Source organism: Cryptomeria japonica, chromosome 8 (genome assembly GCF_030272615.1).
Source record: "Cryptomeria japonica chromosome 8, Sugi_1.0, whole genome shotgun sequence".
Classification (NCBI taxonomy): Eukaryota; Viridiplantae; Streptophyta; class Pinopsida; order Cupressales; family Cupressaceae; genus Cryptomeria; species Cryptomeria japonica.
The window spans coordinates 701,457,584-701,745,941 of record NC_081412.1 but is presented as its reverse complement, the minus strand read 5'-3'; the positions used below and the strand labels follow the sequence as shown (position 1 = coordinate 701,745,941).

The following is a 288,358-nucleotide window of genomic DNA, read 5'->3' as shown; positions in this document are numbered from 1 at the left end:
GACAGACTTATGGATATATCCTTTTTCAAATAATGTTTACTTTTCTGTACTTTAGCTTGCATATGCACGTAGTGTTCATATGACCGCTAAAGTGGGGGCTAAATGTAGCGTCGTAAATTGTACACACTTGCTAGGGTGGTACAATTTCACACCTAGTTTAGCACCCGCCTTGGTGCATCTTGCATTTTGCATTACATTTCCCCTTTAGCACTTAATTAATTAAATTAATTAGGTCTAAGGTTCTATTTTATCATATCCCATATCATAAAGTTGGGCCCTTTCATTAAAGTGTGCCCCTTTCATTTTATTCCTCCAATACATCATTTAATAAAAAACCCTAATTAAGTCCTATTTTGAACTTGGGGGCTTGATTTCGGGGGTCAAAACATCTCGAAATAACCTGTAACTTCGGGATTCTCTCTAAAATCATCATATCTGATGGCCCTGAAAATTTGGTGAAAAGTTGTCGGGACCATGGCGCCCGGCGTGCACACGGTCCCAGACATTTTTCCCGAAATTTCAGGAGCGCAACCCAATCATAAAATAAAGCTTAACCCCAAGAAATTGGCGGGAGATTCAATCTCTAAGTCAGCCTAAAGTTGAAATTAAGACCTAGGGTTTCATATATAAGACCTCTCTTTCTTCATTTGAAAGGATCTGAATTTTTGGTTTCAAGGGCCTCCTACGCAGCGAAAGAGCAGATCTTTGAAGACTTCAACAACATTCAACATCCATACATCAAGCATCTATCAATTTCATTCATCCATTTAGGGCTTTGAAGGCATTGAAGAACAATAAGGGATCACCGACTGAAGATTGGCTTGTACCCCTCCCTTGGGGTTGGGTATGATTTCATGTTGTTTTCATGTCTTTGCATAAGCTTCATCATATCATTTGTATTCATGCTTTAGATCACTTTGCATCTTGATTTGAAGCACTTACATTATCATGTACAAGCAATTAGGGTTTACTTTCTAGGTTGCTCTAGTTTGCTTACTTGCATTTTAGGATCTTGCACACACACAAGGTCTGCACACACTACTTTCACAATACAACTTGGCTATTCGTGGAGGTGGAAACCACCAAAGCGGGGGTTTGACTAAGGCAAAACCCTATATAGCCGCCCACCATACCTTTTCAGATATAAGTGCAAGTTTCAGGATTCAGACGATGCCGCAAGTTTCAGATCTGACGGAAGCAGACCGAGACAGAACAACACACCAAATTTCAGAGCAAAAGACCAGGACAGGGGCGTGGGGTGCCCTGGTCCTGCCAGGACAGGGGCGCTGGGTGCCCTGGTCCTTCTATCAGACAGCATTTCCGACAGTTTTCCAGGTTGCAAAATAGCAGTTTCAGGAGCAGAATCAGGACAGTGGCGCTTGCGCCCTCGTCCCAAACATTGTCACTCAGATTTTAACTCCGGGTATGCATTTGCATTCTTGTCTTGTCATTGTGTTTACAGCTTTCCATTGTTTAACCTTAATTCTGCAATCTTGTTATTAGTTCATACTTGCACTTTGGGATTAGGAATTGAACTTGTATCATTTTATCTTTCAATTACAACAAAGGAATAGAAATCCTAATAGGTAGCCCGTGGCTCTCTCTTCCACAAAAAGAAGTAGCCAATTGTGTGATACCTCTAGGCTCTTTCGTATTCCACAATGTGTGTCAAAAGGTAGGATTAGGACATGTTAGCCTAGTCTCGCTTTTTCCCCTACACACAAATATGCAAACAAAAATATACCAATGAACAAATCTCCAAGATAAAGTGTCCAAACAATTTCTTCAACATACCCAAGTGTTTTCCATGTCATTCCAAGTGCCGGTGAACAATATACCCTGCCGGTGAACCAGATACCGGTGACTGTGCATAAAGTCACTTGCTTGCCGGTGAACATTGCCAATTCTCCAAAGTGCCAGAGTTGATAAGTGTTAATAGGTGTTGACATCAATGACAAAACCATATCAACATATCCAAAATACCGATAGTATTAACACACTAACACCACACTTAAGCCTAGCTTAGTCCAAAAGTGAGGAGAAAAGTGGGTCCTAACATCAAAGCCTTATAAAGTACCCAAGTACATGCAACTCATTAGAAGAGGAGAAAAACCTATGGGAGAAAACTCCTCCCCAAATGAGGGTAAAATATGTGCTCTCTACAAGATGAGAAGTAAAACACCCCATATGAGGGAAAAAATCCTTGCCATGGAAGAGGAGTGAGATCATGTAGCTCCCCCTCAATGAAGATCCACTTGTAGTGATGGTAGATGTTAGATATGATCCAAGCCCAACAAAAAACATTCCTCCGTTAGGAAGAAATACTACCATAAAATTATGCACGTTACTTACTATTCCTAAAATGAATGCGGGGGAAGAAAACTCGATATGGATGAAACCTCTGCCCATTTCTCAAGTGTCCCCATGTCAATGATGAAATGTATTGTTGATGTGGTTGTTAGTCAAATACAAACACAAGTAGATTTCTACAACAAAACTCAATCTTTTCTCTTGAAGATCTATTAAATTCTAATGAATTTGCAACTCAAGGCTTCGATTGTCAAGCCTTGATGTCCTAAGTTCACTTAGGGTTTGTTATATTTGTTGTTATCACAAAGGGAATAATAATGTTCTTTCTATTTTACAAATTTCTACAATGGACAAGTTATAGTATTCTTCCAACACCTTTTAGAGTTTAGAGACAAAGTTTACGATTTACAATTCCCAAGTTTAATCAATTCTTCAGATAATTTTCATTTCTTTCATGAAGTCATTAGAAATATGTAAAACATTCCAATTCACTTCACTTTATTTAAAAAGGCAACTTGTCAAATTCAATATAATTTTCAAATAAAAACAAAAGATTAAGGATAAAGAAGTAAAATGTACGATTCAAAGCTTCTAGATACTTTACACATATATTTTATAAGAATCAACAAATTCAAAGTATAAAATGTATGTACTTCATCAGAAACCATGCACAACTACATACAAATAGTGTGATCTTCAAAGGAAACTGGTCAATTTACAAAAATTGCTTCAAACATGTCAAACAACAACACAATGTTGATATCTCCACAAACATTAACCAATTGATATCATGTAAAATATATGATGAGGAGTGATCCTTGTGATTGGATTTCAAATTTATCAATCTTCACATAACATGTCTTTACCTAAAATGAAACAAAGACCATGAACATGCAACAAATTAGCTAATGTTCCAATTCGAGCATGTCAAGTATCAACAATTTTTGTGTTACAAGTGTGGTTAATGTTGCACCAAAAGATCAACCTGTTAATGTCAATACAACTACTAGGGTTATAGAATCCACAGGAGACAGTTAAGCCATGTCACAAACCCAAGCGTTGTGTTGCACAACACAAGGAGACCAAGGGCGCACACCTTGCAACAATCCCCCCCCCCTAGCGCAAGTGAGGGGTTTGAACCTATGACCAAGCTCTAATACCACTTGTTACAACCAAAAGATCAACTTGTTAATGCACGATACAACCACTAGACTTATAGAATCCATAGGAGGCGGTTAAGTCATGCCACAAACCCAATTGTTGCACTACACAGCACAAGGAGACCAAGGGCACACACCTTGCAACATTTTGAATGTCTTAAAATGGCTAATATATGCCTTTATAGTCTTTAGACATCAAACTATTTGATCAAAATCAATAGTAAATATTTCATCAAGGCTAAAGGATGGTATTTTGCAATAGATGTCATGTGGATGATATCACAGATATAATAACTGGCAATAGACTTCAATGTCACCATCTAAATTAACTTATCTTGCTCTCTAGTGAGATTGGCAGTAAAGTCATCTAAAGAGGGTATTTTCCAAGTGGATCCCATAGTACTCATGGTGGAGTAGAAAGTTGAAACAAACACTGAATAATTTGGACCAAACTTATGTAGAATTTCAAGAGAACTAGCTGATCAACCTTTTTGTCTATTCCACATTCCTTAAGCTATAGTCTTAGCAATTTGAATTTGGTGAAGAAATCTTCTAAAGTGTCAAATGAAGTGGGGCTCAAATTAATGAGCTAATTCTCTAACTCATGGCCTCTCATTTCATCATGCTTCCCAAAGAATTTTTCTAGGACATCCCAAACTTCCTTAGGAGTAATTTTGCACTTTAGTAAATATTAAAATATTTCTAAAATATAAAGTGCACATGTGACATCATACGTGAGAACACATTATCTCACCATAAAACATGTCTAATAATATGTGAAGCCATAAGTATCTTCCAAGATGACCTTCTCATCAACTCATTGGCCTACGAGGGTCAATTACTAGGCCAAACTCCACAAATGTCTACACACTAATGAGAAGGGGACATTACATGGATCTCTAACATGAAGAAGAATAAATTTTAAGGGGAAACCCTAAGTCATGTAAGAATGTGTTAGGTTCACCAATAAATGTAAGGAAGTAAAATCCCCTTTTATATATATCTAGGCTAATTAGATTAGTGCAATCAATAGGCAAAGAATTAACCTAGATTAATTAGAGTTGGGACAAGTCATTTTAATAAATGTGAGAATTAAAGGCAAGGGTTAGGTATTCTTATCTCTAAAATGATGATCAAAGAATGGGGTTGAAGTTGTACAAAATCAATTTATCATTGTTGAAAATTATTAATGGACATCATCTAACAACTATCCCAGGTTGTGTGTTATATGAGAAACACTTTACAATATGTTTGTTAGCACTAAGAGTTCAATTCCAAGTGTTAGAGATTTGACATGTGCTACAAAAGATCAATCCAATAGAGCAAGTGGCTAAAGACTTCTTCACCTTTGTCTTTGAAATAGTTGAACGTGTCAAGGTGGTGTTTAAGGACACCATTTAGGCATTTGCCAAATCAATAGGTGAATGGCGTTTTATAGGTGAAGCTTCTTTGGTGCCCACAAAATTAATGGTAATGAGCTTTATTGAAGGCAATATATATAGGCATGTAGATGGCCTATATAATGATGATGATGTGGATCTAATAATTTAATGCCTTTTAAAATGAAGTGTGTTCTAATTGTTATCCCATATAATTGCATGTGTAATATAGTGCACATTGAATGCCCTTAAAAACAACCACACAAGCGCATGTTGAGCTAGTTCATTATAACTAGTAGAAAGGGTACAAAACCTAAATTTTGAATTTGATAATTTGAATTTATGGTGTATTCTTGTGTCTTGGAATTGAATTGGGTAGATCTTTAGTCATCTAGAAATGAGCTTTAGGCCTAAAAGAATAATTATGAGGTTGTGAATGAATGCTTTAAAGGAAGTCCGAATAAAGGCACAAGTAAATTATGAGTGTATAGGAATAAGTGTAAGAAAGAATAGATAAACATAGATAGAGATCAAGCCATGAGCCAAGTCCATTGGAAGAACATGTTAGTTGTCAATATTTTAGTGTATTAAGACATTCTACTAAGATAATCACAAAACCATATAAAAAATTAAACAAATATCAATTTCACTATTACATTATTTATAAAAAAAATAAAAAAATTACTATTAACCCATCATATCACCTCCTTTATTGAGTGGATATTTAACAAGAGAAATATCAACTAATCTTTTATTGAGTGGACATTTAATGAAAGAATTATCTGTAATCTTCATTGAATGTATATTATATAAAGAATTATCAACTAATATTTTATTGAGTGGGTATTTAATGAAAGAATTATCAACTAATCTTGATTGATATTCCTTGTTCTGTCTGCTCAACACATTTACTGTTCCTTTGCTTGTAACTTTTATGATGCTATGAAATCAGACCATGATCAAACAATGTAACTTCTGTAACCTACTGTTAAACTATTTCTTGTCAAAACTTAACCCAATTTGATTAAAAACTAATCATGATTATAAGATTGAATAATGTGATTTGTATCTTCCATCTAGATAGGCTCTCACACTGATGATTATTTTAATGATCCATCATAATTATTTCTCACTCATTGTGATTCCATGTCTGCTTACAATATTTTATTCATTATTGAGATGTTTAAACACACCTTCCAAGAGAATATAAGAATAATCAGTAGCTTCAAAGTTGGATTGCCCACCAAATTATTAACAAACATATTATCATAATATAATTTCCCTGTTTAAGAATCAAATCATACATTCACATGTTATTGTGTTTTTCTTCAGTCTGTGGGCCTGTTTTCCTACTTCCCTGCTCGGTATCTATTCACACAGTTATATAGGTGTTTATCATGTATTCACAGAGATATAATTGATGGGTTTTGTAGGTGTTTATCATATCATGTATTCACAGAGTTATAATTGATGGGTTTTCTATTTTCATGATAGGAATCAATAATCATTTCAATAATGCACATTGTATCATTATGCATGCAAATTCCCTGATTTTTAAGCAGTTGTTATCATTATATTCAAGTTATATATTTGTTGAATACATCAGTTTTCTATAGTACATTAAATTATGTATAATTGTTTTCGGATTTGATTGTGTATTAATTGTTAGATCAATGTTTTGGATCACCCTCTATGATCCATCATCAGAATGTATGAGTGCAATCAGAATGATCCGAAACATTGACGCAAAAATTAATAAACAATCAAATCCAGAAATAATAATACATAATATATATCTGATGAATAGGCCTTCTCTATTAATTAAAAATATTAAAGTACATATTCACAAAAAAAGACCGGAGATCATCCGGCTAGAGTCACTCGGCCTTCTTTAATAATTTAGATTTAGTGATACTCATTAAGTTTTATATATGTACATAATCATGACCTTTTGTAAATGATTGTGGGAGATTAATTTTGATGTGTGTTTTAAATTACAACTGTTTTGATTATATATTAAAAAAATCAATAGAAAACCTAAAAAATGATTAATTTCATTTATTGTGAAATTTTTTAGAAAGTATAATTACCTTAGCTTTCTACTTCACATGGAATTTAAAATGTCTAATTGACTTCTAAAAAGTTAGGATCAAAATTTTGAGCAAAGTTTTTGAATTAATATTGTAGGTGTGTTTGGGGGGTTTAGTGACTTTGTGGGACCCTTATGTTGTTGATAAGAAAGTGTTAACTAGTAATAAGTGTTATTTAACTATCATAGTCATGATTAAATATGATAACTCTCAATAGATTCTTTTGAATATTTATGCATTGAATGGTAATCTTTGTAGAAAGACCATGCGGAGGGAGTTGATTGATTTTAGAGATTCTTGTAAGGATATTCTCTTAGAGACTTTAAAAACCCCTTTTTTCCCTATTGATAAGAAAGGTGGTATCTAGAACTTCATGGTATGAAAGGTTTGGAAAGCTTCATTTATAAGTATTGTCTTAAGAGGAGCCAAGTATACGTGGTCAAATGATGGATATGGCTAACAGTATTTAGGTGAGAGTTGTAAGATTACTAGTTTTAATGGATTTGTATTTATCATTTAATTGTTGTTTTTCTTCCCTTTTGAAGATTGGCTCTAACCACAACACTCTTTTAATAGATTTGGTAAAGATAAGAAGGTAAACCATCCTTTTAGATTTGAAAATATATGGCTGCATCATTGTGACTTAGAAGCAAAAGTTAAATAAAGGTGGAAGATTGATATTAAAGAATAAACTATGTATAAAATTCTTAAAAATTTAAGAATGCCAGGTTTAATATAAAAAATGGAATTGAAAATCTTTTGGAAATATTTTTATTGAAAAGAAGAAAATCAAAGAAGATCCTAAGCATCTAGAAAAAAATATCCATGGTTGTGGGACAAATCAAGAGTCTTTCATTAAAAAGAAAATATTATTCGTAGTAACTACCACTCTCTTGTTGCCGAGGAAATCTTTTGGAGACAAGAATTTAGAGCTTTTTCATTGACTACTAAAGATGGAAATATTAAGTATTTCTATATGACTACTCATAGGCATAAAGGCACTAACAAAATCAAGAATATTAATAACATAGATGCTTCTTCCTTTGATGATGAGATTATCAAAGAGGGTTCCATTAACTACTTGAAAAATATATTAACTACTAAAAAGGAGATTAGCCTAACTTACGAAAAATAAATTCTTAATGGCATCCCCACCATCCTTTAGTAAAGGAATGATGAGGACATAATGTTGGCTTGATGATGATTGTAATAGATGAATTATGTGTTGTCATTGTTGGCACATGTATACACACACATATGTTCACATTGTCTTAGTCATCTTAGTCAAGACAAACCAGTATTACTCCTAAGTCTTTGTATTACATAACCGGTATTATATGCATAAAGAAGTCCAATCGGTTTTGAGGGTGTCTAACCGGTATATGTAGACAACTTGATGCAGAGGTCTTCAACAATATTGTGGCAAACCAACCTACACACCTTGGTCTTCTTTACCTTGAGTCTTCCTCATGGCTATGTTTCACACCTCAACTATGAAATCAAACTCTTACCCCTAACCAGGGATGGTACAACACTTTTCCCCACTTCCTAAGACCTATCAAGATCTTCCATAATGCTATTTTGAAGCACAACACAAATATTGGCTTTTGAGGCCTAGACAAGCCTACTAGTATAGGTCTACTAGCACAGGTTTCACAGGTTTACCGGTACCGGTCTACCGGTTAGTAGCCCTATTTCACTATCTTTTGGACTTTTCTCTAGATAACACCAAACAACACCCTAAACAAATTCAGGTTTCAGACACCCTTTTGGGGTTACTATCAGATTCCAAAAGATTGGAATTCCACCCTATTCCTGCACTCTTCAACACCTACTTGGGTCACATGCCTAATTGATCAGGTTAGACCGATTTCACAAAGGGGGTATATGAGAATGGGATCACAGGAAGGTTCCAACTCTTCAGGAAGTTTCTTCTATGTTCAAATACTCCAATTCCATCAATTCAACTCATCATCTCATCATTGTTCATTGTATGCTCAATGAAACTCATCTAATCTAATCTAAACCCTCAACTGATTTAGACTAGGGCTTCGTGGTAATGTACCAACCAACTACTCTGACCTCGCCCCTCTGGAATCTCAAAATACATGTCCCTAACTTTCATTTTACCCATGGCCATCGGATCCCAATGAGTAGATTGCAAGTTAGGGTCTTATTTGCATGGTAACCCTTGAAAATGGAGGGTTTCAAACCTGTAGAAGATAAACGCTTATAACTTCCACTAAACTTTACTTCAAGAGGTCAGACCAAATGCATTGGAAGGGTGTTTCAGGGTTCTTTCTAACCAGATCAAAAATTCATTAGCAGATCTCATGCTCTATATGAATAGTATGGATCATACCACGGTTATGGCGAAATCAAACTTGTTCTATTCACTTTCTCCACCAAATTTTACAAAACTTTCGACTCCCTCCTCTTCCTAAGGTTGTCCAAACATATATAAACCTTTTCCAACGTCCATAACCAACTTTTGAATAGTTAGGACCATTGAAGAAGTATTTGGCGTCCTACCGGCAACTTTGAAAAGTTGCTTGACAACAGATGCAACATTTTGCAACTTAGGACAACGTCGGTTATTAACCACCTAGACCTTATGGAAACACAACAAAGGTCATTATTTAGACTCCAAACACCTAAGACAACATCCTAGACATACTAACATTGAAAATCCAAATTCCAAGCCTTCATGGCCTAATAGACCTCTAGGTTTATATGCTCACCTAAGAGATTATTGACCATACAAATAGGCATTCAATTACATCAAGGGTGATCATTGATCCAACCCATTATTAGATCATAAATGAACCTGTAGACACTGTTGTCTTCAAAATCTGATTCCCTTTAAATATCCTTAGAATAATATGATTCAAGCTTGGTGCAGAAGAGACATCGGAGATAAAGAAATTCTCAAGACAACATATGACAAGGTTTGGATAGACTTTCTACACTTCGGGCTTCCTCGGAGCCCAGGTGGGTATACCTTTGTGAATTAAATTCACACTTTCAAACAAAAACCCACAGCAAACCAGTCCAGAAAACTGGTGGATTTATTCACCTTGAAATCAACTGAAAACAAAGGATGGAAATTATACTTAAATTCAGCATTTCGATCAACAAAGCATGCAAAAAACAACTTCAATTAATACTAGTGCCTTATCCAAGGTCACAGAGTCATCTAAACTCAAATAAAACTCCTCAAACAATACATCTTTATGCTTCCCGTCGGCTTGGTTTCTATTAATTCTTATATATTCAAGCATTCCAAACTAAGCTATGGTCCTCAAAATTCAAGATTCCTCCAAAATAATTTACTGGTATGAGTGATCCCGCGTATTTTATTTCCCTCCTAAAGAGAAAAGCTAACAAACACTTATACTAAAATTGCTTTGCAATTCCATTCCAACAGAACAACCCTAGATTATTCAGAATGAAAACAGTAAATAAATTTGTGAACGAACTTGAAGACAACACAAAGCTTTACTCAAAACCGGTGGCCTATATATTGATATTCAGTTCAAGAAATATTACAATAAATTCTGATTCTCCATTAGACTTAGAAAAGCTCAGATAAATTTCTGCAACGTTTTCTTACAAAATTTTGTGATCCCTTTTCCTCTAGTCTTGGTATCCATTTATAACAACATGGATGCACAAAGCTTCGGACCTTTCAAGGACAGTTTGTTACAATCATTTCTTTCAAAATAAAGAGGTTACAAGCTCGTTTCAGCCTCTGCAGTTACTTCAACCTGTTGTTCTGTTGCAACCTCTTCTGTCTTTTCAGGGGCACTCTCCAACTGTTTCGGATCCTGGGTAGCATATTTAGTTGCCCACTCACTATATATCTCTTCTATCGGCCATGAAAAATTAATCACATCATCTTTAATTTTAGTCAACCTTTTCCAAGAATTTCTCAGTTTGTTGACTTCTGAATTAAGGAAACCATAATGTGACTTAATTTTTTCTATCTCTTGTATTGTCACAACAAAGAAAGAAGTATCATCAAGATCAATGATTCCTTTAACTCTTGCTGACAATTTAGCCTCTATCTCCTTAAGCCATATCTGCTTGTCTTTTAACTGATCCTGATTAGCAAAAATTCCTGGGAGCAACTCAAAAACTTGATTAGTGTATTCCTTCTTACATAAATTAACCTTCCTATCCACATTGTCCACTTCTGCCGCCAATTGCATTAAGACTTTTACAACATCAGAAGTGGATTTGATGATGGGATTGGCTCTTCCTTCATCACAGGATACACACATGAACTCTAGATCTTGCTCCCTAGGCCTCCATTTGTCAAAAATGGGTGTCAAAATGGCCTTATCTCTCCTCAGCTCATTCCATATCTCCATAATTTTTCCCTCATTGTTGTAAAGCAATGAGGCATTTATTGTATCTGCAAAACTGGAGATTGTGGCACTTACTTTCTCCTCATATTTCCCTGCATATAAGGCCTGAGCCTGTTTCAGGTTTTCTGGTTCCTAGGGAGTAATCTCAATCATTTGAGAGCTGGAGGGTGCTGGAGATGGTGGAGGTTCAATGATGGGACTAGTAGGTGGAGGTCTTGCAGGAGAAGAGGAAATCACCAGTGTTGAAGACTCACCTTGTTGGTATTGTCCCATCAACTGGCACTGCAATTTAGCAATGATGCTATCTTTACCTCTTACCTCCTCCTTGGCACTGTTATAGGCCTTTAAAACTATTTTAAACTTAATTTGGAGGGCCTCTTTTTCTTTGGCTTCCTTCTCTGCCACTGCAACACTAAATTTTGTAGTTTCTAGCACAGTGCTAGCAGCTTCTACTACCCCTATACTTTGCACTCTCTTTACCATCATTCCACCAAGGTAACTTGACCCTGGGGTATCTTTGCCTTTCTTGCTCTCATTTCTTTTGAGAGACCACATGACTAGTGCAACATTATCTTTATTGAAATTTACCCCTTCCATGGGTTTAGTCTCTCTTCTTACTGTATCCAACACTAGAGAATCTGCAATGTCCCACTCTAGTAAGATAAGCACTCCATCTTGTGCTACCATATCTCTTCCCTGCTCAGGGGTGATGGTTTTGAATTATTCCATCATCTCTTGTTTTATTTCTTCTTCCACTGAGGCTGGATCTTTATTGGGCTGCTCAGCCTTTCTTGTCTCACATCTAGCATTATATCTATCTATATGCTATTTCCAAATGAATTGCACAAATGCTTCCGATCTGACAAAATTGTCATCAGCTAGAAAGGCACTACTTGCCTTTTTTATCTCAGGATCCCACTCCTGGCCTTTAAGTTCAGTAGAGGTGATGTCCATTTCAGCATCAATGGGTTCTTTTGGCATCCCTTCCTCCACTTCATCATAGGTGTATGCAATTTCCCCTAAACTACCCAACTGCAAGAGGTATTTAGCTGCTACTTGTTCATCTCCTATATGGATAGGGGATTGGGATGGGGAATACAAAGGTGTATCTGATTGCACTTCCTTCCCCACCCTTTGCTTCTTTGGGCTGTCTTGGATGTCAATGACATCTTGTATCTCCCTCTTTCCTTTGGATGTAGAGGGCTCCCTTGTTGTAGGCACTAGCATACTGTAACCTGATTTCTTGTGCAGTGTGTAATCACCAGGAGGAATTGCTTTGCTGGAAGCTGACCTGCTTAGGATCATTCTGGCTTTTTCAGGGTTACTCTTAATCACAGCTTCCCTCTTCTCCTTCAGTGTTTGCATCACATCCTCAAAGCAAACAATCAAAAACTTTATTTTCTCTTCCAGTGGGAAGAAGCTAGACAATGGGTCATAGCTAGCATCAAACTGATGCAAAAAATCCAAGGCTTTCTTATAAGCCACCCACTTTTCTTTCCTTAGCTCCTGCTCATCTAGATCAAACTCATTTCTGATGAGGTCTTTAGGAAACTGGAATTGATGAGGCCTACCTCTGCATGCTACCTTCTTCCTAAACACATCGTTGAAGAAGTCCTCTGGATCGGCACACCTGGACACTGCAGTGGACAAATGATAAGGTTTGAAGAAATCCTCAAAGCAGTTCCAGCCTTCCTTCGTTATTACAAATTGGTGGGCTATGGTAGCTGCAAGGAAAATAGTCCCTTTACCTCTGTCTGTCAACTCTACTTCTTGTAGGACACCAATTTGCCTAAGGATCTCCGCTATCCCCACTTTGAGAGGGACCTGGTAAGGTAACAAAAATGGAGTACCCCTGAAACGAAAAACTCTGAAAACTGTGGAGACTAGATATAAATAAATGTCGCCCCAGTTATGAACAATTTTTATATTTTCTGTGAATTTTTTTGGCCTTATGAAATCCAGAAGAACCTTGGGGACTCTTGGATTATCAGAGCAGAGAAGAGTTCTTATTTTGGATGCGAAATATTTATCAAACTTCAAAAAACTAGCATCCTCTCTGTCCCATGACAACACAGTACTCCATAATTGTACCAACATTTTTTCTCTTTCCTTCTCCTTAACCAGGTCTAGTCCACTGGCAAAATAATCACCACCTTTGAAGAGAAAAAGGTGCATTAGGAGTGAATACCATCCAAAAGGTCTGTTCACCTTTCCATTCTTTATTCCTATCAACCCTCCATGGATAGCATCGGCAATGAAAGAGGCATAATCAAATGTGATAGCAAGAGAAGGATTCAAAATCTGGGCAATCATTAGCAAGTAATGATTCGGCATATTTGCTTCAGCATCTTCTCCTTGAACTTGACAAAGTGCCCAATACATTCCTTTAGCCCTCAGGGTAAACATACTTAATGAGAAGGGCTCCTGTGTGTTGGGTCCTACAACTGTTAACCCTCCTATTTTCACAAAAAGTTCCTTGAGAGGCCAATTCCTGAGATGACTCCTCTGTGCACCATAGATTTGGGCTAATGATGTGAAATTTATAGGTTCTAGGAAGTTTGTGAACTCATTAAGCCCAAATGCTTTCCTAAACTCTTCAGCATTAATTTCAACAAGGGTTTTCCCATTTACATCCTGGATGCATCTTGTGGCTGGATCATAGTTTAACGCCATTTGGGTTAGCAGGTCTGTATCCATGAATACCCCTGGGACTACTAATTTCCCAACATCTAACTCCCAGATACTGTTTTGAGGGGCAGGAGAATTTCTCATTCCAAATCCAACGTTAAACAACCCCAACCCGGACAGTCCAGCCTGTGGGTCTCTCAACCAATTGCCCTTGTCATATAATCCTTCTCCTATTTTTAGACGGGAAGCCCTAGGAAATAACTCTTTAGCCTTTGATGCCTGATTGGTTGACAACGTCAACTGTTCTAAAAAATCATCACATACACTTCTTTCTAAATAGTTAACCTTGTCGGAGAATTCCCTTTTAGGAGCCATTTTGTAAATGCAAGAGATAAATGCCACTCTTAAACAACTCTGCGAAGAATTAATTATCTATTTCAGAACACTACACAAGAATTGCTACAAAAATATGAGAGAACCTGTTCTTTGCTTGAAGGAAATTGTTCTGCAACTGAACCAACTTGCTCTGTATCTGATGAAAATAACTCTGCGTCTGCTCTTCCGCAAAATCCTTTACAAGATATCTTTACCCGGTTGTTAGGAAATCAAATATTTGTACTCAGGGCCTTAACTGTAACATTGATTCCGCATGCTTCGGCCGTCCCTTCAAAATTGAATTCATACAAGAATTCATATTTTTCGCTCCAACGGGTCACAATATTCCTGCAAGTGCTTCATTTTGTTCTTTCGCAACTTCGCGAGGCATAACTATTGGGCAACTTAGTCCTGTGAAATAACGTCAACCGTTCGATCAAAAGAAACTTGATCGAGCGTTAGATTAACTAACGGCTTTGGCTTTTCTCTGGGTCCCGCTTTTCTATTGGCTACATAATACCACATGGTAGCTAATCATTGGCCTTGAAATCCCCTTCGCATTCCACTTGATACTGGCCGCGTGTCTTTCTTTTATACCGAGGGTTCCACTTTGGCGGGCCCACACTTTCTTCTTAGACCACGTGTCATCATGACACGTGGACGGTTCTCGTTCACTCTTGCTATTTCGCGGGCATAAAGAGTGAGCACCTTACCCTTGCGAAATAGCGCGGGCCGTCGGATCATCTCTGAAGTTGATCGGCATTTAATCCTCTGAAAAAGCTCTTAGGAGGGGTGGGCCCGCTGACTCATCGTGAACACCTAGCACCCTGTCACTTTCGGTGCTGATTTGTCGCTCTATCATTTGCCAAAAGAAAACCATGGGGCCCCACTTTCATCTCAACAGCTCTATCCTCCAGGTCATTATCATGACACGTGGATGGTTCTCGTTCACTCTCGCTATTTCACGGGCATAAAGAGTGAGCACCTTACCCTTGCGAAATAGCGCGGGCCGTTGGATCATCTCTGAAGTTGATCGGCATTTAATCCTCTGAAAAGGCTCTCAGGAGGGGCGGGCCCGCTGACTCATCATGAACACCTGGCACCCTGTCACTTTCGACGCTAATTTGTCGCTCTGTCATTTGCCAAAAGAAAAACACGGGGCCCCACTTTCATCTCAACAGCTCTATCCTCCAGGTCATTATCATGACATGTGGACGGTTCTCGTTCACTCTCGCTATTTCGCGGGCATAAAGAGTGAGCACTTTACCCTTGCGAAATAGCGCGGGCCGTCGAATCATCTATGAAGTTGATCAACATTTAATCCTCTTAAAAGGCTCTCAGGAGGGGTGGGCCCACTGACTCATCGTGAACGCCTGGCACCCTGTCACTTCCGGCATTGATTTGTCATCTTGTCATTTATCAATAGGAAAACACAGGGCTTCAATAAATTGTTAACAGCTGTGCCTACCAGGTCATCTCCATTTGCGACCTGACTCACCTCCGGGGCTCGCCTTTCAGCCTTTAACCCTGACCTGCTGACTGTTGTGACTTGTGCCATGTACCGCCATTTTACTCGTTGTCAATGACCAGCTGGACCATCTATGTGGCCTACCATGTGGTTTTCGCTATTTCGCAGGGTATAAACTACGCGCAACTTCGCCTAGCAAAATAACGCGAGTCGTGGATCCATCTGCGAGATGCACACTAGTTACTAGGCCCGACAACTTTAGAAGAAAAACATACAAGGCATAAAATTTTCGATTAATCAACATAACCGCCTAGGCAAACAACAAGGGGGACACATCCTACGACCTCGTGACCCATTACCTAAGTGAATAAAGTAACGGAAGATTAGAAACCAGAGGGTTTTAAAACAAATACGATAGGATCTAAAATAAAAAACCCTTAAACCCTTAAAGGCTAGAACAAAGCTGAAGCATTTGGATTTACACCCTATTCAAATAAATCAACATATCATAGCCAATCATGGAAAAAGAAAAACACAATTTTAATCAGTGATAACAACGGCTCTAACTGGGGATGGTTGATTGCGAGATCAACACAAGAAAACTCAGAAACTCTGGAGAAACAAACCAAAACACAGACCAAAACCAGAAAAGCAGGAAAGAAAACAAAATATGTACAAACAAAGGACCTACCGTGCATGGACATTTAAGAGAAATAATGCTTCAGGAATTGTCCATGCACTGGAAATTCCTGCATTTCATCATCCATATTTTTCAAGAAATATGAATCCTTACCATTTAAGTCACAAACCACAAAAGGGCCAATCCATAGTGATTCAAATTTTTTATGCTTTCCTTTATCCTGTCCTTTTGCATTCCACTGAAGAACCATGTCATCAATTTGAAACTTCCTTAGTAATGTCCTTTTATCAAAAAGATACTTTGACTGCAACTGGATCTTCTGATTTTTCTTATGGGCAGAAGTCCTAAGCTCCTCCATTTCTACAATTTGGATCATTCGGTTTTCCATTGGTTCAGATACCTCCATGTCCTCATTTTGCAAAAACTTATACACTGGAAGTAGGTTATTTACTGGCAGTCTGGCTTGGGTGCCATAAACCAACTCAAAAGGTGACATTCCAATGGATTTTTTAACTATTATTTTATCCGCCCATAGAGCTAACTTCAACTTTTGATCCCAAGATCTTTTATTTTCCTCTAGGATTTTCTTGATGATATTCACCAGGCTTTTATTGCTAGATCCTGCTTGTCCATTCCCCTGAGGGTGATAAGGTGATGAGTATGACATGAGTATACCGTGACTATTGCAAAAGCCTACAAATTCTTCTGATCTGAAACACATAGCATTATCCATTACCAGTTTTGTAGGTGTTCCAAATCTAGTCACAATACTATCCATCAGGAAATCAATGACAATTTTACTAGTAGCTCTTCTTGTAGGAATGGCTTCTATCCATTTGGTGAAATAATCAGTGGCCACTATGATCCATCCATGACCTCTCCCTGACTTCTCAACAATTTCTCCAATAAAATCAATGCCCCACTGGACAAAAGGAGCTTCTACAGAGACTGGATTTAGGGGTAAGGCTCCTTCATACTTGAGCTTGGAGGAGAATCTTTGACATGGATCACATCTCCGAACATATGCATGGGTATCTTTAAATAAGGTGGGCCAATAGTACCCAGCCCGTATTATCTTGCCAGCAGTAGTCTTAGCAGAATAATGACCTCCACATACTCTATCATGCATTTCAGTCAACACCTGTTTAGCTTGAAATTCATCCAAACACATTAGTAACTCTCCATCTCTTTTTCTCCAGAAAAGATCACCCCGAATGAGCACATATTCTTGGGACTTGAGTTTCAGAGTTCTTCTCTAATTGTATGTCATTTCTTTTGGGAGTATATCACCTCTCAACACTTGGATTATCTCTGTGTACCAGGGTTGCCTCTCAATACTAGTGACCAAAGCATCTCTAACCTCAACATTGTGTACTTCTACATTCATGAGATTTGACTCAGTCATGAGCTTAGCCAAACCTAACCCTCTCACCAATTTGGTGATCTTTATCTCCAAGTTGAACTCTTGAATTCTATTGATCCATCTACATCTCTTCCCAGTAACCTCAGACTGAGACAAAATATCTTTAACTGCAGCATGTGGAACAAAGGCAATGATGTTTGCATTCACCAGATATGGCCTAAAAGCCTTAACAGCTTTAACTAGGGCATAAGCTTGTTTCTCCATGGTTTCATATTTTAGTTCTGCTGCTTGCAAAGATTTACTGTAGAAGGCTATGGGATGTTCATATCCTTCATTGTCCTTTTGTAATAGTACTGCAGCCACCGTGTGATATGAAGCAAAAGAAAACAGAGAAAAAGGCTTACTATAATCAGGGGATTTCAACACTGGTGCCTCCTGGATTGCCTTCTTAATCTCATCAAAAGCTTTTGAAGCTTCTTGATCCCAATGAAACTTTGTGTCCTTCTTAAGCAATTTGACAATAGGCTTCACTATCTTTGCGAAGTTTGCAATGAATCTCCTGACAAAATTTACTTTACCTAAAAAGGATTGGATACCTTTCACATTTTTAGGTTCAGACACCCTATTGATTGCTTCGATTCTCTCAAGGTCTATTCTTACCCCTTCCTTGGAAACTATGTGTCCCAATAACTTTCCTTCAGTGACCCCAAAATGACATTTCTTGGGATTCAGTGAAACACCAAATTCCAGGGCTTTATCGAACACCTTCTCTAGATGTCCACAATGATCATCAACTTTCTTTGAGAAACAAGTTAGATCATCTTGATAAACTACCATGATGATATTTATGAATTCTTTAAAAGCCACATCCATAGCTCTCTGAAATGTAGCTCCTGCATTTTTTAAACCGAATGGCATCCTCACATATACATAGGTTCCCCATGGAGTAGTGAAAGCTGTTTTGAACTGTTCAGACTCCTTCACCAACACTTGATTGTATCCAGAGAAACCATCCATCATGGATAAAAGATCACAACCTGTCACTCTTTGTAGCATTGCTTCCATATTTGGGGATGAGTAATTATCTTTTAGGGAAGCAACATTCAGATTCCTAAAATCTACACACAATCTAATGTCTCCATTCTTCTTCCTTACTGGGACCAGATTAGAGACCCATGAAGAATGCCTTATTGGTTTGATAATCTCCCCTTCTCTCAATTTGGTCAACTCTTGTTGCATTTTAGTTTCTAATAAGGGGTTGATAGGTCTATGTTTCTGTCTAAAAGGCTTAGCATCTGGAAGTAAAGGAACTTCATGCTAAAAAAGATCTTGTCTATACGCCTTTAGGTCTTCATAAGACCAAGCAAAGACATGCTTATACCTTTTCAATAAATTGATAAGGTTAGTCTTAACATGAGGGGGTAATTTCTTTCCAATATATACCAACTTAGGGGATGATTCTGTCCCCAGGTTTACCTCCTCTAACTCTTCTAACTTGGTGGTAGATTGCTGGTGTAAATGACTATCATTATAACTAAACATGCTCTCCAGCTCCACCAACCCTTTAGGTATCTCATTAGTTTCCAACTGGACAACATCATTTCCAAACACTGTCTCTCTATTATCTACCACTTCCACCAATGCATTACAATCAATCTTTTGTCCATCATAATCATCAACACATTGGATAAACCTAAGAATGTCTTCATCATCAGCAAAAAGTTGCCAATTGTACACATTATCAGGGATAGCAGGCCTAGATTTTATTTCCACAGTGGAAATACCGGTTAGCGTTGCATCATCATTTTTCAAAGCAACATTAGCTAGGAAATCTGCCATAATATTTTTTGCTCGCTCTATCCAATTAATAGAAAATGCATTAAAATGTTCAATAACATCCCAAACAGCATGCTTATACTGCTTCAATCTATCATTCTTGGATGCATATTTGGATCTCACCTGAGAGACAACCAATTCTGAATCCCCCATTACTTTTAACAGTTTAATTCCATGCCTTTTTGCAACCTCAAGTCCTAGTAACAGGGCTACATACTCTACAGTATTATTTGTGCACTGGAATGCCAATAAGAATGAGTATTTAAAAGTTATACCTGACGGGGACACAAAAAGAACCCCTGCTCCAGATCCTTCTTTGGAGCAAGCTCCATCAAAATACATCTACCATAACCCATACTGTTGTGCTTGTAGCTTGACTACAATTGGATCAATATTCTTCAATTGAAGTGAAATTGGTTGAAGTCTAAAGTTATCCAAATCTACATCAATCATACAATTAAGCATACTAGGGTCCACATTTTCAATTACCTTAGGAGCTCGTGGCTCTCTGTATAGTTTGACCTGATTACCACCAATAGGAATAGTAGCATAAGACAAGTCCAGTTGAACATTCCCCCCTACTGTTGCTGCCCACTGCCTGGAAAGTAACATACCATAGTGGGGTTTAGTATCGGTAACAATAACATCCATTTTGTAAGTGGCTTCAGGAAATGCTGCTATTTTTACTTCTACATCTCTCATTGTACCTATCACAGGCACTTCTCTGTTATCCATGGCATAGCATTTCCCATACACAGTGGTTACTGATAACCCTAATTCTTTCATAACACCATAGGGCATTACATTAGTAGCAGCTCCTGAGTCTATCATGTTGTTTTTAATCAATCGATTATTGACTAACAAAGTAACATAGAAGGGATCTACCTGAGAAGGCTCCTGAGTGATAGTGGTTCTGACATAGACCTCTGGGGTTTGGAACTCTTGATCCTTTCCAACTTTAGCTAAACCAGTGGGTAATACTGTGTCGCAATCAGATATACTAGAGAATAAAGACAAAGCTGCATCCTTATGTTCTTTAATCTTTAGCAATTCTATTAATGGAACAGTGACTTTTATTTGAGTTAAAGCTTGGGCCATATCAAATGTAGAATTATTACATTTTTCAGTATTAACCTTAACCTTTTCTATTTTGAATTGGCTTGCCTTTTTCACTGTCTCTGCTCTTTGTACATCACCAACATTTTTGTCATCTATGCCTTTAAGTAAATCTTTAACTGGTTCCTCTTTTCCTTGACTGACCTTGGGAATAGTAGTAGCACTGCTTGATGCCCCCTTTTTTGTGACTTCTTTTACAAACATAGACCCTGGCTCACCTTGATCAGTATCTCTCTTGGTGCTTCTCAGATTATAGTTGTGTTTTGCTTTGGTAATTGCAGCCTTAGTGAGATTTCTAACTTCTTCCTCACTAGGCCTCCTAAGATGAACTTCTTCATCTTCAATTGTTACCACATTCATTGTAGGATGCCAACCTAAGGCTAACTGTCCCTGCACTAGCCTTTCACTATCCAGCACATCACTGTATTCACTTTGCACAGATTCCTCATCACTTTCTATGATGGTTTCAAACATATTAATGTCAGGCTCTGCTTCTGGTCTCATAGATTCTTCCAGAGCTTGGGCCACTGCACACTGATGAGGAGAATGTGGTCCATCGCAAGCAATACACCAAGGAGTATTTTCTATATTGTGAACAGTTTTCTCTTTCAAAGGATCAGGTGTGTTTTGACTTTGGGTAGTTTTGGGCTTCTCAATTTGGGGTTTACCATCCTTCCAATTTGTATTATATGGCATATCATGTAATCTAGGAGGTCTATCTTGCTAATTATAATGGGGCTTATCATTTTTGTTAACCTTGGCAGTCAAATCTTTCATAGCAGTAACCAGTTTCTCCATTTTATCATCCTCTTTAGCAACTTTGTTAGGTTGTTGTTTGGTTTCATGCCATAATCTACCATCTGTCCTTCTTCCTAATTTTCCAAATGTTTTTCTATTACTTTCTACATTTATGGCAATTCTAAAAGCATCCCTCAGGTTATGAGGATTTTTATCTCTCAAGATATAGGCCATTTTGGAATCAAATGCATTGTAATATGTATTAAGACACATGTTATCATCTAGCCTCATCACTTGATACAATCTGTGCATAGCTTTCTAGAATCTGGCATTGAAATCAGTGACTATTTCATTTTCAAATTTTCTAATATTATCGAACTCATTCAGCATGAAACTCACATTAGTCTTGTCACCATACTGTTCTTGAAAGCAATTTTTAAAATCATCCCATGAACCTATGCTATTTACTGGAAGACCTCTGTACCAATCTCTTGCATCATCAACCAGGGATTAAACAAATAGCTTCATAATAACATCTTCATCTGCTATCTCATAATCATTTATTAAATCCCCAAAAGATTTTAGATGTTCCTCAGCACTAATTGCATTGTTCCCAGCAAACTTATGGAGTTTGTCTCTTAGCTCAGTAGGAACATGATTTGGATATCCTGGGATCCCATCAAAAAACAATTACCTATACTGTTCTAGATTGATTGGCCTTCTTTGAAAAGGGGTAATAGCACTATTATTTCCCATGGTCATTTTAGCTTTTGGGATTGGAGATTGAGGTGCTTGGATGTATTGCTTATTCATAGGTATTTGGATTACTGAGGCAGTTTTAGCATGAACTGCAGGTTGAGTATTGACCTGAGGAAAAGAAATATGTTGGGGATTAGGCTTGCTAAGATCTTCCAATGGGAACGTAATAGGAGGAGCCTTTAAGTAATTAATCTTTCTTTTTACTTCCTAATTCGCTGTTTCTAACTCAGCCTTTTCCAGTTCCATTTGGAGATCTTCCTTTTCCTTCCTCATCCTTTCCATCTCTCTCTCATGTGCTAGAATCCTATGAGAAATCCCTTCTGCAGTTTTAGATTCTACTTCATCATCTACCCATTTATGTTTTCCTTTGTTTAAATTAGCTTTAGGAAGCTGGGAGTCATTAAATACTTCCCTAATTGGTTGGGCTACTGACTTACAAGCTTGTTTAGTTTTAGGGATTAGGATTTCCCTAATCACAGGGCCTTCCTCATCGCTTTTTTCTTTTTCCTTAGCAAGCATTTCAAGATCAGCTATCTGTCTAAGAAGCCTATCTCTTTCCATTAATTTGGCTTTAACTTCCTTCTCCTTATTTGCCTCCCTTTGGGCTCTTAAGGAGATTAAATGATGGACCCTTTTATTTAAATCTTCAATCTCTTGAGACATCTTATCTCATCAGGGAAATTTTCCTCAGAGTCTGATGCATTAATTTGATCTATGTCAATTAGACTAATGTTCCCATCTATTGTCCTAGGAACAGAGTGCCTAATTGCATTTGAACTAGTTCTATGTTTTGCAGAAACACTAACATGAGATAGATCTTGATTTAAAATAGGTGCATCATCAATATTTTCAAATAATCCTGAATGGAAACCTAAAATATCATGCTCTGAATCTCTAGAAGATGAATTAGACTTTGCATATACAGGTCGATCAGGCATCTTACCAGTATTATTATTTTTCTGCACCCACGCAACATTTGATGGCTCATGCAACACAGATCTCTTCTGGCCTCTTCGTGACTGTTCTGGCAGACCTTCTTGCAAGGCTTCACGAGGATGTTTCTTCATGAATGATCTTGTGTTCTTGTTTCCTTGCATCTCGCTTGTCTTCCTTTTAGAAAATTCGTATCTCACAAGGATTGGTTCAATAGTAACAGAGTTGCCACCCACAAAACTATGGGAATAATGAAAACAAGCAATCTTACCCACAAACACACAATAATTTTCTTTACAAGCCTCAACACAGATCTGTGTTTATATCTTTGTTATAACTGTCCCCAACAAAGTCGCCACTTTTGTTGTCTTCAAAATCTGATTCCCTTTAAATATCCTTAGAATAATATGATTCAAGCTTGGTGCAGAAGAGACATCGGAGATAAAGAAATTCTCAAGACAACATATGACAAGGTTTGGATAGACTTTCTACACTTTGGGCTTCCTCGGAGCCCAGGTGGGTATACCTTTGTGAATTAAATTCACACTTTCAAACAAAAACCCACAGCAAACCAGTCCAGAAAATCGGTGGATTTATTCACCTTGAAATCAACTGAAAACAAAGGATGGAAATTATACTTAAATTCAGCATTTCGATCAACAAAGCATGCAAAAAACAACTTCAATTAATACTAGTGCCTTATCCAAGGTCACAGAGTCATCTAAACTCAAATAAAACTCCTCAAAGAATACATCTTTATGCTTCCCGTCGGCTTGGTTTCTATTAATTCTTATATATACCTGACACATACAAGAATTCAAGCATTCCAAACTAAGCTATGGTCCTCAAAATTCAAGATTCCTCCCAAATAATTACTGGTATGAGTGATCCCGCGTATTTTATTTCCCTCCTAAAGAGAAAAGCTAACAATCACTTATACTAAAATTGTTTTGCAATTCCATTCCAACAGAACAACCCTGGATTATTCAGAATGAAAACAGTAAATAAATTTGTGAACGAACTTGAAGACAACACAAAGCTTTACTCAAAACCGGTGGCCTGTATATTGATATTCAGTTCAAGAAATATTACAATAAATTCTGATTCTCCATTAGACTTAGAAAAGCTCAGATAAATTTCTGCAGCGTTTTCTTACAAAATTTTGTGATCCCTTTTCCTCTAGTCCTGGTATCCATTTATAACAACATGGATGCACAAAGCTTCGGACCTTTCGAGGAGAGTTTGTTATAATCATTTCTTTCAAAATAAAGAGGTTACAAGCTTTTCGCAAAAGCAGTTACAAGCTCTTTTCAGCCTCTGCAGTTACTTCAACCTGTTGTTCTGTTGCAACCTCTTCTGTCTTTTCAGGGGCACTCTCCAACTGTTCCGGATCCTGGGTAGCATATTTAGTTGCCCACTCACTATATATCTCTTCTGTCGGCCATGAAAAATTAATCACATCATCTTTAATTTTAGTCAACCTTTTCCAAGAATTTCTCAGTTTGTTGACTTCTGAATTAAGGAAACCATAATGTGACTTAATTTTTTCTATCTCTTGTATTGTCACAACAAAGAAAGAAGTATCATCAAGATCAATGATTCATTTAACTCTTGCTGACAATTTAGCCTCTATCTCCTTAAGCCATATCTGCTTGTCTTTTAACTAATCTTGATTAGCAAAAATTCTTGGGAGCAACTCAAAAACTTGATCAGTGTATTCCTTCTTACACAAATTAACCTTCCTATCCACATTGTCCACTTCTACCGCCAATTGCATTAAGACTTTTGCAACATCAGAAGTGGATTTGATGATGGGATTGGCTCTTGCTTCATCACAGGATACACACATGAACTCTACATCTTGCTCCCTAGGCCTCCATCTGTCAAAAATGGGTGTCAAAATGGCCTTATCTCTCCTTAGCTCAATCCATATCTCCATAATTTTTCCCACATTGTTGTAAAGCAATGACCCATTTATTGTATTTGCAAAACTGGAGATTGTGGCCCTTACTTTCTCCTCATATTTCCCTGCATATAAGGCCTGAGCCTGTTTCAGGTTTTCTAGTTCCTGGGGAGTAATCTAAATCATTTGAGAGCTGGAGGGTGCTAGAGATGGTGGAAGTTCAATGATGGGACTAGTAGGTGGAGGTCTTGCAGGAGAAGAGGAAATCATCAGTGTTGAAGACTCACCTTGTTGGTATTGTCCCATCAACTGGCACTGCAATTTAGCAATGATGCTATCTTTACCTCTTACCTCCTCCTTGGCACTGTTATAGGCCTTTAAAACTATTTCCAACTTAATTTGGAGGGCCTCTTTTTCTTTGGCTTCCTTCTTTGCCACTGCAACACTGAATTTTGCAGTTTCTAGCACAGTGCTAGCAGCTTCTACTACCCCTATACTTTGCACTCTCTTTACCATCATTCCACCAAGGTAACTTGACCTTGGGGTATCTTTGTCTTTCTTGCTCTCATTTATTTTGAGAGACCACATGACTAGTGTAGCATTATCTTTATTGAAATTTACCCCTTCCATGGGTTTAGTCTCTCTTCTTACTGCATCTATCACCAGAGCATCTGCAATGTCCCACTCTGGTAAGATAAGCACTCCAGCTTGTGCTACCATATCTCTTCCCTGCTCAGGGGTGATGGTTTTGAATTATTCCATCATCTCTTGTTTTATTTCTTCTTCCACTGAGGCTGGATCTTTATTGGGTTGCTCAGCCTTTCTTGTCTCACATCTAGCATTATATCTATCTATATGCTATTTCCAAATGAATTGCACAAATGCTTCCGATGTGACAAAATTGTCATCAGCTAGAAAGGCACTACTTGCCTTTTTTATCTCAGGATCCCACTCCTGGCCTTTAAGTTCAGTAGAGGTGATATCCATTTCAGCATCAATGGGTTCTTTTGGCATCCCTTCCTCCACTTCATCATAGGTGTATGCAATTTCCCCTAAACTACCCAACTGCTAGAGGTATTCAGCTGTTGCTTGTTCATCTCTTATATGGATAGGGGATTGAGATGGGGAATACAAAGGTGTACCTGATTGCACTTCCTTCCCCACCCTTTGCTTCTTTGGGTTGTCTTGGATGTCAATGACATCTTGTATCTTCCTCTTTCCTTTGGATGTAGAGGGCTCCCTTGTTATAGGCACTAGCATACTATAACCTGATTTCTTGTGAAGTGTGTAATCACAGGGAGGAATTGCTTTGCTGGAAGCTGACCTGCTTAGGATCATTCTGGATTTTTCAAAGTTACTCTTAATCACAGCTTCCCTCTTCTCCTTCAGTGTTTGCATCACATTCTCAAAGCAAACAATCAAAAACTTTATTTTCTCTTCCAGTAGGAAGAAGCTAGACAGTGGGTCATAGCTAGCATCAAACTGATGCACAAAATCCAAGGCTTTCTTATAAGCCACCCACTTTTCTTTCCTTAGCTCCTGCTCATCTAGATCAAACTCATTTCTGATGAGGTCTTTAGGAAACTGGAATTGATGAGCCCTACCTCTGCATGCTACCTTCTTCCTAAACACATCGTTGAAGAAGTCCTCTGGATCGGCACACCTGGACACTGCAGTGGACAAATGATAAGGTTTGAAGAAATCCTCAAAGCAGTTCCAGCCTCCCTTCGTTATTACAAATTGGTGGGCTATGGTAGCTGCAGGAAAAATAGTTCCTTTACCTCTGTCTGTCAACTCTGCTTCTTGTAGGACACCAATTTGCCTAAGGATCTCCGCTATCCCCACTTTGAGAGGGACCTGGTAAGGTAACAAAAATGGAGTACCCCTGAAACCAAAAACTCTGAAAACTGTGGAGACTAGATATAAATAAATGTCGCCCCAGTTATGAACAATTTTTATATTATCTGTGAACTCTTTTGGCCTTATGAATTCCAGAAGAACCTTGGAGACTCTTGGATTATCAGAGCAGATGAGAGTTCTTATTTTGGATGTGAAATATTTATCAAACTTAAAAAATCTAGCATCCTCTCTATTTCATGACAACACAGTACTCCATAATTGTACCGGCATTTTTTCTCCTTCCTTCTCCTTAACCAGGTCTAGTCCACTAGCAAAATAATCACCACCTTTGAAGATAAAAAGGTGCATTAGGAGTGAATACCATCCAAAAGGTTTGTTCACCTTTCCATTCTTTATTCATATCAACCCTCCATGGATAGCATCGGCAATGAAAGAGGCATAATCAAATGTGATAGCAAGAGAAGGATTCAAAATCTGGGCAATCATTAGCAAGTAACGATTCGGCATATTTGCTTCAGCATCTTCTCCTAGAACTTGACAAAGTGCCCAATACATTCCTTTAGCCCTCAGGGTAAACATACTAAATGAGAAGGGCTCCTGTGTGTTGGGTCCTACAACTGTTAACCCTCCTATTTTCACAAAAAGTTCTTTAAGAGGCTCATTCCTGAGATGACTCCTCTGTGCACCATAGATTTGGGCTAATGATGTGAAATTTATAGGTTCTAGGAAGTTTGTGAACTCATTAAGCCCAAATGCTGTCCTAAACTCTTCAGCATTAATTTCAACAAGGGTTTTCCCATTTACATCATGGATGCATCTTGTGGCTGGATCATAGTTTAGTGCCATTTGGGTTAGCGGGTCTGTATCCATGAATACCCCTGGGACTACTAATTTCCCAACATCTAACTCCCAGATACTGTTTTGAGGGGCAAGATAATTTCTCATTCCAAATCCAACTTTAAACAACCCCAACCCAGACAGTCCAACCTGTGGGTCTCTCAACTAATTGCCCTTGTCATATAATCCTTCTCCTATTTTTAGAAGGGGAGCCCTGGGCACTAACTCTTTAGCCTTTGATGCCTGATTGGTTGACAATGTCAACTGTTCTAAAAAGTCATCACATACACTTCTTTCTAAATAGTTAGCCTTGCCAAAGAATTCCCTTTTAGGAGCCATTTTGTAAATGCAAGAAATAAATGCCACTCTTAAACAACTCTGCGAAGAATTAATTATCTGTTTCAGAACACTACACAAGAATTGCTACAAAAATATGAGAGAACCTGTTCTTTGCTTGAAGGGAATTGTTCTGCAACTGAACTGACTTGCTCTGTATCTGATGAAAATAACTTTGCATCTGCTGCTCTGCAAAATCCTTTAAAAGATATCTTTACCCGGTTGTTAGGAAATCAAATATTTGTACTCAGGGCCTTAACTGTAACATTGATTCCGCATGCTTCGGTCGTCCCTTCAAAATTGAATTTATACAAGAATTCATATTTTTCGCTCCAACGGGTCACAATATTCCTGCAAGTGCTTCATTTTGTTCTTTCACAACTTCGCGAGGCATAACTATTGGGTAACTTAGTCCTGCGAAATAACGCCAACCGTTCGATCAAAAGAAACTTGATCGAGCGTTAGATTAACTGACGACTTTGGCTTTTCTCTGGGTCTCGCTTTTTTATTGGCTACATAATACCACATGGTAGCTAATCATTGGGCTTGAAATCCCCTTCGCATTCCACTTGATACTGGCCGCGTGTCTTTCTTTTATACCGAGGGTTCCACCTTGGCGGGCCCACACTTTCTTCTTAGACCACGTGTCATCATGACACGTGGACGGTTCTCGTTCACTCTCGCTATTTCGCGGGCATAAAGAGTGAGCACCTTACCCTTGCGAAATAGCGTGGGCCATCGGATCATCTTTGAAGTTGATCAGCATTTAATCCTCTGAAAAGGCTCTCAGGAGGGGTGGGCCCGCTGACTCATTGTGAACACCTAGCGCCCTGTCACTTTCGGTGCTGATTTGTCGCTCTGTCATTTGCCAGAAGAAAACCACGGGGCCCCACTTTTATCTCAATAGCTCTATCCTCCAGGTCATTATCATGACATGTGGATAGTTCTTGTTCACTCTCGCTATTTCACGGGCATAAAGATCGAGCACCTTACCCTTGCGAAATAGCGCGGGCCGTCGGATCATCTCTGAAGTTGATCGGCATTTAATCCTCTGAAAAGGCTCTTAGGAGGGGTGGGTCCGCTGACTCATCGTGAACACCTGGCACTCTATCACTTTCAACGTTGATTTGTCGCTCTGTCATTTGCCAAAAGAAAAACACGGGGCCCCACTTTCGTCTCAACAGCTCTATCCTCCAGGTCATTATCATGACACGTGGACGGTTCTCGTTCACTCTCGCTATTTCGCGGGCATAAAGAGTGAGCACTTTACCCTTGCAAAATAGCGCGGGCCGTCGGATCATCTCTGAAGTTGATCGGCATTTAATCCTCTTAAAAGGCTCTCAGGAGGGGTGGGCCCGCTGACTCATTGTGAACGCCTGGCGCCCTGTCACTTTCGGCGCTGATTTGTCATCTTGTCATTTGTCAATAGGAAAACACAGGGCTTCAATAAATTATTAACAGCTGTACCTGCCAGGTCATCTCCATCTGTGACCTGACTCACCTCTGGGGCCTGCCTCTCAGCCTTTAACGCTGACCCGCTGACTATTGTGACCTATGCCATGTGCCGCCATTTTACTCGCTTTCAACGACCAATTGGACCATCTATGTGGCCTGCCATGTGGTTTTCGCTATTTCGCGGGGTATAAACTACGTGCAACTTCGCCTAGCGAAATAACGCGAGCTGTGGATCCATCCCCGAGATGCGCACTAGTTACTAGGCCCGACAACTTTAGAAGAAAAACATACAAGGCATAAAATTTTCGATTAATCAACATAACCGCCTAGGCAAACAACAAGGGGGGACACATCCTATGACCCCGTGACCCATTACTTAAGTGAATAAAGTAACGGAAGATTAGAAACCAGAGGGTTTTAAAACAAATACGATAGGATCTAAAATCAAAAACCCTTAAACCCTTAAAGGCTAGAACAAAGCTGAAGCATTTGGAATTACACCCTATTCGAAAAAATCAACATACCATAGCCAATCATGGGAAAAGAAAAACCCAATTTTAATCAGTGATAACAGACACCACCATGTGCTTGAAAATAGATGTGTAATGGAATGTGCTCTGCACCATACTCTCAGGCCCAAAAGAAACTCAAGTCCCTTGAGTTGGGATGTCTACAAAGCATGTTTCAGTCTTCTCAATGGTCTCAGAAGTCATCCATGTAGCATCCTCTAAAGGTTGATTCTTCCATTTGACTAGGTACTCCAAGTAAGTCTTCCTCCTTGTTTTCTTGCTAACCCTTTGATCCAAAATGCACTCAATCTCAGGTTTAAGAGGGGAAGGAAGTCCTTCCAACATAGCTGGACTGGAAGAATCAAATGGACATGCAACACTGTAGCTTCCTAAAATTGCGACACTTGCAATTTCGACTGCATTTCGGTCTTCACGATGGCGACGCAACACGCAACCTGAGTGGAGACCCTGAAACTTGCTCACGACACTGAAAACTGCATTTTTCAAGCACCTTGGCCTGAACCTCCTTGCACCCTGCTGTCCCGGGAGGTGGGACCAGAGCGCCCAGCGCCCTGGTCCTTCAGGACCAGGGCGCCCAGCGCCCTGGTCCCTGGGTCCTATTTTGGGCCCGGTCTCCTAAGGGGTCTCGGGTCTTTTTGTTTGCAATTTGGAAATTAACTTTCCTGGTTGGCCTAAGGTCGGGAAAATCAGTCTATCAGCCCTAATTGACAAGTATATAAACTACATTTTTCTCTCTCATTTGGGATAAGGAGAGGATATGTGTACAAAGCGTGGAAATTATACTCAAGCATTCAAGCATTCAAGCATTCCTTCAAGCAATTGATCATTTCAAGTCTCCATTCAAGGCTAAGTGTTGCATTCAAGACAAGGATTCAACCATTGAAGAGGAGATCACATACTACATGCTACAACATACAACATACAACATCTAAACCTTCGCACATAAGGATACAAACATCCTTAGAACAAGGTATTAGTACTTGTTTTACATACATTTACAGCACTTGCTCATTTCTTGGTTAATTCCAAAACTGAGGTTTGACCTAAAGGCAAACCCCTAATCCCTAACCCCCCAATCATCTTCGCTTTTTCTGTGTGTAGGTTGCAGGTACGCGGCTGAAATTGAAGATCTGGAATCATTGTGCAGAGACGAACAGATCCCCCTTCGTTTCGCGGATTTTTTGGAGGACCATGGCGCCGGGCGCCATCGTCCCGACAACTTTTGCTCGAATTTGCAGGACAGCGCCGTATCGACATTTTACTACTAATTCCAGGTCCGCAGCTTCATACTGTATTCCTATCTCAGTTTATAAGCGAATCTTTATCACTTTCTATGCATGCTTAGCTTAATTCTCCTATCAACATTCTTTAACAAAAGAGGGTAGCCTTGCTGTCTTAACCCTTGAAACACATTTAGCATCCAATCTTGCATTGCGTGGGATTGGATCTTGTGGGTTTCAACCCCTCTTTTGAATGTAAAGTCTCTCCCCTAAGTGAAAACCATCGAATCCTAGCGAACCTCCCTTCTCTCTCCTCGGAGTTGGAAGAGGGGAGAACAACTAGGGTTCGATCGCGATTTTCCGCTTTACATTTTGGTGAACCCGACGTGAACATCCTTTCTGATTTTTCATGCTTAGATCTGAAAAAATTGATTACATTTCCATGTTTGATCTTTTGCAAAATTTTAGAGGTGATTGCATAAAACCCCTAAATTTTCTTTTTAGTAATTGAACCTGCGAAATGTCTAAATGTTAATGCCTGTTTCAGATCTGCCCTTCTATTACAAATTATCAATTCATATTTGTGCTTTAATTCTGAAAATTAAGTGGTTAAATGTCAAAACCCTAATTTTTGAAACCCTCTTGATTCAACCTTTGTCCGACAATTTCACTGATCAAAACATCTCCAAATCAGCTGTAACTTTGGATTCCGCAATAAAATCACAATATCTTTCATCCCTGAAAATTTGGAAAAAAGTTGCGAGGACCGTGGCACCGAGCGCCATCGTCCCCGACATTTTTTCCGAAATTTCGGGAGCGAGATCTTACTGTATTTTCCTGCTAAAATCCAGAATTTTGGCTGATTTTATCAATTTTAACACCTTCAAAATAACAGTCAAAGTTGGTCTTGTGATTGCTTGGATTAAGGCTTCTAAACATTTAAAAATCATTGAAATTGAAATTTTGTGTCAAAATTGTGTTCTTACTGTCCTAAATCTGAAAAGTGTGTTATCATTCATTAAAAATTTCAGTGCTTTATTCAAATTCTTGCATTTTGTGACTTTTGAAATTAAGTGCTTAATTACAACAACTTTGATTTCTGCTTTCAAAATTGAATTTTGCGTGAAATTGAGTCAATTTTTAAATTTCAAAATTTGCATTGCTCTTGACATTCCCTCTAAAATCATAACATTCAAAATTTCAGTTTCCCTCTCTTTTTCAAAATTCAAATTTTTGCATTTTTTGACAATCTTGATAGGGTTCAATTTTGAGATTACAACTTTAATTTGGCCTTTCTACAGAACGTAAAATCACTCAATTTTTTCAGATTAGCTCTAAAATCATCATACCTTTCATCCCTGCAAATTTCGAAAAAAGTTGCAAGGACCGTGTTGCACTCCGGGCGCCACGGTCCCGGACATTTTTTCCGAAATTTCGGGAGACTGTCGTGATTGCATTTAACAGCTTAAATCCAGAAGATTGGCTGATTTTACTGAAAATTGCTACCTCTAAATTCAAAATCTTCTCTCTCTTTCTAGTGCATGAGTTTTACAACAATAAGCCCTACTTACACTATTCCCGTTAGACGAAGCCGTAGAATTAAGTCTTTCCAAGGTTTAACTACTGAGGAGATGGAACCTAATTTGAATAGCCTTTTTAACGAAGACATGGGTAATTCCTCTAATCCTCCTAATGATGAAGAAGCTCTCCATGAGGTTTCTGAAGAACAACTTTCGAAATTGGATAACCAATTTGACAATTTTCGACAATGGATGTCTCAAGAATACCCTGATAGTCAAGCTCTTCCTTTAATTGAGGGTCTAAAACGTATGCTTCAAAGTGATAAGAATGGAATTGATATTTTGCGTGGTATTGCACACATTGTGGATTCGAATGTGATGCCTATGAAAAGTTGTGCCGGAACCTTAGGTTATACACAACCTCCTACTCAAGTCAATCATTCTATTCCTTTGACAACTCCTATTGCTAGTATACCTACCTTTACATCAAACATCATGGCTACTTCTATACAAGACATTCCTCCCGTGATTACTAGTCATGGGGGCAACCCTTCTTCAATTAACCCTCTTCCTTCATTCAATCCGACTTCTTCATTCATTCCTTCAATGAGTGTCCCTATTATATCACCACAAATGAACATGACGCAAGGGAGCAATTCATTTAACCATTCTATTCCTCCTTGTAGTGTTCCTCCTGTCCAATCATCTCCTATGACTAATTATCATAGAGTCCCACCACCTTACTCTTTACCTTCTTTCAATAACATAACACCTCCATCTCAATCTAACACATCCAATATGAACTCTTCGACTGAAGCGACCATTAACAATCTTGCACAAACTGTCTCTTCTTTACAGCAACAAATTGCCTCTATGAATCAATCTAAGTTTAGTGTGCCCACATTTGATGTTGCGAGCCCACTTTCTCTTGATATTGTTCGAGCTATTCCTCCTAAACATGTTGAAATCCCGCATTTGGAACTTTATAATGGTAAAGGAGATCCTCTAACACATGTTAAGACTTTTCAAACAATATGTACCGATTTTGCTTATGACCAAAGGATGCTTGCAAAACTGTTTACTAGAACATTAAGAGACAAAGCCCTACAATGGTATTGCTCGTTGCCTTCCTATTCTATTACTTCTTTTGAACAACTTGCAAATGCTTTCATTCAACAATTTCAAAACAATATAAGTCCTAAAGTTACTTTGATTGATTTAATGCATTGTAAACAAGGTGTTAAAGAAAAAGTGACTGATTTCATTGGTAGATATAAGCATTTGTATGCTCAAATTTCTTTTCCAGTGCCTGACAATGATATTCAAAGAATCTTTATTTCTAATTTACAAAAAGATATTCGAGACAAACTTCTGTTTTCTGAGTTTACTTCTTTCCAATAGTTGTGTGCAACTCTTCACAATTATCAACTGACTGTGAGTCAAATGGAACAATCACATCCTATGGCTCCGAGTGATAAGGGTGATAGCAGTCAACAACCATTTGGGAAGTTTAAACCGAACAGAGATTCCATCAAATTCAATGAAAACATCATCAACAACAATGTGAATGCAGCATCAGGTGTGCCTCCTATTTCTAAATTTTTCAAGAAAGAAAGAAAGTATACTCCTTTGAATGAATCATTGCATAGTATTATGAATAAGTTATTGGAACAAAATGTGCTTACTCTTCCTCCTATAAGACAAATTGATCCTGCAAAGATTACTTCACCTTATTTTGATAACAAATCTTTTTGTCAATTTCATCGTCAGCCTGGGCATGATACTGAAAAATGTTTTTCTTTAAAGGGTAAAATTCAAGATTTGATTGATAACAATACTATCTCTGTTTCTGGAGTGAATGATAAAGGCAACACATCTGTAGCTCCTCCTAACCAAAATCTTCAGATTTTCACTGATCCATTACCTTCTCATACCTCTAATGCAATTGAGGCTAATGATTCTTCTCTCTCATCTGATGGTCTTGTGTCTATGACTCCAAATGTGATTAACTTTGTAGAGTAGCAAGAAATCCCTAAAGAACCTTCCATCACATTTGATTCCAGTGAAACCATTAGGGCACCTGATGGTCCTTTATACATAGTTGCAAAAGTTAAGAATATACCTTGCCGTGGAGTGCCTATTGATCCTTCGTGCATGGTTAATGTTATTACTGAAGAATTTCTTTTTAGTCTGCAATTGAATCAAGTGATATATGACAAAACAGATGTGATTGTGAAACTATTTGATGCATTTTCTTCTCCTGCAATTGGTTCTATTACATTGCCTATTGAGGTCCATAACAAATCTCTTGATGTGAACTTTGCTATTATTCCATCTTCCGAACAATTTCGTGTGAAGCTTGGCTATCCTTGGCTATCTTCCATGAAAGCTATTGCTTCTCCTATTCACAAGTGTTTGAAATTTCCCCATAATGGTGAAGTTGTTACTGTCAATCATAGTCTCTTTAAACCAGCTGAAAGAACCTCTAGTGTTCCTATTGATTACTTTTGGCCTAAACAATTCCAATCTCTTCCTCCGCAAAGTGATCATCTTTTCAAATCTTATCAAAAGTGGAAAATAGATATGATCCTATCTCTAAGTGAACCTAGAGCACCTAAACTTGATATTCCTATCATTCTTCAGAAGGAAGTTCTTCCTTTGAAAGATAAAACTAATGTCTTTCCTCAAGAAGATTCTCAACCCATCCCTATGGATGTGACTATGTCTATGCCTAATAAACTTCCTAAGAGTAGACCTATACCTCCTCGTCATGATGGACTTGGTCTTCTCCCTAAACCAAAAATTCCTCCTTTATATGGTGCAGTTCCTCCTCCTTCTTTTTATAGAGAGAAGAGACCTTCTTCTTCTCCTATTATCCAGCCTAAGAGACCACAACCTAAACACCCAAGTGCTAAGGATGAGAACATTCCTCCTCCTCAGTCTTGTCCACTTCCTACTAAGACTAGACGAAATCGTTCTGCACGTGAACGCCGATGAAAGCGTCGTCTTAGAGCTCAGGTAGCTGCTTCTCAAACTTTGCAATCTCCAAAAACACCTTCAACAAGCATGATTCCATTTTCTCCTCAGCCGGAAATTGAGCCAAAATCTCCTAAACATAAGATGCATGATGGTCTTGATCCGGTGCGAGTTAAAGATCCTATTTTTATAAATCTTGATGATGATATGGATGAAAATGTTATTCATGATGAAAATATTACTCCTCTTGCTTCTGATAGTGAATATGAACTTGTTGATGTTGATAACCATTTATCTAATGAATTTTCTAAAGAACTTATCCTAGCTCCTAGACAAGAACAATGTGGCTCGGAACATGAACATAGCCCTTGTTTGGATCTTGTGATAGCTCCATCTGTTGTGTTGGATGTTCCTCCTCTAGCGTGTTCCCTGCCTTCCCGAAACATTGATCAGCAAGATCGGGGGGTAGATGACATGCTAGACTAGTTACATTAGCATAGCAGATTCTCTCCTCCTCTCTTTTGTTACTTCTTCTATATGTTATTCTCATTCTTCTATTTGTTGTCCTTGGTGTTGTCTACTTGAGGATGATGCAAAGTATTGAGATCTCTCGATCTCTCTCATGTTGACTCAAAAGACACATGTGTTCCCTTCTTCTAGGTGACCTTCCTTGATTGGGGAATGAAGAACAATTATGCATACATACATATGATATATATACATGAATTATCATACAGCATACTGACCCCGAGGAAAGCGAAGTCACCTCGTGCTTTATGTTTTGTGTCTATTATCCTTGGGCTTATCTCACACTTGGGGGCTAAATCCTTGCGATAACGTGCTCCTTTCCTTTCTCATTTCTTATGTGTATCACTACATTAAAACAATCACCCCCGGTGAGGCGTGTGCGATCGCTTTAACGTAGGGGGGCATACATCCTGTTCATATCTTTTCAAGATACTTGAAAATTTCTTGGCAAATTTAGCCTTGCCTTGAAAATTTTTGATATCTTTCTTGCATGACTCATAGTGAGGGAGCCTTACTACTGATAGTCATGGTTCTCCCTCGTGATCTTCCCTTTTACTTTGTCAATCGAAGTCGTAAGATCCTTAGTCCACTGGGGGCTTGGTGTATCTTGCCTCCTTGATGTGGTGAAAGTCTTTCAATATTGTTTCCTTGTACTTTACCGAAAGTATGAGCATACATACTCCCGCTAAAGTGGGGGCTAAATGTAGCGTCCTAAAATTGCGACACTTGCAATTTCGACTGCATTTCGGTCTTCACGATGGCGACGCAACATGCAACCTGAGTGGAGACCCTGAAACTTGCTCACGACACTGAAAACTGCATTTTTCAAGCACCTTGGCTTGAACCTCCTTGCACCCTGTTGTCCCGGGAGGTGGGACCAGAGCGCCCAGCGCCCTGGTCCTTCAGGACTAGGGCGCCCAGCGCCCTGGTCCCCAGGACCATGGTGCCCAGCGCCCTGGTCCCTGGGTCCTATTTTGGGCCCGGTCTCCTAAGGGGTCTCGGGTCTTTTTGTTTGCAATTTGGAAATTAACTTTCCTGGTCAGCCTAAGGTCGGGAAAATCAGTCTATCAACCCTAATTGACAAGTATATAAACTACATTTTTCTCTCTCATTTGGGATAAGGAGGATATGTGTACAAAGCGTGGAAATTATACTCAAGCATTCAAGCATTCAAGCATTCCTTCAAGCAATTGATCATTTCAAGTCTCCATTCAAGGCTAAGTGTTGCATTCAAGACAAGGATTCAACCATTGAAGAGGAGATCACATACTACATGCTACAACATACAACATACAACATCTAAACCTTCGCACATAAGGATACAAACATCCTTAGAACAAGGTATTAGTACTTGTTTTACATACATTTACATTTACAGCACTTGCTCATTTCTTGGTTAATTCCAAAACCGGGGTTTGACCTAAAGGCAAACCCCTAATCCCTAACCCCCCAATCGTCTTCGCTTTTCTATGTGTAGGTTGCAGGTACGCGGCTGAAATTGAAGATCTGGAATCCTTGTGCAGAGACAAACAGATCCCCCTTCGTTTCGTGGATTTTTCGGAGGACCGTGGCGCCGGGCGCCATCATCCCGACAACTTTTGCTCAAATTTGCAAGACAGTGCCGTATCGACATTTTATTGCTAATTCCAGGTCCGCAGCTTCATACTGTATTCCTATCTCAGTTTATAAGCGAATCTTTATCAATTTCTATGCATGCTTAGCTTAATTCTCCTATCAACATTCTTTACGAAAGAGGGTAGCCTTGCTGTCTTAACCCTTGAAACACATTTAGCATCCAATCTTGCATTGCGTGGGATTGGATCTTGTGGGTTTCAACCCCTCTTTTGAATGTAAAGTCTCTCCCCTAAGTGAAAACCATCGAATCCTAGCGAACCTCCCTCCTCTCTCCTCGGAGTTGGAAGAGGGGAGAACAACTAGGGTTCGATCGCGATTTTCCGCTTTACAAACACAAACATCATCCACAGAACCTTTATATGCATATATATTAGATACATTGAATATAGTAAATTAAACCAACATCAGGGGTAGATCTATCTTGTATGCATTTGGTCCACATCGTTTTAGGACCTTAAAAGGACCTATCATTTTCATGAGTAGCTTGGTGTACTTCTCCTTAGGGAGTCTTGCTTTGTTGAGATGAATCATCACCATACCTCCCACCTTAAATTGAACATCTCTCCTTTTTAGATCTGTTGCTTGCTTATATTTCAAAGAGGTATGAATCAATTTATCTTTGACTTGTTGGTGTATATCTTTCATGACTTCAACAAAGTCACCTGCCTGAGCACTTCTTCTATCAATATTCTTCACTTCTCTGAGTTCAAGAATACCTCTAGGATGGATGCCATATATAATTTGGAAAGGACTCAGTCTGGTACTTCTGTCCACAAAGTCATTATAGGAAAATTATGCCTGAGGGAAAATTGTATCCCAAGTAGTTCCATGCTCCTTGGTCAAGCACCTTAACAAGTTTCCAAGGGACCTATTTATTACCTCACTCTGCCCATCAGAATGAGGGTGATAAGCAGAAGAGAAACACAATTTAGTCCCCAACTTATGCCACAAAGCTCTCCAAAAGTTTCCTAGAAACTTAGGATCCCTGTCCGAGATAATGCTCAAGGGTAACCCATGAAGTCTGACAATTTCCTTGAAGAATAAACCTATAATATTAGAAGCATCATGTGTAACCTTGCATGGTAAAAAGTGTGCCATCATTGAAAACCGGTCTACCACAACATAGATAATGTCATAACCTGATTTAGTCCTAGGAAGGCCTAAGACAAAATCCATACTAATCAAATCCCAAGGTTTGGTAGGGATGGGTAAAGGAGTATAGAGGCCTGCATTTGAACTTGTACCTTTAGCTCTTTGACACACCACACATTCTAAAACAAATTTCCTCACATCTGATTGCATTCTTGGCCAAAAATAAAACCTTCTAACCAACTCAAGTGTCTTATCAAGTCCAAAATGTCCTGATAAACTCCCACAATGCTTTTCCTTGACAATATTCTTCCTCATTGAGCAATTAGGAATACAAAGTTGACTACCCTTGAAAATTGAACCTTCTTGAAGCATATAATTAGAAAAATCAGTATGATACCTTTCATTCATAGCTTGACAAACCCCATAAGCCTCCTTGAAATCTGCATCTTCTTGGTACATGTCCTTCATACCAGTGATTCCCATGCTTTCTAATTGAATCTCTTGGATTACCAAGTTCCTCCTACTAAGAGCATCTACAACTTTATTGGCCACTCCCTTCTTATGCTTGATAGTGAATGTGAAAGCTTGAAGGTACTCCATCCACTTCGTGTGCCTGTGATTGAGTTTCTCCTACCTGTTCAAAATGCTTAAAGCATGATTATCAGTATAAACAACAAATTCCATAGGTAATAGATAGTGCCTCCATTTCCTGAGGGATTTTACCAAAGCATACATCTCTAGATTGTAGGTTGAATATTTTTGTTTTGCTTCATTTAACTTCTCATTGAAAAAGGCCACAGGCCTACCCTCCTGACTCAAGACTCCTCCTATATCCTTCTTAGATGCATCACATTCAATAGTGAATACCTTATGAAAATCAAGAAGGATTATGATGGGCTGCTCTGCAATCTTTGTTTTCAAATTCTAAAAAGACTTGTTAGCTTCATCATTCCAAGCAAATTGACACTTTCTTCCACCCTTGATGGTATCTATCATAGGAGCACTAACCCCACTGAAATTTATTATAAACTTCCTATAGAAACTTGCTAAGCCATGGAAACTTTCTACCTAACTTGCAGATCTAGGTGTGGGCCAATTGAGGATTGCCTCCACCTTAGATGGATCCATTCTCAGATTAGTTTTGGAAAAAACAAATCCAATAAACACCAATTCCTCCTACAAGAAAACACACTTGTCCAAGTTGACCTTCAATTGCTCCTCATGCAGCCTTTTCAATACCAAATCCAAGTGCATCAAATGTTCAATTTTATCCTTAATGAAAATCAATATATCATCCAAGTATACTACCACAAAATGATTGATAAAGGGCTTAAGAACCTCATTCATTAACCTCATAAAGGTACTCGGGGCATTGGAAAGCCCAAATGTCATTACCATCCATTCAAACAATCCTTCATTGTTCTTAAATGTTGTCTTCCATTGGTCTCCATCTCTGATCCTAATTTGGTGATAACCACTTTTCAAGTCTATTTTGGAGTAGTACTTGGCCTCTCCTAGACAATCCATCAAATCCTCTATTCTCGACATTGGGAACCTATATCTTATTGTTATCTTGTTGATAGCCCTAGATTTTGTACACAACCTCCATGTTCCTTCTTTCTTAGGAGCTAGCACTGTCAGAAGTGCACATGGGCTTATACTCTTTCTAATGAACCCTTTCTCAAGTAACTCTTGGCTCTTTCTTGCAACTTTTGTATTTTGTTCAGGGGTCGATTTATAGGTTGCCTTATTAGGTAGGGTAGCACCTGGTATAAGGTCTATGCAATGACTGATTTCTCTTTGAGGAGGTGAGGTATCTATGGTACTGTTTGCAACTATTCCCTTGTACTTATCTAACAGATCTTGAACCTCCTTAGGCCCTACTTTCCCTTTTGCCTCATGGCTCTTAGGCTGCTTCTTAGGTTCATCCTTAGGTTTAATAACTATGGAAAAGAAAGGAGTATCCTTCTCCTTCAAATCCGTCATGAATTCTTTCTCATCCACTAGCATGACACTAGTCACAATGTGTTTATCCTTACTGTCATCTGGGAGAGGGGTCATGGTAAAGTTCTCTCCATTTTTGGTGATGGTATATACATTATTTCTACCCTCATGCCTATCATCTGACAAGCATCCATTTCTACCACATCACACAACACTCTGTCCTTATATTGACCAATTGAAAAGTCTACCCACACTTGTTCACTATTCAACACTTGTTGTCCCTTATTCAACCAAGATACCTTATAGGGATAGGGATGAGGCACTCTTTGCAATTTAAGCTTGGTGACCATCTCAATAGAAGCTATGTTATCTATGGACCCGGAATATAAAATGACCTTACAAACTTTACCTTGTACCTTGCAGGTGGTTTTGAAAAGAGACTTCCTCTGAGGTGGCTCTTTGCTGATTGGTTCCTTCAAGAGAGTCCTTTTTATCATCAAGAGCTCTCCTTGCTCCAGGTCTGCAGGTCTTGAAGTTGATGTGTGGTAGGAGGTCATACTCTGACTGTCTTCCTCTTGAATCAAATGTGCTCTTTTTTCACCCCAATGACCACCATTTCCTTGCTTCTTTGGACACCTAAAGGATTGATGTCCCACCTAGTTACAAGAGAAACACCTACCATTCCTCTTCCATTGACTAGGTTCTCTTCCCCCAAATATTCCTCTTCCATTTTATCTTCTCCCTCATGTTCTTGACCGCTTGTTTCTCCTTGGGGTTTAGGGTATGATCCTCTACCATTGAATCTTCCCTTACCTCTGAAATTTGTACCCCTTCCTCTATTATGGTGTTCTCCTTGCCTCTTTTGCTTCTCCTCAATCCTAAGTGTCATTTGATAACACTTATGCACTGATTCAGGAGCAAACAAACTTAGTTCATCTTGAATGTTGAACTTAAGGCCATCCATGTACCTTGCTAGCTTTTGTGTCTCACTCTCTAGTATCTTTTCCTTGAGTGTCATTCTATGGAACTCCTCGGTGTAAGCACTAACATCCAAATCCCTTTGCCTCAAATTTTGTAGTTTCTTATGTAGGATGATCTCATAATCCTCAGGGAAAAATTTCTTCTTAACTTCTAACACCATCCTCTTCCATGAAGTGATGGGGTTCTTACCTTCCACCATTCTTTCCCTTTGTAGGACATTCCACCAACTAAGGGCAGGACCCTTCAATTTTGACTTAGTCAGCTTTACTCTTTGGTTATCTACCACCTCCTCATACTCAAAATAGTTTTCCAAAGCCTCAATCCAATCCATGCACTCCTTTGGACTCATCTTCCCTTGAAACATAAGTAATTTTGCCTTAGTGTCTCTTCCACCTACTCTATTAAGGGCTTCAATGAATTGTCTTTGATCTGCAGGTACAGTTGGGTTCTCTCCTCGTTCTTCTTCTTCCTCAAAGTCTGATCCAACTTCCTTCCCAGCCTAATCCTTCTTCAACTTTCCTAGTTCTGCTTCCATCCTTCTGTTCTTGGCTATTTTCTCCCTCACTATCCTAGCCAATTCTACATTGGTGACTCTAGAGGGTATCTCCTCTTCACTTTGTCCCTCTGTTCGATGTCCCATGGTTCAAACTCTTCCCAAGGTTCTTCTAAAGCTCTGATACCACCTGATGCAGATGTCTTCAATAGTAGTGTGGCAAACCCACCTACACACCTTGGTCTTCTTTACCTTGAGTCTTCCTCACGGCTATGTTTCACACCTCAACTATGAAATCAAACTCTTACCCCTAACCAGGGATGGCAAAAAACTTCTTCCCACTTCCTAAGACCTATCAAGATCTTCCACAATGCTATTTTGAAGCACAACACAAATATTGGCTTTGAGGCCTAGACAAGCCTACCGGTACAGGTCTACCGGCACAAGTTTCATAGGTTTACTGGAACCGGTCTACTAGTTAGTAGCCCTATTTCACTGTCTTTTTAGAATTTTCTCCAGATAACACCAAACAACACCCTAAACAAATTTAGGTTTCAAACATCGTTGGAGAAGTAGATGGCATCCTACCGGCAACTTTGAAAAGTTGCTTGACAACAAATGCAACATTTTGCAACTTAGGACAACGTCGGTTATTAACCACCTAGACCTTGTGGAAACACATCCAAGGTCATTATTTAGACTCCAAACACCTAAGACAACATCCTAGACATACTAACATTGAAAATCAAAATTCCAAGCCTTCATGGCCTAATAGACCTCTAGGTTTATATGCTCACCTAAGAGATTATTGACCATACAAATAGCCATTCAATTACATCAAGGGTGATCATTGATCTAACCCATTAATACATCATAAATGAGCCTATAGACACCACCATGTGCTTGAAAATAGATGTGTAATGGAATGTGCTCTGCACCACAACCGATATATACTAGAATGGCATGATACCAGCTTGGAGATTCAGCAGAGATCAACAAGCAAGCAAATGGAGGACAATCGGTTTATGTGTTTGATGAGGTTAACTCTTAACTGGTATTGGTGTTCCAACCAGTATTCACTGATTGTGTGTTGAGTTATCACCGGTCGTGATCAATTATCCCTAACTGACAGGTTTATTGGAAATATGTGATGTGTTATGTGAGATTGTCCGGCTACACTGCACCTAGGAAATTGTGATGGAGTTCCTGAGCCGACATGAAATCTAATGTCTATATAATGACATTGTGATGAACTATTTTTGTATGATGTGAGATATAGTTGATGTTATAAGTTCGAGTTGTTGCGAATTGCAAAAATAAGTTGGTGATGTAGTATTGAGTGAGTTGAAGAGGATCTATACCAGCAAGATGTGCTATTATTAGATCATCCCTACCTATTATTTTCTAATCACTACAATAGTCAAATCCTCTAGTATGGTAAGCTCTAACAAGCTTTTTGTACAAATCTTCTAACCAGGTGATCCATTAGTTTGGGTTTTGAAATCCTCTATCGAGGTTACTCCTAACAAGGTACTACCTTTAGCAGGGTACAACTCCTAATAGTGAATTGGGATATTTAATAGGATTTGCTCCTAGCAGAGCACTATGTAGACCTTAACCGGTCAGTTACCTATTACTGCAGATAGTTAACTTGTGAGTCACATCTCACCGTGGTTTTTCCTAGTTGGGTTTTCCATGTATAAACACTTGTGTTATGGTGGATGTTTTACTTGTTGTGGATGCTTTAATATCACTTTGGATTGCATGCATAGTATTTAGTAAGTTGGTTAACTGTCTTTACCGGTCTGTGTTTAAAGTGGTATTATTTTTGTTGTCACTGATTCATTCCCCCCTCTCAGTACTTTATAAGTCTATCAATTGGTATCAGAGCCTAACTTTCTTAAGGCTTAATCGCTTGGAAGGAAGCCCTAAAACCACCATGGGGGATATGAGTTATAGAGATGGATAGAGTTCTTGATGCTACCAAGGAAGAGCTTGAAACCCTAAGGGTCAGATTTAAAGCTTCACAAGTCAAAAGGAGAGAGATGACTGAGCAACTATTGGAGATATCTGATAATAGTTCTTCAGATGAGGCTAACATTGATGCATTGACTGAAGAAGTTGAAAAACTAAATGGTGAAAAGCTAAATCTGAAGAGAGAGCTTGAAGCCCTAACCATCCACATGAGCCAAGAGATTGAAGCAAGAAGGGTAGTTGAACACCTAATCAAAGAGAGAGATCATGAGATTTTCAAAATCAAGCAAGAGAATGCAACTTTGCATGAGCATTGGCATGAAGAGAAGGAAGAAAAGGAGGCTTTGTAGCTAGATCTTGAAATAGAAACATCTCTAAGAGACTCTCACAAAACACAATGAAGATCTTACTAGAGAGATCACCGAGGCTAATGGAAAGCTTTAAAAGTTCAATAAGAGTTCTTCTATGTTGGATGAGTAGATCCAATCTCAGAGGAGGGAAGGTGACACATATGGACTTGGTTTCAATACATTTGAGAAACGAGAATCTTTCGGTACCAAGAGCAACATGCATGGAGGTAATACTGCTCCTAAGGCTAAAAAAGCCTAGTGGTAAGAAGGTTTTCAAACCCGTTTGCTTTAACTGTCTCAAACCTAGACATACTGCTAATGTGTGTAGAAGCAGACTTAATGAGAACATGAGCTATAATACTAATGCTAGATATGTGTCTAGAAGATTTGAAGGTCGTTGTTACACATGCAACATGTATGGACATAGATCAGTTGAATATAGATATGGAGCAAACAATCTGACACCTCACATGAATCCAAGACCTAATGGTGACTGGAGTAGAACCTATGACAACCGGGGAAACATGAACTTGCAGAAACCCTATGTCAACCTGTTTAGTCCATATGAAATGGAAAAGGTAACTAATGTGATTTGCACCATTTTCAATAATTATGGTCATGTGGCTATGAACTGTAGAAGGAGAACTGGAAGAGGCAATGCACCATGGAGAGCATCTAGGATGGCCTACTATCATTGTCACAAACCGGGACAAGTGGCGAATTTCTATAGAACAAGGAAGAACAAACCAGTTAACCATTCTATAGATCTGAAACGTAAGCAAAAGATAAATGTTGAGGAAACCAGAGAGGAGATGAACAAAATTTGGAAGAAGAGTGAGGATAAGCCTGCAGAAGAATCTAACCCTTCACTTAGTGTGGAGAATCTTGCACCGATGAATTAAGCATTTCAACAAGCCTAAGGGGAGCATAGCAGTAAATCTACTTCCAGACCCCTTGAAGAATGTGTGGTAAGAGATTTTTGCATTTTGAGTTGTTTTGTGAGAATTCTTGATATCATTGTCTATCGGTTTTCAAAAGATTGTCAACCGGTTATATACCTGTCAATATTAGGAAGTTTTGTTAAGAAATATATTAGGGTTTGTTACCCTATTGATTATGCATTTAATGCAGTGAGTAAGATTATAAAAGTGATTTTTACCAAGTTATCTTTACCCTAATTGCATTCGAAGAAGAATTTTTTAGCACCTGCAGAGCGAAGAAAAGAAGTGTTAGCTAATTGCAAACAAAATTGTGTTGTAGATCAAAAGCCAAATTGAATTCAAAGATTGGAGAAGGCGAAATGGGTGTGCTTTTGAGAGAGCAACCAAAAACCCTACCAGCTCAAAGGGAATAAGGTATTCCTTTGATTAATCACTCTCAAATCTAGTCTATCTAGAATGGCATCATCGTCTAAGAAAGTAGAGAGACTTATGATTACTGCTAAACCTATGGAGACTATGGAGTCTGATAAAATAGTATCATACAATGCTTTGTCTCAAGTTCCTGATGGTGTTATTATCAAAGGTGATTTATCTAGCTACATTGACTACAAAATTGAGTATTTAAGATCACTGTCAATTTATTCTCAACTCAAATCCTTGTGTAACAAGAATGGAAAAATAAAACCTACGTACATTAGGGTTTATGAAAAAGGTTTTCATAATGCAGCATACTTTCTTGAAGATTTGGAAGAATAACATGTTAGGATAATTCTTAGTCGTGTGCATGGAGAGAATATGTATCTTGACAGGTTGCACACAATCACGAAGGAAGCAATTCATGTAGTGACTAGTTTTTGGCAAATCGGTGAAGTTCCACAGCTAAGGAAAATTTTAAAAGAGACTATGACTACACTGACTCAGACCACCTCTGATGGATGTGCATTTTCAGTCAATAATGTTAAAGACCCAATAGTCATACTTGCAACTATGGTCATTGGTTACAAGATTCCAATAGGATGAATGGTGTCCCATCTATTGTTGTGCATACAACTTACAGGATGATTGCTAAGAATGAAGATTATGACTTATGCAAGGAAATAAGGAGCCAATTGATGTTGAACCTACAATCAATTTAGAAAGATAGTAGTCAAAATTTCAAATTTGGTCAACTATTGATTGGTCTATTCTTTGATTTTCACAATTTCCTACCAGGAATTGGTGACATTCAATGGTTGAAGGACATACCAGTAGCAACTCAAATCAAGAACAATATTAAGGCTGCAAAGAACACATTTCATGTTGCCGTGAACAAATATTTCAATGAATTCCAAAATAAGATGAGCATGCAAATGAGCCTACCTGGAGATGTGGTGAAACACTTTGCAAAAGACATCTATTTCACATTTCACAATCACCACAAACTTTTGTCTCATGGAAGTTGTTGAACCTAGGGAAGATGAAATGGAAGAAATGAGTTATGAAGTCAATTATGACTTGTTAATCGGTTATGCCAATAACCTTTTGGCATCTCCAGTGGACAAGAAGAATAAAAGACTAGGAACATACCATGAGCAAGCTGCACCTGCTCAAACCAGTAGTGCTAAAGGTGAGAAGAAGAAAGGTGAGCAAGCACCTTCAGTGTCAACCGGTACAAGAGTGACAAGAAGTGTTAAAGTAAAGAAGGAACCGAAACCCAAAGTATATGTAAAGAAATAGATTGAAATGAAGAAGCGAGGTAGACAACTTATTCTTCAATCAAAATCTGAAGATACTGATACTGAAGAGGAGCCTAAGAAGATGAAAGCAACTGGTAAGAAAGCCAAATGAATAGGATAAGTGTCAAAGGAAATTACTCCTATTAATGTTATATCATTCAAGCCTATGACTGATTTTGAGAGGACTTTAAAGACATTAGGGAGGAAAAGTTTTGATAATGTGAAAGAGTATTTTGATTCTTTTGATGATGGACATAAGCAACAAGTTGTTCAAGAGGTAATCAATCATTTGTGACAATTAAATCGGTTACTTCTAGATATTGAAAAGGATGTCTCTGATTCTTTGTATTCTATTCTTGTAAATTTATGGAAAGTGGTAGTTGATCAAGATCAAGAAATCATTGACAATATTTTCATTCAATATTTTTTTGATTTATCTAGAGATGAATTGTTAATATTACTTGATAAATTCAAAGGACAATTTCATTCTAAGGCAAGAAGATTGAAGGTAGTGGCTGGAAAGATTCAATCTGTTGAAGATGATACCCACAAAATCGCTAAAGACATTCATAGGATGAATGAGTAATTGAAATCACAAACAAAGACTCTATCAGAGCTAAATATTGAAGAGAATATTGCACCAGGTAAGGATGATACAACTTCTCCACTGGTTATTTTCCTTGTTGATGATATTGGTGAAATACAAGACACCATTGATACAACTGGCAATATCATTGTACGAGTTAAGAAATCTTTACTGCAACTAGTCATTTCTAAAACATAGAAAGCAGTTGATACACCGGTTAATGAACCTAGCGTGGCTGTTCCACCGCCAGCAGAGAAAGAACAACAAGTTGATATTCAACTCCCATAGGTTACTACAGTTTCACAGAAGAAACAAACACTGGTAGAGAAAGAGGTTGAATTAAAGGAACCTGAAAGGAAAAAGGATGAAAAGAAAAAGAAAACAAAGGAGAAAATAACAGAGAAAACAAATGAAAAGGAAAAAGCAAAGGCAATACAAAAAATTTGATGATGAGGATGACTCAATAGGCATCAAAGGGCCTATAGATGTAGATGATATGAGTGCATCTAAACTCATGTAGATTTCTTTTGTGATGCAATCGAGAGCTCAAAAGAAAAGATTGAAAGAGAAGAGAAGGAAGCAAAAAAAATTCAAACTATCATTGAGATTTTGTCAAGTCTCCTACCAGAGACTAACATTGGGAATTTGTCAACTCCTATCGGTAAGCTTGGACATTTGTTTGTTGATGCTTCTGACCAACTGAAGTCTCTTGAAGAAGTTGTTGAGACTTTAGCTGAGAAGAATTACAGAAAGGAGAGGGGAGAGCAACTTGTGTCAGATATTGACAAAGGGAAGATTGCTCTAGCTGTCAACAAAGATCTTTTAAGAAGTGTTGTTGAGACTAGAGGACAGATATTGGCCTATACCTCTAACATTTCATTTTTCTTTTTTGATTTGAAGAAGAAGCAAGAAGAGACAGAACAGGAATTGGAAAGGATATGTACTACTTACATACCTTTACAGGATTTAGCCTTAACATTTGGCAAGTCAGTTGATGTTATGCAACATCAATTCGATGTTTAAGATGGTGAACGGGTTAAGCACTTGAGATCTCTGAAAGAACTCAAGAACCAGTTGAGACCCAAAGTGGACATCTTACAACAGGCATACAAAGATGCAAAAACAGTTATGTCAAACCCCTGCAATGAGCACAATAGATGCTATGGAAGCATCCATTGCACAAGTTATGACAAACATTAAGATCATTGAGACATTATTGGAAATATGGGATAATGATTTTACTCAGATGAATATTTCCTTCAGTGATATTTTCTTGAAAATTGCAGTGAACACTCCTTGAAAAGACTCTTATATGTATTTTTTGATGCAAATTTTGATCTAATATATATGTATTTTACTTTTCAATTTGACATTGTTGTCAAAGGGGGAGTAGAAATATGTATGTGTTGTGAAAATTTTGTATTTATTTGGGGAGTAGAACTTTATTGTTAAAGGGGGGAGTAGATATAGAAATATGTTTGTACAATTTTTGTAAGCACACTTAGTTGTAAAGTTGTAAAATTTTCTAAGTGTTTCAATCAATGCCAAAGGTGGAGATTCTTGGCTTGATGATGATTGTAATGGATGACTTTATGTGTTGTCATTGATGGCACATGTATACACACACATATGTTCACATTGTCTTAGTCATCTTAGTCAAGACAAATCGGTATTACTCCTAAGCCTTTGTATTGCATAACTGGTATTATATGCATTAAGAAGTCCAATCGGTTTTGAGGGTGTCTAACCAGTATGTGTAGACAACCGGTATATACTAGAATGGAATGATACCATCTTGGAGATTCAGCGGAGATCAACAAGGAAACAAATGGAGGACAATCGGTTTATGTGTTTGATGAGGTTAACTCTTAACAGGTATTGGTGCTCCAACCGGTATTCATTGACTATGTGATGATTTATCACCGGTCGTGATGAGTTATCCCTAACCGACAGATTTGGTAGCAATCTATGATGTGTTATGCGATATTGTCCAGATACACTGCACCTAGGAAATTATGATGGAGTTCCTGAGCAGACATGAAATCTAATATCTATATAATGACATTATGATGAACTATTTTTGTATGATGCGCGACATAGTTGATGTTATAAATTTGAGTTGTTGTGAATTGAATAAGTAAGTCAGTGATGCAGTATTGAGTGAGATGAAGAGGATCTATACCTACAAGATGTACTATTAGTAGATCATCCCTACCTGTTGTTTTCTAATCACTACAACAGTCAAATCTCCTAGCAGGGTAAGCTCTAACAAGCTTTTTGTACAAATCCTCTAACCAAGTGATCCATTAATTTGGGTTTTGAAATCCTCTATTGAGGTTACTCCTAACAGGGTACTACCTTTAACAAGGTACAACTCCTAATAGGGCATTGGGATCTTTAACAGGATTCGCTCCTAGCAGAGCACTTTGTAGACCTTAACCGATCAGTTACCTATTACTGCAGATAGTTAACTTGTGAGTCCCATCTCAGCGTGGTTTTTCCCAGTTGGGTTTTCCACGTATAAACACTTGTGTTATGGTTGATTTTTTACTTGTTGTGGATGCTTTAATATGACTTTGGATTCCATGCATAGTATTTAGTAAGTTGGTTAACTGTCTTTACCGGTCTATGTTTAAAGTGGTATTCTTTTTGTTGTCATTGATTCACCCCCCTCCCCACCCCCCTCTTAGTTCTTTATAAGTCTATCACATAATTGATCCTATGTGTATGGAAGTCAATTTTTTTGTCTTCTCTTTTGAGGGTTGAAAAGCTCCAAGGCTTGGTGATTTTTTTCACATTCTTGTAGAAATTTTGGAATATTATCAAATACAAGGTGGTTGCTACAACTTAATATTTCATATCTTTAGGTAAAGTATCAAGAGATATCAATAATAATAATTTGATTATTATCCTAAAGAAACTAGGGGCTAGAGACTAGAGGTTCTAAGGACTTTAGACCACTAAGCCTTTATAATACTCTATATAAGATATTCTCTAAGATCATTTCTTTGAAATACAAGGAATCTTGTTGTCCATTATAGTTGATCAATAGAGTGGTTTTGTCCAAGGCATACAAACTTTGGATCCTATAATGATTGTTCATGAAGTGATTAATTTATTTAGATATATAAAAGTAAGAAAGTTGGACCCATTCTTAAGTTGGATATGTGCAAGGTATATGATAGGGTTACATAGTCTTTTCTAAATAAAGTGTCAATTTTTTTTTATTATTTTTTTACACCAGTGGTATCCCCATGACCTAGCCCAATGCCCAACCCACCTTAACTTGAGTTGAGACAAGAAAATTATATATTCTCCTTCTTCTTGATTATCATGATTGAAGTTTCAAGGAGTTCTATGGTACACAAAAGAGTGGTATGTTTAAACTCTTTAAACCTTGTAGTTTGAGGAATAGGTTTCACTAGTCTAAACATGCAAATTAGGAATCAAAACCCATTCACATCAACATACATTGGGGAAACAACCAATAGGACTAATTACAAACTGATGCAGGAGCATCCCCGATCAATGAGCAATCTTGAATCAACCAAAAATATTTCCTTTCAGTTTTGTTCTTGTTTAGTTCTTTGTGCAATTTCAATATTCTTACTGGTGTGTACCAGTAGTTCCTTGTTCTTCATGGTAAATCTTGTTTTTAGTTTCCTGGTGGTTTCATGTGGTTGATTTCATATTTCTAGTTCATTTGGGTTCTTCTTCGGTCAGTTATCACTTTCGGTTGGCTATTTTTGGGTTCCTGAGACAGTTCTTGTGCTTACTAGTTGGTTTTCCTTCGTTACCGATGCGATTCTAGGCTTGTGGATTCATCTTGGGTCTTGTCCAATGTTCTTTGGCATTTGGTCGACCTTCCCGCTGAACCGTATCACTTGGTTGTTATTTTCTAGAAATATTTCTTCTTAGGGCCAACCTAATTACATGTTTCATTTTCCTGCATTGGTGAATGCAATCCTTTGAGGCTGACCTAGATATGTTCCGGTGGGTATAAATATGATGTTATGTAATAATTTGTAGGGACAGAGGAAATAGAATGAAGAATAAGGTTTGAGATTCACATGTTGTGATCCGGTTGATTCTTAGAGTCCTGGTTGGATTGTATCTGGCTCGAAGCCTGCATGTAACTGGTTAACTACCAAATGTTCTTTGATGATAATATGAAGATTGTCGGATGATTGCTGGAAGTTATAAGGCTGTAATTTGATCTTTTTATGTGAATTTGTTATGTTTTATTACTGCTTTTGTTGTGTCTATCTACATAAGTCGGTTGACTCTTTTGAGGGTTTTTACCGGTTATGGTTGCATCACGAACCCTTGGAAGAGTTGGGAAGGTAAATTGGTTGCTTCCTTATTGACATGCAAATAAAATTGGATAAGATAGAATGATGAGATGTAAGAAATAGGGCTAATGATACAAAATTGTAAGTCATCATCAATAATAAGCTACAAAACATATATGTAGACCTTGAGTAGAAATTTGGAAACATGGATCAAATTTGTGTCTATAATTTGAGCTTGAAAGTGTTTGAATATGTAAATAGACATCATTGTCCTTAGGGTGTCTGATGTAGATACTAGAAACATATTCAGGATCAGCATTTCGCTCTAAGTAATAATTCTCTAAAATTTCTTCGAAAAAGTGTCGAACACTAAAAGCAATGGTCAATGTCCAAGGTTATTTACTTCTTCAAAATTTGGCTCTCTTTGTCTCAATCTACACTTTTTGAACCTATACTTTACTAAACCAAAAACCTACACACACAAAAGAGTAAGAATGGTGTTGGGTTGATAAGGGTTTGCCTAGGTTATACCCCAGGTTTGGAATTAACCCTATAATGAAGAATGGATATAAAAGAGAGCTTACCCTTGTAGGGAAGATGCTATATCTAGAATAGAATGTTGAAATGAAATTTTATACCTTCATTCATGAATCTCCCTTACCTTGAAGTCTTCATGAAAGGTTGATGTTGCTAGGTAGGTACTCGTGAATGTCTTCACATAAACTTGAAAATGAATGCCAGCTTGGATGTTTGAAAATTTGACTACTTGACTTCTCCTTCACTGAAATGCTTGATATCTTGATCAATTGAAATGTTTGATGTGGATTGATTTCCTTGATGAGACATGATTGAGAGATCTTTCAAATGAGGGGACAAGACTTTGTTTATACAAAACCTCATGAAATGTGTTGAAAATTATGAAGAATGCCAACATCAAATATATTTTGTTAATCAACTTTTCCCAACTGTTAGAGGGTTCAAATTTGGTCCCTTTCACTTGTATTGGGATGCCTAACTACCTAGTCTAGGAGGAAAAGGGTGCTAGATTCCCTAGTCTAGTCCTTTTGGACTAAGCCAAAGTTAGGAAGAAAGCACAGAAAGTAGAGACCACAAATCTAGTATAATAAAGGAAACGAAGGAAAATGCCAAGTTGAAACCCGAATGAGCATGAAATAGTGTGAGGATACAATTTATGATACATTTAGCCCCCACTTTAGCGGGATTATAACCTTATGCTCATAATCCTAGTAAAGAACAAGATAGCATCAAAATATTTTCACCAATACGTTAAAAAGACAAGAAACACCAAACCCCCAAGGACATAAGATCTCACCAGTCTAAAACATAAAGATAAAAGGAGCAACAATGATCAAATACATGGAGCGTGCAAGAATGAAGAAGAGATATGGATCCTAGGTTAAGTAAGGAACTAAGCCATATGAGAAGAGAGAGAGAAAAGCAGATGCATGACTCCTTAGTCTAGTAAAGAATTTCTTACTATGAATAATGTTAGCACAAATAGAGATATTATAGAGAAGGGAATTTGCTACCTCAAGGATGATGGATCCTTGAGAACAAACTATCCCTCTGATACCTCCTTGACCTGGTGCTAAGATAAGCCAAAGGATAACATAATTATGTTAGGATGTCAGATACCTAGGAGGTGTCTCTAGACGGATCCGTTGAGCATTTGTCCTTGGGATGAGCGCACAGAGTTGGGACACCAGCGTGGTGCATTGTCGTCCTATACGGATGAAGCATAGAGTTCGCACAAAAAGCTCTAGATGCACTGGCATAATGTATTAACTGATAAAAAGGTATTAAAACAAAGCGATAACACAAAACATGAGACTAAACCAAGAGATAAAAAGAAATGAGATAATGTTACACGTGGTCCATGCTAGCCTCTCACAAGTTAATCTCCTCTTCACGGTGGTGTTCCTACACACATGCAAGAAAGGAAAATGTTGGGGGTTGTGTTTTGGAGCCTGCCTAAGTCAGACCCCCATTTTGGTGTTTCCACCTCCACGGACAACCCAAGAAGCCACGGGAATAATAAAGCAATAAATATAATTGAAAATATGCAACAAGAGAATGGTAAAAGATATTGGAAATGCTAGCGTAGTCCTTGAAATGTTGCAACAATGGTAATGCTTGTAAAATGTTGTCCAAAGATAACTTCCAAGAGCTTCAACCTACAAAAGATCATCAACTTGCTAAGGGAATCCCTCCAAATTCCTTTGAAAATGATAGATAAAGGTCTTGGAAGGAAATTGGATGTTGGTGGGCGCATACAGAGGTGTTATGATTCCTTCTAGGCATAGGCATAACGCTCAAACAATCACCTGCAGACTATCAGATTCATGAGATGCTAGCGCATCACATGAACGTCTCCACGCCACGCCACATCGATCCTGTGTCCTCGAAGATGACAAGTTGGCAGCATTGGTGGTACTTTATCCAGAGCTAACAAAGATAGTTTAAGTGGACAAAAGGATAGGATGGCAAAGCCCTACCTCCAATGACATGGAGGAAGGCGCCATTTGTTACATTAATCACAAGGGATAAGATTTTTGACATTACATTTTATCCCCACTTTAGCAAGCATGCCCTTGCCGAGGGATGCGAAGCTAAAGTAGAGGAAGATATAGAGAAAGAAAAGTCACAACAAGGAGGCAATTTTTTGTTGATCAGATGAGGTTTCCCCCAGTGATATGATGCTAAAATTTGGAATAGATATTGGTACTTGGTACATCACAAACATGCTAGTTGTAGACTATCCTAATGGATGGTAAGGTAAAGGAAAGCATAAGATAATGTAACAGAAACAAACCTCACCTTGGAGGAAAACCCCTGGTTATGGAAAGATATGAGATAAGCGATCATCATTGGTATAAGATACGTCGGTATGGGTAGCAAGATGTGTTATGATAGATGACCATACGATAGGGCGTGATATGTCAATATGGATAACCATACAATAGGGCGAGATGATTGCCAACATTGATAGAGAAATGTGATAGGGAAGATAAATTTGGTAAGTACTAGATTGACCCCTACAAAGGCAAACAAGAGAGAAAAATCAAGAATGGTTTGGCCCTCATGTAGGCGATCTTTGCAACAAATCCAGTGGTTTTTCCCCCACCTCGGCGATCTTCGAAAAGAAAAAGATCAAGTGGTTTTGCCCCCACCTAGGCAAGCATGAAAAAGCAACTAACAAATAGAGCTATGGTGGCCCCCCCTTAGAATGATATGCATGGAAGGCATGTCATTCTAAGGAGAAAACCAGTTGTGGAACGTCAACATAGAGAGATGTTCCCATGGAATGCTACCTAGAGAAAGTGGCACATAGATATCCACAAAATCAAAAGATGCAATGCAAGAGCACAGGGGGATCCAATAGTCTGGCATCAGAACCCATAACAGTGTCAAAAGGATATATAGTATCACTGGGAGATGTGTGTATCGTCATACCACCAAATTTCTTGGGTGTGAAGAAGAGCACATGAAGACAAAGATAAAATAAAAATTTGGGTCAATATGGAAGAAGGCAAAGAATGCCCCCAACACTTTTTATCGTTCCTGAATGGAGAAAAGAAAGAAACGACAAATAGAAGAAGAAGAAGGTAGACAAATAGAGGAATGTGTATGACAGAAAATCCCCTGTATCTAAGCACATATGGAATAACTTGGGTCCTTCAGGGGAGCACAATGGATAAATACAGACAACCTCTCATATCCAAGTACCTATAGAGTAACTTGGGTCCCATGGAAGGAAACAAATAGATAAATCAAGCATAGGGGAACACAATCAAGCATACATGCAAACAGATGTAGAGAAAAGATAAAATCCTAACGATACGCTCTTAGGAGGGGATCATACTGTAGGAGATCATCATCCTCGAGGAGATCCTCATCCTCCCAATCACGATTATAGGGAGAAGAGGGTCAAGCCCGAAGAGGGACTATCGAAAGGGTCGCACCAGGTGCCTCACCAGGGACCAGAGAAAGAGACAAAGCATCATCGATGTCTTTGTCTACAGGCTCAGAGGAGGCAAGGGTCAATGATCTCATGAAGATCATAGACAAGGTTGGGATGTCCTCCAAGGAGTCGAACATGCAAGCTTTAGTGAGGGAAGAAGGTGACTCACTTGGAGAGGATGAAACAAGAACAGGACTATCGACCTCTGGAAGAGGGGTAGTAACAAATTTAGGAGAAGGCAGGACCTTCTCGATCACGAACATAGAGATAGGGAAAACAGTTGGCACTAGGATAGGCAGAGGAAGGAGTGAGGAACATACCTGCAAAGACTTGCATCATCAAAACTCTAGCACAGGGCCTTATTCAAACTTGTGCTTACATGGGATAGGAGTGTCAGGCCTCCTATCAACCATAGCAGGCTGAAGGATACAAGGAAAAATCTGATGTTGGAATGTTGGCAAAAAAGGTGGGGTAGACAAAGTTGCATTGGGCACCACCTGCATGTGCAACATATTAAGTGGTCGGGATAAGGGAGGCATGTCAAGTAAATAAATGATAAGAGGAGGCTCCATGGAAGGAGCGATGAAGACATGCACCCGCTTAGGGGGAGGCTGGTTAGAAACACCTAAAGTGGCAAGGAATGAGACTGAAACAAACGCAAAAAATGGGAGTAACCAAAGGGATAAGCTTCAAAGCAACAGTGCTGGGTGTCGAGGCCACACCAATAGATTGCAAGGCAGCATCACATTGTCGAGCTCAGGCTCGTCAAAAATGTTTACACTCACGCACATCCTAGTTCCGATGGAGGTGAGGACTACCAATCCAAGTCAAAGAGGATTCAAGAGAATCATGCTCCATAGGAGATGCCTCCAAAATTGTGTCAAGGATGGGGGAAGTTCTAGTCAATGAAACGGAAGGTCTATCCTGGAGAGGCACCACATGCACAGAAATAGATGCCTGACCTCATTTCGCTCAAGGAGCAGTTGGAGGAACAGAGGGTGCCAATGTGGGTTGTGAGGAAGGTGCAAGCAGAGATGAAGAAACATGAGAAGAGTGCTTCATGTTCTCATAAGGAGAGGGCCGAGGAATATCAGCCATGGTCAGGAGCTCAAAGGGATGGAGGGTCATGGATTTTGACAACATGGGTTCGTGCGGAGCACATTCCATAACACATCTATTTTCAAGAGCATGGTGGTGTCTACAGGTTCATTTATGATGTAATAATGGGTTGGATCTATGATTTCCCTTGATGTAATTGAATGCCTATTTGTATGGTCAATAATCTCTTAGGTGAGCATATAAACCTAGAAGTCTATTAGGCCATGAAGGCTTGGAATTTGGATTTTCAATGTTAGTATGTCTAGGATGTTTGCTTAGGTGTTTGGAGTCTAAATAATTACCTTGGATGTGTTTCCATAAGGTCTAGGTGGTTAATAACCGATGTTATCCTAAGTTGCAAAATGTTGCATTTGTTGTCAAGCAACTTTTCAAAGTTGTCGGTAGGATGCCAACTACTTCTCCAATGGTCCTAAATATTCAAAAGTTGGTTATGGATGTTGGAAAAGGTTTATATATGTTAGGACAACTGTAGGAAGAGGGGGGGAGTCAAAAGTTTTGTAAAGTTTGGTGGAGAAAGTGAATAGAACAAGTTTGATTCCGGAAATTGACTTTGGGATTTTTTTTAACATATCTTCTCATAAGCTTTTAAATTCATTCTAATATGTCTTTTGTGTGCAACCTGTTATTATTTAATTTTCCTCCATGAGATGACATGTTTTGGAGGCATTTGTCAAATGGATCTTTTTCTATGCAAATTCTTTCACGGCTTGTCCGGTGTACTTCAGTGGGTGTCCATACCATGAGCATGAAATAATGTTTCTCTCAAGCATCCTTTTGAATAATTCATGATGCCATGTGTATGTTTGTCATGCTACACACATGTCAACCAATGCCTCTCCTTTACTTTGTATTCTTGGGTGACAATGTTGATTGCTAGGACATAGTTAAAACTAACATCTTTCATAGGCAATTTAAGGAGTATTGGCAATGTTTCACTCTTTGTTCTCCCTCTTCATCGACGTTATGGTATGTGTGAGAATCTTTACTTTGGCAACCTAGGAAGAGTTACCAACTTGTTGACAAAACCAATATGCCACCTTGAAACCTTTTCTTCACCTTGTCTATACTTACATTCTTTCCTTGTGCTATTACAAAACTCCAGTTTTAACAAAGGCAAAGGGATGCTAGCAGAGGTTACAGAATTTGTCTTTACACCCGCCAATTGCATCGACTTGAAAATTTCTAAAGACTTTCTTTTAACAGACCGATTTGTGCATATCCTACAATCTTTGGTTGTCATGAGACCACATTTCTTTGATGTTTTTCCTTTGAAGATGCTTTAGTGCATGACCATACATTGCTATGAAGACGTGAAGAGCACTACGAAATGATTGGGAAATGCGACATTACCTCTGCAAATTGCATTTGTTTGAAAGTTTTGAAATCTTTTTCAACATCTCCATTTTGCGCAGTCTAGAACTCAAACAGCTCATTCATTTTTTTATGTTCTTCCACACTTTGCATTCATATCGGCCAAGGTAATAGCAACTAAGTCATTCAATGATGGATGTTCACAGCCTACTCCAAACCTTAGCACTGGCATAGAGGAATGCTGGCAGAAGTTGTTGAATTTGGGCTTTACACCTGAAAATTGCATATGCTTGAATATCTCCAAAGCTTTATCAACAAACCCATTTTGTGCATATCCAACGACAATTGCAGTCCATGAAACCACATCTTGTTGAGGTATACCGTCAAACAATTCATGTGCCTTCTGTAGATTTCCACATTTTGCATACATGTCTATCAAGGCTGTCACAACTATAACATCTGAAGAAAATCCGTCTTCAAACACTTTTCGATGGATTTTCATACCCTCATCCAAGGCTCCCATTTTGGCACACGCAGGGAGGATGCTGGAAAAGGTTGCTGAGCTGAGCTCTACATCTACCAACTGCATTTTCTTAAAAATCTCTAAAGAGTTTTCCACAAGGCTATTTTGTTCATATGCAACAATCATAGCAGTCCATGAGACAACACTTCGTTGAGTCATTTTGTCAAACAACTCGTATGCCTTGTGTATGCTTCCACATTTTACATTCATGTTCAACACGACATTTGCAGTTGCTTGAAAGTTTCTAAAGAATTTTCGCCAAGTTTATTTTGTGCATGTCTTGCAGTCATCACATTTCATGAGATCCCATCGATTTGAGGCATTTTGATGGGTGAACGTAACCTGTTCAAAAGCTTCCATTTTACGCAGGCAGAGAGGATGGAGACAAAGATTGTAGAGCTCGGCTTTGCAATTGTCACTTTAAATTTTCTTGATGGTTACCAAGTTGGTTTTACTGAGTGCATGTAGTTTCAAAGCAATATAAGAATCAGTTATGATAACTAACTCTTCCTTGAAAAATGCATATGTGCTTTCAGAAGCTTGCACAACTTTTCGCTTAAGAATGCATCAGCTCTTTGGCAACTTGATAAAATTGTCAATAAATGAGTTAGAATAACTAACTTTGAGAGTGCATCGGTGTTTTTCTATACTTTGCAAAGTTGGAAATCTTACAAATATTACTTCATTTATCGTCCACATCTTTAGTCAATTAGTGACTTTTGAAAGTGCTACAACTTGCCAATGATATTAATGAGTTGATATGTTGGTAACTTCAGAATATTGAGAATTTTTTTTAAGTGAAACTTTGAAAATATGTCTCATATAAGTATATTGGCTTCTTTAGAAAATAAACCAACTTGCCGATGAAGACTTTATCATTGAAAGTGTTTGAACAAACTTGACCAACTTGTTAAATCTTCGATGAATGAGCTTTAACAACTAAGTTTTCACGGATGGAATGCATGGGTATTTTAACTTGTATTGACAACACTCCTAAAGAAGGATAATAAATCATAATTTTTTTATTTTAAAACCCCTCATTTATAACTTCTTCGGCCATGAGATTATTAGTTCAAGGATTTTAGCACTTTAAAGTTTGACCTAAAAATTTTAAATTTTACTGTTAAAAATGGAGCTAACAAGACCCTAACTCACAATCTACTCATTGGGATCCAATGGCCATGGGTAGAATGCAAGTTAGGGACATGTATTTTGAGATTCTAGAGGGGCGAGGTCAGAGGATTTGGTTGGTACATTACAACCAAGCCCTAGTCTAAACCGATTGAGGGTTTAGGTTAGATTGGATGAGTTTCATTGAGATTACAATGAACAATGATGAGATGATGAGTTGAACTGATGGAATTGGAGTATTTGAACATAGAAGAAACTTCCTAAAGAGTTGGAACCTTCCTTTGATCCCATTCTCATATACCCCCTTTGTGAAAACGGTCTAACTTGATCAATTACACCTGTGACCCAAGTAGGTGTTGAAGAGTGCGGGAATAGGGTGGAATTCCAATCTTTTGGAAATCTGATAGTAATCCCAAAAGGGTGTTTGAAACCTAAATTTGTTTAGGGTTTTTTTTAGTGTTATCTGGAGAAAAATCCAAAAAGACAGTGAAATAGGGCTACTAACTGGTAGACCGGTGCCGGTAAACTTGTGAAACCTATGCCGGTAGAGATGTACCAGTAGGCTTGTCTAGGCCTCAAAAGCCAATATTTGTCTTGTGCTTCAAAATAGCATTGTGGAAGATTTTGATAGGTCTTAGGAAGTGGGCAAAAGTGTTGTGCCATCCCTGGTTAGGGGTAAGAGTTTGATTTCACTATTGAGGTGTGAAACATAGCCGTGAGGAAGACTCAAGGTAAAGAAGACCAAGGTGTGTAGGTGGGTTTATCACACTACTGCTTAAGATCTCTGCATTAGGTGGTATCAGAGCTCTAGAAGAAGCTTGGGAAGAGTTTGAACCATGGGAGATCGGACAGAGGGACAATGTGAAGAGGAGATATCCTCTAGAGTCACCAATGTAGAATTGGCTAAGATAGTGAGGGAGCAAATAGCCAAGAACAAAAAGATGGAACCAAAACTACCAAAGTTGAAGAAGGATCTGGCTGGGAAGGAAGTTGTCTTAGAATCTCAGGAAGAAGAAGGGGAAGAACAAGGAGAGAACCCAGTTGTACCTACAGATAAAAAGGCAATTCATTGAAGCCCTTAAGAGAGTAGGTGGAAGACTATTTTGAGTATGAGGAGGTGGTAGATAATCAAAGAGTAAAGGTGGCTAAGTCAAAATTGAAGGGTCCTGCCCTTAGTTGGTGGAATGTCCTCCAAAGGGAAATAATGGTGGAAGGTAAGAACCCCATATCTTCATGCAAGAGGATGGTGTCAGAAGTTAAGAAGCAATTTGTCTGTGAGGATTATGATATCATCCTACATAAGAAACTAAAAAATTTAAGGCAAAGGGATTTGGATGTTAGTGTTTACACTGAGGAGTTCCACAGAATGACACTCAAAGCAAAGACACCGGAGAGTGAGACACAAAAGCTAGCAAGGTACATGAATGGCCTTAAGTTCAACATTAAAGATGAACTAAGTTTGTTTACTCCTGAATCAGTGCATAAGTGTTATCAAATGGAACTTGGGATTGAGGAGAAGCAAAAGAGGAGAGGAGAACACCATAATAGAGGAAGGGGTACAAAGTTCAGAGGTTAGGGCAGATTCAATGGCAGAGTATCATACTAGAGTATCATACCCTAAACCCTAAGGAGAAACAAGTAGTTAGGAACATGAGGGAGAATCAGGGAACAAATTTAGTTTTAGAGGGAGAAGAGCAAATGGAAGAGGAAGATTTGGGGGAAGAGGACCTAGTGTTTTCACCGGTAGGTGTTTCTCTTGTAACCAGGTGGGACATCAATCCTTTAGGTGTCTAGAGAAGCAAGGGAATGGTGGTTAAGGGGGTGAAAGAAGAGCACATTTGGTTAAGAGGAAGATAGTCAGAGAATGACCTCCTACCACACATCAAATTCAAGACATGCAGACCCAGAGCAAGGAGAGCCCTTGATGATTAAAAAGACTCTCTTGAAGGAACCAATCAGTAAAGAGCCACCTCAGAGGAAGTCTCTTTTCAAAACCACCTGCAAGGTACAAGGTAAAGTTTGTAGGGTCATTGTAGATTCCGGGTCCACAGATAAAATAGCTTCTATTGAGATGGCCACCAAGCTTAACTTGCAAAGAGTGCCTCATCCCTATCCCTATAAGGTATCTTGGTTGAATAAGTGACAAAAAGTGTTGATTAGTGAACAAGTGTGGGTAGAATTCTCAATTGGTGACTATAAGGATAGAATGTTGTGTGATGTGGTAGAAATGGATGCTTGTCATTTAATACTTGGTAGGTCTTGGAAATATGATGTGGATGCTAAGCATGAGGGTAGGAAGAATGTATATACTATAACTAAAAATGGAGAGAACTTTACCATGACCCCTCTCCCGAATGACAATAAGGGTAAACACATTGTGACTAGTGTTATGCTAGTGGATGAGAAAGAATTCATGAGGGATTTGAATGAAAAGGATACTCCTTGCTTTTCCATAGTTATTAAACCTAAGGATGAACCTAAGAAGCAGTCTAAGAGATATGAGGCAAAAAGGAAAGTAAGGTCTAAGAAGGTTCAATATTTGTTAGATAAGTACAAGGGAATAGTTGCAGACAGTACCATAGATACCTTACCTCCTCAAAGAGAAATCAGTCATTGCAAAGACCTTATACCAGGTGCTACGGTACCTAATAAGACAGCCTATAAAATAAATCATGAACAAAATGCAGAAGTTGCAAGATAGATCCAAGGGTTACTTGAGAAAGGTTTCATTAGAAAGAGTATAAGCCCATGTGTAGTCCCGACAGTGCTAGCTCCTAAGAAAGAAGGGACATGGAGGTTGTGTATAGACTTTAGGGCTATCAACAATATAACAATAAGACATAGGTTCCCAATGCCGAGAATAGAGGATTTGATGGATCATCTAGGAGAGGCCAAGTACTACTCCAAAATAGACTTGAAAAGTGGTTATCACCAAATTAGGATCAGAGATGGAGACCAATGGAAGACAACATTTAAGACCAATGAAGGCTTGTTTGAATGGATGGTAATGCCATTTGGGCTTTCCAATGCCCCTAGTACCTCTATGAGGTTAATGAATGAGGTTCTTAAGCCCTTTATCAATCATTTTGTGGTAGTATATTTGGATGATATACTAATTTTCAGTAAGGATAAAAATGAACATCTGATGCACTTGGATTTGGTATTGAAAAGGTTGCATGAGGAGTAGTTGAAGGTCAACTTGGAAAAGTGTGTTTTCTTGCAAGAGGAATTGGTGTTTCTTGGATTTGTTGTTTCCAAAGTTAATCTAAGAATGGATCCATCTAAGGTGGAGGCAATTCTCAATTGGCCCACACCTAGATCTGCAAGTGAGGTAAAAAGTTTCCATGGCTTAGAAATTTTTCATAGGAAGTTTATAAGAAATTTCAGTGGGGTTAGTGCTCCTATGATAGATACCAACAAGGCTAGAAAAAAGTGTCAATTTGCTTGGAATAATGAAGTTAACAAGTCTTTTGAGTATTTGAAAACAAAGATTGTAGAGCAACCCATCTTAGTTCTTCCTGATTTTCACAAGGTGTTCACTATTGAATGTGATGCATCTAAGAAAGCTATAGGAGGAGTATTGAGTCAAGAGGGTAGGCCTGTGGCCTTTTTTAGTGAGAAGTTAAATGAAGCAAAACAAAAATATTCAACCTACGATCTAGAGATATATGCTTTGGTACAATCTCTCCGAAAATGGAGGCACTATCTATTACCTATGGAATTTGTTGTTTATACTGATAACCATGCTTTAAGCTTTTTGAATAGGCAGGAGAAACTCAATCGGAGGCACATGGAATGGATGGAGTACCTTCAAGCTTTCACATTCACTATCAAGCATAAGAAGGGAGTGGCCAACAAAGTTGCAGATGCCCTTAGTAGGAGGAACTTGGTAACCCAAGAGATTCAATTAGAAAGCATGGGAATCATTGCTATGAAGGACATGTACCAAGAAGATGCAGATTTCAAGGAGGCTTATGGGGTTTGTCGAGCTATGAATGAAAGGTGTCATACTTATTTTTTTTAGTATATGCTTCAAGAAGGTTTACTTTTCAAAGGTAGTCATATTTGTATTCCTAATTTCTCAATGAGGGAGAATATTGTCAAGGAAAAGCATTGTGGGAGTTTATCAGGACATTTTGGACTTGATAAGACACTTGAGTTGGTTATAAGGTTTTATTTTTGGCCAAGAATGCAATCAGATGTGAGGAAATTTGTTTCAAAATGTGTGGTGTGTCAAAGAGCTAAAGGTACAAGTTCAAATGTAGGCCTCTATACTCCTTTACCCATCCCTACCAAAACTTGGGATTCCGTTAGTATGGATTTTGTCTTAGGCCTTCCTAGGACTAAATCAGGTTATGACAGTATCTATGTTGTGGTAGACCGGTTTTCAAAGATGACACACATTTTACCATGTAAGGTTACACTAGATGCTTCTAATATTGCAAGTTTACTCTTCAAGGAAATTGTTAGACTTCATGGGTTACCCTTGAGCATTATCTTAGACCAGAATCCTAAGTTTTTAGGACACTTTTGGAGAACTTTGTGGCATAAGTTGGGGACTAACTTGTGTGTCTCATCTTCTTATCACCCTCAATCTACTGGACAGACTGAGGTAATAAATAGGTCCCTTGGAAACTTGTTAAGGTGCTTGACCAAGGAGAATGGAACTACTTGGGTTACCATTCTCCCACAGATAAAATTTTCTTATAATGACTCTGTGAACAGAAGTACAGGGTTAAGTCCTTTCTAAATTATGTATGGTACACATCCCAGGGGTATTCTTGAACTTAGAGATGTGAAAAATATTGATAAAAGACGTGCTCAGGCAAATGACTTTACTAAAGTCATGAAAGATATACACCAACAAATCAACGATAAATTGATTCTTACCTCTGAGAAATACAAGCAAGCAACAGATCTAAAAAGGATGGATGTTCAATTTAAGGTGGGAGATATGGCGATGATTCATCTCAACAAAGTAAGACTCCCTGAGGAGAAATACACCAAGCTAATCATGAAGAAGATAGGTCCTAACAAGGTCCTCAAAAGATGTGGGAACAATGCATACAAAATAGATCTACCCTCGGATGTGGGACTGTCACCTATATTCAATGTATTTGATATATATGCATATAAGGGTGTTGTTGATGATGTTTGTGATGCAGGTCAGTCTGATTCCTCTACTGCATATATGAAGGACTTCCTTCCCCTCTCAAACATGAGATTGAGTGCATTTTGGATCAAAGGGTTAGCAATCAAACAAGGAGGAAGACTTACTTAGAGTACCTAGTCAAATGGAAGAATCGACTTTTAGATGATGCTACATGGATGCATTCTGAGGCCATTGAGAAGACCAGAACTCGCTTTGCAGACATCCCAACTCAAGGGACTTGAGTTTCTTTTGGGCCCAGGAGTATGGTGCAGAGCACATTCCATTACACATCTATTTTCAAGCACATGGTGGTGTCTACAGGTTCATTTATGATGTAATAATGGGTTGGATCAATGATCACCCTTGATGTAATTGAATGCTTGTTTGTATGGTCAATAATCTCTTAGGTGAGCATATAAACCTGGAGGTCTATTAGGCCATGAAGGCTTGGAATTTGGATTTTCAATGTTAGTATGTCTAGGATGTTGTCTTAGGTGTTTGGAGTCTAAATAATGACCTTGGATGTGTTTCCGTAAGGTCTAGGTGGTTAATAACCGATGTTGTCCTAAGTTGCAAAATGTTGCATTTGTTGTCAAGCAACTTTTCAAAGTTGCCGGTAGGATGCCAACTACTTCTCCAACAGTCCTAACTATTCAAAAGTTGGTTATGGATGTTGGAAAAGGTTTATATATGTTTGGAAAACTGTAGGAAGAGGGGGGAGTCAAAAGTTTTATAAAGTTTGGTGGAGAAAGTGAATAGAACAAGTTTGATTTCGCCATAACCGTGATATTCTCCGTACTATTCATATAGAGCGTGAGATCTACTGATGAATTTTTTATCTAGTTAGAAAGAACCCTGAAACACCCTCCCAATGCATTTGGTCTAACCTCTTGAAGTAAATTTTAGTTGAAATTATAAGCGTTTATCTTCTGCAGGTTTGAAACCCTCCATTTTCAAGGGTTACCATGCAAATAAGACCCTAACTCGCAATCTACTCATTGGGATACAATGGCCATGGGTAGAATGCAAGTTAGGGACATGTATTTTGATATTCCAGAGGGATGAGGTCGGAGGAGTTGGTTGGTACATTACCACCAAGCCCTAGTCTAAACTGGTTGAGGGTTTAGATTAGATTAGATGAGTTTCATTGAGCATACAATGAACAATGATGAGATGATGAGTTGAATTGATGGAATTGGGGTATTTGAACACAGAAGAAACTTCCTGAAGAGTTGGAACCTTCTTGTGATCCAATTCTCATATACCTCCTTTATGAAATCAGTCCAACCTAGTCAATTAGGCCTGTGACCCAAGTAGGTGTTAAAAAGTGTAGGAATAGGGTGGAATTCCAATCTTTTGGAATCTAATAGTAATCTCAAAAGGGTGTATGAAACCTAATTTTTTTTAGGGTGTTGTTTGGTGTTATCTGGAGAAAATTCCAAAAAGATAGTGAAACGAGGCTACTAACCGGTAGACCGGTGCGGTAAACCTGTGAAACCTGTGTCGGTAGACCTATACTAATAGGCTTGTCTAGGCTTCAAAAGCCAATATTTGTCTTGTGCTTCAGAATAGCATTGTGGAAGATCTTGATAGGTCTTAGGAAGTGGGCAAAAGTGTTGTGCCATCCCTGGTTAGGGGTAAGAGTTTGATTTCACAGTTGAGGTGTGAAACATAGCCGTGAGGAAGACTCAAGGTAAAGAAGACCAAGTTGTGTAGGTGGGTTTATCACACTACTGTTGAAGACCTCTACATCATGGGTTCCTTTCCCTTGGTTGCACTAGGTGCAGTCATAGGATCAACAAATACCATTTGAGGTTGTACGGTACTAGGAAGACATGGAGGTTTGTTCGAGGGAGCAGGTTGAGCCTTTGCCCCCGATGATGAGGATACATGAGGCACTACCTTCTCCAAGACTGGAATCGATGGAGGAGGGGTTGATGTAGGAGGCGACAACTAAACACTAGGATGCACATATGTAGGGGCCAACTCCCCCGTCTTATATTGATAGTAAGTGTGATTCATTAGATCACCATGGGGAAGCATAGGCCCGACTAGAGCAGGCCAAAATTGGTCCAACAAAAAATCCCCACTAACGATCAGGGGTCGATATCTAGTGTCCTGGATGACATGCACTATGCCCTCATGGGAGAAATTAAGACATTTGTGGACAACTGAAGGGACTTCCTCCATGGCAATCAACCAAGTAATGTCTAGCTTAACTTGGAAGAGGTCCAACATGGGGATGATCATGAACACAGAGGACACTTCCTTAGCCTATATGAGGACCGTCAAGGTGATACTACCCAAGGGGCAGATAGAAAACCCATCATGCATCCTCAAGATTATGCGGAAATCATCATATGTCAGCCTATGCCAACCATTCACAAAGAGAGTCTCCTTTGTCATGAGGTCGACTCTGCTCGATGGGTCAACCATCACTCATGTGACAATTTGACCATTCAACTTGGCAGGGACATAAAGAGGAGCAAGTTCTCTACAATACGAGGCATCCAGAGGGGTGAATGACAGGGATAGATCAAATGCCTTCCCAATATGGGCTGAAGGTGTGTTAATGGGGGTGATGGTGACCATATTCACATGTGGACCATCATTTGAGGAAGGATTTGATGCAGAGATAAAGTTTGTTGAATGCAGAGGGAATGGATCAGTATAAATCTGTAAGTCATTGTTGGTTATCAACAAACTTGTTTGATTTGTGTTTCTATGCATCCACCTTGATTGCACCACTATCGATGTGGTCTTGCACAACATATCAAAGATGATAACACCACTCAGTTTCATGGCCAGGCACACGGTGATAATGGCATAACTTTGATCCATGATACCAAAAAGGGTGGGGTCGATTATTAGACAACGATTTAATTTTTGGAAGGGTGATGAGGTTGTCTTTCAATAACCGTTGCATTATGCTCAAGTAAGAGTCATTTAAATTGGTAAAGACTCTATTGTGTTGTGAGATTTGCCTGATAGCTATCAGAGGAACAGCTACAACATTAGCCACTACTTTATTCTTTCTAGACTCTGAGATTTTGCCAAGATCAAGAGCTCAATGAAATGTACAAAATAGAGACATAATATGGGACAAGAATAAACTGTATTCTCATCAATAGAAAATGATCAATAATCAAATTACATAGTTACATACAATGTAGATGAGCTTGCTTATATAGGCAAGGCTAGGGATATGTGAGCACACAAACATGACATGTGGCTCAATAAGAAACAAGGGTAGGTAGGAAATAGGTGTGGGTAGGTAGGAGAAATAATATAATAGTCCACATGAGGTGGATCACCCACTGAATGTGGAGTGTAACAACAAAATCAACACCATAAAAGGTGGAATTTCTCCTACACACACTATCCCAATGTGGCACAAACACCCAAGTGTCTCATTCTCAAACTACTATGAAATGCATTATCCTAAGTAAACTTAAGTGTAATAATATCCATGATGAATAATTATTTACACCAACACCCCCCCTTAAGTGCAACTTAGGGGAATGCACTTAAGTCTACAATGCAGCTAAGCAATGCAAGATGGGTCCCGGCTACAAGGCCATGTTAGGTACCCATGTACAAATGCAAATGCATGCAAACCAATGCAATAAAATCTCTCACAAAGTGGGGAAAGAGAGAAAAACCCAATGGGAAAAAACCCTCCCCCAAAAGAGAGATGAAAAACATACAAGAGAACTCTCATAGAAGAATGTGAGGAACAAAACCCCATGTGAGGAAAAAGTCCCCCCCATATGAGAGAAGAAGAGAAGCTAGGAAGCCCCCCCTCAATGTGGAATCTGCACCAATGATAGAAGCTCGATGTATGAAGAAACTGCTCCACGAACGTCAAACAACATTCCTCCCCTTAGGAAGAAACAAAACCAAAGGTGTATCCATGAAGTCTCCCCAATCATGAAGGGAAGATGTATGAAGAAAACTCATGATGAAAGGAATCTCTGAAAACTGCTCAAGTGTCCCCATGTCAATGCTGAAAGATACCCCTTCCAAAGGTGGTAAATTGTGCCACACTGCTGAAAAAGGCACTCCAAGATCTAGTGGAGATGGATGTAGAACATGTCCCAAAGACTCACATGTCTCCTCAAAACATAAAGAGACCTCCTCCAACTGTTGTACATAAGTATCCACAATCATGTCAACCTCGAAAGAATGATCATGTAGAGAATGAACAAGAGGGTCAGAGTGTGCCCTCGCAACAATTGAAGAAGGATCACCTTCATCAAAGAGAAGATGAATGTCATCAATGATGTCTCCCAAATTTGCAATGTCTGTCAAGTAATCATCCCATGAATCTGAAGCTGGAAGACAATGAATATCCTGCTGCACTGAATCACATGAAGGCAAAACTGTCGCACTATCTGCATCATCAGGTGCAATAGGTGATGTGATATCAATATGAGGAGATGACATACAAGACTCAAGAACGGGGTCACATGTGAGAATCCCCATGTTCAAGTGTCCAAAGTTCTCCTCAAAATTTGAACCATCACAAGAAATGTGATCATCATGTGTAGAATCATCAAATGTGAAATCATCATCATCAACAAAAGCTGAAAAGGAGTATAACCGAGATGCATGATCAACCACCCCAGTCGCAATGATAGCTCTAGTCTCCATGTCTCTAATGAAAACTGAGTCAGGTGTGAACTCCACAACTCTCTTAGTTGCACCATGTGTGATTTGATAGATAGAAAGGAGATTGTTTGTCAAGTGGGGTACACACAACACATCATTGAAGGAGTTATCCCCAATGTCAATAGATCCTTTCCCAATCACATCCATGTATGTATGATTGCCCATCAAAATCTATGGCATGGTGCAAGGCTCAAATGTAGAGAACATAGACTGTGAAGATGCCATATGATGAGAAGCCCCTAAATCTAGAAGCCATCTCTCTGAATCATGACTGATAGTAGCACATAGAGCTTTTTCTTTTCTTGTTCCAAAAGAGTGAGTCTTCCCACTTGTAGAAGCCATGAATGCTTGCCCTTTTCCTTTTGAATGTGAGGAAGTGGAAGTTGATGAATCATCCTTCTTGTAGACTTTAGGCAAATCAATCTTATGCTTTTTGATGATATGTGTGAGCTCATCAATCTTCTTAGAATGGCAACGATGCTCCTCATGGCCAATCTTTTTACAATAAGCACAAGTAGGTCTCTCCCTCTTTGGTGAATTACCTCTCTTGGAAGAGGATGAATCTCCTTGTTGTGGAGAAGATGGTTCTTTTTCCTTAGGCTTTGATTGCCATTTCTTCTTGTTTGAGTTGTCCTTTCCTTGATTTCCTTTGTTCCCTTGATTTGCCACTAATGCTTGAGACTTAGAAGCCTTAAGAATGCCCATGCTTATCAACTTAGTTTGTTCCATCATCAACATTTCATTGAAAGCATCAAATGTAGGCATTGTGTAGCTTGAACCCATTGTCATCCTATGGGTTTGGAAACTAGAAACAAATGCTGCATATTCTTGTGGAAGCTTGCCTATCAAGTTGAAGATCAATTGAGTATCCTTCTTATCAATGCCACAATCTTTAAGTTGTGCCCTCAACTCATTTGCCTTAGTGACATAATCTTGTATAGTATCAAAGTTCTTGGGATCCAACATGGTGAGATCACTATCAATTTGATATCCCTTAATCTCATCAACTTGACCATACAAGTCTTGAAACTTTTGCCAAGCATCCTTGATTAGAGTACATTTCTCAATATGAAAAATGAGATCCTTTGATACATACTTTCTTAAGGTACCAATTGGCATGATATTTTTAGTGAGCCAATCCAAGTGACCAACTAGATCAACCTTAGGATCAGCGGGAGCAACAATAGTTCCATCAATGTAATGAGTGAGTCCTTTTTCCATAAGTGTACTCCATGCATCAATTTTCCAAGTAGCATAATTATGAGGAGTTAAGAGAGGAAACTTAGAAGAGCCCATAGCAGCAAAAAGGAAGGAACACAAGAGCACAAAAGCACAAGAGACACCCCCCCAAATTCACTCAATCAAGTAGCCCCCCCAAAGTGATGATTTTGGCACTTTATACTTAGTGAGATTACAATGAGCCACTTGCAAAACAGGGCAAAGTGGACTTATGATGCAAATTTTACAACTTCTCAAATGAGATACAAGAGACTTCAATCAATAGTGCAATGAATCTAACTGAGATTCAAGCAAATATACAAGTACCAAAAGAGCCAAGAATGGCCAAAATCTGAAAGTACAATTTCTACTTACAATGGCATCAATTTGATAGCATCATGTGAAAGTAGACAAAAAAATATGCACTTTCAAAAAAAATGGCACTTGAAAAGGAGGTCGTATGACCCCAAACGAAGCCTCTGAAGTTGAAAAAACTGGGATTACTTAGGTACAGTCACCAAAAACTGCATTTTCTGAAAAAAAAACCGTGCATCAAAATAAAAAAATTTCTTCACCACTGCGGAGAGCATGAAATTCTAGCCCATTTCAAAAAAAATTGCTCGAAAAAAGGAGCAAAAATGAGCAAGTTATGGCTATTTGAAGTTGAACTGCAAAATCAAAAATGCAAATGAGAGGAGCCTGTGAAATTTTTGAAAAATGCTGACGTGGTGCTGATGTCAGCAAGTCACTGTGTTAAATTTGATGGTCGTATGACCATCACAAAAACTTCACCTCTCTGCTGACTGGGCGTCCGTACTGTACGGACAATTGACGTGGCAGATGACTGTGCAGTACGTATCGTACGGATTTGCTGACTGGGTACTGTATAGATGACTGTGTGGCTCTGTGACATGGCGCGATGACGTGGCGTCCGTATGGATGATGTGGCGGATGACTCGATTGTCGTACGGACGGGTTTTACCCATAGGCCAGTGGGCGCCTGCCACGTGGCGGGCACGAGTCCTCTAGTCTGGTTGACCGCCAGCGGGAGGAAGCGGTCGGAGCCGAGGGAAGCCGGCAGTGGCGGGGGAGCTGAGGCGCTCGGGCGGCGACGGCGTGTTGTAGCAGGCGCCGGAGGGGAGGAGCGAGCACCGGTGTCGGGAGGAGCCGACGCGAAACCTGGGCACCAGCAACGTCGATCTACGGGACGGCGGCATGCAGAACGAGGTGTAGGCTGATAGGTACACGTCGTCCGGAGTTGCAGACCTGCAACACGCGGACCTATGGGTACAGCAAGTCATGGGAGGGGTCTGCGGACCCCCCAAAAACAACAATTTTTTTGTTTGTTTTTTTATTTGATTTTTTTTTTATTTTTCGAATTTTTTTTTTATTTTTGAAAAATATTTTCAGAAAAAAAAGTTTTTTTTTTTTTCGAAAAAATAATAAAATTTTTGGAAATTCGTACGATTATAGCAAAATTGGCGAAAAAAATTTTCTCACCAAAATAGGCCGACTTTATAACCAAAATTCATGGAAACGGCAAGATTGTATTCAGGACAGGATTAGAAGGCAGATGAGGTGGAGGTGGGTCGAATCCACCGCCACCTCCATTAGACCCTACAAAAAGACCAGTGCCACTAGTAGATGTAGTTCTAGTGCTAACCGGAGATATCTGAGCCATAGCAGAAGCAAAGGTTGAGCCACTAGACATACCCGTATAACCCAACGGAGTAGTACATGCATTGATATGATGAATAGTGGGCCTAGGGTCAACCATATGCACTAACAAAGTAGGTATGTCAACACTCAGCTGGGAACCACTGATGGACTTGAAAATAACTAAGAGGGGGGGGTGAATCAGTGACACCAAAACCAAAACTACTTCAAACACTAACTGGTAGATGAACTTAACAAAGCTTTTAAACACAATGCATGCAATCCAAAATGATATAACAACATCCACAATAAGTAAAACATCCACCATAACACAAGTGTTTGTATGTGGAAAACCCAAATAGGTAAAAACCACGATGAGATGGAACTCACAAGTTAACTATCTACAATAATAGATAACTGACCAGTTAAGGTCCACAAAGTGCTCTGCTAGGAGCGAATCTTGTTAGATATCCCAAAGCTTGATTAGAAGCTTATACCCTGTTAAAAGTAGTACCCTGTTAGGAGTAACCTCGGTGGAGGATTTCTGAATCCAAACTAATGGATCACCCTGTTAGAGGATTTATACATTGAATCTTGTTAGAGCTTACCCGGTTAGGGGATTTGATTTCTACTGTGATTGTTAGAAAACAACAGAAATGGTTTGATCTGTTCTGAGTAGCACAATACTTGCTTGATCAGATCCTTCTAAACATTCTCAACACTTCTATACAACACACTCTTCATCTTAAAACTTATCACTCTTCAACATAAAACTCTTTTTCTCTTCATGCATACCATCATATCCAAAAATGATTTACTAAGATGACGATATATAGACATTCAGATTTCATGTTGGCCTAAGGAAATCACAACACAATTTCCTAGGTGCAGTGTATCTAGACAAGTGATCATAACTCATCACAAAAATTACCGCCAAAATTTTATCAGTGGAATAACTCATCACGATCTATGGTAACTCATCACAAAATTACCAAATACCAATTGGAACAATCAAATATCAGTTTGAGTAAAACATATGAACCGTTATCTTTGAATCTCCTATCATGATCTCCACTTGATCTCCATCGTGATCTTCATCTTGATGCTGACTTAGTATAGCCACAGGTTGTTTCTTATGCACATACCGGTTATCACAAAGTACCAGTTAGAGATTAACCACTAAGTATACTAGTTGACAGTGTAAACAATTGAAGTTACACCGGTAGTCAATATAATCATATGTGTGTGTGTGAGTATTTCATCAATGACAACATATGATGAATACATTACAATCATCATCATGCCAACAACCACAAACATCTAACTAACCATCCTCAGGAGAGGTGTCTGCTAGTAGTACATGACTCTTCACAATCAAGGACAACACTCTCAACATCTCTAGACCTCTCTTATCCGAGATGAGCATATCCCTCTAGGTATTAACTACATTCCACACCTAGGAGAGAACATTCTCTCGATTAAGAAACCCTTCGAAGTCTCTCAGGTTCTCTTCTAAAGACTAGATCCAATCAAAGTCGATAGTGACAGCAAAATCATGGTCAATAGCGAGAGGAGAAGGCGGCAGAGAGTTCGTTGGGGAAATTTTTTGGGAACTAGCAGTCGAAGAACCACCCATGAAAGGGATCCTAAGAGCACAAGAAGTGAGAAACTCATTCAGATCAGGGAGAGGATCCTTGTCCATCGTTCTAGGTAGAGGAGGACTGTAAAGATCAGGGGGAAAACTCCACCTAGAAGACCTCCTAACCATAGCTCCTATTGTAGTCTGAGTCATAAAGCTCATAGACGAGCTACACAACATTCAGGACCACACCATAAGGACACAAAAAAGTTGGTTTAAGTTAGATGCAAATACCAAAAGAAAATGCATCAATTTTATCAGATGCAAATGCTTGTTTTTGTTTGTTTTATTTTTTAGATTTTAAATTGTTTCCAGATTTTTTTTATTTTTATTTTTTAAAACTTTGTGAAAATTTTCAAAGACTAATGCAACTAAATGAAGCATAAAGTAAATAATACAAAGAAAATCTTGTATCACGTCAGGTTCACCAAAATGTAGCGGGGGAAATTTGCTACCTCAAGGATGATGGATACTTGAGAGCAAACTATCCCTCTGATACCTCTTCGAACTGGTGCTAAGATGGGCCAAGGGATAATAGAATTATGCTAGGATGTCAAACACTTGAGAGGTGTCTCTGGGTGGCTCCCCTAATCCTTTGTCCATGGGACAAGCATGCAGAGATAGGATACCAGTGTGGCACATTTTCGTCTTATATAGATGAAGCGTAGAGTCCGAGCAGAAATCTCTAGACACACTGATAGGATGTATTAACTGATAAAAAGGTATCAAAACAAAGCGATAACACATAATACAAGACTAAACCAAGAGATAAAAAGAAATGAGAGAATGTTACACGTGGTCCATGCTATGAAGCCTCCCGCAAGTTAATCTCCTCTTCACGGTGGTGTACCTACACACATGCAAGAAAGGAAAATGTTGGGAAGTGTGTTTTGGAGCCTACCTCAGTCAGACCCCCATTTTGGTGTTTCCACCTCCATGGAAAACCCAAGAAGCCATGGGAATAATAAAGTGATAAAGATAATTGAAAAGATGCAACAAGAGATTGGTAAAAGATATTGGAAAATGAAAGAGAGAGAGATCAAGGAAACTCCCCTTCCATAAATGATTGTTGGAAATGCTGGCATAGAGTGCTTGAAATGTTGCAAAAATGGTAATTCTTGTAGAATGTTGTCCAAAGATAACCTCCAAGAGCTTCAACCTGCAAAAGATCATCAACTTGCCAAGAGAATCCATCCAAATGCCTTTGAAATTGATAGATAAAGGTCCTGGAAGGAAACTAGACGTTGATGGGTGCATACAGAGACGTTACAATTCCTTCTAAGTGCAAGCATAATTCTCAAATGGCCACCCACACACTATCAGATTCGTGGGATGCTAGCACACCGCATGGATGTCTCTGCATCGCGCCTGTGATCCCGAAGATGATAGGTTTGCGACATTGGTGATACTTTGACCAAAGCTAACAAAGATGGTTTAAGTGGACAAAAGGACAATATGGCGAAGCCTGACCTCCGATGACATGGAGGAAGGCACCATTTGTCGCATTAATCACAAGGGATAAGATTTTTGACATTATAGATACAAAGCAAAACCTCATTTTGCTAAATAATCCAATAAAAAATCAACTGCAAAATGGTTGTTGTAGCATGCACCAAGCACAAAGATTACAAAACAAATCCTTGGCTTGCAAAGTTATCTGAACAAAAATCAACATCAAAATGGATGTTGCGGCGTGCACCAAACATATCATGGTGTGTGATCAATGTAAGGGCCTACATTTATTTCTAATTTCCACAACAATTTTAATGCTCATAATTACATATTAATGAAATGAAATAATTTACAATACAATTGATGATAGGATTTCTCATTTTTCCATGTAATCGTATCAATCCAAGTACTAGCACCTTACATAGAAAGTACTATGTTTCATCTTATATTCATATTATGGAATGAATCTTTCCATTTCCATGTACAAGTACATAAAGTAATAATTACATGATACATATAAAATCATATACAAATGAAGAGCGTTTGATCACCATTAACCTCTTGGTCTTTTGTTGATTGAGGATGAGAACATGATTAAGGCACTTTCCTACCTAGCCACATATTAAACACACCATGGGACTAAGAGGGGTGTTGAATTAGTCTGCACCTTAAAACAACTTATAATTATTTAAACTTCAAATCACAATTAACTTATCTCTACAATTATTAAACATAAAACCACAAAGCACAACACGCACAAGAACACCAAATTTATTTGGAAAACTCAAGAAGGGAAAAACCACGGTGAGAATCACACTCACAATATGAATAACTTATTACAATGTTTTAGGCTCAAGGCCAAGGAAGCTCACTGCACCTAACTGGACTTGCAAGACTAAAGCACACAACCTTAGGGCAAGCTACAAAGGACTTGCATTACTGAGACACACAATCTCAGGACAAGATACAAAAACTGCACAAACTTCCAAAACTAACTATCTTCCGACAAGTACAAGAAAATGAAGAATTAAAATGATCAAGATCTCTGTTAGCAGCGGGAAGGAAGGAAGAATTAGAGGGGGGTGAATCAGTCTTCACCGGATTAAGAAACTCAATCACAAAAATAGATCCATAGTACGATGAGACTCTGCAGTAGTATGTGAAAATGTTACACTGGGGAATGTACATGCATTCGGGCACACTGCCTAGATCTCACTGCTGAAATATAATGGCCCACAAGACTACAACCCTCAGGGAAGTATCACTGACTTGCAGTAAGTTTTGGACTACAATCCGGAAGGGATGAACTAAAAGAATAGCATCTCCAAATGCTTGATTGTAGTTCTGGTTAAGTACAGATGTCTGCCCTGCAACACCAATCTCTCTTCAACACAACACCGAAGGATAAAACTCTTGTTCACACATACACCACTCTCTGATAATGCAGACACAACATCAAAACCTAAATTACATGAGTATATCACCTATATATACAATTCATCAACCTTGACAACAAGGTCGGCTAAACCCTCAACCCTCAATTACAAAATTACATCACATGATACAAAGATCAACCACCAGACCAATATAATGATATACATGACATAACATGGACCTAATTCAAATTTCAAAACATGCAACACCACCGAAAATCATGCCAAGATCAACCGCAACACATTACACCACCAGGAAATCTACATAACACGAAGAACATCACCGATTGATAGAAACCACCAAAAACTCGCACAACGATCAATGCAGATCACCAAAACAAATAGTAAATGAGTAGGAAACACCCACAAGCATGTTATAATCATCAATAATAGCTACGCCAACACCACTAATCAAATATTCATCAATCAACACCAAAAACTCAGGAACACAACCAATCAACAACTGTTACAAAGAAAGATAACTTGTGGAGCACTGAATCATGATCCATTTGAAATGAAGATACACAAGACCATCCCAAGCAATATCCCAAAATATCAGCACAAGATCTGAGCACACCGGAATATATTAGAGGGTATAATGGACTCTACAAAACACTGATCAACAAACCAAAACTACAAAATGAATAATAAGATATTCCCAATCTACAATCATCGAAGCAATACATAGGAATATATTGACATCAATGACAACAACATATCCTAGCAGCAATAATGACTAACAATAGCCAACAATCTTTTGATCATAAAATTGTCCTTGAATGGAATATACCCATTACTTTTTTTGGAATTTTTTACAATTATAAACAATGCAAACACCTGTTAGGGTTAGAAAATGATAATCAAACACTGTTGAAAGTAACCCTTCCACTTTCTGATCACCAAGAGTCCAATGTGGGAAGGTGAGAGCATACAGTGATAAGGGGATCATTAGCTCAATGATCTACTATAAATTACAATGCAAGTACAATATTGGGCAACAAGCCAACCCCTTCTGCTTATCCAGCGGGTGAAAGAACTTCTACAGCAGTTTGGCGGTGCAACTAGCCAATTACAAGATTTAAAAGAACTATAAATAACAACAATCACTCTACCACTTATCCAGTGGGAGGACTGAAAATGGAATTGCAATCTACTCAATCGCTTATTCAATGGGAGGACAGTGTTACAATAACAAAAGAAAGGTAGCAAGCCAGCCTCTTCCACTTCTTAGTGGGTCCTGAGAAACCATCCAAAATAGATAGTTGTTATTACTACTAATCAACTCTACAATGCACAATATGGTTTTTCAAATTAAGAGATATCATTGTCCAAAGATAGGTGGCCAAGCCAGCCTCTTCCACTTATGTAGTGGGACTAAGAGTAAATAATAAACTTGATGTTAGTACTACTATCCAGCATTACAAAATGGATAAGAATGGTAAATCAAGTGTTGATAACAATTCCAACAGCTACAAACTAGTAAGATATTCACTCCCAAAACCAACATAGACAAACCTCACCAAAAAAACACTCCACACCAACAACTTCAGAATCCGATATGCAAACAACTCACTGGGAAAACGCAAACCAACAACTACAAAACTCACAAATGTACTCACAACTCTACCCACACTCAACAAAATAACCCCAAAATGGATGCAAATGAAAGATACAAGGTAGGCAGTAAGGATAGAACAAACAAACTGCACCCAAAACCCCTAAATTCCTTTATGCACACATTCCCAGGTAGTCCAGCATAATACATCCAAGGCAGAAGTACGATTTGGATTTTAAAAATAAATACTCGACATTAAGCACTACAAACTTACAAACATAATCACCTAGGGCATAGAAAAAGGATGAGCCATTACCCAGAATGAACTCACACATGAACAAATAGTTGTGAGTGAAAAAATTCTACAGCCACACCAAAACTAGCAACTTGAAAATCCACACATAGCACTCCAGAATAAAAAACCACAAAATCTTCATCTTTGTTGAGCTCAATCTTCTCCTTTGGATGAGAAACAGTCACAAGTTCAGCTAGGCGCTATCTCTCAAGCACAAAACTAAAAGTACTAGGAGGTATGCATCTCTTGAAGAAAAAGTTTGATAGTATTTCAACAACACTTTGTTATCATAGCAAATGGATACCCAAAATGAGAGCCCAAGGCCTTTATTTATAATCTTCTCTCCAAATCGAATTTCCTTTCCCTCCAATATGGGATTAAACATTGACATTGAAATTTCTTTTAATTTGCCTTTCATTTATTTTCATTCCATCTCCTTCCCAAATTGTCCAAGTGCATAGATGAGTCACTTTATTAAATTGTCAATAATATAATAAGTGAGCGCTCAACATAAACTTAGGCAAATGACTTTTAAATATTTATTTAACAACAATGTATTTCTCCCTTAAGCAAATATCAAATATATTGTAAAGTCATAATCCCTTTTAATAAAAAATACCCTCATGGGCGTACAGACTTAGGCTATAAGTTGATAAATTAAATATCAAATCAACCCCCTTTATGTCATACACCATTTACACCTAGGCCAAGGGGAAAATAATAATTAAAAAATACTCTAATTCTCATATACCAAATACTGCTCAAAATAATTTAAAGGCTGGAATCCTGAAAACTGCACTCCCTGCCATAGCTTCTGAACTGGACCACAACAACCTACCAAAAATAGTACTTACTATAAATAGCACACTGCTAAAATAGTAAGTGTTTCCAAAATGATTTTTAGCACATCTTGAGCAGTCATCGCAAGTAAGTCCGAAAAAAGTCTTCAGATTTATTTGCATGTTATACCATCACGAAGCTCTTTGAAAGCCCAGAAAATCCCAGAGAAATAAGTTGCTCTCGCCTCCACTTACTAAAAATAGTAAGTTTTCCAAACTCTGCTCCTTGCTATGCATGTACTATCATTGCGAAGCTTTGTGAAAACCCAAAAGGAATCCATAACCCAAACTAACAAACTCCAACATGTAGGCCACCAAAAAGGCCAAAACATCCTCCTAGAAAATAGGAAACCCTAATTTTGCCTATGACTGACCAACGAGTCTCAGAATTGGCCAACATACCCCAATACAAACTAGAGTGTAAAAGGGGACATTATAGTTCCCAAAATTGCTTGTCCTTAATCAATGCCACCACAACTCCAGAAAACTTTAAACTAATCCATACCCAAGCAAGTACGATCTCAGGGTCCCATGATCGTCTCAGGAACAACCAACCTTTCTGACGTTGCGCCACTCTGATCGAATTAGTGAAAACGTCATTGCCAAAATTGCACTATTCTCCCTTGTGACTCCAAAATGTTACCATCCATGATACTCAAACTAAAAAATCTTTAAGGACTGAAATCAATACCATGCAGCATCCCATGCCCATAAAGCTCTGAGTAATCAATATCAACAATGCCACTGTTTATCACAAGCCTGGGCAAAAGGAAATAAAGTCTACTCAACTATCAATCAAACTCCACAGTATGTCTCCCCAAGGTGTAAAGTAGAGCCATGACTCTAAATGTGACTTCTCCAAATCTTCCTGCAAGGAGGAAAACAATCCTTTGCAAGAGCTCAACAAACTCATTCTCATAACTCCACATGAATCTACTAGGCCCCAATTGAATTATTTTGATGCAACCATGGAGTCTTCTGAAATCTCTTATAGTTCCCACTCCAAGCACCTCAGAATGATGAACCATAGAAAGAAAAGGTTCATTGTCCCAATCATAAGTAGAAGAGAGGGCATAAGAATAACCACTAGTTAGAGCTTGAACACTTCCCATACACAGATACTGATTGCCCCAACTCGCCATACCTCTCATCTAAGACCATAAACCCATCCTACCAGGAGACTGTGAAGTCTGAAAAAGAGTACAACAACAGCCCATTGAGTCTGAAATGATTGACTTGAGATCTGATTTTAGGAAAATCAGCATCCAAGAAGATGAATAGATAATGCAACACAGGAAATTGTCATCCAAAAAAACACATCCACTCACGTCCAAGGCTGGAGATTTCCTCTCTAGTGACTCCAACTCCACATAGAACCATCCTTTGGTCTGAATATCTTCCCAATCCACTAGTTGATGAGCGAAAGGAACCATCAAAAGGCTCGTAAAGAAGGGAACAACACCATCAAGACTAAAAATTTGTTCCTTATCCCTCCAAAGTTCCTTCTTTCCACATGTAATAAGGTCCATCAGACCATGTTGACGATCTCGGGCCTGGATACCCAGCCAAAAGTGATCTTCAACACACTAAAAAGAAAATTCAACACATCCCTAAGTGCTAGTAAGGACCAAGTGCATACTTAATAAATTGATGTCTCCTCTAGCAAACCCTTGAAGCTAACCATGAAAGCTTCAACAACATTGGAGTATGGAACAAATGTTCTCCTCAAATCCAACTCCCAAAATGGACTAGTATGAGCCTTATTATTATTCAACCCAAGGAATAGGTTATCAAGCATGTAATCACCATGTTTTGGTCCTTCTTTCTCCCCTACTACATGAGTAACAAGTCTGAAATCATCACTCCTTGTTGATGCAATGAAACCATGGACATCTACTAAACTGTGTTTAGACAACACCTTGATGCCAAAGATGTTGAAATCATCCCGATATAACACTTCCCAAGTGGAGTCTTCATCCTCAACCCCACTTATGCATTCACTGTTTGTTGGCTTGATGATGATTTTAGTGTTTTCATCATTTGTTGTCATTGATGAAACACTCACACACACACACATGATTATATTGACTATCGGTGTAACCTCAATTGTTTACTCTATCAACCAGTATGTTAGAGGTTTATCTCTAACCGGTACTTTGTTTCAACCAGTATGTGCATAAGAGATAGTCTGTGATTATACTAAGTCGGCATCAAGAAGAAGATCAATATGGAGATCAAGCGGAGATTCAAGGACAACGGTTCATATGTTTTATTCAAACCGGTATTTGATTGTTCCAACCCGTATTTGGTAATTTGTGATGAGTTACCACATTTCATGATGAGTTACTTGCACCGACTGCTTGGTGGCAATTTTTGTGATGAGTTATGATCACTTGTCCAGAAACACTGCACCTAGGAAATTGTGTTGTGATTTCTTAAGGACGAAATGAAATCATAAGGTCTATATATTGACATCGCAATGAATTATTTGATATAGTGAAAAGTGTTATGTTATGTGCGAAAGGAAAAAGAGTTAAGTTGCAGAGTATGCAGAAGAGCAGTGTTAAATATGTTTAGAAGGATTTGATTAAGCAAGTATTGTGCTACTTAGAACATATCAAACCATTCTTGTTGTTTTCTAACCATTATAGCACAATCAAATCCCCTAACTGGGTAAGCTCTAACAAGCTTCAATGTATAAATCCTTTAACAGGGTGATCCATTAGTTTAGATTCAGAAATCCAACATCGAGGTTACTCCTAATAGGGTACTACCTTTAACAAGGTATAAGCTTCTAATCAACCTTTGGGATCTCTAACAAGATTCGCTCCTAGCATAGCACTTTGTAGACCTTAACCGGACAGTTATCTATTACTGAGATAGTTAACTTGTGAGTTCCATCTCACTGTGGTTTTTACCTATTTGGGTTTTCCACGTATAAACACTTGTGTTATGGTGGATGCTTTACTTTTTGTGGATGTTATATCTTTTTGGATTGCATGCATTGTGTTTAAAAGTTGTGTTAAGTTCTACCATGTTGGAAGAACAAATTCAATCACAAAGAATGAAGGGTGATATCTCTAGACTTGGTTTTCACACAACTAAGAAAGGTGAATCCTCCGGTACAAAAAGCAACAATCCTAAGAACAAATATGCTCCTAAGATCAATAAGCCTACCAGTAAGAAGGTCTCTAAACCTGTTTGTTTTGTTTGCCATAAACCTGGTCACACTGCAAATGTTTGTAGAGACAAACCTAACAGAAATGCAAGTTACAATACTAATGCTAGGTATGTGTCCAAGAAATTTGAAGGTCATTGCTTCACATGTGGAATGTATGGACATAGATCTGTTGAGTGCAGATATGGAGCAAACAATCCTGTACCACACATTCATCCAAGAACAAATGGTGATTGGATAAGGAACTTTGACAACTGGGTAAGAACTAGCAAGGACCCTACGGCAACCGATTTAGTCCATTTGAGATGGAAAAGGTAACAAATGTTATTTGCACCATCTATAATAACTTTGGTCATGTGGCTATGAACTGCAGAAGAAGAACAGGAAGAGGAAATGCAAGACCTTGGAGATCATCTGGTATGGCCTGTTATCACTGTAACAAACTGGGGCACTTAGCAAAATTCTGTAGATCCAGAAATAGCAAACCGGTCAATTCTTCTAAGGATCAGAAAGGAAAGCAAAAAATTAATGTTGAAGAAACCAAAGAGGAAATGAATCAGAATTGGAAGAAGAAAAGTGATGACTCGCCTGGAAAAGAAATTGTTCCTTCACCCAGTGAAGAGAGCCCTACACCAGCGACTTAAGCCTTTTTAATATGGCTAAGAGGATCTCAATGGTTAAAATACCTTCGGACCCCTTGAGAAAAATGAGCGGGAAAAGAATTTTGAAACATGAAATTTTGGTAACTTTTTGTCAATATGTTATCAACCGGTTTTCCCCTTGAGCAGTGAAATTAGGGTTTGTAACCCTAATGGACGAGCATTTAATGCAGTAGGTAAAAAGGATAAAAGCGAGTTTTACTTTGTCATTTTTACCCTAATGCATTCAAGAAATAAATTTGGAGCGCTTGCTGAGCTAAGAAAGATTGTTTTGATGTTAATTGCCGAATTGTTTCATGATTTGTGAAATTAAGTTGAATTGAAGGTTGCATAAGGTCGAACTGGTGTGCACTTGGGCATTTCAAACTGATAAATGGGGAAACATGCGCAAAACAAGGTATTTCTTTGAACATACTAATTCGATTCTTTTTCATCTGAAATGGCATCAACTTCAAAGACTGTAGAGAGGTTAATGATTACTTCTAAGTCTATGGAAGTTGTAAAGGCATAACAGATTGTGTCATATAATGCATTGTCATAAGTTCCGAGTGGAGTTTTGGTCAAAGGTGATTTGTCTAGTTACATTGACTGCAAGATAGAAGATTTAGGATCTCTATACATTTACACACAGTTGAAATCACTTTGTGATGAGAACGGTAAGATTAAGACAAAGTATGCTAGGGTTTTTGAAAAGGGTTTTCATAATGCCGCTTATTTTCTTGAAGATTTCAAAGAAGCACATATCAGAATTATTTTGAGTCGAGTTCATGGAGAAAACATGTATTTAGAAAGAACTCACACAATTACAAAGAAAGCCATTCAGGCTGTGACTGGCTATTTCTCAACCGGTGAAGTACCCGAGTTAAGGAGAATTTCTAAGGATATTGTCTTCAACTTAACCGGTTCTACATCTGATGGACATGCTTTTTCTATTAACAAGATTAAAGACCCTGTAGTAAAACTAGCAGCAATGGTAATAGGCTACCAAGTATTTTACTCTAGTAGACTTAATAGTGTCCCTTTAGTAGCAGTTCATACAACTCACAGAATGATTGTTGATAATGCAAATTATGATATCCGTGAAGCTATCAGGAGTCAATTGTTTTTCAATTTGCAATCTATCAAGAAGGATAGCACTTTGAAATTCAAGTTTGGTCAGCTATTAGTTGGACTATTCTTTTATTTTTAGAACTTTCTACCAGGAATTAGAGACATTGAGTGGTCAAAGGACTCACCAGTCTCAACACAAATTAAGAACAGCATCAAGGTTGTAAGAATACTTTCCCTTCTGCCACGAATAAGTATTTTAATGAGTTCCAAAAGAAAATGAGCATGAGAATGAGACTACCAGAAGAAGTGGTAAAGCACTTTGAAAAGGATATGATCTTCATTGTTACCACTGATTTTTGCTTGATGCAAGCAATTGATCCAAGAGAGGAAGAAATGGAAGACATGAGTTATGAGGTGAACTATGATCTATTGGTTGGTTATGCTAATACCCTATTAGCATCACCTAAAGACAAAAAGAAGGCAAAATTGGACATTGTGGTATTCCAAGATGCACCTGCACAAACCAGTATTGAACCTGTTAAAAGTGCAAGAGGAAAGAATAAAATATCTGATGAAGCATCTCCAGCAATAAAGAGTACTAGGGTTACCTGGAGTGTCCTAACCAAAAATGAACTGGAACCCAAAGTATATATTAAGGAGACAAAGAAGAGAGGCGGAAAATTAATTTTGCAACTAGAGTCTAAGGGAACGAATTTTGATGAAGAACCAAAGAAGGCAAAAACAACTGGCAGAATATCCAAGAAGGTTAAGGAAGTGCCAAAGGCAACTGTGCCTATTGATATAGCATCTTTCAAGCCAGAAACCCATTTTGAAAGAACAATGAAGACACTAAGGAGGAATAGGTTTGGCAATGTAAAAGAGAATTTTGATTCCTTCATTGAAAATGAGAAAGAGCAAGTGATTCAACAGGTAATCACTAATCTATGTCATTATAGTAGATATCCACATGAACTAGAAAAGGATATCTCAAATTATTTGTACAATATTTCTCTGAATTTTCTAAAGATGATATTAGTGCCTTAGTTGCTTGATACATATCTCAGTTTACATTCAAAGAAAGAAGACTAAAGTTACTCAGTGGAAAGAAGGCAATTGTTGAAACTGAGACCCATCAAATACCCTGTGAAATCATAAAAATGGAAGAACTCATCCAATCCAATATGAATGAGGATAATGTTGTTGATGATGTTAATTGACCGAAAATGGATGAAGAAGAGATTATTCAAACTAATGAGGTCTATCCTCTCAAGAAAAAGTATGAATCCATTATTCATGTTGTTGATGATGTTCAGGACACAGTTGACCTATCTGGAGATAACACTGCACCAGATATGGAGCCTCCTGCAAATACTGATGTACAGGTTACCTTAGTTGAGCAACCGGCAACTCAATTAAAAGTGGACAATCCACAAACAACAGAACAACTAGAGAAACCCCAATCTCCACTAGTCATTCAAGTTATTCAGAAGGAGCCTACTGAAATTGTTGTCACACAGCCCTCTAAAAAGGAAACAGAGAAGAATACAGAGAAAGCAATCATTAAGGTTGTAACCTCTGAATCAGCAAAGCAGAAACAACTTGATGAAGATGATGATGATTCTCTAAGTATTTTAGGACCTATTGATATGAACAACATGAGTGCATCAGAAATGATGAAGATTGCAAATGTCATGCAATCTAGAGCGCATAAGAAGAGATTGAAAGAAAGGGTTGAAGCTGAAACAATTCAAACTGCAATAGGTATTTTATCTGGTTTGCTACCAGAAACATCTACAGCACATCTATCTACACCTATTAGTGAACTTGGTCAGTTAGTTGCAGATGCATCTGATCAAATCAAGTCACTAGAAGATGTTGCTCAGCTGTATGCTGAAAAGAGTCACAACAAGAAATGTGGAGAAAAATTGGCAAAGGATATTGATAGTGGTAAAATGGCTCTATCACACAATAAAAGTCTATTGAGTAAAACTATTGAAACAGGAGGAAAGTATCTTGCTTCTACCTCCAATATTACTTTCTTTTATTCTAACATTTCAAAAAGTCAAATTGAAACAGAGAAAGAACTAGAAAGGATATGTAAGGCATATGTCCCACTCCAAGACTCTATACTTGCCTTTAGAAAATTTGTAGATGATTTGCATAATAGACTGGACATCTATGATAATGAGAAGGCAAAGAGACTCTGATCTCTTAAAGAACTCAAAAGCGAGCTCACATCACAGGTAGACATACTTTAGAGAGCTCACTCCAATGCAGAAGCCATTCTTGCAACCCCTAAAACCTGCACACTCGACTCAATGGAAGAATTTCATTCATAGCTGATGTCTACATTTGAGTATACTGAGAACATATTGGAATCATGGGAAAATGCTTTGTCGTAGATGAAGAAGAGCTACAATGATATTTTTATAAGATTAGCTAAAGCATGAACTTTTAAGTTATTGTTGTATATGTTGAACACTTTGATACAAATTTTCTATATATATATATATATATATATATATTGCTTTTTCAATTTGGCACTGTTGTCAAAGGGTGAGTACAAATATGTATGTGTATTTTTGAAAATTTTGTATAATATATGCATTAAGGGGGAGCATGAGTAAATGTGTAAATTTGTTGTGTATACACACTTAGTGGTATTACTGTAAAATTTTCTAAGTGTTGCCATCAATGCCAAAGGGGGAGATTGTTGGCTTGATGATGATTGTAATGTTTTCATCATTTGTTGTCATTGATGAAACACTCACTCACACACACACACACACATGATTATATTGACTACTGGTGAAACTTCAATTGTTTACTTTGTCAACCGGTATGTTAGAGGTTTATCTCTAACCGATACTTTGTGTCAACTGATATGTGCATAAGAGATAGTCTGTGATTATACTAAGTCGGCATCAAGATGAAGATCAAGATGGAGATCAAGCAGAGATTCAAGGACAACAGTTCATATGTTTTATTCAAACCAGTATTTGATTGTTCCAACCAGTATTTGGTAATTTTGTGATGAGTTACTTGCACCGACTACTTGGCGGCAATTTTTGTGATGAATTATGATCACTTGTCCAGATACACTTCACCTAGGAAATTGTGTTATGATTTCTTTAGGCCGACATGAAATCATAAGGTCTATATATTGACATCACAATGAATTATTTGATATAGTGAGAAGTGTTATGTTATGTGCGAAAGGAAAAAGAGTTAAGTTGCAGAGTATGCAGAAAAGTGGTGTTAAATATGTTTAGAAGGACCTGATTAAGCAAGTATTGTGCTACTCAGAACAGATCAAACCATTCTTGTTGTTTTCTAACCATTACAGCAAAATCAAATCCCCTAACCAGGTAAGCTCTAACAAGCTTTAATGTATAAATCCTTTAACAGGGTGATCCATTAGTTTGGATTCGGAAATCCTCCACTGAGGTTACTCCTAACAAGGTGCTACCTTTAACAAGGTATAAGCTTCTAATCAAGATTTGGGATCTCTAACAAGATTCACTCCTAGCAGAGCACTTTGTAGACCTTATCGGGTCAGTTATCTATTACTACAGATAGTTAACTTGTGAGTTCCATCTCACCGTGGTTTTTACCTATTTGGGTTTTCCACATACAAACACTTGTGTTATGGTGGATGCTTTACTTTTTGTGGATGTTATATCATTTTAGATTGCATGAATTGTGTTTAAAAGCTTTGTTAAGTTCATCTATCGATTAATGTTTGAAGTAGTTTTATTTTTGGTGTCACTGATTCACCCCCGCCCCTCTCAGTGCTTTTCAAGTCCATCAATATCAAGCAGCCTCAAAAGATTACTATTCACAAAATGTAACACATCCTTATGGTTTGACATCACATCATCCATACACTAGAAACCATACTCAAGTCTTTGAGCTTTTGCAAGTTAACTCTGGAATTTGAATTGGAAAGAGAACAAGTAGAGTCTTTGTGTTGTACGGATAATCTAGTTAGAGTAAAAGATCTTTTAATATATTTGTAACTCTTTGAGCTCACGATATATTTGGGTTGCAGTGGTTGATAGGGATTAAGTATTCAAAAGAATCTTTGACTTCTTAGTGTGCATAATTCCCATCCCTGGGTCATTTTTCCACAAAAAGGGAAGTAACGAAAGACTTTGTTCTTTCTCGGACACTTTACTTCCTAGTTAGATTAGTTTAATATTACAACAAAATTAGAGTTGTTTTACTTAAGGAATTTGTTCTAAAAAGAGAATTAGATATAACCAGTTCTGAAAAAAGAGAACTAAGTTGTTGTTTCATCCTGGAATAGTGTAAAGTTACCAGGTAGATAGAATAAAAAGTAATTGCAATAGAAAGGGGGAGCCTTGCCTTACAATTAGGAGAGATCATATCTTGCCTTCTGAGAGATATTATCTCATGTGTTGTCGTGAAACTCGCATTTTGTAAACCTTCATCAGTTTAGAAAATTTTTACCCAATAGGAAGCTTTTAATGTGATTTTTCTAGATTTTTTTTTGGAAACAACACTCTGAATCACATTTTCTCAAAGAGGGGTAAAATGTAGACACTAAAATAAGGTCAATGCTTGTGTCTTCCCTTTGTACAATGTCTTCTTAATTGTTTGTTTGGTCTTCACCTTTCCTTGATTCTAAATCATTCTTATGTCCTCTAATTTGATCATTTCCTTTCAATTTTCTATCATTTTGACCTAAATCACCCTTCTTGACCACCTGATTAAAAAATTATGTCAGATACTCAATTTAATATCCTTAAATGCCAATTTGATTCAATTTCATGTCCTTTCATATCAATTTGTCCCAATAAATGTCCTATGACATAAATTTGTCCCAATTTCTTGTCCTATGACATCAATTTGTCCCAATTTCCTGTCCTATCACATCAATTTACCCCAATTTCTTGTCTTATCACGTCAATTTGGCCCAATTTCCTATCCTATCACATTAATTTGTTCCAATTTATGTCATATGGTATCAATTCGACCCAATTTCTATCCTATGATATTAATTTGCCCTAATCTCTATCCCTTGGCATTGATTTGACCTAATTCCCTCCTAGGGTTAAATAATCATTTAATTATTTAACCCCGTTTATGCTAACATATCCCTCTTGGATAAATATTTATTTTTTATTTATTTATCCCCATTCCCCCTTTTCACAATTAAATGAATATTTAATTTGACAATTTGCTAACTTGGAGTGAATTAATAAATGAAAATTTATTAATTATTCTTTCATTTCTATCATCACTTCTAACTCTGCTTATCTCTTCCACTTTTTTTATTTGCTCCACTTAACTCTACTTACCTTCTATTTCACTCTTTGCTTCCAAATGATGAATTTCCTATAACATTTCACTTCACTCAATCTCTCATTCAATATTGTCCATTGATTGAAATTTATTTTTTTTGTCCATTCAATATTTGAATTCTATAAACTGAGTTCATATTTCTTGTCTTTAGAACCACGCTTTTTGAATATCGTCACGATCATGACACATAAATAACCATGATTTTTGTCATATGTGCACTCAACCTATTAAGAGATACATGTCATTAGAAGAGATATAAAAAATGACAAAGCAATGTCAAAGGAATGTGTTTTGGTGATATCATTTTGAGTTCATGTTGTTTTGTTTGCATTTTGTTTTGATGTCTCGATCGGTTTGATCGAGATTAGTTTTCATGGCATTCTAGCTTTGTGGTTTGCTTTTGAATATCATGCTTTATTCTAAATATTTTCCTAGTTGACATATATATATATATAAAGATTAAAACCTATCATAAAGATTCAATCCAAAATTCCAAACAAGGATATTCAAACCAAAACATTACAAGACATCACTAATTTGACAAAAGACAACTTACCACTATTCTAACTAATATAACTCAACTTGACCAACTAGGTTGTGAATGTGTGATAGTTCAATAAGGTTCATATATAGAGGCTTGTTCATTTCCTGCATCCAACTTAGCACATGACAACAGTAGTCAACTGTTATTAAATCATTTATATACATCATATATTTTATCTTTAAATATTCAAAATATAAGAATGATTGCACATTCATTCATCTTATTTCCAATCAAGATAAATATATTCAAAGCATATTCATGTGCTTAAAGTATTTTAACTAAAACAAGTAATAGTAAATAGTAACATCGCAATGGGGTGTAACAGATAGATTCTAAATTTAAATGTCAACCCCAAGCCTAGTCCACCATGCAATATCAACAACCACAACAACAAGGTGAATAACAAGACACCACCACAATGAAATATGGAGATCCCTACCAAAACATGTCAGTAGCTAATACATCTCGATCAACTATTCTTGAATATCAAGAACAATAACCACTTGGACGAATGGTATACAGACAATAAGGTCATACAGGAATGAAAGACGAACCTCCTAAACAAGGAAATTTTGACATGATGACGCAACGGATTGAAAAACTATCCAAGAAAGTTGAAGGATTAAAAACAAAAGGTCCTAATCTCTTTGATAAAAATTTGTACATGCCTCCTTTCCCCAAAAACTTCAATGTACCTAAATTTGAAGAGTATAGAGGAAAAGGAGACTCAAAAGATCATTTCAGATAATTCTACACATCTTATATGGAATTTCACTATGATGACACATATATCATGTGTCTATTCCCTCAAAGTCTATCACAACAGGTGATGGATTAGTATGCACAATTACCTGGTAACATCAAATCATGGAATGGACTAGGCAAGAAATTCATTTGTCACTTTGCCTTCAATATCGATAATGAAGTCACCATGACTGACATTTGCACTACTAAACAAAAGAAATGAGAATCCTTTGTGACATTATTAGAAAGATGGAAAAACTTAGTCAGCCGGTGTCCATTCGACATCCTTGAGGAACAACAAGTCAACCTATTTATCAAAAATCTAGTACCAAAATTAATGTATGAATTAAAAATCAAGAGTCCTAGCACTATTGATAAACTTGTCAAGAAAGGGACAAACATTGAGAAAGCTCTTATACAAAAGGGGATTATTAAGATCAAAAACCCTAGCACTTCCAATGATAAGAACAGATTTTGGTCTAGAAATAAAAATGTTACCAATGATGGTGTTGTGCATGCAAGGATAGTAAACAATGCATAAAAAATCTCACTCTTCAAGGGGTTGCACCACCAAATAAATAGATCGACAATCAATCTCAATAGAAAGCTCAAAACAATGTGCCTTTTCAGTAGCCACCGCAAAAAAATTAGGCAGCCAACATCGTGCAACAAAACCAACAACGAAAACCTCCCAAAAACAAAGAGACATCCCCTCGATAGTTTACACAGTTAAGGGAACCTATTGAATATGTATTAAAATAGTTTCTTCAACTGAACCTTGTACAACTACCTAAAATTAAAAATGAATCAGCAATAAAACCTAGGTGGTGGAATGACACCCAATATTGTTAATATCATCGAACCAAGGGACATTAAAACCCTTCTTGTTTCCAATTGAAACACCTTATACAAGACTTTATTGATCAAGGCTTGGTTGAAATAGAGTCCCCTATAGCATCCTTGAACATAGATCACACCATATTTAAAACTCTCCTACTTGATCATGACAAGGGAAAGGCCTCTACATCTACTTCTGATCTAAAAGGCAATGTCAATTACACTAATATTTCCTACTAGTATACTATTAATTGTCTCCAAGTGTCAAATAGTCATGTCTCTATTGTAACTATCAAGGATCAAAGTTCCCAATGTGTGATAACTACTCATCAATCTAAGGTAATTTTACAAGGAGCTCCTTCTATTTCATAAGTTACAAGTCAGTATAATATCCTTGATCATTTGGGAAAAAACACCAACACAAATCTTTATCCTTGATTTGTTGCATATATCTCGTACTGATAGAGCAGTCCTAGACAAGGCATTACAAGAGTTCACAGTCCTTATCGACATAAATGTCGACTAGTTTCATGCTATAATAGGACATATCGCTCCCTCATCCCCAGATACTTTTACTAACAATGATTTCACTCAAGACTAGCCCAATCACAATAACAGATTGCATTCAAAAGTCTTCATCCATAACCATAAAATAAGATGAGTCTTGATAGATGGTAGAGCAAGATTGAAGTTTTGTACATTGAGAGTTATCATAGCTCTCAGTTGTTCTGAAAGTAACATTGATCCTTCAAAGAAAATAACTATCAAAGCTTCCAATGATACAGAGCGTCTTTCAAAAGGAGTCATTGTGTTACCCATTCAAGTTGGACCCACCATTGAAAGTATAGTAGTATAGCTTTGGGACATAAATCTCCCATATAATATGATTCTAGGTCGTCCATGGATACATGCCATAAAATCAGTTCCATCTACTTATCATTAGTGTCTGAAATTCCCTCATAATGGAACATAGATTACTATCCCTAGAGATCTAGATCCCTTCCAATTTTGGGCCAATTTAAAAGGGATGTATGAGAAAAATGTTCTAGTAAATAGAGGAGCTCCTTCATCCACTGACACTTCTCCAAACATGGATCCTCAAACATTGGCTAAATTATCCAAAGGAAAACTCAAAGTTGAAGATTAAGGATGTGGGGGATACACCATGGTGCAGTCATTCCACATTGGAAAACTACCTACTCCTAAGTCCTATGGAAATCCACGTCATGTGAAAAAGGAACCCAAGGTTATAATTCAATATCAACCTCTTACTATTTTCACAAAATGGGGAGACCATAACGAAGAAAAATTGAGGAAGATGTATCAAAATGGCTTTACAAAGATGAAGAAGATGTACCACCTGTATAGTTTCTTGTTGAAAATTATGGAAAGGGATTCACCATTATGCAAAAGAAAGGGTATGATGGACATAGTCATCTTGGCACAAACAAGCAAGGAATTATAGAACCTGCTCAGCTAGAAGAGCGGCATCACATTAGAGGACTACGATTTCAACATTACGAATTGGTCCCTCTAATGCCATGTTAACCTTATGTGAGGAAGGACACAATCCTTATGATGAAAAGACACCCAAGGAGAACTTTTGTCACAACATTTTGCACCCTGCGATGATCAAACTTGATCATCAACCTTGTGAAACATTGAATCAGCCTCTCAAGTGTGGGACCTTGTGAAATGTGAGGTTGACTATTTGGAGAAGACTGGCTTCCTTTCCAATCCGAGTGCAGAGTGTTGGACCAACCCAACACTGGTAAAACTAATCTATGATCTGATAGGGAAAAGGGAGAGAGAGAAGGGTTGTTGAAAAGAAAGGAAAGAGGTTTGCACCTAGACTGAAAGTCATCTTCCCTGCCTATGACTACACAAAACATCCATAAAACGGCCTCGAGTATGTACAGATTTCTATCCAAATTATCCACCTAAGATGCGAGTGAAGGTTGGAATTCTATGAAATGAGAAGAGAAATTGATCTTAATTCACGGTCAACATCCACAGAGGGATCAACACAAACACCTACAGCTAAGGAAAACAAACAAGGATGCATTCAAACAAAGAGGTAAAACATTACACAAGTTGTAAGAACTGAAAAAAGGCACGTAAGACTAATTTTATTAATGAAAGGGAAAGGGAAAATTTTAAAAGTGCAAAGAAACATAAGTTTTCTGCAGAAGAAAAGAAAGAAGATCCTGATGAAATATATAAAAATTGCCTTTATAGTTGAGGTATAACTCAAAATTGAATCATAGTTGGAAACCCTAACCCTCCTAGGGTTAGGTTACAAAAAATTTGCAAGAGGAAAAGATCATATCAACAAGTTGATCTAATTGCGTGCAAGGACAGCTCTGATAATATCTTCCCCACCTAGGAAGAAACAAAATCGTTTTGCAGAGAGAGAGATCTCAGAGTGGAATAGGTCTAAGTACGTCTGCAGAGCCCCCAAAAGTCTTCATATCGCATTGAAAGAGTATGAGTTGCATCCAAAATGGACCTGAAGAAGTCGCATTTGGAGTTATGGCAAAATATTCAGCAGCTGGATGAAAATTTGATCATGTATCGAGCGTCGTCTAAGTGAAATGAAAATCTCGACCATCGAGTCGACAACCACCCCTGACAGAGAGCATTCAAATTCCAGTGGCCTCCACAAGTTCAAAAGTCAATTGTCGATCTGAGATCCCGCACGAAGATGGACGAGTGAGATCTCGCCATATGTGCGCTCAAAATCCCAATGCAGGATTAAGTCGCAACTGTCTGATGGATATTTCAAGTGAGGATCAATGATGGAGATTGTGTCTAGAAGAAAGGGTTAGGCCCACCACATCATATCGTTGTGATAAGGCTTATTGTCAAGACGAAAAAACACACCTCAATCCCATTGATGGTCTAGTCAAAAAGACCTTCACCACATCACGTCGCCTGCGAGCTCACAAAACAAAACTACTCACCAGAAGGAACATGTGGGAGAGAAGGCAAAGAGAACGAATACCCCGCTCACCTGCAAGAAGCAAACTGCATCGTCGAAGGGAGTCGTGGGGAAGCGGGGAGGGAAACAAGTCTCCCACTCGCCTACAACACTAAACTAAAGTTGTTGGAAGAACACCTGGGGGTGTGGGAGAAGCAAAACAGATAACCCGTGGGCCCGCCAAACAATGCTAAGGGAGCCAAAATAAATCGCGGGGCCACGGGAGCCCAAAAATAGTTGCCCTTCGGCCCGCAACGTACGAAGCCGAAAAGTCGAGAAGCCAGCGGGGAAACGAGTGAAGTCAAACATTTCCCACCAGTTCGCAAAGTAACATGGAGGGAGAAAAATGGAAACTGTGGGGAAGCGGGCGAAGCAAAACTTGCTTCCCGCTTGCCCGCGGCACAAAACAAGAGGAACAAAAGGACTCTAGGGGGGCGCGGGAGCCAAAAGGAACCCTTGCGCCAACCAGTGGAAAGAACGCAAAAGGGACCCAACCCATTACAAAATAGACATCATACAACAGTCCCAAGAAGAAATAACAAGATTACAAATAGGTAACCTAGACAAAAAAACAACATAGCTAAATTACATCAAAACATTAGAAATTAGAAATGGGACCAAAACATGGGCCCAAAGGAATGTTTTGAGATTTTTGCAAAGAAAGAGGTTGACCATTTTTCCTTCTATGAACAATAGTTCATGAGGAATCTTTGATAGGAGAAACATAAGGTAGATTACTGTCCCAACCAAGAAAAGCTACAATAAAGTTAGGATTTGGTGAGCCAAGGATGGGGACTCAAAAGTCATGGGAGAGAGAGTTTGGGACCATAGATGGTATGAAACCCATACTCAAAAGAACCCCAAAAGGATCTTTCAATGTCATAGTAACAAACCTAGTCGATAAAGAAGTATCAGCCATAAGACACATCCCAACAAGAAGAGCAATAGGGAACTTAGTAGGAGCCATAGTATCTCAAACAACATGAGCCACATAAGTAGGTGTTGTTTGCAAGGAGTGTTCTAAACTAGCAGAAGAGTCCAAGTTCAAAAACACATGGAAGTCAGTAGTGCATAGAACAACAGAGTACAAAAGGAATCATGGGCTTTTTCAACCTACGAGTTGTTCATGCAGGTGCTCACTTATCAATTTTGCTTAATCCACATACTTTTTTTCATCACAAATATCCAATACAAACTGGCACAAAACTAGGCCTCCAAATTGCATGGTGCAAAAGTATGATCGTGTCTACAATATCCTTCTTGAACAAATCTCTTTTCATCTAAGCGGGAAGTTTCAAATTTCCTTTCCTTTCTACCTTCAACCAGGTCCAAGAAATGCAATTAAAACACTAGTCTATCTAATTTTGAAAGAACTCCCAACTAGATTGCATAGAAATGTCTACATATTGTTCCCTTCCAGGAATTTGCAATGCTAAGGACACAACTTCAGTATCAACCCTCACTACTACATATTCATTCGAGGTCCTAATTTTGTAGGAGTCTGGGTGGTAATTCTGAACACATGCAACAACTAGCAGGTAACCTCTGACTTTTAGGAAGCCACTATCTAAGATTTTATACATTATGTGAGACCTATTGTGGCATTGTAATCTTCCCAAGACTTCACAGAGGTTAACATCCGCTACGTCAATGTCTCTCACATCATCCAAGGTGTTTCCTATAGCATGAGACATTTTGGGTTTCATCAAATGTAGAAGAAAATAAACTAGAGCTTCAATAATTATAGTGGAAACCAAATTAATTAGCAGGATATGTAGGACATGATAGAGATATGAATTTATGAGCATTTCCACAAAGACCCTTCTCTAATTTCACCCACAAAGCCCTAATTTTTGATAAAATTGTAGAGGAGGATAAATCTTGCTCAAACTTGGTTCTTACGTACCCGCATACTCACCATTAACACAATCTTCCAAATGGTTTCTTGTTCGCCACTCAGAGTATAAAATGAGATATCAACAAAAGGTGGTAGCTCTCTACATGCCTGAAGTGTCAACACTTTTCCCACGTTTTGATTTTATTTTTGCATTTAATTCTCATTAATGTATAATGTATGTCAATGTCATGACTAGAGGCATGGCTTGGAAGCAAGAACCACTTGTTATTGGATTATCGACAAAGATGTGAATCATGGAACCATTGAAAGTGGTTGCAAGAGTTCCTAAACAGTGTGATCGATCGATCATAAAGACAAGTGAAAGCCCATGAATAGCCATTATGACTCACCCATGTTGAGTTATTGAGTGATCAAGGAAAGACAAACCTTAAGAACCAGGGAGACTATGGGTACCGATGTTCCAAAAGATTGCATTTTGCTAGTGGAAAAAGAGGCTAGGGCCTTAAAACAAGTTAAAAACCGTTTACACCTAAAGCTTCAAAGAGGATCAGTCAATTGGGTGTTTTGAGAACTAAGGAGGAATGAATTTGGTTCCAAGGTGATGCTGACCAAACGACTAGGAGTTGTAGATTAAACATTGAATTAACATCCATTAAACTCGAGACTAGAAAGATGGGTAACAAGTATCACAATAAAAATTTCATTGTTTTCATTGCAAATATACAATGGTAAAAGGCTACGATCTTGCTTAAAATTTTGTTTTTTCAAGTGACTACCTGGAGATGACTAGTTGTCCTCGAGATATTTTAGTTTTTGAAGTCTTGTTTCCAAGATGTTATCAACACATCCCTTGTTTCTTGGCCATGCTAGCATACCCAAAACAGTATAAGGATGGGGATGATCAACAAAGCCCCAGAGATATGTCCACACGTATCCCTACTATTTACAATTCAACTTTGAGATAGTCTTTGCAGATTATGATTCTACATCACCATAACATAACAATCCCATAGCACATGCATCGTTTAACACCAAGTTGTAATATTATGCATAGCTACAAAATGGTGGAACTTTTCTTAGGATCGGTTGGCACACCAAATGATAAATAATTTTTTAATTAATCAGGAAAAACTTGGGAAATTAGAAAACCTTGACTGATTTTAAAAATAGAAAAAAATTCTAAGCAAGTTTTTCATGTATAATTTGTGATTATTATGTACTCGTACAATGTCTTTGTTAATGCATACAATCTACATTTAGACTTTCTATTTGTAAATTGTTCAGTTATGCAATTGGTATTTTTATGTTGTTATTATTATTATATGCTCATACATCATTGTAACATATTAATTTTAACATAGTTTGGTTTAGTTTTAAGTTGACAATATTTTCTACCATATATCTAAAAAAATTATGAAAAAGAACTGACCAGAAATGTAGAAGCATATCACATTCAGTTCTGAAAAGTTTATGTTATCAATTTGTTTCACAAATTCCACCTGAATAAGTGTAGTGTATGACAAATAGGTATGAACAAGATGTACAAAATATCTTTGTGCTTTCAAAAACTCAAAACACTCCCCTAGATTTGTGAAAAGACAATGTGTTTTTTAGACAATAATTTGAAGTACAACATTAACAAATGTATAGATTCTTTATTTAATTTGATTACTATAGCCAAAGCTACTAAGAGAATATGAGGTTGTAATCATTGATATCTATCCCTCTACCCAGTTTCAAACATCTAAAAAGGAAAAAAAGTTGTTTAATACGCAAATCAAAATTGGATAGCCTAAACACCAACACAGAAACATTATTACCTTAAAAATAAAAAGGAAACAATAAAACAAACACATATTTGTTAATAAATATTTTATATCATTTGTGAGTTCTTTTTGGAGCACAAGTCAATACTGAAATATTTTCAGTTGACAATTGAGAAGTACCGATTCCATTTGGGACAATGATACAGGTGCATTAAGGAATCCCTTAAATTTCAATAAAAACAAGCATCTCTCCCAACTTGAAGATGACAACTTTATATAATTTCTCATGTTGAGGAATAATGGCTACTAAGATCAGATATGACCTTCCTCATTGGAGTCAATTCACATACTTTATAAACAATGGCGAACAAACGCTCATCCACAATTTTTAATCTCATCTATTGTCTCTAGAAACACAATTGTCTATAGAGAGACAAAAAATGAAATTGTTTCTAGGAAGACAAATGAAATTGTCTTTTGAGAAGCAATAATTCTTTTGTTTTATATTGTCTTTATACAAACAATAATAATATGTGTGTTTTGTATTGTATTTATAGAAATGATAGTTTAAATAATAATTGTTGACACTCGATTAAAGACAATACACAAGTTTATTTTTGTCTCTAGTTAAGACGATTTACTCAAAAAGTGTCTTAAATATTGTCTTAAAACCCGCCTCTATGTAGTATTGATATAGAATAAAAATTAATTTCATTTGTTTGGTGACAATTTACCTTATTCAAATTGTAAATAGTGGCCTCCTGCACCAAATGTCTTGAGTTGAACAAATACAAACTTTCTATTTAATATCAAAAGCACATTCTACAACAAGTTAACTAAAGTAAAAAGCTAAAAAACTATTTGTTTTTAGCAGATGATACAACAATAAAAATAGACAAGTATTGATATGCACAACAACACAAATCTTCAATACATATCTATGATAGGATTAAGCATCAACTTCAAGAACATCAGTCTAGAAGATAACAAATAAAATTGTACATGTGAGCAAAGAATATGTATCTATATGCCATATTGAAGCATGATATTGCAATCACAGTAGCAAATCCCACTCCATAACTTAACCCCACTCCCACTGTCCACCATCAATCCATTGCATTTGCATACCCATTGTTAGCAGCAGCAAAGAAGGAAGACTGAGAGGGGAGGGGGGAGGGGGTGAATCAATCTTCACCGGATATTAAACTAAATCACCAAAAAAAGATCTGATAAACTGTAGTAACAACAAAGGTAAGCAAATTGAGAGCACAATACACAACACCAATATTTTGACATGGAAAACCTGGTTAAGGGAAAAACCATGGTGGGAACCTACCCATGGTAAGATGATTCCCAGTGAATTGTTTGCATATCAGATTCTGAAGTTGTTGGTGTGGAGTGATTTTTTGGTGAGGTTGGTCTATGTTGGTTTTGGGAGTGAATATCTTACTATTTGCAGTTTTTGGACTTGTTATCATCACTTGATTTATCATTCTTATCCATTTTGTAATGCTGGTTAGTAGTACTAACAGCAAGTTTCTTGTTTACTCTTAGTCCCACTACATAAGTGGAAGAGGCTGGCTTGACCGTCTATCTTTGGACAGTAATATCTCTTAATCTAAAAATCCATATTGTGCAGCGTAAAGATGATTAGTAGTGTGTCGACTTGAATTTCATTTTCAAAATACTGCCTGCAGCATATTAGTTTCACAAAATACAAAGGAAATACTACAAGAAATCCAAACTCAACCAATGAAACTATATGAAATTAATATAAAATGAAAACATTATTACCTTCATGATTTAAGTCTCATTGTGTCCTAACTCCACTGTTCCTAGTTGCAGATGATTTTCTCTCAGACAAGCACTGGTAGCTTCCAAGATGGCATATGAAGAATGGACCGATAGTTAACTAATACTATAATAATGCAAATGATATTAAGCTAAAATGCTATGAAAATTATTTATGCTCAAAAACTCTAAAATGCTATTTGCTTCAAACTCAAACTCGCGGATGCAAAATGAAAACTCCTAGATGACTATTTGATTAGCTATTAGTTTATTAGTTTCAAAATGGCTTAGGAGACCTCTTTTTATAGATTTTTGAGTGTGTGAGCTTAGGTGGCAGAGATCAATGGTCATGATCAAATCTTGCAGATTGGATGGCTATGAGCAAGAAACTGAAGGCTGGAAGAAAGGGGGAAGGAGAAGACAAGTGTCACTCATCTCATCTTGACTAAGTTGGAGACTTGAGAGGATATAGGATAGTTGGAGAAGATGTAGGAATGAGAGGACAAGTGAACTCAAGTCCTCCTAAGATATAGGGATGTTAGAGAGTATAGAAAAAGGCTAAGAAATATGTGCACATACACAATATTTCATTTATTTTGGAAGTTGGAGATAAGTAGCTAATAAATGTTTAATCTAATTAATTTGATTGAATTAATTTAGCCACATGATGAATGAGTTGGCAAAGAAGTGATGAAGTGGAGATGTAAGGATGAGTTGGAAATGAGATTAAATAATTAAGAAATTATTTAATATTTGAGACTAGGATAGAAGAATAATTAAATATTAGATATTTAATTGATCGATTAGAGGAATAATTAAATATTAGATATTTAATTAATTGATTAGAGGAATAATTAAATATTAGATATTTAATTAATTGATTAGAAGAAAAGGATATAACGAATTAATTAATAAAATGTTTCAATTAAATTAATTAATAGGAGGACATGAAATGAATTAAATAAATTAATCTTTTCAAATTAACTATTTATTAGAAGAATTATTATTAAATAAATATAAAATGTTTATGTAATTGCTCATAGCCATTTTTATGTGTATACAAGTAGTACTAACAACTATCTATTTTGGACTATTGCTCAGGACCCATTGAATAAGTGGAAGAGGTTGGCTTGCCACCTTTCTTTTATTATTGTAACACTATCCTCCCGTTGAACAAGCGGTTGAGTAGATTGCAATTCCATTTTCAGTCCTCCCACTGAATAAGTGGTAGAGTGATTGTTGTTATTTATAGTTCTTTGAAATCGTGTAATTGGCTAGTTGCACCACCAAATTGTTGTAGATGTTCTTTCATCCGTTGGATAAGCAGAAGGGGCTAGCTTGCTGCCTAGTATTGTACTTGCATTGTAATTTTCATTAGATCATTGAGCTAACAATCCCCTTATCACCGTATGCTCTCACCTTCCCACATTGGGCTCTTGGTAATCAAAAAGTGGAAGAATTACTTTCAGCAATGTTTGATTATCATTATCTGACCCTAACGAGTGTTTGTGTTGTTTTTAATTGGGAAAAAAATCCAAAAAAATTAAGGGGTATATTTAAATGGTATCAGAGTTGGTTTTCCTTCCAGCCTGTGATTTATGTTGGTAAATTTCTTCATAAGTGATAGAGAAATCAAGTATTCCTGCCATCATGTGCTTTCAGCAGAAATTCAAAATAAGATGACTACGGAGAAATCTATATCTGAGTTGATACAAGAGTTGTCCATGCTAATGAGGGATCTTGACCTAAAAAGGGCATATTCAAGGATTATTGCAAAATCCAAAGGTTTTAATGGAGAAGTGCACATGACACATTAAGATGGCCATGAGTTTGAAGGAGAAACCTTGACACATGAGGAGTGTGTGTTAGAGCCCCAAAATACTCCTTTAGACTTGCATGTGGTTGGTAGTGATAAAGATAAGTTTGGCAATAAGAACAAAACAACAGTCTAGAAACCTCATTTGGAATTATCCAATGAAGGTCTTAAGACTAATGACTTCACAAAAGATGTAAGTAGAACTATTGTGTGGGTTGAGTTTGCTAATGAAGAGCATGTTAAGGATGATTTGGGTGGCATCATTGAACCAGCTTATGACCAATACCAAAGTGATGATGTTGGTGATGATTCCAATGCGCTTGTACATAATCATGTTGAAGATTTGGTGATAAATGGTTATCCTCTCGTTGTTGCCCCAACTTCCCGAGAGTTTTCACAAGACCTCTTGGGTATGCATGTGGCTAATAAATATGAGATCAAAGATACACCTATAAACGGTGGGCTCATTGAAGGCAAAAGGGATAAAATATTCAAAACAACTAGCATTGATGACTCTTTGCTTCATTATAGTGTTGGTGACATGGGTGGTCTTGGGTTATTAATTGGGAGGTGACTTATTCAATGAATCAAGACTCCATGAGTATGATGAGAACTTTCCCTTTGATTAGAACAATAAGCCCCTTAGCACTTGGGATCCGGGTGTGATGGCACCTAGCGATGACAAGGAACCTGTGTGGGATGAATTTCCCTTTGATCTGGATGATGAAATGGAACTTGATGAGGATTCTATATCAGCAAACAATGGTGACGTTACACTTGATCTTGGGATTGCCTTCTCGTTTGATCAAAGTGACAAAAAGGTGGGAGCAGATTTAAAAGTCTATAAGGCTCCCGATATTGAAGGGTTTGATGGTGTTCTTGAACATAAATCAGATTTATTAGTGCACAGAGTTTATCATCATCTTGGTGTTGATCAATGTCACCACGTGGATGATGTGGGGTGTGAGACTAGGGACAACCAAGGAGTCGTTGAAAACAAGAATGGAAATTTTGATTGTAATCAAAGGTTCGAAGAACTAGTGGAGTCTAATCCTATTTATGATATTGAGCATTTTCAGCTAGTTGGTGGAGTTAGACAAGAGTCTTGGAGTAGCTATGGGGGCAGTGATTGCAAGAAACAAAGTTCTGATTTTTTCTTGTTGCCTATCAGTAGTACATCATCTCTACATTCTTATAAGTGGGATGGTCAATTCAAGGTGTCTATTGAAAAAGAAATGCAAGCTCTATCTCAATTTGATCACACACATAGTTTGACTAAAGAACTCTATTGGAAGGGTCAAATGGATGAGAGACAGAAAGGGATTAAGGATGAAGTTACTCTCCCTAATCTGCGACTTATCAAAGACTTTTTGGATATATTGAAATCAGATTACATACACTTGATTGAAGATCGAGATCATGCCTTCGAACTTGCAACGAAGACCACTAGTGCATTCCAAGGAAAAGAGAGAAAGGTTAATGAGCTTACTCTTCAGCTTGAATCAACAAAGGACATGTTAGAAAACATTCAGTTGGCTCTAAGGGAGGTAGAAAGTCAATTTGTTGATTTCAAACTTTTTAGGGAGCAAGAGAATGCACTAAGAGTTGAAGAAATCGAGCAAGTAATTGGTGAGCTTGATAGTCTTCAAGAAGAGTTTGATCTCGAGAACTTCACAAAAAAAAACAAAAGTTGCATGTGCAGATTCGGATTAGCAAGATGGAAGTGAGCAAGGGGAAAGGGATGGCTTCCAAGTTCTTGTCACAAATTTACTCACAACTCTACCGACACTCAACATAATAACCCCAAAACGGATGCAAATGATATATACAAGGTAGGCGATAAGGATAGAACCAACAAACTGCACCCAAAACCCCTAAATTAATTTAGACACGCATTCCTAGGCAACCCAACATAGTACGTCTAAGGCAAAAGTACGTTTTGCATTTTAAAAATAAATACTCAACATTAAGCACTACAAACTTACAAACACAATCGCTCGGGGCATAGAAAAAGAACAAGCCATTACCCAAAATGAACTGACACACGAACAGAGAGTTGTGAGTGAAAGCATGCTACATCCAAACCAAAACCAGCAACTTGAAAATCCACACATATCACTCTAGAATCTCTCAAGCACGCAATTGAAAGAACTGGGAGGTATGCATCCCTCGAAGCAAGAGTCTGGCATTATTTCGACAACACTTCATTATCATAGCAAATGGATACCCAAAATGAGAGTCCAAGACCTTTATTTATAATCTTTTCTCCAAATCGAACTTCCTTTCCCTCCAATATGGGATTAAACACTGACATTCAAATTTCTTTTAATTTGTCTTTCATTTCATTTCATTCCATCTCCTTCCCAAATCGCCCAAGTGCATAGATGAGTCACATTATTAAAATTGTCAATAATATAATAAGTGAGCGCTCAACATAAACTTAGGGAAATGACTTTTAAATATTTTTTTTAGCAACAATGTATTTCTCCCTTAGGCAAATATTAAATATATTGTAAAGTCATAATCCCTTTTAATGAAAAACACCTCCATGGGTGTCCAGACTTGGGCTATAAGTTGATAAATTAAATATCAAATCGACCCCCTTTATGTTATACACCATTTACGCCTAGACCAAGGGGAAAATAATAAAAGTATTAAAAAATACTTTAATTGTCATATACCAAATACTGCTCAAAATAATTTGAAGGCTAGAATCCTGAAAAGTGCACACTACCTGCCATAGCTTTTGAACTGGACCACAACAACCTGCCAAAAATAGTACTTACTATAAATAGCACACTACTAAAATACTAAGTGTTTCCAAAGTGATTTTTACCACATTCTGAGCAATCGTTGCATCTTACTAAAAATAGTAAGTACAGAAAAAGTCTTCAGATTCATTTGCATGTTAAACCATCATGAAGCTCTTTGAAAACCCAAAAAACCCCAGAGAAATAAGTTGCTCTCACCTCCACTTACTAAAAATAGTAAGTTTGCCAAACTCTGCTGCTTTCTATGCATGTACCATCATTGCGAAGCTTTCTGAAAACCCAGAAGGAATCCATAACCCAAACTAACAAACTCCAACATGCAGGCCACCAAAAATGTCGAAACATCCTCCTAGAAAATAGGAAACCATAATTATGTCTCTGACTGACCAACAGGTCTCAGAATTGACCAACAAACCCCAAAACAAATTAGAGCGGAAAAGGGGACATTACATTGAACCACTGCCTCAAGAGAACAATGTCATGGCAAACACATCTCACTTCATTTATTGTCTCAAAACACTGCCACTCTAAAGATATGATCATCAAAGCCCTCACAAACTGAAACTTGCATTTCTACTTCTTCACGTGTGCTTGCATATCTTTCACATAGATTTCAAAACAATCCACACACTAATTCACACATCTACACTTCCATTTATGCAAGGTTAGACATTGAAACCCTCAACTAGGTAGGCCACAAATTGAATATACATCAATAACATAAAGTCGGCCATCTGAGCCAAAATCATACAATGCAATCAACACCAGGAGATAAAGGGGACCCAAATACATCACAAGACATCTTCCTAAGTTGACTCCAATGAATCGCACATGCTAACACTTCCTCCAAAGTTGACATCAAATGTAATGTGTAGAAAAACAATGAAGCATGTTAACCAATCAACCAAAAAAACATCAACCAATGCACATTACTCAATGCAAATAAGGTGCAATTGATAGCCCATAAACCTGATAATTGTTTTATATTATCACATTATTCACCAGTAATTGTGCACATGTATATGTAAATAAATACATTTTAAATGTTTCGCCACTTGCATACAGTGGCAATTGTAAACATAATTTTATTTTTTTTATAAATAAAAAAGTGAGTTAATTTGTGCACCTTCACTTCTATTAGAATTACAAATGTACCAGTAATTGTTAATTATTTTGTTCAACTACACATTCAAGTAGTGAACATGTATTGATGTAGAATGCAAATATTTATTGGCCCAATTAAAATTATGTAATGGCTAAAATACAAAAGTTTTTTGGGGGGTCAAGTGCACTTGTAGTGAATGGTTATTGGAACTAGCACGGCTACTGTTGTTGTTCCCCTAACATGCTCAATAACAAGCTTTCATCTTGCATTCTCCTACTAGATTATTTAACCATTTTATACTTTTGAAATTTGGTGACTGATTCAATATATTGAATTTGTGATTTTATTGACATAAATAACAATATTAGCTTTTTCTTGCAAAAGTTTACAAAGATACAAAGTATGAAAGACGTCCAATGTAAAATCCTCCTTAGAAATTTGTAGGTGTGGCTAACCATGTTATAAGCAAGCAAAGAATGTTATGGTATAGATTTTACAAGTAGTTGTAAGATAATTAAGATTAATATGAAAAAGCCAAAATTCCAAGTACTTGGAAGAATAAAAAGTTGGAAACAGTATGCACAAGAATCACAAGTAAAATTAATAAGGAACAACAAAATATTTGTAGTACTCCCAGGTCGGGCAAAGTTTACATAAAATAACTATTCACAAAATATCCAAGCCATGAGGTGGCACAAGTATGTATCTATATTGAATGCAGATTAGAGCGCCCAACTTAATGAGAGTCAAAAGTGTGGTGTAGGTGAGAGGGAACCTACACTTACAAAGATTGCTAATGATAGGCTATTGTCTTTTGACTGTAAATGTTTTGAGGTTATTTTCTTTTTGTCAATACTTCAGTAGGTGGTGAGGAATGGATGACATTTAGATAATTAAACCTTTTGGTGCATTGATTAAAAGCTTTTGTGGAAATATTATCTAGTAAATCAACTATAATGAGTACTCTGACACTTCTAATAAAATTCAAGATCCAATAATCCCATAAAAAAAAATAGTTGGATATATTATTGGATTATTGGATCATTAATTTTCAAGGTGGATACATTATCTAGTAAATCAAGTCTTTTATGTGAGAAATTAAAGTAGCCAACCTTGTCCATACAATGGTCAAAAACTCCACCTTGTGTCTTTTCTTGCAAATAGTTGTGCATGATATTTGTCCTATCCCTTGCACATACGGCACCAAAAAGCCTACGATAAAATACAACTGCAAAATTTACATTACTGCTATGCATTAATTGCTATATATAATGATGGTGACGAGAGGCACTCAATGTACAAAACACACATTGATTGACAGAGTACTTTCAAACCATAGAAATTGGATAGCAAATTTGTTTTCAATAGTCTTGCAACGATCTAATGAACTTTGGACCATTGATTTCAATCAATAGGTCATCCATCTCAAAGAAGTAACATCTTAGGCATAAAGATAGTCATTTGAGCCAACAATAAAATACGGGTTGTTGATGTTAGCTCTACATATCTTCGAACTATTCATCAAGAGCAAGTAATGACTAAAGATTTCCCACACTCCATATTTTGATTATGCTTTGGGCTTCCTAAAGCTAATACTTATATTTGGGTGGATGGAAGAAGGCGTGCTAAAGTTTGACGAATTAATGATAATGTGTTTGAATGGGCCTCAAAATGTTTCCTTTATAGTGTCATAAAGGAGTCCAATGACCATTTATTCCTTCATTTTCTACCCAATTTGCCTACGAACAATTAAGAGGTAGAATTTGGACTAGGTCATACCTAAGAACCTTTTCAAAGTATTTTAAGGTTGGTTTTTAAAAATTTGCAGTCTTAGACTTCACAAATTATGGGATTTGTTGCCTTCAATTGTCCTGGAATTTATGGCTAAAAAATATCTTCCAAGATAGAGCTATCTTGATTGCAATTGTTTGGGATAAGATAGAAACTTCCCTAAATGAGTCAGGGAAATAGTCTAATCCAAATTGGAAGATTCGCAAAATAAGGGATATCATTTTAGAGTTGACCTAAATTGCATTGTCTTTGTAAGATGAGAGAGGAGATCTCAATTTCTTATGATGAAGGAGCTAAGGGGAATCCTAAAGAAGTAGGAAGAGATTTGTCTTTCACAAAAAAATGGGCAGCCTCTACTTATTTTGTCAATTGATTTTGGTGAAGATATTAATAATCAAGCTGAAATCTTGTTTTTTAGATGTCTATGGCTTTGAATAGAGATTAGTGTAAGCTTGAACTGGAAGAAGATTCAAAGCTTATAATTGATTGTATGGTCTCTAAGAAGTGCAATTCTTGGGCTTTGAAGAATGTTCTTTGGAAAGTAAAAGGGCTTCAAAGTGACTTTCAAAGTTTTTTAAAGTATATTAAAAGGAGGAATTATGTAGTTATTGCTCAACAAATGACAGGAATCATGTAGTTGATTTACCAGTCACGAGGTTGAAAACGACAATCTGCATCTATAAGCTGTAATATAACTTCTTGAATATTAGGAGAAATATACGAACTGCCCACTTTCACACTGGGAGTAAATACTATTCAATCACGTTATAGAAAGAAACAGGTACGAATTATGTATAACAATTTAATAAGAAATGGTTATGTTGTCACTTATGCAAAAAAAATCTGACTACAAATTACTCAAACCTTGGAGTCAAGTTGCCTCCTTGGGAATTAATGAAAAGCATTTTGAATATTCATCAAAATGAAAAAGATTAAATTTGTTGCTTGATTTTAATACAAACCTGAAGGCTTATGACACTTAACAGAGTAGTCCAAAACATATTGCAAAACAAACATTCATCGCAATTGTGTACTTAATGATCAAAATAGCACACAAAAATATTAACCTTAATAAAAGCATTCCAATAAATTAAAAAATTATGACTAAGCAAACAGTTATTTACATGCTTGAAGTTGAAACCATTCTTTCAAAACTACCATGCAAATAAACAACCCTGTTACTAAGCACCAAATTTTTACTTCCTTGCCTGCAATTTTTTCCTTTTCTATTCTGTCAAAAAGATGATGTGTCTTGGTTTGTCAAGATCACTCAACATCTTGATTGAGATTCCTGGTGGATACTTTGTCGCCATGGAGAATAACTCGCCAGAATTCCACTTGAAACATAAATACAGAGCCCTTCTTTGGTACCACTGCAAACAAGCCACATGTTGAATAAGTAACAACCATTTTAGTCACCAGATCTACTAAACTATGAATTTATCATACCAAATCAATAATGTACCTACAACCCAATTAAAGGAATATACAAAAATTGAATTTATGGAATTAAATTCTACTCTAAAATAAGGCGATAGCATCTGATTTGTAGACTTTACAGCCTAGAGACAGTATTCTTCCTTTATTCCTTCAGATGATGCTCTCATATACTTTTGGGGCAATCGCACTATTATCCAATTTGATAATAGCATAGGCATAAGTCCTTAGAGTGGATGCAGGAATCTCTTTTGTTGCCTAAATTACTAGAGTAGACAAATGGATTTGTTGGGTTCTCAGATGAAAGAGACGGAGCCTTACTAGGTTTCAAATGACTGAATTGGAATAGATCTATTTCACGCTTATCAATATTTTGACGAAGAGTCAATGAAAGGGCAGGATCACAATAAAGCAGAGGGTCAGTGCATTAACTAGGCTAACTGATAGGGAGGATCTTAGTTGCTTGAGTCAGCTTGACTCACTCCAAGGCTTTCTTCCTAGCCTAACCCGGGAATAATTCTCTCTATTCCCCTACTCCACTCTAGGTCCTCACTACCGAGGGTTGTTACTCTGCTCTTTGTGAATTCACTTTCGTAAATCCACCAACTCACTAATCCACCGGATCTCACCAGACACCTTGCAGGGTTTGCTCTACCATGGATTATACCTACACCTTCTCCTAAGTTGTTTTCGTCCTCATGCTTGGATCTTTCTTCCTATTGATCCCATCTTTCCCCTGGGCTGAGGCTAACAACCTAGACTCCAATCTACCCTGCAAGTGATTCCTCTTGGTCACTGATACCTAGCTGGGCTATCATCAAGCTCGCCTAGGGCCAGTTTGCTGAAACGGCCAACGCCATTCCCTAGTCTACTACAAATAGAACTCTATCGTACATGTTTGGCTCTTCTTGACAACCTCCAATGGTCGTGTGGATCCCACGACGAAGAATCAAGACAGAGCCATGTTTATGACTGCTTGTCAACAACAGAAAAACAAGAAACAGAAAGACAGCTTTATTTATAGAGCCGAGTTTGGCACGACTTCAAGATTGAAACTCACAAAACAAAGAAAAGTAACATCATCTCTATCACACTGGCATTTAGAGATTTAAGCCATTAATTACAGTTTTCAAACGAAAATTGAACTCACTAATCCACCGGATCTCACCAGACACCTTGCAGGGTTTGCTCTACCATGGATTATACCTACACCTTCTCCTAAGTTGTTTTCGTCCTCATGCTTGGATCTTTCTTCCTATTGATCCCATCTTTCCCCTGGGCTGAGGCTAACAACCTAGACTCCAATCTACCCTGCAAGTGATTCCTCTTGGTCACTGATACCTAGCTGGGCTATCATCAAGCTCGCCTAGGGCCAGTTTGCTGAAACGGCCAACGCCATTCCCTAGTCTACTACAAATAGAACTCTATCGTACATGTTTGGCTCTTCTTGACAACCTCCAATGGTCGTGTGGATCCCACGACGAAGAATCAAGACAGAGCCATGTTTATGACTGCTTGTCAACAACAGAAAAACAAGAAACAGAAAGACAGCTTTATTTATAGAGCCGAGTTTGGCACGACTTCAAGATTGAAACTCACAAAACAAAGAAAAGTAACATCATCTCTATCACACTGGCATTTAGAGATTTAAGCCATTAATTACAGTTTTCAAACGAAAATTGAACTCTAAGAAAAAAACCAAAAACAGTCTTCAAATTGTTGTTCAACACAATCCCAATCCAGCCTCCTAAACTTTTTACAAAATGCTCATTGGGTCTTTTATATCCTCTGCGACATGTCATGAAAAATCCCTAACGGACGAGATCGAACTCGACACAATCGGTTTCCTGCTGTAACTGTCTTTACATTTTCATCGGGTCATCGCGTTAGCATCACTTTCCTCATCGGGTCATCGGGTTAGCACCGAAACATTCTTGTCGATGGCCGATGGTGCGCTCTCAATAAAAAGCTTCCTTATCGGGTTGCCGGTATAGCCTAAAACACCTCCTGTCGATGGCCGATGGTGCGCTCCAAACCGTATGCTTTCCCATCGGGTTATCAGGCGGCACAAAAACTAGTTACACTGATACTTGATGGCTCTACTTCATCTTGCTCCGCTCGCTGCCTTCTCGCTAGGTCCCACCATGGTCGCCAAGTCGCGGGAGATAAACCCCGCGCAACTTCCCATAGCGGTATAGCGACCAACGTTGATCAACCCGAGACTTGCTCACTTGTTAGTCGCTCCGCTCGTTGACTTCTTGCTGGGTCCCACCATGGTCGCCAAGTCGCAGGTGATAAACCTCGTGCAGCTTGCCATAGCGGTATAGCGACCGACATAGATCAACCTGGGACTTGCTAACCTGTTAGCTAGCGGTTTCATCGGGCTATCGGGGTAGGTGGAAAACACTCCCACCGATAGCCGATGGTTCCACTTTGACTTGCTCCAACCACTAGCGACTTCATTGGGGCAAGTTACGCCGAAAACATGAATTTTCAAAAAATGAAGACAAAAATGCGCTCCAAGCTCCAAACATACAACCTAATGGACTAGAACCAGTCCTTATGCCAAAATTGCAAAGGGTATTTCCACACCCTTAGGTGCTCCTGCACCATACTCCCCACACAAAAAAATCAAGTCCCCCCTGGGGGCGGCAAGGTGACATCAATGCCCAGTCTTTTGAAATCGGATTCTGCAACCCAAGTCGCTTCGGCTTCAGGTAAGTTGTGCCACTTGATTAAGTTTCCATTTACAAGCCATGCCTCGTTTGCTTCTTCACCCTGGAATCTAAAATCTATTCCGCCTGTGGTTTAGAAACGGGTGGTACTGGAATATCACTGAGAGTAGTCTCCCCTTCTGGATTCGATTCATCTGGCATTGCTACAGGACCTTTAAATTGAACCAAGTCTTGGACATTAAACACAGGGGACAATGCCAAATCTGTGGGTAATTCTACCTTATAAGCATTGGAGCCATACTTAGCCAAAATTTTGCAAGGACCTATTCTCCTCATCTAAAGCTTACTAGGGACTCCCTTCTGCAATCTTGCCTTGTTCAGATGTACCATAAACATGTCTCCAACTGCAAATTGAACGTCTTTTCTCCTCTCATCTGCTTTAGCCTTAATCCTCTGCGTAGCGTCGATCAATGTTCTCTGCACTTGTTCGTGCACCTCTTTCATAGACTGAGTGAAATCCTCCGCATGTCCACTTCTTCCTTCCAGGCTTCCCAAATCTCGAAGTTCACAAACACCGCATGGGTGAAGTCCATAAACAATCTCAAAAAGACTCTTACCTGTAGTTCTGTTGACACTATCATTATAGGCAAATTCTACTTATGGTAGCACTTGATCCCACATCTATCCATACTCTTTTGTCAGACACCTCAAAAGATTACCCAATACTCAGTTAATGACCTCAGTTTGACCATCTGTCTGTGGATGGTACGCAAAACCAAAAGAAAGGTTAGTTCCCAGTCTTGTCCACGGAGTTTTCCAAAAGTGTCCCATAAACTTCACATCCCGGTTTGAAACTATACTGAGAGGCAGCCCATGAATTCTTACCACCTCTTTGAAAAATAAATGTGCAATGTAACTAGCATCATGCGTAGTCTTGCATGGAACAAAATGACTCATTTTACTAAACCGGTCAACAATGACAAAAATACTATCCAGGCCAGTCTTGGTTTTTGGCAAACCTACAATAAAATCCATGTTGATGCACTCCCACGGTCATTTGGGAATTGGTTAAGGTTGGTATAGTCCAGCATTTGAACTAGTACCCTTGGCTCTCTGACACACAATACACTATTCAACATACTTCCTCATATCTTTATGCATTTTCGGCCAATAATAAAATCTTTGCACCAACTCAAGTGTTTTATTCAGACCAAAATGTCCACTAAGACTTCCATTATGTTTTTCCTGTATGAGATTTTCCCTCATAGATCCTCTTGGCACACATAATTGACATCCCTTAAACAAAAGACCACTCTGCAATGTGTAATCTGCATACTGGCTATTGAAATGATTATTAAACTCGTTGCATACCTTGTATACCACAGAAAAGTCTTCATCTTCTTTGTAAAGCTCCTTGAAACTCTCCACACCTATGCTCTGCAAAGTCACTTCTTGGACAGTGAGAAGTTTTCTACTTAAGGCATTTGCTACCTTGTTCAGCTGTCCCTTTTTGTGCTTGATAGTGAAAGTATATGCCTGCAGGTATTCTATCCATTTGATGTGTCTATTGCTCAACTTTTCTTGAGAATTAATAAAACTCAAGGCTTGGTTATCTGTAAACACTACAAATTCTTTGGGCAAAAGATAATGCCTCCACTTCCTTAGAGCTTGCACTAAGGCATAAAATTCTAAGTCATAGGATGAGTATCTCTTCTTAGTTTCATTCAATTTCTCACTATAAAATGCTATTGGTCTTCCCTCTTGGTTCAAAACAGCTCCTACTACTATATGACTAGCATCACATTCTAAAGTAAACAACTTATCAAAACTTGGTAAAACTAGGATGGGTTGGGTAGCTATCCTCTTTTTGAGCAACTCAAACCCCTGGTCGGCTTCTTTAGTCCACCTAAACTCGGTTTTCAACCCACCCTTAATTGAATCAAGAACAAGAGCACAAATTTCACTAAAACCTCGAATGAACTTCCTATAAAATTGGGCAAGTCCATGAAAACTTCTTACCTCAGTAGCAGTTTTCGGTGTAGGCCAAGTCTGTATTGCTTCCACCTTGCTAGGATCCATTTCCAAAGTGCCTTGGGATACAACAAAACCCATATAAATGAGTTCTTGTTTCATGAATTCACATTTTTCAAGATTGATTGCCAACTGTTCCTCATGCAATTTCCTTAATACAATCTGCAAGTGTTCAAGATGCTCTTCCTCTATTTTGCTGAATATGAGGATATCATCAAGGTATACCACTACAAATCTACCTATGTAGTCCTTCAACACCTCATTCATCAACCTCGTGGAGGTGCTAGGGGCGTTAGTATGCCCAAATGGCATAACTAACCCCACTCATATAACCCCTATGTAGTCTTAGAAGTTGTTTTCCATTCATCCCCTTCTTTAATTTGGATCTGGTGATAACCACTCTTTAAATCCAGCTTAGTAAAATACTTTGCTTCTCCAAGACAATCCATTAAATCTTCAATTCTAGGGATAGGAAATCTGTATCTTATAGTGATTTTGTTTATTGCTCGAGAGTCAGTACATAATCTCCATTTACCTCCTTTCTTGGTTGCTAAGACCACTAGCACAGCACATGGACTTATACTTTTTCTGATTAGACCTTGATCAAGCAGCTCTTGTACTTGTCTTGCCACTTCTTTGTTTTGTTCATGAGTCATCTTATATGCAGCCTTATTAGGCAGTGATGCTCCGGGTATAAAGTCTATTTGGTGACATACTATTCTAGGAGGAGGTAGCATTGCGGGTGTTCCATCACTCACAATGTCCTTAAACTGTTCTAACAACTGCTGAACCTCTTTAGGTAAACTTTCTTGTTCAGTCTTCTTTTCTTGACTAGGTTTCACTAAAGAGAGCATAATGTTCTCCATCTCCTTTCTTGAGATTTCTCAAAAATTCCTTTCTGCCGGCCAACAACACATTAGGACCACTAGTCTTGGTTCCTTCATCCTCTACCAAAGATTGAATCTTGTATGTCACCCCTTACTTTGTGAATGCATAGGAGTTCTTTTCCCCGTCATGGATAGCCTTTCTGTCAAATTGCCACGGTCTGCCTAGCAACAAATGACAGGCGTCCATGGGTAAAATATCACATAAAATTCTGTCAGAATACTTCCCAATTGCAAATTCAACCCATACTTGTTCATTTACTAACACATGTTGTCCTTTATTCAACCATGTGACCTTGTAAGGATGACTATGTGGCATGCTACTCAACCCAAGTTTACTTACTGCTTCTTCAGAGATGATATTGTCCGTTGATCCTGAGTCAATGATCACTTTACACACCTTACCAAGTATCTTGCCCTCTGTTTAGGCTCTTCCTTAACCGGCTCCCTGATTAGCAACCTTCTAACCATCAGATTCTCACCATTCTCTGAGTCAAGGTTTACTTCAAGAGACTTCACACTACTAGAATCCTCTTGCACATAATTAATTCTATTCTCTTTATGTGATGAGGTTGCCTTCTCCAGACACCTATAGGCAGGATGACCAAAATTACTGCAATGGTAACACTTCATGTTTGCAAAGTATGAACCTCCGCCAAAACTTCCAAATCTACCTCTGTTGATGCTGTTATGACCTCTTCCTCTACCATAATTTCCTCTTCCACTGGATTCATTAGTTTGCTCAGTCAATTTTGACTCTCCTTGTGATCTTACTTCACTTCCTCTGCCATTGTAGCTTCCTCTATAACCTTTTGAATCTCGGCCTCTACCTCTGCCTCTACTGGTACCTTCATGTTTCTTCTTATTCTTTTCTTCTACTTTTAGGGCCAACTGATAACATTTGTGAACGGTATTTGGACTCAACAAACTTAATTCCTCTTGTATGTTCCACCTCGGACCGTTAAGATATCTTGCTACTCTAATGCTTAAATCCTCCATCACTTTTGACCTTAGACACAACTTCTGGAACTCTTCAGTGTAGGTACTTACATTTTACTCCTTTTGCCTTAGGTTTTGTCTTTTCCTATGCAACTGCACTTCATAATCCTCAGGAAGACAAGTCTCTCTGATTTTGCTTACCATCCCTTTCCAAGTAGAGATGGGGATCTTACCTTCTCTCTCTCTCTCATTTTGTATAAATTTCCACCAAGTAACGGCAGCACCTCTCATTCTTGACTTAGCCACCTTAACCTTTTGGGCCTCAATCACACCTTCACACTCAAAATGGTTTTCCATACCCTCTATCCATTCCATTACCGACTCTGCTTCCATCTTGCCACTAAACAGTGGTACTCCTTCCAAAGACTTTCCACTCATTGCCTTCAAAGCCTTCAAGAATGGTTCTTGATCAATAACAGGGTCTGGGGGAGGGACTTCATCGTCTATTGCCAACATTTGACCCTTCTCATCTATCTTCCCACTCACTTTCGCTGCCTTTACTTCCACCACACCTAGTTTCTGCTCCAATTGTTCCAACATTTCCTTGAGCAATCAGTTTTCATCTTCTTGGTCAGCGACCTGTTTAGCCAATTCTGCATTGGTCACCATCTTTACTCCTCCTTCTGATACTAGATCAGTCTTACACTCTTCACCCCAAATCTTTAACTCGCTCTGATACCAATCTGATAGCGAGGATCTTAGTTGCTTGAGTCATCTTGACTCACTCCAAGGCTTTCTTCCTAGCCTAACCCGGGAATAATTCTCTCTATTCCCCTAATCCACTCTAGGTCCTCACTACCAAGGGTTGTTACTCTGCTCTTTGTGAATTCACTTTCGTAAATCCACCAACTCACTAATCCACCGGATCTCACCAAACACCTTGCAGGGTTTTCTCTACCATGGATTATACCTACACCTTCTCCTAAGTTGTTTTCCTCCTCATGCTTGGATCTTACTTCCTATTGATCCCATCTTTCCCCTAGGCTGAGGCTAACAGCCTAGATTCCAATCTACCCTGCCAGTGATTCCTCTTGGTCACTGATACCTAGCCGGGCTATCATCAAGCTCGCCTAGGGCCAGTTTGCTGAAACGGCCAACACCATTCCCTGGTCTGCTACAAATAGAACTCTATCGTACATGACTGGCTCTTCTTGACAACCTCTAATGATCATGTGGATCCCACAATGAAGAATCAAGACAGAGCCATGTTTATGACTGCTTGTCACCAACAAAAAAATAAGAAACAGAAAGACAACTTCATTTATAGAGCCGTGTTTGCAACGACTTCAAGATTGAAACTCACAAAACACAAAAAAGTAACATCTACTCTATCACACTAGCATTTAGAGATTTAAGCCATTAATTACAGTTTTCAAACGAAAATTGAACTCTAAGAAAAAAACCAGAAAACGGTCTTCAAATTGTTGTTCAACACAATCCCAATCCAGCCTCCTTCTAAACTTTATACAAAATGTCCATTGGGTCTTTTATATCCTCTACGACATGTCATGAAAAATCCTTAACGGACGAGATCGAACTCGACATAATCGGTTTTCTGCTGTAACTGTCTTTACATTTTCATTGGGTCATCGGGTTAGCATCGCTTTCCTCATCGGGTCATCAGGTTAGCACCGAAACATTCTTGCCAATGGCCGATGGTGCGCTCTCAACAAAAAGCTTCCTTATCAGGTTGTCGGTATAGCCTAAAACACCTCCTGCCAATGGCTGATGGTGCCCTCCAAACCGTATGCTTTCCCATCGGGTTATCGGGCGGAACAAAAACTAGTTACACCGATACCCGATGGCTCCACTTCGTCTCACTCCACTCGCTGCCTTCTCGCTGGGTCCCACCATGGTTGGCAAGTCGCGGGAGATAAACCCCGTGCAACTTCCCCTAGCAGTATAGCGACCGACGTTGATCAACCCGGGACTTGCTCACCAGTTAGTCGCTCCGCTCGTTGACTTCTTGCTGGGTCCCACCATGGTCGCCAAGTCGCGGGCGATAAACCTTGTGCAGCTTGCCATAGCGGTACAGCGACCGACGTAGATCAACCCGGGACTTGCCCACCCGTTAGCTGGCGGTTTCATCAAGCTATCAGGGTAGGTGGAAAACACTCCCACTGATAGCCGACGGTTCCAATTTGACTCGCTCCAACCGCTAGCGACTTCATCGGGGCAAGTTACGCCGAAAACATGAATTTTCAAAAAATGAAGACAAAGATGCGCTCCAAGCTCCAAACATACAACCTAATGGACTAGAACCAATCCTTATGCCAAAATTGCAAAGGGTGTTTCCACACCATTAGGTGCTCCTGCACCACTAACCAAACTGAGGAACAAGTTATTCATTTTTGTGTTGACACATGATTTATGGAATAAATATTACCAGCAAAAAACACTCAAGTGGGAGTGGTCTAGGACCAAGATTAGGCACATGTATCCTTAAAATACTAAGTTGTCAGTTCAGGTTCGTGCAGCAGTTTGGATTCGAAGAACCAATACGCCGGTACAGTAAAATTTTGAAAAGGGGTAAGGACCCGTTTGGGTTCGTTAGTACAAAAACTATATATATATATATATGCAGTCTAGAAGCAGGAATTAAGATTAGAATGTCACATAACATCATATAAACAACAAAACCAACATAAACTTGTAATCAAGGCATCATAGCATCACATACATCAAGTTCAATATCACAACAGGTCTTCACATAGTTCAGAATTCTTTGCATTTAGGTTTATTTATAACTAAATAAATATTTATAACCAAAAAATTTACTTTTCCCCCACAAATTTGGGATCTCACTAAAAATTTCTGGAGATTCATGGCAGTTTTTTTAGAAACTGAATCTTAACGAATCCAGCACTGCTAAAAAAGCATGGATTTTTAAAAACGTGAGGTTATTGTTGGCATTGTGTTTTCATTGATGTCAACCGGTATAGGATGTTACTAGTATAATTGTCAATGCCAAAGGGGGAGATTGTTGGCATTCTGTTGTCATTGATGTCAACCGGTATAGGATGTTACCAGTATAACTGTCATTGATGTCAACCGGTGAGCAAGAGGCTGTTGGCATTAGAGTTTGATGTCAATCGGAATAGCAGGACAACCGGTATGGGAGAATAGTTGTTGTGTTGACATTGATGTCAACCAGGTGACCATCAGTATGCAAAAAGATGAACCGGTACGTACCGGTATGCTAGTGGTGTAGTTAAGAGACCGTTGAGTAAAAGGTTGTTAAAATAGTGATGCATACAACTGGCATGAAAGATAAGGCATACTGGGAGACTAATTGTGATGAAGAGGCAGAACGTTATTTGAATCACATCAACAACAGAGGTGATTTGTGCAAGCCACTGGATTGCTAGTATGATGTTAACTAGCACAACTCCAACCAGATGAAGATGCTATCACAGGTTAAGTGATAGGTTGACAGAGTATGATGCTTCTGTGAGCAAGCTAACATATGAAAAGATACCGGGACATATAACAAGTTGAAGATGTATCCTCCCCTCGGTGAAATCACACTTGTACCGGCGGAATGATTCCCTGAGATAGGCAGGTCATTGAATGCAAAGACCGGATGAACAAGTGGAAGATGAGGAAGCCTCCAGAGCATGAGATCAGAAATGCACAATGGATAAGCAAGTGAAAACAAGGTGTGCTATCAGGATGCAGATGAAGGTTGGTGCAGAACAGTTGGAGTTTGACGACTTGGTGTCATCAATGAGTCTCACCGGCAAGAAGGAAAGTATGTTGTCCACCGGCAGACACATCTACCGGAATTTGCATTGGTGATAGTTGACATGTTATGTCAACCGGTGAAACATCAGAGAAGAGACAAGGAAGATAAGGTTCTCACCTGATAAAGAGGAGTGCAGCAAACTGAAGGTTAAGGAGAGTTGTCAGAGTAGCTATGTTGCCGGCAAGTGAACATATTCACAAAGGTGTTTCACCGGCAGAGCAGTGAAGTGAAGACATAAGGGTTTCACCGGCATGAAGGAAAGGATATGATGTCGATCAGGAGAAGATGTGCATGATGCTGCTGCAAAATGAACAAAGGTATACATCGGCATGATAGAAAAGGTGATGGCATGAAGGTCAGCCGGTAAAGTATGGTATACCGGCAGGGTTATTATACTGGTGGGTTTGGTAATCCGGTAGATATGCACCGGTAGTGCATGATGGTCTGTGATCTTGTTTGAACCGACGCAGATGAATGAGCCGAGGTGGATACCGACAGTGATGCCACGTGGAGGTGAAGTGGCGAACTTGCACAGGTTGGTGTAGAGTGATGATGAGGTAATTGGCAGTTGGTCCGGCATTAATGGTGACTGTGAAGCTCGAGGGATGATTGCAGAGGGGTTGCGGCTCGAGGCAAGATGAATCTAACCATATACATGGCGTACACTGATCGATGCAAATTGTCTGGATGTAGATTGAAGTTGGTGAAGCAATCCATCGATCCATTAATGGTGATTGACCAAGAGGTGAGCCGACAGATTTATTGCAGGTCGTTGAAAAAGGAAGGCGTGTTCTGAAAGGCATGAAGATGGTGGAAATGTGCAGGCTGACCATCACTGAGTCGAGATCCAATTAGATCTGATTGGATTCAGTGTGCCTCGTGATCTGTGGAGAAAACACTAAGGCGTGGAGTTTGAATTTTGGTTTTGGCAGGAAAACTCATTTATAAATATGGAAGCCAAAATCAATGTGGTTTTTGCTGATGTCGTTGATGAAGCTATTGCGAAGTGATTGAGTGTTGCATGAGAAAAGTTAGATGATTCAGAGTAAAAATAGCAGAAGAATATAGCGACTGAGTGAGTGAAGGTTAAACCGGTGAAAGGGTTTAACAGAGGGTTTAACCGGTGAGGTTAAAGCAACCGGTTAGCAGCAAGAGTGCATCAGAGAAGATAACCGATAGGTGCTAGTATCGGCAGGAAGACAGCAGAGAGTGATGAAGTGTAGAGCAGTGAAGGAGAGATCCGGCAAGGCAGAAGCAAAGCAAGGTAACTGGTAGAGTTTACCAGCAAGGCAGCAGCAGATAAAAGTGAACCAATGTAGCAGAGAGGGTATTTCACCGACAGAGTGAAGTATATGAAATGGTTACAAGATTCACTTGTAACAGAATAATTACTTTTGCGATTGATGTTATCATTAAGATCACTGAGTTGTAGCTCAGTGCAGGGGTTGTAGCTCCTTTGGGTTGGTACCCATAAACTAGCAAGGGTTGTAGCTCCTTTGGGTTGTAGCCCATAAATCAATTAGGGGTTGGTGCTCCTTGGGTTGGTGCCCTAAACTATCAGGGGTTGATGCTCCTTGGGTTCATGCCCTAAACATTGTAAATTAGATTCATTGTGAGGTTGGATTGGAGCAGTAGACTCCAGCAGCATTTCTCACCAAGGTTTTTCCCATCTTGAGTTTTCCTCGTATATGTTGGTGTTATGTGATGTCCCTCGTGTGAATACATTTGTGATTAGTCTCACTAACTAGTGAGCCTGCATTGAGTTAGATTTGATAACCGGTATACTCTCATAGGGTTGTTAAAGGAAAAAGTTTGAGAACCACTGATTCACCCTCCTCTCAATGGTGCATTGTGTTTAACAATTGGTATCAAAGCGTAGGTTCCCTGTTTGTCAAGCTTTCTCTCACTTGGGTAGATCCTATCTAGGACACAATGGTTATGTGTGAGTCAATTCCAGATCCTGTATTTGATGGGTCAAAATATACCGTGTGGTGTTACAAAATGGAAGTTTATTTGTTTGCCCTAGGTTATGACGTATGGATGGCGGTTGTTAATGGTCTCCCTAGAAATATCAGTCCTCCCACCGGTCCTGAAGAAAAAAGATCCTTGTGCAATGATGAAGCCATGAAGGCTATTTTCAGTGGACTAACAGGTGATGTTCCCTCACAAGTGGATAAGTGCAGATCGGCAAAGAGTCTATGGGATAGACTAAAGAAGCTTTATGGAAATGAACCCTGCACCACTGGATCAGTTTGTGAGAGTGAGAAGAACAATGCAGCAGACACGTGTACAAATGACAAAGGCAGATCAGATTGTTGCAATAGCAATGGTGATGAGGAGACTCATCTCTTCATGGCCTATGAGACGGATATTGAGAATCACACATCAAAAGGGGATAATGCAGATAAATCCCACCGGTATGATGTGTTTGGCAGTGATAATGAAGAAGATGAAGAAGGAGACAAGGTAGATAGATCTAGCCGGCAAGATCTATTTGGAAGTGATGATGAAGAAGAAGATAATGCTGAAGTTGAACTTGAAGGTGAACTAGTAAGTGCACTAGAAGAGCTGCAAAATGTTAGAAATGAATTTAAAAAATACAAAAGATCAGTTTATGAGGATTGCAGTCAATTGAGAACCTGCCTTGAAGAATCAAACCAAAAGGTTAGTTTATTGACCACTCAACTAGAAGAGGCAAAGAGATTAACTGATGATTTGAAATCAGTCTTGGACTCCAAGGATGCCGGTGGATTAGGATGTAGTACCAATGAATGCTCCACAAGCAAGGAGACATCCCAAAAGGATATCCATTTTGTCTCCTCAAATGAAAATGGCAAAAGCCAGACCTTCACAGTCAAACATACTCCAAGAAAGAAGGTTGACCTGACTTCAACCGGTGAAGACATGAAGAGGAAAACTGGTGCTGCATGGAGAAACAATGTAGATCTGAAAGGAAAAGGAAAGATGAGGGAAGACAGTGTTACCGGTAGCATGAATAGGAGACCTCCTACCAATAGAAGACAAAGAAATGTTGCTGCCACCAAGTCAAGACAAGCATGGTAGAATAAGAGATTAGATGGAAGATTTGCAGAGCATGGACAACCCAGGATCCATCCCCGGAGAAGGAGAAATAGAGAGGCCAAACAGGTAAAATCACCTCATGTTTGGCGAAATAAATTTGTAAGTAATAAGCCACCTTTCTCCGGTTATTGCTTTGTATGTAAAGGATATGGCCATCGGGCAGATGAATGTAGAATGAGGCCTAGGAATAGACAGGGTATTCCTCTTAGGAATAGCATGTTAGTTTGCAAGAGATGCAATGCATATGGGCATAAGATATCAAAATGTAGAAACATGCATATGCCCACTCTCGGTTATGCTAACAAGAATCCATTTGTTGCTCCTAGAAATGCAAATGTTGTATGCTATGACTGCAATGGATTTGGCCATAGAAATTATGAATGTAGGAAGAACTCACCTTCCTATGGCAACCGATGGAGCCATCCTAATCAACTTAGAGGCAGTTATAGGACATATGAGCAACAAAGACCTACATGGAACAAGATGAAAAGTGTTCCTGCACATGCAAGGAATTCATGGAAATCGATAGTTGACTACAATGGCATGAGCAGAAAAGAAAGAGTAAACCAGTATGTTAGAAGATTCCCTAACCATGAGATTGGTATGGATGCAGTGTGCTACTACAGCATTGCTTCTCGTCATGCTACAGAATCCAGTAAAGTAAGATCCAATGAGCAAAAGAAGATGAAACCTACTCCAAAGGCTGAAAATGAGAAAAGAGAAGAGACCAAGAAGGTATGGAGGAAGAGGCAGGAAGACAAGAGCATGGACAAACACTGTGCATTCAATGCACAAGTGATATCTCCTAATGCCTGAAGGAGATGTTGGTCTAAGGGGGAGCTACATATTGATCAAATCACTCACCCCATGTATGGAAAGAACAGAGGAGAAGACTGGATTGGTTGTCGGTTAAAGGAAGAAAATGAGATAGCAGTATGTGTAATTGTTGCTTTAACTACACTTTCATATCCGTAAGATGAATCACTGCTGTGTGGGTAAATGAATGGTTTCAAGTGCAGTTGGCATCAGAAGCAAATGACACAAGAAGACAGAAAATGGTGGATGATGTGTCTCAGTAGAGATGTGAGCCGGTAGGACAAACCGGTGTGTTCAGTATGGTACCGGTATGGTTGATCACTGACACTGTAGAATGGTGAGTCATGGGTTCTAATGGATTTGTTGTGGCTCTAGTGGATAGATGAAGAATGTCTCGGGTGGTATTGGAAATGTCCTGATTGACATTGTAGTGGTCTGGTAGTTGACCATATATGTTGTAATCTTTGTGGGTCAACCGGTTGGATATGTGACACAAAGTTGTAGTGACCTGTAGTTGGCATTGTGGTCATGATAGAGGATGTCACAGATATGATGGATGTCATGGAAGTGAAAGACTACCAGCATTTATAGATGCTCACTTCCACCGGTACAAAGTGTTGTTTTTGGGGTACCGGTTTAGGACCTGACAGAAAAGATGAAGGCCAAAGATTTGTGGTTCAGGGGGAGTTCACAGCAAACATTTTCTGATTGATATCAGACATGATTGACTCAGAGGCGGTAATGGTATGATTGTGACTATGGAGTGGTCTGTGTTCAATTTGTCTATCAAACTCACAATTTGTCTGCCCGAGAGAAGAATAAAACAGGAAAAAGATGTGCTTGTCACCGGGTGAAAGGAAAAGGAATTTGGTTAACTGGTAGAACTACCTGCACAAAGGAAATTCTGTGATTTAATAGTATAATCACATTTAATTCCTACCAACAAGTGGCATCAAAAATTGGTAGTGTTTGAGCCCATGACTATCAAATGGGAGAAAATGGTTGAAGTCTTGCTGCATAATTGGTGTTAGACCAATCCCCACAGAAGAAGAACTTACCCCTGATTGTTGCATTAATAGTACAATCACATTTAATTCTTATCAACAAACGGTATCACATAGTTGGTGTCCAAGTCTTCCATCTCCTATGCTGTTGACTGAGATGATGTACAAAACAGGGGGAGAAAGGGCATGTTGTGGTAGTGATGCAGGGTGTCAATTGGTATCAATTGGTAACTGACCTACGTTCCCTATGTATTGCTCAAAAGAGGAGAAATGTAGCAGAATCAGACAATGGAGAGACAGAGAGCCTGCAGTGTCCCCTATGTCATGACCCTTTGCCATTGTTCTCAAAGGGGGAGACAGAACCTGTAGTATACCAGATACTACATGTGTTGACATCAATGCCAAAGGGGAACATTGTTGGCATTGTGTTGTCATTGATGTCAACAGGTATAGGATGTTACCAGTATAATTGTCAATGCCAAAGGGGGAGATTGTTGGCAATGTGTTGTCATTGATGTCAACTGGTGAACAAGAGGTTGTTGGCATTGGAGTTTGATGTCAACTGGAATAGCAAGACAACCGGTATGGGAGAATAGTTGTTGTGTTGACATTGATGTCAAGCAGGTGACCATCAGTATGCAGAAGGATGAACCGGTATGTATCGGTATGCTAGTGGTGCAGTTAAGAGACCGGTGAGTAAATGGTTGTTGACATGGTGATGCATACAACTGGCATGAAAGATAAGGCATACTGGGAGGATAATTGTGATGAAGAGACGGAAACTTATATGAATCACATCAACACCGGAGGTGATTTGTGTAGGCCACTGGATTGCTAGTATGATGTTAACTAGCAAAACTCCCACCCGATGAAGATGCTATCACAGGTTAAGTGATAGGTTGACAGAGTATGATGCTTCTGTGAGCAAGCTGACATATGGAATCATACTGGGACATATGTCAAGTTGAAGATGTATCCTCCCCTCGGTGAAGTCACACTTGTACCGGCAGAATGATTCCCTGAGATAGGCAGGTGATTGAAGGCAGAGACCGGATGAACAAGTGGAAGATGAGGAAGCCTCCAGAGCATGAGATCAGAAATGCAAACCGGATAAGCAAGTGAAAACAAGGTGTGCTACCGGGATGCAAATGAAGGTTGGTGCACAACAGTTGGAGTTTGACGACTTGGTGTCATCAATGAGTCTCACCGGCAAGAAGGAAAGTATGTTGTCCACTGGCAAACACATCTACCGGAATCTGCATTGGTGATAGTTGACATGTTATGTCAACCAGTGAAACATCAAACAAGAGACTAGGAAGATAAGGTTCTCACCTGATAAAGAGGAGTGCAGCAAATTGAAGGTTAAGGAGAGTTGTTGAAGTAGCTATGTTGCCGACAACTGAACATATTCATAGAGGTGTTTCACTGGCAGAGCAGTCAAGTGCAAACATAAGGGTTTCACCGGCATGAAGGAAAGGATATGTTGTCGATCAGGAGAAGATGTGCATGATGCTGCTGCAAAATGAACAAAGGTATACACCAGCAGGATAGAAAAGGTGATGGCATGAAGGTCAGCCGATAAAGTATGATATACTGGCAGGTTTATTATATCGGCGAGTTTGGTGATCCAGTAGATGTGCACCGGTAGTGCATGATGGTCTGTGATCTTGTCTGAACCGACGTAGATGACTCAGCCGGGGTGGATACTTACAGTGATGCCACGTGGAGGTGAAGTGGCGAACTTGCACAGGTCGGTGTAGAGTGACGATGAGGGAGTTGGCAATTGGTCCAGCATTAATGGTGACTGTGAAGCTCGAGGGATGATTGCAGCGGGGTTGCGGCTCGAGGCAGGACGAATCTACCCATATCCATGGCGTGCACTGATCGATGCAGATTGTTTGGATGTAGATCGAAGTTGGTGAAGCAATCCATCGAGCCATTAATGGTGATTGACCAAGAGGTGAGCTGACAGATTGATTGCAAGTTGTTGAAAAAGGAAGGCGTGTTTTAAAAGGTGTGAAGATGGCGGAAATGTGCAGGCTAGCCATCACTGAGTCGAGATCCAATTAGATCTTATTGGATTCGGTGTGCCTCGTGATCTGTGGAGAAAACCCTAAGGCGTGGAGTTTGAATTTTGGTTTTGGCGGGAAAACTCATTTATAAATATGGAAGCCAAAATCGATGTGGTTTTTGTTGATGTCGTTGATGAAGCTGCTGCGAACTGATTGAGTGCTGCAAGAGAAAAGTTAGATCAGTCAGAGTAAAAATAGCAAAAGAATATAGCAACTGAGTGAGTGAAGGTTAAACCGGTGAAAGGGTTTAACAAAGAGTTTAACCGGTAAGGTTAAAGTAACCAGTTAGCAGCAAGAGCGCATCAGAGAAGATAACTAGTAGGTGCGAGTATCGGCAAGAAAACAACAAAGAGTGATGAAGTGTAGAGCAGTGAAGGAGAGATCCGACATGGCGGAAGCAGAGCAAGGTAACCGGTAGAGTTTACCGACAAGGCGGAAGCAGAGCAAGATAACCGGTAGAGTTTACCAGCAAGGCAGCAGGAGATAAAAGTGAACCAGTGTAGCAGAGAGGGTATTTCACCGGCAGAGTGAAGTGTATGAAGTGGTTACAAGATTCACTTGTAACAGAATAATTACTTTTGCAATTGATGTTATCATTAAGATCACTGAGTTGTAGCTCGGTGCAGGGGTTGTAGCTCCTTTGGGTTGGTGCCCATAAACTAGCAGGGGTTGTAGCTCCTTTGGGTTGTAGCCCATAAATCAGTTAGGGGTTGGTGCTCCTTGGGTTGTGTTGGTGTCTGTTTTATCATCTACCAAACATTAGAATAGGATACCCGAAGATATTCTATCCTCTCCTGAAAAATCACTACTGATTCCAAGGTCTATATGTGCGAACAAGCGACTTTAGTGAAATACCTTCTTGGGTAGTGTATGCTGAAAATCTCAAGGGGGACTTATGTTTAACAACTGTCTTGAATTGCTGGACTTAGATGGATTTAGCAATTTTAGGCTCTTCTTTTTTTTTGGATTTTCTGGGATTTAGACTTTCAAAAGAAAGGAGAAAAGAGATAGGGTTCAAGAAGGCTAATATAATCCTACGAACTCCAGAGACGGTATCAATTGGGTGCTCTCGAGAAACCAAACCTTGCTTCGCCACACTAGGGACAACTACACAAAGTCGATGCAATCTTCAATGGATTGTGCTTATGATTAAGATGTTGGGATGCACAAAGAATGAGCTCAGACTAACTTTGCACGATGGAATAGAAATCATCCATTCACCAAAAGTATAAGCGGAGATACACCATCAATTGACAATCATCAAATCCTTCATTCAAATTAACAACAATGAAAGAAAATCTAAATTAATTTTAACTAGGTGTTGAGGAAATTGAAACCATGCAAATCATTCAAACAATAGAGATTACAAAGCAAGCACACATGCAATATATTATCTAGAAATGACCTTACGCAACAATACATCAAAAACCTCACACTCTCCAAATGAGAGGAGGTGGCCTTATATAGTTTCTCAAAAATGAATGAACGGCCGAGATCAAACAGTGATCAAGGGCCAAGATTGAAAGCCATAAACCCTAATTAGGGTTTCCTGAAACACTCAGTTTGAATGAAAAAGAAAGTGACACGTGGCACAACTGCTAATCTCACTGGGGTGAGCGCCAACTTTCCTCTTTCGCAGATTCGATGTACCTGGACACAATAAGCCTGACCTCCTCCATAATGACACTTAGCAAACTGCTAATTTGGAAGTCGATGATGTCCACATCATCGGTACATGTGGTGAGGATACCTTCCCACTCAACCGCCTGGGCAAGAAAGTTTTCATCGATGAAGAGAAAGTTTGCAATCTTTGAAAAATCGCCCTTGTCAATCATCCCTGAATCCTTGAAGAAGCTTGACTGAATCCTGGCTCTCAGGTTCTCTGCCTGCAAGTGCTTCTCCCTTATACTCTCTTTCTTCCAGATCTCAGATGCTACATGAAACACCTTGCTCAAAATCTCCCTGACGCTCTCCTCTGTCTCAAAGCACTTGGTCTCGGATTTCTTCAAAACTTCAATCCGGATAACCAAGGCATAATACCAAGTGTTGAAGTCATACCTATCTCCAGCCTATACGAAACCTGCATCTACCAGACTTCTCTTTGACAAACCTCAGATAACCTTCAGATGAGGAAGTATTTCATCAAGAATTTCCTCCATGTCCTCCCAATTGGTAGCTAGATCCTGGATACGGCTGACCAGTGAAGAGGCCGACTCATGTGCTGACACTAAATTTTCTCCAGTATATCTGCACATGCTAAAGCATCTGAAATCCACTCCTTGGCCTGTGTGAACGTGCCCTTCATATCCTCATAATCCTTCATCGATTCCTGCTGAAGAGGTTGTGGATGGGTAACCGAGATCTCATGGTTAAGTGGCCTGGTAAGATGGAGAACATACTTTCTCCATTGCTGGTTCTCTTCTTCAACCTTCTTTCTCTTCTCTTTCTCCTGAGCTAAACTTGCCTTCAGAGCGTTACAAGAGTCGTCGAAATACTGGACCTCTTGGTCTTGGGTGGGCTTACCCAGCTCTATGGTGGTGATCTTCTAATCATATGCGGCGACGTTGTCCCTAGTTTTTCCTTCTTTAGGCGCTGCTATCTGGACTGTCCTGAATCTTGTACTGTCTCTCTGGATTAAAGAAAACTTTATAGCAAGCTTAGGTGGTTTAGCTATAGCTGGCTCATTTACCTTATCTAGAAAAGTTGCTGTGATTTATTCAAAACATGCCTCCTTGGGGACCTTAGCCTTTATTCTTTCCCTTAGCCAATCTGGGATAGTTGATTGCTCTATGGTGTTCTGGTCAAATCCATCATCTGTCCCTCCCGGGTTTGCAGCTATGTCATCTAAGAAGACTGTAGGTGCTTCAGTTTGCTCTCTGTCCGGACTTTGGACAACTTCCTTCATTACTTCCTTAGCCGAAGGAGAAGGCACTCTCACTTCATCATTAATAATGCATATGTTCATCTCCTATTCCCCAAATGCGTTCTGATCGGGTACGATAGAAGCGGCACTTAGGATGGACTGGCCTTCGCTGGACTCCCTTCTTTCTCCTACAATCATCTTTCCTGTGACCTTTACAGAGCTTCCAACTAACTCCTTCCTCTTCCGAGACCCAACACTTTCTGGATTCTGGGCATTACCTGCAGAGGTACAAGGGTTGGAGGACCAAGAGTCATCCACTCCCATCAATTCATAGGTCAAGGTCACACCTTTGGATTTTAATTGCCTTGTCCTTTCAGATGTCCACCACCTAGAATACTCAACCACCATCCTCATGAGGTCTGCTAGATCTGATTTCTCTCCTTCTGCCCAATCTATCAAAACTAGTGGTTCATTCTTCATCTTTTCAAAGCCCGGTTGTTGAAGCTCAAGGCTATCCTCTACTTGGTCAGCAACTTTGAATACCTTTGTTGCTCTTACCATGCTCAAAGGAATTCTCGACCAAAACCTCTTCCTGATCTCGAAACTATCGGCTGCGTTAGCCCAATAATCTTCTAGATCGGCCCTGTGTTCAAATGTCATTCCTTCGACCTTCTTTATTATGTGGGATGGATCGAAATTCCTTCTTGCCTTTGTACTGATAAAAGGGATACCAAGCTAGCTCCTTCTCAGCAGTCGCAGCAGCTTGTGACGATGGACATGTTTCCAGCCCATTACCAATTGTAAGAGAGGAAGTTCCTGCATTCTTCTGTTTATCCCTTTGAATCGCCATATACCCTTCCAATTGCCTCACAATCTCAAGCAACACAACTCAGTTAGTAGGGTAAGATGGGAGTTTGTAGGTAGACCCAGAGAATCCCTGAATTCGGAGGTAAGTGAACTTTGGATATTGGATATACCAATACCCGAATCGACTAATGAAGTCTATAGACTCTTGAGAGAGTCTCTAGTGCAGTCCACCTTGCAATGTCCGCGTGATGTGCATGAGGAAGGTATCATTCACTCTTTTAAAATGGAACTTTTCTTCCATATGGAGCTGGGCATAACAATCATAGACTGGAAACCGGTTCTCTTTGTTCCCTACTTCTCCTCTGCAAGTGAGGCCTCTGTATATCTGTAGGTTCTGGCCAAGGAATAAAACAGGTATGAACTAATGAAGAAGGTCCTATTCGCTTCTAGGTTCCTCAGCTGGCTGTCTAGGTTGTCGCTAATCATCCGGGCCCAGTCTATCATCTTTACTCCATTCATTATTTCATTAATGAAATAATACATCCAGGGCTCGAATGGGGCTCCTTGAGGATTTCCCATTATTCTATTGAGCAGAACGATCATGTCTCCAATGTCTTCCTTGAAGTATGCTCTCACCAAGCTCTTCCTTTGAAGTTTGGAGGCGCCCTTCCTTGTCTTGTCCAGCCAAGAATGGTTGACTATGGCATCATATTCCTCTAAGTGGTCTTGATACATGCTGTCAGCTTCGTCCTTTGTTACATACACCGTGTTATGGTACTCTGGGATCCTGAAGGCCTCTCTGATGGCCTCATCACTGATGTTTGCCAGCACTCTTCCATCAGGTGCAACAATGTCCTTACTGGTGGGCTTGTAATTTTAGCACATTCAACTACTAATTCAGTGCATTGCATGGTGGGGAGAAAACCAGCAGCATGCACGATGCCACTCTTCATCATCTTTCGTGCGGTTGTGGTAGGCACAAGGTTGTCCAGACCAAACATCCACTTCTTAAATTCCCTCAGATTGATGTGTCTGAGGTTGGTGTCGCTAACATTTTTCCATTTCGAAGTCATCCTAGACTCCGGAGGAGCATCTTTATCCACTTGAAATTTCATAGTGCCTAGGATCTGCAAACAGACAATGAAATTTTAAGTTAGGAATTAATTCGTAATTTGAAGAAAATAACGGGGCTGCGAAATGGCTGAGTGTTTGAAAATTTCATTTTATTCTCATACTTAGCCATAAAAACTGAAATTTCATTTGAAAACCCTTCAATCTCAAGGATGGTTGTGATCGTAAATCAACACCAAGTGTTATAACTTCGAAAACTTTCTTATACTTAGCCAAAAAAAGATTTTCCTCCCTTAGAAATTCGAATAAATTCATTAAACATCATTTCTCAAACTCTGAAAAATACTCAGAAAATACATAAATCTGCATCATGAATTCGAATGAATGGAAGTAAGGCTGGAAATTTCTCAAAAATACTCAGAAAATTCAGGAAGGATTCAACAATTCTTCCTTATACTGGTTGTCTTTTCTTAAAAATCTGTGAAACTTCTGCCAAAAAAGCTTGCCCAACAGTAAGCAATGTCGAAATTTCTTCAGATGAACTCCAATCTGAAAATACTTTACTATGCTCTCCTTAATAACTTCGAACTTCTTAGTATAGAAATGAAGTTACAACAAAGTATTTGTACAAAAAATTGAATCTTCAATTAGAAATACTTTAAATCGTCCAACTCATGTTTCCAATTTTAACTCCACTTTTTAGGAAAGTGTTGTCACCTTTCTAAGTTCGAAAAAAAAAATATCTTCCAAAAGTTTCTAATTTGGCTACAAGTTCGAAATCTTTGGCAATCTTCCAATATTCCCTATTAAAAAAACTTTCTATTTTGTTTTTTTGAGTTCGAAATCTTTGGCAATCTTCCAATATTCCCTTTCAAAAATAACTTTCTATTTTGGATTTTAAGTTCGAATTTCTTCTCAAGTCTGCAAGATTCCTTTATTCAAAAAAACTTTCTAATTCAGTTTGCAATTCGAACTCTTTCAAGGATTTGGTGACATCACTTGCATTTTTACTTTTTTGACTTTGCTTGACCTTCATGTTTGGGCGGACTTTTGGAGACTTCCCAAGGCATGGCGGAGTTTGAAGGACACCAAGGCCAGACTTTTTGAACATCTCTCACAACCTTTTAAGGCCTAGGGCAGAGTTTTAAGAGGGTCTTCAACATCATACTTAGCACCTTGGGTGGAGTTTTGTCTTCCTGTTCATCACGGCGAATTTTTTGGAGGCTTCCTTAAGCATGGCGGAGTTTTGAGATCACCCTCAAAGCATAGGGCGGACTTTGATGGTACCTCCATCTTCTCACTTTGGCTAGGCGGAGTTGGATGTCTCTCCTAGGTATGGTGGAGTTTGATGGTATCTCTACCATCTTCTTTACCAATTTGGGCAGACTTCTATGGCCTCTCTTCATGGCCTCTCCAACATGCATGGCGGACTTTTGGTGGGCCTACCCTAACCAAGGCGGACTTTCAAGCTTCCTATATCTTCTTGTTTGCTAAGGCGGACTTACCTCCAACACCAAGGGCTACTAAGGCATGGCGGACTTTGGAGCTTGCTCTTCAAGGCGGAGTTTGGCTACCTTCTCAAGGCATGGCGGAGTTTAATGTTACCTCAAGCAAGGCCTAGGGCGGACTTTGATGCATATCCTAGTCAAGGCGGACTTTTGGACTTACTACCTGTTGTGACCATTTCACACATCGCCCCATTAAAATGGGGACCCCCTCTTTTTTTGCTCGTTTTGCCTGTTCTTTTCTCTGCTTTTTAGGGTTTTGGTTTAGTATGCCAGTTGTCTGGACTAGGGTCAAGCCTTAGGGTTTCTGTTACTGTGTTTCCAGGCCAGAGTCCAGTCCAATTTTGAATTCGAGAGCTTCCTCCCGAGGGATGCAATTTTGGAAATAAAGTGAATTCGCCAGAGGCTAAGTGAGTTGGTCTAGTTTCAGTCGGATTTTTGAGTGCAAAGTCCAAATTTGTCTAAGTGTGAATGATGAGATTTTTTATTTTTTGAATGATTTTGACCGAATTTTGGAATTTTGATGATTGATTCCGGGCATTGGAAATGACTTGTTTTTGCTTTGTGAAGTGTCTGAACTCATAAAATCATGATATATTGGCCTGTAGAAGCAAAATCGCTCCTGTCCCTCAATGAAGGACCGGAGCTTGTTTTTCAAAATTTTACTGTCCTCGCAGGATCAAGATGATTTTTGGATTGGAAGTGATAAAAGGAGGTGCATTTTATCCGTTGAATATAATTTGAAGAATTTCACAAACACGGAAATGTGCCAGGAGCAAAAATCGCTCCTGTCCCTCAGTGAAGGACCGGAGCTTAAAATCCAACATTACCTCGTCCTTGCAAGATTTGAGCGATTTGACGATTTGAGGAGAACCAAGGAGGTGCATTTTATCAGTTGAATATAATTTGAAAGCACAAACATGAGGAAAATTAGACCTAGAAGCTAATTCGCTCCTGTCCCTCAGCCAGGGACCAGGGCGAACTTGATGTTAGCTCCTATCCCTCTCCCAGGGACCAGAGCGATTTTCCTCATAAGGCAAAATTCGAGCGAAGATTGAGTAAGTTTTGAGTTTGAAGCAAGCAAGGAAGGTGTAACGAACCTGTTGAAGACAAATTGAAGATTGCAAGACACCAAAAGGAGGCTCATATTTGCCTAGGCGCTCCTGTCCCTCTCCCAGGGACCAGAGCGATTTCTTCCTTAGATCAATTTCTTGCCAAGTTAGAACGAAATCCAGGCCAAAGATGAATGAAAGGGGGCACAACGAGTCCATTGAAGGTAATTTTGGAAGTTGGCAAAGTATGATTGAACTTGAAAATGAAAATTCGCTCCTGTCCCTCAGCCAGGGACCAGGGCGAAATGTTAATTATCTTGCCTTCCACCCAAATTCAAGTCACTCCAAGTCAAGGTGTAAGGTGGCAATGACGTTTCGAGGTGTCTCGTCGAAGAATGAAGTATCAAAGACCGCCAAAGATGAAGGATTTGCTCTAAAATGCCCAAATTCGCTCCTGTCCCTCTCCAAGGGACCAGAGCAAAATGTTCAGATGTGTCCAAATTTAGGTTGCCACTCACATTTCAAGTGTTCGAAAGGGAGTAGAGAACATCATTTTGCGCCTTGGAGACAATTGCAAGTCAATATGATGAAAGATTTACACTATATGCTCAAAATCGCTCCTGTCCCTCAATCAGGGACCAGAGCGAAATCTCTATAAAGGCTTAAGTTTTGGATGTTGATCACGTTTCAAGTGTTCAAGAAGGACCAAAGGACATCGTTTTATATTGTGAAGGCAATTGCAAGTTGATAAGAACAAGGATGCACCCAAGACACCAAAGTTCGCTCCTGTCCCTCAGTGAAGGACCAGGGCGATATTCACTATATTGGCCATTTCTTTCGAAAACTATGTCAAACCAAGGTCGTACAAGGTTGCAAAAGGTTAAAGTGTCCTTAAGATGATGATATGCAAAGAAACCAAACATCAAAAGGTGGTCAACTAGAGCAAGGAGACAATATCGCTCCTGTCCTTCAGGCAAGGACCAGGGCGATATTCACAAAATCACTCATTTTCTTCCAAAGATCACATCAAAACAAAGTGGCATAAGGTTAAAAACGTCATTTGGGAGGCGACAAACAAGAAGCTAAGGTTAGGAGATGATGAATTTTGGCTTGAACACAAGGATCGCTCCTGTCCCTCACCAAGGGACCAGGGCGAAAATCATTCAAACATCAAAGTGCCTTGTTAAGGACGAATAAAGTAAGCGTGGAATGGAAGGATGACGTTATTGCTTGCCTCATGATGAAGATTGGTGATTGAAGAGACAAAGGTCAAGGAGAAAATGAAAGTTCGCTCCTGTCCCTCATCAAGGGACCTGGGCGATAATGGTCACGAGGGGCCTTCGTCTACGAGATCAAGTCAATCAAGCTCGAGATTCCTAGCAAACATGCCAGTTTCAACGTGGAGGTGATGGTTTTGAACATAAAAGGTGAGAAAATCAAGGCCAAAATGAAGTTCGCTCCTGTCCCTCAGTCAAGGACCAGAGCGATATGGTTTGTACCCTTACCTCTCCAAATTTTGGCGCTAACACATTTTTTTTTGAATTTTATTAAATGCTAAAAATCGATAAAATTTGAATATTTAATTAATAGCATTTAAAAATTGCGCATGGACATTTATTAATTAATTTTTGCCTTTTAAAAAAAAAAAATTGAATTTATTAATTAAAAACGAAGGCATTTAATTAATTAATTATTATTTTAAATAATGAATTGGGGCGCTTGAATTTTAATTTGCTTCATTTTACAAACTCGGTCCTTGGTTTTTATTTAAAAATTGCTTTTAATTACTTTATTCTTACCAAGTCGGCCTAGAGTTAATGAAGGGGGTGAGCGCCTATAAAAGAAGGGTAAATCATTTCATTTTAAAACATCATTCAAACAATCTTTGCATGCGAAATTATCATTAAAGGAGAAGTGCGAATTGTGTTCAAGAGGCGAATTTCCATTCAAAGGAAGGCGCGAGCATCATCAAAGGGAAGTGCGTGTTTGTTTCAAGTGAGGCGAACTTACTATCATCAAGACATTGAAGACCCCCCCCCCCCAAAGGTGCCGAAGTGCTAAGGAGAACATTCGCTTGAGGAAGATCATGTGGGAAAGCTTCAAATTTTGATTTTGCCTAGGCGAATTTCCTTGTTTTGCTTTTTAGAGTTAGCTCTCAAGAGAGGTATGGCGATGTGATCCCTTGTCTCATTTTGAATTTCGATCGTCATAGCCTTAAGTTTTGAATTTTGAAATTTTGAATTTCAATGGCTCAATCGTTTTTTAGGAAATGATAACTCAAGGACTTATCATGAAGTTTCCTAAAATTCATCTCTAATCTATGTTATACATTGCAAAATCTATTACTTATTATGAAATGTTGTGTAGGTGATACAATGGCGACCCCGAAGGCGGGAGCATCCACCAGTCGTCCAGCTCTCATGAAGGAAGATCAAAAGAACGAAGAACTGGAGACCAAGATCATGTCTAAGTGGAGCAACATTGGAGATACCAACTTGGGCAACTTCAGTACGAAGAAGTTTCGAGAGGTCCCTTACATTGGCAAGCCATCACCTGTCGCCAGGAAGATAATTGAGAGTGGCATCATTAAGGCGGTCGGCTTCCCTCCAGCAGTTCAATGCCATGAGTTGATGATCGAATGTGCTCGTCATTATGATCCACAGTCCAGAACGATCGTGTCCAAGGAGGGAAACACTTTAGCTTATCTTTCAGAAGAGGCTATAAGTGAGGCTTTCCATCTTCCAGAGCACAGAGATATGGTCTACAAGAGCATAGAAGGAGCCAAGTCCATGTACGAAGATGATCCAGATGCTTGCCTAAGCATCATCAACAAGAACTGGTTACTTAAGAGTCGTCCTCGCCTGAGCAAGATCCCGAACACACCACATAGGATCGATTTCCAAGAGGAGTACAGAGATTTGATTACAATGCTCAACCGAGTCATAGGAGCTCCTCAAGCCTTCTACTTTGAGAAGTGGATGTTCTACTTTATCCAGGTGATAGTTCAGGGAAAAGGAACAATTCATTGGGCTAGGATGATTAGCCATTACTTGGACGTACAGTTAAGGAGACTCAAGGCTACCAAATCCTTCCACATGAGTTCATACGTCATATATGCCTTGATTAGAAGCTTTGAGTACGCAGGACTACCTCATAGAGGAGTGATTGGAAGAGGACCCGGCGAGGTCAGAGTTTGTGATTCCTATGTTCACTTGCATCATCCACCAGGAAGTAACTACAAGTTAGTTAATGATACCTTCACGATGAACATCACAAGGACGTTGCAAGGTGGGATCCACAATCGACTATCACAGGATGCACAGGAGCTAGTAAAAAGGTACGGTGCTTGGTTTATCCAATTTCCGAAGTTTACTTATATCCGAGTTCATGGATGTCCTTCACCTCCATACATGTTGCCGAGATATCCGACAGACAGAATAGTGTTACTCGAGGTAACAAGACAGTTGGCAGCTTATGCGAAGGCATTCAGACACAGACATGGGAATGGAGTTCCTGTACCTATCATCTTAGTGTTGACATGTATTTTGTACACAATCATACACAGAATAAAATACCCAAAGGCATCTTATCCTCTCTTGAATAAAGTCGCTAACTGCTGAAGATTTCGCAAGAAGGATCAGTTAGGATGACTCCAATGTTCTTTTTAGTAGGGTCTCTACGTGTGGATAAGCACCAGTGGTCGTTGTGATTGCTGTGTCATCAAGGGGCCTTACGTTGCCGAAGATTTTGCTAAACTAAACAAGCTTTTCAAAAAATATCAAAAGGATAGGGTTTGCAAGAGGTCTAATCTAGTCTAACCCTAAGAATGACTCAATGTGGACAAGACTTAGTGAGATTCTACCAATTTCAATATTGCCATAAATTAACAACTCAATTGAAATTGATGCGATCTTCTAAGGTAACAAATGATTTTGCAATACATCAAAGACCAAGGACACTACCACGAAGGTACATATCCAAGATACAACAATGATTGAAGGTTTAAACGATTCAAATATCTCCAATCGACCACGCAAGGCGTTCCTACAATCAGCAAGAAGCTAGTGGTTTGGAAAACGAATCCTACCAAAGATCAAGTCCAACACTTTGTCCTTCGAATTAACACACTACTTCGATTGAGAATGATTCAAGGAAAATGAACAACCATGAAGATAACCAAAAGAATTGCAACAAAACACCATAACTTCAATATTTCATTGATCTCAAAGCCATCATGTACAACAATTGCTTGAATTCCTTTCTCAAAGCTCAATCTTGCTACAAAAGTAAATTGCTTCTAAACTCTAATCTCTCTAATACATCAATAATTTCTAACTCTCTCTAATTTCTAGTTTTTCCTTCTTACAAAATGAAAAGAAATGAGGGTATAAATAGCATCCTCAATTACAATGAACGGTCCAGATCAAAAAGCAGATCAATGGCCAAGATTATGACACCTAAACCCTAATTAGGGTTTTATTACAAAAATTCCCCTTTTATTGCACAACATTAAATGCATAGCCAATTATTAAAATTTGGCACGAAAATCTAGGAGACATAAACCAATGACAATTAAGGTGCCATGTCATCTATAATAACCTCTCATCTAGAATCTTATTCCCTTTCCAATGCTCCTTTTTAGCATATGCAATGAATCTAGACATGATTCCTTCGATTTCAGCAATTGGAATCTCGGGAAGATTCTTCATTCTTTCTTCCAAGTGGATGACCTGATCAAATGCCTCGAGAAGAGTAGCGTCCCATTCAGGTTCAAGTTCCTTAGTTTTCTCAATCAGGAGCATGGTAGCAAACATCTGGTCCTGTTGCTCATCTGTGATAACATTTGCATCTTTGCAAAAGATGACCTTAATTTTATCCTCCAATTCCTGCAAATCCACATCTGTCTCAATCTCAATCCTCCTGCCAAGAATGGTACGTAGGACCTCAAATACTCTGTCCTGGATCGGGTTGATAACCTCCTCAACATGGCTACATCTAGTACTGATGTCCTCGAAGAGAACTTCCCTCATCTGGAGTAAGGTTGACCACTGAAGTAAACTGTGAGGTCCTCCATCCATGATCTTTTCCTATGCTAAGACCTTCTTCGATGTTTGTCTGATTACTCGCAAGACAGGAATGATAACCTCTTTGGTATGAGCAAAAGCAGCTACTGTTATCATCAAGTTGTGGATAATCTCAAGAACCTGGATAGCCCTATGAATAGTCTTCATCATCCTTGTTGTAAATTCTACGGCAACTGTATGAGATTTGTCCATCCAAGTACTCATACGCTGGACCATACTACTGAATCTCTCTGCCTCACCAATTGATTGAAGGGGAAGTGCCTGTATGGGTGATCTTGCTGGATCCTGACGACCTAAAGGTTGATTGAGATGGCTGAAATATGTTCTCCATGCACCAACCTCTCTCTCAAGCTTCCTATTCTTCTCCATTTCTTCCCTAAGCTTGTCTTTCAAGGCCTCAAATGAATCGGTGGCATCATCTAGTGTCTGCTCGGCTGTGGATGGACCTAGCTCAAATGTCTCTATATCATATTCCTCTGCTAGGATCTCACCTTCATACTTGTCCACTGCCGGCGTAGCTATCTGCAACTTTCTGGATCCAGTCTCATCTCTAATCATCTTGGACATCTTGGTAGCCTTCCTCTTTTCTGTCACTTCCTGGGAATGTCCGACAAGGCTCTCCAAATCAATTACATTGTCTTCGTCCTCAATCACGATCACCCTAGTTAATCTTTCCTTCAACCAATCTGGGATGGCAGATCTTGTCTCTTTAACCTGTATTTCCTTATGCAATGCTTCTTCTCTGGGAGGAGATGTAACTTCATTATCTTCCCCATCTTCATGCAACTCATTGTCTTGAAGAGATCTACCTGGTGCCTGTCCTTCTTTATCATTCTGTACCATTGACTCCATAGAATCTTCCACTTCAAGTGTCCTCTTCTCTTGTCGAGAAGATGTGCCGGATGAACGATCTCGGTTGGCCCCTTGCTTCGTCTTGGAAGATTCTTTCTTCTCAGGTCTCTCTTTTCTCTTCGAGCCTCTTGGATGGAGATCGCCTTCACTTGCACTTCGAAGGTTGCCTTCACTTGCATTTCTGGGATTAGGATTACCTTCGCTTACACTAGCTCCACCTTCGGCTGGTTTCTCTTCCAAAGTGAAAGTCATAGCTATGCCTTGCTCTCTCAACTTCTGATGTTGCACATCAACCCATCTGCGAGTACAAGACAAGACTGGAGCCATCAAAGCATCTAGATCCACGACCTCGGGCTCATTCCAATCTAACCTTACTGATTTGCTTTCTCGGTCATAGGATGACTGGAGATGTCTGCCACTGTCCTGAGCTTGGTCGGCCACTCTGTAAATCTTGCATTTCCTGATGAAATCCAAAGGCAATCTAGAATGCATCTTTCTTTTCACTTCAAGATCGTCTAGGAGATTCATCATAAAATCTTCTATCTGAAACTCATGCTTAAACTTCCTACCGACTGTCTCCTCTATATATCCATGTGGATCAAAGTTTTCTCTCAAAGCAAAGAATGAAAAAGAATACAAAGCTAACTCCTTCTCTGCGTCATCCATGGCTAAAGCATTAGGACATACCTCAACTGAATTGCCTAAGATGATAGGTACAGGAACTCCATTTCCATGTCTGTGTCTGAATGCCTTCGCATAAGCTGCCAACTGTCTTGTTACCTCGAGTAACACTATTCTGTCTGTCGGATATCTCGGCAACATGTATGGAGGTGAAGGACATCCATGAACTCTGATATAAGTAAACTTCGGAAATTGGATAAACCAAGCACCGTACCTCTTTACTAGTTCCTGTGCATCCTGAGATAATCTGTTGTGAATCCCGCCTTGCAACGTCCTCATGATGTTCATCGTGAAGGTATCATTAACTAACTTGTAGTTACTTCCTGGTGGATGATGCAAGTGAACATAGGAATCACAAACTCTGACCTCGCCGGGTCCTCTTCCAATCACTCCTCTATGAGGTAGTCCTGCGTACTCAAAGCTTCTAATCAAGGCATATATGATGTATGAACTCATGTGGAAGGATTTGGTAGCCTTGAGTCTCCTTAACTGTACGTCCAAGTAATGGCTAATCATCCTAGCCCAATGAATTGTTCCTTTTCCCTGAACTATCACCTGGATAACGTAGAACATCCACTTCTCAAAGTAGAAGGCTTGAGGAGCTCCTGTGACTCGGTTGAGCATTGTAATCAAATCTCTGTACTCCTCCTGGAAATCGATCCTATGTGGTGTGTTCGGGATCTTGCTCAGGCGAGGACGACTCTTGAGTAACCAGTTCTTGGTGATGATGTTTAAGCAAGCATCTGGATCATCTTCGTACATGGACCTGGCTCCTTCTATGCTCTTGTAGACCATATCTCTGTGCTCTAGAAGATGGAAAGCCTCACTTATAGCTTCCTCTGAAAGATACGCCAAAGTGTTTCCTTCCTTGGACACGATCGTTCTGGACTGAGGATCATAATGACGAGCACACTCGATCATCAACTCATGGCACTGTACTGCTGGAGGGAAGCCGGCCGCCTTAATGATGCCACTTTCAATTTTCCTCCTGGCGACAGGTGATGGCTTGCCAATGTAAGGGACCTCTCGAAACTTCTTCGTACTGAAGTTACCCAAGTTGGTATCTCCAATGTTGCTCCACTTAGACACGATCTTGGTCTCCACTTCTTCGGTCTTTTGATCTTCCTTCATGAGAGCTAGACGACTGGTGGATGCTCCCGCCTTCGGGGTCGCCATACCTACACAACATTTCATAATAAGAAACTAGATTTTGCAATGTATAACATAGATTAGATATTAATTTTAGGAAACTTCATGATAAGTCCTTGAGTTATCATTTCCTAAAAAACGATTGAGCCACTGAGATTCAAAATTTCAAAATTCAAAATTTTCAAGCTATGACGATCAAAAATTCAAAACAAGAGAAGACTTCGCCATACCTCACTTGAGAGCTAACTCTAAAAAGCAAAACAAGGAAATTTGCCTAGGCAAAATCAAAATTTGAAGCTTTTCCACGTGATCTTCCTCAAGCGAATGTTCAAATGAACGTCCTCCTTAACAACTTCGCCACCTTTGGCGGGGGGAGGTCTTTGACGTGATGATAGCAAGTTCGCCTTACTCCTAACCAAGGTTCGCACTCCCCTTTTAATGATGCTCGCACCACCTCCTTTGCTAAATTCGCTCCTTGCTTGGAATGGAAATCCGCTCCACTTTGAACACAATTCGCACCTCTCCAAATCGCATGTGAAGGATGTTTGAATAATGATTTGAAAACGAAATAAACACCTCCCTTTATAGGCGCTCACCTCATGCATTACCTTAGGCCGACTTGGTAATTAAAAAACAAATTTAAAATAAATTTAAAGGCCGACTTTTGTAAAAACAAGAGATTCAAGCGCTCCAAAATTAATTATTATTTAAATTAATAATTAATTAATTAAATGCCTTCGTTTTTAATTAATAAATTCGAATTTTTTTTAAAAGGCAAAAATTAATTAATAAATGCTTTGCGCTATTTTTAAATGCTATCTTTAATTAAATTTATCGATTTTTAGCATTTAATAAAATTCAAAAATGTTTTAGCACCAAAACTTGGAGAGGTGGAAAGATACAAACCATATCGCTCTGGTCCCTGACTGAGGGACAGGAGCGAACTTGCATTTTAGCCTTGATTCTTTTACCTTTGACGTTCAAAATTACAATCTTCACGTTGAAACTAGCATTTTTGCAAGGAATCTCGAGCTTGATCGACTTGATTTTGTGGATGAGTGCCTCTTGAGGTTGATATCGCCCTGGTCCCTTGGTGAGGGACAGGAGCGAACCTTATGTTTTCTCCTTGACCTTGGCTTCTTCGATCACCAATCTTCATCATGAGGAAGTAACAACGTTAGTCTTTCACTCCACGCTTGCTTTACTTGGCTTTTACGAGGCATATTTGAAGTTTGAAGGATTTTCGCCCTGGTCCCTTGATGAGGGACAGGAGCGAATTTTATGCTCTAGCCAAAATTCATTATCTTTTAATCTTTGCTTCTTGTTCATTGCCTTCCAAATGATATCTTCGACCTTATATAATCTTGCTTTGACATGATCTTCGAAGGAAAATGAGTGTTTTAATGAAAATCGCCCTGGTCCTTGCCTGAAGGACAGGAGCGATTTAGCTTCTTGGCTCAATTTGATCACCCTTTGACGTTTAACTTCCTCGCATATCATCTTCTTAAGAACACTTTGACCCTGTGCAACCTTGTACGTCCTTGACTTAGCGTGATTTTTGAAAGAACTGGCCAATATGGTGAATATCGCCCTGGTCCTTCACTGAAGGACAGGAGCGAACTTTGGTGTCTTGGGCGCATACTGAATTTCGCCCTGGTCCCTGATTGAGGGACAGGAGCGATTTAGCTTCTAGATCAAGTTTTCCTCATGTTTGTGCTTTCAAATTATATTAAAATGATGAAATATATCTCCTTTGATCTCCTCAAATCGTCAAATTGTTCGAATCCTGCAAGGACAAGGCAATGTTTGATTTTGAGCTCCGGTCCTCCACTGAGGGACAGGAGCGATTTTTGCTCCTGGCACATTTCCATGCTTGTGAAATTCTTCAAATTATATTCAATGGAAAGATCATGCCTCCCTTTATCATTTCCAGTCAAAAATTTGTCTTGATCCTGCAGAGACAGTAAAATCTTGAGAAACAAGCTCCAGTCCTTCACTGAGGGACAGGAGCGATTTTGCTCCTGTAGGCCAAAATATCAAGATTTTGGGAGTTTAATCACTTCACAAGGCAAAAACAAGTCATTTCCAATGCCCGGGATCAATTATCAAAATTTTCAAAATTTGGTCAAAATTACTCAATCGGACGAAAATCAAACACTCATCATCAACACTTAGACAAATTTTCAGAGTTGCACTCAAAATCCCAATTGAAACTAGACCAACTTACTTAGCCTCTGGCGAATTCACTTTATTTCCAAAATTGCATCCCTCGGGAGGAAGCTCTCAAATTCAAAATTGGACTGGACTCTGGCTTGAAAACACAGTAACAGAAACCCTAAGGCTTGACCCTTTGTCCAGACAACTAACAAACTAAACCAAAACCCTAAAAAGCAAAGCGAAAGGCGAGCAAAAACGAGCAAAAAGAGGGGGTCCCCATTTAAATGGGGCAATGTGTGAAATGGTCACAACACTTAGGCAATTCAGTTGAGGTATGTCCTAATGCTTTAGCCATCGATGACGCAGAGAAGGAGTTAGCTTTGTATTCTTTTTCATTCTTTGCTTTGAGACAAAGCTTTGATCCACATGGATATATAGAGGAGACAGTCGGTAGGAAATTTAAGCATGAATTTCAGATAGAAGATTTTATGATGAATCTATTGGATGATCTTGAAGTGAAAAGAAAGATGCATTCTAGATTGCCTTTGGATTTCATTAGGAAATGCAAGATTTACAGAGTGGCCGACCAAGCTCAGGACGGTGGCAGACATCTCCAATCATCCTATGATCGAGATAGCAAAACAGTGAGGTTAGATTGGAATGAGCCCGAGGTTGTGGATCTAGATGCTTTGATGGCCCCAGTCTTGTCTTGTACTCGCAGATGGGTTGATGTGCAGCATCAGAAGTTGAGAGAGCAAGGCATAGCTATGACTTTCACCTTGGAGGAGAAACCAGCCGAAAGTGGAGCCAGTGTAAGCGAGGGCAATCCTAATCCCAGAAATACTAGTGAGGGCAACCTTCGAAGTGCAAGTGAAGGCAATCTCCATCCAAGAGGCTCAAAGAGGAAAGAAAGACCTGAGAAGAGAGAATCTTCCAAGAAGAAGCAAGAGGCCAACCGAGATCGTTCATCCGGCACATCTTCTCGACAAGAGAAGAGGACACTTGAAGTGGAGGAGTCTATGGAGTCAATGGTACAGAATGATAAAGAAGGACAGGCACCAAGTGGATCTCTTCAAGACAATGAGTTGCATGAAGATGGGGAAGATAATGAAGTAACATCTCCTCCCAGAGAAGAAGAATTGCTCAAGGAAATACAGGTTAAAGAGACAAGATCTGCCATCCCAGATTGGTTGAAGGAAAGATTAACTAAGGTGATCGTGATTGAGGACGAAGACAATGTAATTGATTTGGAGAGCCTTGTCGGACATTCCCAGGAAGTGACAGAAAAGAGGAAGGCTACCAAGATGTCCAAGATGATTAGAGATGAGATTGGATCCAGAAAATTGCAGATAGCTACACCGGCCGTGGACAAGTATGAAGGTGAGATCCTAGCAGAGGAATATGATATAGAGACATTTGAGCTAGGTCCATCCACAGCCGAGCAGACACTAGATGATGCCACCGATTCATTTGAGGCCTTGAAAGACAAGCTTAGGGAAGAAATGGAGAAGAATAGGAAGCTTGAGAGAGAGAGAGGTGCATGGAGAACATATTTCAGTCATCTCAATCAGCCTTTAGGACGTCAGGATCCAGCAAGATCACCCATACAGGCACTTCCCCTTCAATCAATTGGTGAGGCAGAGAGATTCAGGAGTATGGTCCAGCGTATGAGTACTTGGATGGACAAATCTCATACAGTTGCCGTAGAATTTACAACAAGGATGATGAAGACTATTCATAGGGCTATCCAGGTTCTTGAGATTATCCACAACTTGATGATAACAGTAGCTGCTTTTGCTCATACCAAAGAGGTTATCATTCCTGTCTTGCGAGTAATCAGACAAACATCGAGGAAGGTTTTAGCGCAGGAAAAGATTATGGATGGAGGACCTCACAATTTACTTCAGTGGTCAACCTTACTCCAAATGAAGGAAGTTCTCTTCGAGGACATCAGTACTAGATGTAGCCATGTTGAGGAGGTTATCAACCCGATCCAGGACAGAGTATTTGAGGTCCTACGTACCATTCTTGGCAGGAGGATTGAGATTGAGACAGATGTGGATTTGCAGGAATTGGAGGATAAAATTAAGGTCATCTTTTGCAAAGATGCAAATGTTATCACAGATGAGCAACAGGACCAGATGTTTGCTACCATGCTCCTGATTGAGAAAACTAAGGAACTTGAACCTGAATGGGACGCTACTCTTCTCGAGGCATTTGATCAGGTCATCCACTTGGAAGAAAGAATGAAGAATCTTCCCGAGATTCCAATTGCTGAAATCGAAGGAATCATGTCTAGATTCATTGCATATGCTAAAAAGGAGCATTGGAAAGGGAATAAGATTCTAGATGAGAGGTTATTATAGATGACATGGCACCTTAATTGTCATTGGTTTATGTCTCCTAGATTTTCGTGCCAAATTTTAATAATTGGCTATGCATTTAATGTTGTGCAATAAAAGGGGAACTTTTGTAATAAAACCCTAATTAGGGTTTAGGTGTCATAATCTTGACCATTGATCTTCTTTTTGATCTGGACCATTCATTGTAATTGAGGATGCTATATATACCCTCATTTCTTTTCATTTTGCATAATGAGAAAACTAGAAAATCAGAGAGTTAGAAATTATTGATTAGAGAGATTAGAGTTTAGAAGCAATTTACTTTTGTAGCAAGATTGAGTTTTGAAGAAAGAATTCAAACAATTGTTGTACATGATGGCTTTGAGATCAATAAAATATTGAAGTTATGGTGTTTTGTTGCAATTCTCTTGGTTATCTTCATGGTTGTTCATTTTTCTTGAATCATTCTCAATCAAAGTAGTGTGTTAATTCGAAGGACAAAGTGTTGAACTTGATCTTTGGTAGGATTCGCTTTCCAAACCACTAGCTTCTTGCTGATTGTAGGAACGCCTTGCGTGGTCGACTGGAGATATTTGAATCGTTTAAACCTTCGATCGTTGCTGTATCTTGGATATGTACCTTCGTGGTAGTGTCCTTGATCTTTGATGTATTGAAAAATCATTTGTTACCTTAGAAGATCGCATCAATTTCAATTGAGTTGTTAATTTATGGCAATATTGAAGTTGGTAGAATCTCACCAAGTCTTGTCCACATTGAGTCATTCTTAGGGTTAGACTAGATTAGACTTCTTGCAAACCCTATCCTTTTGATATTTTTTTGAAAAGCTTGTTTAGTTTAGCAAAATCTTCGGCGACGTAAGGCCCCTTGATGACACAGCAATCACAACGACCATTGGTGCTTATCCACACGTAGAGACCCTACTAAAAAGAACATTGGAGTCATCCTAACTGATCCTTCTTGCGATATCTTCAGCAGTTAGCGACTTTATTCAAGAGAGGATAAGATGCCTTTGGGTATTTTATTCTGTGTATGATTGTGTACAAAATACACGTCAACACTACCCAAGGCGGAGTTTAGGAACATCTCTACATGGCGGACTTTTCAACTACCTTTATCATCCATGGTGGACTTTGAAGGTGACCCCTTTGAGGGTGGAGTTTTCATAAGGCTCCCACATGGCGGACTTAAGGAACTCTCCCTTGGGCGGACTTTGGTGTCCCTTCCACCTTGGGCGGACTTTAGTGTCCCTCCCACCTTGGGCTGACTTTTGGTGTCCCTTCCACCTTAAGCATGGCGGTCTTTTGAAGCTCCTCTAAGATAGCGAATCTTGATCATTTCTTCAACATGGCAGACCTTTGCTTGGGTGGACTTTCTGCACACCTGTCATGACACTCAACCTTATCCATTAGCCATACTTAGAAAAATTTAGGAAAATTTCAAAATTTCACATTTTAAACAAAATTAACCAGATTAACTTGAAATTTGAAGTCCATACTTAGGCAAACCATCTGAAGCAATACGACCCCTAAAATGTAGGGAACTGGCTTTTTAGGTCAAAACTTGGAGATTTTTAGTCTCGGTCGAAGCAAGTGAGTGGGATCAATGCAAACCCTAGATACCCATCCCGAAAAAGCAAAAAGCAGGCATCCCTAAAAAATAGGGAAAACTTTCTAAAAATAGCCATACCGGGGATTGGGCTAAAAATGCCAAAAATGAAACTTCCTAAAAAATAGGAAAAAGCAAATAAGCAAACTTTCTAAAAATAGAAAGTTGTCTAAATTCGTCCAAATCAATTGCGATCTTCGTCCTTTGGCCTTTCTAAGCACTTTGGTGGTGTTTGTATTCTGGAATCACATGATTTGCAAAAACTAACTTTCAATCATTAAGACCTAAACTGCTCAAAATTGGGCAAGGCTTGGCAAAACTGAAGCGGAAGACCATAGGACACTAACAAAAACCCTAAAAAGAAGGAAAAGAGAGGGTCCCCATTTGCAATGGGGCTTTGTGTGAAAAAGGTCACAACAGGTTGGTGCCCTAAACTATCAGGGGTTGGTGCTCCTTGGGTTGGTGCCCTAAACATTGTAAATCAGATTCATTGTGAGGCTAGATTGGAGCAGTAGACTCCAGAAGCATTTCTCACCGAGGTTTTTCCCATCTTGAGTTTTCCTCGTATATGCTAGTGTTATGTGATGTCCCTCTTGTGTGAATGCATTTCTGATTAGTCTCCTCACTAACCAGTAAGCCTGCATTGAGTTAGATTTGATAACCGGTATACCCTCATAGGGTTGTGTTGTGACGTATTTACACATCGCCCCATTGCAAATGGGGACCCCTGCTTTTTGCTTTGTAGGGTTTGTTTTCTAGGTCTTTTAGGGTTTTGTTTGTTAGCCTTTAGCTTTCGAGTGTCACCAGGGGGATCACCTGGATAGCAGGTTCTGCTTGAGTTAGGTCAAGTTGGTGAGTGATGAAGTCTGGAATGTCCTGATCCTGAAATTTGGCTAAGTCTGGAAAGTCCTGATCCTGAAATATGGCTAAGTCTGGAATGTCCTGATCTTGAAATTTGACTAAGTCTGGAAAACTGAAGAATCCTCCAAAAACTAGATTTTGCAATATAACTCCTGGAGGTCTGAAACCACTCTCAAACATCCTGAAAGTATATATGGAATATAACTTAAAGTATAAGTCTATCTTATACTTAAATGTTATATTCCATAAAATTATCCTGACAGAGAGTCTAAAAATGTCAAATTTCGCTCCTGACCCTTCCAAAGGGTCCAGAGCGAAAATCAACCTAGGACTCATTTCTTGCCTTATTTGGTCAAATTGAAAAGTCTAAGGTATGTTGAAAGAGAAAATGGGCATATTGAAATCTTTAAGGATGTTTGAAGGAGTTAAGGAATGAGTGTTTTAGCCAAGGAAGGAAATTTCGCTCCTGACCCTTCCAAAGGGTCCAGAGCGAAATTCCTTGCAAGCCTATATTTTAAACCTTGCTTGAGCTTAAAACCTTGTTCCTAGGGCGAAGAAAGATGAGAATTTACCTTGCAATAAAGATTGGGTTTGAAAGAATGATGATTTTGGTCTAAAAAGGGAAAATCGCTCCTGACCCTTCCAGAGGGTCCAGGGCGAAATTGAGCAAAATCTATCTTTTCCCTTAGTTTCATGCCAAATCTAGTGTGGATCATGATTAAAGAAGGCCTTAGGAATGACTCCAAATTGCCAATGATTATCAAGATTGAAGGAATTGAGCCCAAATGAGAAAAATCGCTCCTGACCCTTCCAGAGGGTCCAGGGCGAAAATTCTTCAAACACCTATTTTCCTTTGCGAAATCAAGTAAAACTTGGGTTGAACGTGAAAGGGGAAGTGTTTTTTAGCCTTGAAGGTGAATTGAAGTTGAAAGGATGGAGGAACATGCTCAAAACTTGAAAATCGCTCTTGACCCTTTCAAAGGGTCCAGGGCGAAAATCCTAAAACCTATCTTTTCCTCCAAAGTTTGAGCAAGGCCAAGCTTAGACATGGGTGTAAAATGACATTTGAATTGCCTTGAAGTTGGGTTGGATTGCTAAGGATGCAAGTTTTGATGCCAAGAGGAAAATTCGCTCCTGACCCTTCCAGAGGGTCCAGGGCGAAATTTCCAAATCCTCCTATTTTCCTTGCATTTCAAGATGAGATTTTGGTTTTCACGACTTGAAGGGGAGTAAGGCAAGATTTTTTATGCCATGGAAGTGATTTGAAGATGAAAGGATTGGAAAATAGGCCTAAAACCTAAAAATCGCTCCTAACCCTTCCAGAGGGTCCAGGGCGAAAATCTCAAAATCCCCTATTTTGCCTTGCAAGAACGAACCAAGCTTGGATGGAGTGAAAGAAGAAGACCTTTGCCTAGCCTTGAGGGGTGGATTCAAGACAAAATGATGAAGAAGTAAGCTCAAGCAAGAAAAATCACTCCTGACCCTTCCAAAGGGCCCAGGGCGAAATTCACATTTTCACCTAATTTCCTCATAAAAAAATGCAAGACTTGATTAGGTCAAAACAAGCATAATCTCGCCTTCCAGGAGATTTTGGAGTGATAGAAATGAGATATTCAAGACCTAATTGGAAAAATCGCTCCTGACCCTTCCAAAGGGTCCAGGGCGAAAATATCAAAAAAAAAATCTATCATTCAACCTTGTTTGATTGAGTCTAAGGCAAATTGCAAGATTGAGAATACAAAGACATGGAAATTTGCAAATATTGGTTGAGAAAATTTCAATTTTATCAAGTGAGCAAGTCAAGGGGTTCAAACCATCACTTTGGATATTTTGATGCTTAAGGAGGAAACAAGTTTCATTAAGTCTTGATCAAACCTTAATATTCCTAAGCTAGCCCACAATTTTCACTAAATTTGCCAAATTCAAGACATTTGGGAAGCTAAATCAAGTTCACATGAATTAAGGCCTTTATAATTTAATTAACTAATTTCCAAGCCTTAAAACAAATGAAAAAACCCACCTTTGAAGCCTTGGAATTAATTTTAAAACTTAAAAAATCAAGGTGAGTGCTCAAAATTCATTTCTTTGCTTTTACAAGCAAGTCGGTCTCCTTCTAAAAGGGATTTTATTTTATTTTTGTTTATTTGCTAGGTGGGCCTCATGGTTGATTAGGATGAGCGCCCTATATAAGAGAGGAGTGTTGTAGCATTTTCAAATCATTCATTCATTACTCCTCTCATGTGAATTTCAAGAGCAGATTGGAGCGAATTTCTTGCTAAGATTGGAGGCTAATTTCCAGAAATTGTTGAGTGGTTGGAGGCTAGTGGAAGGTGAAAAGGTTAATTGAGGCATATTTCATCCAAAAGAAGGCCAGAAATTCAATCTTTTTCCAGCAAATTTTGAGCTTCTTTCTTCCATTCTTTCAAGGTTCATAGTTAAGCTTTCAAAGAAGGAGGTATGAAGAATCAAATTTTTGAAGTTTCTATTCAAGACTTATTGTGATTTCATAGCAATTTTGTAAAGTCTATGTCTTGAAAATCCAATTTCCATTCATAATTAATTTGAAAATGTATAATTCCTGATTTATCATGTCTTTTTCAAATTAATATCTTAAGTTATACCCTTGAAAGGTCTTAAATTTCATGCTTTAAGGTATGATGCTCAAAGACTAACTTTAATCTTTTGTGTAGGCATCAAATGGCAGCCCCGGAGTTGGAGGATCAATTACTTGGCGGACCCTCATCAAAGAAGATCAAGCCAGGACAAGGACGACCTCCTCCAGTCCAGCATCAACAAGGACAACCTCCTCCAATCCAGCATCAACAAGGACGACCTTCTCCATCTATCTTCCAGTCCAGCATTTGAAGGAAAGCATCACCAAATTGAGCATCAACCAAGTGTTAGACAAGGTGGCATCCTAGTCATCACTCCTCCAGTCGGGTTGGTCCACCTCAGCATGTCCAAATTCAATGTACCTGACTCATTAAAGGTGGCACAAACTTCGATGTACCTACCCCAGCTATCCATTGGTCGAATATTCCAAAGAAGACATGTGTCCAATTAATACAATTATTTCATTGGTCAGAATTGAGTTTGTTGTAACAAACCCTAATTAGGGTTTTCATTGTAGAATCTTGGCCATTGATCTCAAATTGATCTTAGCCATTGAATTGTATTAAGGGCTCTATATAAGCCCCGGCTCTTCATTTGTAAAGGCTAATAGAAAGCTAATAGTTAGTGAATAGGGAGTCAATAGTTAGTCAATAATAGCTAATAGTAGATAGTCAGTTGATAGAATAGCAATTAGAGTAGAATAGCAAGAGAAGGCAAAGATTGTTGCCAAGATGTTGTAAAAGACTTGTAAAACTTCATTGAAGAAATGGTGAAATCTCTGGGTCGATTCAACAATTTGCATGGTCTCTATACTTCTCAAATTTGATTTCATGTTATTAGATGAGTGCAAGAAATGTGTTTGATTGATGGTGAAATTCGTATATCCATACTACTAGCAGTTTGTTGATTGCAGACTTGCCTTGTGTAGTCAACTGGAATCATTCAGCTTAAGCTCAACTTCAATTGTCGCTTCTTCACAGATATGCATCAGCTTGATGGTGTCTATGCCTATAGCGATGATCTGAACATCATAAAGCTTTCCTCCGAAGATCGCACTAACCTTGTGGAGATGGTCCTGGGATGTCAAAACAAGACTTAGTTAGAATTTCATCAAAAATCAATCATTGCTCCTACATTTCTTAGTATCAGAATTAGATCCTTTCCTCGCCCTCATCCTTTTTTCTTTTTTTTTTCAAATCTAAACCAGTGAAGTCTTGTGACTCCAGCAAATCAGACGTTTAGGTCGTCAAATGTAAGTCCCCTTGTGATTCCAGCAAATCACATCATACCACAAAGAGCTTATCCACACGTAGAGATCCTACATAGCAGAACCTTGAAGTCCTTCCGATTGATCCTTTTTGCGATATCTTCAGCATTCGGAGACTTTGTTCAAGAGAGGATAAGGTACCTTTAGGTATTTTATTCTGTGTTTGGTCGTGTACAAAAAACACATCAACAGGTTGTTAAAGGAAAAAGTTTGAGAACCACTGATTCACCCCCCTCTCAGTGGTGCATTGTGTCTAAGAGGTATGATAGCCATGCCGTATTGGTGTCGTACCATATCCGGATCTATACCACATACGGCGCTACGCATATCAAAGAAGGGGTGTTGGCGTATCCTGTAATTCTCTGTCCGTTATGAACTTAGCCATGTATTTTAGCTAAGTTGCAGGGCTCGTTGGTTTGAGGACCTCGTATTGGTCCTAGTCCGGTTCGCCTGTGGGTTCGGCCTGGGTTCGTGCCGAGGCAAGCTGGTTTGTCCAAGGCGAACCCAGACGCTTGGTCGCCCAAAAACATTTATTTTTTTTTGCAATCAGCCACTAGAAATCTATCGGTACATCAAAATCTTACAAATATGTCTCTAACTTGACTAATAGCATTAAATTTGTGGTGAGGATTGGATTGTGAAGGATGCACACATAACCATGTTCAAGTGCAAAGGACCCATTTTCAAGTTACAAAACACACCTAGTTTGATCCAAGTGTTGAATACTGCCAACATGCACCCTTATATAAAAACAACCTTATTGCTCCTTACCATAGGGTTTACAGTTAATTTTGTATACCCTTATGTTGGCAATTTGGCATTAAGTTGTCATTGATGTCAACCGGTTTGCCAAGGTCACCGGTAAATAAGAAGGGGTGACCAATATGATAGCAATACACATAAGAGTGAGTAGAATGAATGTACCCTCATGCAAAGATCACCCATGATGCCATAAATGCTCCATCATTTCCACATGCAGCGGCTACATGCAAAAGGAATCTACCATAAATTCAACATCCAATGACTGGGTCGCCATTTGGTCAAATATTCCGGTAATGAATGTGCCACTCTACTGCCATGTGTTCAATAGATCCTCGCCATGCAATTGGACCCCGCAATCATATATCCGCTCCTACACATCTGGAATTGTTGGAGAGGGAAAATTCGATTTAGGAAGAATTTTCTTGAAGTCTCCTCAACTTCCCTTGCTTGAAGAAGGTTTTCCATCAATTTTCACTCTCCTATTTTTTAGGAATTTTCCACAAATTAGGGTTTCAAGTCCAGGAGGGAGAGAATTCTCTTACGAATCCAAATCTATGAAAATTTTGAAATTTGGATGTGATTTGATGCCCGAGAATGGATTTTTCAAAAAAATTCTCGAGGGGAAATTTCTTATTCAAGTCATCCCTAATTCATTCCTTGCCTTAGAAATTGTTTTTCCACCTTCAATTCATCCCGGCGTGGAATTCATGTTGTGAAGGAATTCTCCTTGGGAAAGAAATTTGTTCCTTACCCCTAAGGAAGGAAATTTTTCATGCCTCAAGCAAATTTCCACCTTTTCCAAGAATTTTGTCGTGAAGGAAGGAATTTCCAACACTTGGCCAAATTCTCACCTTTTCCAAGAATTTTGTTGTGAAGGAAGGAATTTCCATCACTTAGTCAATTTTTTCACTTTCTTGTAATTTCTTCTTCTTGGGCGCAATTCTTCCCTGAGGAAGGGATTTTTGTACTCTTTGAATACATCATGTTTGCAAGGAGCTTTTCGACCAATTTTCACATCTCCTATTTTTTAGGAAATTTCTTAAAATTTAGGACCCGGGTCCAAGAGAGAGAGAATTCTCCCACGAGTCTAAATCTGCAAACAATTTCGGATTCTGATAAGATTTGGTGTCTAAAAATGGAAATTTCAAAAAAATTCTCGAGGGGATTTCTGCTTTTCCTTCTTCTTGACCCTTGGATTTTCACGCCTTAGACAATTTCTCTTCATTCTTTGACTTGAACGTGGAATCCAGCTTGGTGAAGGAATTTCATTATTTCCATGCCTCAGAAAATTTCTCTTCAACTTCCTGACTGGGCATGGAATTTTGACCTTGATGGAGGAAATCTCATCTTGAAGCATTCATCCTTGATCCCTGGACTTAGGCACCTGCCTTTGGACTTGGGCAATGATTCCGCACTGGTAAGGAATTTTGTGATTTTGAAGCTTTCCATGACCATCAAGTTTTGGTGCCCTGGTACCATCCTTAGGGCACAATTCTCCCTAAGGCAAGGAAATCTTAACTTCAACATTTTTCCATGCATCATCCACTTTGGCGCCCTTCCATGTGCAGAGGAATTCACACTTTGTTTGGAATCTTCCATCACTTCCTTGTTTTGGTCCCTTCACCATGCCTTGGGCAGAATTTCATTGTGGAGGAGGAATTTAATCAAATGTTGAATCCTCCATGACCCCTCCATTTTGGCGCCCTGCTGAGTGCTTGGGTGGAATTTCACTGTGGAGGAGGAATTTCATGAAATTTGTGAATCCTCCATGCCTCCTTGATTTTGGCACCTGTCCTTCATCTTGGGCAGAATTTTGCATTGGTGGAGGATTCAATGAAATTTGTGAATCCTCCATCCCTCCTCGATTTTGGCACCTGTCCTTCATCTTGGGCAGAATTTTGCATTGGTGGAGGATTCAATGAAATTTGTGAATCCTCCATCCCTCCTTGATTTTGGCACATGTCCTTCATCTTGGGCGGAATTTCGCATTGGTGGAGGATTCAATGAAATTTGTGCATCCTCCATGCCTCCTTGATTTTGGTGCCTGTCCTTCATCTTGGGCGGAATTTTGCATTGGTGGAGGATTCGATGAAATTTGTGAATCCTCCATGCCTCCTTGATTTTGGCGCATGTCCTTCATCTTGGGAGGAATTTTGCATTGGTGAGGGATTCGATGAAATTTGTGAATCCTCCATACCTCCTTGATTTTGGCCCCTGTAAGAATTTGGGATGATTTTTCCAGACTAAGAGAATTTTCCCGAGCTTTCCATTTCAGGAGTGGGCTTCCAGCACTCAACCATCTTCTGGCTTTCTTTGTCTGCTTTCTGACTTTCCGGAATTATAAATAGTTGCAAATACCTGATCTTTGTCACCTTGCCCAAATGGTCTTGTCAAAACAAACTTTCCAAAAAAAGAAACCCTTAAAGTCTCAACGTTAGAGTCCTAGACATGATACAGGAATGACTTACTATAAATAGAAACTTACTAAAAATAGAAATTACTAAAAAATAGTAAGTTTGATTTTTGGCAAAATGAGGCCATCCCGAGACTCGATACAATCCCTAAAAAATAGGAACTTTCTAAAAATAGAAAGTTGCTCCGTTTTGGCTCAAATTTTACTGAGAGGTTCCTTTAAGGGTCTTGATTCCAGTCGTATCTTCAGTTTTTCCAAAACCCTAACAGAAACCCCTAAAATCTACGACAAAAGGAAGAAACCCTAAAAAAGGACAAAACAGGCCCTAGACTTCACCAAACTTGCTCAAACGATTAGCAGATTAACTCCAAATGACCCTCGAACACTCGCAAACTTAGAGAGAGACTGACGAGACTGTTGCGAAAAAACCCAACAACAAAAAACCAAAAGACTAGAAAGGCCTAAAAAGTAGGGGGTCTCCATTTGCAATGGGGCGATGTGTGAAAACGTCACAACAATTACAATCTCATACCCTAGAAGGAGGCACTCTTGAGTGACTGTGGACACAATCAAGTAAGTTGTTAACAACCTTGAAATGGTGTGTAACTCAACAATACTTACAAGGAAACAGTTCTTTCAAGCTCTTTTAGACATAATAACTCCATTATGGAAAGATTAACAGTGAAATTGGATTTCAGTGTTATTCAACCAGTGAGGTGATTAATTCATTTAACAACATTGCTACAAGGGTTACACTTGGCAAACAAATTGTGTGAACAAATTTAGTGCCTATATCTTAATTCTCCTTGTTAAAATCCTTCTCAATAGCATTCTTTAACCTGCATCTCATCTTATGAATTGACAGCTTGCTCACAATGTTCTGAAGTTCATTGGTGAAAACAAACGATTGGGCATAGAAGCTTGCTAGCAAGTGCCTCTGCAGAATTTTAAAATTTGAGCAATATCATTTAAATTCACACACTATGCTCAGATTTATCATAAAAGGGGTATTGATAAGGCTTACAAACACTAATTGGTAGAAGTTTCAACAAATGGAATGAAATCAAACAGTACTGTTTTCTTATCTAGTTATTTGAGTTATTTGACCATATATGTATTTCTATGTCCTCATTGAAATACAAAAGAGCTGTTCATTTTCCAAATGTATAACCTGCTTAAATTCATTCAAGATAGATTACAAACCACATACCTCGAAATCTATTTTCTGATGTCATGATTCCAAATGTATTTAATGTTTCTCGAATCATGATGCCTTGCACACCTATAAAGCTTTTGATTTTACTTTCAACAACTGCCATCCCATACAAAAAATGAAAGAAGTATAATGAGAAGTTAATCATATGACATGAATGAGCTGGAATACACAATTTCTTTGTATTGTCTTTGGTTTGGTAATATGTTTTGAGCAAAAATGACAAGGTAAGATGTTAGCTGCCAAAATAAATAGAGACAAATGCTTTGTGCAAATACCAGCCAAAATTGCTCCATGCAAGTCTGCTGTCAGAAGAAAATACTCAATATTCTTTTGCCTGAAATAATTAGGTTAAATTAGCTGCGGTCAAGCATGTATTGCAGATTCATTATAACTATTTAAACTTTGTACAAAAGATGACTTTGTGCTTCTCCCCACTATATCTAGATTGTCATCTAAAAAATAGAACCTCACCTTCCATTTTTTAGGAGATCAACTATGTATTCTTTCCACATTTCATGCATTGGTAAGTACAGATCATACCTGAAAGCATTTAGCTAATACTTAGCAAATGTGATCAGAAACAATAAGACAAGCTTCAAATAAAATGTTAATCTCTTCTAAACTAACCGAGGAATATATTTCAACATATTATGAGACTCATACAAGTTACAAGTACAGATATCACACAACCACGGCTGTCAATGCCACAAGGATTTATCCTCATAGTTCAAACATATAAAAAAGATATTATTAATTGAAACGAACCAAATTGAAATAAGAGAGCAAGCATATCCATCGAGTGAATGTCAAGTAAAGCAAGCCATCAAGCACTTCCATTAACACTTCAACTGACTACCAAAAGTGAATGGTTGAAGAGGCTCATGGGACTTGATTGTATGATGGAAAATAAATAAATATCAATTAACACTGAGTGTGAATATGTTGAAAAAGAAATGAAAGTGATTTCTGAGAAAAGAAAAGATAATGGCAATCACTTTTGATTCTTCTTAGGAAGGTCAAGAGATCCAAAATGTCGATGCTGTCGCATGGACATATGTTTCTGGGAACGCTTTCCAAGCTTATGAAGAGTTTGATGTTGTGCCCTTTTGTATCCACTACGTTGCGAAGTAGGATTTTCAAGAGCAAGGTATTTATCCTGTAATTTTTGTAGTTCATCCTTTGTATCCCTATCAGCCAGACCACCACTTCTAAGAATATCATATAGAATGTCACTGATTGTATCACCTCCCCCTTTTTCCTCGGAAGTCTGAACCAAATTTTTAATCAGTCCATTTCTGAGATAGGTACCATACTTAGCAAACAAATTACAATCTGTATATTACAATAAAAGCAGACGCGTCAAAATAAAGTAAGACAATCATACCTGTAAATGTATGTCAAGTAAATTTTCATTAACAGGCTGACACAACTTCAGGTATGCATGATCATTTGCATTAAAAGCTGAACACATTAGAATTAAAATTTGTATTAGCGCACAGGATTGATTTCTTTAAACTTCAAATATGCATGATCATTTGCATCAAAAGCTGAACACATTAGAAGTAAGATTTGCATTAGAGCACAAGATTGATTTCTTTAAACTTCAAAGCATAAAGATAATTGAGATAAAATTTTGAAGGTCATTACAGGCCACTTTCTAATATCACATTGGTAAACAAATTCTTTACCTGCCAAATCCACTTATGCCTATTGCATAAGAAATCTATATCTATAATCTTTGTTACTAGACATCATATAAGAATATAGGTAAATTCCAAGGACTCTGTAGAAGTTGACATTAGAGACAAAACGAAGTACAGTGAAAACAAGTTTCTCTTGGTTGCTTCTATGTCATGCCCCCGACTAAACATTCCCATTAAATGTTATTCCCATAGATTCCAGTGCAGGTCATAGTCTGAAGATGTTAGAGAGGCGATAGAAAATCCGAACATTTTAATATTTAAAAAATGAAGGATGACAACCAGGTTGTGGGAATTATTCCCAGCCCAGCAATTCTTTTAAACACAAAAACAAAGATTAAATTATAATTAATAAGGGTAGTGTATGAAAGGCCATGACTGTTGGATGTAAAGATATATATAGGAAGAGAAATCAAGGAGAAGTAAAGGCAAATTAGCAGAAATAATTATTTATCTTTTCTACATGGAATATGAATTAAATTTCAGCAATCTTGAGGACGAAAACCTTTAATTTCTTATCAAGTTAGTGGATGAAAACCCCTAGCTTATGCAGAAAATATTTCAAGATAATTGTATAAAAAAATAGCTGCAAATAATAGGGAAGGATTACAGCAGATATTCAAAAATATAGAAAAAAATATGTATATCAGAATTATAGTGTAAGAATAAAATAATACTTATAACTAATTATGATTGTGGGATATTTCTAGAAACAGGACATTACAATTGGATCAGAGCAGCAATCCTACCAACCTGTGGGTCAAAAAAATCAGTTTATGCAATTGAGCCAAAGAGATCAATGGACCTTGTATAGAAAAAGGAAAAAGCTAGAGGCATCATTACAAGAAACTAGCAACCAAATTAAATGTAGAGGAAAGAATAAAATGGGCGATTGTTATTAAAATAATAGTAATATTAGTTATTCATAAAGTAGCAAATAACATGGCTCTGCGATTTCCTTCGTGAAAACATCCAGACATCAAACGGCAGAAATGGTTTTTCGAGCAAACGAAATATGCGGTTTCGGCCTGCAATTCGGGGAACTGGGCTCCCCTGCCTCAAGTAAAATCGGAATGGCAGATGGTGAAACCAAGGAGATATCAGAGGGCTGCTTTGAAAGGTTTACCATTTTTTTAGAAATGGAGATCATGGCAAATAGAATACCCTTCGCCGGGAAGGCTCTATCATGCCGACTATCTCCAACAGGTTCACCCATTTGCAGAATCTTGAGGAAGGTTTTGTAAAACCCGTTCCCCGGATCAAGCCAAATAAAAATAAATCTAAGTTACCAGTTCTTCCCCTTTTGGCCTGGGTTTGGGTTCTGGTTCTTGCCCGGTCCTGGTTCTCCCCGGGTTCTCCTTGGGTTCCTCCCGGGTCCTTCCCAGGTGGTCGAGTTCCCTGTGGGTCCTGCCTTCCCAGGTGGTCGGGTTCCCTGTGGGTCCTGCGACGCAGGACCCACAGGGAACCCAACCACCTGGGAAGGACCCGGGAGGAACCCAGGTCGAACCCAAGAGGACCCGCGTGAACCCAGGCCCGTGGTTTCCAAAAAACAAGGCCACGGGTCAAAAAAACAATAAAAAGCAATAAAAAAAGACTTTTTAAAATAGTTTTTTAATAATAAAACTCTAATTCGCCCCTTTATGACTTTTTAAAAAAGACTTGAAACTTGAATATTATCTTTTTTGCAAATTATGAATATGATATTAGACTTTAGTTATTAGTTTACTGATTACATTTGCGATATATGAATATTTATTGGCATTGGGAATTAATAATTATGGATTTATGATTTATCATTTATCATTTATGTATGGAAAGTCACATTGTATATTTTATTTTTGTATGGATTGTATATATTGAACATATATATATATGTGTGTGTGTGTGTGTGTGTGTGTGTGTGTGTGTGTGTGTGTGTACGGACGAACCCGTACCCGTACCCAAGATTTTTATTTTTTTTGGCCGAATCCGCGAATCCATACCCGAATCTGAACCCGAACCGGTAACTTAGAAATAAATATAAAAGGAATTTGGATGATTGGGAGGTCGGGTGGTAATTATGCCAGACCTAAGATTTATGTGGAGGGAGGCAAGAATCCCTAAACTTTGCCTCCTCCCAAATCCACAAAGGTTAAGCCGAATATGATGTCGAATCCTAACTCAGAAGAGAAAAATGTGTTGGAAATCAATGAGAGTTTGGTTGAAAGCATTCAACAATCTTGCAAAACATTTGGGGTTTTTGCTAGATGGTGCGGCCTTGGAGTCCCGACAGAGATAATTGCAGATTGGTTCAACTCTTCCTTCAATTGGATAGTAAGTATTGCTATCTTGTCCGAGGGTTTTCTTTATATTGACTGCGGAAATGCCAGGCATAAGAATGAATTCTTAACAAGTAACTCTCCGATTTTTAAAGGCTTTGATGTTAAATTTTTAGAATGGAAACCTGCTTTCAATCCAAAAAAATTAGAGTCGTTTAAAGTAGATAGACCGGTTTTGATCCCCAAATTACCAGTAGAATTAATGGATATAGAAATTACTAGGAAAATAGGTAATCATTTAGGAAAATTCATAGAGATTAGTGACAAAGATAGGAAGTATTCGAACTATGTATTGATAATTAATATGTATATTAGTGTGAATTCACTCAGCCCTATTGAAATCAGAACTAGGGAGTCATCTTTCTTGATTTACCCTGAATTTTATAAAGGGATTCTAGATCTAGACTTAGCATCTGAACCGGTCTTAGAAGTTTTTCCCTCTCAAAAAAACCCTAAAGCAATCCCTAAGCTGTATATTTGTTTCAATTTGGAAAAGGGAGGGTTTGTGTAAGGATAACCCTCCGTCGACAGGGCAGTATGATGGGATAGAAGAAGGGGAAATTATAGGTGACCAGAGTATGGATAAGGGGATGAATCCCTCTCCCTTGCTATCCCATGAGGATTTTTGAAGGATAAGCAGGGGAGGGTTACTGACTCTAAGGAAGTGAAGAACTATTGTGCCCTTGAAGTGGTCGTAAGGGAAGAATTTAAAAACTTATCTCAGGATAGAAAGGGTGAAATCAATCTTGATACTGATTATCGGGGAGCTGGGGAGGAGGAAGATATGACTCTTATCCCTGAACAGGATGCTGGTTCGAAAGTCAGGAGCAATTTGGGAGAAAATGTTTCCTCCCAATCATTAAGAGCTCCCAATAGTTTGGATAAGGCTGAACAAGAGGTAGATTTGGTTCGAAAAGAGTAAGAGGTAAACTGCATTATCAATTATTTATGTGATTCAGTCACCGAGGATATCCTGGAGAGTTTACTGCATGAAATAGTAGACAAAGATGAGCTAGAACTACAGAAAAGGTTGTTGAGGAAAGGATTATGAATTTTACCCATCCCCCTAAGGTCACGGATATGGAAGCCCTCATTAATAGAGTTAAATGACAAAGAAAATGGTGCAACTTTTGAAGCCTTAGGAATTGAACAATGGGTTGGGAAAAAGGCCACTCCGGATTGTGCCAAACTCTGTAAAAAGAGAGGCAGGAAATCCCTATTGGAGCTGAGAGCTAATGATGGTATAGTTGAAGGCCAGGTTAAACTCACGGATATGTTTCATGCAGGGAAGGGGAAGGTCCTTCCCACAGCACCATGAAAGTATTATCATGTAATGTTAGGGATTTAAATGCCCCTAACAAGCAGCGGATATTTAAACGTTGTCTCTCTAACTATAGTCCTGATTTAGTTATGTTACAGGAAACCAAATTAGAGAAAATTGACTTAGCCTCCTTTGGTAAACGACTAGGCTTTAGACATATTATAGGTGTTCCAGCCACTGGAGCCTCTGGAGGTCTAGCCATTATTTGGGACCCACGCAATATTGGGTTCTCATTATTAGAGTCTCACGGCTTTTGGATCAGTTGCAGGGTTACCAGCTTGAAACACAAACTAGATTTTCTCATTATTAATGTGTATGGGCCAACCCTAAATGAGGACAAAAGAAGAGTTTGGAAGGAAATTGAGGAATTCGCAAACTCCCAGGATCAGTTTTGCATTTTAGGAGGTGACTTCAATGCTATCATGAATCAATGTGAGAAACGAGGAGGCATAGACAAAATCTCTAGAGCTACTTTAAACTTTGTAGATTGGGTCCATCGTAGTGGCTTGATAGAGATTAACATGGTTAAGGATGCCTTTACCTGGAACAATAGAAGGTAAGGTTTTAGTAATATAGCAGAAAAACTAGATAGGTTCTTTGTATCGAGTAGTCTCACCAATTTTCTGTATACCTTAGAAGCCTCAATTTTACCTTTCTCAGGCTCGGATCATTTTCCGATCCAACTTAGCATTCTTAGTGACTCAAGACCAAGAAGATGTCCTTTTAAATTCGAACAAATGTGGCTGAAAGACGATAATATTCTTAGGCTTTTAGAGTAATGGTGGAAAGAGACAGAGGTCTCTGGGTCTGGGATGTATAAGGTAGTCAATAAGCTTAAGATAATAAAGCAGAAGCACATTCTGTGGAATAAGGAGCATTTTGGTAATATTTTTGACAAGAAGGCTCAGGTGGAAGCAGTGTTAGTGGACGTAAACGAAGTGGTGTTGAGGAAAGGGATGGATGAAGCTCTGTTTCTCAGAGAAAAAAAACTCCTTCTTGAACAAGAAAATATTCTTGCAAAAAAGGCCTTTTGGAAACAAAAATCCAGGGAGACGTGGTTGGATGAGGGAGATAAGAGCACTAAATTCTTTCACAATATTGTGAAACTTAGAAGAGTCATTAACCGAATTTTTATAAGATAAAGATAGGTAATGGCTCTGAGGTGGAAGATCCTAAGATCATCTCGAGGGAGGTAGTAGACTTTTTTTCCAATATTCTCAACTCTGATTGGAGTTCTCTTTGCTCAAACCAAGACAAGTTTCTAAAATGTATTCCCAAACTACTCAGTAAGGATCAAACTCATAATCTGACTACAAAATTCTCTTTAGTGGAAGTAGAAGCAGCTCTAATGCAGATGAATCCGAACAAATCCCCCGGTCCGGATGGCTTACCCACTAGTTTTTTTCAGAAATGTTGGTCCTTCATAGGGGAGGAGGTGACGGGTGCTCTTGAGGGCATGAGGAACTCAGGCAATATCCTCAAAGAAATTAATAATACTTTTTTGGCCCTTATCCCGAAGAAGGAAAAGCCTGAGTATTTTGATGAGTTTAGACCCATTGCTTTGTGTAACACCATCTATAAGCTTTTTACTAAAACTTTAGCTAATAGGCTTCAGAAACTCCTTCCTCTTTTGATTAGCAAAGAACAAACGAGTTTTGTTGCGGGGAGGTCTATTTATGATGGGGTTATTATAGCTCAGGAGGCCATTCACTCCGTTCAGAAGAATGGAACCCCTAGTATACTCTTAAAACTAGACATTAGGAAAGCCTACGACAAGGTAGATTGGAGATTCTTGTACAAATGCCTAGAAGCCTTTGGATTCCCCTCTTCATGGATTAACTTGATATTTGAATGCATCTCAACACCTAAATTCTCAGTGTTAGTTAATGGAACTCCTGAAGGATTTTTTAGCTCTTCTAGGGGTCTAAGACAAGGAGATCCCTTATCCCCTTTTCTCTTCATCATTATGGCGGAATCATTGGGTAGAGCAATCTCTAGAGCAAGGGAAAGTAGTCAAATTTCAGGAATCAGAATTACTAGCAACCTAGATCCTACCACGCATCAACAATTTGTGGGTGATACTATGTCATATGGGCTCAGCAATTTAGGAGAAGTGAAGGCGTTTAAGCAGATCCTAGCTTCTGGATAGGAAATTAATCCATCTAAATCTAAAGTCTTATTTTTTAATAATAAGGTTTGCTTACAAAATGACATTTGCAGAGTTTTGAATTTTAATATGGGTAGGCTTCCCTGCAAGTATCTAGGTTTGCCCCTAGATAAGGGCAATGGTTCATCAAATTTGTGGGATTCAGTGATAGATAGGATTAGGAATAAGGTAGCAACCTAGAAAGGCAAGTGGCTATCCACTATGCCTTTCTAGGTTGGGAGAGCTACCATGGTCAAATCAGTTTTAGCAGCGATGCCAATCTATCAGCTATCATGTATTAACCTCCCTCATTCCAAAAAGGAAATATTGAATAGACATCTTAGGTCTTTTTTCTGGCAAGGTGCTGAGGAGAAGAAGATCTCCCTTATGGCTTGGGATAAGATTTGTAGGCCAAAGTTAGAAGGGGGTATTGGGATTAAGAATATTAAGGACTAGAGTAGAGCGCTAGGGGCTAAATTAGTTTGGAGAATTTTCAAATCCCCCCACCTCAAGTGGGCTCAAATCTTGTACCACAAATATTTTAGAGGTAGGGACCATACTAGCCTCTTTAGGGAATCTTCTCCCCCGAAAGGTTCTCGCATTTGGAATTTTATGTTGGAATGCAGGAAAATAATTTTAGACAAATTATCTTGGAATTTGGGCAATGGCGAAGAAGCCCTTTTTTGGACAGATTCTTGGAGAGGTTTCAAGGCCCTTCATAAGAGTGCAAATCGGGAGTCGTCCAGAGCAATGCTGGAATCCGTATGGGGCAGGTATGTTAAGGATTCCATATCGCCAATTGACAAAGACCTAGTTAAGGGTTGGAAATGGAAATCTTTAAATCATGTGGATATCCCAGTAATGGAAAAACAGATGCTCCAAGACATCCTTAAAAAGAGAATGGTCACTTTCAACATGGGGTCAGATACTCTTATCTGGGATGGATCGAAATCTGGAGAGTACACCTCAAAAGATGGTTATAATCTTCTCCTTAGTCAGCAGCTTTCCTCAAGCACTTTTGTCCCCTCAGTCCTATGTTGGGATAAGATGTGTTTGCCAAAGGCAGGACTGTTTTCATGGTTTGCTCTCCAAAATAAGATTCTAACGGCGGACAAATTTAGGAAAATGGGCTTTGAGGGACCCAATAGATGCCCTTTATTTGAAAAGGCAGAAGAGGATAAGGTCATATCCTCCTCAATTGCAATTATGCCTCCAATTGTTGGCTCTGGTTATGTAACAAATTAGGATGGAGCTCAGCTCTCCCTAACTCCATTCTTGGAATGTTTCAGGCATGGCCCATTCTACATCAACGCTCCCTCTTTGGAGGACTATGGAAACTGGCCCCATCTTTGGTTATTTGGGAACTTTGAAAGGAACGCAATAGGAGACTCTTTAAGGATAAGAAAATGGATTGGCTCCAACTTGTTAATAAAATTGAAGACTCAATAGTAGAAACCCTTAATAGCAGGACTTGTAAATTTCCTAGCAAACTTTCTGAGATGACATACTGGGATGAGAAAATGAGAGGCAGATGGTTAAGTCTGAAGATCCCTCCCTTTGTAGGAGTAAGCAATTCTAATAAAAAGGAGTTAAGAGAAGCCTGTAAATGGAAGGTCCCAAAAAAAGGGTGGGCTAAGCTTAACTTCGATGGTGCTTTTCATGGGAGTCCAAGTCCTGCAGGGATCGGATGTTGTCTGCATGATGATGCTGGCAGGGAATTAGCTAACATGGTCAAACCTATAGGGATTGAATCCAATAATAAAGCAGAGATTTTAACCTTAGTTGAAGGCCTCCTCTTATGTTAGAATAGGGGCATTAGTAAGCTCGCCATTGAAGGAGATTCGGCTTTTATTATCAATGGCCTTAGAAAAGGTTTTCTTCCTAACTTGAAGCTGAATGCGATCTTGTCAAGAGCTCTAAGCCACCTCAAGGATTTCAAGAAAACAACCTTCAATCATATTTATAGAGAAGGTAACTCCAGGGCGGATGAATTAGCCAATTCAGGGGCTGATGGACGATTCATAAGTTAAGATAGAGCCCTTCCTCTTGTCCTAAGAATCTGCTGCAAGGATTAGACTCTTAGACTTTTGTTCTCTATTAGTTAGGTTATGGTATTGTTGATGTGTATTTTGTACACGACCAAACACAGAATAAAATACCTAAAGGGTACCTTATCCTCTCTTGAATAAAGCCTCCGAATGCTGAAGATGTCGCGAAAAGGATCAATCGGGATGACCCATCAAGCACATCTTCTCGACATGAAAAGAAGGCAAGCCAAGGGGAAGGTCAAGAGAAGATGGTACCTGAAGTTGATGAATCTATGGAATCTATGGTACAAAATGACAAGCCAGAGAAGGAACAGACGCCTCAACACTCATCAAGTCAATCTCCCCAAGTTGATGCTAATGAGCTACATGAAGAGAATAATGATGATGAAGCGACATCTCCTCTCCGAGAAGATGAACCACTGCCTAAAGAAATACAAGTAAGAGAGACAAGATCTGCCATTCCGGATTGGTTGAAAGAAAGACTGACAAGGGTGATTGTGGTTGAAGAAGAAGAAGATGTATTTGATTTAGAAAGCCTTATAGGAAATTCTCAAGAGGTAATGGAAAAGAAGAAGGCCACAAAGATGTCCAAGGTGATAAGGGATGAGACAGGATCCAGGAAATTGCAAATTGCTACACCAGTGGTGGACAAGTATGAAAGTGAGATTCTTGCAGATGAGTATGACTTAGAAACATTTGAGCTTGGTCCGCTCACTACTGAACAAGCAATGGAAGAGGCAACCGATTCATTTGAGGCACTTAAGGACAGACTTAAGGAAGAAATGGAAAAGAATAGGAAGCTTGAGAGAGAGGTTGGTGCTTGGAGAGGCTATTTTAGTCATCTCAATCAACCCTTGAGACGTCAGGATCCAGCAGTATCTCCTTTACAAGCACTTCCTCTTGAATCAGTTGGCGAAGCAAAAAGGGTCAAAAGCTTAGTTCAGCTTATGAGCTCTTGGATTGATAAATCCCACACGGTAGCCATTGAATTTGCAACAAGAATGATGAAGACAGTTCATCGAGCTATCCAGGTCCTTGAGATTATCCATAATCTAATGATAACTGTAGCCGCTTTCACTCACACTAGAGATGTTATCATTCCTGTCCTGCAAGTAATAAGACAAACACCAAGACGGATCCTGGCACAAGAAAAGATAATGGATGGAGGAACTCATAACCTCCTACAGTGGTCAACTCTGCTCCAGATGAAAGAGGTCCTTTTTGAAGACATCAGCACCAAATGCAGTCAAGTTGAAGGTATCATCCATCCAATTCAGGATAAGGTGTTTGAAGTATTATGTACCATTCTTGGCAGGCGGATCGAGATTGAGACAGATGTGGACATCCAAGAGTTGGAGGAGAGAGTCAAGGTCATCTTTTGCAAAGAGGAGAATGTCATCACAGATGAGCAACGGGATTTGATGTTCACTACCATGCTCCTGATTGAGAAGGTCAAAGAACTCAAACCGGGATGGGAAACAGCTCTTCTCACTGCTTTTGATCAGGTCATTCACTTGGAAGAACGAATGAAGAATCTTCCTGAGATTCCCATTGCTGAGATTGAAGGGATTGTGTCCAAATTCGTTGGATATGCTAAAAGAGAGCATAGGAAAGGGAACAAGGTTCTAGATGAAAAGTTGTTATAGGATGATGTGGCATCTTAATTCCTATTGGTCTATGTTTTCTCGATTTTTGTGCCAATTAAATATTTGGCTATGCATTTAATAATGTTCATCTAAATGGGGACCTTTTTGTAACAAACCCTAATTAGGGTTTAGGTGTCAGGATCTCAGCCATTGATCTTCTTTCGATCTGGGCCATTCATTGTAATTGAGGATGCTATATATACCCTCACTCATTTTCATTTTGTCATTAGAGGAGAGAGATATTAGATGATAGATAATAGTTAGAGCTTAGAGAGAAGAAAGTTATTGTGTAGCAAGATTGAGTAGTGAAGAAAGAATTTGAACAAATGTTGTCTATTTGGCTTTGAGATCAATAAAATATTGAAGTTATGGTGTTTTATTGCAATACTTGTGCCTATCTTCATGATTGTTTATCTTCTTGAATCATTCTCAGTCGAAGTAGTTTTTTTAAATTTGAAGGACTGAGTGTTGTACTTGATCTTTGGTGAGATTCATATCCAAACCACTAGCTTCTTACTGATTGTAAGGACGCCTTGTGTGGTCAACTGGAGATATTGAGATTGCTTAAAACATTCAATCATTATTGAAATATTGATATGTATCTTTATGATAGTATCTATAATCCTTGATGATTTGAAAATCACTAATCACCTTAGAAGATCGCATCAATTCCAGTAGAGTTGTAATTCCTTGGCAATACTGAAATTGGTAGAATCTTACCAAGTCCAGCCTACATTGAGTCATTCTTAGGATTAGAATAGCATTCATCTCTTGAAACCCTTATCTTTTGATCTTTTTTGAGAATCTGTTAGTATTAGGAAAATCCTGTTCCTGCAATCAAACGAGAGTGACACGGACCAGCTTTCTCAGAAAGTGCGTAAGACCCCTTGAAGAAACAGCATTTATAACGACCACTGGTGCTTATCCACACGTAGAGATCCTACAACGAAGAACCTTGAAGTCACCCTGATTGATCCTTTTCGCGATATCTTCAACATTTAGAGGCTTTAATCAAGAGAGGATAAGGTACCATTTGGGTATTTTATTCTATGTTTGGTTGTGTACAAAATACACGTCAACAGGTATCTCCCCAAGGATTCGTCCCTTGACCTAGCCTCCCCTTTAAGAGGAAGAAGGATTTGTCAGTGACAGATGATTAAGGCTAAGTCGAAGGATGTAGAGTAATTTTATCTTGCATTTCTTAAATCCTAAATATACTAAGACATGCTGGATATTAGAGCACGGTCCTCTTCTTTATCTCTTTGATTATAAATATCAAAGGTATTCGGGATAAATACGCAGTGAAACATTTGTATATGTGCTTATATACAATTATATACATATATATAGAAATATATATATACTCATATATTTATATATACTCATATATTTATATATACTCATATATTTACATATACAATTTTTAATATACTCGGAGCCATCTATTGCAAGAATTTATGTATAAAGGTATATATATGTATATATGGATATGCATATATATAGAAATACATATATATATGTATGGATGTATATATATTAATACACATATATAAATATTATATACAGATATGCATAAAATAATATTGATGTTGTTAGATCCATATATATATTAATTGGTGTATATGTAAATATATGGATGTATTTATATAGAATTCTATATATATGGTAACGCTCATCTATAGACATATTTACAGGTTTAAAGGGGCAATTAGATGCCTATAGACATATTTATTATGTCATCATCTTGTCAGCACATTATCTCGAGTATTGCCTTCTTTGGCGGCATACTTAGAATTGATGATGTGACTTCCCTTGCCGTATGAGCCAGCTAAAACTAAGGAGCTCGCTCAAATAACGATGGCGGTATTTATTACCTTGATCTTGGAGATTGTCTAACCTGCATCGTGACCCTTCATCCTCGCTCCTCTGACACTCTTAGCGATCAAATCGGTCCTTTACCAAGAAAGATGAGTTGTATTTTTCAACGCCTTTTAAAACTCAATTAATATAAGTAAGGGCTTTGTTTTGACTAGATGGTTATCTGAGAAACTCGAAGCTCATTATGGATACTCCGCTAAGGCTTATAGGGCTCAAACATCAAATGGCTTTTACAGGGGAAATTAAGGAAGAAAGACTGAAAGACATTCTGGTCTTCCCAAATGTACTGGTTATCAGGGCGGTCATGAAAATTCTTGGGGAAGAATATATCACAAATGAAGACCGCACTAGGGCTAATTCTGATATTGCTGCTATGTTCTTAGCGGTGGCTATGCATTATGAGAAGGACAGGGACGTCGTGATAAAATTATGTAGAAGTGTTTTCAAGAAAGAATTGTTGGGTGAACTTGAGAGGGTGGTTGTCAATATTGACGAGGAGTTAACTGCACCAAAGCCTCGCAATTATGATATACTCATACGGATGAATAACACAGTGCCTAGATTTCCAATCCTGGAAATTGAAGATATGGCTGCCTTTGCGGCCTATAATCCGACTAGGCAAAGGAATTTTTTCTTTCTTATGTGGCTTTTGCATGTTAGAAAACCATCATGTAACAGGTGGCTGGCCAACTATCTTGAAGCTGAAAACATTGAAGTTGTCACGGATGACATGGACATCCCTCCTGTCCCTGCCTCTAGCCCAAATAATTCTTTGGCTAGCTCAGAAAAGAAGGAAACAGAGGTGCGGGCGAGAAGGTGTCAGGCAGGATAGTCGGTCTGTTGTCCCGGGTTTATCTTATCGTTACTTTTTTATTCTTAAGGGTTCACCGTAATACTTTTACTTTATTTCAGACTAAAATTTCAAAGACTTATGGATGTTAAGGTTAATATTTGCTCTAGCTTTAGATATGCTTTTTTCTATCTTTAGTTTGATGGCTTTCCTTTCACAATCTGCCCTAAAATGAATCTTTTAAATTTTTGTGTGATTTTTATGGGTCTTGCTTGTGGGTTAAGCAGATTATGTCTGAAAACTAAGCTTCCTATAGTATTTTTCAGTTCTTGGCTCTATATGGTGAACCAATGCTCTCATCTTTTTATATACATAAATATATATGTGTGTGTGTGTGTGTGTGTGTGTGTGTGTGTGTGCGTATATTTATTAATAGACAGGCATTTATATACAAAGGCATAGATGATATATTCATATGTAGCTTTAGGTTTTGACAGAGGTGGGGAGGTTGACCGCTTCTATTTTTTTGAACTGAGAAGCATGGAAAGGATACTCTTTGTTAATAATAGAAGACAATTCTCTCTTGGAATGTCTAGTTAATTTTGGATATCTCCCCTCATACTTTTCCTTCCTACTTTCGGTTATGCTTGGTTCTGATATAAAGGTGGATAAGGGTTTACCGTAATACTTTTACTTTATTTCAGACTTAACTTTCAAAGACTTATGGATGTTAAGGTTAATATTTGCTCTAGCTTTAGATATGTTTTTTTCTATCTTTAGTTTGATGGCTTTCCTTTCACAATCTGCCCTAAAATGAATCTTCTGAATTTTTGTGTGATTTTTATGGGTCTTGCTTGTGGGTTAAGCAGATTATGTCTGAAAACTAAGCTTCCTATAGTATTTTTCAGTCCTTGGCTCTATATGGTGAGCCAATGCTCTCATCTTTTTATATACATACATATATACATACATATATATATATATACATGAATATATATACATGTGTATATATATATATATATATATGTATGCGTATATTTATTAATAGACAAGCATTTATATCCAAAGGCATAGATGATATATTCATATGTAGCTTTAGGTTTTGGCAGAGGTGGGGAGGTTGACCGCTTCTATTTTTTTGAACTGAGAAGCATGGAAAGGATACTCTTTGTTAATAATAGAAGTCAATTCTCTCTTGGAATGTCTAGTTAATTTTGGATATCTCCCCTCATACTTTTCCTTCCTGCTTTCGGTTATGCTTGGTTCTGATATAAAGGTGGATAATTGTTTTTAAAATTCTCTTTGGTGACTCAAATAAGTTAACTTTCTGAAAGGAATTGGTTTCTGAAAATCAAATATGATTAAGACTTTCTGAAAGGAGTAGGTTTCTGAATATCAAATATGATTAGGACTTTCTGAAAGGAGTTATGTGACTTTAAGATCTTTTTGGGCGATAGATTCCCTATCTCCCAGATCCATGCTATGTTATTTCTATGTCTGACTTAATTATGATCAAGATGAAGACCTGAAACCTATAGGCAGTGTTAAGGATTTGGGTTTTCTCAATACTTTTGTGCTTTTCAATACTAAAGATCTACGGTTGTAGCAACAGCTATGGAATATGCTTGGCAACCTGGATATGGAATTGTATATTGGCCTGCTGCAAGGCATGTTTGAAGGTTTTTTGCAGGTATCTGGGATTTCATTTAGTCTGAGTGTCTTGACAGCAGTGGAAAGGCATTTACAGTCTATTGATAAGAAGCAGTCCCTGTAGGCAGACCTTTGCTTCAATTTGAGAGAAGGGATAGTAAATCTTTTGGGCCTGTAGGTGAATGTTCAGTATAGGATGACAGATTGTATTGATTACGTTGTAATCTCAAAATACTGCTAAGTTGTAATGCTGTAATCATAACCGGTCTTTTTGTATCTGGACTTAATGTCCCGGGAAAGGCCGGAGGTTTTCTCCTCTTCGCTCTTTCCTACCGGCGCCCGCACTGAGTGGAGATTGTAATGCAATGTAATGAATTTTTAATCTAATAAAATTCTATGGCTTCGGCCTTTTACCGATCAAAAAAATATATATATTGTAATATTAGTTTATAATGATCAATTAAGGTCTTTAGATTCCTTTATTCTTTTAGTTGTCGTTCTTATCCTCTACTTTCTTAATTGACGATCTTATCCTTTACAGATAGATCTCTTGTATCTCTTATTTAAGGAGACTTTCACTCCTTTGTTAATATCAAATATCTTGTTAATCATTCTATGTTTTGTACATAGTTACCAGGAGACAGGGTACTTGGAGATGCAAAAGACTAGCACCGGTACCGGTATGGCTAATTTTTTAAAATAGAACTCAGGGGCACTTGAAGATGCCATTTTTTAATATAATTTAATAATTTCCAAAACATATCATGACATTGAATTTTGAAAACAAGAATAGTAAATCAGTCATACAAGAACAGTAAATAGTAAAGGCTATTTTTTTAGACCATTACAATGACAATAAATCAGCCATACAACTATTTATGTCCCTCTCAAAAAGTCTATACTATCAGTAGATCCGAACACTATAACTTTGCATGGATTTTTGTGTCAACCAAAATATCAGCATCAAACCTTATGCAGGCTTACTTTATTTATTTGCCTTCCTTTTCTGCCTTTTAACATGTTTTGCCCTAAGTTTTCTAGTGGTAGACATCAATTTCTGGTCAGAAGAATTCAGAAACGGCGGGATACGACAGCTAAAAGAACCCTGTGTGTCGAGAAGTTTCTGGAGACGTCTTCACTCTTCAGTATTGGAGACGCATCTCCATCTCCGAGATGCATCTCAGGGGGTGGAAGATGGGTCTCTGAGTAATCATGGTTTTATATTTTCATAATAATGGTATCGGAGCCTAGTTGACATCTTGAGATCGGTGAACACCTGAATCTACAAATTGTGGCAGTGATGTATAACTTGCACATGACAAAAGAACGTACCAAAGGAAGATGTACGAATTCATACAAAGGTATTTGACCAAGATGATTTCAACAAAGTTCGTGGGTTTTTTCGCAAAGATTCATGGGTTTTTCTTTGCCAAAAACCACACCCTGTACGCTTTCTGGAAACCGTGATGCCAGAATTAAGGAAAATCGCGACTTTGTTATTTTCCAGTTGTGTGGTTTTTCTGCTGAAAATCACATCAATTTCAAGAAAATGTCATGCCATTTTCTATAAAATTTGTGGTCATGTGACTAGGTCTTTGGCCACGGGCAATGGTTTTTATGAATCTTTTTTGGCAATTTGTTCAATGTCAGACCAGCGCAATAGGATTTTTGCTTTATTTTGCGATTATTAAACAAAAGCTGTGAGTTTTTTGGGCACAACGACCTATTTCTTGGTTGATTTTTGATAAATTGCAGGCATGTTTTGACATTTTTGCAGGCACCTAGGGTTTTAGCAGTGTTTTTGACGATATTATTCAAAATCATTGTATTTTTGATAAATCACAGGCATTTTTTGACATTTTTGCAGGCACCTAGGGTTTTAGCAGTGTTTTTGACAATATTATTCAAAATCATTGTATTTTTTTTAATGGCTGCAGTTTTAGCCAAATTTCCAGAATTTTTATTCCAAGTTTTTGGCAATTTTCTGCTAAAATTGTGGGTGTTGATTGCTGCTAGGGTTTTGCAATACTTTTCCTAAAAAATATCAGCTGTGTTCTTTCAAAAGCAGTGAGTTTCTTCATTTTCCATGATTTCATGTTGGAAGGTAGTCAGCAGTTCACTAAAGAAAAATTAAAACACTTGCAAACAATGAATGCTCACCAGAGATTTATGAGAACATATAAATAGTGTTTCAGAATTAATGCTTCCATATATTATATCGTTTTGTGGCTTAATGTTGGGTTGGAGTATTTAATAACCATAACCATGCATTCTTCTTGTAATGTATCATGCCAAATCACTTTACATTGATTATTGAATAGTCAAAGGAGCTGGATGCTCAACTCCTACAAGAGCAGGCACATTTGTTCTAGATGACTAGTACCAAGAGTTTGGTAAAAGGTTGTGTTCCAATTAAAGAAGTGTCCCTTTTCCCTTGACAATAATTGAAAAGATGTGGTTTAGTCTTGTTCTTGGAGCATGTGATGTAATCAGTTCTTCCACTTGTGTCAAGAGGTTGATGTCCATTCCAGTCATCTGTCCACAGAAGAATTTTCACCCATTACCTACTCGTTACATGAATCTACATCTGAGAAGATCTAGTTCCTGGTAGATGAGTTTCTCAGTATTTGGCATTAGAGTCCTGCAACAAGTTACAAATATGTCTACATAAGACTGGATCATGTAGTCATACTAGACAAAGCTGCTCCATTCAGTTTGAGATTTTCAAATCAAAACGATTTGGTAGACGGTTAAGAGTTACCCCCATTCATATTGATTACTGACTGTCCAGTATGACCAATTTTTCGTTTCTTCAATTCTTAGTTCAGCCTCAGTGATTAACTTAATTGGCATTATTTTACGGACTTGATCCCTTGAATATAACTAATTGGAGGAATGAAAGAAAAACGAAGGTCAAAGGAGTTCAATGTACCTGCAAGAAAACCAATCAACAATAGCACAAGTGCAATAAAGCATTTATATTACACAAGCAATATGAGAGAGCACCACTCATTCTTCTCCCAAAAATTAAGGACTGCATTAAACTTTGTTCCAAACAGAACATAAGACCCTCTTTTCTCGGTTTGTTGTATGCTGATCTTAAACATTTCAGGTAATTAAATAATATTGTCAATTGTATGGTAAACCTGATAGGTCCTTTCAAGACTATTGAACTAGTGCTGAAGAAAATATTGAAAAATGAAAGACAAAAAGAAATTACGACTTGAAGTGTAAAAATAGTAATAATATAATGCTTGCCTTTAAATTTTGAAGGCCCGGAAGAAGTTAGAGAAGCTTGTGCAAAAGTTCCTATTGCACCAGCAGGATCTGAGTGCTTCCTCTTTCCTGTGTCTCTTTTTTTCTTGTGTTTTTCTTCTTCTTGAACATGAGAAACTAAGTGGGCTGACAATGCAGCTGGTGATTTACGCAAAGCTGCAGTGGAAAGTCTCTGTTCAAGAGCTTTAATACGACTCCTTTTTTTCTCTGATATCTTTTCATCTCCACTGTCTACTTTTGCTGCCATGAGCATTGTTCTCTTAAAAGAACTTTTGTTATGAAATAATGCTCATAAGCATACCTGAAACAATAGATAAAGGTAAATTAATCTTCTTTTGATCTCTGGCAAGCGTCAGCCATTTGTAATGCTTATTAATCACATGAATAGGCTTAGTTATGAAGCTTGCTGATTGGATGGACTAGCATCTAATGGTAAAATACACCAAACACAATGAGTGTAAAGTTATTTCAATTTTAATTAAAGAACAAGTTATGAACTATGAATGCTATATATGGATATGAGGAATTATGTCAATGTCTAATAATTCTGATTTTTATCTGCAGGTCTGAAGGAGAGAGATCATTTAATATTTTCTATGTCTTCTCCAAATGAATTCAATTGGCATATATATCATTTAGGCAACCGGTCAATTGGTGTATTGACCGGTCATGCCTTTTAGGCATGACCGATCAATGCACCCATTGATCGGTGCCTTTACAATTATACCATTAACACAATGCTGATTATCGGTTCAAAAACCCCCGATAGCATATTGTAATATCATAATATAATGACTGATCAATTTAATGAATCGGTTCATATAAACACCGATGATTCAAAGTGCACGATGTATATAATCCAACCGGTGCATTTGTTAACCAATGTTAATGCCAAATGAAGCGGTGTATTCATTAAACCCGATAACAAATATGCCCGATATAATTAAGCCCGATAACAGATGTGAATCGGTGCCAATGTTTATGCACCCGATAGCAAGTATGTATCGGCGAATTTAACCCGATAACTTATAGCATTTAATATGCTATCAGGTTAATACCCCGATAGCATATTAATGCCAATTAACAATTGACATTAATATGCTATCGGGTTGTTAGCCCGATAGCATAATGATAAGCAATGTTTGTACAATCCAATAATCATATGCAATATAAATCAGACATGAAGCATGTAGATAAATAACAGAACAAGGAAGGTTAGGAAGATCTTATCTTGCATAAGCTACCATGCATTAACAATGAGTATTAACTTATTGAAGAGAATTGGATTCCAGTACTTGCTTAGATTCAAAGAGAACAGATATTATGGATTTAAGGAATTGAAGGCATGCAATCTGAACAATGGTTTAGTCGTGCCATTAGGAAATATATTTTGACAGAAAATATCAATATAAAAATTCTGCTCAAAAACGTCATCCTCAAAAACAATGGGTTGCAATTTTCATAGGGAAAAGCTTTAGAGCCAATCTAAACTCTGAAAATATCCACAATAATCTTACGCAAGAAAAATTAAAAAACTGTTGAGATCACACAAAATTGGCACCTCCCAGAAAACATCAACAACACCCCTCAGCAACAAATGAAAACCAAAGAAAGCCTCGAGGATTTAAATATTTTAAGTAAGTCTAACTTCTTAGGCAACTCTCTCAAGTTCACAAGTGAGAAGCACAAATACAAAAACAAAATCACACAGTTGGCTTGCTTGATTTCAGGAATACATAGCTTAATTCCATGTCCTTCTGCTTGCTTTCATTTGTCCTCAACGATGATAAGTGTTGACATTTTAAATTTTTTAATCTTTTTGATGAAAATAGCCACATAAGTTTTCTATAGAATGTGTGATCTTTTAAGTCTAAGTGTTTTACAAGATGCTGATTTTCTTGTTTTATTACAAACTTGACCAAGTCAAAAGAAGTCTAAGGCACCAAAAGTCAGAAAGAGAAAAGAGGAAAAAAAAAGTTAATAATGGGTTTTGTTCTCGCTTCAAAGCTTTCCAGCCATGTTGCATACAAAAATTAGGGGTTGTGCATTTGTTGCCTTGATTAAAGCCTTCATTTTTGGCATAGAGACAACACTTCAAAGAGCTAAAGTTTTGCTGGCATCGAAGGAGTTTCAGAAAGCATAACTCGTGGAGGTTTTTGAAGGAATAAGACCACGTAGCAGCCATTAAGAAAGGATTTTTGGAACGTTGGAAGGGATTTGGAAGAGTCATCTGCCATTTTTGGCATGGGTACTGTTGTGACGTTTTCACACATCGCCCCATTGCAAACGGGGACCCCCCACTTTTTGCTTAGGCTTAGGTGTTTAGTTAGGTCGTCTTAGCCTGGTAAGCTTCATGTTGCTGAAGGTTGTCAATTTGCAAGTTAGAGGGCATTAGGGGTTCGAGATGGCATGAACTAGGGTTTTGATCTTGATCTTGATAAATGTTAAGCTTAACAATTTCAAGTTTGTAATGTAAAGCTATCTGATTTGGCTGATCAAGTCTCAAACTGCAAAGCAATTTCACTGCAAAGGTGTCTCCAAAATCCGCCTTGATGACAAGTTGCAAAGATCACCTGATTGGTCGACTAAAGAAGTGAAAAGCTAGCTAAGATTAGTTGATCAAGTGATTGACTTGCAAAGGTGCCCCTGAAATCTGACTTTGAGATTGAGATACAAAGCTACTCCAAATTACCTCTTCAAGCAAATGATACAAAGGTCCCCTAAATCCCCGCCCATTGAATGATTTGCAATGGTGTCAAGGAAATCCGCCAAGAGTTAAAGATCCGAAGGTTAAAAACTTGACTAAGTATTGGAGTTGCAAAGGTGGCAATGAACATCAACAAGATCAATACTTGCAAAGGGGAGTCAAAAGTCTGATTTGATAACAACTTGCAAAGACCCCCTTGATTTCCGAAAATTGCAAAGACCCCCTTGACCAAAATTTGCAAAGATCCCTCTGATTTCCGAAATTTGCAAAGACCCCCCTGATTTCCAAAAATTCCAAAGACCCTCTTGATTTCCGAAAACTTGCAAAGACCCCCTTGATTTCCGAAATTTGCAAAGACCCCCTTGATTTCCGAAACTTGCAAAGACCCCCTTGATTTCTCAAATTTGCAAAGACCCCTTGATTTCCAAAACTTGCAATGACCCCCCTGATTTCCGAAAACTTGCAAAGACCCCCTTGATTTTCGAAATTTGCAATGACCCCCCTGATTTCCGAAAACTTGCAAAGACCCCCCTGATTTTCGAAATTTCCAAAGACCCCCCTGATTTCCGAAAATTTGCAACAACCCCCCTGATTTCCGAAAATTTGCAATGGCCCCCTCAATTTCCAATTTGCTTGCAATGATCACCCTAAAATCCGATTTGATGAAGAGTTGCAATGACCTCTCTAAAATCCGCCAAAGTTAAAGGATCAAAGAAAAATTAAATTTTTTTCTACAAAGTCGGCCTCCAAAAGTGCAATTAAAAGTTTCTTTTTGACAATGAAAGTCGGCCTAGGAAACTTTGAAATGAAGAGACACACACTTTCAACCCCAGCACCTATATAAGAAAAGTGGTGACCTTCATTCTAAGCATCAATCAAAGCAAACAATTACAATCTGCTCTGCAATTTAAAGACAGCGAACTACATGAGACAACATTCAGATTGGTAAGGCGAACTCCTTCTATATCAGCAATTGTAAAGAAGACATCAACTTCAAGGCAACATTCAGATTTACAATCAAGAAGGGTGAATTTGTTTTCATTAGCAAAACGAATCTGATCATTATACATTTGCAAGGAGGGAGAAATCAATTTGATATTTAAATCTGCACCTCCGAAAATCACAATTTTGAAGGCAAAGCTCTCTACAAGTAGCAATTTTAAGGGTTGATCATTTCATTGATCAAACACTTATCCGCAAGAGGGCGAATTCACCTATACCAGCCATTTTGGAAAGAAGATTTGATCATTTCATTGATCAAACACACATTGACAAGGAGAATGGAATCAATTTGAAGATCATTATTCTGATTTAAAGGCATTTTCAAATCAGAATCTGTGTGTAATCAACCCTACATTTGCATATAAAAGGTGGAATGAGATCTCCAAACATGTGACTCAGACCTTGGAGCACTTCAAAATCAAATATGGAAATGAAAGATAAAATCACCATTTCATCATCGTCTTGAGGATTTACCAAATTGTAGGTTCGTGAAACCTATTATGTTTGTTTAATGCTATCTTTGTTTGTTTTGCAGGTGACAACAAGAGGAGTATAATACATTCAAAAGACTTTCATTGCATCGTGGCGACATGAAGAAGTTGGTTGATCAAGATCAAGCTTGAGTCATGCAAAGTAAAGATCAACACGAGGAAGTCAAGGCATTGGAACGTGAAGGAAAGATAACTTCATGATGAAATAAAGTTTTACAAATCTTGAATTCCCTTCAGGAATCCAAGAATCAAAGCTAGTACATTGAGGAGTCTAATCCCACCAAGTGCACCATTCATCAAGTGTATCATGAACAAGGGCAAATCAATCAAGGTCATCACACATTTTACATCAAACATGATCAAGGAAGCAGACGGTTTCAAAAGAGTTAATCAAAGTTTGAGCAAACCGGAAAATGTTGAGTATCAAGAGATATCGCTCAACATTCTTTCATGCTGATCTACCAAGTCTACAAGTGCAAGATGAGATGGCATCCTAGTCATCATCTCAATCATCATCCCACCAATCAGAAGAGTTCCACATCAGCATGCCCAGATGCTATGCACCAAACTTGTCATATGGGGGCACAAACTCCGATGTACCTACCCCCACTATCTATTGGTCGGATATTCTAAACAGGACATGTGTCCAAGGGTTGTAATTATTTCATTGCTCAAAATAAGGTTTGTTGTAACAAACCCTAATTAGGGTTTCATTGTAAAATCTCGGCCATTGATCTCAAATCAATCTTAGCCTTTGAATTGTAATGAGTTCTCTATATAAGGCTCAAGCTTCTCATTTGTAAAGAGGGAATAGAGAAGAGTTAGTAGCATAGAAATAGCAAATAGTTGATAGATATTAGATGGTAAGTAATTAGAATAGAGTAGGAGAAGAAGAAATTGTTGTTATGACTTGTAAATGAGATACTCTTTTCATTGAAGTTATGGTGAAATGCGTTATTTCAACAAGTCCCATGGAGTCTACTTATTCATTTTCATGTTATTAAATTGAATGGAGGAATTTGTTGAATGCGTTTGTGTGGAATCCGTTTAATCCATACCACTAGCCTCTTGCTAATTGTAAGTGTGCCTTGTGTGGTCAACTGGAATTATATGAGCTTAACTTCAATTGTTATACGTCCATTGTTTATGCATTAACTTGAATGGTAATCAATGTTTGATGGTAATGATTTGAACATCTCTGAATTGCACCTTAGAAGATTGCATTGAGCTTGTGTCAAATCGTTCAAATTGATGGTGAGACCTTGCCCAGTAGGATTTCATCTACTCATTCACCCATTTTCTTGCATTCTTGGGATTAGGATAGGCTTCCTAAACCCTTTCCTTTTGTCCTTTTTTCAACTCAAGCTAGTTTAGGATAAAAAGCATCACAAGATTGCAACATCAGATGATCAAGTTCCAGTGATTCAAGCATTCAACAATTCAACGTAAATCCCCTTTGTGATTCCAGCATAATCACATCAAACCAATGAGCTTATCCACACATCGTGACCCGACATACAAGAACCTTGAAGTTATCTCAAATGATCCTTAGGCAAATCTTCAGCATTTGAGAGATTTTGATCAAGAGAGGGTAAGATACTTTTGGGTATTTTATTCTGTGTTTGTATGTGCTTAAAAAACACATCAACAGGTACCTCATATGCTTATTTGGGCTTTCGACCATTTTGCAGAAAATGAAGGAAAAGTGCCCACGTTGCAGGCCTGTGTGTTCATTTTCTAATTTTTCTTAGATGCCAAGTATGCATTTTGTTCATGGAAGGTTAAGAATTGATGAGCTTTTAAAAGAGATTTGTTCGTGCCATATATGATGGTTGCTATCTATTAGTTGGATGCTACAAAATGCAATTATGAAAGATGCACAATACAGTGTTATTTCACTATGATAGTGTAGAGGATAATAGTGGCAGTAAACAAAAACTCGTTCAGTGTAAAGTCCATCATCAATATCAGTAACCCCTTTCACTTCAGAAAGCTCTTCTAATGGTGAGCAAAGCAGCACAACAAACATTTCCTCAAATGAGGTCGTCTTTTCTCAGGTTTCATCAATGCAAGATGCACTTGATCAACTTATTGTTCTCTAGAAGATTTGTAAAACAAGATGGGTATCATGGTGCCTATACATGTAAGAAAGATAAGGATAAGAGTACAGGCTTAAAACACAATGGAAGATTATCTTAAGGTTTTGCTTCAATTACTTTCACTTGAAAAAATTAGGCTTAAGATGCAATCAATTTTATTAATGAAGCGGTGAAGCCAAAGTTGGAAGGAGATCAATTGTTGTTGACTGAGCTATTTTAAAAAGAGGAGTATGAACCTGTTCTTATTTAAGGAGGTGCAAATTCAGAAGATGATAGCGATGGCTTTCTTCTCTTTGATGTTCCTTTCCATACCGTTTCATGGCAAGTAAACCCATACAGACTTAGGGCAAGACAAGATAGTCTCCATAAAAGACAATAAACACATGACTGTCATGAACATTATGCAACAGTGAAGCTTAATAACAGTCCCAACGACTGTCATAAAACAAGGAAAAGTTGACAATCTTAAAGCATATTTCTATGCATGAAGACAGCTATGTTGTAGAAGATAATCTAAAAGACAGAGCTACAAGGACAGCCATGGCAAAGTATAGGAGGGAAAAGGAGTCCGTGAGAAGTATTGATCCACCCAAGACATCTGCAATGTGGATGAAAGAAAGAGCAAAGGAGCAGATGCTGGGACAGTCAACTCAGAAATCAGTCAAATGTTAAAAAAGATACCAGTCATACATCAGAATTAAAGGATCCAAGATATGTCGGCCTCCAATACCAATAACCTTTACTAAACCATGTCGGCCTGCATTGCCAATAACCAAAGAAATCCTTCAGTCCTGCCGGTGCCGGTGAAGTATTTGTGAAGTGCCTGTCGGTATACAACTGAACCAAAACATGAAGCCAGAACACAATACCATGTTGCCATCAATGACAACGTAGTGAAACCAACCAATTGAGTGTCAATTGCCAACATATGTTTGTTCAGCAAACCAACCCAAATGATCTAAAGACAGCCTATTATGAAGCTTTTAAGATTAGCCTACGATCACCCACGACTACTGCAGGAACAATGCCTTATAATCCAAAAGTTGGCATAACAAATTATCTCCCTACTGTCAATCGAGTTCCTGCTCTTGCGAATCAATTAGTGCCTCATCCAAGGGCCCCGATGTCACAAGCTCCACCATGGAAGCCAGTCTACCTATAGAACACAGCCACTCCATCCAAAACTCAAGAAGAAAGGGACGAGATGAAGGAACTAATAGAACAAGTGAAAAGGCTGTCTACTGAGGTGACTTACGTTAGAAATCAGAATAACCAGATGCAAAGCATGCAGAGAAATTATCAAGCATACCAAGGAGGCAATAGAGGGTATCAGAATAACCCTCCAAGTCATTACGAAAACCATCAAGGACATGGTACCGGACACCAAAATAACAGTCATGGTTTTCAAAATAACATTAATAACCAAGGGTTCCATAAGAAGGGATGGAACACAGCACCAAACAATGGAGGTGTGCCTTCATCGTTGGATAATCTGCCACCCTCCGACAATAGGCTGGCAGATAAAGTATTCCTTGCAGAGGTCGCCCTGTCAACTTGGTGTAGGCTTCACAATACAAGTCAGCATTTTGAGCTACAATGTCATGAATTCCAAGTAGCTACTGATAATTTTCAAGCAAGAAATGAAGAATTCTTAAGGTCCTAAAAATCCTCCTCCGTCGGGATACGAGATAGTCCCGACACAAAGATATGACCAGGCCTTGATTCTGGAGGATTTTAAATTCCCACCTGAATTTGAGGATTATACGCTACCACAGGGATCTTACAAATTCCCACCAGCATCAACAAATGGCCCTGTGGAGGCGCCAGTATATCAAGAATCATCAAAAGTTTTGCCCGACAAACCTCTCGTCAAAGATGGATACATTTTCCCTCCGCTGAATAATAGTGTTCTAGTGGAAGCGATTGGCGAGGTTCAAGCATTTCAACAATCGAATGGAAATGTCGCTCCAAGGGCGTATCAGAGAAATTATCGGAACCACGAACCTCTAATGTCATCTATCCCTCCAAATAATTTCTCAACTCCTCCAAATCCCAATGCCAGCAATGTTCCTAGTCCCCTGAGGGATTCACCAGAGTACAGGCAAGCAACTGCTCCTCAGAGTGAATGAGTCCAACCATCCACACAACCTACAAAAAGGAGACAGCAAGATAATCCTCCCAAGGAAGAGTTGAAAAGGTTGAGCTTTTATGTTCTGGAAGAATTCAAGAAAATCAAGATAAGCTTGCCTCTGTTTGAACTAATGAAAATTTTTTAAGTTAGAGACTCTTTGTTGGGAAGCCTAAGCGATGCTCCTGTATCGAGAAGTGCCCTGCAAGCTGTGGCAAATGTTCAAAGGAACACTCCCAACAATCTAAACCTGGCATCAAACACAAACGTTGTTCAGGATGTGCCACAAGTCTTTTCCAATGCATTTGATGCTCCACAGCAGCCCCCGAGCTTTATCGAAATGGTGCAGAATTCTCCCTATGCTCCACAAGAACAGAATCCTGCAACGATTGAACCGGCTCTACAAAGTACCCTTGCAATAAAGAAAGAAGAAACAATTCAGAAGGTTAGTGAACCTGTGAAGCCAGCTTTACTAAAATCATTCAAGCGCTGGCTACAAGTCAAGATTCACAGCAGGAAGCGAGAAGTCGGGAATTTAACAATAATGGTGAACAGAGAAAGAATCCCAAAATTTGTTATCAAGGAAAGGATGAACCTGCTCCTTTCTTGGTCTCTGTCAGGATTTTTGGCAAGCTCTTACACAATTGCCTCATAGACTTTGGTGCTTCAAGCAACGTAATGCCATTGGCGGTGTGTCAAAAACTGGGATTAATGCCTCTACATACAAACAAGAAGGTCACCCAGCTTGACAAGACTGAAGTACCCGTTGTTAGGGAACTCAATAACATTCACATGCAATTGGCCACCGACCCAAGGGTGCAGAGTTGTATTGATATTTCGGTCGTGGATATTCCAGACAGGTATGGCATGTTGTTAAGTAGAGATTGGTCAAGGAAGTTGAAAGGATATATCTCTACTGACTTTTCTCACATGTGACTTCCATGGAAGGGAGTTCCCAATCAGATCAGAATTGATAGCACACCTAAATTGCGCCTAACAATCACTGAATATGGAGAAGATAATGAGATCCTATTTATGGAGACTGATCTGGGTACCTATAGGCCCAAGGTTGAGGAAGTTTTGATGCTGCATGGCTCAACAGAGATTGAGCAGAGGGAAGAGATGCCTAAATCCACAGAGATTCTTATTGAAGATGATCCTGAGGAACAACCGGGTGGAGGCGAGGATATGTTTGACACTTTTAGAGATTTCGCCCTGAGGAGTGTAGAGAAGGAAACTCGGTTGGGTAGAGGCATTGGCACTCGTGATCTATTACTACCCAATTGGTGCAGAATTCACAATGCTTTTCACTCGGAGTTTACCTGTGAAATGTGCAAACTTGCTATTGAGCAAGTAATGAAGATGGTCTCGTCGAACCTAGCAATGACAAGTATTGCAGAAACCAGTGATACTGAAGCCTGTTCCAAGGTAGTTTTGGAACTCGAGGATGGAAAAGCGAAAATTTCTCAAGAAGAAGAAAAGAAGAAAGAGGTCGTTCAGTCGCCCCAAGTTCAAAATGCTGATCAAATATGGACCTTAAGGTTCGATGGGTCCAAATCCAAGAATGGGAGTGGCGTTGGAATTGAATTGATTAGCCCAACTAGAGAGGCTTATCTAGCTGCATACAGACTACAATTTCCCTACACTAACAATGTTGCCGAATACGAATCATTGGTCCATGGATTGCTCCTTGCAATCCAGAAAGGTGCAAAGACCCTGCATGTGCTAGAAGATTCACAAATTGTGGTGCAGCAAATAAGGAAATTATACGCTTGTCATGACAAAAGGTTGTGCCGCTACCGTAACAGAGTATGGGACTTGATTGAGTGTTTTGATGCATTCAACATCAAGACGATACACAGAGGTGATAATGAGGTCGCGAATGCATTAGCTCAAGCAGCCAATTCCTTGGAGCCCCTTGCCATGGAAGGCTTGAATAAATTTACAGTTGAATTAACTTCAATTCCCTCCGTGCCAGACAATGTTACGACTTTTCAAGTGTTCGAAGATGACAAACACATTTTAGATTTTCTCACAAACTCAGATGTGTTTACGGCACAAATAATTGATGAAGAGGAACTTGAAGAAGCAGAGTTTGATGCTAACGGGATAATGAACTTGAAAACAAAAACTATCCCTCGTGGAATGATTTAGTTGGAAAGACTCTTTGACCTTGATAGGTTGAGCAGGAATCAAACTACGGAAGGTAGTAAGTGTGAACCTGTAAACTTGGGAAAAGATGGACAAATAAAGAACGTGTTCATTGGGAAAGTTTGTACCCCAGAAGAAAAGGAAGAAATTTGAAAAACCTAAAACAATTCTCTGATGTTATTGCATGGGGATACGAGGATTTGAAAACCTATGATACCTCTCTCTTCACATACACAATTCCACTGAAGCTAGGAAGCAAGCCTTTCTAGTAGAGACAGAGGCCTGTGAATCCATTGCTAGAGCCACTGATTTATCAAGAAGTAAAGAAACTACTCTTAGCAAGGATAATATTTCCAATCAGGCACTCGACGTGGGTCGCCAACCTGGTTCCGGTGAGAAAGAAAAATGGAGAAATAAGGTTATGTATAGACTTCTAGAATATGAATAGGGCTTCTGAGAAGGATAACTACCTTCTACCATCTTTGGACGAGGTGTTGCAAATTGTTAATGGTTCTCAAATGATGTCGTCCCTGGATGGATACTCTGGATATAACCAAGTTCTGGTGGAGGAGGAAGACAGATTGAAGACAACTTTTACCACCAAGTGGGGCACCTTCGCCTGCAGGAGAATGCCATTTGGCTTGATCAATGCAAGAGCCACCTTCCAGAGGGCAATGGACATTGCATTTCGTGATTTAGAGGGAAAATGCATGATAATTTATATGGATGATCTCACAGTGTTTTCCAAAAGAAGGGAAGATCATATTAATGATCTGAGGAAAATCTTCCAACGCTGCAGAAGGTACGGGATATCTTTGAATCCCAAGAAATGCATGTTTAGCGTGACTGAGGGGAAGCTTCTTGGACACGTTATTTCTGAGAAAGGAATTTCTATTGATCCAGAGCGCATCGAGGCTATTTCAAGGATTGGCCTGCCTACCAGTCAAAGAGAATAGAAATCATTTTTTGGTAAGATTAACTTTGTCAGGAAGTTTATTACTGGATTCGCTGAGATCGTGAAGCCACTGAATGGCATGCTAAAGAAAGGAGCAAAGATAGAATGGACAGCTCCAACGAAGCAAGCATTTGAAGAAATAAAGCAAGTAATTGTTAATGCTCAAATCCTTGTCAGCCCTGATTATACCAAGTCTTTTATTTCTACTCCTTTGCTTTAGAGCATACTTGCGCAGCGGTCCTCACTCAGAGAATTGAGGAGAAGATAAACATCCAATTGCTTTCATGAGTGCTCCATTAAAGGATGCGGAGCTGAGGTACCCGAACGTGGAGAAACAGGCCTATGCATTGGTCAAGGGTATTAAGAAATTCAAGCATTATTTATTAAGAAGCAAGGTGTTCGCCATTGTTCTTGATGCGGCTATGAAGACTTTATTGATGCAAAATGAATTAGGTGAAAGAAGAGGCAAGTGGGTTGCCACGATCCAAGAATACGACATTGAAATACAACTGATGAAGATAGTCTGAGGTCAAGCATTAGCACAAACAATTGCCACAACAAGACCCGGACTAGTGCAACAGACTTATGTTCTCGAGGAAGTATCTCTTGGAGAATGGTACGATGATGTTGTTTACTATTTACTGAACCACAAATGCCCTTCGCATTTGAATCCTGTCCAGAAGAGGGCGTTAATGATGAAGGGCCAGAGATACATGTTGCAAGGAGTTGTGCTATACAAGAAAAATCATGAGGGGATATACTTAAGATGTGTAGGAAAAGAAGAAACCAAACAAATTATGGAGCATTTTCATGGTAGGTTTGGCTACAGCACATCAGATTGCCAGAGCGGGATATTATTGGCCCACGTTGTTTAAAGATGCATACGAACATGTGAAAGAATGTCACACGTGCCAGGTGGCCGTTGTTCGAGAAAAGAATCCTGCTATGCCGCTTCAGCCGGTTGTTGAAGTGAGGCCGTTTGCTCAAGGTGGTCCAAAGCCCAAGCCCTAAAACTATGCACCATTGATGTCGTGATCAAATTTCTCAAGGAGAACATTATTACCAGATTTGGATGTCCACACGCCTTGGTGTGCGACAATGGCCCTGCATTCTCATCATTGAAGTTTTCTAATTCGGCCTTCAAGTATGGGATCACATTGAAATTCTCTTCTAATTATTATCCCCAGGGTAATGGGTTGGCTGAGTCAACAAATAAGAATTTGTTGAGTGCTATCAAGAAGCTGCTGGATAAGAATCCCAAGGATTGGCATACATAGCTAAGGTTTTCTCTTTGGGTAGACAGGACACGGGTGAAGAACTCCTTGGGAACATCTCCCTATCATCTAGTTTACGGGATGGATCCAGTGTTCTCCATCCAGTTGAGAATCCCAACTCTACAATTCCTGCAAGAATATTTGGATGGTGAAGATGCGGTTCAAACACGTCTTTCACAGTTGCTACACCTTGAGGAGAAAAGGGATCAAGCATTGGATAACTTTGCGAAGCATCAAGGAGTGGTCAAACGGTGGTTTGACAAACAAGCCAAAGTCAAGTGTTTCGGGATTTCTGACTTGGTTTTGTATTGGGATAAGGCGCACGAAAGAAGGGGTGACCATGACAAGTTCGCCAAGCTATGGATGGGCCCTTATCAAATTCCCGAAATCCTCGGGAGATAATGCGTTCAAATTAAAAGCTTTAACAGGGGAGGATGTTCCATTGCCCGTCAATGGGCAATTCCTTAAGCATTATTTCCAATCATAGGTCTCCCTATGAAGCCTGCTTTGTACTATATTCGATTAGGTTTTGTTTTCCCCTATGGGTTTTGGGTTTCCTCTTTTGGCTTGTTGTGCTTCGTTTGCTTTGGGTTTTGCTTTGGTTTTGGTTTGCGGCCTTTGGTACCAATTTTCCTCGAGCTTGTCCGCTCATGTGGTTTTGCTTAGGTCTAGGGTTTTTGGGTAGCCTTAAAGTGTTTGGAGTCTCTGTCTGTAGGTGGGGTGGTGATGTTGTTTTGCCTATGTTTTCCACGGTATCTGGACCTTTGCTCTGAGCCATTCAAATCTCTTAGGAGAAGTTATGGTTCGTGAAAACTTTACATCTTGCTTCAGCACCACTAGAATCTCCAAACCCATAGTAGGCTTCTTTGCTTACAAGCCAAAAGGAATTGACGGAAACAAAATGAAATACCAAAGAAAAAGAAAAGAAAGATGAAAAATGAAAGAATTATCATAATATTGGCTTTGGGAATGTGCGGATAACTCCACCAAGGCTATGGACGCCCGGCCGGCAGTGGAGCAATATTCGTGGAATTCCAGAGACAACTTTGTCGGGGCTATGAACGCTTGACTGGCAACGAGGCAATGTCTCGGATGCTTTTGAAGTATAGATACCATTAGCCTGCCATAACTGATTTTAAGAGTTTTGGATGATCTCCTGGAACAAAGTTGATATCCATGCACTTGAACTTTACTCTGGATTCAAACCCTGAAGTGTTTCTCAAAACTTGAAGTGTTTTTCAACACTTCACCCGTGGAGTCGCCAGATGTTGTGACCTAATCACACATCACCCCATCCCAAATAGGGACCCCCTAACTTTTAGGCCCTTTTGGTTGTTTGGCCTTGGTTTTTGCAGGGTTTTGGTGGCAGTCTCGTCAATCTCTTTACTTTGCAGGTGCTCAAGGGTCATTTTGATTTAGTCTACTTTGCGTTTGAGCGAGTTTGGTGAAGTCTAGGGCCTGTTTTGTCTTTATTAGGGTTTCTACCTTTTGTCCTAGATTTTAGGGGTTTCTGTTAGAATTTTGAAGAAACTAAACATACGACTGGAATCAGAACCCTTCAAGGAACCTCCCAGTAAAATTTGAACCAAAACGGAGCAACTTTCTATTTTTAGAAAGTTACCATTTTTTTAGGGATTTTACTGAGTCCTAAAATGTCGTCATTTTGCCAAAAATAAAACTTACTATTTTTAGTAATTTCTATTTTTAGTAAGTTTCTATTTATAGTAAGTCATTCATGTGTCCTGTCTAGGGATCTAACATTGACATTTTAAAGGTTTCTATTTTTGGAAAGTTTGTTCTGACAGGACCATTCGGGCAAGGTGACAAAGATCAGGCATTTGCAACTACTTCTAATTCCGGAAAGTCAAAAAGCAAACAGGGAGAGTCAGAAAATGGTTAGGTGTTGGAAGCCCATTCCTAAAATGGAAAACTTCTTCAAGCATTCAAGGCAAGACATATGTCACACTCTTTCAATAGCACATGTTGCAATATGCTCAAGCATTGTAATTTATAAATACTCAGCTGCTAGGCTTTGAGTTTTTGAGTTCTAGCTTTCTTGTGCTTACTCTTGTAGCTTTTACGGATCTTTTTCAAGTACAAGTACACAGATTGTAACTCAAAAAAATCAGTCATCTTGACTAAAATTTCAATGAAAAAGTTTTGGAAGCAAATTTAAAGCTTTTTTCAGATTTGTATTACTGTAAAGACTCATTTTCTCAATAAAAGATATAAGCATTGCCATCAATATGCGCTGTTCTATTGTGTGTTGATATTATGATGTGTATGTTTATTGTGTTCTGTTGCAAACCTTCAAAACATCTCTCCAACAAACACTTTGATCAGGAAAACACTTCTATATGCAAGTTGCAGTTTGTGTAATGCTTGTGTTAGGCTGCTAGGTTGTGAAAATACTTTACATTTCCTTCAGAACAGCAGGATATAAGTTTCCTTTCTGCAAAACATTGATGCATAGAGTGTAAAAGCAGTAGTGCAAAAATGAATAATCTTTTTGAGTCATTGCGAGTCATAAAAAGCAGTTATAAATCAAATTACATTAGGTGCATCACCGGCAACATAGAATAGGTTTTGTTTCCAAGCTTTTCTATCCCTTTTCTCTAGAAAAGTTAATAGTTTAAGTGTAGGTTTTTGAGTAAGTCTTAAAGGGAGCCAGCCCTTCAACCTGGAGATTTGATCTCACATAAGGAACCCACACCTTGAGATCAATCCCATGTTTCAAAAGATTGTTGAACTCTGAGTTCAACAGAGTGCAAATCTCATTGATAACAATAAGTACATAGATAAAGTTGATATGTACAAGCAAAAAAGTCATGATAAATTTGATGATTTAAGCAATAATCCAATGTAATTATTTTTTGTAATGTTCCCTTCTCCTTAGTTCGCAGACATTCTCAGAATTGGCCTATCATTTGACCCTCGTAGGCCAAGGAGATTGATTAAGGGGTCGATTCGGCAATGACTTGTGGCTTCACATTTTGTGTCTACTTGATTCTATGGTGAAATAAGGAGATTACACATATGTTGAGACGTGTGCACTTTAATTATAACGTATTAATATTCTAAAGTGCAATTAAATTAATTAATGTGTAATAAAATAATAAAGTGTAATAAAAGGATATGAGAAGAATCTTCTAGAAGGAACCAATCGATTGGAGGAGAAAAGAATAAATAGAGGGGGTTGGTGTTGTGACGTATTCACACATCGCCCCATTGCAAATGGGGACCCTACTTTTTGGCTTTCTGGGGTTAGCCCTTTTGGTTTTGTTGTTAGTCGTTTTAGTGTCGTAGCCTTTGCATTGAAGGGATTGAGTCAGGTGGATCTCCTCAGGAGGTCAGGTCAATTGAGTGATTAGGGTTATTTAGATCATTCCTAGGGTGTTTTTTGTGTACTATATGGTCGCACTTCAAGTTGCTAAATCAAACCTTGGTTGAATGCATAATGTCCTCCTAGGTCTCATCCCTTACATCAAGGACAGAGCGAATTCGCCTTAAGGAGTCTGGAATGTCATCTTGATCCTCAAATATCCTAAAATTTGGCTAAGTCTAGAATGTCATCCTGATCCTGAAATTTGACTAAGTCTGGAAAATTGAAGAATCCTCCGAAAACTAGATTTTGCATTATAACTCCTAGAGGTCCAAAACCACTCTCAAACATCCTGACAATATATATGGAATATAACTTAAAGTATAAGAAAGAAGAATGATATAAGGAAATGTCACTTATACTTTCCTAACCATTCTTGAAGGCAAATCACTTTTTTTTGATGAGGAAAAGTTGAAAATGAAGTCCATGATGGAAAATTGAGCCTAAAACATCAATTTCGCTCCTGACCCTTCCAAAGGGTCCAGAGCGAAATTTCTTAGGAAACCTTTTGTTGGTGTTGGAAATAAGCCACACCCGGACCGACAATGGACTGGTCCAAGAGGGGCCAGTAGCTCAGTGGTATAGCACTCCAGCAGCGTATGGAAGGTCCTAGGTTCAAGTCCTAGCTGGTCCATGTCTCAACATGGTATTAGAGCCATTAGAGTGTCATTGGTTTGCCAATTGAATGAAATTTGATGCTATTTGGAGTTGTGTATTTTGGAGTTTTCTATTAAAGGTTATTATTGAAGCTTGATGGGTCAAATCTAAGATCACCATTGGATTGAGGAGGTCCAAGAAAGTCAGTTTTGCCTTTTGTTTCATCCAAATCAGACTTCGGAGGCCAAATCTAGAGGCATTTGAAGTTTGAAGTTGCGACGAAAATTTTCCAGAAATTATAATTTTGCAAGCAATTTTCAAATAGTGATATCTCACTCATTCGGACTCCTTTTTTCGAGCAATTCGTGATCTGTATAGTGGTGTAGGAGTTTTCTGTTTTTCGGATACAGGTTTTTCGGAAATCATGAAATCCTGATTTTTACAACTTTGGAGGCTTCGTTTGGGCTCATATGGACTCGTTTTCAAGTGTCGTTTTTTTTGAAAGTGCATAATTTTTTGTCTACTTTCATAATCTGCCATTAGTTTGCAATGATTTTGAGTGGATATTGTACTTTCAATATTTGGTCATTTTTGGCCTATTTGTTACTTGTATTTTGCTTGGATCTCAGTTTAGATCACTAGCAGTATTTGTTGAAGTCTCCTATATCTCATTTTGAGAAGTTGTAAAGTTGAAATCAGAAGTCCACTTTGCCATTATTTGCAAGTGCCAACATGATCTTTTTATGGGGGTTCAGTTGTTCATTTATATCTCTTGGTGAAATTCCATTCAGAGGCATCTTCATCTGCAGTATTCTACAGGGCTTCTTTGTTGGTGGCATCATTTTCATGTTTCCACATTTGAATATTTTATCATGATGTATGCTCTTGCTTGAGCAATGTTGTACTCGCACTATCATAAAGTGCCACACCTCTTTGTATCTTGTCATTGTTGACATATTTGATGTAATACTCTTGTACACGTAGATTAGGAATATCTTGTGAGACTTGGTGCATGCCTCCAGTTGAGACTTAGATTGTACACATTTATGCATGGCTCCAGTGAGACTTAGATTGCACCAGTATTTTTGCCATTTACGAGTATCCAGATGATGCTCAAAGCAGGTTGTCTCCACGCTTGATCTTTATTTTGTTGCAACGAGTGATTCATCGTCATCGACTTGGTACCTGGTTTTGTCACACTTTGACATTATTGGTGCAGCATAGGCTCTCTTTCTTCCTTATGGGGAGGTATTTTGGTCATCATCATTGGACCATCCTTGCAGGAGATTCGACATTGAGGGAGGGCTTCAAGGTCTCTTCTTCTCTCTTATTGGGGGGGGGCATTTTTTTGTTCTTCTCATTCATCATTGAGAGCGTTGTGTGCTTTCGTCATCTCTCTTTTGGGGGAGGGTTTTTTCCCATTGGATTTTTCTCTCTTTCTCCGTTATGAGAGATTGCATTTGCATTTGTACATGGGAAACTAACATGGCCTCATAGCCGAGACCCATCTTGCATTGCTTAGTTGCTTTGTAGACTTAAGTGCATTCCCCTAAGTTGCACTTAAGGGGGGGTGTTGGTGTAAATAATTATTCATCTTGGATATTATTACACTTTACTTAAGTTTACTTAGGCACATGCATTTAATAGTAGTTTGGGTATGACACACTTAGGTGTTTGTGCCACATTGGGATAGTGTCTATAGGAGAATTTCCACCTTTTATGGTGTTGATCTTGTTACTACTCTATCATATCCACTTATTGTGGAGTGATAATTTCACTTTCAGTGGGTGATCCACCTCATGTGGAATATTTTATTGTTTCTCCTACCTACCCACACCTATTTCCTACCTACCCTTGTTTCTTATTGAGCCACATGTCATGTTTGTGTGCTCACATATCCATAAGCCTTCCCTATATAAGCAGGCTCATCTACATTGTTTGTACAGGCAATCATTGAACATCTTGTAATGATCCAGTTGATCATATTTTGCATCTTGATAGAATATAGTTTATTCCTATCATCTATTTTGTTCTCTCTTATTTGTGCTTTTCATTGCCTCTAGATCTTGGCAAAATCTAACATGGTATCAGAGCCAGGTCCAGGCTAGGAGCCCCAAGCACACGAGAGGTGTGGCTTAAGGGGGGTGTTGGTGTTGGAAATAAGCCACACCCGGACCGACGATGGACTGGTCCAAGAGGGGCCAGTAGCTCAGTGGTAGAGCACTCCAGCAGCGTATGGAAGGTCCTAGGTTCGAGTCCTAGCTGGTCCATGTCTCAACACCTTTTTTCCTCACCAAAACCTTGAAATGGACACCACTTTGACAACATGTTGACTTGATGGTGATAGAGGGAGGTTTGACAAGTTAAATTCAAGGCAAAGAAAGGAGAACACAAGTGTGAAATGAGCCTAAGGAAGCATTTCACTCCTGACCCTTCCAAAGGGTCCAGAGCAAAATTTCTTAAAACACTATTTTCCTCCTTGTTCAAGCCAACATCTTTGTTCCTAGGACATGGTGGAGAGAGGATGGATATATACTTGCCTTAGGAACTGAATGGAAGTAAAAGCAATGATGGATTTGAGGGTAAAAGACAAATTTCGCTCCTGCCCCTTCCAAAGGGTCTAGAGCGAAATTTTATAGAATCCTCCCTTTGCTTCAAATTTGAACTAAATTTTGTGCCTTGAAGCCTTAGTTAGGATGTCATCATGCCTTGGAAGCAATTGAGGGGTAAAAAGGTGGAAGAATTAGGCCTAAAATGCAAATTTCGCTCCTAACCCTTCCAAAGGGTCTAGAGCGAAATTCCTAAAACCTCCTTTTGCTCCCAATTTTGTATCAAGCCTAGTGTTGATTGAGGTGGATTGAACTTAGAGGCATCCTTAGGCATGCATTTGAGTAAGTTGTGGTCACAAAATGTGAAGAATTTGTCCTAAAATGCAAATTTCGCTCCTGACCCTTCCAAAGGGTCCAAAGCAAAATTTCCTAAAACCTCTATTTGCTCCTTGTTGAGACCAAGATCTTGATTTCTAAGGCATGGTTGGGAAAGAATTGATATGTACTTGCCTTTGAAAGGTGATTTAAGGCAATGAAGTGATGGAATTGAAGCTAAATCACAAATTTTGCTCTTAACCCTTCCAAAGGGTCCAGAGTGAAATCCCTTATAGGTCCTGTCCTTCGCCAAGGTCCAAAGCAAAATTTCTTAAAACACTATTTTGCTCCTTGTTTGAAGCCTAGATTTTGTCCCTATGGCGTAAGATTGATGTATTATTGCCTTGAGAAGAGATTTGAGGCAAAGAAATGATGAAAATTGAGCTAAAATGCAAATTTCGCTCCTGACCCTTCCAAAGGGTCCAGAGCAAAATTCCTAGGAGATCTAAAGTTTTGACTAAGTCCTTGAGCAAAACCCATTCCTAAACAATTTTGGAGGCAAATGATTTGATCTTGGTAAGGTAAGGTTGAAAATGAGGTCTAATTGAGCAACTTTGTCCAGTTTCGCTCTTGACCCTTCCAAAGGGTCCAGAGCGAATTTCACTATAAGCCCTGTCCCTGGAGAGGATCCTGAGCGAATTTCATTCTAATGCCTTCTTGTTGATGATTTAAGGTGAGAAATATCATGTTAGAACAAAAATATCATGTATACTTAATCATCCTTTGTTTGTTTTGCAAATTAATAAAATCAAGATGGAGGAGGATCAGGCCAGGACAAGGAAGACCTACTCAAGTTCCATCATTATCAAGGACACTTCAAATGCATGAGAGAGGACTCAAGGTGCTTCAAAGTTGGAGGACTTCAAGTGTTCAAGGAGTTGCACATAATAGACTAGGTTATCCTCAAGGACCTCATTTTGCCATATGGAGAAACTGCATGATATCAGAAGAAAGATCCTGTAAGCATTTCAAGGCGAAGTGGGCTACTAAGGAGTGATCTGACCATAAGGAGGCTTCATCAAACATATGAGTCAAGGGGTTACATCATTCACTAAGTACATCAAGGATAAAGGAAGATGAATCAAGGTCAATGCAAGGGCAAACGCAAGACAAGGTGGCATCCCAATCATTGTTCCTCCAGTTAGATAGCTCCACCTCAGCATGTCCAGATTCAATGTACCTTATGGCACAAACTTCGAGGCACCTACCCCTGACATCTATTGGTCCACATTCATGGAATGAAATTTTCTCATTGGCTAAGGAGAGTTTCTTGTAACAAACACTAATTAGGGTTTTCATTGTAAAATCTTGGCCATTGATCTTAAATTGATCTGAGCCATTGAATTGTACTGAGAGCATTATAAAAGGCTCAAGCTCTTCATTTGTAAAGGTTAATAGTTGGTTAATAGAGGTTAATAGCTAGGAGTTAGTAGCTAGAATAGTGAATAGAATAGCAATTAGAGTAGATTAGTAAGAGAAGGCAAGAAATTGTTGCCTTGATTGTAAATGAACTCTCTTTTCATTGAAGTTATGGTGAAATGTGTCGTTTCTTTGCAATATGCATGGTCTCTTGTTGAATCTTCATTTTAGATGATGGTTAATTAGATTGAATGAAGGAAGTTACTGAATGCACTCATGCGGAAGCCGCCTAGTCCAAACCACTAGCCTCTTGCTGATTGTAAGGGCGCCCTGCGTGGTCAACTGGCATAAAATAAGCTTAATATCGAGTCGTTACGCGTCTATTGTTCATGCATTAACTTGAATGGTGATCAGTGTCTGATAGTGTAACGATTTGAACATCTTCAAAATTCCCTTAGAAGATCACACTGAGTTGGAGTTGGATTGTTCAACCTGATGGTGAGACCCAGCCCAACAGGACTCCACCTCGTCGTTCATCAATCTTCTTGCATTCTAGGTCTCAGATTAGATTCTTCAAACCCTATATCTTTTGATATTTCTTTATCTTCAGCCAGTAGATAAGATTCAAGTTCTAGCAAATTAAACACTCAAGTAGTCAAATGTAAGTCCCCTTGTGATTCCAGCAAAATCACATCATACCACAAGAGTTTATCCACACGTAGAGACCCTACATACCAGAACCTTGGAGTTGCCTCAATTGATCCATAGGCGAAATCTTCAGCATTCGGGGAAACTTTGTTCAAGAGAGGATAAGATACATTGGTATTTTATTCTGTGTTAGCATGTGCATGAAAAACACATCAACAGTTGGTTCATTGTTCATCATCGGTTGTTTGGATATCTTCCCTTGTGTAGACTTGTGGAGCCAAGAGTTTCTACAGACTAATCATTTGGGAACGAAAACTCCCTATGATTTGCAAAACTGAGGTGGTGAAAGATCCTCTAAGGGGTTGCAGATGAGAGTGGGAGATAACTTCAGTCTTCCATATTGTGCTTATTGAGATTTTTTGCATCTTCATGATAGTTGGCTTTATGATGTGTTTAGCATATTATCTTGGGCCTGCTAAGTGCATCGATTTTTATTAGAAAAGAAAGGCGATTTATTTGGAGATCATTTAGAGGTGGAAATTGGTAGATAATTCGTCATGTTACAGGTCTGAGACAAATCGGGTTCCATCCTTTATACCCTCGATTTTGCTATTATTTCCTAGTTGAAGCATCAAAGCATACTTTGGAGGACAGCGCTAACCTTGGAAGCATAAGGCAATTCTATTATAAGTATTTGGGAGGGTTAATAAGAAGAATTTAGTGTCCAAATCAGATCTGAAGACAAGTTGTATCAGACTGCTAATTCTCACGATTTTGCTCCTAGACGCCCACACTTGCATCGAACTTGGCATTTGGCATTGGCGATTTGATTGGAGGGAGACAGCGATCATTTACGAGTTGAGAAGAAGTGTAGCGCTGTAAATCAATGATGATCAGACCTTTATGACGGCAGCAGGGGCGATTTGGAGAGAGGGTCGATTTAGCTTATTGAAGGCTCCAAAATTGATGATATTGCTTGCTTCTTCAATTGCCAGGCTAGGCGATTCATAACAGGTTCTTTTGGCACCATTCTATGTACTTTTCAAATAGTTTGTTAATGTTCATGGCTGTCATATGTCCTCAGAATTTCTCAGCAATAAATGTTAAGAGTTTGGTCATTAGTGAGGATATTGTAAGAGCTTATTTGATCATCATCTTTTGAGTAAAAGGAGTAATAAGGTCGCATCTTATTTGTATGCTGTCCAAAGGTTGCATGCCAATTGTTTGATGAAATTACAACTAGCTGTTAGTATATGATTATGTGTCCAAATTGGTGTGAAGACATTGTAGACTAAATGCACATTCATTCTAGGGAATTATGCCATCATAAGAAGTAGTTGTTAGTCATTCATTGATGAATATTTGTGGTTAACATCATCTCAACAAGTCTGAAAACTCAAACAGCATAACACACAGATTTCATAAACCGCATAACACGCAGTTTGACAGCCAACTGTTTGCAAATATTCCTTGCATATTCAGTCAATCTACTGCAGGGGATATTTCATTTTCCAAAAGAATGTTTAAGCATGTTGACATTATTCATGCTCATGTGCTTGCTTTGTTTTTGCCCTCTATGATAATTGGCCAACAGGCTTCTTGTGTAATCTTTCAAGCTTCAGAATGCAGTCCCTGGAAATTATAGGATGCAGAAAACGTGGGATGCTATTATTAGAATATTTTAGCATATCTATTTATTTAATGGTCAATAATGTATTTTAGCTGTAATATTAGTTTAATTAAATTGTTTCTAATTTTGCACTCAATAAATGATTGTTTCATTAGGATACATCGTCTTTGTAATTGCCTATATATGTACATTCAATTCCTTTAATAAAATATGCAATTACTTCGAAATTTTTATGTTTCATGGTATCAGAGCACAAATTTAAAGACAGAAAACCCTTAACGGATTTCGAGACATGGAATTGAAAACTACAAGTTTCGCTGAAAACCCAGAAAACTTCCTGAAAAACCCAAAAAGATTTGCTGCACAAAATTGAAAACGGCTAAAATATAACAAAGGCTTTTTACAAACCCTAGCCGCAGACAATATGAAAACCACAAAGAAGTCTGCAGAAAACTCAGTCAAAGTATGTCAGGAGTCTACTTGATAAGTTTCGGATGCAGGATTGCAAACCTACCTCTACACCTATGGAGAAAGGGCTGAAGTTGTCAGCCAAATCAAATTCACCTATGGTGGATGAATCCTTGTTCAGGCAACTAGTGGGCAGTCTCATCTATCTCACAGCCACTAGACCTGACCTGAGTTATGTTGTGAGTCACCTCTCTCGCTTCATGGCAGCCCCTACCTCAGAACACTGGGTTACAGTGAAGTGTGTGTTGAGATATGTGAAGGGCACTTCTGACTTTGGCATTTTGTATGGCAGAAGCAAAGATCCTAGACTCATTGGTTTCACAAACTTAGATTGGGCAGGTTCTATTGATGACAGGGAGTCTACATCTAGGTATGTCTTCAGTCTGGATACAGGTGCAGTCCCATGGACCAGCAAGAAGCAGCAAGTGGTAGCCCTCTCCTAGACCAAAGCAGAGTATCGGGGAATTGTTAAAGCATCTTGTGAAGGCAGTTTGGCTTTGAAGGATTCTTTCGGACATGCAAATGTCTCAAGCAGGGCCTTCACCCCTCTACTGTGACAATCAAGGGGTGCTCAAACTTGTCAAAAATCCAATCTTCCATGAAAGAACAAAGCATGTTGAGCTTCATTGTCATTTCATCCAAAAGCTTGTTGAAGACGGATCAATTCAATTGCAGTATGTTCCAAGTGAGGATCAAACTACAAACATCCTCACCAAGTCTCTGAGCCCAGACAAGTTTGTAAAATTTAGGGGGCAACTTGGTATAGTTGACAAATTGACCATTAAGGGAGGGTATTAGAATATTTTAGCATATCTATTTATTTAATGGTCAATAATGTATTTTAGGTGTAATATTAGTTTAATTAGATTGTTTCTAATTTTGCACTCAGCGAACGATTGTTTCATTAGGAAACATCGTCTTTGTAATTGACTATACATGTACATTCAATTCCTTTGAATAAATATGCAATTACTTCGAAACTTTTCTGTTTCAGATATAAAGTTGTCTTACACCAGACATGTTTTAAAGAAACTCTAATTAATCTGACTAAAGTTGTCTTGATAGGTTTTTGAAAAGAATAAATAATCTGGCAATTGGTTTAAAATTTATAAATGATTAGTTTTGAGATATTCAAATCCCTAAAATGTTTGGTGATTGGTGATACAATTTAGCAGCTTAAGGCAGCATACAAATTGATTGTTTATTTGATGACATGGCATATTGTCCATGTAAGGTGCAGATTCATCCATTTAGTCATCAGCGCTGCCCTTGGAAGTATTTGACTTGGAAACATCGCTCATTTCAACAAAATTCACTCAATGATGATATCACTAAACAGCATAAATGCCATTCTAATCTCATTCCCATCAGTCACCAACAATGTCAAATCTTCCAGAGAAATACAGATAAGCATTGTTTTCCTTCACTCAAAGCATATTAAAAGCAGCTCATTTATTTCTTGGCAGATGAAAGATTGTAAAAATCTACCCACAACATTCTTGCTTTAAATTCTACTACCAGTTCCCTGTAATGTCCCTACTAGTTAGAGATCATTGTCTTGCAAAACAAATTGTTAGAATACAACATATATATATATAAGCCATTTTTTAATTTGCAATCTATCTTTAATACTAAATTAACATAATCATAATTTTCATCTAATAAAAAGGATACGAATGCCATTAGGCGGCCGTGAAGCTCGCCCTCTTGGAACCCCTTGGTTCCAAGATGTCCTTAGGCGGCCGTGAAGCTCGCCCTCTTGGAACCCCTTGGTTCCAAAATGTCCTTAGGCAGCCGTGAAGCTCGCCCTCTTGGAACCCCTTGGTTCCAAGCCCTCCAGGAAATCGAAGATGAGTTCGAATCCTTTCTTGGGTGTAACTACACCCAGGCCATCCAAGGAAGACCCTTGTCTATTCCTTGCCTTGGGTGATGCCTTCATCATCCAAGTCCTCAGAGGGGACCGGCCAGATCCGTCTCTTCTTGGTTGAGTTTAATCAACCAAGCCATACATATGCATATTAGTTTTCAACATATATACTGCCCTAGGGATTATCATAATCCCTCCCTTAGACTAAGTGAGTTTCCTCCCTATAGCCTCCATCATATAATCACATTTATAATACATTTTTGCATTTGATTACTATTTTCCATTCTATAATTCACATTTACATTTTCCTGATTTAACATGTATTCCCTAACATATTTTCATAAAAATGTTCATTAACCAATATTCACATTTATTTATTACGTATATTCCTAATTGTTCATTAATATGTATTCATTAACATATATTTTCACATATCCATTTAACATATGTTTACACATATTCCTAAAAACCATTCCTTAATATAAAAATATCCATTAACATATATTAAATATACATTAATTATATTTATTAACATATCTATTAAATTATCCATTCATTAATATATATATATATATAAATATTAATTACTTGTATTTGTTAACATATACATTAAATAAGTATTAATTATATTTATTAATGTATATAATTAAATGTTCATTATTTATATTTGCTAATATATAACATGAAGTGTTCATTCATTACTTACCTGACCTCTTCCTCTTTCCATGCAGCAGACCCCTTATCCTCCCCTAATTTTCCCTTATTTCCTTTCCTTTATATCTCTCAATTTGAGGGAGAGGTCACACGTCTTCATCATGTATGCCCTTTGGCAAGAGACACACCCTTTCACCATTATCACCCTTTGAAAGAGTGCAACTCTTCATTATTTCTATCATTTGAAAGGGCACAACCTTTCATAATCAAATCTGCACTTATTATTTAAATCAGATCTGCACTTCTCCTTACCAAATTATCCCCCCCTCAAATGAGGTTTTCTTCTCCCTTTTATATATCATTGTTGAGGGAGTCACAACTTTTCCTTTCATGTCTTTTGACTTTTCATTAACTTAATTAATTTTTAATTAATCATATTCAATTATATCATTTTATATTTTAATTTTATTATTGTCATTTATTATTAAATTCTATTTCAAAGTGGGGATATTATTATAATTTATTATTAAATTCTATTTCAAAGTGGGAATATTATTATCATTTATTATTAAATTCTATTTCAAAGTGGGGATATTACATTCCCAGAAATCCACAATAAAATAAAATCCTCTATTAAAGGACTGTTGCTATTCTATTCACGACACTTTCAGACCACTAACTCTACTTTTACTCAGCCACAACAAGCTCTGTTGCATCCCACTGAGATCAGGTATATTTTGATTTATCTGCCAGTTAAATTCACGGCAGCTGCATGCTTGTAATGATCAACAACGTGATAAAATGCTATTGTAATCTATGAGAAGCTGACCATTGATGTCCTTGGTGAGTTGTAGACCCTTGATTCAAGCTTTGCCATGCTGAACAATGAAATCTATTATGCTCATCTTTTTTTCAAAATAAGTTACTATCTCTTTTCAAAATAAGTTACCATCTCTTTTCAAAATTAACATATATGCATGTATGGAATTTTGCAAAAATCAAGTATGTTGTTTGGGGAATTCTTTCAAGTGTCTATTGATTAAAGGTGGACCAATTTTATTTTATTTTTTCTAATTTTATCATAGATGTATCCATGTGGTTCCTCTTTTGTTTGAGGAATTGAAGTTGAAAAATTATTTAAAAAATTTTAAGCTTTAGGTTATTGTGTGCTGGGAGCTAACCAACCAAATGTTTTTAGAACTCTGCCAAAGTCAATCAGGAACTTTAGTTAATTATGTGTCCCTTGAGTTTCTTCAAACTTTGTTTTAACCATAGCAATTATTAGTCTACTTGCACAACCATGTATTTTTTTCTCATGTCTTTAGTCGCAATCTTTGCATTGTTGCATGTATTAATTGGTTTCTTAGACACCTTTAAGCTAAGTTACCGGTACTTCCTAGTTTGCTCCCAAATCCGGATACGATACGTACCGGATTCGGATTCGCCATGGAATCCCTGTGGATTCGAACAGGGTACTGTTTTTTTTAACCTGAAACGTATCCGCATTTTTAGACACGAACCCCGACGCATCCAATGTAGACGTGGCGATTCCGTAGGGTTTTTTTGCCAAATCTGCACGTGCAAAAATGTCGAAGGTTTTTTCACATCGTTTTAAACCCTAAAGTTAAAAAAATAAGAAGAAACATTCCACGAAAGCGCAGGAGGAGGGCACGGGAGCCACGAAAGCATAGAAGGAGGGCACGGGAGCCACGAAAGCATAGAAGGAGGCCGCCACGGGTTGCACAGAAGGAGGAGGCCGCCGCCACGGGTTGCGGGTTGCACAGGAGGAGGAGGCCGCCACGGGTTGCTGCACGAAAGCATAACAGGCGCGAAGGAGCCACGGCAGAGGACGCGCGAAGGAGCCAAGACGGGAGGCAGAGTTCCGCCATTTCGAGCTTGCAGGTAGGTTGTTAAATTTCGAAATTTTTATAATAGTTTGTTAAATTTTTTATTTTTATTATAGTTTGAATTTATTAATTTTAAATCAATTAATAGTTTGTTAAATTAAAAGTTTAAAAAAAAAACCTAATATAAATTAAAAATTACAATTTTCGATTTTTAATTTTAAATAATAAAAGTTATAAAACTATTTTAATAGGTTAATAATTTATTAATTATTATTATTTTAAATATGAATAATTTAACAAACTATTAAGTGATTTAAAATAAACAAAGTTCAAACTATAATAATAAATTATAAAACTATTTTGCTAAATGTTAAATATATAAAATTAAATTTAATAATTTATTTAAAATGAAAGTGAAATTATTATAATATTAATTATGAAAGTAATAACAACATTTAAATTTTTACAAACTTCTAAATTACACAATAAGTAAAGTTAAAATATTCATATTTAAAATAATAATAACTAATAAATTATTAACTAGCAAAATAGTTTTATTATTTAATTTATTTTAAAATTTTAAATAGGTATATTTAATTACTTATTGTGTAATTTAGAAGTTTGTAAAAATTTAAATGTTGTTATTACTTTCATAATTAATATTATAATAATTTCACTTTCATTTTAAATAAATTATTAAATTTAATTTTATATATTTAACATTTATAATCTATTGTTTAATATTAAATATTAATATTTTTTTTTTTAATTTGTTGTAGAAATCATAATGGCAACGACTACTAGCTCTATTCCTCAAAGCTCTACTCCTCAACGGACTTTCAAAACTGACCCAAATTCACCTTTATGGAAATATGTCAAAATAATAGACCAAGTAAAAGGTGGTGGAACATTTTTATGGATATGCAAATTCTGTAGTGTGAAAAAAACTAGCTCCTACAGTCGTGTCAAAGCCCATTTTTGTGCCATTCCCCAACAAGGAATCAAACCATGTCTAGGAAAGGATGGAAATGGGATGTCACCTCAAGAAATAGCAGGATATATTAGAGAGCAAGAGGAAGCAAATGCAAGAGTTGGTCGTGCCTCAAACCATCCTTTGTTGACAGGAAGAGGAAGTAGATCAAAGAGGCCCCCTACTTCTCCATCTTATAGCGATTTTCCTGATATCGTGGTAGAGAACCACCCATTCTTGGACCCAATTAGTGAAGAACCTGTTATTGTGAAGAGAAGCAGGGGACCATTAGAGAGAGCATTTAAGAATGATGCTAGAGAGATTGCAGATCAATCCGTTGGAAGATGTCTATATGCAAACGGTTTGTCATTTAATGTGGTACGATCACCATATTGGCAGGATATGTTGAAAAAGGTAAATGAGGCTCCACAAGGGTACACAGGGCCAGGGTATGAGAAGGTGCGTAGCACCTTACTAGCAAAGGAGGTAAAAAACATAGACAATGCATTGGCTCCCATTAGAAATTCATGGAAACAAACAAGGGTGTCCATCATTTCAGATGGATAGAAGGATACCAAAAATCGGCCATTAATTAATGTAATTGCAGTGTGCCCTAAAGGGGCAATGTTTCTGAAAGCTGTGGATTGTGAGGGACAGGTGAAAGATGCACAATTTATTGCTAACATCCTTATACAATGCATTCAGGATGTGGGACCTCAAAATGTTGTCCAAGTAATAACGGACAATGCAAAGAATTGTAGAGCTGCAGGTATGTTGATTGAGACACGGTTTGAACACATATTTTGGACACCTTGTGCTGTCCACTCTCTCAACCTCATGCTACAAAAGATAGGCAGGAAAATAGATTGGATCAAACAAATTTATGTTGAGGCTGAAGAGATCCAAATGTTCATCACAAACCATAACGTGTCACAGGCCATTTTCAGATCATTTTCACAGTTGGAGTTGCTAAAGGTAATTGAAACACTTCAATTTTTAAAATCTACATTTCACTTTGATGGTTACTTAATTTTTATTTTTTTATCATGTCTTCTTTGTATTCTAATTTTTATTTTTAATTTTTGAATAGGTTGCCGAGACCCGATTTGCATCCAACACAATCGTCTTGAGGCGACTTGTGAAGGTGCGACAGCCACTTGCTAGCATGGTAATTAGTCAAAGTTGGTCCCTATGGAGGCAATCCAATACTGAAAGGGCAGCAAATGTAAAGCGCATGATCCTAGATGACACTTGGTGGGATCGAGTGGAATATCTTTTGAGTTTCACTAAGCCCATCATGAGTATGATCCGTTATACTGACATGGATCACCCATGTTTGGGAGAGGTATATGATGGCATTGACTCGATGATTGAGAAAATGAAAGCCATCATCAATGCAAAAGAGCAAGATCCCGAAGAAACTTTCTTCAAAGAGGTTCAATCAATTTGTGTTGAGCGGTGGAACAAAATGACCACCCCACTACATCTTCTTGCATTTGCATTGACTCCCAAATTTTATAGTGATGAAATGCTTGCTAAGCCATCAAGGGTACCACCATATAGAGATTCAGAAGTCAGTGAAGGGTGTAGGACAGCACTTACTAAACTCTTCCCAGATTCTGAAATGGAGGATTTAATGACACGTGAGTTTGCTGATTTTGTAGCCTCCAATGGTCAAAGTGTTTCCGCTCTCCGTGACAAGTATAAAAAGGATTCTCATGCTTGGTGGTACCTCAATGGCCATGCATCACCAAACCTTCAAACTCTTGCAATCAAAGTTTTATCGCAAGTAAGTTTCTTAATTTTTATTGCTCTCTAAATTTAGATTTTTTACTATTTTATAATTGTCACCCTCTCACTTTGTGTCAATTATTCAATAGGTTGCTAGTTCCTCTTCATCTGAGCAAAATTGGAGCACATACTCCTTTATCCACTCAGTGAAACGCAACCGACTGGCAGCAAGTAAGGCAGAAGAGCTCGTTTATGTGCATTCAAACTTGCGCCTTCTTACTCATAAACAAAATGAGTATAAGGATAGGAGCACAAAGTTTTGGGATGTAGATCCAGAGCGAACTGATTTGGATTTTTCAGCTGCCACACAATCTTTACTTTCTGGGGAGTCTGATAGCCAATGTGCTGCTAGTGCAAGTGGCAGTGAGGCTGCATGTGGTTCCAGTACTCTACCTACATCATCTAATGTCAATGATGATGTTGATCTTGATCTTCCTAGTGACCCATATGATGCTATTGCTGATTATTAGTTGTGTTATTTTATTGTTGAACGGTTGAGCCAGTGAACAATGAATTCGATATCTATCATAACATTCAAAGTTTGTAATTTTGTTATAGACTTATAGTTATATCAATATGAATCATATATGATAGTTCCAAGTTTTGTTTAGCATATGGATGATATGTGGGATTCTAAATTTAATTTTTGTTTCTACTTATTAGAGTGTATATATGTATATATTTATGATTTTTACTTTTTTTTGTACGGACGTACCCATACGTACCCAGGCCCCCCCTAAAAAAAATGTCGTACCAGCGTACCGTACCCACGTACCCGTACCCGTACCGGCAACTTAGCCTTTAAGTATTGTGGTAATCTTGGGTGGCCTTCTTCCATATCCTACAATTTTAAATATTCTCACTTTTCCCATTTTTAGGTTCAAAAGATTTTACTATAACAAGATGCTTCTCCTCTAAAATACAGAGGGAAAGCTCGTTTAGGTTGCCCCACATTTTTATTTCAAGCTTTGGTTTTCTTCCATTAGCAAAGTCGAGAATCATTTAAGTGATAAAAATTTAGGTGACTATTGTGACGTTTTCACACATCGCCCCGTTACAAATGGAGACCCCCACTTTTCTTCGCTTTCTAGGTTATTTGTCTTAGTTTAGTCGTCTAGTAGTGTCTTTTGCTATTAACCTTTTGCTTAAGGAAGTGCAATGTCTCAGATTGTCAAGAGGTGATCAAGTCATGTCTATCTCTTTGGGTGGAATTGAGGTTAGGTAGCTCTCAAGGCTTTGCAACGAACGATATGATAATCATTTAATTTAATCATCATCATCAAAAATGGAAACAATGAGTGCAAGTGTTGAGTCATAGGAATTGGGAGTTTAGATGCAAGTCAATCAGGATGAAGGCCTAACAACTGTGGAGGCTTGGTTGATGATGAAGGACCCTTAGAGTCAGAGAGGTGAGTGCTCGATGTTTGAAGAGATTGAGGTGATTGAGCAAGTAATATTGGTATCTTTGAGTCACTGTCAATTGGGGGGAAACCCCGACCATTGTCAATGCCCTATGAAAAGCCTGACCCCTTCAGTCAGTGCTCATCCAAATCTCCAACCTGCCTTATACCCAGCCAGTGGGGTCTCAAAAGTTCGACCACCTTGAAAGCATTTCCTGTGACCCTTCAAAAGCACAATCAAGGTGTAAAAGTCTTATACTTAGCAAGATGAACATTGATTGAGGTAAATGCTTGATGTCTTGAGAGATAAAGATGTTGTCAGTGAGTGGAATGCTTTAAACCAGCTAATGGAACAAGTGAAGTTGACACCTTTGGGTCACTATCAGTGACCCCCTAAAAGTCCGACCTTCTTGATGAGACTGCCAATGAAGGGCAAAAAGTCTGACCTACCTTTGTCATTTCCACTTGGTGCTCAAAACCGACCTAAAACATGAAGATATGATTGTGCCATAAGAAGTGAGAGTGATTTCAATGTTTGACTAACCATGTGATTGAGAAAGACGAAGAGATGCCAATGATTTAAGAAGGAAGAGGCCATTGTCAATGCTCCTCCTAATCCCCAACCAGACTGATGTCACTTCAGTTAATGACCAAAGTTTGGCCTAGGGAGTGAAGATCAATGGTGAATGATTGTGCTACTGTCTCAATGCCTCAAGTGAGATAAGATTGACTTGACAAAAGGGGTATGAATGATTCAAGAATCTGATCAAGCAAAGGACTGATTTGATGAATAGCTCAAGATCATGAAGGATCGGCACTTCCAATGCCTACCAAAAACTCTGACCACTTCCTGTCAAAGCCCCATGAAAAACCCAATCTTTTTGAGTCACTACCAGTGACCATTGAAAACTCCGATCACTTCCAGTCAGTGCTCATCCAAATCACCGACCACTTCCAGTCAATGCTCATCCAAATCCCCAACTGCTTCCAATCAGTGCTCATCAAAATCCCCAACCTCCTTATATTCATTGTCAATGACCTCCCAAAACCTCGACCTACCTCTACTAGCACTGCCAGTTGGTGGTAAGATATTCAATCTGCCTTAAGATCATCTCTAGTTGCTTACCTAAAGCATAATTAGGTTGGGGAACTCATGAATTTACTGAGATCAGTGTTCCTTGAAGTCAATGCCTTAGAATTTTAAAGCTAATGATGTTTGAAATGAAGGAGGTTGCATAGCGGTTGCAATCACCCTTTGATGTCACTGCCAGTGATGCGTCAAAAGCATGACCTTCCTAATGCCATAGTCAGTGACCTATGAAAAGTCCCATCATTTTTTATGACTATCAATGCCACTCAAAAAGTTTGAACTTCCTGTGCTCACCTAAAAGTCTTGTTGATGTGTTTTTTAGCACAATCGAACACAAAATAAAATACCAAGGTTTCTTATCCTCTCTTGAACGAAGTCTCTCAGATGTTATGCTTCGCGATCAAATGAGACAACTCCAAGGTTTCTATTGTTAGGTCTTGACTCGTGGATAAGCTCAATTGGTTGATGTGATTGTTGGTAATCCAAGGGACTTAGGTTGAATACTTGAATGTTGAATGTTTGGATGTTGCTAGAACTTAGATTCTAACTATTTGTTTGGAAAATAAAATGGCAAAAGACATAAAGTTTAGAGATTCTAATCTAATCCTAAGAATGTAGGAACAATCTTTGGTGAAACTCAACTAAGCCTTGCTTTGACATGCAAAGCAACAACTCAACAAAGCTCAGTGTGATCTTCTAAGGAAAGCGAAAAAAGATGTTCAAATCACTATCAACAACAAGGCTACCATCAAGGTGATGCATATCAAAGTAAGAATAGCAATTGAAGTTAATCTCATTTAAGGATTCCAGTTGACCACACAAGGCAAACTTACAATCAACAAATTGCTAGTGGTATATATGACTTTCACCATTGATTATGCACAAAGTTCTTTCATTCATCTAAATAACATGAAAATGAATTGAGAAGTAGAGACCATGCAATTTGTTGAAATAACTAATTAAATTTACCATAGCTTCAATGAAATTATATGCTCTTTACAACAAAGTCTTAGCAACAATCTTTGCCTTCTCCTAATCTAACTTCTATCCTAATGATCTAACTATTGATTGCTATCTATTACTCTAATCTTGTTCTACTCTTGTTAGCCTACTATTTACCCTTTACAAATGAGAAAACTAAGCCTTATATGGATAGCTCTTTACAATGAATGGCTCAAATCAATGCCCAAGATTACAAGATGGAAACCCTAATTAGGGTTTGTTACAACAAACTTCCTTCTGGCCAATAAGATCATTACAATGAATTGGACACGTGTCCATCTTGATTTCTAACCAATGAGAGAATTGGTTAGGTACATAAAATAGTATTTGATGAGGCGCCATGTGTCACTTGCTCCACCATGAGATGAATCGGGTTCATTGAACTTGGACTTGCTGATGTGGAAGTAGCTTGATTGGCTTGAATGCGAATAGGATGCCACATCAGCCTCTTCTAAAATTATCTCCATTTCTTGATCACATTCACCCTTCTCTACTCTAACTTGGAAACTTTCCTCCTTGTGATGCATTCACTATCTCAACCTTTGAATCATGAAGTATTTCCTTCCTTAACCTTCTTTGATCTTGGAATTCTTTGCCTTGGATTTGGAACATGTTGTTGTCTTGAAAAGTAGACTTTGATCCTTTGGAATCCATGTGATGTGTACCCTCTTCATGCATCTTTGAGGTATCTTCTATCATGTTGATGACCTTGATGTTGAAATGTGAAGTATGTCCTTCCCTTGGAACATTGAGCTAGAGCTCAATGTGTGGATCTCCTTGTTGACTTGGCTCAAATGCATTGATGTTGTGATACTCTCTATCTCTACACTTTCAAGCTTTCAGCCTTCCTCTATGATGCCAATTTGCCTTCTCCAAGTTGCCTTGATTCGTGACAAGAAACTTTACGAAGCTAGAAGTTCGAACATTTGAAGGATGATTTAAAACATAATTTCAAAAAAAATTCCTCATTTCTGATTTCTTCTTGTGAATACAAATGCTTTCAGATTTACAAAATCAAAACATAGAATTCCCAACTATACTTGCTGTGTGAACTAGGTTGCTGAGCGAATTTGGTTGTTGTGCGATCTTGGAATGGCAGATATTATTTGATTTGAATTTGTTTCACCTAAGAGGCTTCTCTTCCTCTACTTATATGGCTAGGAGTTGGGATTCGGGAGTCGCACCTCTTCACCTTCCCATGCAAGCCGATTTTGCAACTTTAAAACTTTTTTTTTTTTTGCTTTTAATTCCCAAAGGGAATCGCACCTTTTCACCTTTATCCGACTTGTTATAAATGAAAGTTCACCTTGCTTTGAAGCGCTCAACAAACCTCCACCCTTCGAACTTCCATCTTCTAGAGATTTGCCTTGTAACAATTTCTTATGTTGGTTTAAATTTGCATCTTCCTTCACTTGATGATTCCGCCAACTTGAATCCCTAGAGGTTCAAATTTTAAATTTGATACTTAATGATTTTCAGTTTTCACTCCTCATCTTTGCAACTTGAAAGTTTCATCTTTTCTTCTTCTTGAAAAGACCGATTTGTTTTTGCCTTTTGAAATTCGCCAAGGTTTAAGTTCAATGCATGTATTCTCGCAAATCAACTTCATCTCTCCAAACATCTAGTTTTTATCTTTTGAAGCATGGGGTAGATTTTACCCTCTATGATTGGAAGTTAACTTTTATCTCCTTTGATTGCTATTCTCACGAACTTAGGTTGATTTGCACTTTTCATCTTCTTAGAAAGATCAACTTCCTATCAACTTAATTTGATGTGCACCTCTTTTCATTTTCTTACAAAGATCAACTTCCTATCCATCTAAGTTGATCCGTGGCTTCTTTCTCATCATCGAGGGTTGAACTAGGTTAATCAAAATTTCATTTCCTACCAGCCTAAGTTAATCCGCAATCCTTCATACTTAGAAAATTTTACTTCCTATCAACCTAAGTTGATCCGCAGGCTTTCATACTTCGATAATTTTACTTCCTATCAACCTAAGTTGATCCACAGGCTCTTTCCTATGTTTGAGGGTTGATATTTTACTTAAGCCATTTTTACCTTCTCACCAACCTAAGTTGATCCATAGGCCTTCACTTAAAAAATTTACATTCTATCAACCTAAGTCAATCCACAGGCCTTGCATAATGTTGGAAGTTGAAATTTTCTTTTTCATAAATGGTTGATTGATCCTTCAAACTTAATATTATCATCTTCTAAAGTTGATCAACTTCCTTGTTTGGAGAGGTTAGTGCGCACCTCTTTCCTTGTTTGTGGAGCTTGATTCGCACCACCTTCCATGTTTGTGGAGGTAAATTGTCCAAGTTCATTGCCTTAGAATTTTGCTCTCTCCTAAAGATGAAAATTGAAACACACAAGAGAGGGACTTCATTATACAAGGAAGATTTTATTTCCTTCAAAATTATTTTCCCAAAATCAAAGCCTAGAAGAGAATTTCCTATTTCGTTCACCTTGACTCCTTCCTGCCAACCTTGGCAACTCTTGCAACATATTGACATTATTGACAACCTACATACTCAGGTAATTTTGTAATGTGACCACAACCTGACCTCTCTTACTCATTAGCAAAGGTTAACGACTAAAGAAAACTACGACACCTAATCTAAACAAAAAGTGGGGGTCCCCATTTGCAATAGGGCGATGTGTGAAAACGTCACAACAAGTCCGAACTGCTAGTGCTCCTTCAAAAGTCCTACCTGTTGTAAAATACTTCCAATTGCTCCTGGAATCGATGAAGATCAGACCTTAATCAGACATGATTTCAAGAAAATTTTATCAGCAGTTTACCATTTCAAGGTCTGAATTAATGATTAGTAATGTATTAGGAGTATAAAAGGTTGCTTTATTATCATGATTTTGATTCATTGTATCTCCTTTCAGGTTTGATGCAAGGGGAAGAGGCTGAGAAAGATGAACATTCAGAATGACATCCCAGCAGTTTGAAAAGGTCAAGAAACAAGTAATCAGGTCAAGCTATAAGGCGAATGACATGGAGCTCAATCACTTCAAGGATGTGTTCCACACATCAAGATCAAAGACTATTGAGAGGGAGGAGTCAAGATGTTCAAGTATCCTAAGGACTTCCAAACATTGTCAAGAATGCCTAAAGAGGGAAGCTAGCATGAAAATGATCACCATGGAGAAGGATATCATGACTTCTTTCATTGCATCAAAACAAGGAAGATTGAACAATGCAAGAGAAAGGCGACACTCATACAAGGGATGATGAGATCAAAGATCCCGCTACATGAAGAGAAAGAGTTCAATAAGGTCTGTACATTCAAGGTGATTGCAACAGATGAGAGGTTATGGACAAGATCAACAAATCAACAAGGACTTGAGCATCATAACAAGGAGATTGAATCATGCAAGAAGAAGAAATGTTATGGACAAGATCTGTATATTCAAGGTGATTGCAACAGATGAGAGGTTAAGATGAAGAAAGTATAGAATGGAGATGAATACAAGAGCAAGCATGGGAATGCACGTGCTAAAGGAAGAAAATTTTCACAATCTTGAATTTCCTTCGGAAATCCAAGAATCATTGTCAGTATAGCAAGAGTAATCAGAGATGGAAGTTTCAGGGTGAAGGTGATCAAGTCTAGAAGATGATGCAATTTGGGAGTATCTCCCACCATCATCCCATTCTTCACTGCAAGTGCTTGATAATGTTGAGTATCAAAAGATATGCATCAATCACCTACAACTTGTGATGAGTTACAAGGTGTACAGCTAGCTAAGGTGGCGCCTAATCATCACCTATCCAATCACATCATTTCAAGATAAAGAGTTCAAATTCAGTGCACCTGACTCATCTAGCGAGGCAGATAACTACCACATGTGGGCACAAACTTTGACATACTGTTGTGATGTTTTCACACATCGCCCCATTGCAAATGGGGACCCATGTTTTTTTTGTTTTTTTTTTGCTTTTTAGGGTTTGTTCTTTAGTTTTTTAGGGTTTTGTTAGTTTGCCTTTGCATTTTGAGTGTCGCCCAGGGGATCAATAGGGTAGCAAGTCCGGCTTGAGTGAGGTCCTGATCCTGAAATTTGGCTAAGTCTGGAATGTCCTGATCCTGAAATTTGACTAAGTCTGGAAACTGAAAAACCTCAAAAAACTAGATTTTGCAATATAACTCCTGGAGGTCTGAAACCACTCTCAAACATCCTGAAAGTATATATGGAATATAACTTAAAGTATAAGTCACTTATACTTAAATGTTATATTCCATAAAAATTATCCTGATAGAGAGTTCGAAAAGTCAAATTTCGCTCCTGTCCTTCACTGAGGATCCAGAGCGAATTTCGCTCCTGTCCCTCCCAGGAGGACCAAGGCGAAGCGCTCCTGTCCCTCGCCAAGGGTCCAGAGCGATAATACTTATTTGAGCCATTCCTGACCGTGTTTGGACGAATTGAGACATCAAAGGCATGGTGAAGGACGAAATGAGCATGATAGAGCATCCAGACTTGATCAAAAACAATGGAATGATGAAGTTTTTGCCTAGAAGGTCAAATTCGCTCCTGTCCCTTAGTGAAGGACCGAAGCTTAAAATCAAATATTGCTTTGTCCTTGCAGGATTTTGACGACTTGACGATTTGAAGAGGTCCAAGGAGATCCATTTTATCAAATGAATATAACTTGAAGTACCGTCGTGAAGGAGAATGACCCAAGATGTAAAAATCGCTCCTGTCCCTCAGCCAGGGACCAGGGCGAAGTTCTTTGTAGCTCCCGTCCCTCTCCCAGGGACCAGAGCAAAATCCTTCATAGGGCATGTTCTGGACGAAGATCAAGCAAGTTTTGGTTTGAAGGCAAGAAAAGATGTGACTTGAGCCCGTTGAAGATAAATTGAAGATTATGAAACGTCAACAAGGGACCTAAATGCCCAAGTTCGCTCCTGTCCCTCAGGCAGGAACCAGAGCGATTTTTGTCTTAGACAAATTCTTTGCCAAGTTTGAAAGATTTCCAAGGCATGGATGAGTGAAAAGGTACATTACGAATCCGTTGAAGATAAGTTTTGAAGGTGATAAATTGAAATGATGCCTACAGGACTAAGGATCGCTCCTGTCCCTCTCCAAGGGACCAGGGCGATATAATGATAATATTGCCTCTTCTTCAAATTCAAGATACTCTAAGGCGGAGAACAAGGTGGCAAGGACGTTTCGAAGTGTTCCAATCAAGCACAAAGCATCAAAGGTCGCCAACATTGAAAGATTTGCACTAAAATATCCCAGTTCGCTCCTGTCCCTCAGGAAGGGACTAGAGCGAAATTTGCATAAAGGCATAAATTTTGAAAGTTTATCACGCATCAAGCGACTAAGAAGGATCAAGGGACTTTATTTTGCACGATGAAAGTAATTGCAAGTTGGCCGAAACAAGGACAAGCTCAAAATGTTGAAGTTCGCTCCTGTCCCTCAGGAAGGGACCAGAGCGATATCCACTATATTTGCCAAATCTCTCAAAAATCACGTTGAGACAAGGTTATGCGAGATGGTACAAGGTCTAAGGTGTCTTTAGAAGATGATATACGAAGGTTCCAAACGTCAAAATGCTATCAATTAAGCCAAGGAACTTATATCGCTCCTGTCCTTCAGGCAAGGACCAGGGCGATTTTCACAAAATCATTCATTTTCCTTCAAAATCATGACAAGGCAAAGATACACAAGATCAAGGATGCTATTTGGAAGGTAATGAACGAAGAACAAAGATTGAAAGATGGCGAATTTAGACCAAGACACAAGGATCGCTCCTGTCCCTCTCCAAGGGACCAGGGCGATATCATATCAAGAAGCACTTGTTCACACAAGCAAGTCAATCTAGCTCGAAATCCCTTGCAAGAATGCCAAATTCAACGTGGAGATGGAGATTTTAAACGTCAAAAGCGCAAGGATCAAGACCAAAATGGTAGATCGCTCCTGTCCTTCTCCCAGGGACCAGAGCGATAGGTTTGTATCTTTCCACCTTTTCAAAATTTTTGGCGTTAAAACATTTTTTGAATTTATTTTAAATGCTAAAATCGATAAATTTAAAAAAATTCAATCAAAAAGCATTTAAAACTAACGCATAACATTTATTAATTAATTTTGCCTATTAAAAATCGAAAAAATTAATTATAAAGGCATAAAGTTAATTAATTATAAAATCAAATTGAGCGCTTGGGTTTATTTTACAAAAGTCGGCCTTGGTTTTTATTAAAAATGGCTTTTAATTATCTTTGTTTTCACCAAGTCGGCCTAAGGTAATGCATGAGGAAAGTGCTTATAAAAGGAGGTGTTTATTTCATTTTTAAATCATTATTCAAGCATCCTCTTTCATATGCGATTTGGAATATACAAAGGAAGTGCGAAATTATCATTCAAGAGGAGGAGCGAATTTCAAAGGGAAGGTGCAAGCATTATCAAAGGAGTTCGAGTTTCAAGTTAGGCGAACTTGCCAAGGACATTTAAGACCACGTCAAAGACATCCCCAAGGGTGGCGAATTGATAAAGAGGACGTTCCTTATCCTTGAAGATCACGTTGAAGGCTTCTAACGTTAATTTTGCCTAGGCAATCCTTGTTTTGCATTCTAGAGTTAGCTCTCAAGAGAGGTATGGCGATAAGAATCTATTGTTTTGATTTTGAACGTTGATCGTCATAGCTTAAATTTTGAATTTTGAAATTTTGAATTTCAATTAGCTCAATCGTTTTTTAGGAAATAATAACTCAAGGATTTATTATGAAGTTTCCTAAATTTAGTCTCTAATCTGGTTATTCATTGCAAAATCATGTTGCTAATTTTGAAATGTTGTGTAGGCATCAAATGGAGATCTCATCAAGGAAAATCAAGCCGGATCAAGGACGGTCTTCGCTAGGACGATCAAGCAAAGACAAGGGCGACCTCTTCAAATCCAGCATTCCCAAGGCGAGGTACATCAATCATCCTGCACATCAAGGACAAAAGGAGTTAGAACAAGAGTTAATTAAAGATAGCCTCTCAACGACATCAAATTGAATATCTAGCAAGCTACAAGTGTCAGATGAGGTGGCATCCCAGTCATCACTCCTCCAGTCAGTGTGGTCCACCTCAGCATGTCCAGATTCAATGTACCTAACTCATGGAAGGTGGCACAAACTCCGATGTACCTACCCCGGCTATCCATTGGTTGATTTTTCTAGAGGGGACATGTGTCCAAGCAATACAATTTTATCATTGGTCAAGCATTAAATGTTATGTAATGGTTGTAACAAACCCTAATTAGGGTTTTCATTGTTGAATCTTGGCCATTGATCTTGAATTGATCTAAGCCATCAAATTGTATTGTGGGCACTATATAAGCCCTGACATTTCATTTTGTAAAGGCTAATTAGCAATAGCTAGAGAGTTAGGAGATAGTTGGAATAGTTAGAAGATAGAAATAGAATAGCAATTAGAGTAGAATAGGAGGACAAGGCAAGAAATTGTTGCCATTGATTGTAAACAAACTCCATTTTCATTGAAGTAATGGTGAAGTGTGTCGTTTCCTGCAATTTGCATGGTTTCTTGTTGAGTCTTCAATCCTAGATGGTAGATGATTAAATGAATGGAGGAAATGTGATTGATTGATGGTGGAATTCGTATATCCATACTACTAGCAGTTTGTTGATTGCAGACTTGCCTTGTGTAGTCAACTGGAATCATTCAGCTTAAGCTCAATTTCAATTTGTCGCTTCTTCATTGATATGCATCAACTTGATGGTGTCTATGCCTGCGGTGATGATTTGAACATCATAAAGCTTCCCTTAGAAGATCGCACTAGCCTTGTGGAGATGGTCCATTGATGTCAAAACAAGACCTAGTTAGAGTTTTGTCAAAGATCAATCATTGCTCTTACATTCTTAGTATTAGGATTAGACCCTCTCTTCGCCCCATCCTTTTTCCATTTTTTCAAATCTAAGTTAGTCAGAGCCTGTGTTCCAGCAAAGCAGATCGGAAGTTCAATCATCAAATGTAAGTCCCCTTGTGATTCCAGCAAATCACATCATACCATCCACACGTAGAGACCCTACCAAAAGAACATTGGAGTCATCCTAACTGATCCTTCATGCGAATCTTCAGCAGTTAGAGACTTTATTCAAGAGAGGATAAGATGCCTTCAGGTATTTTATTCTGTGTATGATGGTGTACAAAATACACGTCAACACATACCTACCCTCATCATCTATTGGTGAATAATTCAATGAAGGACATGTGTCCCACTCAATGTAATTTTGTCATTGGCCAAGCATTAAATGCTTTGTAATGGATGTAACAAACCCTAATTAGGGTTTCTACCTTTCAATCTTGACGGTTGATTGTGAATCAATCTGAGTCGCTCATTGTAATGAGAGTACTATATAAGGCTCCACTTCTTCATTTGTAAAGGTTAATAGTGAATAGTTGGTAGTTAGTAGAAAGTAGCAAATAGTTAGAGTAGAGTAGAAGGAAAGAAGATTGTTGTCAAGACATTGTTGTAAGAAGCATGTTAATTTCATTGAAGATATGGTGAACTTCATGTGTTGATTCAACAAGTTGCAAGGTCTCTACTTCTCATTTATTCTCATAATGGTTAGATGGATGGAAGATCTTATGAATGGTTAATGGTGGAATTTTTATGTTCATACTACTAGTAATTCATTAATTGTGAAATATCTTGCGTGGTCGACTAAACTCTTTCAGTCTTTACAAGCATAACTTCAATTGCTACTTCTTCATTGATATGCATCATCTTGATGGTGTCTATGACGTTGGTAGTGATTTGAACATCATACGCTTACCTTAGGAGGTTGCACTAAACTTTGTGGAGTTGTTGCTTTGCACGGCAAAGCAAAGTCTAGTTGAATTTCACTATATCATTCATAGTTCCTTACATTCTTAGGTTTAAATTAACTTTTACAACCCTCTACCCTTTGCTATTTTTTCAAGTCAAGTTAGTTTCCACATTCTAGCGACATTCAAGCATTCAAGATTCAACACAAGTCCTCTTGTGATTCCAGCAATATCACATCATACACACTAAGTCTACCCAAGAGCACATCAAGACCTAACACTCAGAACATTGGAGTCATCCCATTTGATCATGCAATTTAGCATTTGGGAGGATTTTGTTCAAGAGAGGAAAGAATACTTAGTATTTTATTCTATGTTACATAGTGCATAAAAAACACATCAACAAGGACCAACACAAAAACCTTTGAATTTACTAGCAGCAATTACTTTAAGATATGGTTTGTTTTCTCAATTTAGCCAATTTGAGAATGAACATAGATAAAATTAAGCATTGGTACATCAACATGTAAGGTAATCTTCTCACTAATCTTTCTACAATGAAAGTAGAAGTCAAGGATGTCATAGCTATTTAGTCTTAAGGGGATTGAGTTCAATAATTTAATTTTATAATTATATGGTTTACTTTTTATTATAGACGACATGGAAGGAAAAGTTGACTCCCTCAAACATGGGATATAAACGGGAGAAGAGAACCTCATTTGAGAATGGGATAATTGTGGAATCAAAGTGCAGATCTGATTTAAATAAGTGTAGATCTGATTGTGAGATTTAAATAAGAAGTGTAGATCTGATTGTGAAAGCTTGTGTCCCTTTCAAAGGGCAGATATAATGAAGAGTTACACTCTTTCAAAGGGTGCTAATGGTGGAAAGGGCATGTCTCTTGCCAAAGGGCATACATGATGAAGAGATGTGACCTCTCCCTCACATTGAGAGATATAAAGGAAAGGAATCAAAAGCATCCAATGACATCACCATGGATCAGATCAGATCAGAACTGTTATTAAGTTATAGGAAGTAACATCTTTATTCTTGGTGGTATGCATGGGGATGAGCTGAATATGTATGCTTAATATATGAAGCCTGATAATGTTCTTATGCAGAATTTAATAGTAATATTAATATAGACTGCAATATGTATGACAGATTAATAATGCCTTTCTATCACTAATTATTCATATGACGATTAAGTAAATTATATGGAGTCTGAAATGCCTTTCAATCTCACCATCCAAATATGGAGGGAGAATACAAGGAAGCAAGAGCACTAGGCTCCAGCAGGTACGCCAACCCCGAGTGTGGGCCAAGAGGCCAAGTTGATGAGGTCCCTGGTGCTCTTGGGCTTGTTGGAGAGTGATAGACTCAAGGCACCTTGGGTGATTCTCCTTGAGCTCCATAATGGGAACCGGTGTAGGGAGAGAAAGGGTTGTTGAATCCTTCATATAACTATGCAACATATAAGAATGCTGAATATATAGTCTATCAAGGCATAATAAAAATGCTGACTAATCTGTTGTGCAGGGTCCAGACCAAGCTTAGTTGACAATAGTGCCCCTCTATTGTAATCACCATGCACTAAGATTGTGATTCAAGGTCAGAATATAAGAGGGTCCCATTAGGGGACATTACAGAAAGAAAATTGTTTCTGGTAATATTTTAGCTTGAGATGGCAACCTGTTTTTGCAAGAAAGAATTGCAATGTTAGTTTGCCATTTCTAAAACAGATGATAAGGATAATCGGAAAATTTAGCGAAGATACTCTCTTAGGCTATGTAAATATCAAATAAACTGAATCAAAAGGATGAATTTCCTCATACATAACTTTGTTCAACAAAGAGTCTATGAGCTTCTCCAAACATTCTGGAATTGAACAACGTTGACCTTTCTCACCTAGATTGTTTATATTGATGCTGAAGAATTTGGGAAGGTAAATATCAACAAGAAATGAAGATAGTATCTTGTCAGAATAAAGATTGTTCTGACTAAAAGAAATGCATCTCATCTGCAATTGTTCAAAAATGCTCTTATTTCTCAAAAGTCAAAACAGATCCAAGAGGTTGCTTGCTTCATCGATGTTTATCTAAGATATATGGAAAGTTTCTAATGTGCACTCTAAAGATGTGTGGCTTTAAGTTTACAAGGCCCCAGCTCTGTTTCAGTAAATCTTCATGATAATGTACTGATTTGCCCAGCTCCTTCTCACTTTATTTTCCATGATGTTCGTGACTTGTACCCGACTTGTATCTACAGATTTCCATTGCTTTTCTTTGGGCAATGCCATTGTTATGGGTGATTTAATGTCCATATTGGGACTTACCAAAGGCCCATTAATGATCTTGTGGGTGCTGAATGTTTCCTCGGAAAGTTAGATCTAGATAATTTTGACCCATAGCCAACCTCTATTGATGGGAATAATCCAAACATATCCAATGGAAAGCATATTCAACAACTAGGTCAATCCAATGTTCTTCACATTCTTCATGGGCTCCCTTGTTTCCCCTTGATTCCAATATGTCATGTCCCTGCCTTGACAATAAATGCTCACAAAAGAAAATTGTCTTTCTAAAGACTTCACACTTTTCTGATCTCCTAAAACGGAACAAGACATCAATCTGACCATGCATTGATACCAGGATGGGTGTCAATAATCAGGAAAACATCTATTTAAAGAACTCCACGATTTTCTACAATATCCAGTTATAAACATCTTCATAAGCAGCAATGGAAAGACAACAACCTCATCGCAGCAAAGGCAAGCATTTTGAAAATTTGAATTGCATTGGTGCATAAACATAATAAAGGCAGCAATAAGATTAAGGAAATATAGCAATAAGAATAAGGTGTGATCTGTTGATTTTATGGTAGTGCTCGTTAACCACAAGCAAACATCAGATCTGTTGCCTTCCCAACCATAGACGATAAGCTCTTATCATCACCCCTGAGCACACTACATGTCCTTCATGTTATTGAATTCATATCTATTGATGCAATCATGACCATGCATATATATGAATCAATAACTCCTGAGAGACCTCAAGTCGGCCATATACTTTTGGTGCCAAGGATAGAGTCAAACCTATATATTACAAGTTACATATGAGTCTCCCTTAGTTGCAAGTTACATTTAACTTAATCACAAGTTACACAAGTGGTTCGCCCAAATAGGGCCTGCCCCAAATTAGACTCATACAACTGAGATATCCAAATGCCAAGGTCGATAGGCCACTTGGCATTTTGTGCACTAGGTCAGCCCTAGAAGGGATCCAGCCTAGCTACACAATCACACCCAAACAGCAGCCGGTTGTTAGTGAGGAGATACGAATGTTCAGAGGTAATCTCATTTAGATAAAAAACAGCAGTTTAGAGGCAACAATCATTATTAAAGAGAGAAGTCACTTTAGAAGAGGACACTATGGAAAGGACATAATTCTCCAAGACCGATGGAGAGCTATTTATTGTAGATCGGACCACTCCAGCTATTGAAATAGTAGCTAGCTCGGATACCTATCTATTGTATTTTAATGTTGTCAATGACAATTAAAATACACATGTACTATCTATTATGTAAATCAAATTTTGGGCTGGACCCAATCATGTAGCGTGGAGAAAGTTATTTGTAACTTGTAACGTGGTGACACTAAATTGTTGCTTTGGGCTGGACCCAAACATATGTAACGTGTAGACAATAAATGGAACTTAGGGTTGGGCCCAAACTCATGTAACATGGTCATTATGCATTGTAAAACATGCCCCAAATTTGGGCGCTAAAATAAAATATGAAATTGTATCCTAGCCGACTTGAAGGAAATGTAAAAGATGAATCTTGTATATAACAAGATTCATCTTAGATCTCAATTCAATCTATCATTACTCAAGCAAATCCCTTAAATAGCGAATTTTGGTTATGCAACACGACGACATACTTTACTCTTCAAAGTCAGCAAATTGTCTTCAGCGAAGAGTTCTTCCAAGTGCAGCGAATTGATCTTCAATCTAGCAATTCAAGTCCTCAATGTTGGCGATGTGATTCTTAAGGTCAGCGAACATCTTTCTTGAAGGCAGCGAATACTTCTTAGTGATAGCAGTCATCATTGAAGATCAGCGAATCATTCTTGAAGGCTGCCAACATCACTCCAAGATCAGCGAACCTCATTTCTGGGACAGCAACAGTTGTATTTCAGATAAGTTCATCACTTCAGCTTGCCCTAGTTTAATCACCGTGTGTGAGATTTTGCCACGATCAAGAGGCAATGGAAAGCACAAATAAGAGAGACAAAATAATGATAGGAATAAACTGTATTCTATCAAGATGAAAAATATGATCAACTGGATCATTAAGCATTACATACAATGAATATAAGCCAGCTTATATAGGCAAGGCTATATGGATATGTGAGCACACAAACATGACATGTGGCTCAATAAGAAACAAGGGTAGGTAGGAAATAGGTGTGGGTAGGTAGGAGAAATAATATAATAGTCCACATGAGGTGGATCACCCACTAAATGTGGAGTGTAACAATAAGATCACACCATAAAAGGTGGAATTTCTTCTACACACACTATCCCAATGTGGCACAAACACCCAAGTGTCTCATACCCAAACTACTATGAAATGCATTTCCTAAGTAAACTTAAGTAAAGTGTAATAATATCCATGATGAATAATTATTTACACCAACACCCCCCCTTAAGTGCAACTTAGGGGAATGCACTTAAGTCTACAATGCAACTAAGCAATGCAAGATGGGTCCCGGCTACAAGGCCATGTTAGGTACCCATGTACAAATGCAAATGCATGAAAACCAATGCAATGAAATCTCTCACAAAGTAGGGAAAGAGAGAAAACCCCAATGGGAAAAAACCCTCCCCTAAAAGAGAGATGAAAAACATACAAGAGAACTCTCATAGAAGAATGTGAGGAACAAAACCCCATGTGAGGAAAAAGTCCCCCCCATATGAGAGAAGAAGAAGAAGAAGAGAGACTAGGAAGCCCCCCCTCAATGTGGAATCTGCACCAATGATAGAAGCTCGATGTATGAAGAAACTGCTCCCTGAACGTCGAACAACATTCCTCCCCTTAGGAAGAAACAAAACCAAAGGTGTATCCATGAAGTCTCCCCAATCATGAAGGGAAGATGTATGAAGAAAACTCATGATGAATGGAATCTCTAAAAACTGCTCAAGTGTCCCCATGTCAATGTTGAAAGATACCCCCTCCAAAGGTGGTAAACTGTGCCACATTGCTGAAAAAGGCACTCCAAGATCTAGTGGAGATGGATGTGGAACATGTCCCAAAGACTCACATGTCTCCTCAAAAAATAAAGAGACCTCCTCCAACTGTTGTACATAAGTATCCACAATCATATCAACCTCAAAAGAATGATCATGTAGAGAATGAACAAGACGGTCAGAGTGTGCCCTCCCAGCAATCGAAGAAGGATCATCTTCATCAAAGAGAAGATGACTGTCATCAATGATGTCTCCCAAATCTACAATGTAGGATTCCACAAACAAACCTGCAATGTCTGTCAAGTAATCATCCCATGAATCTGAAGCTGGAAGACAATGAATATCCTACTGCACTGAATCACTTGAAGGCAAAACTATCGCACTACCTGCATCATCAGGTGCAATAGGTGATGTGATATCAATATGAGGAGATGAAATACAAGACTCAAGAACGGGGTCACATGTGAGAATCCCCATGTTCAAGTGCCCAAAGTTCTCCTCAAAATCTGAACCATCACAAGAAGTGCGATCATCATGTGTAGAATCATCAAATGTGAAATCATCATCATCAACAAAATGTGAAAAGGAGTATAACCGAGATGCATGATCAACCACCCCAGTCACAATGATAGCTCTAGTCTCCAAATCTCTAATGAAAACTGACTCAGGTGTGAACTCCACAACTCTCTTAGTTGCGCCATGTGTGATTTGATAGATAGAAAGGAGATTGTTTGTCAAGTGGGGTACACACAACACATCATTGAAGGAGTTATCCCCAATGTCAATAGATCCTTCCCCAATCACATCCATGTATGTATGATTGCCCATCAAAATCTGCGGCATGGTGCAAGGCTCAAATGTAGAGAACATAGACTATGAAGATGCCATATGATGAGAAGCCCCTGAATCTAGAAGCCATCTCTCTGAATCATGACTGGTAGTAGCACATAGAGCTTTTCCTTTTCTTGTCCCAAAAGAGTGAGTCTTCCCACTTGTAGAAGCCATGAATGCTTGCTCTTTTCCTTTTGAATGTGAGGAAGTGGAAGTTGATGAATAATCCTTCTTGTAGACATTAGGCAAATCAATGTTATGCTTTTTGATGATATGTGTGAGCTCATCAATCTTTTTAAAATGGCAACGACGCTCCTCATGACCAAACTTTTTACAATAGGCACAAGTAGGTTTCTCCCTCTTTGGTGAATTATCCCTCTTGGAAGAGGATGTATCTCCTTGTTGTGGAGAGGATGATGCTTTGTCCTTAGGCTTTGATTGTCATTTCTTCTTGTTTGAGTTGTCCTTTCCTTGATTTCCTTTGTTCCCTTGATTTGCTACTAATGCCTGAGACTTAGAATGTTAGGAATCCCACAGATACTGAGAGGGGGGGGGTGAATCAGTATCTGTCCGGTGAATGGAATTTCTTAACTTAAAACATGCAAAACATAATATAACAGTGTACCGGTATGTAAGAAATAATGCAATAAACAGAATCAAGAACATCCACATGAAAAGCACCACCATAACACAAGATTTTAACGAGGAAACCCGGTGTGGGAAAAACCTCGATGGGATTTGTGACCCACAATATTCACTCACTGGCCAATAAGAGAATATTACTTACAATAGGGGTCTGCACATGCAAGAAGGCCAACTGCCTAGAGCTCACTGCTCAATGGGAAGTCTCACTAACTTACAATGAGGATTATACAAATCCAGTAACTTGTACTGTTTTACAATAGCATCTTCAATGCCAGATTCAGTACCGGTTCCTGCTCTGTTCTTTACATATACCCCTTAACCTATATTTCGCACAATACGTCTACCTAATATTTTCCTTATTCTTATTGTCTCCTTATTTTTATGTCTACAATGATCTCTTTTATATATAAGAGTCATTTTACAATTTACCAAGTCGGCTTACAAAGTTTTTCAATAATAAACAAAATATAATAAAACAAAATCCTGTCGGCCTCTGTGCCGGTATACTTCCTTTCTTCGGTGCCAATGTCGGTGTCCTGAGTGCCGGTGTAGAGTGTGATCTGCTGATGCCGGTATAATGTCTTTGCCAGTGCCATAGGATTGCAAGGTTGCCATCAATGACAAAACCTTCAATCACATACAATGTCTCATTGGAGTGTGCATATGCCAACAATCTCCCCCTTTGGCATTGATGGCAACACACATGAGAAATTTCAAAAATGATGCAAAAATGTGTCGTCCAAAAATGTGTGCGCTCCCCTTGAGCATATGATTCCTGTGATATTGAATTTTCTCATCCTACTACTCCCCCTTTGGCATCAATGACAAAGGTTGTCAAGATGTCAGTAGAGTTTGTAGTTTCAACCTTGTAACTGGGTGGTTACAATTTGAAAAAGATCTCCCAAAATCAAGTTTATACTGTCCATAAACTTTTTGCTATCCTTTATTGTTGTCTTTGTTCTCTTCACTATACCGGTGAGATGCTGCAAATGCTCTGCCGGTGTTTTCTTTCCCTGTATTAATGCCTCAAATACTTCCTTCCGTAGAAATGCTAAATAGTCCAATCTTGGACTTAGCTTTGATCTCAAATGCTTTGCCTTATTTACTATTCTTTCTTTCTCTCTTTCCAATTTAAGAAGTTCTTCCTCAAAATTTGTTATCTTCTCCTCAAAAACTGATAGTGTATCAAGTGAGTTGACAAAACTATCTGCAAGTTTATTGATCTCATCCTGTACCTTGCTCATTTTCTTGTCTATATCTACAGTCAAAAAGTTTGTTTTACAGGTATCTTTGTACAGATTTTTGTACTCTTTCAACAAATTACATAACTCCGGTAGAAGTGTGTCAAAATCTCTGTTACACTTCTTTATTTGCTCATCAAAGAATTTTTGTTTTTCAATTTCTACCTTATCCTTCAATGACTCTTCCTTTATTTTCTCAATGCTTTCTGTGATATATTTACACAATGTATAAAGTTGTCCTAAAGAATCTTTGTTATCTATATTACAGTTAGGAGCAATTACCTTCAAAATTGGTATGGTATCATCAATTGCTTTGTAAGCTTGTGAGCTGCAGTCGGTTATTTTCTTGATTGAATCTAATAGTACCTCAGGCACATTAGTTGATTTGTATCCTGATGATGAATCAACAATCTGAGTACCAGTGGAAGTAACCAAGCTTGTATTGAGCTCTGGTAGGTCTGTTTGTGTCTACATTTCTTTAAGCAATGGTTTTTCTGCTTCACTAGTTGCCGGTGGCACTGTTTCCTTATGTACCTGTTCCTGTTGTTGTTGTTGTTGTTGTTCCGGAGCCTTTTGCTCTGTTTGTTTCTCTGTTTGTTGTGTTGTCTCAGTCTGTGTCTGAGTCTCTACCTTTTGTTTTTTATCTTCTGCCGGTTTCTCCTATGTGTTATCAGTTTCCTTAGCTACCGGAGGCTCACTAGCCATATTAGTCTTATCAGTTGTATCTTTGTCTACCACTATGTTGATCTTCTGAGTATCAACATCCACAGTATATAAGACTTCAGGATTAGGATTATTATCCTCTACATCCATACTCTCAGCTGCCGGTTGATCATCTGTAGTTGTTGTTTTTACCGGTGAAGTAATTAAAGGAGGTGGAGGTAAGTTGTCTCTAACCTTGATACTAGGTGGTCCACCAACTTTTCCTTTCCCCTTGTCTCTATCTTTCTGATAAACTTTTATGGGTTTGGGGTTCCTGTATTCTTCTTGTTTTTCTTTCTCAACTAGGAATATGTCCCATCCATCTTTAGTTTCTTCAATCACCTCATTTACTCTTCCAACCATTAAAGCAATGTGCCGATGTGCAGTAGAAAATACTGTCCTGTTGGCTTGAGCGATTAGGTCATCAATTTCTTTGGGAGAGTTTACCAGATATACAGCAAGTAGCTTTTCAATTTTTTATTTTCTTATCCAGTTCTATTACTGCTTGTCTTCTTGCTTCTAGTCTTTTGAATAGTTCATCTGGAATTTCATTGACTACTTCCATTAAAAACTTCTTATACATATCCATGTGCAATATAACACTATGTTCAACTTGCTCTTTTTCATCAACTGTTAAGGTGTCAAATATTTTCTCTATGTTCTTCAATTTACCTTCCTCTGTGATTTCATTCAGCAGTATATCAAGAGGGGCCAAGTCTTTGTTTGTCCTCTTCTTCTTCTTGGGTGTCAATTTCTTCTTTGGTGTGGTCTTTCTTACCGGAGATCTCACTGCTTGTTGTTTTTGCCTTGTCCTCCTGGGTGAAGGTGTGGTTGCCGGTGAGGGATCTCTTTTTCTTACAACTCTTTTGAAGGTTGCAGGCATGTCTCCTTCCGAAGAAGTACCTACCGGTGATAGGTGAGTTTCAGGTTGTGGAGCTGCTAACTCATCCTCTGTTATACCAGTTTTTTTCAATACATATTCTTTGATGGCTTTTGCCTGTCTAGAACCTCTTCTCACAACTGCTTCAACCTTTTTCACTCTCTTCTTAGATTGTATTTGACTTTCTATGGTTTCAGCACTACCAAATACTTCTTCCTTAGGTTCATTTGGTGCTTCCAGAAGTGCTTTAGCATATGTTTCAACTATGTGATCATCAATCTCATAACCCATCTCTGTTACTCAGATTGTTCTAGGGATGACTGCTTCCATCCAGATTTCATCTTTCTTGATTACAAAGCATATTTCATCTTTGTATTTGTCAACAATCTTTTGTGATAACCTTATTCTTTTCTTCATTTTGGCCTTTAATGCTTGAAAGAAGTCATGAACATTGTTTTCCTTGTCTTTTCCCATGTTATTGAATAGTTCTATTAACTGTTTGCCTACTGGTATATCATATCCAAGTTCTTTGTAGCCTATACCAGGAACCTGTTTTGTTATATGTAGCATCAGACATACTAACAGATTTCCAAACCTGAAAGTTCCTTTCTTGTCCTTCTTGATCTTTCCAAGGTTGTCAATTAATTCATCTTTTAACCACTCACATACATCAATTTTTGCATTATCTGTGATCATATCATAAGCACTCTTAATGCATAAACTTGAAACTGAATTGAGTCTATTTGCATGAGTAGCTTTATACCCTAATATCATGCTGATGAATTTCACATTAATGTCTGTTACATCATTAACTCTTAGGGACCTTTTGTCGAATGTTGCACCAGTTAGGTTTATAACTAGGTCATTGGAAACTTTCTTGGTTTTATCTGGTCTTTTACCGGTGGTCGGTAAACCCTGTGATAGCTTTCACAGCTTCTTTGGTGATTTTGTGGATTGCATCCAACCAGAAAAACTCACCATGTACCCTGCTTAAGACTATCCTAATCACATCCTTGTGAAATTCAGGAATGCTAAGGATCTCTATAAATCCTAGGGTCTCAATGATTTTGTGTTCATCTTTTACATTGCCGGTTTTATCACATATCACAGTTTTAAACATGGTTTTAATTTCTTCATCTCCTAGTTCCTCAATGTTGCAATGGATGTACATTCTGGGGTCTTCAGCATAAACAACTCCCTTAGGAATTTGAGAAAAAGCACCTAAGGTATCATCTTTCTTTGCTATCTCGGGAACTAACTGAAATACGGGCCTACGTCTTTTTATCACTTCAACAACAGTAGGGTTTGCTATATATTCAATTGCAAAGGTGGATGTCATGATTAAATACCTTTTACTACCTTTAGGATGGATGATTGCTTGGAGTGTTCTTGCTTCTTGCTCGAAATGCCTTAGCTCGGAATCTTCGCGCTCTTCGTAAATTTGAAATCTCAGTGAAATGAAATGGAGCCAAAACCTTAATTTTATAGTGTCTATTCGCCATCTACCACATTAATTGCATGCCGGTTAAGTATTCACTTAACATTGTTTGCCGGTAATAAGTAATTTTCAACTTCTTATCTCTAACCGAGGGAATAATAATACATGTGTCATTAGATTGCCAAACCCTCAAAGAAACTTTCTTCAATTGGATGAAGAACTTCCTACCGGTGGAGCACTGCTCTGTCCTTCCGGTGAAGCATAACTCTGTCCTACCGGTGAAGCATTGGTTTGTTCTACCGGTGGAGGAGTATTCCCAATATTTAGATCAGCTTTTCTAATCCATTGTTTTGTGAATTATTGTTTAACCTCTTCAACTTTTTCTTTACCTTTCACGCTAGAACTTTTGTTGTCTACCGGTGTTCCTTTACTTCTACAGAATTTAGCAATATGCCCAATTTTGTTACATGCATAACAAGTTACATTATTCTTCTGAATAGCTTTTCCATAACCTATGTCGGTTTGTGTTCTGCATTGATTAGATAAATGTCCAAATCTTCCACAAACATAACATCTCACATTCATTCTACAGTTTTCAAAGTTGTGACCAACTTTATTACATTTAGAACATTGACCGGTGGGTGTGTTGATATTCTGATAATTTCTAGATCTACATTCATTTGCTCTATGACCATACTTATTACAGTTAAAGCATTTTCCATTGATTTTATAGGCATTAGGTTGTCTTACCGGTTTGTTGTGATCCTGAGTATTTGCAGTACCAAAGCTTTCACCAATTTCAAAGCCAATTCCAGAAGTGTCACCTTTAGGTTTTTTATTCTTCAGCAAGGTGCCAAGTTCCTCTGAGCTTTTCTTGAGTTTTTCTTTATGTTGATTTGCAGTTTCTAGTTCTCTTTCTAAGACTTCCTTTTGTCTCATCAGTTCATTTGAATCATTTTGAGTATGCATCAGCTCTGTCTTCAACATGTCATTTTCATAGCTAAGTCTTGTGTTCTCATTTGCTGCATCACTTAGTCTTCTGGTCAATTCTTCTTCATTCTTCTTCCTATCCTCAATCTCTTTGCAAAATCTCATAGTCATATCCTGCATCTCATTTTTTGTTATCATTATCTCTTGTTTCAACTTGCTTATCATATCATTAAGTGATTCCTTTTCATCATTCTCATTTTGTAATTTTTCACAAAGTTCTCTTATTTCTTGCAATAGTAAAATTTTCTTGAAGTGCCTGAATGATATCTTGAGCTGCCCTTAAATCATCTTCTAGTTTGATATTTTTCAATTTCTCTGCATCATAGTCTGTAAGAGCTCCTTCAAGTTGCTTCATTAGATTTTCCATCTTTACCGGTGTCAAGATCTTCCTCAAGCTATTAGGCTTCCGAAAATAGAGGACCAAGCTCTGATACCAATTGTTAGGAATCCCACAGATACTGAGAGGGGGGGGTGAATTAGTATCTGTCCGGTGAATGGAATTTCTTAACTTAAAACATGCAGAACATAATATAACAGTGTACCGGTATGCAAGAAATAATGCAATAAATAGAATCAAGAACATCCACATGAAAAGCACACCATAACACAACATTTTAACGAGGAAACCCAGTGTGGGAAAAACCTCGGTGGGATTTGTGACCCACAATATTCACTCACTGGCCAATAAGAGAATATTACTTACAATAGGGGCCTGCACATGCAGGAAAGCCAACTGCCTAGAGCTCACTGCTCAATGGGAAGTCTCTCTGACTTACAATGAGGATTATACAAATCCAATAACTTGTACTGCTTTACAATAGCATCTTCAATGCCAGATTCAGTACCGGTTCCTGCTTTGTTCTTTACATATACCCCTTAACCTATATTTCGCACAATAGGTCTGCCTAATATTTTCCTTATTCTTATTGTCTCCTTATTTTTATGTCTACAATGATCTCTTTTATATATAAGAGTCATTTTACAATTTGCCAAGTCGGCTTACAAAGTTTTTCAATAATAAACAAAATCCTGTCGACCTCTATGCCAGTATACTTCCTTTCTTCTGTGCCAGTGTCGGTGTCCTGAGTGCCGGTGTAGAGTGTGATCTGCTGATGCCGGTATAATGTCTTTGCCGGTGCCATAGGATTGCAAGGTTGTCATCAATGACAAAACCTTCAATCACATACAATGTCTCATTGGAGTGTGCATATGCCAACATAGAAGCCTTAAGAATGTCCATACTTATCAACTTAGTTTGTTCCATCATCAACATTTCATTGAAAGCATCAAAAGTAGGCATTGTGTAGCTTGAACCCATTGTCATCCTATGGGTTTGGAAACTAGAAACAAATGCTGCATATTCTTGTGGAAGCTTGCCTATCAAGTTGAATATCAATTGAGTATCCTTCTTATCAATGCCACAATCTTTGAGTTGTGCCCTCAACTCATTTGCCTTACTGACATAATCTTGTATAGTATCAAAGTTCTTGGGATCCAACATGGTGAGATCACTATCAATTTGATATCCCCTAATCTCATCAACTTGACCATATAAGTCTTGAAACTTTTGCCAAGCATCCTTGATTAGAGTACACTTCTCAATATGAAAAATGAGATCCTTTGATACATACTTTCTTAAGGTACCAATTGCCATGATATTTTTAGTGAGCCAATCTAAGTGACCAACTGGATCAACCTTAGGATCAGCGGGAGCAACAATAGTTCCATCAATGTAATGAGTTAGTCCTTTTTCCATAAGTTTACTCCATGCATCAATTTTCCAAGTAGCATAATTATGAAGAGTTAAGAGAGGAAACTTAGAAGAACCCATAGCAGCAAAAAAGAAGGAACACAAGAGCACAAAAGCATAAGAGACACCCCCCCAAATTCACTCAATCAAAGTACCCCCCAAAAATGATGATTTTGGCACTTTATATGTAGTGCGTGTACAATAGGCCACTTGCAAAACAAGGCTAAGTGGACTTCTGATTTCAATTTACAACTTCTCAAAATGAGATTTAAGAAACTTCAACAAATACTGCTAGTGATCTAAACTGAGATCCAAGCAAAATGCAAGTACCAAATATGCCAAAAATGGCCAAATAATGAAAGTACAATTTCTACTTAAAATTACTGCAAACAAATGGCAGATTATGAAAGTAGATGAAAAAATATGCACTTTCAAAAAAAACGGCACCTGAAAAGGAGTCCATATGAGCCCAAACGAAGCCTCCAAAGTTGTAAAAATCGGGATTTCGCAATTTCTAAAAAACCTGTATCCTAAAATCAGAAAACTCCTGCACCACTGTACAGATCACGAAATTCTACCCCAAAACAAAAAAAATTGCTCGAAAAAACTAGTCCGGATGAGTGAGATATCGCTATTTGAAAAATGCCTGCAAAATTATAATTTCTGGAAAATTTCCGTCGCAGCGTCAAACTTCAAATGCCTCTAGATTTGGCCTCCGAAATCCGATTTGGATGAAACAAAAGGCAAAACTGACTTTCTTGGACCTCCTAAATCCAATGGTAACCTCAGATTTGATCCATCAAGCTTCAATAATAACCTGCAATAGAAAATTCCAAAATGCAAACCCCAAATAGCATCAAATTTCTCTCAATTGGCAAACAATGACACTCTAATGGCTCTGATACCATGTGAGATTTTGCCAAGATCAAGAGGCAATGGAAAGAACAAATAAGAGAGACAAAATAATGATAGGAATAAACTGTATTCTATCAAGATGAAAAATATGATCAACTGGATCATTAAGCATTACATACAATGAATATAAGCCTGCTTATATAGGCAAGGCTATATGGATATGTGAGCACACAAACATGACATGTGGCTCAATAAGAAACAAGGGTAGGTAGGAAATAGGTGTGGGTAGGTAGGAGAAATAATATAATAGTCCGCATGAGGTGGATCACCCACTGAACGTGGAGTGTAACAATAAGATCACACCATAAAAGGTGGAATTTCTCCTACACACACTATTCCAATGTGGCACAAACACCCAAGTGTCTCGTACCCAAACTACTATGAAATGCATTTCCTAAGTAAACTGAAGTAAAGTGTAATAATATCCATGATGAATAATTATTTACACCAACACTGTGATTAGGTTGTTGTCAAATAGTGAATCTCATTGTAAAATTATATTGGTGTTACATAATAAAGATCTGAGATTAGTGGCTGGGTTTTTCACCTCCAAGAGGGAGGTTTTCCCAGGGTATCTGCGTGATTTGTATTTGTTCTTCATTGCATTCTGGTCTTTGTTGTTTATTGTTTAAATCTGATTGCTAAAATTAACATTGTATCAAAGCTTTAGGTTCATTCTAAATAATCAGATTATTAGTTGTCCTTCACTTTCAGTTTGCTGTTAGTTTTGCAAGATGGTTACAGGTCTGAAAGTAGAGGACAAACTTGAAGATGCCCTAAATTTTACATCATGGAAGGTCCGTTACAGTTTGTGAAAGATAAGGATCTGACTGAGCCTTCGGATCTGGATGAGCTAAAGCAATTCAAGAAGTCTACCGTGAATCAAAAAGTTCAACAGCAATGTCTGCTTGACAAATTAAAGGCATCGATGGGACGATAGCAAGAATAAGATTTTAGGTGCTCTCGTTCCTCTATTCTCAATTGTAGGGTTTGTTGGGTCTCAAATCAACAGATTGGATAGGTTCTAAGGAAATGCCAACTCCTATGCTCAAACCTTCCAATTGACTTGGCCAACTTATAGAGTGAACCTATTTGATTACTAACTCTCTCACTTTAGGCTCTGCAGGACCTAGGCGGGTATACCTACTCACTAGTTGTTTTCAATGACTAATGCCTTTTATAGCAGATTAAGTATCTTGATATGATTTCCTCCTATCTCAGAATGGCATAAATTCTCAGGATGGAGATATAGCAGATGAGTTTAAGATTGTTGTTGTAGAAGTTATTCGATCTTTGTGCTTGAAATTTATGTATATACACTATTGCTAGTCTATTCTATATTTCCTACTCAGCTACTCCTATTACTTTTAAAGTGAAATGTGAACTGATGAGTTGTATTCTATAGATGACCAATGCCTTTCTTCGCTGCTTGGGCTACAGAGTCTTTTATATTTCTTTAGGACTTATTGTGTAAACTTATGAGACAATTTTTAAACCCACCCCCTCTCGATGAGTCTGTCAGTTACTGTTTCTTATGAGCTCTACTTCAGTGTCTATATTGTAAACTGCTTGAATGAATTTAACCCTAACTTTTAAGAGACCATCCAAGGAAGAAATACAGGGAACAATTACAATTCGCGAGTAAATCTTTTTGATCCAAATCTACAATATGAAACACAGAATTTTACTGGAAGAACACGAATAACCTTATCTCCTTTAGATAATATCATAAGCAACTGCCTGCAGAAAATGCAATAATCCACAACATAAACGCAAAGGAAAACGACTGATTATATTATATATTTGCCAAAAAGTACAATGGTAAGCCTGAGGCTATAATCTACTCCTTCTCTAATTATTATCCCACATTACCAAAGTTCCCTTCTTTATATGAGAGTATACATTATCACCAAGCGTTGTGGCTTTTCAACATATAACCGTTAACTAACATTTTTTGTTAACAAACTGGAAGATAAACAAATTGAGTACCCCCATGTGCTCGATGTACTTGTCATCTTTATTCATTACAATATCTCTGTTTAGCATCCTCATGTCGCGTTTGATCAGTTAATAATGGCAATTTTAACAACGGATACTTGGAAACACGTTTGAATTTAATGGCGATGTGACCTTGCCTGGGATTTGTTTCTGATTTTCGCGGCAATCATTCGATGAGAATATATCTTTCGATCCCTCATTTTTTATTCCATCGATCTCTTTGTCTCTATCAATGATACTTTCGTTTTGAATATTACTTCGAGTATGTATTTTCTCCCTTTATCGAAATGCTGCATTCGATCATTATAGTCGTCTCCCCATCGATATGTTTCTGATGTTTGTCAGGTTTCATGTCGAAGAGACCTAGGGCTTCGGTGACTTCCTTTATCATTCCATCGAAACTCCCTTTCTATCGACATCACTACACCCCATCGATAAACGGGTCTATCGTTTCATCGAAGTCTTCTTTACTTTTGATGACTTGCTTCCACTATCATCTTTTCATCGATGAGCTCATTAGTAATTTTTCATCGATAAAGTTGTATCGACAAAATCATGCATATCGGTAACACGCCCTTTAGCTTCCTCGAAACTCATATCTTCATCGATATCTTTTATCGACGTAACTTCCTTCTGTCTGATCGATAACATTCTTTCGATGAGAGCGTTTCTTTCGGTGAGTCTTTTTCATCTTGCATCGATGGTATTGTTTCTTCGAAAGCCTTTTCTCATCGGTGAGGACCACCTCTGCTTTCTTCGATACTTTTCATCGGTGAAATCATCGCTTTCGGTGAGTCTTTTCTGGAGTTCACTGGCACTCCCTTTTCTTCGATATCCCTTTTATATCGATGAGACATCGCTGGGTCTCATCGATACTTTTTGAATTTTGGATATTTCGATAGAATGCTATTACACTTGCTTGACAACTTATGGAATATTATGATATCAATAAAAATAATGGTTTTTTCTAAAAATGGAGGGCTCTTGTAATTCAATCTTACAAATCAAGATATTTTACTTAATTCAAATTTGATACTCAACAAGGTCCACCTGGTTGGAGATTTGCATCTGATCACCTTATTGTTATTAATGTCTTATCTAGTGCACAAGGTTCTCTTGCTTGTTAACTACTTCATCTGAGGGTGTTTTCATATGTCGGTTTGTGCACTTGTTTTCAGATTTTAGTATTGCCTAACCTTCTTCCTAAGGTTTGGAACAATCACCCTAGTTTGAGCCTTGTTCTTGTGCTAAGAATTTGTTCTAATCCAGTTTGAACTATTGAAGTTAGTTATGCCCTACTCTCTATTTTAAGTATGTTTATCTCTCAACCTATTTGATGTGGTTTGGTATGAATATGTAATGATCCGAATTGATGCATTGATCTAAATACATCCTTGGCACTTAAGACTTCAGCATGTGTATTCAGGTATAAATCTAGGAGTATTATGATGGATATAACAACAAGCACAAATAGAAAGATGAATAAATGTATAGGAGATTCAGAAACATGGAACCTCAGTCATTGGTGTGATAGACATCCTACTTAGTATCTATGCCCAATGTTGACCTTACTATCTTCATATGATCCTTTATGATACTTGCTGCATACTTTTGATGCATTGTATTCTATCTAAGTCTTGAAATGCTCTATAGTCTTGCTGCTCTGGAATTATATACTCTTATAGTGTGTCTCTTGATTTGCATCAAATCTCTTAACATCGTATGGACTGCATTTTCTGTTTTGTTTTATATTTATCATGTAGGCTGTGACTGTGTAACACTTGGTTCTCTTTAGCTCTTCATTATAGGCTCTCATGTTCTTTGTTATGTTGTTATTATAACCTTGCTCTGCTCCTCTTGTGTAGAGGATTGCCTTTAGCTCTAATGCATTTTCTGTCATGGCTTTCATCATCCTTACATAATATTCATTGTGACACTATCTCTTCAATTTAAGCATACTGCCTATTACATTCTTTGAAGTAAGTATTCTATTGATGATGAAACCTAAGATGAATGAGGTATCTAACTTATTGAAGTTGGCTTTCGATCATACGCTTGTGCTCAACTACAATGTGTATCCTTTTGAGTGGTCGATACTCATATCTGATTTTACGCATTGGCTGGAAAGACAATTAGGCTTATATACCTTGCTTATGGATTTTGTAAAATGTTTTCTGAAGTCATACACTTGCCTTAGTTTCCTAATATAGCTAACTCTCTGTTATTCAACTATGGAAAACAATTTTAGAATGTTGTGTAACTTTACACTATGGTTGAAGTTGATCATAGACTGGCAATATCCTTTTGAGCAATCTAGACATATGTTGTCAATGATGGAAGTCTAGATAAGTTACTTTACATGTTAATTCATTCTATTGGGATATTTAATCATGTTAATACTTCTCTTCAAGAGTTTCTTGATTTACCATGCCTTGAAGCTTAAGAGGGAGCTTGGTTTCTTCACTTGAAGGTATGCCTTGATCATAATGATTGTGCTATAGGTCCATTTCGTAAAAGTGAAGTAAGGAAAAGATTGGCATTTCTCATCTTTGATTTATGGCTGCCTTCCTTGATTGATTATTATATTATGCAATCTTCATGAGACTTGATTACCTCAATTTTATATTAAGAATCAAGAGGGAGTTCCATATGGAAGTTTTTTTGAAAATATGAAGCTAGATGTGTAGCTCATAGTTAGAAGGAAAAATTTGCTCTTGCTGCGAGATATACTAATATTAAAACCACTATAGCTAATGCTGCAGGCTGGAAGTTAGATATAAAGACTGTTTTCTTGATGTTGTCTATATTGAATAACTAGAAGGTTATGAGAATCAAGATAGAGAATCTCATGTATGCGGATAAAGAAAAGCTCCTTACGGCCTCAAGCAAACTTCTTGAGCTTAGTATGAGAATATTGTCAAGTATTTGATTAGTTTAGGATCTTGCAAGAATGATGTTGATTCTAATCTTCACTTTAAAAGTATTCGATAGTGAACTGCTAATTTTGTTTCTTATATATATGTGAATGATTTATTTCTAATTGTTGGAGATAGTCTCGTCATTAGATATAAGAAAGAATTATCCAATGAATTTGGAATGAAGGATCTAGGCCTAATGCAGTATCGTCTAGGACTAGAAGTATGGCAAAGATCTTATCCTTAGTCAATAAAATGTCATTGATATGATGGATTGTAAATCTATGTCTACTCCTATGGAAACTAACTTAAAGAAGTTGAGTATTTCTGCATCTAATTCTGATTTTGCAGATCCCTCAGAGTACAGGCAGTTGATTGGATCCTTGATGTATCTAGTTAACACTAGACCAGATATTTGCTATGCAGTGAGTGCACTTAGCCAAATTCATGAACCAGCCAAAGCGTGTTCACTTGGTGGCAGACAAGCACATCCTGAGATACTTGCATGGAACGGTTGGCTATGGGCTGAAGTATCCAATCAACACAGTGATCAATTTGGAAGGCTACTCTGATTCTGATTGGGCTGGAAGTGTTATTGACAGGAAAAGCACTTCAGGAATTTGTTTCAGCTTGGGTTCCGCTATGATCTCTTGGGCCCGTAGGAAACAGTCCTCAGTTGCATTGAGTACTGCAGAAGTTGAATACATTGCTTCAAGAGTGGCAACTAGAGAAACAGTTTGGCTTCGCAAACTTCTTGCTGGGTTGTTTGGACAAACCTTGGGAATCCACTATTATTTATTGTGATAATCAAAGTTGTATTAAAATGTCTAATAATCATGTGTTTCATGACAAGTCAAAACATGTGGAAACTCATTATCACTATGTTCGTGATATGGCACAAAGAGGTGCCATCCAGCTGAAATATATCAGCACTGTTGAACAGGTTTCAGATGTTCTCACCAAGCCCCTAGCTCGAGTGAAGTTTGAGTACTTCAGAGAGAAGCTTGGAATCGTGGAGAACACAGCATTGATTGAGAGGGAGTCTCAATCTTAGTGATGCAATTTAGACTGAATCTTCCACCCTCTGCGGCCAATGCAAGGTGACATTGTATTCTTCTCTGGGAGAAGGTTGAGGTGTAAGACCTCTTCCACCCTCTGCGGGCAATGCAAGGTGGAGTCACCCTCTGCGGGCAATGCAAGGTGATAGTGTATCCTTCTCTGGGAGAAGCCTGAGGTGTAAGACCTCTTCCACCCTCTGCGGGCAATGTAAGGTGGATCCATCCTCTGCGAGCAATGCAAGATGGACATCATGAAATGAGTTCATGATATTTATGTGTTTTATTGCAGGTATACTCTATGAAGCTTATACATTCATTCTTGCGGGCAATGCAAGATGAAAGTCATGAATGGATCATGACAAGTGGCAGATATCCTCCCTAGCTAAGAGGGAGTGTTGAAATAGTAGCTAGCTCAGATACCTATCTATTGTATTTTAATGTTGTCAATGACAATTAAAATACACATGTACTATCTATTATGTAAATCGAATTCTGGGCTGGACCCAATCATGTAGCGTGGAGAAAGTTATTTGTAACTTGTAACATGGTGACACTAAATTGTTGCTTTGGGCTGGACCCAAACATGTGTAACGTGTAGGCAATAAATGGAACTTAGGGCTGGGCCCAAACTCATGTAACGTGGTCATTATGCATTGTAAAACATGCCCCAAATTTGGGTGCTAAAATAAAATATGAAATTGTATCCTAGCCGACTTGAAGGAAATGTAAAAGATGAATCTTGTATATAACAAGATTCATCTTAGATCTCAATTCAATCTATCATTACTCAAGCAAATCCCTTAAATAGCGAATTCTGGTTATGCAACACAGCGACATACTTTACTCTTCAAAGTCAGCAAATTGTCTTCAGCGAAGAGTTCTTCCAAGTGCATCAAGGAATCAGAAAAAGATATCAATCGAAAAAGAAGAGCAATTGATCAAGAGGAAGCAAGTAGCTGCAGATTTTATAATAATAATTGGTAGATTCATATATTTACAAGTATGGGTATGATGCATAATGCATAGACCATGATCTTACTGATTTGCTATTTTGTCTTCCATGTAGAAATGGAAGTAATTAACATAGTATTGTTAACATATATAAATATATGTCTAGCATTGCTATTATGATATCGGGCATAATAAATTATATAGTAGATTGCTCAACACATCATCTGACCAACCATCTCGTTATGGAGGTAGAATAGAATACATTTAAGGGATGCAAGTAGAAGAAGGTTCCATTCAAGTAGAGCAACCCCGGGTGGGGCCAAGAGTCCAAATGGTGGATGTCATTCCATGCTCTTGGGCTTGATGGAAAAGAATAAGCTTGAGGCGCCTTATATGATGTTCCCTGGGACTCCATAATGAGGATAGGTTGTAGGGGAAGTGTTATTGAATCCTACATGCACATTATGTAATGATGATTAGGTCTCTCTTTATAATGTTGCTGCTTATATGTTTCTTCATCTTTCATAAAGATAACCAACCTGGATGCAGGGTCTAAATAGAGACATAAAGAGGCAATTTGCACTCGCTTGGTATAATTCATATCTCAATTGATGTTCTAGGGCAAAATATAGGAATATCCCAGTAGGAGACATTACAAATGGTATCAAAGCCTTGATCCTGCCAGCCTGTAGGGTAGAGATGAATCAATGAATGCATTCTAGTCAATAAGAAGGATATAACAATACGTGTATTTGCGTGTATGCTTTGTGTCTACATATATTCATGTGTATGCTTCATGTTTGGTTCATACCTGATATGATTACTGTAAATTTGGTTCATAGATGTTAGGATCACCCTTGCCTTAATGCAAAGAGGTATCTATTGTGAAGTTTTCACACATCGCCCCATTGCAGATGGGGACCCCCACTTTTTACTTGATAGCATAGTTGTTTTAGCCTAGTCGTCTTTAGCTTGGCATTAGTTTAGTGTCTTTAACCTTTTGCTTGTGAAAGTATACTGTGCTTTGTCATCAGGATGTAATCAAGTCAGCATTTCCATGTCTTGGACTAGATGAGTAAACAACCTTCAGCTTCCTTTTGTCAAAGTGCTTAAGTATTGGATAGGAGTCAAGGTCTTCATTGAGTAAGGCTTCACAATGCAACCTTCAGGCAAGAAATGGCTAAGTCAAAGGCATGAATTCCGTGATGGATGCTCGAGGTGATTGAATAATCCTCAAGAAAATCTGTATCTCAAAGGAGGATGATAAGTAAGATCTGTGTGCAAGAATGTGAGATAATAAGGGTAAGATCTTAGCCGACCCCTTGTCAAGAGGATCAAACCAGCTTTGAGCACCTATAAAGCAAGGGAAATGAAATCATTCTTTTGTTTTGTAAAGCAAACCTAAAGCGAATATAGGTGCAGATCAGACCAAAATCAGAGGCAGATTAAGGACGAATTTAAACAAGGTGAGACCTGCAGCAATAAGGAGCAAGTGATTCTTAGCAAGGTGAAGGCGAATTTGTGCAAAACAAACCAGGTTCAGGCAGGTGTTTAGAGGTGGAGAGGGAAAACTTTGTTAATGAAGAGTAAGACAACTCAGACCTGAAGAAAATGAATTAGACCTAGGAGAAAGCAGAATGTGTCAACAATCAGAGCAGAGAAGAGGTGGATTCCAGCAGTTCAAATCAGATCATAGCAGAGAGAAAAGGCAAATTTCAGAGACTCAGATCTGCAAGAATTTGAAACAAAACTCACAACTGCAAATATCCGATTTTCCAGATCTAAAGAGGCAAAGAGAAAGGTTCATTCTTCATTCCAGGTCTGATATGTAAGCCAATTATAGCGAAGTCTTTCAGATTTACTTTCTGAAAATCAATTAACTATTGAAAGGTTTCTAGAAGGGTTTTATGATAGGTTTGCATACATCCTTAGGGTAGCTTCAAGTGAAATCCAAAGTGAAGAGGAAGATGACCTATAGCAAAGAGGGTGGATTTGGACAAGAGCAATCAGGTTTTAAGGTGAATTTGTGAAGAGGAAAGAACAGAACCGTGGCAGACCTGAGGAAAACTGTAAATAATCCTTTCTAGACACCTCTGTTATCTTTACCGTACAATATTCTTTTCTGAACTTTTCCTAACTGCCAATGCTGTTGTGTTTTGTTTTTAGTTACAGATTTTGCTATGCTTTGCTGTTTAATGCTTTTCAGGTGAATTTATCAATGATAAAAATAATTTCATTTATGAACAGAGAATATAAATACAGAGGATAAATTCTGAGAACAATATGAACTCTGACCTTTCTTGCAGAAATAAGGTTACACCAGTTTACAATGAGCACCGATTACAATCGATAGGAGAAAATCAATACCCAGTGTTGGAAGTAGCTGATATTGGATAGCAGATAGTCTTTGAATGTAGTCTTTATTTCTTCGCTGCAATAAACTTAAACCTCTGTTACACCTCTAACCAAGAAACTTACTGTGTTCAATCCTCAATAATAAATCTTCTAATCCTTTTCCAATAGTGAGTGCTTATGCTATGATCTATTATAGCTCACGGCTCAGAAAGAAGACTCCCGCTATGCACCAGAATGAGAGTTTCCCCACGCCAGAAAGAATGACTGCTGTGTCTGCTGGCCATAAAATCATTCAGAGGTCTTGCAATATGTTAAGCTTGCTCCCCATTGCCTGAAAATGGAGTCCGCTCAATTCCGGAAATGGAAAACCTGCTTCAGGGAATACTCACGCAAGAAGAACATATTCAGCACCGACGATATTCCAAACTTTAGAACAAACTATAAAATTGAAGATCAGGTCCTACCAAGAAATATAAGAACCCGTTAATCTTCAGCCTTCGCTTAATTGAATCGGCTTTTTACTTAGTCCCAGCAAATATTAATCAAGCACAACTTTATAATAAAATCGCATAAACTAAAGATAGTCTTTTCTTTTCTTTTTAATTGATCGAAGTAGAGTACAAGTATTATTATATTATATATGAAGTCTCCCGGATCAACATAATCAATGTCATTACAGATGAAAATTATGAAACAATAAAATATTATAATAAAATTACATAAACTAAAGATAGTCTTCATATAGCCCTTACGTCCATATTGAAGTCTCACAGATCAACATAATTAATGCCATCACAAATTAAAATTATCGAACAACAAAATATATGAAGTGGACTTTAGGCAATATAAACTTCTCACATCAGGTACTCAAAAATATAAAATATTCAAAATATAATAATTTTTTTTGCGTATAAGAAATAGATGCAAATGTCTTTATTTTCTGAAACAATCCCAAAACTTTACAAATGTGTCTTCAATAGAGACTTCACAAATTTGACACAGCTGCATCGTTAATCCACTCCTAGGAGAGTTAGATTTTCTTCCAACCTTTCTTCCAACCTTTCTTCAACTCTTAAGGATTTATCAAATTCAAGCATGAGAAATCCATCACCACGAACCCCCTTACAAAGGTCTTGAGGAAGTATCTAGAAGATAGGTTGACTTGTTGGAGAAATATATTTAATAAAATGATATAATAATACTTTCTTATATTATTATTATTTAATTAAATTAATTAAGTCATCATCTGAATATTTTATTTATTTTGTTGACAACTTGATAAAAAAACAATTTAATTAAATATCACTTAAAAATTGGAGACATTACAAAGACTAAACAAAGTATTACAGGGGAATTCCAGAGAAAGTGCATGATCAAATAGCTAAGACATCAATGACTAGATGAAATGTTTTTGTGAAAGGAAAAACAAGTCATTTGTTTTATTTTCATCATCAAACTCATGTATTCCCAAATCTGAAAGTGATGTTTCCAAATTACAGAAAGTGATGTTTCCAAATTACAGAAGGTGAAATCAGAGTTCAATTTTCTGAAAAATTCAATGCAAAAGGTGAAAAACAAGAGATTTTCACAAGGAGGTGAAGATAAAGGGCTTAGAGAGGATTAATGAAGCAATTTTATGAATTTTTCAAGTGCATTTCACAACATTTTGAAGACCTTTTTTCATAAATCCCTTATAGAATTCTTCCACGTGAATTATAAACCCAAGACCTTGAACTCTTATTCTTCTTGCATCTTACACATGAGATTTCATTCATTAATCGTGATCTAAAATATATTTTCTCTTTTCATGTGATTGCAAGGTAAATGAGGGAGGCAGATGGAGAAGAAAGAAGAAGACTCAACAATGCAAAGGAATGACAAGAAGTCAAGACAAGATAACATACAAGGAGAAGATGCCAAGGATGAGGATGAAGTGTGAAAAAGTTGATCAAAGATGATGCAATTCGGGAATATTCTCCCAAATCCTAAATCAACTAAAATTCCCAAATTGGAGATGGTCGACTTAATCAAGGAGATGCACATGTCGATGTGTTGCTAACTCATCAATCCAACTCAAGGAGGTTGTCAGATGTTTTTGCCTTTGTTTGCCATCTAATTGTTTGAGTAGTGTCATTCGGGGCACTCATACAAATTGTTGTCTTCTTGATCTTGATCATCATCGTGGTTTCAAAGGAGGTTCTTCACTTAGCACTATAGCAATTATCATTCAACAATTGTCTACAACTTCTTTGTGCTTCGAGGATGTTCTTCATGTTCTTATTCTTTTGGGACATTTTCTTGGAGGCTTCTTAGTCTTTCAGTTCTTTTTAACAGTTCATATTTATTTTCATGCATTGCATCTCTCGCTTTTGGAGAGGGTTTTTTCCCATGTGTTTTTTCTCATTTTCTCTTTGCTTAGAGAGACTTCATTGGTTTGTACATGGGTACCTAATCAGGCCTTTTGTTGTTGGGACCCATTTCTACATTCATGCATATAAAATTTTTCTACTCACCCTAAGTTTCACTTAGGGGGGTGTTAGAGCATGTTTAGTTATTAGATGATTTTTTGACAATTAGTTAAGTTTTTTTTTCTTTTTTGCTTAAGTTCACTTACGAATGCTTATTTTGGTTGTGCACCTAGTTTATCTTTTATGCATCTAGTTTAGCTAGAGTTGAGCTTTATTTAGCTCCTCATGTTTGCACTTTAGTTTTCCTAAATTTAGCTTTGTGCTTTCTTTATAAGCATCTCATTTTAAAATTGTAATTCATCCAATAATTTTGTATTCTTTGTTGTTGAGTAATATAGCATTCATTTGTGATGCTCTCATTTGTAGAAGGTGTTCTTGTTTGTCGTTTGATCTTGTAGGTCTATGTTGCAATCTTTTGTGTTGCAAAATTCAACATGATATCAGAACTTTGAAAATTTAACATGGTATCAGAGCTTTGAAACTTCAATATGGTATCAAAGCTTTGAAATTTCAACATGGTATTATAGCTTTGAAACTTCAACATCGACTAGCTCCAAGATTCGGGATTGATCAAATATAATCATGATTTTTTGCAAATTATTGCTTCTTTGAGATATAAGACCCTTGAACCTATACTTATCTCTATTGAACCCTTTTTTGTACACTCCTTTTAAAGAAAACTAACTCTTCAAAATGTAACTGATAAAATTGAGTCTTTTATGTTTCTATCATTTTCATTTGTTTTTCATCTTAATAATAGATCATAATGCGATGATAAAGATACTAGAAATAGATTTTCCATGCCAATTACATTTAATTCTTGAGCAATTGCCCAAGTATCTTATCCTCTTCCTTATCTTCTATTTTCCAAGTGACATTAGAAAAGCTCCTGAAAATTTGTCTAGTAGCAAAGCAACAAATTCTAAAAGGATTCAGACTGAGTTTATTCAAATGGCCTAGATTGATTGTTTTCCCTAATGCAGATATATTTTGTGATATTATTTGTTGGAGCTTACCCCTCTCTTCCTCACAATACATCATTCACCCCACTTATAAGTCGAGACTTAGTCACAGAGAAGCCGCTGAAATCCATTGAAGTTTTATGTAATTCCATGAATTTACAAGAAAATGCACCAAATTTGTTGGAAATTGGCGATTAAATTCGTGAAGTCGACATGTAAATAACTTATACTAAAACCCTATAGAAATCTTTTAAATTTTATAAAAAAAAAAATCGTTTGAACTTGTACACTTACGCTTTTGTTTTTTTTTAACTAACAATAAAATTTCGCGCCTGACAGCTAGGGTTTTAATGTTTTACCATTTTGTCCATTGGCATTTCCCTGACGTTTATTTGACTGGAGCGATTTATGCAACAGGCTTCAATGGCAATAACCTTAAACACCACCTGCTTGACGAGTTCGTTGCAAGCTCAAACTTGATTATACTATAAGGAGCAGAGCAGAGTAAAGCAAAGCTTCAAAACATGATGAAGACTTTATTCGCCTTCTTTTATACTGTAAGGTTGTGCATGCACTGAAGCTAAAATTTTCGGTTCACCGCTACTACACTTGCTTGTAGTTGAATATACTCGACTACTTTTTATTCTTGAGGAATAAAGGGCACTTTATAAAGAATCTCGGTTATTATACCAAATATAGGAAAATTAAATGTAACAGATTGTAAATTAATGATAGACAAATGGTGTTGATGTTATTAAATTAATTTATTATTATAAAATTGAATTATTATAGGAAAAATCTTGAGTGTCCTCAATTTATTCTTAATCATTGAAATCTTTATTTCACATGTGAACTTGATGTGTTGAGTAGATCTAAATTAACAAAATGTATCTTTGAAGATTAACATGAGTTCATCATTCAAATAGTTGAATTTGTCAAAGCGATATTTAAAATCACCTTTGAGGAGATTGTTAATTCAATATGTCAACATGTTTTCTAAGGTCAATCCATTTGGCTAATAAAATTGACAAGAATTAATGACATAATGCAAATAGCTTATATGTAGATGTGATTCTTTTGTCCTTTAGAAATTGAAGTGCACTTTGATGTTTTTTGTTTAATCCTCTATTTTCTAGATGTGAATTAATTGCATATTAAATGTCTTGAATATTATGACATAACAACATGTACAAATGTATGCTAACATTACTCATTATGACCAATAAAAAGCAGTAGGAAAGCTCAAATTTGAAATTGAACATATGAAGTTTGGGATCTTTTTATGGATGATGAAAAAGAGAATGTTATTTGAAGGAAAAATCTTTACTTGCAGTGAACCATGGGTTCCTAGTCAAAGATGTTTAGAAAAAGAGCAAGTGTATTTCATTGAAATTATTTCAAACCTTGAGTTAGACGATAATGGGGAATTCCATGATACCCATGAAGAGGAAGACAAAGAGATCACAAAGGGTCTTTAGCATATCAAAAGCACCAAAGTATCATTCATTTAGAGTTTGAGGATTTCTAGCTAGATAAATAATTATTTTCCTAACTGATAGTTATTCCACCCACAAAATTATTGATGAAGGCTTTATGGCAAAAATAAGATTGAAAACAGAGGAGTTTGATGGCTTTAATGTCATTGTTGTAGATGGATTCTCAATGCCCTATAATTGTGTGATTTAACTACTCAAATTAACCATGGGTGCTTATGCAGTATGCAATGACTTCTACGTTCTTGGTATTGGACAAATTGATATTATTTTGGGGGTCTAATGGCTACGTATACATGGAATTCAAGTCCATTGGGAAAGAAGTTGTGTTGAGAGGCCTATCAAATGGAGCACTTAGAGTCTTAATTGCAAAGAGGATAATTAGCATGGATAACCAGAACCATAATCCATCTAAAAAGATCTTCTAACAGACAGGGTAAATTCCATTTTAATATTCAATCAACTCTTGATAAGCATAGGGCAATTTTCAACAAATATGAACTTTTCCTTCCCTTATAACCTGGCATTGATTAGGTCGCAACCCTGATCTTGATCATTTGATTTCTCTTTGGCATGTATTGAATGGTACCCTCAATCCCCAACACTTGAAAGTTTCCTAACATGAGGAAATCATCGATCCTCAATCTCTAACAACTCTTGGTACACATCTAGAGGCATCTCTAATACCCAACCTTCAATGACTCTTTGGTATGTGCTTGTTGGGTGAATATTTTGTCACCAGCGTACTAATGACAAAACATAAAATTCACACAACGCTATGCTAAGAAATTAATTTCTCCTCTCATCAAGGGGAAGTTCCCTATGAAATTTCTCCTCTAATTAACAAGAAATTAAATTTGTGGGTTGGTGTTGGGCATATAACTCTCTTTTTTCAGAGTTTATGTATTCTCCCTTCACCTAGTTACAATTTCTCTACCTCTTCAGATACTTAAAGAAAAGAACTATTAATCTAACAAACTACACAAAGAGTTACTTTTAAGAAGCACAAAGTCTCCTTAACGGTAACACTAATTCACACTGATCGTTACAAATCAAACAATTAGAAACTTAGCTTAAAGCACAAAGTCTTCAAGCATAGATTTCTAATCCATTAAACTAGTAATAACCGCAACAATACAAAGCTTACTACAAGTTACTTCCTTTATTAGCAGATTTCTCAAGTATGCTAAGAGCACAAAGTATATTGGCAAGATTTGAAAGTTCTTTAACCATGTAGCAATATCTTAAAGATCAAATAAGTAAAGATAATATGTATTCAATGGACATAAGAACATTAAATAATATAAATAAATTTATTGATACAACACAAAGTTTGCAATCAACAAAACTGTTTTATTTATTTGTTTGATTGAATTCTCACCACAAAAGCCCAAAGTCTTAATTGGGATAAAAATCTAGCAAAGTTTCACTAAGCATGAAAAAGAAAATATTTACAAAAAGGTCCTCCTTATATAGGAAAAGAAGTTGAGAAAAAGGTGGGCACAGTTGACTTGATCAACCACACAATCCCATTTTAATACAACTACTACATAAAGAAAACATGCAGCTGCATAAAAATTGACAACATCTATTGGTGCAACTACATGAAGAAAGAGTGCCAAAAAGGGGAACTTCATTCTAGATTCTCTTCTTTGTTGGATTTCTGAAAACCTTTGAACTTAGCGAGGATGGCTTTGACCTCTGATTCGTTCGGCATCAAGGTAGAACTTGTGATGATTTGAACGCGGGACATTACATCTTGAATCTTCACATGCTTCTTCTTAACATCCTTTAGCATGGATGCTAGTACTTCAAAGTTGACCTGAATTTCTAACAATTTATCAAATGTATCAAGTGAGAAGTCTTGTCCTATGCATTGGTCCATCAAGGAAAGAAATTCTTGGGTGACGACTTCAGCAGTGACAAGATTTTGATCACCATCATACAAATAGCAAGGGAGATCACCTACTTCAGCAAAAATAAGGTCAACCTCATCATCACCTTCTTTCTTTTCACGATCCATCTCTGCAATCATTAATTTCATTGTCTCTTGTTTATGAGACAATAATGACAAGATCTTAATATACTTCTCCCTCGTGGGAATTACCTTGTTCTCAACCAGGACATCTATCCCGAAATCCTCCATTTTGCTCCAAAGGGTAGTGCTTTTCACAACTTCCTCAATTTCCTGGGATAAAGAGGTTTTGAGTCTTTGCATCCGACTCTGGATCACTTCATAATCAGACAATAGTGCCACCGTTGAACTCAGAAGATGAGAGCCTTCTGACCTTAGCCGCGAGATCCATTCGTCCATTACTCGGCCTTTAGCTCCTACCTACTCAATCCTCTTGAGACCTTCAGTATCTATTGATGATCCTATAGGTTCAACCTCTTGAGAAGATTGTGTTACCTTTAAGGGACGTTGGTCAGCTGCTCACACTTCTGCTTCAGGTTATTTTTCTCATCCCTCTCCTGATCCAGTCTTCTTAACAAAGAATTAAGGGGTGTCTGAGAATCTAATTTCACACTCTCATGTGTCTCCACTCCAAGCTCCACAACCCGCATGGTATAATCTTCTGATCATATGTTTCCTTTGTCCTTGTCTGACGATGGCACCATAACTTCAGCGTATTTTCTTTTGGAAGCTGGGTCTACTACCACCCGAGATACTGTCTTTGGCTTCTTCGTTCCCTTAGGATTTGGAGGAACCAAAAGTTCAAAGTCAAATTCATCAGGAGATATCACCTATTTTTTCCTCTTAGGAGCCACTACTTCCACCCGAGGGGGTAGTTCTGGATTGGATTATAAAGTAGTAGCTCCTTGCTGACTTGGGGTCGAAAATTCTGGAGTAGGTTGACTGGAACTTGGAGCAGTTGTGAGTGTAACTGATGTTGTTGATATTGAAGCATCTAGTGGAACATTTGTTGTTGCTACCTCTTTAGTTACAGGTGGGAGAATTGAGGGTGTCGTGAGTATAACTTCAGCACTTACCAATGAAGGGATTGTTGTGACGGTGGTAGTAATGGCAGGTAAATCTATCGAAACCTGTTATGCAAGTGCATCTTGCAAGGTTTCATTAAAATCCATCATGGTAGACTCAAAAGTAGATGAAGGGATATCATCTAAAGTAGAGAAGTTGGTTATTGTAAAAAATTGACCAGTGTTCTCTGATTGCGACATGCCTATACTTAGATCTCCATCTTCATGAACATCTTCATCCTCTTGATCAGAGTCAGAGTCAGAATCAATAGAGTGAACAACTACTTGTGAGATAACCGGGGCATCAAATTCGATTGGGCGTGATACCTCTTCTACCTGTACTTCCTCTTATTGAGGAATTTCACCTTCTTCAACCTCTTTTCCCTTTCCAGCTTCACTGGCAAGCGGTTTGCATGACTCTTTCGTCACTGCTTCCTGTGATGTTGATGATGATTCGCCCTTCTTTGCCCCTTTAACTGTAAATTTGATTTTGGGCCCTTTACCCTTTGATTGTACCACAGGAGCTGAAGATAGTGCTTGTGAGTCTGCCCTACTCTTGGTTCTTTTTTCAGCTGTCGTTGTCTTGCCCAATGGACCATCACTATTGTCATCATCTCCTGAACTAGTGGGAAATTGTTTCATCCTGAGATTCTTCTTTAGCAACCAAGCATTGGTGTTTGCTAAGATGGGAGAGATCCTTTGCGTAATGGACTTGCTTTCCTTCTTTGACAATTACACAAGTGGAAGTGGGGAATCAACAATCTTCTTCTCATAATAAACATGATCCACTATGTCATCTGTGTCTTCCATAGTCATTGGGATCTTAGCTAGATCCATATTTTCAATTTGTTCTAGAGTAAGGCGACTGAAATCCATCCTTCTTATATCCTCCTCATTCTGACAATCCGCCCAAACATCCTCAAACCTATAAACATGAGTGTATGTCTTTTTGAGTTTTCTCTTTATACCCCAAAAATCAAAATGGGTTCGGGCCTTGAGTCTTCTCATGGTGTTCCACTGCATTTCCTCCTCCATATTTTTGGCTTTGGGATTGGTTAGCACGGAATACCTGCCAATTGACTCTGGGAATTTTAGCCCAGTCTTATGTGCTTGTGATTGTTTCTCATGCACACTAATCAATTATCTGCACAGCTCCATGAGGATGATTTTATCTGAAAGAAACCTTGGAAGGATGAAGGGCTCACCTGAGAAACATCCAATTCGGATATAGGTGAATGTGGGAAATTGTAGAAATACACACCCGAAATGAGACACCCTATTGTAAGCAGCCTGTGATATTCTCCTCTTCTGCAGGCCTTTATCAAATATGCCCTTCCATACAGCAAAGAAGGCATCATTAACCCTCCTGTAATGATTACCTTGATTTTTGATAGTTAGCTGATCATAGTACTCCCAAACGGGAACCACTCTTCTATCACCCTTGGTTGACAAGCCTGGATATTGCCCCATAGAAGCGGCTGCATAAACCAGGTATGAGGTCATATAAAACTTCAGAGTTACCTTGACCTCTTTCAATTGGGCGCAAAGCGCATCACTGATTTGTTCTCCCCAATCAATTCTTGTAGCTCCCTTTATGATTATATTCATGTAGTAAATCATCCAACTTTGGAAATAATGAGAGTCTTTTAATCCTCTCACTCTGGATAACATGGTGACCATGTCATTATATTCCTCATTAAAATCACTCCTGTGGAAAGACTTAGGCCATCGTGAGGTGAGGGAAGATCTAGCAGTAGAGAGATAAACAGTTTTGATCACCTTTTTGCATTTATCCTCATGTTTCTCATAGTACTCTTGAGCACTCTCTTGAGAAATATTAGCTACTTCTTTAGCTGATGAGCCTTTGAAAACACTATTGAAGAATATACTATCTAGGGTCATGATGACATTCTGATCATCATCTTTTACTTGCCTTGTGCTTGGATCAAAGTGATCAGCTACTGCCAATACAAATTCAGGATCGTGAGTCGCAACTGGGAAAGATGCATACTTATGCAACTCAAATTTGATTAAACTAGTTAGTCGTGCAGGAGCCTTTTGAACCCGGTCAACAAACTCTTGCATGTCAACATGCCCAATTTTGGTGTCCATGATCTCCTTAATGTTTGAGTCCACTGAACTCTCAGGGTACATATTCAAGTACCTGTCATACTTGTATTTCATCTTTTTTGATGATGCTTTACTTGGAGACGGTTGTCCTGAGGAAGACTCGGGCTTTTTGTGAGAGAGCTTTGACATTCATGCACAATGACTACATTCAACACTGATGATTAGCCATTCGTCATTATCAAAAATCATTTTTTCTCAAACGGATCGAAAAACGGGACTCAGAACAGGCTTAGGAGTAAAATTGCCAAAAACGGCAGGTCAGGGAAAAAAGTCCGAACTGCTCTTTTGAAAACAAAAATTGCACATCGGACTTTAAAGTCCGAAGTGCAATCTGGGAAAAATAACCTACACAACGGACTTTAAAGTCCGATGTGCAGACTCCAGGGAAATCAATAACACATCGGACTTTAAAGTCCGATGTGTAGGGGGAAATTAAAACAAGCACATCGGACTTTAAAGTCCGATGTGCAATTTGGTATGCTTAAACCGGCACATCAGACTTTAAAGTCCGATGTGCACCCTGTGAAAGATTAAGGAGCACATCAGACTTCAAAATCCGATGTGCTTGCTCAAAGGAAAAACATCTGGTTGACATGTCGGGTTTCTTAAACCGGCACATCAAACTTTAAAGTCCGATGTGCACCCTGCGAAAGATTAAGGAGCACATCAGACTTCAAAGTCCGATGTGCTTGCTCAAGGGAAAAACATCTGGTTGACATGTCGGGTTTTAAAACCTGACATGTCAACCAATTCTCCTCCACATACCAGATTTTAAAGTTCGATATGTGGAGGTTAAGATCTCGTATATCGGACTTTAAAATCCGATATGCGGAGATACTTTTCTCCAGCCACACACCGGACTTTGAAGTCTGATGTGTGGCTATAGAAAAGAACTTCAGAAGGTGTCATGCCCAAAATTTAGGGCAAAAACGGAACAAATTTTTTTTTTAAAAACATACTAATTTAATTAACAAGTTCACTCTTGCGACAAGCGTTAATGAAATTTCCATTATTAAATTCGAGCTAATTCTGAAACGATCTAAGCATCGATAAATTGTTAAATTTTAATTGCGGAAAACCTACTGGTTTAATTCTATCTCCAAGAGATACCTAGTCAATAGGTTTATTAAATTAATCGAACTAAAAGAAATAGGGGAGAAATTTTTATTTATCCTCCAACATGACTATATAGTCTTATCAATTTTTTTTTTTTAAATTAAAATTTCTCTTTATAATTTATTCCAAATTAAAATCAGGAATATGTAAATATATATATATATACATATTTGTATATACATATATATATATATATATATATATTTATAATTTAATTACATAATCAAAATGCTCAAAATTCATATATATACATATATATATATTCCCATATATATATATGGAAACATATATATATATATATATATATATATATATATATATATATATATATATATATATATATATATATATATATATATATATATATATATTTATTTATTTTTTATTTATTTTTATTTATATGTTAAATATTTTAACTCTAATTCAAAAGCCATTTTTAACTTCCTAATTATTAAACCACATTTTCCCCAACCCTAATTAGGGTTCTAATTTTCTCACATTTATAATATCTAAACTAATTAATATATATTTTTTTTTAAAACCGAATTGCCCTAGCCCCATCTGGGCTAGGGTTTTAACCCATATATTTTTTTAACAGTCAAAGATCTTGCTGGGCCGAAGACCCCAAAGGCGGCCATGATTTCTTTGTTTGCAGGTCACGGGAGTTTGGGAGGTGGGTTGGCCGCGCGCGCCACTGTGTGAGCTCACAGTGGGCGCCGCGGCACCACTGTGTGCCCACACAGTGGGCGCCGCTACCAGCTCCCCACTGTGTGGCCACACAGTGGCGGCCGTGGCCGTCCACTGTGTGCCCACACAGTGGGAGCCGAAAGCGGCTCCATTGTGTGTGCACACAGTGGGCGCCGCGCGACCCTCCACTGTGCGTACACACAGTGGAGTCAGCGAGGACCCGAATGCATTTTTTTGTTTTTTAATTTTTTTTTAAAAAAATATAATATATAATATATATATATATTTATATATATATATATATATATATATTTATATATTTATATATTTATATTTACATAACTTAAATAAGCATAGTTAAAAGGATGAAATTTATTTCAATATAAATATATATATTTTTTTTAAAGAGAATTTACATGCAAAATTTTAAACTAATATAATAAAGGGAAAAGCATTAAGATATATATATATATAAAATTAATAAGCTTTTAAATCAATGCTAACTAAAATAAAATTTAGAATACTATTCAAAGATACATTATACTTTTTCTGGGAATAAAGAAATTCATTGATTTTTTTTCTTCTAATAAAATATTTACATAAAACAACTTTTTCCTTTTAAAATATTTAAAAACTTCCAACATTAATAAATTTCTATTTGCCACAAGTGAAATATAGATAAAATCTAAATGAAAATAAATCTCTTTTTTTTCTTTTCCATAATTCAATGAAGCTTTTGCATGCAACACAAATTAACTTTTCTTTTTCTAAAACCAGAAGTAGAAATAACAAGCTTTTCTTTTTAATAACATCTCTAAGATATTCTACCAAATTTTCAGGATGTTTCTCTGAATAATCACAACAATAAAAAAACTTCAAGTCTATTTTCACAATTTACAACTTGCTTCTCTTTTCTATGAATGAGGCATATTTCTATAACAATTTTAAACAAACATCTGCAACTGAATTTAAGAATCTTCATTAATAATCTTCAGTGCCTTTTTCTTGGTTCCTATTCTCTTTCCTCTGAATTTTCCTGCATAATAGAAAACACAAATATGACCACGGAGTGCTCACCTCCCAGCCTAGGCTAACTGGTAGCCACCCCCGAGCTCGGAGAACCAAATCCTAGATGGGTAACAAACAGGCAAACACATAGAAAGCAATGCATACAGAATTTCCAGACACATTCCCAACTTGGCTTTCATAGCACCACACTTTGGTGATGAACATTTTCAAAGGGTGGTAGTGGACCAAATACCCTGAGGAGATCTGCAAGTATGAATAAACAAGAAGCCACCTCATGGCACAATAAAAATATCAAGAATATCAACCCCTTATTCCTTATGCCCCCCAAAGGCATTCTAGCCTTTTATCCCTCCTTATGACCCCCATTGCACAAACAGGCCATGCAGCAAGGGTCACACAAAGATCCCTTGTGATCGCTCTCAAAAGAGAGTCTCTCACTCGAGGGCTGTCACTACTACCACCCTCAAGATCCTCTTCTCTCCCAAGAGTAAGAGATCTTGAGAAAACTCCCAAAACACAATATTTCATAAAGCAAAAATATCAAGAGATTCTTCATACACAAACTTTCAAAAAAAACACAGATTTCTTATACAAACAACTTCCAGACATAAACAAGAAGAAGACATTAAAATTAATAATAGAAACCAACCTTAATCTGCCCAAAGGTTATTATGATATCTGATGAAGAGCTGCCCAATCCACAAATCTTTTTCCTTCTACCCTTATTCAATTTCTCTATTCCATAACATTATTTTCACTCCAATTTTTCTTCTGTCTCCAAAAATGGAGAGTGGGTGATTACCCTGCTATTCCCAAAAATCTTCCTTAAGAAGCTCACTCTCTGAGTTCACACAGGATTCTAAAAAAAAAAAAAAAAAGAAGAAAGAAAGCAAAATGCAAAAAGACTCTCATTCCAAAAGGAAAAATCTTGATTAGATTTAACTTCAATTTTCAATTTTCGCTCAACTCAAAAAAACCAATTTTTAAAGCGTTAAAAAGATCATTATAAAGTAGAAACTTACCTAAAATTACCCCTAACCCCTAGGTATACCCTATGGGCTTTAGGAAACCCTATTAAACTACCCCTAGGTGTTCATTTAACCCATTTTAAACCCCTCTGAAGTTTATTTTCGGGTCAAACATAAGTTGACCACTCCAAATATTATATTCCCAAAATATTTATGACAACACATTAATTTATTTAAGAAAACTATAATTAAACACTTTCCCACCAAGAGACAAAATAAAATATTAAATTTAAATCCACACATGTGTCAAGTGACTAATAAAATACTTTTACAAAAATAAAACATGAAATTGTCTCTTGAGGTTTTTACACATTAAAATTTAATTAACACTTAACACTCATGCAACATATACTGTTACGAATAAAATACAACACAAACGGGGTGTTGTCTCTCCAAATAGACAAACCCTGGCTTTACGAACATACATAAGTCTAGGTTTGATTCTCCGTAATTTTCCATGGTCACATGGTAAATTTCCTGCGCATCTCAATTTACACATTAGTACTTCCAAATATCCAAATATAATATAATTCAAAAATATAAAAATGCACATCATCACTTGCATACAATTTTCATCTGCACAGATCAAATACAACTTTTTACCAAGCAATTTCTCATAAGCAATTTTCATCCCAATTCACATAAACTAAACATACATCATAGTTCTATATTCAGAATAAAGTCCTGCAAATTCAATAACGACATCTATCATTGCAATATCATTCTATCTAATAATCATGTAGTGTTCTATCTCATAAAGCATGTAAGTAAACCATCAAATCATAGCAATGTTATCCAAATCCTGAAATCATATAAGTTCTAAGTCTCAAAAATGCATCAAAATAAAGTATCCATAATAGTCTAAAATATAAAATCCACTGAATGTCAGACTGAGTCGAGGTGAGGCCTCACATCCTCCCCCTCTAGGCATGAACTTCCTCCTGGAGTTCATCAAAGAGGTGAGGGTATTCTGATCTCATACGTGCTGCGTCCTCCCATGAAGCCGTAACCTCATCATAACAATCCCACTGGACCCTAACCTGGTCCAGCTCTCGACCTCGAAGGGCCAATGTCCGGCGTGCCAAAATGCGAATGGGCTCCAAAGCTAGCTGCCCGTCCGACTCCACCTGCAAGGCATCCCAATCTAAAAGGTGAGACTCATCATAGATATATTTTCTCAAAACTGAAACATGAAACACATCGTGGATGCGTGACAGGCTAGGTGGCAAAGCTAAACGGTAGGCAACTGGGCCTATCCTCTCCAGAATCTCAAAAGGTCCTACAAAGCAAGGTGCGAGCTTAGAACCCTTTTCGTAACGGATTGGACTCTTATGCGGTCGCACTCTCAAGAAAACTCTGTCTCCAACCAAGTAACTACGATCTATCCTCTTTGCATCGACATATTTCTTCTGTCTATCCTGAGCCTCTATGAGATGCTGCCTAATCAAATCCACCTGCTGTTCCATATCCCGAACTAACTCAGAACCAATAGCAACTCTATCCTCTATGCGATCCCAACTCAAGGGCGTCCTGCAAGGCCTGTCGTATAATGCCTGGTAGGGTGGCATTCCCAAGGAAGTGTGATGCCCGTTGTTATAGGCAAACTCCACTAAGGGAAGGTACTCCTCCCACCGGGTCTGATGATCCAAGACGTACATACGAAGCATATCCTCTAACACCTGATTGACCCTCTCTGTCTGACCATCTGTCTCCGGATGATAGGCTGTACTGAAATTGAGCTTAGTGCCCATAGCTGCCTGTAATGACTTCCAAAAGGTAGAAGTGAAAAGAGAATCCCTGTCAGAAATAATCTTGCGGGGTACGCCATGAAGCCTAACAATGTCTCGCAAGAACACCTATGCTACTGCTGGAGCTGTGAATGTAGTATGAACTGGCGAAAAGTGAGCTACTTTGGTCAACTTGTCAACTGTCACCAAGATAGCATCATGGCGACGAGAAGACATAGGGAGACCAATGATGAAATCCATGGATATAGTATCCCACTTCCACTCTGGTATAGCATGAGACTGAAGCAACCCACCTGGATGGCGGTGCTCCGCCTTTACCCTCTGACACTCGAGACACCGAGCTACTATCTCAGCAATGAGCTGCCGCATTCCCGGCCAATGATACAACTGCCTCAAGTCAGCATGCAACTTCTTAACCCCGGGATGCGCTGCATAAGGAGTTCTATGAGCTTCCGTGACAATGAACTCTCGCAACCCTCCGGAGGAAGGTACATAAATGCGCCCTCTGTGGCATAACAGTCCATCGGACTCCAAAGAATAATCCACATATTTCCCTTCTAGAGTAAACTAAGAACGTAATACCTGACAAACCTCTGCATACCATCCATCCTCTGACAAGTGTTGAAGTATACGGTCTCTCAAGTCTGTGCCCATGGATATGGTGTAAACCTCGTGACGTCTCCTACTCAAAGCATCTGCAACTACATTTTCCTTTCCTTTGATGTAGTGAACGTCAAAATCATATTCGCACAAGAACTCAATCCATCTCCTCTGACGTGCATTAAGGTTCGGCTGAGTGAAGATGTACTGAAGACTCTGATGGTCTGAATGCAACTCGAAGTGATGTCCTAAAAGGAAGTGTCTCCACCTCACAAGTGCATGCACTACTGCTGCGAGCTCAAGGTCGTGAGTGGGATAATTAAGTTCATGAGTCTTAAGTTTCCTAGACTCGAAAGCTATGGCCCTACCACCCTGCATAAGAACTGCCCCTAGACCCTCTAGGGAAGCATCTGTACAAACCATAAAATCAGCTGAAGGATCTGGTACAACAAGGATAGGAGCGCTAGTAAGTGCCTTCTTGAGTTCCTGAAAGGCCTTCTCGCACTTCTCTGTCCACTCAAATTTATTCCCTTTACGTTGAAGAGAGGTAATAGGGTGTGTGACTCTGGAGAAACCCTCGACAAAACGTCAGTAATATCCTGCTAAACCCATGAAACTCCTGACCTCTGTAACACTGGTAGGCGCTGGCCAATCCATAATAGCCCTAATCTTTGATGGGTCAACTGAGATCCCATCACCGGAAATAACGTGTCCAAGGTACTTGACCTCAGATCAAAAGAAAGCACACTTCGATAGGCTGCCAAACAACTGGTTATCCTGCAAACACTGCAATACCTATTTCAGGTGCTCCTCATGCTCCTTCTCATTTCGAGAATATATCAGTATATCATCGAGGAACACGAATACAAAACGGTCCAGAAAGGTACGAAACACCCCATTCATGAGGCTCATAAAAACTGTTGGGGCATTCGTAAGTCCAAAGGGGACTACGGTAAACTCATAGTGACCATATCTAGTGCGAAATGCGGTCTTGTGGATGTCACTTTCCACTATTCTCAACTGATGGTATCCTGACTTCAGATCTATTTTGGAAAAGACTTTGACACCCTGAAGCTGGTCAAATAAATCATCAATTATGGGCAAAGGATATCGGTTCTTGATGGTTACTTTATTTAGCTGCCGATAATCCATACACAATCGTAAAGATCCATCCTTCTTCTTAACGAAGATGACTGGTGCACCCCACGGGGATACGCTAGGACGGATATGACCCTTCTCAAGAAGTTCCTCAAGCTGAATTTTAAGTTCATTAAGCTGATTTGTGGTCATTCTATAAGGTGCTCTGGAAACTGGCTCGGCTCCTGGTACTAGGTCTATATGAAAATCAATCTCTCTGCGGAGAGGCATTCCTGGTAACTCTGAAGGAAATACATTTGAATATCCCTTAAGGATAGGATGGTCATCGAGCGATGTTTCTTTTTCCTCCTCTTCCTCTCTGTCACTGATAGTGATAGCAAAAAGCTGACATCCCTTCCGCATGCTCCGCTTAAGCTGCTTTGCGGAGATCATACGAAGAGACACGGGCCTCTGAATCTCGGTGATAACTATGGGCGAACCATGATCATCCTCACACTCGATCCTTTTCAGGCGGCAATCCATCTTGGCTCTGTGGGCATAAAGCCAATCCATGCCAAGTACGATTCCGTAAGATCCAAGTGGAGTCACTCTAAGGTCTACTAAAGTGGTGATCTTGCCAATTTGCAGCTGACATGCCCTAACCTCTGATTCCACTGACACTCTAGCCCCTGAAGCTAATTTCACTTCCCAACTGACACCCTGCCTAGTTGCCACTAGCCCGCAACGCTCCACAACCGATGGAGATATAAAGGAGTCAGTAGCTCCTGAATCAAACAAAATAGATACATTGTTACCTCTGATTATACCTGAAGATTCGATAACCGTGGCTTGATGATCATCCTGGCGGTTGTCAACCGCTGCGAATACTCTATGGGACCTGCCCATATCACCAATTGTCGGCTCTGAAGCGGCCATCCGCTGACTCCCTGCTACCTGTCCCTGAGGGCAATCCCTCGCCAAATGCCCCATGGCTCCACATGTAAAGCAAGCACTCCGTGGATGGAACTGGGCACCCTGAGGCCTAGAAAAAGCCTAACCTCCTGTCCTACTGGATTTGCTGTACCCACCCCTGGAGGACTACTGAGTCCCCGCCGGCTGTGTGTACTGCCCCTATGCTCTCTGATCACGTTTTTGTCCCTGAGTCTGCCACTGCTTGGGCTTGTAGCCCTGCTGATACTGTGGAGGCTTCTGTTTCTGGTTCTGTGGTGTCTGTTGTGGAGGAGGGGGTTTGGAGAACCCCTAAGAATTTCGGTTGTTCCCTTTCCAATGAGGTTTCTGGAATCCATAAGTCTGAGGTGCGGGATTTCGGTTCTGATACCGATCCCTATTGTCCTGTGGTCTAACCTAAATTTCCTCGACAATCAGTGCCTTCTCTACAGCAACCCGAAGACTCTCTGGGGCGGACATCCTAACAGGCCCGGCTATACCGACATTTAATCCCCTGATGAAATGGTTTACAAGTTGTTTCTCATCCTTTAGATAATCTACATATGGCAACAACTCAAAGAATTTACTCTCATACTGGGTTACTGACAAGCCTTTTTGTTGGAGATCATGAAATTCATCTATACGACGCTGCCTGAAGTGCTCTGATAGGTACCTCTCACGGAACCTCTCTGTGAATATCTCCCAAGTGAGTGTATCAGGAACTAATCCACATTTGTACTCTTCCTGTCTCCACCAGGTGGAGGCTGTCCCTCTCAGAAGATGAACGGAAACACGTGCTTTCAAGTTGCTCTCATAAGAATGCAACGCAAAGCACCTCTCAAGACTCAGAAGCCATGCCTCGGCCTCTACTCCATCTGTAGAACCTCCGAAGGATGGTGGTTGGAGGCGCATGACCTCCCTGATGAGATCCCCTGGATCTCGACGAGCTCTCTCAAAATAAACTGGTTCCACCGCAGGAGGTGGTCCTGGCATATGCACTGACTCTGGCTCATTACCACCCTGACTCTCTACAGGAATCGGAGCTGGGCTCCTGCTTCGTTCTCTATCAACAGATCTATGACTCCCAGAGTCATGACTCCTAACCTGAGGGTTCTTTGCTAGGATTCTTTCCTGAACAATGCCAATAAGATTCTGTACGGCTGCTAAAATGTCACGGTTAGGTTCATTTGGTTGTTCGGGAGGTGCTCCTGGGTTCTCCTCTGGAACTGATGCCTCCCTCTCCACCTCATCGCGTGCTATGCGCACACGTCTAGGACCTCATCCGCGCTTGCGAGCTTGTCGCGTCAACGGAGGCATCCTAAGAGGAAAATAAGATAAACAATTAATTTATTTCTTTTAGAATTAAATTTATTTAAATTCAAAATTCTATTAACAAAATAATTTTAAAATATATTTAAGGCGAAACGTAAGTGAGTAAGGCTCCTAGTGTGGAAACCTTGCTCTGATACCAAAATGTCATGCCCAAAATTTAGGGCAAAAATGGAACAATTTTTTTTTTTAAAAACATACTAATTTAATTAACAAGTTCACTCTTGCGACAAGCGTTAATGAAATTTCCATTATTAAATTCGAGCTAATTCTGAAACGATCTAAGCATCGATAAATTGTTAAATTTTAATTGCGGAAAACCTACTGGTTTAATTCTATCTCCAAGAGATACCTAGTCAATAGGTTTATTAAATTAATCGAACTAAAAGAAATAGGGGAGAAATTTTTATTTATCCTCCAACATGACTATATAGTCTTATCAAATTTTTTTTTTTAAATTAAAATTTCTCTTTATAATTTATTCCAAATTAAAATCAGGAATATGTAAATATATATATATATATACATACATACATATATATATATATATATATATATATATATATATATATATATATTTATAATTTAATTACATAATCAAAATGCTCAAAATTCATATATATACATATATATATTCCCATATATATATATGGAAACACACACACACACACACACACACACACACACACACACATATATATATATATTTAAAGAGAATTTACATGCAAAATTTTAAACTAATATAATAAAGGGAAAAGCATTAAGATAAAGTCCGAAGGTAAGAAGGGAGGAGCAATCAGATTTTAAAGTCCGATTGCTCCTCTGACACACACAAAGCAAAACAACAAAAACAAAAAACAAACAAGAAACAAAAACCCCACCTCTTTCACTTTGCCGATGAAAAAGATCCAACAATCGAGCAAGGGAAATCTGAATCACGATGAGCAGGAGCAGAGGAGGGCGCACAGAAGAAGAAAATAGAGCATAATGAAAATAAAAATGCATAAAATTAACTTTAAAAAGCTTTAAGAAAACCCTAATTAGCAATTAATGGTAATTAATACAACTCGCAGTTGCATGTCAAGTTTTAAAGTCCGACATGCAAGCCAGAGACACTTGCACGTTGGACTTGAAAGTCTGACATGCAACTTAAGAAGCAAATCACCTGCAATTCGAACTTTAAAGTCTGAACTGTAGGCAAAGACAACCTTTAGTTCAGACTTTAAAGTCCTCACTGCAGGCTGAGGCAAACTGCAGTTCAGACTTTAAAGTCTGCACTGCAGGTTAAAACCTCATGCAGTTCGGACTTTAAAGTCTGAACTGCAGGAAAAACTGCAAAGCTAGGAAACAAGGAAAACAAGAAAAATGAAAGGCAAGAATGAAACGAACTAACCGACCGAGTCAATTAATCTCTCTTGGAGACCATAAGGTACGAAACAGACCAGTTTCGTAGGGTTGCCTCATGATTTTGGCCATGCTGAAATCGAGGACAATAGTTGGCTCTGACTGGGGAACAAGCTGCACCACCTGAAGCTTGTAGAATCCATAACTCCGAGTGCCTGTATCCATTGGGCTATAGAGTCAGGCGACAAAAACATTGAAAAGAAAAGATTTTACATTTTTTACACGAAAGTGCAACTTCCTTTACGTCGCTCTTTATTGAGTAAAGAGCTTCAAATGTTCTCCACTATGAGGTAGCGAGAACGGAGTACCATCTGCATATGCAAGTAAGTAGCTATGCTCACCACATACTTCATGAATAGTGAAGGGACCTCTCCACAAGGAATCAAATATTTCATGCAAACCCTTTGGTTCCTTCCTCTTGTCCCATAACAAGACTTGATCACCAACTGCGAAGTCATGGGAAGTTGTTTTCCTATCGAACAACGCCTTCACTTGATTTTGGTGTGCAACAATCCTATCTACCACTTCAGCCCTTGTTTCTTCCAGCTGAGAAAGAAACATGATTCGCTTATCCAGTGAATCTTGATATGTGTTGTCTTCAATGGCCTTGGGCGAGTTTTAGCACTGGAAGTTCCACAGTGATTGGAATCTTGACATTCAACCATACAAAAGTTGAAAAGGTGACATATTGATTGCTCTTTTTGGAGTTATACGATCCGCCCATAACGCATCATAAAGAGCTTTATGCCAAAACTGTTGTTTCTCATCAACAAGTTTCCTCATAATAGTGACCAAATTCTTGTTGCTTGACTCAGCCTGACCATTTCCTTGCAGATAATAGTCAGATGAGTGTGAAAGAGTAATACTATGATCAAAGAAAAATTCAATTATCTCATAAGATGAAAAACATGAAGCATTATCAACTACAATCTTATGAGGAACACCAAACCTTGAGACAATGTTCTCCTTTAGAAACTGACAAACCACCGTTGAGGTAGATTGCTTAGTTGGAATTGCTTCCACCCACTTGGTGAAGTAATCCGTTGCTGTGAGGATGTTTATGTGACCTACGCTTGATGTTGGATTGACAGGTCCAATGAAGTCCAATCCCCACTGTTTGGAAGGCTCTTCAATTATTACTGGCTTTAGTGGAAGTGCAGTTAGTTTAGGCTTGCCAACAAATTGTTGACATTGCTCACACTTGCGAACCCAACTGTATGTATCTTTAAACATTGTTGGCCAGTAATACCTTGCACGCAAGATTTTGTGTGCAGTAACAGGGGCAGAAAAATGTCCTCCACAAGCAAGATCATGAAAAGATTGGAGTAATCTTACTTGTTGTTGTTTGTCCACGCAACGTAGGAAATTTCTATCCAGACCCTTCTTGTACAAACCATTATCCCATAGGACAAAATTCACTTCTTTGAGCTTTAAGGTTCTCTTTTCTTTCCTTGACAAGTGTGCAGGACAATCACCATATGTCAAGAGATACGGCAAGTCAGAATACCACTCATCAGTAGTGCTAACAAATAGAACATGAGGAAGATCTTGATTAATACCTTCTTTTTCAAGTACCACTTAATCTATCAATTTATTGTCCGCTATCAACTGACATAGACCTTTTCCATGAACCAACTTAGTGGGCTTGATTTCCATATCATATTCTTGAATCTTGGCAACCCAGTTGCCCGTTTTAGTCCCAAACTCTTGTTGTGTCATAATAGACTTGACAACAACATCAAGAACAAGAGCAATGACATGTGAATTCAAAATATAGAACCTGAAATGTTTAACTACTTTCACCACGACAAAAGCATGCTTCTCCATTTCTGAGTATTTCAATGTTAGGTCCCAGAGACAACTGAGAGGGGCGGGGGTTGAATCAGTTGTCTAATAAATTTAAATCAAAAACTTATTAACCAACTTAATACTTAATATCGGTAAACCAGTTTAGTATGCCGGTAGACAGTGTTAATAGTAAATTGCTATACCGGTAAAAATTAATGTATGAAACATAAACACAAAGTCATCCACAACACATGACACCAATATTTGTACGTGGAAACCTTGTAAGGGGAAAAACCACGATGGGAAACCTTACCCACAATCAGATGATACTACTGCAAATAGTAAGTGTACAAAAAGGGGTCTGCACATGCAAAAAGGCCAACAGCCTAGAGCTCACTGCTCAATCACAAATGGGAGTCACACTGACTACAGTTGGATGGTTAAATCCAATAAGAATGTACTGCACAAAATTACATCTTCATATGCTGGATTTAGTACCGGTGTAATGCTGATATGCTTCTACAAAAACCTAACTTCATCTTCAAATGATGTCTTCGTGTATGCCTCTGCTTTATCTCGCATGTTCCTTTTCTTAAATCATTTTTTCGCATTCCACTGTTTGATCTTACAAATAAGATCTTACATTTATACCATACCCTAAGACCAATTTTAGTAGGTCGGCTCTACAAGATTTTACAATAAAAACATTTTACAAATAATATAATATCTGATGCAATAACCGATTAATTATGTCGGCTTAATGCATTACAACAATAATAAATCATCTCCATAGCGTGCCATGTTGATCTAGAAAAGATAAGCCTGCCGGTGTAACCCTAGATAACCTGGACCTTTTTGCCGGTAAAAGCAAATATGCAAATATGAATATACCAATGATTATTACTTCAAAATAAAGTGTCCACATGAGGTTTTCGACATTACCAAGTGTCTTCCATGTCATTCCAGGTACCGGTGAACATTATATCCTGCCAGTTGACCATATACCAGTAATTGTTGCACAGATTACTGCTTGCCAGTGAATGTTGTTGGATCTCCAAAGTAGGTGTATTTAGTAGGTGTTGACATCAATGACAAAACCATACCAAAATACCAACAATCTCCCCCTTTGGCATTGATGGCAACACAAGATGGAAAAACCATCACAGTGCCAAAACAGAAATGCCAAATACAAAAACTAACAATCTCCATTTCTCCCCCTGGGAGTAACAATCTTCCACACCAATTTCTTCTTAAATGTGTTTTTCAAAATCTCTCCCCTAAAATCTTTTTTCCTTACCAAAAAGATAATGTGTTTTTCCATAGATATCTCTCCCCCTTTGACATCAAATGCCAAAGTCACAAAAGGTCAAGTTCATACAAAATACCAACCAATTCAATATACCAACTACTCCCCCTTTGAAGTAGCTTCCTCATCAAATACCAGAATAAAGATTTGTCCATTTAATTATGTCAGTTGATGACAATCATCACCTGTCTAAGTCTCTACCCGTGGTGGTATGACTCCGAGCTGATCTCTGAGATACTCAAAAGTTTCCTTAGGCAAAGGTTTTGTGAAAATATCTGCAAGCTGTTCTTTAGTATTCACATAAACCAGTTTATCTCTTTTTCTTCAACTTTTTCCCTTAGAAAATTCAGTTTGATAGAAACATGTTTTGTTTTAGAATGTAATACCGGATTTTTAGATATATCAATTGCTGCAGTGTTATCACAGTATATAGTAATAGGTTCCTTGCATTTTACCTTTATGTCTTTCAACATTTGCTTAAGCCAAAGTACTTGTGTACAATTTGTTGCTGCTGCAACATATTTTGATTCTGTTGTTGATAAAGATGTACAACTCTGTTTCTTACTTAACCAAGAAACTAATCTCTTTCCAAGAAAGAATGCTCCTCCAGTGGTGCTTTTTCTATCATCCACATCTCCTACCCAATTTGCATCTGTATATGCACATAGATCAAAATTTTCATCTTTAGGATACCATAATCCAAGATTTCTTGTGCCTTGTAAGTACTAGAAAATCCTTTTCACTACTGATTCATGATTTTCCCTAGGATTACTCTGAAATCTAGAAACTATACATACTGCATTCATAATATCAGGTCTGGTTTGTGTTAAATACAGTAAATCTCCTATCATAGATTTGTATCTAGTTGGATTAACAAGTGTAGATTCATCCCTTTGAGATAATTTGTCATTTGTAGTCATAGGTGTGCTTACCGGTTTAGAGTTCTCCATTCCAATTTTCTTTAGTAGTTCTTTCAAGTACTTTGATTGACTCAAAAATATACCTTTATCAGTCTGTAAAATTTGCAATCCTAAAAAGAATTTTATTTCTCCAATCATAGACATTTCAAATTCTTGTTGCATTTCAAGAGAAAATTCTTTGCATAATCCATCTTTTCCTCCAAAGATTATATCATCAACAAATACTTCAATAATCAGGATGTCATCATTAGTTACTTTGTAATATAAATTGCTATCTGCATTTCCTTTAGTAAAACCAATCTTTAAAAGATACTTATCCAATCTTGCATACCAAGCTCTTGTGGCTTGTTTCAATCCATACAGAGCTTTTCTTAATCTGCAAACCATATCATTGTCATCTATCAAATAAAATCCATCAGGTTGTTCAATATAAACTTCCTCTTCAAGATCTCCATTCAAAAATGCACATTTAATATCCATTTGATAAACTTTGTAATCCTTGTGAGTTGCAAAAGCCAAGAATAATCTAACTACCTCAATTTTGGCTACCGGTGCAAAGGTTTCATTGCAATCAACTCCTTCTTTCTAAGAATATCCCTTACACACTAGCCTTGTTTTATTTTTGACAACCTTACCATTTTCATTAAGTTTGTTTCTAAATACCCATTTGGTTCCAATTACATTTTTATCTTTAGGCCGGGGAACTAATGTCCAAGTATTATTTTTCTCAATTTGTCCTAATTCTTCTTCCATAGCTTTAATCCAAAATTTATCTTCACATGCCTCATTGATAGATAATGGTTCAATTTGAGAAATAAGGCATACCTGTTCATTTGCCAATCTTCCTCTTGTCATAACTCCTTTAAATTTTCTTCCAATTATCTGATCTTCAGAATGATTCAGTCTTACATACCGGGGTCTTAGTCTGTTGTTGTTCTTCAATTACTATGGAATTCTCTGATGATACCGAAGTAACTGGATCATCATTCTGTACCGGTGGATTCATTGTAGGTTTATTTGTCATAATTTCTATTTCCAGTTCAGAGTCTATATATCTTGAAGTTCCTCTGAATTGTTCATCAATCTTTACATTTGTACTCTCAACAAGTTTTTGTAATCTTTTATTGAAACATCTATACGCCTTGCTTTTAGATGAATAACCAAGAAATATTCCTTCATCACTTCTAGGATCAAATTTGCCAATATATTCATCTCTTCTAATATAACATTTACTTCCAAAAATTCTGAAATACTTAAGAGTAGGAATATTACCAAACCATAGTTCATGAGGGGTCTTACCGGTTTCACCTTTGATGTAAACTTTGTTGAATGTATAGACAACAATGCTTACTGCCTCTCTCCAGTACACATGTGGTAGATTTGCTTTTGATAACATGCTTCTTGCTGCATCCAAGATAGTTTTGTTTTTCCTTTCAACAACTCCATTCTGCTGTGGTGTCTGAGGTGCTGATAACTGTCTTTTGATTCCATTCATTTCACAAAATGTATTAAAATATTTAGATGTGAATTCTCCTCCTTGATTTGATCTTAAACATTTGATTTTCTTACCGGTCTCATTTTCAACCATTGCTTTTTATAGTTTGAACTTCCCAAGTGCTTCTGCTTTTTCTCTGAGAAAAGTAACCCAACACATTCTAGAATAATCATCAATAATTAGCATGAAATATCTATCACCTTGTAAGATTTTAGTTCTAGCTGGACCACATAAATCAGTATAAATTAAATCAAGAGCATTATTGGATTTTTCTGGAATACTTTTGAAACTAGCTCTAACTTGTTTTCCAAATTGACATTCCTTGCAAATTGTATTATGAGGTTTCACAATTTTAGGTAGATCTCTATCTGTCTTAGAAGTACTGATTTTTACCATGCAATCAAAATTTATATGACATAGTCTTTTATGCCATAACCAACTTTCATCTATATGTGCAATTAAGCATGCATTTTCACTGTTATTCAAATGAAAGATATTACCTCTAGTCTGATTACTGGTTGCAATTTCCAAACCAGTTTTATTCATGATTTTGCAATTTGCATTTTTAAATTGTAACTGAAAACCTTTCTCAACTAATTGACCAACACTTAAAAGATTATGCTTTAATCCTTCAACATAGTAGACATTGTCAGTGTTATGTTTACCATCAAGAGATATTGAACCCTTACCTTTGATTGAACAGGCTTTGTCATCTCCAAATCTTACTAAACCTCCATTGTATTCTTGAAAGTTCAAGAATTTACTTTTTTTCTCCAGTCATGTGATGTGAGCATCCTGAGTCAATAACCCATTCACCCTTTGATTCAACTTTAGCTGCTAGGGCTTGTTCTACCGGTTGAGCAGTAGGTGCCGGTTGATCTTCTGTTATAGCAACAAAAACCCATCCATTGTCTGTTGGATCCTCATCAGAATCATCAGTCACACCTTCATCAACAATGTAACAAGATTTATCTTTGTTCTTGTTAAATATGTATCTCTGATATTCAGGATTAGGCTTGTATGTTCTTCTAGCTTCTTCTCTTAGTCTAGCATGTCTATCAAGGCATCTTGAAGCCATATGACCAATCTTATTGCAGTTAAAACATTTAAAGGTTGCTTTACCTTCATACTTACTTCCAATTGGACCTTTTGGCATTTTCCTTGCAAATAGTGCTTCAAGTTCTTCAAGCTCTTTATTCTCCTTCCTGGTTTCTTCAAGTTCTCTTGCATAAAAGGCTCTCCAGTCTGATTTGTCAAAAGATGGAGCAGATGATGTTGATGCTTTAAAGGCCAAATCAGTATTTATAGTAGCAATAGGACCAAATTCCTCAATTTCAAAAGCTGAAAGTTTTCCAATCAATGTATTCCTAGTTACTGATGTATTAGGCATTGTTCTCAACTCATTTATAGCAGTAACCTTCATTTTATATGCTGGTGGCAAACCTCTTAAAATTTTTGAAACAATCTCATCCTCACTCAAGGTTCCTCCACAACATTTGATACCTAAAATAATTTCATTTACTCTTTCCATAAAAGCAGAAATTCTTTCATCTTCTTCCATTTTCAGATGTTCATACCTGACTCGGAAGCTTTCAAGCTTTGCAATTTTGACTATGGAATCTCCTTCATTCAGTGTTTCCAAATGATCCCAAATAGCTTTAGTAGTAGACCTATCTAATAATCCCATGATTTGTTGATCTGATAATGTGCTCAAGAGTGCTTCTCTTGCTTTGCAATCATTTTCTTCATCTTTGGCTAAGGTAGTTGGAGCAGTCTGACCAGCTACAGCAGCAGTATAACCATTCTTGGTAACTTCCCAGATGTCTTTACCGATGCAATTCAGATGTGTCTCCATTCTGATCTTCCATATCCCATAGTTGGTTCGATCAAGTTTAGGACTGTCCTTCCTGAAATAATTAGTAGACATTGGATCTCCTCAAGTTGTTAAACTTTTGCAAAAGGAGGACTAAGCTCTGATACCAATTGTTAGGTCCTGGAGACAACTGAGAGGGGGGGGGGGGGGGTGAATCAGTTGTCTAATAAATTTAAATCAAAAACTTATTAACCAACTTAATACTTAATACCGGTAAACTAGTTTAGTATGCCGGTAGACAGTGTTAACAGTAAATTGCATACCGGTAAAAAATAATGCATGAAACATAAACACAAAGTCATACACAACACATGACACCAATATTTGTACGTGGAAACCTTGTAAGGGGAAAAAACACGGTGGGAAACCTTACCCACAATTAGATGATACTACTGCAGATAGTAAGTGTACAAAAAGGGGTCTGCACATGCAGAAAGGCCAACAGCTTAGAACTCACTGCTCAATCACAAATGGGAGTCACATTGACTATAGTTGGATGGTTAAATCTAATAAGAATGTACTGCACAAAATAGCATCTTCATATGCTGGATTCAGTACCGGTGTAATGCTGATATGCTTTTACAAAAACCTAACTTCATCTTCAAATCATGTCTTCGTGTATGCCTATGCTTTATCTCGCATATTCCTTTTCTTAAATCATTTTTTTGCATTCCACTATTTGATCTTACAAATAAGATCTTACATTTATACCATACCCTAAGACCAATTTTAGTAGGTCGGCTCTACAAGATTTTACAATAAAAACATTTTACAAATAATATAATATCCGATGCAATAACCGATTAATTATGTCAGCTTAATGCATTACAACAATAATAAATCATCTCCATAGCATGCCATGCTGATCTGGAAAAGATAAGCCTACCGGTGTAACCCTAGATAACCTGGACCTTTTTGCCGGTAAAAGCAAATATGCAAATATGAATATACCAATGATTATTACTTCAGAATAAAGTGTCCACATGAGGTCTTTGACATTACCAAGTGTCTTCCATGTCATTCCAGGTACTGGTGAACATTATATCCTGCCGGTTGACCATATACCTGTAACTATTGCACAAATTACTACTTGCCGGTGAATGTTGCTCGATCTCCAAAGTAGGTGTATTTAGTAGGTGTTGACATCAATGACAAAACCATACCAAAATACCAACATTCAACTCATGAGCTTTTAACGGATAACTCATGAACATGATAGGTGATTCCACACCTTCACTATTTCTTTGCATTAGTATAGCTGAACAAGTATGATTTGACGCATAGCTATACATAATGAACTCCTTAGTATAATCTGGGCATACTAAGACTGGAGCATTTTCCATGGCTTCTTTGATCTGATGGAAAGCTTGCTTCCCTTCAGGAGTCCATTTGAAGAGAGAATTACCCTTCATCATATTGACTATATGACAAGTTTGTTCGACAAAGTTGGGAATGAATCTTCGCAGGAAATTAACTTTTCCGAAGAAAGAATGAACAAAAGTCTTACTGGTCAGCAAGGAAAGGTCACAGATTGCTTTTACCCTTTCCACATCAATTTTAATACCTTCCTTTGAAACAATATGCCCAAGCAATTTACCTTCAGTGACCCCAAAAACAGACTTTTTGGGATTGAGAGAGAGTCCATGCTGACGACATTTTTCCAAGACTTGTTGTAGATGGGAAAAATGATCTTGACGTTCCTTAGAATAAACTGTCAAATCATCTAAATAGACAACAATGAACTTACGAAGAAAACTTTGGAAGGCCAAGCCCATTGCACGTTGGAAAGTTGCTCCTGCATTTATTAATCCAAAGGCATCCTACGATATGCGAAGGTACCCCAAGGTGTAGTGAATGTGGTCTTATGTTTATTTTTCTCCAACACTTCTACCTGATTATAACCTGAAAACCCATCCAACATGGACATCATTTCTGCTCCAATAACAACTTGTAAGACATGGTCCATGATAGGTAAAGGATAATTATCCTTCAAGGATGCTTGATTCAAGTTTCAGAAATCTACACATATCTGAATTTTGCCATGTTTCTTACGTACAGGTACAATATTGGCTATCCAAGAAGAATGGTAGATGGGGAAGATTGTCCTTGCTTTCAACATCTTTTGTACTTCAGCAAAGATAGTGTCAAAGATTTTTGGGTTATATTGCCTTTGCTTCTGTCGGAAAGGCATAATGCTTGGTTTCAATGGAATGTCATGGCGAAGCTGTTCAGGATGAAAATAATTTAGATCTTCATAGGAGTATGCTATGATGTCAACATACTGCTGCAATAATGCAACAAATTTATGTCTTTCTCCTTGTGAGCAACATTTTCCAATGTTGATCATTTTTGGATTGTCCTCAGTCCCAATGTTTATTTGTTCAGTCCCAATGGTTGATCTTTGCTGCTTCTTAACATAGCGATCATGCTTGTCAAAAAGCTTTTCTAGCGAAACTAGACCCTTGGGGATCTTGTTTCCTTTTAATTGCAGAAATTTCTCTCCTGTTTCTGCGTCAACACTTTCAATTGCATCCTTTGAAGGGCAGTGTCTACCTTCAAAGTACAGATCACCAAAATTATCAGAAGTCTGCAAGAAATTTATTACATGATGATCATCATTAAACACTTGCCAATGATCAGAGTTGTCAGGAACGCTTGGCCGAAAAACTAACTCAACAACATAAGTTGATCCTGAAAAATATTTGTGAGGAACCAAAGATGTCGTTGATACCTAATGAGTCAGCCCTATCATTGAATTCACGGGAAACCATAGATATATCAAAAGCATCAAATGTTTCTATTAGATCCCAAACAAGGTTGCGGTAATGTCGTAGCCTTTCACTCCTTGTTTGATATATGTTTCTGATCTAACAGACTATTAACTCGGCATCTCCTTGAGCATGCAAGTTCTTGATTCCCTTCTGCTGAGCAACATTCATTCCCAGAAGGAGAGACTCATACTCAGTAGTGTTGTTTGTGTTATCGAATTGGAATTTGAAGGAGAAAGGGAAAATATTACCCTTGGGAGAAATCAAAACGATACCGGCTCCTGATCCGGTGGAAGAACAGCTGTCATCAAACTCCAGCGTCCAAACATCATCTGAACTACCAATGCTGATGGTATCAAAATTGAGAATTTCTTGTTGTGAAGTTGAAGATCCTTCTGATTCAATAACACTACTTTCACAACTACTTTCACAATCAACTGGGAAATAATTGAGTGAAGTATTAACTTCACTATTAGGAGTCATCTTTAGACCATCATCAACATGCATGAAATAATTACTCATGCCTGATGATTAGAAAAGAATCTGGGCCCGTTGATCATCAGACTTGACAACGGTATATTTTGATTTTTTTCTAGAAGTAACCTTTGGACAACTCCTTTAATTGGGATACGAGCCTCAGTCATATCCATGTTTAACTCACCCCCAACATCTCTACAGAAATTCCTTCCCAACAATAGCCCATAAGAAGCCGGTACAACAGCTACCAGTACTGTCATCTTGATTTTCTTTTCTGGGAATGAAGCAAAGGCAAACTGTGCATCTTTGATTTGACCAATCAAAGGAACTTCTTTGTTATCCATAGAGAAACACCTTCCAAATGTTTTGGTAAAAGTTAAACCAAGGGAATTGGCAACTTTTGATGGCATAACATTATCAAATGCCCTGGAATCAATTACGCAGTTACTAATCTTGTAACCATTTATTAACAAAGAGATGTAAAATGGTTCTATCTTCTCAATAGGAGAAGGGGAAGATACTAGATTGTTTTGAAGCAAGTTTGATTTTGGAAGATTGCTAGGGGTAGTATCTTTTTCTTTAACAGATTTGACCAAACGGTCAAATTGATTTGGTTAGATCTCAAAAATTCAACTTTAGACATTTGTATCTTAGTTTTCTTTGCATGATCTAAAATATCAAATGACTGAAAAGAATTCATCATCAAAGATGGATTTGGATTCTCATTTTGAGAATTAAAAATATTTGGTACACTAGGCTTTGATGCATATGTAGAAGAATTGACATGTGCAGAAAAATTGACAGCAGTCAAAGAATCACTTACATTTTTCTTCTTCGCAGCGTCCATTGAGATAGTGTTATCCTTTGCAAGATTTGGTATGGGAGCCCCATGCTTTGGAATAGAAATTGGCAAATGTTGAGAGTCCTTTATTTGAGTAGAATCGTCACTCTTCACAATGATAGGTGGTTGAGCTGCCTATGTTTGCGAAAGGGTGAATAATGCAAAGGCATCTCCATCATGTGCAACTGGCGTATCATCTTCTTGATACTGCATAAACCTGATATTAGAGTCCCCAGCTAAATCTGCATCACCTTCTTGATGCGAATTAGCATCTTCTTCACCAAAAGGAGGAAGATCATTTTGTTCAACTTCATAGTATCCAGTAGCTGAACTTTGGGGTGGTGCTTCCAATGCAAGCCTCTCTGGAGCAGGAGGTAATTTATTCTGATTACCCATAGTGTAATTGGAAGCATTGTTAGGGTAAGTCCTTCTTGGAACGTCTCGATAAGAAGTATTTCCTTGTGAGGAAATCTGCTTCTTAAGCATCAACAACTCATTTGCTAGCTTCTGTATCATAGGATCAACGGAACTAGTTGAAGAAAGAGATGCATCAGCAACTTGATTACTCCTAACCTTGTTAGGATCTCTCCTTATCTTGCCAACAAGGATAAGATCATCTTCAACTAATATGGCCATTTGTTGAGCTGTAGCCAAATCTGTAGGATTGTTCCTCTGCAAAAGGAAACTCACCTCTGGCAATTGGGAATTGATGAAAAAGCATTTCAAGTTTCCAGCAGTAGGTCTTGAAGCAACTGGAATACGATTATGCAACTTGTTGAACTTGGCTACAAACTCACGCATGGGTTTCTGAGGCTCTTTCTTCAACTGAGTTAATTGTGCTAATAAAGCATGATCATCTTCAGTAGACTTGAATCTTGCCTCAAACAACATTCTGAGAGATGCCCAATTTGTGATACAAGCATTGGGTAGATGATAGAACCAATCGGCAGCAGCTCCATGCAAAGTTTCAATGAATAATCTTATTGAAACATCTTCGTGTTGAACACCAAGAACTCCACAAGCGATGTAGAAGGCAGCAATGTGTTCGTCTGGATGTTGAGCGCCATCCCCAAAAAAATTGGGTAAATTTTTCCGCGTACCTTTGGGTAATTCATGCAAAGGTGCGGTCAAGTTCAGAGGACCAAAAGAAGTACCCCAAGGGCTAGCATCAGCCATCCTTAATGGATTATAAGGTGGTATTACAAAATGATTTGCTAATGGAACAACTGCAACTTGCAAACTTGATGCCTCACTTGGTACGGGAGATCACCGTGCAGATGGAGGAAAACTTCGTGTTCGTTGCAAAGGAGAAAACGTCCATGAACGTGTCACAAAGGGAAAATTGAATTGCTGCAATACTTCAAAGGTAGGATCAACAATTCATGCTAATCGTTGCCCATGAGTGTAACGTCGATCAGCCAGATTATGATTTGAAGAAAAATAACAATATGGAAATTACAATGAAAGCGCACTGCAACCCAATAGACAAATCGATTGCACGTCGCTCCCTAGTAGAGTCGCCAAAAAACTGTTGGGTGAATATTTTGTCACCAGCATACTAATGACAAAACATAAAATTCATACAACGCTATGCTAAGAAATTAATCTCTCCTCTCATCAAGGGGAGGTTCCCTATGAAATTTCTCCTCTAATTAACAAGAAATTAAATTTGTGGGTTGGTGTTGGGCATATAACTCTCTTTTTTTAGAGTTTATGTATTCTCCCTTCACCTAGTTACAATTTCTCTACCTCTTCAGATACTTAAAGAAAAGAACTATTAATCTAACAAACTACACAAAGAGTTACTTTTAAGCAACATAAAGTCTCCTTTATGGTAACACTAATTCACACTGATCGTTACAAATCAAACAATTAGAAACTTAGCTTAAAGCACAAAGTCTTCAAGTATAGATTTCTAATCCATTAAACTACTAATAACCGCAACAATAAAAAGCTTACTACAAGTTACTTCCCTTATCAACAGATTTCTCAAGTATGCTAAGAGCACAAAGTCTATTGGCAAGATTTGAGAGCTCTTTAACCATGTAGCAATATCTTAAAGATCAAATAAGTAAAGATAATATGTATTCAATGGACATAGGAACATTAAATAATATAAACAAATTTATTGATACAACACAAAGTTTGCAATCAACAAAATTGTTTTCTTTATTTGTTTGATTGAATTCTCACCACAAAAGCCCAAAATCTTAATTGGGATAAAAATCCAATAGAGTTTCGCTAAGCATGAAAAAGATAAAATATTTAAAAAAAGGTCCTCCTTATATAGGAAAAGAAGTTGAGAAAAAGGTGGGCACAGTTGACTTGATCAACCGCACAGTCCCATTTTAATACAACTACTACATAAAGAAAACGTGCAGCTACATAAAAATTGACAACATCTATTGGTGCAGCTGCATGAAGAAAGAGTGCCAAATGGGGGAACTTCATTCTTGATTCTCTTCTTCGTTGGATTTCTGAAAACCTTCAAACTTAGCGAAGATGGCTTTGACCTCTGATTTGTTCGACATCAAGGTAGAACTTGTGATGATTTGAATGCGGGACATTACATCTTGAATCTTCACGTGCTTCTTCTTAACATCCTTTAGCATGGATGCAAGTACTTCAAAGTTGACCTAAATTTCTAACAATTTATCAAATGTATCAAGCGAGAAGTCTTGTCCCATGCATTGGTCCATCAGGGAAAGAAATTCTTGGGTGACGACTTCAGTAGTGATGAAATTTTGATCACCATCATACAAATAGCAAGGGAGATCACCTACTTTAGCAAAAATAAGGTCAACCTCATCATCACCTTCTTTCTTTTCACGATCCAGCTCTGCAATCATTAATTTCATTGTCTCTTGTTTATAAGACAATAATGACAAGATCTGAATATACTTCTCCCTTGTGGGAATTACCTTGTTCTCAACCAGGACATCTATCCTGAAATCCTCCATTTTTCTCCAAAGGGTAGTGCTTTTCACAACTTCCTCAATTTCCTGGGATAAAGAGGTTTTGAGTCTTTGCATCCGACTCTAGATCACTTCATAATCAAATAATAGTTCCACCGTTGAACTCAGAAGATGAGATCCTTCTGACCTTAGCCGCGAGATCCATTCGTCCATTACTCGGCCTTTAGCTCCTACTAGCTCAATCCTCTTCAGAGCTTCAATATCTATTGATGATCCTATAGGTTCAACCTCTTGAGAAGATTATGTTACCTTTAAGGGACGTTGGTCAGCTGCTCACACTTCTTCTTCAAGTTATTTTTCTTATCCCTCTCTTGATCTAGTCTTCTTAACAAAGAATTAAGGGTTGTCTAAGAATCTAATTTCACACTTTCATGTGTCTCCACTCCGAGCTCCACAACCTACATGGTATAATCTTTTGATCATATGTTTTGCCTTTTTCCTTGTCTGACGATGGCACCATAACTTTAGCGTATTTTCTTTTGGAAGCTGGGTCTACTTGTAATGCCCCGCCAGGAAACCCCTAAGGGTTTAAGTTAAAAACACTCAAATAGAGTGTAAATATTTTTTTTTAATACTAATAGTTAAGAGAATTACTGATTAGATTCAACGTTAAGATAATTTGGAGTTAACTAAGAACTTATATAACACAGCGGAAGGCTAAACGATCCTAAGGAGTTTCCCAACGCGATTACATAACCTAGCACCTAACTTAACTTGCGTCGATTGATCCAATAAGCTGGATAACTTAATTACGAGATAATGCATAAGACTTGATTATACATATGTTCAATGATTTGACATCTTATAATTTTAGGAAGTGTTCATTTACTTTGGGTGGTTAGGAGGCCATTGTGAGGTTATTTACTCATTGCACTTTAAACCCTAATTACATTAAGAGACCTCCCATAAGGATCAAAGCGATCAATATACCGAAGTTCATCCATTTGATTTTAAGATAACCACCCACATTTGATAGCTTTCTTAAATATTAAAAGTTTGGTTAATAAGTCAAGATTCGTTCATTAAGGAATTAAACTTCCATTAATAGAGTGTGGTTCCCTCATTAATGTTTGAGCATAATCAAACTAAAGATTCATCGTTTCTTTTATGGAGGATAAAATGCAAGTAACCATGGAGTTCATTCATTGAAGCTTTAATAGTGCTACTAGATGGACTAAATTCATTAAGATGAAAATGTATTAGGACACATGAGAGCATCCTTTAAACTAAAATATAGTTAGCAAGATGAAATTCGTCATTTCAGGATTTAAAGTATAAGTTCATAGTGACGTTATTCCATTAGGATTAAAATATAATTATCTTATCGCATGTCACTCTTTTTAATCAAATAAAGTTAATATGAAGAGATACATTTGGCTATGATTAAGTTACAAACAACTATACGAATACTTCCCTTTTTAGTTTCATTTTTAGCAATCATAAGAGATTCTATTATTAGGGTTATAATATGGATATCTAGTTGAGTTCACCCAATTATCAAATTAATTTGGTAAGGTTTATTTGTTAAGATTAAAACATAAATAACTAAACAACTTTATCCAATATAGTGAAGCATAATTAACATGGCGTTACTCATTTACTATGGTAAAAAGGTAAACATCTATATGAGGTTCATCCTTTAAATTTCAATCTAGGAATTATAACATTAATTCTAACTTTGTTTTCCATTCACCTTCGTTCAATTTACATGCTTAATAACAAGTTAATCCAATGATATAACCCAACAAGATTCTTTCCACTATTACTACTTTTAATTAACATTAGCAAAATACTTTTCCATATTCTTAATTACAATCTTTTATGAACCTGATTACTACATTTGTCAAGATGAATAATTTTATGCACTTTGATTTAAATTCATTAAATTCACACCATACACTTATACAAGATATCCGCCATACATGATAACTTAAAGCATGAAACAAAGGAAGCTAAAACATCGCATAACACAGATATGATCTCGGAGTTCACCCCTAAAGGGCTACATCTCCGGGTCTGCTCAACTGCAAGGCCCCTTTGGCATTTTAATATAGTTAGGAACTTACATAATCGCATGACTTTTACATCTTTGCCACTAGGCGAATACAATCAATATACAATAGACACCTCGGTCGGAATTTACATAATTGATCCCTTCTAAAGCGGATCCAACTGAACACTTCAAAGCAAATACAGGTTCTAATGACTGACGATACTCTGACTAGGGGCGTAATCCGGCTATGACCAACACAAATAACTAGATAACAAGGTCTGAAACAAATACATCAAGGTATGCCGCCACCCTAAACAAGGCAAATACGGAACTTAAACTTACAACATTTTCTTTTTAAATCGATACGATATCAAATTTACATGCATTCTACTAGCATATCGATGAAGTAATAACAGAATATACGAAGATAATTTAGATTCAAATTTCATACTCTCCTATACTTTAGTTTTCATTTCTAAAATTCTCGGAAGATCTTAATCATTCAAATCGAAAGACAATGCTTATTTAAAAGAAAAGCAACATCTTATTAAAATATATTTCATAATGTTAACAAAAGTGTTTTATTTCAAAGGTCTTCAAATAAAGACAATATTTGATCTCTTCTCCAAGGATTACCTTTCCTATTAAAAGAAGTTCCAAATTTAAACGTTTGTTAATATAAATTTAATAATCCAAGATTAATAAATTTTAATTAATCTACAATATATAAAAAAAATATGCAATCTCCATTATTTAATATATATATTTATTTATTTATTTATTTAGCAACTAAAATCTAAATTTATAAAACAAAATAGATTTTTCTACAAATTTATTTCAACTCTTATTCATTCCCCATTTCATTTATAAATGTTATATTTATTATTTATTTTTATTTATTTTTTTAAAATAATAATAATAAAAAAAAATAAAAAAAATAAAAAAAAAACTAAAATATAACTGGGGGCACTACAGGGCCCACCTCCCAACCCGAAAGGTGCGGAAACCCCACAGTCCCCTCGCTGCCTTACTGTAGGCACAGGGTTTTCCTACGGGCCGCCGTGGACGTAGGGTTTCCCTACGGACACCGTGGTCGCAGGTTTTACCCTGTGGCCACAGTGGACGTAGGGATTCCTTGCGGCCCACTGTGGACGTAGGGGGTTCCCTGCGGAGCCATGGGAGCATGGGGGTAGGGGAGAAATGGGGGGAGGGGGTGGCGGCGGCGGCAGGAGCCGAGCTACGGCTCCTCCGCCCGCCAAACCCTAACCCAACAATGAAAAATTCCTTCTTTTTTTTTTTTTTTTTGTTTCCCTTTTTTTTAATATTCTCTTTTTTTTGTGTTTCTTCTTAATAATTTTTTTTTGAAAATTCACAGTTTAAAACTAAAACGTTTTTGAATGAGAATACTGAAAGAAAATGCATACACAGTCACAACCATGGCCCTTTTATTTTATATTCTTTTTTTTTTTTTATGATATCTCCCTTTTTTTTTTTTTTTTTCTTTTTTCCAAAATGATATGGATTTCAAAAATAAACAAATAGAAGAGTTGAAGAATAGCCACCAAATCCAAAATAATGTTTGCATTCCATTTTCCACTCAAAGATCCAACAAATAAACAAGAGGGTGGGTTGGAATCCTACCTTCAAACGCATTCCGGGAAGAGTTTTTTTTTTTGAAGAGCTCCCAAATCTGCTGCTCTAAAACTCCATCTCCTCCAAAACCTCCAATCTCGCTTCCAAAAAAATGACCCAAGGAAAGAACCCCCCAAAAACATTTCCAAACTAGGTTAAAAATGAGAAACCCTATTTTTGACCTAATTTTCAATTTCAAATTTAGGCATTTATTTTTTAAAAAAATAAAAGAAAAATGAAAAATGGAAATCATTCCTTTCCACTATTCAATACTTCTTATTCGTTTTTTCTTATTAAAATTAAAAAGCTTCCATTTCTTATTTAACTCTAATTTTAAATTTCTCCATATTACTTCAGCCAACACTTTATATTTTAAACTACTAACAAGGGTAAGGTATTTAAATTAATCTAAATTTTCCAAAAATCAATCCTGTATACTATATCAACTTAACAAGTAAAAAGAAAATAATTTCTTTTAAATAATAAAATTTACCCTTTCCCTTCCAAAATGTGAAAATGATTAATTTATTTCTATTTCGCAAATGACTTTAAGTCTTTCCTATCTAAAACGCATAACTCATTAAATTCGTTATTTTAAAATTAACTATTAAATTAACTCGCTATAACATAATAAAGCGACCTTTTTAATAGTCGACTATTCCCATGAAAGAAATCTATTTATTTTAATTCCGCAACTTTTAATGCGTAAATGAACACATTATTTCAATTTAAATGTTTTAAGCTTGCTACAGTTATAATTAAAGCGATCTCTTCAAATCAACGATTAATCATATAAAAGAAGCTACCTATTTAAATTTCTAAATTACTAATGCGTACATCTACTCATTAAATAGAATTAAATACTTAGGATTACAAACTCTACTTACCCCGCGCATGGCACGCAAACTGAGGAAGTCCACCAAATCACACGACATGCAACCCAAAGAAAATAAAGGCCCCCACGAACCACACACGACGCTCACCTGACCATGGCTAAGGTAGGATGAGAGTTTTATGACCACCAAATCTGAATTCTAAGGATGAAGGTGGTATACTCAACCCTGCAAATCCCAAAGAAGATGAACCTCGCCCTAGGCGGTGTTGTACCTGCGATCTCCTGCAACCATGAATTCATGCAAGCATACATATACATATACATATTCAATGAAGGCGTTAGCTTGAGATTTATCACAAGAGTTAGGAAACAATTACATTTACACAAAAATCGATGCAAGAGCACAATAATAAGTATGCACGATTATTTATATTATCTAAACTACACATTGCATCACGGTTAACCTACCATTCAAGAATGCCACATAGGAAGTCAACCAAGGTCAAACGGGTTTTACAAGTCCGACTAGGGTAGGGGCATTACACTACTACCAACCGAGATGCTATCTTTGGCTTCTTCATTCCCTTAGGCTTTGGAGGAACCAAAAGTTCAAAGTCAAATTCATCAGGAGATATCACCTATTTTTTCCTCTTAGGAGCCACTACTTCCATCCAACGGGGTAGTTCTGGATTGGATGATAGAGTAGTAGCTCCTTGCTGACTTGGGGTCAAAAATTTTGGAGTAGGTTGATTGGAACTTGGAGCAGTTGTGAGTGTAATTGATGGTGTTGATATTGAAGCATCTAATGGAACATTTGTTGCTGCTACCTCTTCAGTTATAGGTGGGAGAGTTGAGGGTGTCGTGAGTGTAACTTCAACACTTACCAATAAAGGGATTGTTGTGACGGTGGTAGTCATGGCAAGTAAATCTATCGAACCCTGTTCTGCAAGTGCATCTTGCAAGGTTTCATTAAAATCCATCATGGTAGATTCAAAAGTAGATGAAGGGATATCATCTAAAGTAGAGAAGTTGGTTATTGTAAAAAATTGACCAGTATTCTCTGATTGCGGCATGCCTATACTTAGATCTCCATCTTCATGAACATCTTCATCCTCTTGATCATAGTCAGAGTCAGAATCAATAGAGTGAATGACTACTTGTGAGATAACTAGGGCATAAACTTCGGCTAGGCATGATACTTCTTCTGCCTGTACTTCCTCTTGTTGAGGAATTTCACTTTCTTCGACCTCTTTTCCCTTTCCAGCTTCACTGGCAGGCGGTTGTTCTGACTCTTTCGTCACTGCTTCCTGTGGTGCTGATGATGATTCGCCCTTCTTTGGCCCCTTAACTGTAAATTTGATTTTGGGCCCTTTACCCTTTGATTGTACCACATGAGGTGAAGATAGTGCTTGTGAGTCTGCCCTACTCTTGGTTCTTGTTTCAACTATCACTTTCTTGCCCAATGGACCATCATTGTTGTCATCATCTCCTGAACTAGTGGGAAACTGTTTCATCTTGAGATTCTTCTTTAGCAACCAAGCATTGGTGTTTTCTAAGATGGGAGAGATCCTTTGCGTAATGGACTTTCTTTCCTTCTTTGACCATTGCACAAGTGGAAGTGGGGAATCAACAATCTTTTTCTCATAATAAACAAGATCCACTATGTCATCTGTGTCTTCCATAGTCATTGGGATCTTAGCTAGATCCATATTTTCAATTTGTTCTTGAGTAAGGCGACTGAAATCCATCGTTCTTATATCCTCCTCATTCTGACAATCCGCCCAAACATCCTCAAACCTATAAACATGAGTGTATGTCCTTTTGAGTTTGCTCTTTATACCCCAAAAATCAAAATCGGTTCGGGCCTTGAATCTTCTCATGGTGTTCCACTACATTTCCTCCTTCATTTTTTTGGCTTTGGGATTGGTTAGCACGAAACACCTGCCAATTGACTCTGGGAATTTTAGCCCAGTCTTATGTGCTTGTGATTGTTTCTCATGCACACTAATCAGTTGTCTACACAGCTCCATGAGGATGATTTTATCTGAAGGAAACCTTGGAAGGATGAAGGGCTCACCTGAGAAACATCCAATTCAGATATAGGTGAATGTGGGAAATTGTAGAAATACACACCCGAAATGAGACACCTTGTTGTAAGCAGCTTGTGATATTCTCCTCTTCTGTAGGCCTTTATCAAAAATGCACTTCCATACAACAAAGAAGGCATCATTAACCCTCCTGTAATGATTACCTTGATTTTTGATCGTTAGCTGATCATAGTACTCCCAAACGGGAACCACTCTTCTATCACCCTTGGTTGACAAGACTGGATATTGCCTCATAGAAGCAACTACGTAAACCAGGTGTGAGGTCATATAAAACTTCAGAGTTACCTTGACCTCTTTCAATTGGGCACAAAGCGCATCACTGATTTGTTCTCTGCAATCAATTCTTGTAGCTCCCTTTCTGATTATATTCATGTAGTAAATCATCCAGCTTTGGAAATAATGAGAGTCTTTTAATCCTTTCACTCTGGATAACATGGTGACCATGTCATTATATTCCTCATTAAAATCACTCATGTGGAAAGACTTAGGCCATTGTGAGGTGAGGGAAGATCTAGCAGTAGAGAGATAAATAGTTTTGATCACCTTTTTTCATTTATCCTCATGTTTCTCATAGTACTCTTGAGCACTCTCTTGAGAAATATCAACTACTTCTTTAGCTGATGAACCTTTGAAAACACTATTGAAGAATATATTGTCTAGGGTCATGATGACATTCTGATCATCATCTTTTACTTTCCTTGTGCTTGGATCAAAGTGATCAGCTACTGCCAGTACAAATTTAGGATCATGATCCGCAACTAGGAAAGATGCATACTTATGCAACTTAGATTTGATTAAACTGGTTAGTCATGCAGGAGCCTTTTGAACCCAGTCAACAAACTCTTGCATGTCAACATGCCCAATTTCGGTGTCCATGATCTCCTTAATGTTTGAGTCCACTGAACTCTTAGGGTACATATTCAAGTACCTGTCATACTTGTATTTCATCTTTTTTGATGATGCTTAACTTGGAGATGGTTGTCCCGAGGAAGACTTGGGCTTGTTGTGAGAGAGCTTTGACATTCATGCTCAATGACTACATTTAACATTGATGATTATCCATTCATCATTATCAAAAATCAATTTTTCTCAAACGGATCGAAAAACGGGACTCAGAACAGGCTTAGGAGTAAAACTACGAAAAACAACAGGTCGGGGAAAAAAGTCTGAACTGCTCGTTTGAAAACAAAAATTGCACAGTAGACTTTAAAGTCCGAAGCGCAATGTGGGAAAAATAACTTGCACAACGAACTTTAAAGTTTGATGTGCAGACTCCGGGGAAATGAATAACACATTGGACTTTAAAGTCCGATGTGTAGGGGGAAATTAAAACAAGCACATGTTACTACTTATCAAGTTGCCATTAGTTTCATGTCAAAGTTATTCTATATACTCTAGTCGGTTACTACTACCAAGATATTTAGTCGGTATGAACAGTCCAGTCGATTATTGAAGAAATTAGTCTCAAAATGTAGTATACATCGAGCTGTCTACCGAGTATCATTTCATGTCTACCAAGCAGCAAAGATGACACACCGAGTTGATATACACCGAGTGAAACATGTTACCAGATTCATTGAACCTGGACATACATATCAAAACGTGTTACAAGATTGAGGAACATCTAACCGTTATCACATTGGAAATTGCACTTAAAATATTGTGTATGATTTTGAGGTCATCTAACCAATGAAATATTTTGCATGGTTATTCATTCAATAAAACATGTTTGTAAGATCGAAGCAATGAAAGAATCACTGTCATAAGAGATCTATTTATACAACATGGATTAAGTTCAAAAATATACATTTAGCATGACAGAAAGGAAGATATAGAGATATATAAAGCAAGACATGTGAAAGCACTAAGTGTTATGAATATTACAGAGACACAGAGGTCACCGAGAAGGATTTCAAAGAACAGTCAAAGAACATAGTAAACATAAGGGTTTACCGAGTTAGTATATGGGTTACCGAGGTATGCTATAAGTAAGGTAATCTATTTTGAGCACATAGAATCTGATATAACATTCAAGATGTAAAGTTGCAGATATTTGTAATGATTTATTGTAATATTTTGAAGTTGTAAGAGAAACCTTTAACAGGGTAAAAGACTCTAATCAAGTCTATAAATTGTAAAGCCTCTAACCATGTGCAACATTTAGTTTAAGTGTTGTAAAATCCTTTAGCAAGGTAGATCTAACTGATCTTGTTATTCCTAACAGGGTAAGCTATCAGAAATAGCTAAACATGTAGCTCTAACCGAGCACTCTTTATTATTGCAGTAGTGAAGTTGTGGGTGCCATCCCCACCGCAGTTTTTCTCTCTAACCAAGAGTTTCTGCGTAACCAAAATATATGTGTTATGGAGTGAATCATGTATGATTGTTATCTATTTGTTTTAGCTTTATATTATGTTACTGCACTATTCGATTTATGCATAACAATAAAGTTATTATTGAAGAAAAGTTTTGAAGTATTGATTCACCCCTCCCCTCTCAGTACATTAGCTTTCCATATTGGGCCTAACAATTGGTATCATAGCTTCAATCTTGGAAAAGGGTTTAACTACCTAAAGAGAAAGATCTTATCAATGGAAGGCTATAAACAATCTCAGAGGATTGTGTATCTGCAAGAAGAGCTGGATCATGCTAATCAAGTGATTGTAGACATACAAAGGCAAATGCAAAAATCTTTGAAAGTAAGAAGAAGATTATATAATGATTTGCAGGACTCTCAAGAGTTAGTGGAACAAATTGAGACATCATCTGAGAACAGTATATCTGAAGAAACTGAAGAAATGATTGGAGTATTGAGAGAAAATAACAAAGCACTGGCTGATCAACTAAAA

General features: G+C 38.1%; 2 protein-coding genes across 7 annotated transcripts; both read right to left on the bottom strand.

Annotated features, from left to right (window-relative positions):
* Positions 1-58,875: 58,875 nt before the first annotated feature.
* LOC131064705 (pentatricopeptide repeat-containing protein At2g42920, chloroplastic-like) lies at positions 58,876-59,478 on the bottom strand. The gene has a single exon (XM_057998945.2). It carries the CDS (start codon positions 59,476-59,478, stop codon positions 58,876-58,878), a length of 603 nt encoding a protein of 200 aa, XP_057854928.2.
* Positions 59,479-109,381: 49,903 nt separating this feature from the next.
* On the bottom strand, positions 109,382-247,549 carry LOC131064725 (ribonuclease MRP protein subunit POP4). Of its 6 annotated transcripts, none has more exons than XM_057998988.2 (9): positions 247,290-247,549; positions 243,441-243,960; positions 176,348-176,666; positions 158,977-159,053; positions 158,588-158,859; positions 158,064-158,132; positions 157,868-157,926; positions 157,587-157,688; positions 109,382-109,900 (listed from the first exon to the last, which is right to left on the bottom strand). In XM_057998988.2, the coding sequence occupies exons 3-9, from the start codon at positions 176,616-176,618 to the stop codon at positions 109,794-109,796; spliced, it is 957 nt and encodes a 318-aa protein (XP_057854971.2). In that variant the 5' UTR covers positions 176,619-176,666; positions 243,441-243,960; positions 247,290-247,549; the 3' UTR covers positions 109,382-109,793. The 6 variants fall into 6 exon arrangements, with proteins under 6 accessions (XP_057854971.2, XP_057854966.2, XP_057854968.2 ...); XM_057998983.2 differs by having other exon boundaries at positions 243,513-243,960; XM_057998985.2 differs by having other exon boundaries at positions 243,441-243,872.
* Positions 247,550-288,358: the final 40,809 nt, after the last annotated feature.

Excerpts from the sequence above, each read along its gene's own strand:
- LOC131064725 (XM_057998988.2), bottom strand. The coding sequence starts at position 176,618 with ATGCTCATGGCAGCAAAAGTAGACAGTGGAGATGAAAAGATATCAGAG. Across the intron at positions 157,927-158,063 it reads GATCTCCTAAAAAATGGAAG|GCAAAAGAATATTGAGTATT; the intron begins GTGAGGTTCTAT and ends TAATTATTTCAG. Across the intron at positions 157,689-157,867 it reads GCATGGAGCAATTTTGGCTG|TTGTTGAAAGTAAAATCAAA; the intron begins GTATTTGCACAA and ends ATGGGATGGCAG.
- LOC131064705 (XM_057998945.2), bottom strand. The coding sequence starts at position 59,478 with ATGAATGTAAAATGTGGAAGCATACACAAGGCATACGAGTTGTTTGAC.